Here is a 288,358-nt window from a genome sequence, read left to right as displayed (position 1 = left end):
TGGCCTTTGGGGGGACTTTATGCAGGTGGCAGGCCACTTAACCTGGTGGAGATTTCCTTTTAATTATGTTCATGTTGAATGCCTCCCACAAAGTAGGTATTCTGGACTGATTTCTTTTTGTCATTATAAATGAGTGTTTATGCTAACATTTTTTTCTTTCTTTTGAAGATTGTTTATTAGAAAAACAGTTATGATTTTTAAGACTCCAATCCATTTGATCTTAATGTATTTTATTTCCCCACAGAGCAGAGATATTTCAAAAATGTTTTACTTTAATGGTTTTTTATCTAGGCTAATCCCTTATAAAAGTGCAAAGTGTCTGCATGCTAAAACAAATGTGCATTTGAATACTCAATTGATTAACCAATTTTCAAATAAACTTTTTAGATTTTGCATGTGCATTTGTTGCTCACTTGACCATATAATAATTAATTAGCCTTAAGTATAATGGATTGCACCTTCAAATCCTGCATGCATATTCTAATAGAATGACAGTGTTTTATATCACTTTTTATATTTTAGTCAAACAGACAAGCACTCACAAGCTAAGGAAGAGAATTTTGAAGGTGGGGGATATTTCATATCTGCAGAGTTGACATTTTGATTAATGAAGTGTTATAGTTGTTTTTAACGCATTTATTTGGTGGCTCATTCAGCAAAATTAATCCTGATAGACGAAACGTGTTTAAAGCACTGCTTACAAAATGAATGGTGTCTCTAAGCTAATAGAGCTATAAATGAACAGGAAAAAAATGGAGAAGACTTTAAAAATGAGTCAAGTGAAAATAAATGCCGGATTAAAAAACAATTTACTCTATGTATCTAGAGAGCCAGAGGAACTCAAGTGCAAAGACTTATAGACTAAGTGAGCAACTGAAATATTTAAATACCAACCCAATGCTCTTCAGCCATAATGGTGGGAAGGCTGTGTAGAGTTGGGCTTCCTACCTTCACTTGTGGTACGTGGAGCTAAAAGGCAAAAACCTAAATTATGTCATGAGGGGCATATTAAGAGTCAAGCAGAGAAGTACAACCATGCCACTCATCAGTGATTACAAGGGGCTATGGTGTCACTTGAGAATCAGGGAAAACAAGAGCCAGAAATAATGAGTTAGCTCCGGTATCTAAAAAGCAATGGGGATAAGTACTGCAAACCGAGGCCCACTCCCTTACAGAAACTTGTGCCCATCTCATTTTTTGGTTTTGAAAGCAGAATAGGTTTATTTAAAGTGATCTTCACAGAAGAGACACTTAGCTATAAAACTCTTCATAAAAGAGAATTCCTATTTTATGAATAATACCTTGAGTCTATATAGACAGTTCTTCCGAGATTTTCAAAATATATAAATAGCCAAGTTTTCACTCTTGGGAAAGGTCAAATAAGTATAAATATGCTTTGTACAGAATAGTATAGGGCTTCAGAGAGAATTATATGAGTGCAAACTCTGGCTTTGTCACTCATTAAGTATTTGACCCTGGGCAAGTCAAAAGATCTCTATCTGGGTTTTATCATCTGTAAATGAAGATAGATAATATTTATTGTTTATCTTTAATCTCACTGATGTAGCCCACGTGCTTAAAAAGTATTGTGCACTTAGTAGGTGCTCAATAAATGTTTAATAAGTGAATGGATATATAAAGCATTTTTTAATACTTCCTGGCACTTGTTTTCAATAAATAAGTGATAAACAAAATTTAATTTGGTGTCATCTCCTACGAGAGTGAGCCTCTCAGACCTCCCCTATTTGGTCTCTCCACTGAAATGCACTTAACTCATTACATTAGGACAATACCGCTGAAAAAAAGTTCTGTGATAAAAGAAGTTAAGGAAACACAGCATGTTTTTCCTCTTCTTGAGATTCATAATACAATTAGTTTATTAAAACACCCAATGAGCCCTGCTGTAGGTAAACCTGTTTATCTTTGTTTATCCAGCATTTTCAAAATGAATTTGTCCACAGAATTCTCTTTTCACATCATGACACTCCTTCATTTATTCAAATATTTATAGAGTACCTAGTATACTCCAAACACTATTTTCATGTCTAAAAAGTCATGAACAAGTCCCTGTCCTCTAGGAGTTTATACTATTAGTGATGGAAACATTTAGAAAAAACTAAAATAATATGTGATTTCAAGTAGTAATAAGCACCACAAAGAAAAATGAAGCAGGATTTGGAGATAAACAGTGACAGCTGAGCTTGGAGTATAGGCGGTACAGAAATCCACAGACCATAATTTGGGAAATTCTGCCTTAGATTTATACCCATGTGCTAGCCAAGGTGAAAAAGGCCTACAAAAGGAAAAGGCTTGAGAAAATCCTTAACACTCTTCACTCTAATGGATGTGTGCTCTCTGTGAAGATCATGTTCCTTGACTTTGAAGACCAGCCCTGTTGATGGGGATTACTGATCAGCTATAAAACGAAGGCAGTATCATGGGAGACATCCTAGAGATTCTGATATAGAGCCCCTCAAATTGTTCTTTGTAGGTGGTACTTACTCAGGTTACTCCTAAGGCAATTTTTCCTTCTTGTAAACTTGGAAAAATGTAATGTTTGCACATTTTGTTAAAGATCTCAGCTGTTCAATTTGCCCTAACATATCTCTCATTAGTAGGTAATTGACTGGCATAATTCTTCCTTCCCACAGGCATAGAAATTGGATTGCCAGATTCCATGTTGTTTCTCATATCATTAAGCAGGCCAACCCATACCTTCTTTTATTGACGAGTTCACAACACCTACTAGATATCTACTGTACGTGCGGCTCTGTGTTAGGAGCTGGGTATGCAAAAACAAATTTGACCAAAAGAAGCTTACTAGAACATTGTAGGCAGATGGTTAGGTACTTTCCCTTGTGTTTCCCAGCCTCTGTCTTAAGAAATCAGTCACAGCTTCACAAAGAAGAAATGTAACTTATTGGTTTCTCACTTTCCAAAGTCACAGAGAACACACTAAATAGGAGTAGATGTCTAAGGTGTACTTTAAGTCCACTCATGAAGTCTTTGGATGGCTTTTAAATATTTAGGGTAATGATCAATATGACAATCTTTTGCTAATCAATAGAAATAAGATACCACAAAAGCAGAACTTCTCTCCATTCTTCTCACTGGGAAGGGTCTGCTTAGCAGCATAACTTCTAAACATTCATGAGACCACCTCAAAAGCAGGTACTTGGAACTGGTTAGAGCAGAGAAAGCAGTGATTCTAATCTGCCACCTGAAGTCATATGACTCATCTGAGGCAGAAGTGGTAAGAAACATTTAAGCCAGGAATCTGAAATTATGAGCAGCTAAGAAAGTCATAGTGATGGTACTGATGAGTCATCTGCCATCTGCTTCTCATTCAGAAAAGATAAGTCAAGATACAAATAACCAAGAGTAAAGCAATACCAAGAAAATGCAAAACGGACTCTCTTTCTAGAATGATAGAAGGGAAGATGAAGTATATGAGAAGCTATCACAAGGAGACTGATTTATTCAGAACCTCGTTAAGCAGGCTGGGCAGATATAGATATGATGAGACCTAAAACCTGCAGTAAGTGACATGAGAAGGGCAGGAGGCCTATACCCTAACCAGAGAACTGGAAGGCGAGACACTCAATAGGTGAGTTTCAGTTTACCAATTCATTCTTCCAACTCTACTTGCTGGCTCAATTTGCAATGCCAGAGGCAAGAAAAGGCCCTAATAAGAACACTCCATTCCAATGAGAAGAGAGAAGCTGATAGCACACATATGGTCTCTTCTTGGTGCCTTGATACCTTTCAGGCCTCTCCTATGATCAACTTTGGCTACCTCACTAGCACAAAGAACCATTCAGTGGAATTGTGCTATGTTCAATTGAACTTCTCATTTCATTGTTCTTGGTTTATATTGCAATTTTAATGCACCAATCACACTGTGTTATGAGGCACTGTCTGTACATCTGTCTCTCTAATAGATGGTAAACTCTTTGAGAGCAGAAGCAATAGCTTATTCATCTCTGTCTCTCTAGTACCCAGAAAAGTTGCTGGATCAGAATAGGCATTTTTAAAATCTTAATATTATAACAAGGTCCTACTGTAGAGCACAGAGAAATATATTCAATATCCTGTGATAAACCATAATGGAAAAGAATATAAAAAAGAATGTATGTATATGTATAACTGAATCACTTTGCTGTACAGCAGAAATTTACACATTGTAAATCAACTACACTTCAATCTTTAAAAATCTTAATGTATTGAATTTAACTGAACTTCCCCTTGGTATTTCATCTGTAGCCTGCCGTCCTGTTAGTACATAATAGGACTTTGGTTATAATTCTCCTCAAGAACTCTATGAAATTCCACTGAGATTCTAGATGCCCTACTCAAAAACTTAGCTAAAAGAGGGGCAGTAGACTGATATTCGCTCCTTCATTCATTCTACAAATCTTTATTGATTATCTGCTGTGTGCTACACACAGTTCTTGGAGCTTGGGATACACCAGTAAACAAGCTAAGATCCCTGCCTTTGTGAAGCTTACATTCAAATGGGAAACAGGAACAGAAAATAAATATAATAAGTAGACGTGCTAATATTGAAGATGATAAATGCCATAGAAAAGAGAAAATATAGAATAGGAAAGATCGGGAGTGCCAGGATCAGGTTTGGAGGATGGGCTGTTTGCAGCACTAAGTAGAAGAGTCAGGGTATATCTCATTGAGAAGGTATGGTTTGACAAGACTTGAAGGAGGTGATGGGGTTAGCCAAGTGGATATTTGAGAAAAAAAGTGTATCATGCTTTCTTCTCCAACTCCATAAAGAACTCCATAAGGCAGCCGGTGGTGCCTTTGAAACTCAGATGATGTGGTTAGTTTGCTGAGCTGCCGAAGCACTTGCTTTTGGCTCACATGGTAAATTCAGTGAGTAAGGTTTTAGTCATTTTGTTACTGTTGTGTGACGTGGGAGACTGAGAACAAGAACAGAGAAAGGAGAAGAAGCACAGGACTCAAGAATGGGGTGAGAAGAAGAGGGAACTCCATGTTAATCTGAGCTCAAGGAAGGTTCTGGAAACCTTGTGGGTGGTATGAAGTCAAAACCTTTCCTATTTCCTAAATGTTCTTCCCTGTAGTAAGTTTAAATTGTCTAAATTTGACACTTAAAACTCACAGGATCTTTTTGCTGCCAATAAAGACTGCTTTAGCTGGCTTTTTCCCTTCATTCTGTAATTCTGTGGCAACCAAAGGAGAGCAATCAAAACTAAGATTTCTGGCCCAAGAGAGGGAATTCCAGTTTTATGGTTTTAATCCTTGCTTTCTATCAGTCTTATCATATTATATCTCTCTGTTCCTTGGGGCTTCTTCAAGCTAGTCAAAATGTTGCTGGAAAATCATTCATTCAACTAAATATGTTTATTAAATGTTTGACAGATCCTGACTATATTCCAAGGACACAAAGATGAGGAAGATGTGATTCTATCAGTAGTGAGAAGACATCCTTAATAACCTGTTGCGGTGTTACTATATCTCAGGCCAGAACACAATGACCATAAATCACAAGAAAACAATAAAATACATTTGTCATACTCTAAAAATAATTCCGTCAAAAATAATAAACATTTTTTCCAATGATTTCTAAAGAGCTGAAACTTAAGAAAACTCATGTTCCTACCAATGATTATTTTATTACTGCCATTTTCTTCCCCATAAAAGTCTGAAACCTCAGCAACATTTAGCCTCTTCTCCTGGCTCCTGTTAATAAGTCTGTGTTTCACCAAAAGGCCTGCATCGCCCACATTTACCATTTTATCACTATACCACAACAAAGGAAGAGAATGGAAGCTTCACAAAAGCCACTATAGAAGAACTGGAAACAGTGAAGTTAGGGGATGCTTTAAGACAGGGATTGTGGACAACCTATGAGCACAGAGGTAATGGTGGTCCAGTTGTCAGAGATTATGACTCTATAGTGAGGTCTGCCCACTGGGTGGTGGTGGTGTGATTTACATAATATAGAGCACAGTTATCTGAGAAAGAAAGTTTTCTTCAGCCTTGTAAGTCTTAAGAATCCCCCCCAAAATTCAAATAACAAAACATATAAACCACATGTACGTGGTGTTTGGCGTCATATCACAGAAAGGTTTTTGCATTGATGAGCAGGTAGTTGCTGACTTGAAATGGGATTTCTCTTGTGCAGGGGGATTTGCAGACATATAAGGAGGGGAGGAGAAAATAATCATAGCCCTCACAGACTGCTTTCTTTGTTTTATTCTTTCTGGAGTCTCATCATTCTAGGGAGAATTTTGTACTGCTTCTGTTTTGTCGCTGGGCCTATCCTGTTTCCATACCCAAATGAAGTATTCCCGGAATCTAAGGTGTCATTTTACCAGCCTAACCACAAGTTCTGCATTGTTTCCTCTGTTCTGCTCTCACCCTTGAATAATACCTCTCCCTCAGTGCTAAATTCAGTGCCCCTGTCTAGCATTTAGGGAAGAATACTGAGTCCTCTGCCCTGCATATCTTCCAAAACGGTAAGAGAGACCAGCAGAGCAATAAAATGACAGGCCCATTGTTTGAGCCCAATGCCGGGACTTCCCCTTTTGTATAAGCTGAGTCACATTTTTCCTGTTGTCGACTTGAAGCCTGTCCGTTGATGTACGATAGGGCTATCTTGCTGATGTATAAAGACAGGCAGAAAGATTTCCCTGCATTTGTTTGCCTTACCTTGGACACTTACCAATTAGAAGCTGTCCACTGGCCAAAGGAGATAAGACGTGGTTTATTAAAGCCCAGATACTAGACTGAATGAACTAATTTCTGACAATTCTCTCCTGTTAACACACTATCTGAGGTTCCTGCCTTGTGCAATGTTACTGATTTTGACACAAGTCTTTTGGGATGTATATGTGCATTTTATTCTTGATATCTGTTCAGTTGACACATGCTTTCAAACCGCACATATCTTTGATTGGCTGGAAAATTGTGCAAACAGGAAGTCAAAGGATGGAATCAACTGTGAAACGACCATAACAAGTGAAGTTTCTGCTTAAGTGCCAAGGTGGGAATGCTATTATGAGGAACAAACAAACAAAAAATGACATGATAATATCGATATAATTCCAACAGGAAGAGTGAGCATCCAGAATGCTCTAATTTTCTTATTTTCAGGACCTTATAACCAACAAAACGGTTGCAGATCTTAATCCACAATATTGTTGCTAGACAGATAAGATCTCCAAAATTAGGTGAGGGGTGTGATGACATTTGCTGGCTAGGAAATATTTGAGATAATATTTTTTGTCTGGTGATGACTATCTGTACTGATCTTAAAGAAAAAAAATTGAAAAAAAAAAAAACCTTGCTGTTCTAATTTAATCCCTTCATTTATTTGGCAAATATCTCTTGAGTTCTTACTCTAGGACAGGATTGTGGAGGTCATAGGATATTCTCTTCTGGCTTACAAGTCTTTGCACCAAGACTTTTCTTGTAATTCTTCAAAGTTGCCAAGCATCGGTCCTCCTGTGATATTATTCTCCTATGGTGAATTCTCAAAATGAAGGATTTTTAACACCAGTGGAAAGAATGAAAGATATCCTCAAATCAGCGGATATGAGGAACACAGGCAAATATTAGAATGAGATGAATGAGGCAACCTTTAGACAAATATCAGAATTACTACTTCACTAGGTATGTTATGAGTTTATGAAATTTATTACTTTATAACTTTTAGAAATATAAATGGACTTTAAAAGTATTTGGATAACTTTTGAGGCAGGACCGCTGCTGGCAGTAGAATAGGGGAAGGACAGAGAATGGACCACCTATATGGTAAATCTTGTTCATCCATTTTTTGAGAATTTCTATATAAAATATGCTATGTAAACGAGATCATGTGCCATCTATTCAGATAACTGACTCTTTTTTAAAGTATGATCAATATCTCTCAAGGTCTACCTCTGCCTGAAAATAATTTAAAAGATTACAGTGGAACATTTTAATGTCATCTTGTTGGAGGGAGAATAAAGAATTAATAGTGAGGACTTAGCACAAAAGTGCTTGTTAGTTAGAAGATTAAATCACAATGCATATATTAATCCATTTAACCTTCAAACACCATTTTAAGAGACTGTTTTAAGAGGAAGTACTTTGGGGATATTCATTTCAGTCATCATTAATTGTATTCAAAAATCTGGTTTCTAGAAATTTAAAGATCAACGCTGGAAGAAAATAAATCTGAAGGGGAAACGTGGAGGGGAGGGATAAATTGGGGGCTTGGGATTGACGTACACACTCTACTATATATAAAATAGATTACCAACAAGGACTTACTGTATAGCACAGGGAATTCTATTCCATATTTTGTAATAACCTATATGGAAAAAGAATCTGAAAAAGAATTAATATATGTATATGTATAACTGAATCACTATGCTGTATACTTGAAACTAACACAACATTGTAAATCAACTATACTCTAATAAAAAAATTTTTTAAATGGTTAAAGAAAAAAAAGAAATTAGTCTAACCCTCTCATCTCACACATAAAGAAACTGAGGCACAAACAAATTGACTTCCAGAGGTCACAGCTTTGATACAGGGAAGAAGCCAAGCCCATTCCAAGTCACCTAGATACCAGAGCTTGATTCATGTCTCTGTGTGGACAGGAAGAGGAAATAAAACTGCATCCTAGAATTATCCAGTTATCCTCTATCCCATATCGTGAAATGATTCCATTTAGGAATGGAATCAATCCTAATTGGGAAGCCCCTGCATTGACTTTAAACTCATGAATCTGCCTTAAGTGGTGATATGCTTGTCATAGTTCTAGCCCCATCCACAATACATCCCAGAGCTGCTCACCAACACTGGACTAACAAAACAGTCCTCTTTATTGTTTAATAGAAAGATGAAAAGTGAAGAAAATTTCCAAGTATAAAGGCCCTCCCAAAGAGAAATCCAGAGAAAATAGCAATAATAATGCAAAATATTCAACTATATAATTTCCAAGACTTTCATTTAACTGTATAGTCAAATAACGTTATTATTCATTTCACAGCTATAGATCAATTTGCTCATGTGTGAAACCTATGAAATAACAACCATTTTCTCTTCAGATGAGTGATCCTGGTCTGAGTTCCCCATACAATTTGATGAAAATACATTATTCCAGATGGACTCCAGTTGCTGGGCAGATGGAAACCTGTAAGTAAAAGACTAAAAACTTTATTATCTTAAATTAGGTGGTCAGAGAGAGAAAGTAAGAGAACAGAACTGCATCTCAAATAATTTGTAAGTTTCCTGAATTTTAAAAAATTCTTTCAGGAGAAAAAACTTCAAAAGAGAAAAAATATATGCATTTATAAGTTTTGACATGTTTAAGTTTTAAAAGTGTCTACTTTTACAGTCAAATTTTTATCCATAATTTGTAGCTATACTAAATATAACACAGCACTTTCCATTTTCACATACTGAGCCAATTTGTTTATAAACCAAGCACAGGTGTTTTCACTGTCCTTTAGTTGAATGTACAGTATTCCCCTCTCCCTAGGGTCATAGGTGCAAACTAAGGGAATATCACAGATTTGACTGTGGTGAGTGACATGAGGGTCTGGGCTACCTGCCCATGCAGCTTACTTGCCTGTGATATTTCTGGATATACCTTTCTATCTAACGATAGACTGCCGCTGGGCCCATCCACTTTCATGACTTGGCTAGTCCAACAGAAATTAGCTCATAGTGGGCAGCTCAGTTGGCATCCTATGGGCAAAAGTTCCATCTTTGCCAGGACCCAATACCACTCCAGGAACTGTTTTTCAAAAAGTACATAATTCTCCACTGCAGATGGCATGACCTTGCTCCAAACTCCCAAAGGCCTGCCTCGAGCGTCCGCCACTAGAGGTTGCCATAAGCTCCAAACAATATCTTTTCCCACCACTGACACCTCCAGCACTGTAGGGTCTGCTGGATCACATAGCCTAAGGACATAGACCCCACTGCAGGCTAGCCCTGATGCAGAGCCCTTTCCAGCTCTGGTGCCCCCTCAAAGCTGACAGCCTTCTGTGTAACCAAGCATATGGGCTAGAGCAGCATTTCCAATTGTAGAAAGCATTGCCTCTAGAACCGAGAAGAACCTACTGGGAGCACTGTTGTCCTGCTTGTGATGGGGATGCAAAATGCAGTAATTTGACTTTTGCGTAGGAGAGCATCTTCCACCATGTCTCTGATCACTGGGTATCTATAAACTTCACTGAAGTGGCAGGTCCCTGAAACTTCATCTCCCACACTCAGGGATTGCCAACTCTTATTGTAGAGGAGTAGACTATCTCTGTAAACCTTGAACATTCAGGGAGGTCTACAGAACTAAAATCCTCTGGGAGCATCTATCCAGATGTCTCCATCCCACGTTTCAAGATCCCAGGTTTTCCCAGCCAGGGCCCATCAGAGACCTGCCTTGGCTGAGCATCAAAATATCTCTGCAGCTTCTAGACTCCATCAAGTTCTGAGTCTGCTCTTCAGCTGTTCACCGTTCCACTGCAGGAGATAGGGGCCTCTTCATAAGGTACCAGTGAGGCTCTCTGACTCTCACGCTTAGTATTTGTTGTTTGTTAGTGGCCCTCAGTTTCTCATCATCCCACTGTAGAGTGTCAATACAGCTTAGTAATAACCAGCCAACTCTGCTGTCCTTGCACACCCCTTCCCCACATCTTTCAAATCCCTGAATCATCACACCCACCTGGGTGTTCTCCACTGTGATGTTTCTGCATGTCCCCACTGGTGAAATGTTCAGCTATGGGACTGCCATCTTGTGTTCTGTGTTCTACATTCCTCTCAGGATGGAGTTCTCCTTGCTTGCTGAGCAATGAGTGAGCCAAGAACCAAACCCATTTTACCACCTGATTTCTCAGAACATTTTTAGTATCAATTGTATCAATGCAGGTGAACCCAGAAGCAGACATCAAGATAGGATTACACATGTAAGATATATATTAGGAAAAACTCCTGTGAATGATAAAGGAGGAGGGGGCAGGAGTAGAGAGAGCCTTCAGAGCACCATGAGATTTTTCTCTGTAAAAAGAGAAACAGAAAGTTTGTCATCCTGGATCAGATGATCTCTAACTCTATAACTCTCCAATTTCTGCACCTTCTGCTCACAAATTTGTTAGAAGAACTGAACGTAGGTGTACATGGAAAGGCCTGGCTCAGCATCCACACAGAGAGGGTCCTTAACAACTGTTAAGTTATGTGTTCACTGCAAAAAAAACCCAAAACAAAACGGGAATAATAGGCAGAACCCCTGAGTGTCCTTCAAAGAAATACAGTGCCCTTAATGCCATGTGCAAACAGGTAGCCATGGAGAGGCTGCCTCTCTCTGCATTTACAACAATGCCTACTTCTCACCAAAGTCAATGTTAAGCACTTTATCTTTAGCACAAGGAAGAAAACAGGATGCACTTATCTCCTTTAGACATGAACTCAAAATGTGTTCTGTCTTACAACCATTACTACTAAAATGCATGTCTCCTATTGTTTAACCAGAAAGAGAAAAATAGGGCTTGTGACAGGAGGTAGGACAAGGTAAACAAATACTGAGTGCTGGTTGATGCCAGGCACTACTTTAGACCCTTTGTAAATGGCTTCTGACTTCATCCTTACAACAGCTCTCTGGAGCAGGAATTATTACCACATCTTACATGAAACTTGAGGACTTCCCTGGTGGCGCAGTGGTTAAGAATCCCCCTGCCAACGCAGGGGACATGGATTTGATCCCTGGTCCGGGAAGATCCCACATGCCACAGAGCAACTAAGCCCATGCACCACAGCTACTGAGCCTGCGCTCTAGAGCCCACAAGCCACAACTACTGAGCCCGCGTGCCACAACCACTGACACCCACGCGCCTAGAGCCCGTGCTCTGCAACGAGAGAAGCCACTGCTATGAGCAGCCCACATACCACAACGAAGAGTAGCCCCCGCTCACCGCAACTAGAGAAAGCCCGTGTGTAGCAACGAAGATGCAACGCAGCCAAAAATAATTAATTAATTAATTGTAAAAAAAAAGAAAGATAATTGAGGTTTATAGAGGTTAAGTCACTGGTCCATAGTAACTCAGTTAATTATCAGAAATGATCAATCATTGACTCCAGAATCCTGTATATTTCATCTTTTAAAAACTTTGTCTGTAAAGTGGAACTTATGCAGATTTATAAAACTTTTTTTAGTTTTAAATAATTTTCTTTCCAATATAGAAATGAATTTTCCCTATATTTTAAAATCTGTAATGACTTTTGTCCCTACCCCAGTTAATACCACACTATTCTAAGCAGTTAGTTGTTCATAGATCTATTTCTGTCACTTAAATTTAAATTCCTTGAGGGCAGTTATCATGTCTAATTCATCTCATCCCTACCAAATAGAAGAAGGCCTAAATATTCTACATACTTAATTTATGTATGCTGAGCCAAATAGGAAATCTCAAAAAATGCAGTTAATTTTTCTGCTAATTCTCCAGTTATTTTGATATAACAAATTAGGATATTAGAGAAGAAAACATATTCTCCTCTTTACTCTATGAGACCTACATCAACATGGAAGGACCCTCTCAGAAACCTTAAAACTATCTATTTGCTGAGAGCCCAAAGTTGTTTAACTATGTGTTTTCTTGGCTAAAAGATAGATGTGGGTTATGGGAATCAACACCCCGAGTTTCCCCACTATGTGGAGAGATGACCAATGGGATGCATGAAAGTAAAGGGCACATGGGATTTGGGGAACAGATCATGAAAGGCGATTCTAGAAAATAGGCCTTGGCAGTGGCTTTCTGAGTTCACATCATGGTGAACAGCACAGGCTTTAGTGACGGACCAGCTTTAGTTTGAATCCTGTGCGTGGCACCGAGCTGTGTGACCTTGGACCAGTTGCTGAACCTCTCTAACCACAGTTTCTTTGTGTATAAAACAGAGATGCTAATAGTGTTACTATGAGAATGAAGAGGAAGAGCAACTGTAAAGCATTTAGCATGTGGCCAGCACATGAGAAATACTCGTTAAATAATCACTGCTACTCATTCTTACTTTTCCTATGCATGTAACCAGCAACTCGCCTGTCCGAGCCGAAAGATAACAGCACTTGGAACTCACAATTTTAGTAGGTCTTTTCATTTCTATCACATCTTTCATCTCAGAGAACCAAAAGCCCTGGAAAATATTAATTCTTGTCTACTTTATTTATACTAGTAAAGGTGAGAGCACATACAATGGCCTAGTTATTGAAAAGAACTGTAGCACAGAGAACTAACATCACACGCACAAAGAAAAATCAAGTAAACCCTTAGCAGAATCTAGGTCTCTCATCTTCCAATATTCCTCTTTAATTGGATCAGACTATCTGTTTCCAGTGGCTAAATATTATTTATTGGCAGTGTAAGTCAAGGCTGCTGATACATTACTCTTTCGGGGAGTGTTTGTTTTTGGAAAACTGCTCTCAAATTTTCTAAATGTGAACTTAAAAGTCTGTCAGTCTATGTGCCGATAACACAAAACAGATTGTAAATGTAACGGGATGCAATCAAGTCAAACAAACCCAATGAGAGCGCCAGAAGGCTTAATATTAGGACTGCTCCTGTTCACAGGCTTTTGCTAATGACAGAACAATTGTTTGTGCTGATTTGTAGCTGGCATTGATATGTAGACAGTGACACTTTCATCTAAAATCCAGCTCCAAATTTTTTTAATCCTGTCAATGAATTTGCTGTGTCTGCAAAGAGCAACTCCAAAGAACCTTTCTCAATAATAAGAAATGGAAATATGCCAGCAGAGTCTTTAATTCTAAATCCAGGGCGTTCGTTGAAATATACAATGATTTTTCTCTTTGTCATTGTTTTGTCATCTACTGGGACGCCTGCCTCTGAACTATACGTGTACATTTACAACTAACACAGTTTTAAAATACTGAAATTGGTCAATGACGGAGGGAGGTGGGCGTTAAACTACAGAAGGATATTGCAAGATTCCAAACTCATCTAACATTTCCTTCGGAAAATAAGAAAATGTAAATGTGCTCTGACTGCTGTTCACATTGACTGTGGGGACCAGTTTTTTATCAAACAGCACCTGCCTCTCTATTCAGAGATGTCTGCGTGTGAGGATAAGTGCAAACAACAAAGGCTTTGACTGTGGCAGCAGCTGCATCATTTGCTGGGAACTTGCCATTATGTTTCAGGTCAGAGACTGAGGTTTGGTGCAGGGAATGGAGCTTTTAATATCAGGTGAATGGATTTTTTTTTAAGAGGTTGGGAAGCTTTGGGTCTTAGGGAGAAAATAGCGCTTTAAAAATAGTCACAATTTCTTTTGTACTGCAATTATCAGTGCATGACGAATCATTTTTTTATTCTCTTCCATGTAGGCAAAAGGAAATATCCCCTACCCATCTCTGTAGGCTGGACATTTTAAGAAATCAAAATGTTCCCATATTTAATCAGTTTCTTGAGAATATGCAATTTACCTAGAAGATTGATCCTGAAACATCACTTTTAAGGGAGGATGAACAAATGGCACAAATTCATCAATTTGTCCAGGAAGTCATTGTCACATGTTCACTGTTTAAACAGGTAATGTTGAGTAAATTGGTGGCATTTCCATAATTCCTACTGGAAAGAAGCTCACCTTGTGTAGGTGACAGAACATCAGAAATAGGAATAATCAGCCTTATTAAAAATTTAAAAAATGATAAAAATATAAAGGAATAGAACAATACCTTGAGTTGAACCCAGCTCTGACATTAATGGTGAGACCCAGGCAGATCTCTTAATGCATCTAAGCGTCCATTTCTTCTTCTATAATGTGGAAATGGTCAAACCTTTCTCTAATTGTGAATAGGAAATAGGAAAATGTTTGTGAAGAGCTTTGCAAATGGTAAAACACTTAAAGAGCATCACGAAGAAAAGGAGCTAGAGGAATGATAATCATGACCATAATAACAATTATAAAAACAGTTATAATATTATTAAATATTATAAGGATAATTATTATTATTAAAAATAGTAAATCTTGCCCAGAAGTGCTGAAAATTGGTAGCTGGTACAGCTCAGACTATGTCGTTCTTATGCTCGGGGCTGGAGGAAAGGAGACACACAAGCCTCATAATATATGAGTCTGTTCTGACTGAAGTGGACTCCAGATGCATTAACACGTATTCTTTGAGAGAAACTCTGTGGACCATGAATTAAAGTCACATCTTTCTGAGAGTCTTTTTCAAAAGCAAAAGGTGGGCTGGTTGAGAATCCTATTCTTCAGAGAGCTTGCAGGGTTTCAAATGACTTTGACCCACTGAAAGGGGGGGTCACATTAACTTGTCAAAGTCACATTTCTCTCTCAATAAATCAGTTGCCCATGTGTTTGTGTGTAGCCTTACGTGAAAGTGTCAGTCAATGGCAAGCATGCATTACCGTTATCTCTGCTCCAAAATTCAGTTTTCCATTGCTACAGGAACTAAAGTTTTTTTTTTTTTTTTTTGGCTGTGTTGGGTCTTTGTTTTTGCGTGCGGGCTTTCTCTAGTTACAGCAAGCGGGAGCTACTCTTCCTTGAGGTGCTCAGGTTCTCATTGCTGGTGGCTTCTCGTTGTGGAGCATGGGCTCTAGGCACGTGGGCTTCAATAGTTGCAGCACTCGGGCTCAGTAGTTGTGGCTTGTGGGCTCTAGAGTGCAGGCTCGGTAGTTGTGGTGCACGGGCTTTGTTGCTCTGTGCCATGTGGGATCTTCCCTGACCAGGGATCAAACCCATGTCCCCTGCATTGGCAGGCAGATTCTTAACCTCTGAGCCACCAGAGAAGTCCAGGAACTAAAGATTTTTCAACAGCATCCTAAAAAAGTTTCAGGAATTATAGATCGAAAACAACTGTATTTTTGCTTCTGAAACAAACACCCCAGGAAAATAAATACACATTTAACACTACATGCACTATGTATACAACTTCCCACACTCACTCTCGAGGTGATAAATTTTGTGGTGAGAAGGTAAGGCAGCCGGTGGTCATTTATGCAGAGTCTAAGCATTACAGTTCCTTTGCTCAGAGATGGCGAAAGATGTGTTTTGCATATGTAGGTTGCCAAGTTTTTCCCCTCCTTTGGTGGTTGTTTAGATAAGCTGGAACCACATTTCCCAGAATCTTCTTCTCTGTATAGTCCTGGGTTAGTGCCACCCATGGAGATGTTTGCATGAGATTTGGGAGGTCAATAAAGTAGCAGCCATTATGCTCAAAAGATGGTGGTTGCTCAATTCAGAGAAGAACAAAGAGGTTCAGGTTGTATGCCTCTCCCTGATCTATGTCCACCTTCCTACCTGACTGCCTGCTCTACTGACCAATAGCAGCCCCAGGCTACCAGCACACACTTTGTGGTGAATTCACAGAGGCGTTAGCCACAAAGAACCAGAAACCTTCTGCAGACTTCTATCTCAGTGCTGTTTCTGACTCCACTCTAGTAGCTGGACATGACTTGCTTTCTGCAAGCTCTAACTCGTTTACCCACTTGAGAGCTGGGTTAAGTCAGGTTCGTATACCAACACAATTCAAGTCATCTAAAGATGATTGGTATTAGAAAAAAGCATGGGCTTCCAAGTCCTTCAAATCTACGTACTCATCTTAACTCCTTTTTCAGCTATCTTACCTTAATTTTCTTAAGCCTCCATTTCTACCTTGCCTTGATCTTGTGTGAAGAAAACAAAAAGTTTTCCCATGAGAATCCTTAATCATAAGCTAGTCTTCAGGTAGACTGGGGATTCATGCACTCTACCTACATAAGCCGTAAAAATCCTAAGCTAAGACTTTAAAGTGGCCCTTGGTTGTTAGTGCCTCAGACACATCTGGGAAGAGCAAATATAGAAACTTTCCAAAGGAAAGCACCTTAGACCCAGGACACAAAGTTTTCCCAAATAAAGTTCCAAGAAACATGAGCTCACAATAAGGGGGAAAAAAATTGCAAACACCCAAGGAAACAAGTTGTCATTAGCAAGAATCAGCAGAAAAAACAAAAAACAGAATCTGACCTGCAAAGATTGTAAATAATGAATTTATAAACACATATTTATCAGTCTTATACTTTGTGCCAGACTGTCCTTGGTGCCTGGGATCAGGCATATCAGTGAGCCAAACTGAATTCCTGGCATTTTGATATTGATATTTCTTGCCAATTGCTATTTATTATCAATGTTTAAAATGTAAGGAATGTCTCTTTAAACTTTTTAAAGAAATACTAGAGGGTGTCAAAATGACAGGTAGATTTGATAAATAAATAGAACTTGAAGAAAGAAAGATAATGATCTTGGAATTTAGAAGCTCAATGGACAGGATAAGACACAGGTTAAAAACAACCAAAGAGAGAACTCAAGTTTTTCTCCAGAATGTAGGACAAAGAGACAAAGGGATGGAGAATATGAGCAAGAGACAACAGGACATGAGGAACAGATCAGGCTCTAACACATACCCATTGAGTGTTTCGGAAGGAGAAAACGAGAGAGAAAGGGGCAATATTCCAAGAGATAATGGTTGAGAGTTTTCCAGAAGTGAAAGGCAGCAATCCTTACACTCAAACTCAACAAGTCACACCGGTATTTTTTTTTTTAATTTGGCAGCACATAAAATTTAATGGCAGCATATTTTAAAACATTAGATTTAGGTACCAAAATATTAAAAGATGGAATAAAATTTTAACTTCTATTAAGTTGTCAAAAAGGGCAAGGCAACTGAGGCACTCAGGGCACAAGATTTAGGGAGGAATAATTTAGAGACATACAAGGGCAGGACTGGCCCTTTCAAAACTCTGGAGGTGAGCTCCTCCTTCAACTTCGTGCCCTGGGTGTCTCATTTGCCTTACCCCTGTCCCGGCCCTCATAGATAAAAATCCGCTTTTGTGATCTAATATTTGGAATTCTCTAATTGAACATTTAAAAAAGTGAACTGAGTTATTTTTATGAAGTTTATATCTGTTTTTCAAATTTACTATGTGGTGATATAATTTATATTCAATATACTGCACCCTTTGTAAATGTATAGTTTGTTGAATTTAACAATGTAACTACCTCCACAATCGAGATACAGATATTTCCATCATCCCAAAAAATTCTCTCATGCTCCTTTGCTGTTATCTGTCCCCACCTCTGGTCCTAGGAAACCACTGATGTGCTTCCTGTCATTACAGTTTAGGTTTGACTTTTTACAATTGTATATAATGGTATCATACAGTTCTTACACTTGTTTTTAAGTAACAAGACAAAACTATCTAGAGCAGCACTTATTTCAAAATGTCACGTTATAGATATGGGTTATCTTTATTTGTAATAAGTAAAAAAGTTAAATTAGATATATTCGTCACTCTGCTTTTTTCTTTTTACACTGGTTTCAGAAGTACTAGAGAGATTTTGGTGTGCTATATTAAAAAAAAATGTGATGAAATTAATGAAACCAGAATTCTGTACAGGAATGTCTTGAAGCAAATTAGAGAATTATTATCATTTTTATACTCTTAATTCACATGTATTTAACTTGAGTATTCATTTTGTTTTATCTTTATCAAAAGTCCCATCATGGGTATAAATTAAATTTAAAAGGTATTTAAGAATAAAAAAAAAGTTTTAGCTCTACAGTAATCAAAATCAGCATAATGGCTAGAAGCATTCAACTGGGTGACCAAATCACAAGTATAATTATCTTATATCCAATGACTGCTGTGCCTGGCCACTCAATACACTCTACCAGACTCTCAAAGTGTTCAGTTTTGAAAGAAAAAAATAATCACATCATCATTTAGGTATTTTGAAAAAGAAATTAGAGGTCATTAACTTAATTTTTTATGTATCCCTGTATGGATTTTTTAAGGGAGATTCATTACATTCAAGAATCTTTTATAAGCTTACCAAATAAATAATGAATTTTTTGTACATACAAGAAGCCAAAATAGATGTCATTACCATTTCTAATGATGAGTCCCCTGTGACACTTTTACAAACCTTTGAGGATTTTCAAACCACAATTTGGGAAGTAAAAACTAATCAACGGTTACAGGCCACTTATGGGTCACTAATTACTGCATGTCACCAAGTAAAATTGTCTCTTTAGCCAGTCACACTCTTTGAAGTCTCTGCATTATTATACACCATTTATCAGACCTCTCCTTCTGCCTTATAATCCTCTCACTTTTTTTTTTTTTTTTTTTTTTTTTTGCGGTACGCGGACCTCTCACTGTTGTGGCCTCTCCCGTTGCGGAGCACAGGCTCCGGACGCGCAGGCTCAGCGGCCATGGCTCACGGGCCCAGCCGCTCTGAGGCATGTGGGATCTTCCCGGACCGGGGCACGAACCCGTGTCCCCTGCATCGGCAGGCGGACTCTCAACCACTGCGCCACCAGGGAAGCCCTCACTTTCTAATTAAGGCCAACGTTGTATTATGTTTCTCCAACCTACCTGGCTGGTCTATCTCTGGTTCTTTACCAGTTCCTCTTCCTTCTCTTGGCCGAAACAGAGCTAAACCCTCTGCTTTTCTCCCCCAGTTCATGCTTGATTTCCTCTGCTTCATCTGCTGTGCTGATCCTGGGCTTGTTTCCCCAGTTCTACTTCATTTTGCAGACCGTGTTTCCCAGGGGTCCCTTATCAGCTGGCTTCATTTGGTTAGACCAAATGGGGGCACTGGAGGGAAAAAGGAGGCCCCTGCAGAGGCACTGAGGAAGACAGGAGGGTAAAGGATGGGAGAAGCCAGGATATTTCCCTCCCTCTCTCTTTCTGCCTTGGATGCCATCTCTGATGTCTTCGCTGGAGCTGGATGGTACAAGATGGCATCACTCACACGTCTGGCAATTTACTTTGGCTGCTAGCTAGGTTCTCCTCCATGCGATGGCTCATCTCTCAGCAGACAAGACTGGGCTTTTTCACAGCGTGGCAATCTGAAGTTTTCGAGAGGGCAAGACTGGAACTGCAAGACATCTTAAGGCCTATGAGTTCCAGAATTCACACAATGTCACATCCACCACGTTCTATTGGTCAAAGCGAGTTACAAGGCTAGACCTTATTCAAAAGGATAGATTTTACTTCTTGATGTAAATAAACTTTACTTCTTGATTTAAATAAACTCTACTTCTTGATGAGAAGAGCAGCAATAATATATTGTAAAGGGCCTGGACACAAGGGAATGTCATCCCCTAGGGGCCATTATTGTAATGATATACTTTACCCTGTCCCTCCAGAAACACCACCCCTATCCTAGCCACAGCTTAGGATCCTAGCCACATGCTATTTCTAATCTCTGTGTTGTCCCCTATTTGTCTCCTTAGCTCCTTCATCACCTGTTTAATCAATTGATCAGATTGCTTCTGGTTTCTGTGTTGCTCATTTGATCCTAAATGTGCATCACCTTTCTTACTTTAACAGTGAATAACTCAAATCTGAATCCAAGCTTGATCTCTCATCCAAAATCCAATCCTAAACTTCCATATTTCCACCTAGATTTCCTCTTCATCACCTAAAGCTGGCATATCCAAATTTTAAGTTATAATCCTCTCTCCTAGACAATGACCATTGTCATTTTCTCTATACTCTGAACCGGGGTAGAATAACTACAGCCAGTGGACCAATCCACCACTGCTGGTTATATTGGAACACATTCATGCTTGTTTTTTTTGTACCATCTGTGGCTGCTTTCACAGTACAAGGACAGAACTGAATAGCTGCAACAGAATCCATGTGACCTGCAAAGTTTAAAATATTTACTATCTGGCTTTTTATGAGAAAATTTGCCAACTCCTTTTCTAAATATCTGATTCTTTTTCTTTTTCACGTACAATCAGGGAAGACGTGTTATCAATCTCAATTCAGACTCTCTTTATTTCTAGTTATTTCAATATTCTTTTAGCTCTCCCTGTCTCCGACCTCCTAACCTGTTCTACATATCTCAACTAAATTGATTGTTGCAAAATACCATTTTAATTGTCATTCACAATTCTACAGTGACTTCTTTTATGTATGATGATTACAAACACATTCTTCCATGAAATTACCTCAATTTACCCAACAAAATTTAATTTGCACTTTTCCCAAACCATTTTTCCAATCTAGTGTTTCTTCTCTTGAGCTTAATGATCTCTTCCTTCATTCAAATTCTATTGCACTAAAAATATAAAATTTTGTTCTAATTTTTTTGTAAACTGAGAGATAAAATTATTCAAATAGAAAAGTTGGGAAAAAGAAATAGAAAACACTTACTCATAGGTTTTTACTCAAAAGAGAAAAAGTTCACTTACACAGAAGCTAAAAATTACAACTTCTCTTTTCAATGTTTGTGAACAAAATCCTGAGGCCAATACAGACATCCCTGGAAATAATCTCTTAAAACATTTGAGTGCTGGAGCAATTTCCTATCAGTTTGAAAGGGCAGATTGTTAAATAGTCAGTAATTTCACAATCTAAGTGTTAACTCCTTGATAGCGTAAAATCACCCATTGTGTACGTACTTACATGGAAATTGGCAAATGATGCAAATCAAGTCTTTTTTAAAGAGTTTCCCAGCACATCACTGGATGCATACATACATTCATAAAAGAGGAAGAGAGAGGACAATAATAACAATAGTAATTAATAATAATTGATAAAAAGACACATTAGCTTAGAATTTACTATGTTCCAAACCATGTCCTAAGCACTTCACATATATTCAGTGGTATGCTGGAGCTGCCTGGTACCTGCTTGCAGAATCTGATTATGGGTATTGCTTCCCAGCTCTGTATTCAGTGACTTCCTGTTAGAAAATCCAACATGGTGGAGTATTTACACCATGGAAATAAGCCAATACTATAAATCAGGACTTTTACCCAGAGAAGTCTTTAAATATTTACCACCACATCACTTGTCCCTTTTTTTAACTGAAGAATAGTTGATGTACAGTATTATATTAGTTTTGAGTGTACAGCATAATGATTCAGTTTTTTTTGCAGATTATATTCCATCATAGGTTATTACAAGATAATGGCTATAATTCCCTGTGCTATACAGTATATCCCTGTTGCTTATCTATTGTATACGTAGTAATTTTTATCTGTTAACCCTGTATCTCTAATTTGTCCCTCTCCTTCTCTCTCTCCCTCTTGGTGACTGCAAGTTTGTTTTCTATATCTGTGACTCTGTTTCTGTTTTGCATATACATTTATTTGTATTATTTTTTAGATTCCACGTATAAGTGATATCATATAATATGTCTTTGTCTGGCTTATTTCACTAAGCATAATATTCTCTAGGTCCATCCACATTGTTGCAAATGCAGAATTTCATTCTTTTTTATATTCCATTGTACATATGTATATATAATTTATACAATGGTATATATGTGTGTGTGTGTGTGTATATATGTATATATCTCAATATATACCATTTCTTCTTAATCCAATCATTTGTTGTTGGGCACTGGGTTGCTTCCTTGTCTTGGTTACTGTAAATAGTGCTGCTATGAACATTGGGGTATGTGTATCTTTTTGAATTAGTGTTTTTGTTTTTTCCAGATATATACCCAGGAGTGGAATTGCTGGATTATATGGTAGTTCTATTTTTAGTTTTTTGAGGAAACTCCATACTGTCTATAGTGACTGTACCAATTTACATTCCCACCAATGGTATACAAGGGTCCCCTTTTCTCCATATCTTCTCCAATATTTGTTATTTATAGACTTTTTGATAATAGTCTTTCTGACAGGTGTGAAGTGATATCTCAATGTTGTTTTGATTTGCATTTCCCTAGTAATTATCCACGTTAAACATCTTTTCATGTGCCTGTTAGCCATCTGTACCTCTTCTTTGGAAAAAAAATATTTATTCAGCTCTTCTGCTCATGTTTTGATTGGGTTGTGTCTGTTTTTGATACTGAGTTGTATGACTTTGTATATTTTGAATATTAACCCTTTGTTGGCCACATCATTTGCAAAAATTTTCTCCCATTCCATAGGTTGTCTTTTCATTTTGTTGATGGTTTCCTTTTCTGTGCAAAAGCTTTTAAGTTTAATTAGGTTCCATTTGTCTATTTTTGCTATTATTTCTTTTGCATTAGAAGACAGATCCAAAAAAATATTGCTACGGTTTATGTCAAAGAGTGTTCTAGGTGTTTTGTGGCTTCCATTCCTACATTTAGTTCTTTAAACCATTTTGAGCTTATTTTTGTATATGCTGTGAGGGAATGTTCTAATCGCATTGCTTTACATATGGCTGTCCAGTTTTCCCACCACCACTTGTTGAAGAGACTGTCCTTTTTCCATTGCATATTCTCACTTCTTTGTTGTAGATTAACTGACCATAGGTGTGTGAGTTTATTTCTGCGTTCTCTATTCTGTTCCATTGATTCATATGTCTGTTTTTGTGTCAATACCATGCTGTTGTGATTACTGTAGCTTTGTAGTATAGTCTGAAGTCTGGGAGAGTGATACCTCCAGCTTTGTTCTATTTTCTCAAGATTGCTTTGGCAATTCTGGGTCTTCTGTGGTTCCATATCAATTTTAGGTTTATTTGTTTGAGTTCTGTGAAAAATGTCATGAGGGGTCTCCCCAGGTGGTGCAGTGGTTAAGAATCCACCTGCCAATGCAGGGGACAGGGGTTTGAGCCCTGGTCCAGGAAGATCCCACATGCTGTGGAGCAAATAAGCCCGTGCACCACAACTACTGAGCCTGCGCTCTAGAGCTCACGAGCCACAGCTACTGAAGCCCAGGTGCCCTAGAGCCCATGCTCCACAAGAGAAGTCACTGCAATAAGCCCGCACACCACAACGAAGAGTAGCCCCCACTCACCACAACTAGAGAAAGCCAGCACACAGCAACGAAGACCCAACACACCCAATAAATAAATAAGTTAAAAAAGAAAAAAATGAACAAAAAAATTATCATGGGGTATTTTGATAGGGATTGCATTAGATTATTTTGGGTAGTATCGTTATTTTAATAATACTAATTTTTCCAACCCAAGAACATGGGATTTATTTCCATTGCATCATCTTCAATTTCCTTCATCAGTGTTTTATAATTTTCAGAGTATAGGTCCTTCACCTCCTTGGTTAAGTTTATTTCTAGGTATTTTATCCTTTTTTCATGTGATTTTAAACAGGATGTTTTTTTACTTTCTCTTAATGTATAGAAATGCAACAGATTTATGTAACTTAATCTTGTATCCTGAAACCTTGTTGAATTCATTTATTAGTTCTAATAGTTTTTGGGTGGAGACTTTAGGGTACTCTGTATAACGTATCATGTCATCTGCAAATAGTGACAATTTTACCTCTTCCCTTCCCTTGGATACATTTTATCTTTTTCTTGTCTGACTGCTGTGGCTGGGACATCCAATACTATCTTAAATAGAAGTGGTTAGAGTGGGCATCCTTGTCTTATTCCTGAATTTAGCAGGAAGGCTTTCAGCTTTTCATGGTTGAGTATTATGTTGACTGTGAGTTTGCCATAAATGGCCTTTATTATGTTGAGATGTGTTCTCTCTATACCCACTTTGATTAGAGTGTTTATCATGAGTGGGGGTTGAATTTTGTCAGATGCTTTTTCTGAGTCTATTGAGATGAACATGTGATTTTTAGCCTTCATTTTGTTAATGTGGTTTATTACATGGATTGATTTGTGACTATTAAACCATTCTTGTGACCCTGGAATAAATCCAAAATGTTCATGGTGTATGATCCTTTTATATACTGTTAGATTCGGTTTGCTAATATTTTTTTGAGAATTTTTACATCTATATTCATTAAAGATGTTGGCTGTAATTTTTGTGTGTGTGTGGTGTCCTTGTCTGGTTTTGGTATCAGGGTAATGGTGGCCTTGTAGAATGAATTTGGGAGCATTTCCTTCTCTTCAATTTTCTGGAATAATTTGAGAAGGATAGGTATAAGTTCTGTTTTATATGTTTGGTAGAATTCTCATGTAAAGGCATCTGGTCTTGGATTTTTGTTTGCAGGAGTTTTTTTATTACAAATTCAATTTCACTTCTAGTGATCAGTCTGTTCATATTGTCTGACCACTGTTGTCTTACTGATTTTCTGTCTGGATGATCTGTCCATTGATGTCAGTGGGGTGTTAAAGTTCCCTACTATAATTGTATTACTGTCAGTTTCTCTCTTTATGTCTGTTGGTATTTGCCTTATATATTTAGGTGCTCCTATATTGGGTGTGCATATGTTAATGAGTGTAATATCCTCTTCTTGCATGAGTCACTTTATCATTATATTATGCCCTTCTTTGTCTTTTTTTATAGCTTTTGTTTCAAAATATATTTTGTTGATATGAGTATTGCTAACCCCACTTTCTTGTAATTTTTGTTGGGAATATCTTTTTCCACTCCTTCACTTTCAATCTGTTTGTGTCTTTAGCCCTGAAGTGAGTTTCTTGTAGGCAGCATATTGAAGGGTCTTGTTTTTTTATCCTATCAAATAATGCTTTTTGATCAGAGCATTTAGTCCATTAACATTTAAAGTAATTATTAATAAGTATGTACTTATTGCCATTTTATTACTGGTTTTCCGATTGTTTTTGTAGTTCTTCACTGTTCAGTTCTTTTCCTTTTTGTTTCTCCCATTGCGGTTTGAGGATTTTCTTTAGTGGTATTCTTGGGTTCCTTTCTTTTTGGTTTTCGTGTACCTATTGTAGGTTTTGATTTGTGGCTACCATTGGGTTCATATATGTTGACCCATAATTATGTCTACTTGATTTAAACTAATAGTCATTTAAGTTCAAATACATTCTAAAAGACCTACGTTTTTTATTTCCCTCTACCACATTTTGTGTTTTTGCTGTCATATTTTGCATCGTCAGTCTTCTCCCTTTACTGTTTATTGTAGTTATAATTGCTTTAAAAATTTTTTTGTCTTTTAATCTTTGTACTGGCTTATTTGAGTGACCGCCAGTCCTTACTCTACATCTACCTCTCCTATCGGCATTCTATAGATTCTTTTCTATAGATTCTTACTTCAACGTTTCTTTTGGGGTAGGTTTATTATTGCTGAATTCTTTCATTTTTTGCTTGTCTGACAAGTTCTATATCTCTTCTTCTATTCTAAATGATAGTCTTGCTGGGTAGAGCATCCTAGGTTACAGGTTTTTACCTTTCAGCACTTTGAATATATAATGTCACTCCTTTCTGGCCTGCAAAATTTCTGCAGAGAATTCAGCTGATAGCCTTATGGGAATTCCCTTGTATCTTTGTTTTTCTCTTGCTGCCTTTAGAATTCTCTCTTTATCTCGAAATTTTGTCATTTGAATTATGATATGTCTTGGTGTGGGTCTGTTTTGGTTCAACTTGTTTGTGACCCTCTGTGTTTCCTGTACCTGGACATCTGTTTCCTTATTTAGATTTGGGACGTTTTCAGCCATAATTTCTTCAAATACTTTTTTGATACTCTTCTCTCTCTCTTCTCTTTCTAGAACTCCTGTAATGCGAATGTTAGCATTTTTGATGTTACCCCAGAGATCTCATATGTTATACTCACTTTTGTTTTTGTTTTTAATTTGTCTTTCTGTCTATTGTTCTGATTGGGTGATTTCCATTATTCTATCTTCCAGACCACTTATGTGTTTTTCTTTATCATTTATTTTGCTATTCATTGTTTCTAGCATATTTTTTATCTCACATATTGAATTATATGTTTTTGATTCGGTCTTCTTTATATTTTCTAGCTCCTTGTTAAAATGGTCTGTGTTGAGGTCAGTTCTCTTCCTTAAGTCAGGTAACATTTCTATTGCCAATATCTGGAATTCCTTGGTAAATTGTTTATTTCTGTTTCATTATTTGTTTTTTTCAAGAACTTTCTCTTGCTCTTTCAGTGGAAAGTACTTCCTCTGCCTTTTCATTTTACTTAAATTTCTCTGTCTCTATGAATTTAGGTGAAACAATTTCCTATTGTGGTCTTAAAGAGATGTTCTTATGTGGGAGCATCCTTATACAAGCTGCATATGCCCAATGCCTTTGGTGGGAAAGCTGGATTTGATGAGGTTGCCAGTCACATCTTTCCTCAGGGTGTGCTGTCAGCTATCACCTTGGCAGGGGGTATGGCTGGTGATTGAGGAGCTAGAGCTTGCACAGGGTGTGAGGTGGGACTTCCTCTGCTCAGTGGTCATTACCACCCTGTCAGAGAAGAGTCTGCTCCCAAGTTGCTGTATCAGAAGCACTAAGGGCTGGGCTCAAGGTGGCTCTATTCCCTTTAAGTTTGTGTTTTTTCTTCTCCCTACTCTGGGACATTTGTTCCAAAGGAGGGAGAGTGCTGAAGCAAGTGGGGTTCATGTGTTACAGAGATCGGATGCTCTGCATGTGTAGGCATCCATGGCTGTGCTCAGATACAGCCCATGGTTGCATCTTTCCCCTGTCGTGGCCACCCCAGATCTAGTGCTAGGCTATCTCATGGAGTGAGCAGGGCCTGAGTGTTTGCTCAGCTTGGGCTAGGGCACACAGTGAGGCTGTCATGGGAATTCTGGAAGCTGCACTGCCATCAGCACTCTGGGCTGCTTCTGGGATGCCACTTGAGTAAGCATCGACATCAGCCACCGCCACTCCACCTGAGCTACACCCCAGGGCCTTGGGTTGCCTCTGCATTCCTAGGTCAGGTCTTCTTCCAGGTCCTGGATGCCCTAGATCCAGTGCTAAGCTGGTGTAGAGTGAGCAGTGCCAGGGTGTTCACTCACCTCTAACTGGGGAGTGCAGCAAGGTGACAGCAGCTAGGGCAGACCTCTCTCCACCCTGCCTGGGGTCACGTCAGCACTCGTGCACTCCTCAGAAGTGTGGGTCTAGGCTTCTCCAGCCTTTATATCTGTCTCCGAAGTCCTCCAATCAGCCAAGGGGGCTTGTCTCCTATCCATAGGACCCCAAGACTGGGACACCCAGTTTGTGACTCGATCCACTCACTCCCCAGGGCAAGTGTCCACCCATGCAATCTCCCTTTTCCTCTCCGTCCCTATCAGGGGTACAGGTCCCAACCTGATACCTTTCTTCCAATCCTACCTGATTATGTGTGTATCTTTCACGTAAGCCTTGGTGGTAAAGGAGTCCTTCTCTCCATTTCCAGTTAGTTTTCTCTGAGAATTGTTCCACATGTAGAGGTATTTTTGATGTGTTCATGGGGGAGGTGAGCTCCATGTCCCCTTACTCTGCCATCTTGATCTCCTCCCTCTCCAGCACATCACTGGTCTTAAGCCAGACTTTTACAAGACAGAATACTCACTATTGGTCTCCTAATGTATTAAACAGTGTCCTTCCATCAGTAGGAAACCTATGCTTGAATAGAGAAAAGGGAAGGAAAAATATGGAATTGCAAAAAGTAGGGAAAGATTTGACTGTAGTACTGAGCATAAAGTGATTAACAGTAAAAGTTTGAGCTGATTTGTAGGGGAATGGGGATGATAGAGGCCCATGGGAAGTGTTAGGGTCTTGCTCCAGTTGTGGGGAGAGGGAGAGACTCTTTTCTCTTTTCCTCTCTAGCATCAAACAAGAAGTAACTCTTCTGTCCCAAAGAGGTTTTTAAATTTCCGTCCCAAAGAAAACACGTTCCACTGATAAATTCAATAGCCAGTGAGATCACAGAGCCAGAAGCATGTGTGCTAGGGAGCTATCCATAGTGACATCCATGACTAACAAATTAACTTCTTTATTACACCTGTGACCTCTAGCAGTACCTACAGGTAGTTTGTCATGCAGTGGAAAGGAATAGTTGGGAGGAGTAATCTTGCTATTAGACAATCACAAATCTGCAAAGCCCTAGAGATCGTGCAGACCTTCTTTTCCATTTCAGTCTATAGGCATTGTCCCATTGGAGAGCCAACAGGTTCTTGTAGTGCTTGGTCCCCAAAGAAGACTGTACATCCTGCAGACTCTTCATCTAAGATTGAGCCTAGAATATGATGCTTTTGGTGTGTTATTATGCTCTTGGGGGGTGGGAGAGAATAAAAGGAGATCTGGAGGAAGGAAAATCCCACCCTGTCAACCTAAGGAAGACAGAACTACCTAGAGGAGTCAAAGAGGCCTCATCAGAAGAAGGTTCTGTTTCATTTTATTTTTCCTTCACATTTAAAGATTTACCCAACTCATTAATGTCCTAGAAGCAAGATGCAAGCATCTCAGCTCAGGGTAGACCTTGAGCTAAGAACAACAGGCCGACAGTCAGTGTTCACCTGACAAGTGTGGGCCAACCTTCCACATGGTCCTGAGACATGAGGTACCATGGAAGGCCCAGATATCCATACAAGTAATTCCAGCAACTTCCAGAAGCCCTACTGGGTATTAACTAGATCAGTTATGTATCTAATACCTGATGGTACCTAATATCCTGAAAGTATATTGTATCATATACTAAAGCACTAATGCCTTCCTCATTGAACACTCAGAAATAGAAGAAATGTAGCTACTATGATCTCAGAAACTGAGGGAAACTTCATAGTTCTGGACTTGAGAGAAATAGACCAGCCCATTCATTCTGTAAGTAATAGGACAGGAGCTGATCTTTTTGTAAGTACACTGAGAATTGTTAGGGAAAGAAGATAAGACCAAGAAGGAAGGTCACAGTCACTCTATAAATATTTGTGGCAGTTTGAGGAATCCAATGTAATTTATGATTAATAACCCTAAAAGTCTGTAATAGATATAAATATAGATATATATATATATTCACACAGGCACACAAGGCCTGATACAGGCAGGACTGAGACAAAAGTCTGACTACTGTTACCAGCCATCAGTTAAAAATATATATATAAGACAAGACCACTACTACTGCTTCAGTTTCATGTGCAAGGTAAAAGAAAAAGTACTCATTTGTTAATTGCTGTTTCTATGAGTGATATCATCTTTGCTCTTCATTCCAAAAATAGCACAGGAGTGATAATCATAATCACAAAGCAATATCATAGGTCTTTATGAAATTTAAAATAGTTCCCTATGTGTTTTTCCATCTCATGATAGCTCTGTGAGAAAAGCAGGCTATCAGGGCAAACATGGTAGTGTTAAGAACAGGAAGAATGGAAAAGAAAGGAAGGGCAGAAAGGGAGAAAGGAGAGGAAGGAGAAAGGAGGGAAGGAGGGGAGAAAGCTGCCTCCCAGCTCTTCCGGAAATTGGATATCAGTCTTAATCCTAATAATATCTCCTAATATCTCCTTATATCTCCTAACAAGTGTTCCAGAGATTAAGACCTACATAGTTCTTTGAAATCCCTGATAATAATTGCTCTACAATTTCTAAGTAGTAGTATAATCATCACCAATCTTAGCTATAAAATTTCTCATAAACTCATATATAAAGTTGGGGAACTTCAGAAAAAAAACAACAGTAAGAGCACAGTAAAGCACAAAGTCAAGGGAGTTGGTTAAGACAGAAAAAAAGCAGCAAGCACTAACTTTCCCTATAGGCCTCATAATCTTTCTCCAGGAGGCACTCCGCAGCCAAGCAGTAAGCTTCCGTGAAGAACAGGGTGTGTAAAGAGACCTGGAGACCAGCCCTGGGAAGGGAAATCCCTCCCATTTTGTCCTCAGTTCAACTCCCAAGATTCCCAGGCTCACTGTGTGAGTCACAGTGCGATTGCCTACGATATGCATCTGCACGGATGCCCTCTGCTTCAGCAGGGAATTGCAAGCTCCCGCCTGCCTGTAGTAAGGGGGAAAATCAGTGCAACAATGTGACCGGATGCTGAAAAGCTGGCAGCCAGAGAAAACAGTAGTGCATTTGGCTAATAGTCTTTTGCAGGGCTTTTTACTGTAAAGAACATTGGCCTCCATGGACTAAGAGAAATTCAGCATTTGCATCCCTTTCTTGAATTTGATCTCTTTGTTTCCATTTTAATAGGTCGTGGGAAGTTTCCTGTGAATATGTAAACAAGCTTTGTGTTTATTTTAATCACTTTTTCCTCCTGTTTCCAGACTCTGGACAACCCCCAGCCCTTACTTGAATTCTGGTGGTTAGAGTAGAACACAACCCATGTTGTAACCCAAGTCTTTCCTTTTGTAAGAGGAAGTGGTGAGATAAATAAAAGGATGGCATTTCCTTAAAGCAGCTGCATCTCTTATTAGCTGGCTGAAGAACTAACTCAACAAAAATTAGTCAACTGACCTAGTTTAAGAAAGAAAAGAATCTTTGAGCTGGCTAATTTACAGCGTTGAAAACTGAATACCCACCTAAGAAAGAATCTCTCCCTTTCCTGTTAATCCTGAATATTGCACCTCTTCTTTACTTCTCAGTGAATATATTGAAAGTGTCGCCATGTTTATTATCTCTACTCCCTCCCACCTGATTTATTAACCCACTGTAATCAGGCTTCTGCCCTTACAACCTTACTGAATCTTATTGACACAGTGAATGTTTTTGAGTACTTACCTTATTAGATTTCTCTCTGGTAGTTCTACATGCTGACCAACTTCTCCTTTGAGAAATTTCTCTTCTTTTCTTTTCCATGATACCATGCTCTCTCTCCTGATTCTCTTACATCTCAGATCAATTCTTTTTTTTTTTAGGGAAGCAATTATAAAATTATATAATATTCTTCAAGTAGAGAATAAAGAGTTAAGGAAACACTTTTTAATTTTTAAATCAGATCAATTCTTAGAGTTCTTTCCTGAATCCTCTTCCCCCATCCTCTTAAAAATAGATATTCTTTTGTGTTCTCCACCTCTTCTTTGATGATCTCATTTTTTTCTTATATTTTCAGTATCACCTCTGCATAATTTCCATATCAGTATCTCTAGCTTAGACTTCCTTCCTAAGTCCTTATGTCTTCACCTCCCCATCTCTACTGTAGCCATGATTATTACGAACAATTCTAACTCAGCTCCTGCTGCCAGACTCCCACCTCAAGTGCCTGCTGCTGCATGTCTTTCTGTGTTCTGCCCCCAGGGCCTTCTATAATGCCACAGGAGCTGGCTTGCCCACTTAAGCAAGGGTAGCCCACAATGGGGGAGTCAGTAGATAAATGCTCCAGACTTCCATCCTTCAGATGGCTAATTCTTGGAGGCATTCTTTGTCTTCTCAAAATCCCTTGTTGTCCAGAGCACTGACCTGAATAAAGTACCCTGATGTTGTCTCTTCCTCCATTACTATATCATTCTTCTTATTTGGATGCTCATGCTTTGTAGGATCACTTCCCAAATAAATTACCTGTACCCAAGTTCTTACCTCAGAAATTGCTTTTAGGGAATCCAACGGCATTTTGTACCAGGAATGGTCATGGAAGGAGACCCTCAAAATGAGATTCTATGGTTGGAATCTCCTTTTAGTTGATACTAATAATACAATTTCTGGTGGGGAGCAGGATGGATAAGACCCAGCATGAAGTAGCATTCAATTACTAAGACTCCCACCCATAGTGAAAATGATGAAATATAGAGGAAAGGAAAAGCATTGTACTCAGTGATACGGGGTGATGGTAATTGAATGGCTTTTGTTAAACGTCTTCAAAGCCTTGAGAAAATAGAATAGAATATGGAGTAGAAATAAAATAGCAGAATCACATCAGCTATCAACTCAGTGCACACTGGAAGATCAGAAAGCTTCTATAGAAGGGTTCAAAAAGACCTTCACTCCTACAGTCAGAGGGTAGTCTTTGCTGAAAATCAGGCCAAAGAGCTAAACCTTATGAAGAGACTGGATGTACAATGTTGAGAGATCTCCTAAGCCGAAGACACAACCATGATAGAAAAGTAGTGGAATCCTAGACCTGATATGGAAATATCTGGGTGGATTCATTTAAGAAGATTGAACCGCCAAGTTCTTCTGGAGCTTCCAGACTGGCTGAAGCAGCTCCTTCCCTTTGGTAGAGCAGAGTGTCCCTTACCTGAAGATCTTGTAAAGACCTCACCTGAGGCAGATGCCTAGAAGAAGGGTCCTCAAGACCCACCATAGCCTCCCCTTATAATGCACAAACCAGTAACTATGGTCATGACCCTATTCACTGAGTAGGGAAATACAGTCCCTGCACCAGAAAAAAATAGCTTTTTTACAACAACAACAACAAAGTACTACTAGCCTATATGTATTAGCAGGACTTGGGAAAATATGTTTGGAAGTGAATTTTGAGGGTTAAGATTGGGAGGCAGTATATAAACCTGAAAAAGGGAGATTTGTTGACACTGAAGTACTCTTCCAGGACTTAGGATTTAATATCTTGGCAAGAACACTGGAACCCCATCCTAACATAGAGCTGGGATGCCTTCTTGAAGCTTAGTCACTATTATGGCTTATAAAGGTAGAGATAATGCAACTGCAATGGCAGAGTATTGAAAAAGAATTTGGAAGGCTCCAGAAAGAGGGAAAGAAAACTCACACTAACCATGTTCCACAGGAGGGCCCAGAGGATACACCCTTTGCTAAGACAAAAAAGAATTAACTTTTTTTATAAGATTCTGTTATATCTTTGAGAATTTCAGTGGTAACTCTTCTCTATAAGCCAGGGTAGATAGTAGGAACTGATGTCATTGTGGAATTCATTTCCATTGGGCCAATGGGGATGATAGAATTCCAAAAAACCAGAGACCAGGTTGTTGCATTTAATAGTCAGAGGCAAGGTGAAAGTAATTACCCTAATGGGCCTCAAAACCAGAATGGCAATCAGGGTGCCTTGACCATGGTGTTCCTAGAAGTAACGCAGATGGCTGTCTGTCTACAGAGAAAAGTCAAGGGCTGGTGAGCAGAGAGCTGATGTCAGCGTCCACAGTGGAAAATCACAATATACTCAGTTGATTTTCATCAGGGGTGCCAAGAAGATTCAATGAGGATAGAGCAGTCTTTTCAACAATAGTGCTGAGGCAATGGACTATCCACATGTAAAAGAATGGATTTGGACCCTTTCCTCACACCGTACCTAAAAATCAACCCAAAATCGGTCATAGACCTAAAGAGCTAAACTATAAAACTCTCAGAGAAAACATGAGTAGATCTTCATGACCCTGGGTTAGGCAACTTCTTAGATATGACATCAAAAACACAAGGGATAAAAGAAAAAACATAAGTTGGACTTCATTTAAAAAAAAAAAAAAGCTTTTGTTCCTCAAATGTCACCATAAAGAAAATGAAAAGACAGGCTTCCCTGCTGGTGCAGTGGTTAAGAATCCACCAGCCAGTGCAGAGGACACAGGTTCGAGACCTGGCCTGGGAAGATCCCACACGCCGCGGGGCAGCTAGGTCCGTGTGCCACAACTACTGAGCCTGCACTCTACAGCCCAGAGCCACAACTACTGAGCTCACATGCCTAGATCACATTCTCCGCAAACAAGAAAAGCCACCACAAGGAGAAGCCCATGCACCCCCACAAAGAGTAGCCCCTGCTCTCCGCAACTAGAGAAAGCCCACACGCAGCAATGAAGAACCAACGCAGCCAAAAATAAAATAAATTAAATAAATTTATTTTTAAAAAAAGGAAAATGAAAAGTCAATTGTGATTGTTAATTTTATATGTCAACTTGGCTAGGCTTTGGTGCTCTGTTTTTTGGTCAAACACCGATCTACATGTTGCTGTGAGAGTATTTTTTAGATGTAATTAAAATATTTAAATCAGTAGACTTTGAGTAAAGCAGATTACCCTCCATAATGTGGATGGGTCTTATCCAATCAGTTGAATGTCTTAAGAGAAAAGACTGAGCTCCCTGGAAAAGGCAGGTATTCTGCCTCCAGACTGCTTTCATACAGCAACATACAGAATATTACATCAGCTCCTGCCAGAATTTTCAGCCTGCCAACAGATTTCAGACTTGCCCCCTCAATTGTGTGAACAAATTCCTTAAAAGATCTCTCTCTCTGCCTCTCTGTCTCTCTGTCTCTCTGTCTCTCTGTCTCTCTGTCTCTCTCTCTCTCTCTCTCTCTCTCTCTATATATATATATATATATATTATATATATATGATTTTTAATTTTATATATATATTTTTTTCCTCAATATGTATTTCTCTGGGAAACCCTAATACAACACCTACAGAATGAAAAGCACATTTGCATATTATGTATCGTAAAGAGACAAATAACCTAACTTTAAAATGAACAAAAGTTTTCCACAGACATTTCTCCATAAAGTATACATGGGCATTCATGAAAAGAAGCACATTATCCCTAGTCATTAGGAAAATGCAAATCGAAACCACAAGAAGATAGCACTTCATATTCACTAGGATGACTAAAATCAAGACATAAGACAATATTAAATGTTGGGAAGAATGTAGGAAATTGTAACCCTCATACATTGTTGTGGGAATGTAAAATGACTTAACTACTGTGGAAACTAATTTGGCAGTTAACTGTTTAATGTTAAACACAGAGTTATTATATAATTCGTTCCTACTTATGGACCCATGTAAAATGAAAACATATGCCCAAACAAAAACTTGTACATGGATATTTATAGAACATTATTTGTATTAACCAAAAATGCAAACAACACAAATGTCCATCAACTAATATGTATGTGGCATATCCATACAATAGAATATTATTTGGCAGGAAAAAAAGGAATGAAGTTCTTATACATGCTATGATTCTGATGACCCTTGAAAACATGGTGCTAAATGAAAGAAGCCAGTAACAACAGACCAAATATTGTATGATTCTGTTTATATACAATGTCCATAACAGTCAAATCTGTAGAGGCAGAAAGTTGATGAGTGGTTGCCCAAGACTGTGTAAGGCAGCAGAAAGAGAAGGGCAAGGAATGGGGAATGATTGTTGATAGGGATCAAGTTTCTTTTTGGGGTGATGAAAATGTTCTAAAATTAGTTTATAGTGATGGTAACAAACTCTGTAAATACACTAAAAAAAACACAACAACTTTGAATTATACACTTAAATGGGTAAATTTTGTGGTATGTAAATTATACCTCAATAGAGCTGTTTTTTAAGAAGAAATAAGAAAATAAATCCTTCATTGGCTTCTGTCTTTTCTTATTTCATTTTCCCATTCTCTTGTCATAATTTCCTCTGATCATCTCCCAAACAAAAAACTTCTCACAAATCCTTTTTTCATTGTATATTTTCTGGGAAGATTAAAATGACAGTAGGCCTCCTTGGATTTCGGAGGCAGCATATACCACACTTGAGAATACTATTCTGACCCATATTGGAGTACTGAAGAAGGCTGAAAATTTTGAGTGGGCTCAGGCAAAGATGGGACTCAGCAATAAGTCCTGGCTATGAAGCAAGCTTCCCCACCACAAGCTTCCCTAAGACCCAGAAGACCCAATAGTAAAGCTACATATACCTTTATATGTAGCTAGATAGCTAGATAAAGCTACATATACCATGGTAGAAAAGGATGCTTTGTGGGATCTCTGCAAACCTCAATAGAAGACTCTCAGCACAGAGTCCTCTGGCTTGCAGCCATACCTTCTGCAGTAGAGACTGAATCACTCACCATGGCACATCAAGTGCTTATGCAATCAGATCTTTCCAACTTGACCTGGATATTGTGAGAACCACCAAATTTTGTAAGGTGGATGTTAATTGCACATCTCCAATCAATCATATTGGATATAGTACACTGGGAGTAAGGCGTCAACAGGTCTAGAGTATATAAGTAAATTACGTGACTGTGAGGCCATGATCCCTCTATCAGTTACCCCTATTGGACAAGTCCATCAACGACTCTCCTTCAACAAACAAATATGTTCTGACTGAGTCCTCCTCATCACAGACAAAGAGAAATATTAGACCTGTTCACAGTCAGCCCAATATGTTGGTGTGAGACAAAAAGGCCTGCGCTACACTGCAGCTCCACTTGTGGACAAGTTTGTCCCTAAGGGACAATAAGGAAGGGAAATACTGTTTGGCAGAGCTTTAATCAGAATATTTAGTTGCTCACTTTCTGTGGATGGACAAGTGGCCTGAGCAGGGGTATATAGAGACTCCTGTGCAGTAGATTACTATTACTGAGAGCTAATAGTAGGATTGGCAGTGGATTACAATTACTAAGAAGTAATAATAGGGTTGACCACTCACCATCACTGCCAATAATGCGCTAGCAAAATTTGTGCTATCGTACCCTGTGGTCTTAGGCTCTGTTGGATTAGAGGTCTTAACTCCAAAAGGGGGGATGGGTGATACTAGGGAATTCCTCCACCAGGCAACATTGTAAGTATTCCACTGAACCTGAAACTATAGTTCCTCATGTCAATGGACCAACTGGCGAAAAAGAAAACACTCTACTGAGGAGAACACTCAAACTTGATTCTCTGGAGGAGTTATTGTTGATACAAAATAGAGATAAAGAGGCTTGTATCTGCAGCTTGGAGTGCTCACCATAGTCTATTATAGTGCTTCCATGCTTGGTGATAACAGCCAACTGGCAATTGAGGCAATCAGAGCCTCACAAGGGCAAAGTAACCAAGGACTCAGGCCCCTCAACCCAACGAGGCAAGCAACCTAGACCAGCTTAAGTGTTGATTGAGGGTTATAAAAATCTAGTACCAGAGGTAGAAGAGGCAGAAGATTAAAACCAATTACAGTCTGAGGACTACTGAAACAACAGAGACTGTCACCTGTACTTCTAATTCACCTGAGCATCTTCCTGCCTTCCATCACAGTGCCTTCTCTAACACAACAGGAAGTCCCCTGGCTGACAGAACTGTGGTGCAGTTCACACCTCTGGAGGCTTCCTTCACCTCCACTCATCCAAGGAATTCCTACATCTAGGTGATTCTACTTCCCAAGAATCTGTTGAATCTATCATTTGAACTGTATCTCAACTGGTCCCCATGACTGCAGCCTTACGAATTCCAAACCTTCTTCTCTACTGCCAAGACAAGCTTTTGAAAAGCAAGTTATGTCTCTGCTCTTCTTTAAATATTTCAATGGCTTCAGGTCAACTACAAGTTAAGGACTAAGCTCCTTAGCCAGGTATCTAAGACCCTGGATGGTCTTTCTTTCTTCTAGCCTTGTTTTCTGTCATTTTTTTACCCCTAAGCCATTTCACTCTCTAGAAATACTAAGTAGCTTAAGCTTCCAGACACTCTGTAGTAGGCAATTACTATCCATTCTCCCTTCTGGAAACCGTATTCTAGGTTATCTCCGGGAGACCAGCATCTCCCCCTTTCCCAAATTAACTGCTTGCAATTGGACCATAGTTATTGTCCCAGGAATAGGCACTGCCCAATCAGAGCCAGTGAATCATGATGAGATTTATTTTTTCAGGGATCCTGGGAAAGGAAACTTTCCTATTAGACACAAACCCAGGAATTATGTAACCTCTGGATCTACTGGCAGCCATCTGGACACCACAGGGGATAGCCATAAGAATAAAGCCAACACAGAGGAAGCAAAGTGAATAATGGAGAGAAAATAATTGGATACTGATAACCTCATCTGAGACCCTGTGTACAGCCCAAACAGAAGCCAGATCTACTCTAGGTTGTTCATGTGTATGAACCAGGGCCTTCCATTTTTAGCTTAAGATTCAGATTTTCTGTTTTGGGCCATTAAATATGTCCTAACTGATACATATATACTGTTTCACGTGTCTGTACCCTTGTGTATGTAGTTTCCTCAACCTAAAATGCCTTATTTAAATACCTTAGTTAAATGTTATCTTCTCTTGGCAGTTTTTCCTAATTATCCAGAATGTGGTCTTCACCTCATTCACTGTGCTCTCTCTGTACATGAATATGCTACTATTGAATTTGTCCCCATATATTATATGCATAGTTAATGTGTAGGTCTCTCCCACTAGACTATTAATTCTATCTGTTTCTTGAAAGAGAATTTTTTTTTCAACTAGCCCAATGACAGGCACATAGCAAACACTTGCATTTATATATTGCTGCATAGCAAAACTTCCCCAAACTCAGTGGCTTAAAGCAACAAAGATTTATATTTTCTCTTTATTTTGTGGCTTTACCGGATAGTTCTTCTGTTTCATGTAGTGTTAAGTGGGGCACAAGGACAAGTGGAAGATACCAAATGGCCTCTTTCACATGACTGTCAGTTTATAACCAGGAACTCATCTGGGGTTTTCAGCTAGAGCACTTGGTTCTCCTTCACAGGGTCCTCTCCATGGGGCTACTTGGGCTTCCTCACGGCATGGTGGCTGTGTTCCAGGTAACAAAAGCAGCAGCTGAAGATATTTTTTTTAATTTATTTATTAAGCTATAGTTGATTTGTAATATTCTGTTAGTTTCAGGTGTACAGCTTCAGATTCTTTTCCCTTATAGATTGTTATAAGATATTGAATATCATATGCTATACAGTAAATCCTTGTTGTTTATCTGTTTTATATATAGTGGTGTGTATCTATTAATTCCATACTTCTAATTTATCTCTCCCCCTTCCCTTTCCCCCTTGGTAACCATAAGTTTGTTTTCTATGTCTGTGAGTCTGTTTCTATTCTGTAAATAAGTTGATTCGTATTTTTTTTAGATTCCAAGTATAAGTGATATCATAAAATATTTGTCTTTCTCTGCCTGATTTACTTTACTTAGTATGATAATCTCTAGGTCTATCCATGTTGCTGCAAATGGCAATGTTTCATTCTTTTTTTTAATTGTGTGTGTATATGCACACACACACACACACGTATGTGTATATACACACATACATACCACATCATTTTTATCCATTCATCTGTTGATGGGCATTTAGGTTGCTTCCACGTCTTGGCTATTGTAAATAGTAGCAGCTGAGGATATTTTAAAGCTCAGCTTCGCAAGTTATACAGCATCATTTCTGTCAATATCATTGAACAAAATTGTCACAGGCCAACCAAGATTCAAGGGAAAGAGAAACAGATTCCATCTCTTGACGGATGAGATTATATTGCAAACTAGCATTTAAGGTGGCGAATATTGTTGCAGCCATCTCTGAAAACAAAATAAAACCATCCACTGCAGCACTTAATAATCTCTAAATGCATGAATGAGAAAATGAATGAATGTAGTATTGTTACCCTTTATTCCTGTCACTCATCTCATTCCACCACCTTTGTATTTAAGGTTTTATGGTGGCACAATCCTCTTGTTGGAATACTCATATTTTCTTTTAATAAGAGCTTCTAAAATTTTCAGCTCATAAGATCAGGATCTAGGTGGGTTCATATAGTTTTTCTCTAATATTCTCTTGGTGGAAAATAAAAACCTCTTTTAAGCCTGTGTCACAGGAATGTATTGTGTGTGTGTGTGTGTGTGTGTGTGTATTTGCTGATTCTGTATCTTCAACAGACCTAGAATGCTTTAATATTCTGACTCAAATTTTTAATTCCTGAGTTTTAAGTCCTATGTCTAAGTTTAATCACATTATATAATACACAGTCCAATAATATTTAATAAATGTGAGAAAATGATAATTTGGCTTGTGCCAGATTCTTGAGTCTTTAATAATAAGGCAAAGGGGTTTGTTACCCTGCATCCAAGTCTATGCTGCAAAACTCCATGAAGAGTGTAGAAATGACTACTCAGCATAGATCGACATTATATTTTTTCACGTGCAATAATAAAACAGACACTGTAAAAATACTCAATGTTAGATGTTACGTGAACATTGCTAAAGTCCCCACAAGTCCCTTCTATCCAATGAGCTTCTTTTAAGACCAGACGGCCACAGTCACAGGGCTTTTGGTTCAGTTAGTCATTTCCTGAGGACACATCTCTATGGTTTGTCCTTTTCAGTACAGTTCCTCTTACTCCCCTTTCTTCTCTTATTTATCAGAGTTTGATCTAACCTCTATTTTGACTTGAGTGTTCCAAGACCTCATCATATCCTGCTGGCTGTATACCTTTATAAATTGCCCCACTTGAGTTTTTGCCATAGTGTCTACCCACACCAGCTTCTACTTTGGTCCTTCCATTCCTTTTGTTTCTTTTAGTTTGCCTCATAATCCAAGCCCTAAGCAGCAAAACAAATTCTTTGTTTCTGACATTCTTGAATCAGAAATATTAGCAACTATATGCACCATCACTTGCCCTGGAGCCACCAAACCAGGCACAATTCCTATGGCTAAATCTGTGGATACAACTATTTGGAGCTTGGCATATACATTTTCACAATATCTATGGTTAGGTTCTGTGTATCACAGAAATTCTAACCAACCCATGATGCAGCTAAAAACCTACTGTACAAGAGTTGAATTTTAAGTCCCAGGTATATTTGAATCTTAAGTTACTGAGAACTCTGAAGGTGGGAAACCAGAGGAAGAACAGCTTTTATAGTAGCCCAGGAAGATGGTTCCCATGACAGCAGCTGTCTGTGTATCATGTGTAGTCATCCAGAAAGCATGTTTCAAGCGTAAGCTGGAATTTATTTTCTGAATACCCAAAATGTCACATCTGTCCTTCATTTGTCCTAGTAGGTGAGCTTATGTAATCAGGGAAATCATACTAGTTCTCTGTTTTAGAAATTTTATGAAAACATCTTGGGCTTCCCTGGTGGCACAGTGGTTAAGAATCCGCCTGCCAGTGCAGGGGACACAGGTTCGAGCCCTGGTCCAGGAAGATCCCACGTGGCCACAGAGCAACTAAGCGCACGCGCCACAACTACTGAGCCTGTGCTCTAGAGCCTGCGAGCCACAACTACTGAGCCCACGTGCCACAACTACTTAGCCCACGCTCTGCAATAAGAGAAGCCACCGCAATGAGAAGCCCGTGTGCCACAATGAAGAGTAGCCCCCACTCTCTGCAACTAGACAAAGCCGGCAGCAACAAAGACCCAACACAGCCAAAAATAAATAAATAAATAAAATAAATTTATTAAACAAAGAAAACATCTTGTAAAATGTAAGGAACAAGGAGTTATTTTCTGTCGTAGGCCTGTTCTACCAGGTGTTACATGTGATTTGTGTTTCCTAATCTTTATTCCTGATTGAAACACCAAATAACGTAATAATGGTTGATGTTAAGTATGGACTTCTTGATGCTGCCTGAAACCTCACCAGAGGCTAACTCCATCTCCTTCTTTTCACGGGCTGGCCACTGGAAAAATGATAACTGTACCTGGTGCTAACTAACTAACGAATAAAAGGAAAGAAGGGACAAGGACATAAAATTGCTAGATCTAAAAAAAAAATTGAGGTACACCAGGAAATGAAGTCACCAATGTTAGGGAATAAATCCTATGCCATCTTACCATCAGGATGCCAGCAGAGGGTTGATTCCTATTCCTGGAAGTACAGTGAGAAAATCAGTTCTGGCGCCAGCAGGGCTGGACAGTAGTGACAGGTTAAGAAGTGTCTAGGGAGTTCTGAAGGGCTAAGAGAGCTTTTGGAACTTTCTCTTGGAAGTTAAAAAAAATTAAAGTCATAAATCTCTTCAGTAAATTATAAGTAGCTGGAAAATCTACTTTAAGCAAATCCATAAATATGAAAATTGTCTCACTTGATCCAAAGGAAGATACTAAGTCAAATGCCAGGAATGAGATACATAATTCCTTAGCCAGGAACCAAGAGTAAGGAGAAAAAGCCTTGTGCTTTCAAATAAACATCCCCCAACAGGCTCAAACAGACACAGCAACTGAGTCCCCAAAACATCTATAGAGATGAGATGTTTGATAGAGAACAACATGTTACCTGTCTTTCATAAACACACAGAGGAGAATTTTACAAATACACAGGTCAGGAACAAAATGTGTTCCAAAATGCATTTGTAAATCAGTTGAAGTTAAAACATATTTTTCACACTAAATCCATAGTTCAGGTTCTCAGAAGAATTTGAAAAATTGTACTTAAAACCATGCAGTTGAAAATCGGGACCATTCAAATGATGAGTACAACGACCCAAGTTCTTTGAGTCTTAAGCTGCAGTGAGCACCAAAGCTGGGGACCAGAGGAAGAGCAGCTTCCACAGTAGCCCAGGAAGATAGCTCCTATGGCAACAAACATATTTATATATGTGCCATTCATAAGTCAAGAATCATCAAGATGTATAGCAGAGTATTCATGCTATCCAAATCCCAAGTTAACATATATCAACCTAAGTTTTTTCAATTTCATTTACAAATAAAAAATGTTTTTCATCCTATTTTAAATAAAACTGCTTCACGTTCAGAGTTTTCATTCACTTTTTCTATCTCGATCTGTATTTTCCTTTCTAAGACGAAAATATGGAGCTTTTATTCTGGCAGTAGTTTTCCTCCGTGTTCCAGGGACCCCCTGATAAGACCCCTCATATAACACCTGTCACTCTTTAAACAAAAGAAACCATTAGCCTTTGTCTACCACTTCCTCACAGAGGTTTTTATTGTTGTCTTCTTTATCACCTGTCCCTTGAGAAACAGTTCCTGCCAACTTGAAACCGCTGTTCATTGGAATTTAGTGAACTGCTTAATGCTTGTGTTAGGGTATATCCCCGGCCTTTGCCACGGACAACAAACTCACAATTCGATGCTCTTCAACAATAAATCTTCTCAACCAAATGTGGTCCTACCTTACATGTTTAGAATCACACATAACTTTCCCTATTGAATTTATGATGGGCATGTGGTATGCTTCTGGAATTTTAATAATGTCTAGACCATAAAAGAAGGTTATATTTGGCATTCTCCTCTCCTATTACTCTCTTTTCCTGTCTCTATTCAAGTCTTTTTTCCAGAAACGTGCTCAGCCATGCACTCTTCCTGAGCTTCACTCTTACACTTCATTTTTCAAGCAAGACACGCTATTGAGATAAGGTCTTGGCTGACTTACATTCTGGCCCAGCAGCTGTAGTTAAGTGCTGTGTAGTCTATCCCCCAAAACAGTAGGGGGAATTTTATTAGAGACGCCAGTGGGTTTTGTATAAGTAGTCATTCTAAGTTGTTAGTGACCATTCTCATTCCCCAGATTGCCAGGAAAAATTACGTGTTAGTGTCAAACCTAGCTCAAGGTAAGCCTTCAAGTCCCTAGCCAGTCTCAGGAGGCCCTGTGCCTCTTCTCTCTTGAGGTATTCTTCATCTGTTAGCCAACACGTAGCTGAGAAGGAGGCAGACAGAAGCACAACCTCATGAAATTTAGCCCAGTTCTTCCAACTTTTTAAGTATCATTTCCTGTTTGCCTTAAATTTAACAGAGGGTCACTATGGTGTCATACATTATTCAGCAAGTATGATATACTACAGTTCGTCTTTCCAGAAGTGTCTGAAACATTCAAGACTTAAGTCATCAGCTCAAAATTTATTCTGTTGTTAGGTCAACTCCAATTGATAATTTAGTTCATATATCATACTCTTAGCCAAAAATTCAATTTTCTGTTATCTACTTAGTCATTGACTTTATTTCTAGTCTTAATAACCTTTTTAAAAATTCTTTTATAGTAATAGCCATACTGACATTGTTACCACTTTAATGAAGATGATTAAATTAATCATAAATGCAGAGTTTAGCTTAGTATTATTTTCTACTTTTAAAAGGAGAGTGTTAATTAGTTATAAATATCTGGTCTCTAGCAGATTCAAGTGACTTGGTTCTGCATAAGGACAAAAAACAATTCCATCATCAGGAATGATAGAACACAAACTGCAGACAGCAATCCTGCTAATTCACATTGGCAAGAAGAAATAATAAAACAAATCAATGGAGCTGTAGATAAAATTCCTGTTTCTTACCAGGATTTCACCCACAATCTTCTTAGAATGAAGAATATGGCACATTTGTGATATCAGGGAAATCTCAGTTTGAGGCAAAGGTAGTTTGGCATTTCATTGACTGGATAAAAATAATAAAGCATTTAAACATATGTATGCCTCAGTTTCCATTTCAGTGGAAAAATACAACTGGCATTTGTGTTTGAAACTCTTAAGACTAAGAGAGGCGGTATCATAATGGTTAGGTGCATAACCCCAGAAACATACTGAATAAGTTTGCAGCCCATTCTACATAATCAACAAATAACCTTAGACAAGTTACTCAAGCTCTCTGTGCCTCAGTTTTTGCATTTGTAAAATGGAGACAATAATAAGCCAACTTTTACGGATGTTTAAAGATTAAATGAATGAATGCGTGTAAATACCTAGACCAGTGCCTGGTACAAAGCAATAATTCAATAAATGTTAAGTCTGTAGCTATAGCCGTGAAAGCAAGACTATATTTTTAAACCAATCAGTCTGCATGCCGCAATTAAAGATCCACATGCTACAACTAAACATGCAGCAACACAGATCCTGCATGCTGCAACTAAGACCTGGCACAGCCTAAATAAATAAATATTTTTTTAAAAAAGAAATATGGTACATCTATATAATGAAATAGTATACAGCTATCCAAAAAGATGAGGAAGCTCTAGATGTACCAATAAGGGACACTTCCCAAGACATATTTAGAAGGCAACATATAAAATAATATGAAGGGATTTCCCTGGCGGTCCAGTGGTTAGGACTCCACACTCTCACCGCCGAGGGCCCGGGTTTGATCCCTGTTTGGAGAACCAAGATCCTGCAAGCCACGTGGCACAGCCAAATAAATAAATAAATATTTAAAATTAAAATAAAATAATATGAAAATGTGCTATCCTTTAAGAAGATATATACAAATGAAATGGAGCAGGACCCTATGGTCCTTCCTTCTCATGTCCTCTGCCTGCCTTTTGTCTGTGAAAAAAAAAAATTTAGCCAAAGAATAAGTTTAATCAGAGAAGTGAGGAAATACAGAAACAAAGGAAAACAGTCCAACAAGACTCAATAATAATAGTTTAGTCATTGAGCATAGTTAAGGACCTTTAGTTCCATCTCAAGGGCTATAGATCATATTCTGAGCCATATCCTGGGAGCTGTCTTGTAGATACTGAAATCCCCACCAGGTGGAAGAAGTTAACTACATGATGACCAGCATGTAGCCATGACATAAGCTGCCACAGTTCCAAGAATTGACCTCAAGGAAATGGGAACAAACTGACCCTGGAACTGAAGATTAACTGTACTTAAAACAATCAAGATGACGTCGATCAGACCACCGCGTGACCAATTTCAAGACGACTATCAGAGCTGACTGTGCTGCTTCTGCGTGTAGCCCCCTCCCTCTGTCTATAAAAACTCTTGCCCCCTGATTGTCCATCCGCCCTCCCGCCACTCCCACCCCACCCACCACCCAAAATAAAGCAAACTTTCCTTTCCACCAAAGAAAAATAAAGACTATATTTTTAAAGCAATCAGTGGCTACAGCTAATGAGGTTGGGACTGGCCCTCTTAACATTTCGCTGTCACCCATTTCCAAGTGTTTTACAGTGATTCTGTTGTACACCTGAATCCTAGTTCTAGGAAAACATTAAACTGAACACAATGAGAGCAAAAGAAATCATTCTGAACTGAGAATCAGGTTATGATGGTTGTCTCTGCCACCAATTGATCATAACCTTAAAAGGTTTGGCTCTCAATTTCCTTATCTGAAGACTGAGGGGAGTAAATTCTTAATCTTGAAGGTCCCTCCAGGTCTCACAAATGAGTCTGTATTTGATTATCTTGAAACAATCGGGATGCAATTTTTTAACAGCCATTTTTCGATAGGTATGTTTGCTTAGGTACATTAAGCTGATTTTCCTTCTTTTAAACTTTAAATCAAGGTTTGTGTTAACTAACATAGAATCTCATGAGTTTCGAACCAGAAATACGACAAAATGCGTTTTTCTACCAAAGAATCAAGGATAGCATATTATACTCTATCTAAATGAGCATAATTTTAATAAACATAAACTTCTAGTTTAGGGCAACTTGGAAAATAAGGACTTCAGTTAAGAGCTACATAAAGGAAAGACAGCTGGAGAGATAAAAGAAAGCAAGTGTAACTCTTAAAGGAGAATTTAAATTACACTTTTAGAAAATATTTGTAAAACAAAGAGTTGTCTTTGCAGGGAGCACATAATCTTGAAGGGAGGTGCTAAAGAGTCAGAAAGAAGACAAATAATACCAAACCAATTAAAGTTTTAAAAATAGTATTATCTCAAGGAAACAGATGAGTGCCTACAGGGAAGGGGAAAAGTTGGTTAAGAAAAAAAAACTGATGAAAGAGAAGAAAGGGACTTTCTATATAAATAAAGGTATAATATAGAGACGTGGTGGTCAGGAGGAAGACATGAAAGAAAGACACACAGATGGGGATTCCCTGGAGATCCTGTTGTTAGGACACCGCGCTTTCATTCCTAGGGCTCAGTTCAATCCCTGGTTGGGGAACTAAGATCCCACAGGCTGCATGGCTCAGCCAGAAACAAACAAAAAAAAGAAAACAGAGAAGTGATGTCAAAAGCATATTGATATGACAGAAAGACAGCTTCCTTATTCCAAAACATAAAATATAGGGTGGAGAGAGGCCTAGAATCGTCAAAAATGTCAATGTCATGAAAGATTAAAAAAAAAAAAAAAGACTGAGAAACTGTTCTAGATTAAAGGAGACTAAAGAAATATATGATTCTTAATAAAATCCTATTTTTTTAAAGTTATAAAGCAATTGGCACAATAGGGGAAATTTGGGTATAGACTGTATGTTAGACAACAGTATTGTGTCAGTGATAAATTAGCTGAATGGTGATAAGATTGTGGTTATGTAGGAGAATGTCTCATTATTAAGAGACATATCCTCAAGTATTTAGGGGTAAGTAAAATGATAAGATGCAGCTTGCTTACTCTCAACTGGTTCAGGGGGAAAATGTTATATAACAAAAAGGAGACAGAATAAATGCGGCAAAATGTTGGCAATCCGTGAATGTAGGTGAAGAGTCTTCAAGTGTTCATTGTATTATTCTTGTAATTTGACTGTAGGTTTGACATTTTTCAAAATAAAAAAAGATTCTCAAAATTTTAAAAAGTCATTATTTACACGTAACGTTTGAATAAATAAGTTGTAATATTGCTTACCATAAAAGGAGTTTTCAGCCATGTTTGACCCTTGTCCACCCTCCCCCTCCTCCCCTAGAACTTTATCAAAGGAGGAATGTGTGAAACTGAATCAGTAGTTACTGATTAGATCACACATCAGAACACCAGGTTCTTTGGAGGTTAGTGCTCTCCTTGTAATTAGAGCCACGAGTTCTCTACTGCCAGTTATTTTGTGGTATCTATTGGGTAACATCGAGAGAAAGAAAATGGGAACCTCTAAATGCAAATTCAGCCTGTGGTGAGAATAAAGCTAGCTAGGGGAATTTCTTCTCCTGGACTGAGGTAGCAGTGTAAAGTCTTGAGTGGACAAACCAGGAGGAATAATTTGACATATAGAGCCATATAGTTCATATCTCTTGGGAAGATATGGATGATGGAGAATAAACTGATTTGGGTTATTCATTGAGCATTTTTTAAAAATATTTATTTATTTATTTATTTAATTTATTTGGCTGCACCGGCTCTTAGTTGCGGCACGTTGGATCTTTAGCTGTGGCACATGGGCTCTTTTAGTTGTGGCATGTGAGATGTAGTTCCCTGAACAGGGTTCGAACCTGGGCCCCCTGCATTGGGAGCATGGAGTCTTAACCACTGGATAACCAAGGAAGTCCTTATTGAGCATTTTTTAATTATCAAAAAATTAACCTTTCCAACAATATAAAAGGTGAAAAACTTTAAAGGGAACCCTCCAAAAAGTTGGAATTTTTTCCTAATGATGAAGCATTCTATCACTACTTTAAGTTTAAAATTATAATGAACAATTCTGGCAAAGAGAAGAAGAAATGGTGCTCCCATAAATTGCTGACTTCAGCATAAATTGGTACAGTATTTTTGGTAAATAATTTGGCAAGAGGTTTCAAGAGTTGCAAAAATATTCTTTTCCTGTTATCACTTTTCACAATGTATCTTAATGAAAGAGAGAGAGAAGTATGGGAAAAGGAGGTGAGGGAAGAAGGAAGGGAAGGAGAGAGAGAAAGAAAGAAGGGAGGAAGGAAGGAAAGGTGAGTTATGTATAACAAGATTGTCACTACAGATACTTACACTAACAAAGAGAGAGAGAGAGAGAGGAGAGAGAGAGAAAGAGGAAAAAGAAAGAAAATGCTCAACAATTATGACATGATGCACATCAACATTAAGTACATAAAATATTTCGCAAATCCTAAGACTATACAGAAAGAAGGAAAAATGCTTGCAGTGCCAGGTACATAGAATTAACAATTGCACTTACATTTTGATTCAACTATGTAAAGTCATGAAGCACAAGGGGACGCTGATCTGTTGGTTTATAACCAGGATGAGTGCACGGTTTATCCTTTCAAAACCCTGTTGCTCTTGTTATGAGAGTAGACTTAAGTTTAATTGCTCTCTGAATAGTTTGAATAGTTTAGGGCACGCATGCAGCAAAGCCTACTAAATTGAATATAACTTTGGGGATATCAATAAATTCTCCCTCCACTTCTGCTGCAGACTATCCATATGAAATTATATTGAATCCCCATTACTCCTCAGCCTATTCTGATATAAAAACATCTCAAGACAGGAAAACAATAGTTACAAGGTTAGACAAACTAATATGCCAGTTTGATGAGAGCATTTATTTTAGGTTTTCAACTTTACAGTGTGATTCTGGTACTGGTAAACTTCTATTTCTATTTGTCGTTTAGAGGAAGCTCAGTTTAGAAGGGCCACATAGTATACCAGAGGTTAGAATAAGGGCTCTAGAGTGAGGTAAATCTGGGCTTGAATCTGTTTTGTGTGTACTAGTTGAAAATCCTTGGGAATATTTGTTACTATCTTTCTGCACCTTTGTTTGCCCATCTGTAAAGTGGGTCAAAATTGTACCTACTTTATAGGGTTATCATGAAGATTAAATGAGTTGCTGCATATAAGCTTGTTAGCACAGTGCCTGGCATACAGCAATGCTAGGCAAGCATCAGGGATTGCTGTTGTTCTCTTTAATCTGCCACTTTTACACAACAAGCTGTTGGGTCTAGGGGTGGTCAGAATAAGGAACATCTTTTAACATTATAGGTCTTGGTTCTGTATTTGGACTCATTTATAATATAGCCAGAATATTAATGGGTAATGTTCCTTGAAGACATCTTTAATGTCCTAATTCTGTCACCATCTAAGATATAATATTCAATAATATAATAATAGAGTTGTGCGAGATGTTACAGGAAAAACTTTACAAAGTTATATCCAGACATGTTAATTCTTGAGTCCTGCAGAATATATGTGATTGAGGGGAAACTGAAGAGTAAATTTTGGTCCTCCTGGAACCAATGCTGGAAGAGGCCACATCCCTAATGCCTCTTGCTGTATTCACAATACCAACATTCAGGGTTGAAATCCCCCAGAAGACACTGAGACATTTTAGATAATCTGCATCCCTTTGTTTCTCTAGAAAAGTCAATTATGGAATCATGGGAATTCATCCAAAGTTCTTTGAGAGACTGCTCTAATTGTCTAATTCAGCCATAATCAAGAAGGCGAGAAGTGGGCCAAGAATTTCTCTTTGGAATCAGCAGAAAATTTGATGCTAATAAAATATGTAAATAATAGAAGAAGATAAGCACACAGATTGCATCCTGTTATTACTCACCAAGCAGTTCTGGGCACTTAAAATGAAGAAGGCTGTATATCAGCACAGTGGCACTGTGCTGAAACACACAGTGAGACTGTATAGAAACAGGTGGCACTATTTTGGCTCATAAGTAGCTTACACTTTATGTGATCAAAAGATATGCACAAATAAATAAATCTTAGTGATCTAGTAAATGCATCCAAAATACAGTCCTGATAGAATGATTGTGAATAAGCTTTAAATCCTAAAGTTTTCATTTCAGCAAGTAGTATTCTTTTGGTTCTTGTTAGTTCCACAAATAACTTAGGTCTTGAACTTTCAACACCTCATTAACTGAAAGGAGAGGCTGGGGTAATCACTGTTGCAATAGCGTGACTGCAATTTTTTTTTTTTTTTTTAAATCTTGCAGCCACCAACTGGTAGCTACAAAGCTGCACCTCCTAAGGATCTGTTGAAAGAGTTTCAAGGCTCAGCAAAGCTCACTCTCTTGCTGTCAGAGGTACAATTAGACATTTGATGGAGCTCCCAGGTTAATTATAAAGTGAGCATCTCATTGGATTAATAAATGCTGAGGTTGTTGCCCATGCGATGAGAGAAGGCAGTACCAAATAATTCAGTTCACTCTTTCTGGTTGGCACTTGGCAATGTTAGTTATTTGGCAGGTCAACCTGACCTGGGTTATGTCACAAAAGACCACATGGAGCAGCTGCAGAAGCAAATCAAGCGATCGTAGCATAAGTGTCACAAAAAGCATTCTGTGCACATTTAACAAGGTCAAGTACCATACAGTATAAGCTGGCTTTCCTCTATGGACTAAAAGTGAAAATGTTTTTCCACTTATTTGATTGGTAAAATATTTTATTTTGGAGCAAAATTTCACTGAAAGTAGTCTTCAAAAGTATTTCTAAATTCTAGGAACTTGAACAATATACTGGTAGAGTAAGAGAGTCTATTTCTGGAAAATATATGTATATATGTATGTATAATATATATGTATAATCTATGGCCAAAGTGCATAAGCTCTTGATAGATATCTCTTGAGTAAATGAATAAATCTTTGACTAGCCTAGGAAAGTAGAATTCATTTGGCATTTATACCTACTATTAATTTCCTGGTAATTTCCACTGGTATTTTAGGGACAAGTTTCGATGCCCTAATGACCTAACTCCTTGAGATTAAAAGTTTGGCCCATAGACAAGCATCGTTAACATCACTTGGGAACCTGTGAAACCTACACTATCTCAGACCTAATGAATCACCATCTTCACATGAAAGGTTGAGAAAATCTGATTTAAAACAGGTGCAATAGTTCTAAAATCAACATCAAGGCCTTCCTTAAAAGGAAACACAAGGGAAGTAGATCTCATAAACGGTGACAGGACCAGAGGTGATCTTTGGAAAGTGGAAAATGTTACTTGAAGCTATGGTGTGGTAGATACGTGAAGTCAAATGGCTGTATCCAAGGAATTATGAAACTTCGGGTAAGCTTCTTAACCTCTCTTAGAATTATTTGTAAAAAAAAGAAAAGGCCAAAGTAGAAGTCTTCTAGCCCTAATGTAACTTTTCTCTTGTCCTCAAGTGCCTTGGGTTTTATTTACCAGAAATTAACAGGGGTATCTCTTTCACCCTAGGTCACTCTAGTTTAGCCACTGCATGTGCCTCCTGCCCACCTCCTGCCCCCTCCGCCACTCTGCCAGGAGCCTAAGACACATGCTATATGCATTCTGAATACACTTCTATCCCATGAACAGTAAAAACAGCATTTATTCTGAAAAGCCCTTGTCATTTCAGATCAGAAAGGAATTTACTCACATGTGTTACATGTACACTCACTTGATTAATGGGACACACTAAAATAAATGTCTAATCCTTGTAATAGCCCCTCTTCCACACAGATTTACTCCTATTATACCTCATACTCTGAGGCCAGATGCCTTTTTTGCTCCTCTGCACAAATTTTTTTTTTTTTTTTTGTGGTACGCGGGCGTCTCACTGCTGTGGCCTCTCCCGTTGCGGAGCACAGGCGCCGGACGCGCAGGCCCAGCGGCCATGGCTCACGGGCCCAGCCGCTCCACAGCATGTGGGATCCTCCCAGACTGGGGCACGAACCCGTGTCCCCTGCATCGGCAGGCAGACTCTCAACCACTGCGCCACCAGGGAAACCTGCACAAATTTTAAAAGAAATCTTCCAGGGAGTTCCCTGGTGGCCTAGTGGTTAGGATTCCCTGCTTTCACTGCAGTGCCCTGGGTTCTTGCAAGCCATGCAGTGTGGCCAAAAAAAAAAAAAGAAAAGAGAAGAAAAAAGAAAAAGAAATCTTCCATAAAGATCTGTTTTGTATTTTTTAGTTTTATATTTGTATTGTTCTATTAACTTAATAAAAGTTTTTTAGTACATTTAAAGGGGATCCCAAAGAAAATAACTGCCTGCAGAGCATTCAAGAAAGTTAAAAGTTCTTATTTATATCCCTAGACTGGAGAGATATTGTATATGTGGCATGATTTAAACAAAACATTACTAATAAGCGTAGTGATTATCAGCAAGTTATGACAAGTGGCCCTGAACACACCCCATTCTCACCACCACCACCCCAAATGAGCTGTCTGTTGGGACCTTCCATTTGCATAGTACAAAGACTCAGAACTGGAAAACCATCTAGCTCTAAAGTAACCCTGATATGGTGACTTAAAGATATCATCAAATTCTTACACCGCTCATCAAGAGGTGATTCCCCTTGAATCTAAACTAGCCCTATCACACACTTTGACAAACAGAATGTGGCAGAAGTGGATGTATAACTTTCAAGGCTGGTCTTCAAAGATCTGTGTATTCTTTTGCCCCTCCTGAAATGCTCCTTAGAAACCAGCCACCAAGTAAGAAGTACAACTAGCCGGAGGCCACAATGTGAGGAAGCCAGAGTTAACCCTGTGGAGGGTGAGAACCCCTGTGGAGAAGCACCGAAGTGCAATACATGTGAGTAAAGCTTGCTTGGAACTTCCAGTCCAGCTCAACTACCAGGTGAGTGCAAATGAGTGAATGAGACAGCACATGCCAAGTGGAGCAGACAAACTGCCCAACCCATCTCTGCCTCAATTCCTGACCCAAATAATCATGAGCAAGACTTCCCTGGGGGCACAGTGGTTAAGAATCCAACTGCCAATGCATGGAACACGGGTTCGAGCCCTGGTCCAGGAAGATCCCACATGCCGCGGAACAACTAACCCCGTGCACCACAACTACTGAGCCTGTGCTCTAGAGCCCTCAAGCCACAACTACGGAGCCTGCATGCTACAACTACTGAAGCCCGCATGCCTAGAGCCTGTGCTCCGCAACAAGAGAAGCCACCACAATGAGAAGCCCACGCACCACAACAAAGAGTAGCTCCCGCTCGCTGCAACTAGAGAAAGCCTGCATGCAGCAATGAAGACCCAACGCAGCAAGGAAAGAAGGGAGGAAGGGAGGGAGGAAGGGAAAGAAAGATGAGCAAACAAAACTCTTGTTGAAAGCACTAAGTTTGGGGGTAATTTGTTATACAGCAATAGATAGCCAAAACACTTGGGGGTCAATTATTTTCTCCTTTATTACCATATGGTTTTTCTCCTGTTTTCATCTCTGTTTTTCCTGACTGCCCTGTTCATTCTGCTCTTTTATGCTTACTGGGAAATTCTTCCTTAAATCTTCATACAAAACTCCAAAGGAGATAGAATGATTGGCTTAGTGAATTATCTCACCCTTATTGGACAGAACTTTTTGTACCAGTCATTCTTATAGGTTATTGGCATTTTTATGTTGAGGGCTTAGTTGGCCAGAGGCCTACTTGGGTCAAATTAGTTCTGACTTGGCACATAGAGCCTGGTGCTGCTTTCCTGAGCAGGGCAGTTCATAGGGGCATTGGGGATGACTGGCACCTAATCTGATTGTTCTAAACATTTCATGATTAAATCTTCAGTGCTTTGAATTAACCAATTATCCCATGGTAAAATACAGACACTCCTTGCACACATGAAACTACTCACCAATTGTTTAAACTTCAATAAATATATGAGAGTTTTCCAATATGATCTAGTTGAACCTGAGCTTTAATGTTGGAAAAGGAAGAGAAGGCCTGATATCTGTGGATACTTGGAAGAGTAGAGGTGCTAAAAAGTCAACAAGAACTTAAAGGAAAGATAGGATTTTTGTAGATATTTGGGATCACTTAAAAGGTAATGCAAAGGCATAATATGGTGATTAGGACTAGACTGTGTGACAATAAAGGAAGAAGAAGATGGAACAAGAAGATACTTGAGGAATATAAACAAGAGATTGGAGCCTAGAAAAAGAGGAAGAGAATAGAAATTTTGGGAAGTATAGAAAATGTAACACGCTAAAGAGGTCGTTCACTGTCTGTCCTTCTCTGGTAAATGCTAATACTTAAAATCAGCATTTGCACAATAGATATATGTATACAGCCCTTATTGACTCCTAGAATTTGATGGTCTGTATGCTTACAGAGGCTTTCAGAGTTTTTAAAATGATATTCCCTTTATAATTTTTTGAGGAATCCCCAATTTTAAATGTACATCATCTCAAAATCTGGGCTGTTGGTATACTATGCAGATGATCCAGCACGTTGGGTACAGAAAAGACAAAATTACCCAAGTGGCAAAAGTAAAAAAAGCAGCCTCTCGCATCAAAAGATTTCAAAATCTAGATGAAGCATATGCATTTCTCATGCAAAAGAGAATCTCAATTGTTCCCTCAAACTTATAAGATTTTAAAGAATAATCTTTCTAGTATTAATTGGACTGAACTGCATTTTAGTCAAAGACTATGCAATCAGGAAATTAAAGACTTTTTTTAACATCTTTATTGGAGTATAATTGCTTTACAATGGTGTGTTAGTTTCTGCTTTATAACAAAGTGTATCAGTTATACATATACATATGTTCCCATATCTCTTCCCTCTTGCGTCTCCCTCCCTCCCACCCTCCCTATCCCACCCCTCTAGGTGGTCACAAAGAGGAAATTAAAGGCTTTAATTTTTAAAGTTCTCTCTACAATATTTGTTTATTTGTATCCACTTTATAAAACTATAATCAGTAGTATATCATAGCACTCAAAACTATAAAAACCAATTCAGTGAAATGGATTTCAAATGTAAGTCTTGTATTCATTAAGACAAGAACACAAGAATCTGATATTTGTATGATAAATCACCAGAAAAAGTATGGAACATGAGGAAAGAATCTGTACACCAGAATTTGGCCAAGTGTGCATTTAAATTTTTTTTTATTTTATACTGGAGTATAGTTAATTTACAATGTTGTGTTAGTTTCAGGTGTACAGCAAAGTGATTTAGTTATACACATACATATACCTATTCTTTTTCAGATTCTTTTCCCATATAGGTTATTACAGTACTGAGTAGAGTTCCCTGTGCTATACAGTAGGTCCTTGTCAACTATTTTATATATAGTAGTGTATATATGCTAATCCCAGCCTCTTAATTTATCCCTCCTCCTCACGTTTCCCCTTTGGTAACCGTAAGTTTGTTTTCGAAATCTATGAGTCTGTTTCTATTTTGTAAATAAGTTCATTTGTATCGTTTTTTGATTGGGATCTTAGTTTTCCAACCAGGGATCAAAGCCTCACCCCCTGCAGTGGAAGAGCAGAGTCTTAACCACTGGACCGCCAGGGAAGTCCCTGTATCGTTTCTTTTAAATTCCACATATAAATGATATCATATGGTATTTGTCTTTTTCTGTCTGACTTATTTCACTTAGTATGATAATCTCTAGGTCCATCCATGTTGCTGCAAATGGCATTATTTCATTCTTTTTTACCAAGTGTGCATTTTGGTGAGGGTACTCCAGAAAAGAGATCTTCTTTAGTCATTTGAAAACATCCCTCACTCAAACCCTTCAATAGGTTAAACCATTGCGATTAGGGTAAATTCGAAATTCCTTCCCTTGACCTGAAGTCTGCTTTCCTTTTTATTTATTTATTTATTTATTTGTTCATTTGTTTAGGTTTTTTTTTTTTTTGGCTGTGTTCAGTCTTCATTGCTGCGTGTGGGCTTTCTCTAGTTGTGGTAAGTGGGGGCTACTCTTCGTCAGGCTTCTCATTGTCGTGGCTTCTCTTGTTGTGGAGCACAGGCTCTAGGCACACAGGCTTCAGTAGTTGTGGCATGTGAGCTCAGTAGTTGTGGCTCGTGGGCTCTAGAACACAGGCTCAGTAGTTGTGGTGCACGGGCTTAGTTACTCCACGGCATGTGGGTTCTTCCCAGACCAGGGCTTGAACCCATGTCCCCTGCGTTGGCAGGCGGATTCTTAACCACTGGGCCACCAGGGAAGCCCTGAAGTCTGCGTTTCTGACCTCATCTCTTTTCACTTTCCCACACCACAGTCTCATCCTGGTGGCTTTTTTCTGTTCCTTGAGTAAGTAAATCTCTGCCTTGCCTCAGAGTCTTGATTTTTGCTATTCTCTCTGGCTCTAATGCTTTCCCCCTAGGTCTTCCTATGACTGGTTCTGTCTCATCATCCAGGCCTTAATTCAAATGGAAACTCATCAGAGAGGCTTTTTCCCCCTAACCATCTGTGGTAGGCAGAATGCAAAGATGGCCCCTCAAGATTCCCAGCCCTGGTGTACACACATGCCTTCTCTCAGTTATTAAATCAAACTCTAGCTCTCACTGTGAAGAGATTTTGGAGAGGGAATCAAGGTCCCAAATCTGTTGACCTTAAAATAGGGAGCTTAACAGGGTGGATCTGACTTCATCATATGAGCCTTTTAAAAAATAGGTAATTTTCTCTGGCCATTAGTAGAAGTCAGAGATTCAAAGCATGAGAAGGATTTCCCATGCTATTGCTGACTTGAAGATGAAGGAAGTCAAAGAATGTGGGCAAACTATGGGAGGGAAGAGTAGCCCCTGGAGGACAGCCTGCAAGGAAACAAGTGCCTCAGTCCCACAACTGCAAGGAACTGAATTCTGCCAGTAACAGCAATGAGTTTGGAAGCATATTTTCTCACAGAGCCTCCAGATGAGAATGAATCCCAGCCAACACCTTGATTTAACCTGGGAGATCCTGAGCAGAGAATCCAGTCACACTGGGCCAGACTTCTGACCTACCTAGCCATACGATCATGTTTAAACTGCTATGCTTATACTAATCTGTTAAACAGCAGTAGAAGACAAATGCACCACCCTAATCTAAAAAAGGAATCTTCAGTCATTATACATTAGCCTGTGTTTCTTCCTTCTTGATACAGAAAACTCTAGGAAATTAATATTATTTATTTGTTTGCTTGCTTACTTGCTAAATATCTCCTCATATTAGACTGAAAAGCTCAATGGGTGACTAGAGAAGGTGCTCCAACTTAATATCTGTTGAATAAGTAGATAATTGTCTCACATTAAGCAAAAGTTTTTCAACGGAAGATTTTTTTTAAACAAATCTTTTTTATCAAAAACTTTTAATCCAATTTTTCATCAAATATTTTTATCAAAACACCATACCTAAAAACCATTTTAAATTATGTCTTCCACTTGTCAGGTACTAAAGGTATTTCCATAATATGAATTTCAGTTTGTATTTACACTTTAGCAAGATGGAACGTACATAAGTTCAAAACAATTCTAAACGGCACAGCTATTATTTGGCCCATTCCCAATGCTGTTTAAAAAAAAAAAAAAATGCTAGTCTTCAATGATGTGAAATGTCCTAACAAGTTTGCTAACAAATTATTCCACTGATCAACAATAGAAATCTCATGCACGTGTACACACACAACACACACATACACACACATACAGCCTCTTACTTCTGGTACATCTTTTGATGTTAATTTTCTTTATTTACAGCCTCAGCCAGGATGGAGGTCCACTCTCCATCCTTCTCCATCCTACTTTCTACTAGAGAAGGCTGTCCTGTCACTAACTGAATCAGCAGGCTCCTACATTCTCTAACTGCTGGTGGGTTTATCCTGGCGCTCTCCAAGAGAAATGATATGATATATGATATGATATATAAATATATTTTAAATTTAATAATTTTCCAAACATTTAAAGGTTTCTAGTAGCACATTTTAAAAAATAGCAAGAAACAGGTGAAATCAGTTTTAACAATATATCCTATATATTACTTATATTAAACATTACATATATTGATAAATATGTATTTAATAATATATGTTAATAATATGTATTTAATAATATATGTTAATAATATTTATTTAATAATATATGTTAATATTTAATTATGTTAATATTTAATAATACGTACTTGATCCTTGATAATACGTACTTAATACGTACTTGATACGTATATGATCCTTCTTATTTTTGATTAATGTAAAATTAGTAATGTGATATTTTAGTCTCTCACTTTTTTTTTAATTTTATTGGAGTTGGTTTACAATATTGTGTTAGTTTCAGGTGTACAGCAAAGTGATTCCGTTATACACATACATATATTCATTCTTTTTCAGATTTTCTTCTCATATAGGTTATCACAGAATATTGAGTAGAGTTCCCTGTGCTATACAGTAGGTCCTTGTTGGTTATCTATCTTATACATAGTAGTGTGTGTATGTTCATCCCAAGCTCGTGATTTATCCCTCCCCCCGCTATGTTTCCCCTTTGATAACTGTAAGTTTGTTTCTGAAATCCATCTGTTTCTGTTTTATAAATATGTTCATTTATATCATTTTTTAAAAATTAGATTCCACATATGAGTGATGTCATATATATTTGTCTTTCTCTGTCTGACTTACTTCATTTAGTATGATAATCTCTAGGTCCATCCATATGGCTGCAAATGGCATTATTTCATTCTTTTTTATGGCTAAGTAATATTCCAATGTATATATGTAGCACATCTTCTTTATCCTTTCCTCTGTCAATGGACAGTTAAGTTGCTTCCATGTCTTGGCTATTGTAAATAGTGCTGCAATGAACATTGGGGTGCATGTATCTTTTCGAATTATGGTTTCCTCCAGATATATGCCCAGGAGTGAGATGTCCAAAATATTATCCTTCCTATTTTTTTTCTTTTTTCGGTACACAGGCCTCTCACTGCCACGGCCTCTACCATTGAGGAGCACAGGGTCCGGACGTGCAGGCTCAGCGGCCATGGCTCATGGGCCCAGCCGCTCCACAGCACGTGGGATACCCCCGGACCAGGGCATGAACCCGCGCCCCCCCCCCACATCGGCAGGTGGACCCCCAACCACTGCGCCACCAGGGAAGCCCTATCCTTCCTATTTTTGATTAACGTAAAATTAGTAATGTATTTTACATTCTCTTTTTGTACTATGTTTTCAAAATTTGGTGTATGTTTTATACTTAACAACATTTCACTTACTCAGCAGCCATCAGTGACTAGGCTACCATATTAAGCAGTGCAGTTTAGCCCATGGAAGACATGGTAATGGATCACAGAGTGGGAAACAGTAAATTTGAGATATTTCTTCCCTGACTCCTTCCCTGTGGGGTCACCTCAGACTGGTTTTGTCCTTCATAGCTCCTCTCAAGTTGGCTTACTCCACACATAGCTTGTCTGCCAGGTTCTGGTAACCATTTCTTCAACTTGCCCCTCCAGGCTTAGAGATGATAGCAGTGTTCTCCTTTGTGTTTTTCATGAACCTTCTCCAAACACCTGTAACATCTCTTTATTAAACCCTTCTCAAAGTATTCTTGTTTGAGTATGCACTCTGTTTCCTGCTGGGACCCTTTATGACTCAGCTCTTACTGGCATTTTTCTAAAAGGTTTAAGCATTATGTCCCTGAAAGTATTATTTTAGGAATGATCAATTCTAAGTATGTACCTGTCAAATGATAGGGTGGTGTACCTAAAAAGTACACTAATAAGTAGAATTCATTGGAAACTGATAAACTAAAATTTGGTTAATGTAATTATAAAGGCGCCTAACAGGAACATACCTTCTAGATTCAGTAACTATTTTTCAATAAAAAATTAACATCATAGATAAGTTGCTGGGTTTGTAAAAGTTGAAACAATCTAGCAACTTTAAATGTCAGTATTTTCCCATGTTCCAGGACTTCTGTTACACAGTATTCTAGCAAGAATAAAAATTCTGGAAGTCCTGACAAGTCTTACATTTTATGGATCAAAATATCCTCTTTCAAAAAGAATGTGAGAAACAAATGAAATTAAAAATCCACTTTAACACGGATTTTGATTTTATTAGCTTTATATTATTGAATCCTAAGATTTATCTTGATTGACAAGGACTGTTAACCAGTTCCAAGAAGGAAATTATACATAAATATCTTCCTAAGTGGTAAATAATATATAGATTGTAGAAAAAAAATCTTTGACACGTGTTTTTAATAAGAAAACTCACTCTGTGCCCCTTCATGGAAGAAAAGAAGTCTGTCCAATTGAGTACTAGTGTAATCCCTCATGTAAGCTGTTTGAGAATACTTTCTGAACACTTTTGGACCTATGGAAATTCATGTCTCTTTTATCACAAACTATGATCATAATTTCAAATATTTTTGAAACACAGACATTTCAATTATTTATTATTCTCTAGGGAAATCCAGACAAAATATCTGCTTTTGTAGATGTGCTTTTTGGCCAAAGAACTTGCTCGAGGGACAGATGGAAAAAAATCTATGCTGAAATGAAAAGTACCTGGGGTTCATAAATTGACCTTAACCTAATATGATGAGAACATTTTCTCCTCTAAAAGGTAAAGTGCTTGTCTTTTTTCAGAGCTCAATAAGGCAGTAACCACCTTATTGCAAAACGTATTTGAATGAGATTCAGGAGGCATAGTAGAAACAGAAGCACTTACAAAATCAGTTTTCAAAGCTAAACTCCATTTGTTTCACTGATGCCAGCCAATGCCCTCGAGGTTTTGAAATAGTTGGCAGATGTCCCTAACACCATGACATTATGGGTGCAGCCAATTTTCGTGTGGCTAAACGTACTCTTAGCTCTTGGTTAAAATAGAATGGGGAGTGAGAAGGTTACTCTTAAGCTGTGGGCTTCACTGATGCATAAGTGGATTCATCTGAAGAAACTCAGATTTTAAGGACAATCACTTGTAAAACCACAAGAGGGTTTACTCCAAACCTCCACCACTTAGAGTTAGCCACAGAAGCCTAGTTTTGAATAACAAACTCTGTCAAACAGTAAATTAGACTTCATGCTTACCATCTTGTGCTTCTGTTCAAAAGGAAACATTAGTTTAGAATGTTAACAGGTTAACTTGTTGAATAAAAGTCTCAAAAAGAGTATTTTCTTTTCTGGGAATGGGCCCAGTGAATTACCCCAATACTCTTAAACTTATCAATGCAAATATCTCTTAGCCAATCACTAAGCAAAATTCACCAACAAAATTCAGTGATCTGGATTTTTAGGTCACTCTTCCTCAGTAAAATATGTTGAGAATTATAGAGGGAAAAGAACACTGTTATAAAGAAGGAAAGCATTGTGTAAAATATATGTATAGGTTGGTATCTTGCCACTGGAATATTACAATGAGAAGCCAATTCAGGCATTACACCCTCAGAACTTTCTAAACTTTTCTAATGATAATGAATCACGAGATTTCACAACCAGAAGATGGTAAGGTGGTGGTAACATTAAATGGGGAAAAATGCTACTTACTGTTAAACTTTGAAAAATATACCAATAGAATTTAAAATCATACAGAAAGCCATTTTAAAAAGCTGACTCACTTTTGTCAAAATTGTCTTTCCTAAAAGTCTTCACTAAGGAGCATATTACTGGCATGATACACAATTATTCTTCATAGTGGTGTGACACCCTGAGTATCTTTGTGTAAATATCTAATTTAAATTTTTTATTTTGCAATAAAAAGTAGATAATAGTATTTTTCCCAAATTCAGATACACAACAGGTTGTCAAGAAATTCCATATTGATTGGTAATTACTTTTTAAATTTATTTTTATACTAAATAAGACTTTATGTTCTAGAAATCTGTTTATACAAAGTAATGCTTGAATCTCTTGGGGAGAAGGGTGTATACTCAGGAATAATGTTAATATCAGAGTGTAAAGTACATTCATTCCTCTGGAATGAAAACAGTTAACAATGTTAAAATGTTCATTAAAGGCAAACTACTTAATCATTAGAAAAAGCCACTGAAAACACTGAATGTGTGAGAAGTCACCTCTTTAAGTTGCATAGATGTAAGGTCCAACTGGTTCCTCCTTTGAGGAGAGGCATTTAAAGCCACGTAGCTGGAAGAGAAATATGTTTCTCTCCTGCAGCTCAGGTCTCCTTGTGTCAGCTCCTTCCCACCATGAAATGAACATAGATAGCTTGAAGGAAATTTTGCATTAGGTCATAATTTTCCTCTTTTTGTATTTTTCTTGCATTCTGAGGAAGTGGAATAAGTCCTCAGCTGAAAAATAGGCCCTCTTTTCTTCACAACAAATATATATTAGAGGTAAAAGATACATAATTCAACAAAAATGAAGGAAAGAGTTTACCAGTGTAGAGTCTGGGGGCTTCCCCCACCCTACCCCCATCCCCCCTGGCTGGCTCTTGTTTTCCACCAAGGCATAATTAGATTAAAATTTTTTCTTAAACCTATTTTTAGACTTGAGGATTTGAAGTGAGAGGGGCCTAGTTTAGCATTTCCTTTCATTTTTCTCACCTGTTTTCTTATACCTTTCTGCTTCAGAAAGTTATAGAAACATCTAAGAATTGAATACTAAGCTTGTCATTCTATCCTTAAATTTGTTTAAGTGAAGGTTTAGAACTTCTATTTCATCCCTACAGAACTGAATATTGCAGCAAAAAGTCTATCTCTTGCTTTATATCTTTCTGATATAAATTTCAGATTTTCAGTCACTTCCTATAATTGAATCATTATTTATAATTTTAGCATAGTTCAAGTCCATTTTTAGAACATGCAGAATTAAATGTTTCAAGTTCTGTCTATATCTTAGACAGAATTAAATTCAAACTAATTTTAAAAGAGTAACAGTTTCTAAGATCATTACTTTTACATAAACTGATTAATCAAACTAAATTTTTGTGCCCCCCAAATTATGAATTTAGAAATACACTTGTTATTCTGTTACATATCCCTACTTTTCATAAAGCACACACAGTTTATCATGGATAGTGTTGACAGATCTTCTACACATAAAGTTCTCAGACCACTTGTGTCAGAGTTATCTGGGATGCTTGTTTAAAAATGCAGACTCCTGGACCATACTCCAGCCCTAGTAGATGAGAATCTCTGGGAATAGAATCCAGAATCATCTTTTTAAAGAAGCTTCCCAGGAAATCTTTATTCATTCTAAAGTTTGACAACCATTGCCATAGAGGACACTCCCTCTAAATCATGAGAATAAAGGAAAAGTTGGATTTTTGTTTAGTTTTTGGTCACCTAATCTGCTACAAATACACACACACATACACACACATACACACACTCATTATTTGGAAATAATCCATTGTATTTTATGGGTGTACATGCTAAATTGATGTAATAAAGAGCCACCAAAATACAATGCTTTAGATACAATAGAATTTATTTATTTCTCATGGGGGTCTTGGGTAGGGAGGTGGCTCCAATCCAGGTGGTCATTAAGGGATCCAGGTTACTTCTGCCTTGTTGCTCTGCCTCTTCTAGAGGGTTGTCCTCATCTGCATGGCCCATGGTCAACACTGGCTCTTACCATCATGTCCACAATCCAACCTACAGTAGGGAAAGGAGTTGAAGTGGAGAGCAGTAACATTTAAAATGTGATCTACAAGTTGTATACTTTACTTTTACCCATTGGCTAAGATTAAAAGAATAAAAAAAAAAAAGTTTAAGTGATGGAAGACAGCCAGAACACTTCTAACTTCATTAGAAAAGTTCCAGCATTTCTTCTTAGTCTTAATTAATATATGTACATGTGACATAATTAATGCTAATAAATCATTCTTCATCTTGCTATAGGTAATTATAGCAATTGGTGGGCCTATTCTCTTCCATGTTTTCATGACAAATGCTTACTATATTTCTATCTTCGAAAAGAAATAGGAGTCCTACCAACTATCTTTTCAAATTTTCAGTTCACAAACAGAGAATGAGCCAGAACCTTAGTCATTTCATCTATGAAATGCTAACTGGCTTGGTGAATGTACAAAAATATACATGGATACAATTCTATGCCAAATGAAGGGAGATCAAATAGTAGACACTAAAGAAGAGTAATGTAACAATGTGTATACAATACTCATCTACCTTGTCCTCAGTGACGCCTAACCACAGTTAAATTTGGTCTCGCTACACACACACTGGGTACTAATATAGGTACAACAGTTAGCCGACTGATTCTTTCCCCTTATTACTTTTTGGGAATGAAATGGGAAACATTTTATTGGTGTTCCTTCAAGAAGAGTTACTCAAACAAAACTTGCTCTTCAAAAATCTCAAATATGATCACATCCCTGATTAAATCCAGTCATGACTTCCCATTGCTCTTGGGTTAAAGGTTCGTTCAATTAGTAAGGAAATAAACCCAGCATAAACTAGATTACCCCCAAGAAAGTGGGAAGGGGGGTGGGGGGGATTGACTCACATAAAGAAAAATTCAAGGATAGATTATTTTTAAGTTCAGCTAGTTGAGGTGACTCACATGGGTCAAATGCTCTTATTTGGTCTATTTTAGCTTTATTGTCATGCAGGTTCTTCATTTACAATAGGTCATAAAAAACTCAGGCCTATATTCTATATTAACAACAATCCCAACAGAAAAAAAAAGCCTCTTCCCCAGCCCCAGAACTGTTTTGTTGCTTTTGATTTAACTGGCCTAGATACCAACATGTGGTTAGGATGTCCAGAACCAATCACTAAAGTCAGAGGTTTACAATGTTCTGATTGGCCATGTCTGAAGCTGAAAGTAAAGTCAGATTCACCTGGTCACATGTAATGAAAGTTAAGAGTAGTTCCTCTGGGAAAATTAGGGGGTGGACCTAGAAGAAATGGATTCCTGATAGGTCAAAACACAGATGTTTACTATAGTTCACCTCCTGGCTGCACAACATCCACACATCTTTTTCTTATACCTAACAATTCAAAATTCCCCAAGCCTACATTAAGCAATAATATCATATGGAATCAAAAGCATATGTACCAGCACCATTCAAGTGTTACCCAGTTACAGCAACCAGGCTGAGTCTAGACTCTCTTGTTAATGTGCATTCCTCCTGGTTCAGAAACCTATTGTAAAATGATACATGTAATCATCTCCAACAAACAATGTATATTTGTGAGGAGGAAACAAAATAACTACCATAAAAACTTCTATTTGAAAAAGGGGAAATGGGAGGAGGGGTGGCACGCAATGGACTATTTGCAGGACAGGAGTAGAGCAATCCCTTGCCTTGGCTTTGGAGTGAATTTCTTGAGGACCCCTTTTGTCTACTCTGGAATCTGTCTTCGGGGATGACCTCCCGTGTAATATGTGCTCTATGGCCATCGGTGAGAAAGGCACCGGGGAGTTTTTACTTTCTGGTCATCACACTCTACTACTGGTGCTATTTCTGTTAGTGTGGGTTTAGGATCCTGAGTACTGCCTTGGGGGTTGAGCAATCACAGCCCTGAGTTTATGGGTGTTTGAGTTTCTCTGGAAACCCAAGTTCCTTAAAAGTTTAGTAAACTCTACAATCTATTTGTTTCCTATAAATTCAGGGAGTTAGCAACGAAAGCCAGCATTGGTACTGAGGCCTAATCCTTGATTCTAGATCCTAAAGGGGTGGTTTCTGTCTTCTAACAATTAACCTTGATGTTTTGTCAACAGAGGTGGGTGCAGCTCCTGATTTCAATCTTATCTTCTGATTTCATTCTACTCTCCCCACTTTTGCTAGCACTAGATTTAGACTGGAACAGAGGACTTTACTTTTCAGACTCCAAACAGTTATAAAGTTTCTGACTCCTAGTTGTTTGGGATTTCAGGACAAGGGCTAAAGGGCTGCTCTTAGTGTTTTCACTGCTCCCAGACAAACCAGCTTTAACTGCAGCTTGTCCCTTTCTTAAACAACCTCACTAAACCTCACAAAAAAAGAACCAGTACAACACTGCTACATTTAAGATGGATAACCAACAAGGACCTACTGTATAGCACAGGGAACTCTGCTCAATGTTATGTGGCAGCCTGGATGGGAGAGGAGTTTGGTGGAGAATGGATACAGGCATATGTGTGGCAGAGCCCCTTTGCTGTGCATCTGAAATTGTTACAACATTGTTAACTGGCTATACTCCAATATAAAATAAAAAGTTTAAAAATAAATAAAGAACCAGTACATTACTATCTAAAGAAAAAAAGAAAAAAGAACACATCTTCTAATCTCCAGTCTCAGTAGGCCCATACTCTGAGTCCCAAGATACCACAGATAACAAGTTAATCAACTGTTGTGTTTCACTTCTCAGCTAAAGAAATGTAAGCAGATAGGGTAGGGGATCCTTGGAGAAAGAGAACCAGGCATGGCTTTCTTGACAGAAGAGAAGCCATTTTGGCCTATGACATTTTTTTGATCTAAGCCTGGCCACAATGCTTGCCCTTGAATGGGTCTCAGTAATAAGGATCTTAAGAGAACAGAAGGACAAACTTATCAGGCAAGAGAAATAACAATAACAAAGATAATAAATCAGTTGTAAAGACGCCAGGTTCTATTTTGATAGTAAAGACTAGCATCAAGCACTGTCTTGAGCTGTTTTACAGAATTTAAATCCACACCCCACCCCCACCCCCCACCCCCACCCCCAACTCAGGTGCTCAACCTCCAGATCAATTGGAATCTAAGGAGTGATGATGTTGACCTTTTCTGACCCTCACTACTTTGATCAACTGAAGTTGGATTCTGTCCCAATTTTGCTGTTTGGGGAGAGACTGCTTTGGACCGGTGTTCTCCTTACTGGCTGCAAGTAATAAATCTTTCCTTCTCCTGATCTTTCGCTTGGTTGTGGCTTTTGGCTTGACATCCACCAAGAGGCTGAAATGGAGCAGGACCCTGTGGGGTCCTCCCAGGTACAAGTCCTTTCCGTGTCTCCCATTTCTTATTTGTAGGAAATAGGCTTCATTCAGCCTCCTTCACCTTCCCTGAGTTCCAAAGTGTAGAGGCAAACAGTTACTAATCACAGAAGGGAGGGAATGCAGAGACAAGGGAGGAGCAGTCAAGAAACAATAGTGCAGCCTTTGGGCAGGGTCCCGGTTCCTCCTCAAGGAGTATATATAACAATATCTTCTGCAGGAACTAAGGCCCCCACTCAGGTGGAGGATGGTAATTTCAGGCTGAGTACAAGACTCCTAGAACACAGCCCTGTACCAGCCAATCAGAAGAAAGCCACACACCCTGCAGCCCTCACCCCAAATTTTCCCTATAAAAACTTCTCCCTGAAAACCACCAAGGAGTTTGGGGTTTTAGAGCACAAGCCACCCATCCTCCTTGTATTGGTGCCTTTACAATAAAGCTGCACTTTCCTTCACCACAATCCAGTGTCAGTAGATTGGTTTTATTGTGCATGGGTGAGGGGACCCAAGTTTGGTTCGATAACAAGGTGAACCCAGTTTTCAGGTAACAGAAAGAGGTCCTCGTTGCCTCTTTTCTACCTACACCTGGCTAATTCCACAATTTAGCTGTCACCACACTTTGATTCTTGTACCACTTAAAAAAAATAATAATAGATCAAGACACCTCCAGTTCTAAGTTACTAAAATATAGCTCAAACAGGCTTGCCTGGTAAGAGGAATTTACCGGTTCACAAACCCGAAAAGTTATGGAGCAGATCTATTCAGCGATGTTAACTGGACATAATCTCTCAGCACCACTCTCCTCTGTGTTGGCTACAGAGAGACATTTCCTTTGAGAGAACTGAGCTTTTCCCTCTGGTTGCAATAGCCAACACCACCAGCAAAAGGCTCAGAGTTGGCCCTATTGGTTCTGATTGGCCTGGCTTGGGTTGTATGTTTCCCTCTCTTAACAATTCCTGTGGGGAGAGCAGGAAGTTATTCTCTGATTAGCCATGGCTACTTCAACACAGGCCCACATTTGAAGCTGAAGGTAGACTGGCTCTGCCTAAACCTCATGGTTTGAAGACTGGCTCTTTACCCAAAAAACTGAGTTCGCCTCTTGATGGATGTTGAGCCAAAAGACACAACCAAGCCAAAGACGGGGAGAAGGAAGGATTTATTATCTCTTGCAGCAAGTAAGGAGAACACCAGGGATCTTTCCAAAGCAGTGTCTCCCCAGACAGCAAAACTGGGAAAGTTTTAAGCTAATGGTACATGCATATTCATGTACCATTGGCAGTTGACAGAGCAGTTGACAGAGACTTGAGCAGTTGACAGAGTCCAAGCTTTAGTTGATTGAAGTCATGAGGGTCTGAAAAGGCCAACATCATCATCCCTTAGGTTCAGGGTGATCTGGTGGTTGAGAGCTTCAGGCTAATCTTTACCATTGAAATAGAACTGGGGGTCTTTACAACTGATATATTCTCTTTGCTATGGTTACTTCTTTTGCCTGAGAAGTTTGTCCTTGTGCTCTCTTAAGATAATTACTACTGAGACCTATTCAAGGGCAAGCATTGTGGCCAGGCTTAGCTCACAAAATGGATTAGGCCAAAGATGGCCTCTCTACTGTCAAGAAAGCCATGCCTGGTTCTTTCTTTCCCCTACCCTATCTGCTTATAGTTTCCCAAGGATAAATCATAGTATCATTCTCTGACAAAAGTGAGGATGGATCCTGAGAAGTTTAAATCAATATATAATGACCAAAACAGATTCAATGTGACCTACAAGGCCTTGTATGTCCTGGTCCCTGCCTATCTTCAACCTCATTGATTGTATTCTCCTACTTACTCATTGGGCTGCAGCCACACTGGCCTTATGACACATCCATTTCTGCTTTGGGCCTTTCCCATGTGCAATTCCCTCTACCCGAAACAAGACTCCTCTCCCCACACCCCATTTGATTGGTTCATTTCTAGTTATTTTTCAAAAGTCAGCCCAATTATCACTTCCTCAAGGAAAGCTCAAGTTGACTTCTAAACTGGGTTGCATCCTTCCTTGTATCTTCCCCCACAGCCTCCGAACCTTTTCTTTGTAGTGCCTGTCATAATCGCAATTTAAGTGTTTAGTTGTGTAATTACTTTCAGGTCTGGGCAGACAAAATATCTCTGTGCCTTTAAAATATTTATTTATTTATTTAGCTGCACTGGGTCTTAGTTGCCACCCGTGGGATCTTCGTTGCGGCATGCGGGATCTTTAGTTGCGGCATGCAGGAAATAGGCAAGCTGAAGGAATATGTGATGCTGGAGATAATTCTTTTTCTCTCATTAATCTCTATATGTCTGGATCTAGATTTTCCCCAACTCCCTCTCCCTTGCACACCAATACCAATTTTTTCCTAGGTTGGTTGGTCACAATTACCTAAAAGAGAAGATATTTTAGTTACATAATAATACATAACTATGAGGGAAATCGGGAGCAAAAATAATTTTCAATAAGATATTTCTGAAAGGTACATCATGTTACTTAGTGCAAAGTGCTCACAATCTGAAATAGATAAACTTCGTTCTGGTGCTAGTTGAGCCATTAACCAGCTCTTTGTAGAAACTTATTTATTCTCTCTGAGCCTTTACTTACCTGTAAACTGAAAATAAATATCTACCTTGCAGGATCCTTGTAGTATAAAAATAATATGTACTTTGTGCTCAGCACTCAGTAGACAATCAATATTTGGTATATATTCTTATGATTATTCTTGGATCACAGAGCTGTCATTATAGTACAAAGCATGGATTAGAAACCTTAGCCATCACTGCACATCACCCAGATGGAGATTGTCCCTCCACTGTAGGATCCCTTTAGTATGTATTTATTAGCTGCAGTGTTTTATAATACACCCTTGTGTTTTGAAAGAAGCTCCGATTTCTAGAAATTTATGTTATATTATAGATACCACCTCAGCCTTGTCCAACCACCAGCATTTAATTCATAATACATTTCACAGACCCCATTTCTCTTTCTCTCCAAAGCCATGAAACTTGTGAAGAAAATCTACAAAGCCCACTAGGGAGGGAGAGAGATGGAGGGAGGGCACGATGAAATGAACTCACTAAACCAATTGTCCTCCCCTCCTTTGTAAGGCCTATGCGCCTCCTCAGCTTGTCAGCAGAATACTCTTTTAAAAGACCCCACCTTGGGGCTTCCCTGGTGGCGCAGTCGTTGAGAGTCCGCCTGCCGATGCAGAGGGTACGGATTCGTGCCCCGGTCCGGGAAGATCCCACATGCCACGGAGCGGCTGGGCCCGTGAGCCCTGGCCGCTGAGCCTGCGCGTCCGGAGCCTGCGCTCCGCAACGGGAGAGGCCCGCTCACCGCAAAAAAAAAAAAAAAGACCCTACTTTTCAGGGGCCTTGTTCAGTAAGTTTTCTTTTCTTTCCTGTATCTTTAACCACCCACCTCAATCTGCTCTCTCCCATCAGTAACGTGCTGGAGTCTTTCCCATCTTAAGACATTCTTTCCTCCATCCAACAACGCCCTGGAGCTTCTTTGCTATCTGCTTCCTTCTCTCTGTAGCCAACCTTCTTTAAACATCGGCTCTCCCTATCTCCACATCCTCACTTCCTGTTTATCCTTCAACCTCAGGCAATCTGGCTTCTGTCACCAGGACTCTTCTCCTGAAGCTCACTTGGCCAAGGATTGCAAGGAATGCCCCACTGTTATACCCAAGGCACTTCTCGTTACTCGTCTCAGGTGACGGCTCCTTAGTATGTGGCCCTGCTCACCAGGTCAGACCTCGTTCATGAGGCTAGTCCTTAACTTGGTTCCCACAACAGCACACACCTCTGGTTTCCTCCTTTGGGGGCTCCTCTTCTTTCACAGGGGGTGTCCCTCTGAGGGTCCTGTCCTAGAACTCCACTTTTCTTCTCACTCAGAGTGTAAGGGCGTCTCCCTCAACCGCCGTCTGTCTGCAGATAATTCACAAATTTCAAACTCCAGTCTGAATCTTTTTCCTAGGTTTCAGGCTCAGCCATCCCACTGCTTACTGCACATCTCCCCATGGATGTCCCTCAGGTGCCTCGAACTTAATGTTTTGATCACTGATTTCTTTTTTTACTCCGCTCTCAAAGTCCCACTTCCAGGTCCTCTTCTCTTCCTGTCATTTCTATCTCCAGTGAAAGTCACCACCAACTGCCCCAGCCAGGTCAGAAACCTGGGTGACATTCTGGAGCCCCGCCTCCGCTTCTCCGTTCTTCCAAGCAGTCACTAGGCTCCATTTCTTCTACCTCTGTGACGCCCATGTACCTGTCCATTTCTCTCCTTCCTATTGACGAATCTCTAATTCAAGACCACTCTAATTTTCCCTAAGTTACTACCCCTGTCTCCCCACTGGTGTTCTAGCCCCTGCTACTGTGTTCTCTCAATCCCCTCTCCCTAGTGCTACTAGAGAGATATTTCCAACATCCAAATCTGATCATTTTCTTCTCTCTTAAAACCCATGATTGACTTTCTACTGCACTTAGGCCACAACCCAAACCCCTTACCATGACTGTCACTAACCCCCATGATCTGGTCCCTGCACATGGCCACAGCCTGAGTAGTCACCCTCTCCCTCTTCACTTCCTATACAAGTCATTTGGAACGTGGGTTTTGTTTTTTCTTTTTTTCCCCCTCAAACATGTCGTGCTCTCTCCTGCCCCCGATTCTTCATATACTCTTTTTACTCTTTTATCTCCACCGAGCACTCTTCTCTGACTTTCTACTTGGCCTGAATAATTCCTATTCATCCTTAAGATCTTAGCTTAAATATTACTTTCATGGGAGGTTTGCTCTGAGCTTTCAAACATGAGGTAAGCACCCTTCTGACTGCACCCCAGCACACAACACAGAGTGTTTTATCACAGCCCGTTTACATGTCTGTTTTCCCACTTGACTATAAGTTCTTGGAGGGCAGGGAACACATCTTGTTCACTGTTATATCACTGAATGAGAGAAAAAATAAGAAGTATATTGAAGTGAGAATAATGCAATGAGCCATCACCATGTAAGTTTAATTTTAAATATAGAATTAATTTAAATTTAATTTTAAATATAGCCTTTCTTAAAGGCTGAGAAAGCAGAGCCTGGGAAATGCTACCACTAATGTGAAACAAGAATGACCAGATATGTCGTTATTATTACACCTTTTAAGGGATGTTTTTGCGATGGTATTTCCATCCGTTTCTGATCCTTCTGTGATTTGAGGATTTCCTGAGCAAACCCTCGTAACGATGCCATTTGACTCTGGTTATGGTCATGTGCTGATTAAGCTGCCTTTCAAGAATGTGAAATTGAAACACAAATGACACATCAGTATCTCAAGCATCACCATAACCTATGACAGTTTAGAAACTTCAGATGAACCATTTTGCAATGGAAAATGAGACTAACAAGCCTTCATTTCTAAAGTTTTTTTTTTTTTTTAATTTCTGACAAAGTGTCTTGACTTGTTATTCTTCCCCTTAGAAATGCTTTTTAGGGAATAGATTAACTTTCCCCTCACATTTGGAATGAACAGAATTCCTACCACAGTGGATGGCCTACATTAAAACATAAACAAGTAAATAAACGAAAAACAGTAAACACACTTTTCCTAAATGTTTCCATTACTGTAGCATTCTGCTCTGCCTGTGTGAGCATAGGCAAGGAATACAAATGTATCAGCCTATAAGATACAATGTCACAGGTTGATCAGAGCTTCTTTTCTGCCCCCAGGAAGGAATTAAAGTTGGTTTATTTGTTTCCCTTTGGTTTGTGGAAAGAATACTGAAGAAGACTTAAGTCTCAGAATGTATCACCTGCTGTGTAATCCTGGACAAGTTACTTAATCTCTCTGACATGTCCCCTCATGTGTTAAATACATGTTCCCTAGTGTTAAAAAATAAGATAAAATAAAATGGGATTCATAACTGTCTCACCTATTTTAAAGATTATTGTAAATACTAAATGAGATAATGCATGTTAAAGATTTTGGGTAGGTTTTTTAGTAGCAGAGTCTAGACTACAATCCTAAACCATGTCATTTACTCATATCAGACTGACTTTAACATTCCAATAAGTATGCTTTTACTAGTTTCTCTGTCTAAATTTTTTTGAGTATCTGTTTTGTGAGTTGATACTACTTTTACCTTTAACAGTGGCCCTCACCCACCAAAATTATGACTTTAGCCTTTTTTGGATTTTAAATTTAGAGAAAGACTCTTTTGGTTCTTGTTCACTAGTAGACAATAGCTATTAATGTTTTAAGATTTAAGGAGAATCAGGAAAGTCTCCTTTATTAAAGTATATCAGTATTACCACTAGGATCACACCCACCTGACATCTCCCAACCCTGTGCTAAGCACACCATTCTTCAGTAGTTCTCACTTCCTTATCTCTCTCTACCCAGTCTAACTAGGGTCAGTGATCATAAGATTTCAGAGAAATAAATGTTAGGGACCCCCCAAAGAAATGCTTCTTTAGCATGTGTTTTTGATGTTCTGATTTAATGTGTGTGTGTGTGTGTGTTTCTTTTCACCTTCTACTCCAACTTTTCTTTCAGGAATCCCTATTTTGTGGTCACTACTTAAATGTACTTTATTCTCTTGGGGCTTAAAGTCATTGTGAAATGCAGAACAATTGCTTGGCAATCAACCCATGTTCAACTTAGAGGCGTGCCTAATTACCGACAGATCAAGGAGATTTTCTGCCAAATAGTAATAGTATTGTACTCTAAGATATAAAATAAGAAAACAAATTAAACAGGGGTTGGTGGTGTAGATCTTTGCAGGAAACTACCCTGCCTTCCCACAGGCTCTGAGTTGGCACTGATTCAGATCTCATTAGATTTTTCTCACACATCTCTAGAAAGTATGAAAACACACTTTAGAATATTTGAAGAAAATTGGATGTCAAATAGTAACTACCCTACCTCCTTTTTTATTTTTCCTTCTTTTCCATATAGAATATCATAAGAAAGGGAAGAATTTAACTCATGGGGACCTAAAATTAGTTTAATCTGTAAAGCTCTTTCTTCCAGGAAGAACTGCACTAATAGTTAGCTGCTTTGTAATACATTCATAAACTATTGCATGACCATTATTTTGGAAAAAGAAAGAAATCAGAATCAATTTGTCTATCTGCCTGGATTAAAGAATGGTTTAAATGTTTTTAGAAAAATGTGATGAAACTCAACCAATAGAATTTTTTTTTTATTAGAACAAAAATCCCTAAGTATTCTTCTCAAGTTGAACTCAGGCAACTTTCAACACTTCTTTCTCCCCACTGCATCAGGCTATCAGTCCTATCACTTGCATTTTCCCCTGCTCTTTCCTTTTCACTAGTAATAATCTGGGTCATTCTTTGGCTGCTAATTATTTATCTCTTCCTCAAAGGAGAGTTGTTTGTTTGTTTGTTTTTAACCTGACACAAGAGAACTTAGAAGGATTTAACCAACCTGAAATACAGAGAGGGAGTCACAGGCAAATTTGCTCCATCTTTGCAAAGGTGTGAGGGCTTCACCAGACTGTGGTGAGATACCCACTGTTTGCTTTCTGTCATGGGATGCTCCATGAATGACAACATTTTGTGCCCATTAACTATTAATATTATGTGTAAGCATTAATTGTTTTCATCGTATTTTTACACATTAAGCTATACCCGCGATTTTTCAGCAGAGCTGTACATCTGATTATCCGTGAATCTTTTGAAAAATATTGTTACTCTAGCCCCATCCCAGACCTCGTTAATTAAACCAAGACACTGCTGGGGGTAGAGAAGTGCAAGCTAGTTATTTGTATTTTTCAAAAGCTCCAGAGGTGAGTCTCATTCATTTTCCCAATGGAAAGATTTGGTGCCATCCCATTCTAAGTATTTTATCCCCAAAGATCCATGTCCTATGAACAATTTCAGTAGGTGGCACTCTTTCCACCTGTCAGCTTCCCTGTTTGGCGGGAATGAACCCTAAGTCATTCAAGGAAATAAGGAGCAGATCAAGGATGCAACGTCCTTTCACCACACTAATACTGAAAACAGGTAGCAGAACTTATCTGTAAACAATCTGTTAGTGGGGTTAAGACATATGTTATAGGGATGGGGGGAGTGGGCAGGAGTGTGATACCACATTTGTTTATTACACAAATATAATCATTATTCCAAAAAGTTCAAGCATGCCAACTTCTAGCATACAATTGGAAACAAAAGAAACAGTGTAGAAAGCAAATGATTAAAAAACAAACAAACAAAAACCAAGTAAAAGTTTAGACAAGAGTTTTTGTTTCTGCTTTTGTTTTATGAGGAAGAGATAGGGAACACTAATGTTATTGTAAAAAAACCAAAAACACAACCCGCCCCCACACACACACCCTAACTGTGTGAAAAACTTATCATGGCATTAAACATAGATATCTGTATCTGCTAAACTGGGGAGACAGAACAGTGTAGCTTGCAAGGACATGAGCTTTAGAATCAGACAAACCTAGCTTTAGATTTAGACCTTGGTTCCAGCTCTTTAATCTCAACCCAATCACTCAACTGTTAATTCTCAATAAGCTTTTACTTACCTTATTTGGTTATGCTAAGCATTAAATTAAAAGATAATAAATGTAAAAGAATTATTACAATGCTTGGTACATAGCCAGTATTTAACAAGTAAATGTAGTATATGTAAATGCAGGTGTTGAGTTGTTTTTTTTAAGTAACAGAATAATGGAAAATTATTTTGAGTTTTGAAGGGAAGATTCTTATACTAGTTAGTACTAATAATGGTGAGAAAAATTTAGATGGAGATGAGCAGGAAAAGATATGAGGATAATTTGGGTATAATGAAAAAGGCCTGATCTTGGATTCACTAAACTTGGGTTTGAGAGGTGATCCTCTATTGCAGGAAAAGTCACTTAGCCTCAATTTTCATTTTTATAAGACAGGAATTATATGCCATTTTAATGTGGCATATGATTTTGAATATTAAACTGTTAGTGTACACCTTACCACAAAAATATTAGTGTACAAAAATGCTTTTAAAACTATAAAATCCTATATAATAAACTTCATTATTGAAGTTTATCACTGAAACTGAAAAATTACTCTATCAGAAGAAAGTGGGGGACTTCCCTGGTGGCACAGTGGTTAAAAACCCACCTGCCAATGCAGGGGACACGGGTTCGAGCCCTGGTCCAGGAAGATCCCACATGCCACGGAACAACTAAGCCCGTGCGCCGCAACTACTGAGCCTGCGCTGTAGAGTCCGCGAGCCACAACTACTGAGCCGCGTGCCACAACTACTGAAGCCTGCGTGCCTAGAGCCCGTGCTCCACAACAAGAGAAGCCACCGCCATGAGAAGCCCGCACACCACAACGAAGAGTAGCCCCTGCTCACCGCAACTAGAGAAAGCCCACGTGCAGCAACAAAGACCCAACGCAGCCAAACATAAAATATAAATTAATTAATTTTAAAAAAAGAAAGTGGGATATTAAATGCGTTACCAAAGTTGGATGAGAATAAGAAGAGTAGTTATTGGATTGTGAATTCAGAATTTATGAGAAGAAAAGAGATTGATATTAGCAACACATTTGCAATACTTCTGGAGGCACTTCCATGAGATTTGTCTCACTAATGAGCCTAATATTCTTTGTCCACACCTCGTGGCATGTGGGATCTTAGTTCCCTGACCAGGGATTGAACCCATGCTCCCTGCAGTGGAAGCTCAGAGTCTTAACCACTGGTCCGCCAGGGAAGTCCCCCTGATATTCTTCTTATAACGTCTCTGACAATATTTTAACAGGATTAAACTTTTGAGTTTCATCTAACGTTTCATTTTAACCCCCATTAAATCAATACACACATTGGAAAGCTCCTGATTTGAGTGTTAGGATTATATCATTTGTGTCTATTTCTTTAAAATTTCCAAATGATAGAAAGAGAAATTAACCATATGAAACAAGGTCAGGAAAAAAGTAGAAATCATATTAACAAAAGAGACTCTATCAAGAATCTCATAATATTATGATCCTCGGCTTTAGACAATAATGGTTTGTATTAATAATAATGTATATCAATAATTTGAAGTGTTCTGTCTAAATGTTTCATCTCTTGGGGATTTTTTTAACTTGGCATTCTACTTATATTAAATATGTACCTTTGTATGGTGTGCAGTAATGTCACTAGACAAAAGAAACAAGAAAGTCCCTTCCCAGCAATGACTGCTGTGCTGTTTGAAGGTCAATTGTCTTTTAAGCATGGAGAGAATCTTTATCATGTCATACTTCAGAAATATGTTTTTGGAGATGGGAAACAACAGGCCATGATTTAATGTTTGTTAAACCACTATAATTCTTTCAAAGGTGTATGCGCCACAACTTTCTCTCAGTTAAAGAGAAAATCAAGTCCTTAAAGAAAATTTCCTATTCTGCAGGTGGGGAGGAAATTAAGAATCACCTATTACTTTTTTGTTAGTACAAGAAATTTGCATTGTAAAGCAAGCTGCTATTGTCAGCTCTTTTTCTTTTTAATAGAAATTTATTTATTTATTTATTTTTGGCTGCGTTGGGTCTTCGTTGCTGCGCGCAGGGTTTCTCTAGTTGCGGAGAGTGGGGGCTACTCTTCTTTGTGGTGCGCAGGCTTCTCATTACGGTGGCTTCTCTTGTCGCAGAGCACGGGTTTCAGTAGCTGTGGCTCGCGGGCTCTAGAGAGCAGGCTCAGTAGTTGTGGCGCATGGGCTTAGTTGCTCGGCAGCATGTGGGATCTTCCTGGACAAGGACTCGAACCCGTGCCCCCAGCATTGGCAGGCGGATTCTTAACCACTGCGCAACCAGGAAAGCCCTGTTGTCAGCTCTTTAAAGGACAAAGCAGACAGGAAGCTGCCTCCACCCTATGAGGCTCAGAGACCGAGCAATTGAGTTAGACAGCAGGTACCCAGCCCAATCAAGTCAATTTTCTAACACAGAATAGCATGTTGTGGGACTTGTTCTATTAGTTTTTTTTCCTCTGGTAAGGAAGCAAGGATTTTTCTGTGTGGAAATAGTGCTGGTCTTTCTAGTTGGAGAAAAAAAAAAAAAGAAAATGGTAAGGAGTTTGATAGCAATTGACTGCTGTTAAAACAGCAAATTATCTTTTAAAAAGATTATCCACATCTGTAAGAGGAGAAATCTTAAGAATGCACACAATTAATAAAAGCTTGCTCCGAATTACCCACTAATATCCAGTCAACAACGTTCACTATAGCTTATCTTTCCCAGAAATAGCAAGTAAGAAAGAGGTGTTTAAAAAATCAACAATACAAAATTTCACTAAGATATTTTACACCTGGAGACCTTTAGAATTTTACTTCCTTTTGCTGTTGAAAAGTCATAACAGCCAAGAGGAGTAAGGTATTTTCTTTTCAATTAACAAATGTCATGGTGGTTAAGGGTGGGGTGGGGTGGAGGTGCAAAGGAAGAAGTTGGCAAGAAAAGGTTCAGGGCCTGTTGCAAAACCAACTGCAAGCCAAGTATGACTCCAGGTAGACGAGAACCACCTGCTACAACAAAGAGAGAGGTTTAAAAGATGAGAGGGAGGTGACCCTACAGACCATTTCCTCAATTATCATATAAATAAGGGCATATACGGGTGTTTATATCAGACACATGCCAATACAATATTTGCCATGTTATTCAATGTAGGAAGACATATAATTACTTCTATACTTCTAGTTAAACAAGAAAAACTCTTGAAAGTAGATGGCTTATGACTGGTAATAGTAATAACCAATAGTAATAACCACCTGGGCACTTAGTGTCATAGTTAATCCTCACAGCCGCACTGTTTTAGATGGTGTTTGACAGGTGAGGAAACTGACATACACAAAGGGTTAAGTACCATGCTCAAGGTCACACATTTAGTAAGCGTGGAGTCAAGATTCATCTGCCTCTGTGGACTCCAAAGCTCACGCTTCCCACAATTCTGCTGTTCTGTGCGCTGCACAACTGTACGTCACAGCCTTCGGAAAACTTTACTTTTGGGACTTGAGAAACAAATTACAAGGCACCTTTCAAACAGCTTAAAGTCCATTAGCAATTGCCAAGACTTCAGTGACACACTAGTGTACCATTAGAAAAGATGGAAATTCATTTTACGTGAATGCTTAGGGAAACGAACGATTTTACTTAGTCTAGTGCAAAACCAGAAATCGAAGTCAACTTTGTCTCAAAGTGGAATAAACAGCGTTTCACTTCAAACGCTCTTCTTAGTAACAACGTGACACATACAAAGAGTTCCTTTTTTAACCCTTTTCAAAGAGAAAATATTCCGATTTCATAAAATTAGGTAAAGACTTCCAAAGAAATTTGCGGACAAAAAACCGTGAGCTACACAAAATAACTTGTGTTTACTTAAGAGTATCGTGATCACAATGTAGTGATCCCGTAAAAGATGTGTCCAAAACGTCTATCTAAAATTTGAATGCCAGTAACGTCAGAACTTCTAATAGAGGGCAAATCTCAAAAAACCATCTGATATACCAATTCACGTGGGCTTTGTTCTTGATCTCATCTTCACATAAAAAATTTATGATTGGGGGAAAAAAAGCATTAAAAAGAGAAGTAAAACTACTCGGCAATGGAAAAGAAAATCTGTCAGTGGATGCGAGTGGTTATATAGAATTCCGAACTTCAGGGAAAATCGAGCGTCCGTCATTCGGCGTTTAGTTCTTTATGGGTCGATGTCATTACTTAATTATAAGGCTGGACATTTTTTCAAAATAGAGGCTCTTATGGGGGTAAATTTAAGCATTTGAAAGTGCAGATTTATTTCTTACAACCGAATCCAGCGCGAAGTGGAGAGTCACTGGTGCGAAAGCCCTCTCGGATCTGCGTGAATCCTTCTTCCCAGCCCACGTGGCCAAAGTAAACAGAAGGTGGGCCGGGGCGGGGAGAAGCGGGCCTGGGTCAAATTCCTAATTTGTCGAGTCTTTAAAACTACAGGCCCCTAAAGCACTAAGGGCATGCCCTCCGCGAAACTGGGGAGTGCTTCTGCTGAGCGAGATGAAAGCGACTGTGTGGAGAGGATGCCAAAGCGGGGACGAGGCGGGGCGGGTGGACCTACCAGGGGGTGGGTGCGCGAGGGGGCGTGTGCGGGGATACCTGCCAGGAGGTGGGAGTCGGGGCGGGGGCGGCGCCCACCTACTCTAAGGAGGCGGTGGGGTGCGGTACCAGCAAAAAGTTTAAAAGGTTAAACTGGGGTCTCGCAGCCTCCTGCCAGGGACGCACGCCACCTCCCCCTTCGCGCCCGCCCCGCGCCTTCACCGGAGTGGAAACCCATCAGAGGGTCCCGGGGGCCGGACCTTCCCCCGCGTGCCCCCGCCCCGCGCTCCTCCGGGCCCACGGCTCCCCACGCTGGCTCCCCAGCCCCGGCCTCGACCGCGCGCCCCCTCGTTCGGCCCCAGGGGCCGCCGGCTTTTGTGCGGGGAGCCCCGGGGCGGGGAGCCGATTCCCGGGGAGCCGGGGCCGAGGGTCCCGGGGCGGCGGCGGAGACCGGGACGGAGGAGGCGGCGGCCGGGTGAAGGGGGAGGAGGCGGAGGAGGAGGAGGAGGAAGCGGGGCGGAGAAGGCGGAGGAGGAGGAGGAGAGCGGCGGCTGCGGCGAGAGCTCGGGCGGCCCCGCCGCCTCCTCGCGAGCGCCGCGCGCCCAGGCCCGGCTCGCATGCGAGTCACGTCCGCCCCCTCGCCGCGGCCGCCCCGAGACGCCGGCCCCGCCGAGTGATGAGAACAGACGTCAAACTGCCTTATGAATATTGATGCGGAGGCTAGGCTGCTTTCGTAGAGAAGCAGAAGGAAGCAAGATGGCTGCCCTTTAGGATTTGTTAGAAAGGAGACCCGACTGCCACTGCTGGATTGCTGCAAGGCTGAGGGACGAGAACGAGGTCAGAGCGCTTCTCTTGTGCCGCGAAACTCTCCCTTTCCTCTCCCCTGCGCTTTCTCTCGGGCTTGTGGGGACTGGGGAGCAAAGCCTGCAGTGTCACCCACAAATACCAAGAGGGAAGAGGGAAGCTTCACAAATTACTGGAGCCTCTTCAACATGGCTGACAAATATAGTTTTAATTCCCCCCCACCCCCCTTTAAACCTGTAGTTCTGTGTCCTCCTCTCTCTCCTGCTAGTGCTCGTGTCCTCCTCGCCCAGAAAACTTACCTTTGTGAGTCCGGCCGGCTGCTTTCCCGGCCTTTTATCCTCCGGAAAGTGATTTTTCTCTGCTTTCCTTTCTAAAATAGTTCAGCTGTGGGGGGCACGACCTTCCCCTTGAAGCTTCCCTACCCCCTCCCTTCGTGGAAGGCAGACGAACCTCGGGTTTATCCTCGCCCGCCCTGGGGAGAACACAGACGGAGTGGTCTTCGACCCTTTTCTCCGCTGGGGCTCTGGGTCTGGGTGTGCGTTTGCGTCCGCCCCTTTCTGCCCCGTGTCCCCCTTTTCGGGGGCTGCGCTCAGCGAGTGTCAGGCGAGTGGAACAGGAGTCCACTCAGTGGGGTTTTGTTTTTTCCTGAAGTCCGCGCGTTTTGTTAGCGGTGCCGAGCGAGAGAGGAAAGAATAGTTTCTCTGGTTCCCTCAATAAGACCCGAACCCACTTTTCTCGAGGTACATCAGCTCTGCGATGGGCTGTACCTTCCAGCCTGGGGAATGTGTGTGAGAGAATTTGTGGGCAAATCTGTGTCCTGGCTTTGTGCTTCTCCCGAATCAGCTTCGTCGGGTTCCCCGGTAAGTGACAGGCAGACACAAAGGCAGGCGCAGGCCGGGGGAGGGGGCGGGCGGGCAGGAGGCGGGGGGGGGGGGTGGGAGTGTGGAGAGTTGGAAGACTGCAAGGTCAGGGGCGCCGAAAGAAATGAAACCCAATCCCAGTAAAGAAACAGAGACGTAGAGAGCAGATTTCTAACAGTCCCATCCAAATTTATCTTTCCCTCTTGGCTGCTCTCTTTTCTTTGGTCTTTTATCTCTCTGCTTTTCTCTGTGTCTCTTTTCTCCTCATCCTCTTTCCTCTTCTACTTCTTCTTCCTCTTCCCCTTTCTTCCCCTTCTTCCCCTTCCTTTTCTCCTCTTTCTCCTCCTCCTTTTTACACACATGAATCTTGCTGAATCTCTTTCATTGGGGCTGCTCGTCTAGCGATATTAGGCTAAGTTTCTATGGAGACTTTTCTACCTATGGCAAATAAAGCGTGGGCTGGATAGACTGCTGAGAAGGTCGAATGTGAAATATAAGTGAAATTTACTGGCTGTTACCCTCATGACATACTTTTAATTGCATTGAGTGAGTTTTCTTCCTTCTCGTAGTGTTTAGGAATTGAAAAAGGATCATTTTCCAGTTGTTGAAAATTTAGTGAAGTATTTTTATATTTGTCTGTCTAGGGAGTAGGATATATCCAAAATTTAAAATCTCGAGTCACACATTGTGCTTTTCCCTCTCCAATCAGGGATAATAATGGCAAATACAAATCTAAAAGTATTCATCAACAAATGATCCAACATAAGAGGAAGAATATATCTTAGGAACAGTTGGAATGTACATAGAAAAGACAATTGGGTTGGATTGGGTTGGGTTGGGTTTGATTTAAGACTGTGGGTATTGTTGCCTGGCTAATGAAAATCATTATATTTGCATTTTAATGAAAAGTTGAAATACTGGAGGGGAGTTATATTTTCCATGTTTGCATGTGTGTTTTGTAATAGGTTTGAAGTAGAATATAAATTTCAACACAATAAATACTGATTTTTTAAATGTTATCAAGCAGAGAAGTGTTAGTGAAAGACTGGAAAGTCAAACAAGTTTAGAAGGCATGGACATGATTAAAAGATGGACAGAGGGAAAAAGCACAGTAATGGACATTACTCCATAAATCGGATTTCCAAAACTATTTGTCCTCAATAGTTCACTTTGTAACTCCTTGTATTTTGATCTCTGGAAAAGCAGTTAAATTTACTTTAATCATTGATATCGGAGGCATGATTACAAGGGGGACATATTACTCATCTCTGTGGAATAGAAACAGCTCATTTGGTTAGTTCTTATTTGTCCTAAATAATAAAGAAAACACTTAGGAATTTAGCACAAATGCTTACTGTTTGTTGAGAAAACTGTGGTTAACTATTCCAGCAATTCAGAATTTAAAATAAATAATTTCTTTTGCTAACAGTGGTATATAACTACTTTTGGGGGACTTTTCAGATGTTGTATATACTGTCTTAAGGCTATTCAACTAATAATAGATATATCACATTGATAAATAAGGATATCTACATTGATTAATAATTTTCACTGTGACTATGAAAGCTTGTTCTTTCCCAGCATCCAATTTAGACTCTTTTCTGAAAAAAGCTGCTAATTAATATTGTATGAGGGGCTTCAATGATTATAAGGAGGAGATGTGCATATTATTCACCAAAACAAGAAAATATTACTTTTTCCTTTAGTAGAAATTTTTTTTTTCTTTTTTTTTTGCGATACGCGGGACTCTCACTGTTGCGGCCTCTCCCGTTGCGGAGCACAGGCTCTGGACGCGCAGGCTCAGCGGCCATGGCTCACGGGCGCAGCCGCTCCGCGGCATGTGGGATCTTCCCGGACCAGGGCACGAACCTGTGTCCCCTGCATCGGCAGGCGGACTCTTAACCACTGCGCCACCAGGGAAGCCCTAGAAAAATTATTTTAATTAGCATGGGATACTTTACAATGAAAGACATAACCTCAGCTTTTCATTTACCATATTTGTGAGAGTCAGTACTACCTGGATTCTCCAAAAATTTCATTCATTCATTTATGTATGTATGTATGTATGTATGTCTGCAATAGGTCTTGGTTGCTGCACGCAGGCTTTCTCTAGTTGCGGCAAGTGGGGGCTACTCTTCCTTGTGGTGTGCACGCTTCTCAGTGCAGTGGTTTCTCTTGTTGCAGAGCACAGGCTCTAGGCGCACAGGCTTCAGTAGTTGTGGCACTCGGGCTTCAGTAGTTGTGGCTCGCGGGCTCTAGAGTGCAGGCTCAGTAGTTGTGGCGCACGGGCTTAGTTGCTCCGCGGCATATGGGATCTTCCTGGACCAGGGCTCAAAACCGTGTCCACTGCATTGGCAGGCGAATTCTTAACCACTGTGCCACCAGGGAAGCCCTCCTTATTTTTTAGAAATTTATTCATTTATTTATTTATTTTTGGCTGCGTTGGGTCTTTGTTGCTAAACGCAGGCTCTTCTCTAGTTGTGGTGAGTGGGGGCTACTCTTCGTTGTGGTGCGCAGGCTTCTCATTGCGGTGGCTTCCCTTGTTGTGGAACACGGGCTCTAGGCGCGCGGGCTTCAGTAGCTGTGGCATGCAGGCTCAGTAGTTGTGGTTCGTGGGCTGTAGAGCACAGGCTCAGTAGCTGTGGAGCACGAGCTTAGTTGCTCCACGGCTTGTGGGATCTTCCCAAACCAGGGCTCGAACCCGTGTCCCCTGTGCTGGCAGATGGAATCTTAACCACTGCGCCACCGGGGAAGTCCCCTGCTTATTTTTTAAATTGAACTAATGGTTAATGAGAAATTAACTTGGAATGAGGGAAGTCTCTTGCCTTGTTTAAATTCACACATTTACCAAACTCTTCTTATGGCTCTAATTAGATCTGGTATTGTGTTGGTCCATGCCAGGAGCCAGAGGGATTAATAGGATTCTGATTCAGTGGTGCATGGACCTAGATATTGGCAGGTCAACATCACTTCCAGAACAAGTGAAATGCACCTGCCTGGGAGTTGTTATGACAGACTTCCAAAGTTCTGTTTGGGCACTAGACTTGTATTAGGTAACAAAGAGTGGAGTTAATGTTTTGGTTTCACTTGTTGCAGTTAGAATTTCTCTATCAACTTCTCCAAGACTCCACCCATACACAGTGTTGTAAGCCAAATGGCACTACTGAAATGTATTGGGTTGGCCAAAAAGTTCGTTTGGGTTTTTTAAGATGTTACTGAAAAACCTGAATGAACTTTTTGGCCAGCCCAATCTTTCCTTGTTTATCTCATTAAGAAGTTCTTCTTATGATTCACAGACACACCTGGCAGAAACTTTATTTTTCATACTGCACCAAATCCAAGTTAGTAAATTCATATGAATTCTTAAGAAATTAGTTTGAAATAAAATGTTCCCAAAAGCTATGGATGTTTGACATTTTAGAATGTTTAATACTTAGAAAATGTTAAATCTGCTTTTTTTAATGCCCTAATTGCCTCTACAAGTTTAATTGTTGTCTTTGTTGTTGATGTTATCATTGCTTAATAGACTTTAATAGTCTTAGCAATCTTCAATTACTAGAGGGAGTCTTCTTTGTTTTGTAAACAACCATGTAGACTGTTTTACTCTAATTGTTTCCTGTCATGGGGACAGGTTAGAACTTTGGACCAGCTAGCTGTCAGTTTTGGTTCATCAAAATAACATTTTCTCAACTATTATGCCATCATTGCACAGTAGTTCTTAAGAGTAGTAATGGCACCAAATCCAGTAGCAGGAAAATATCTCTCAAGCCAGCTTTACAGTTGGAGCCTTAACTGTGGGAGAGTCAGGTTGCCAAGTAGAGTTGGTGGTTATCTTGGAAACTGTGCTGAAGAACACAACCACAAATGATTTTGCCAAATATACAGTATTTACTTGGTCTAGATCTCCAATTTCTATTTTGACTCACTGCCAAAACTTTGTAAATACTGTGCCATTATTTAAGGAGGTTATATAGTTCATCTGTTGGTTTGGTGTGTATAGTGGGAGAGAAGAGTTCCTGGAGGGAAGAGTGCAAAGCAAGACACCTTGAATCATTGTGACTGCAAGCCAAAAAGGATTGTATGTATCTGCTTATTTCCAGCATTATTCTTATTCTAGGTTGTACATTGCAGAAAATACCTAAGATAGATATAAAATCTTTTCTCAATAAAATGGATTTTGGTTGCCCATTCCAAAATAGTAAATTCTATCAGCTTCCATTTATGCTTTCTCCACTTGTCATGAAATGCAGTTAAATGTGCCAGGCTTCAAGAAGTATAAATTGATGGTAGGTGGATTTTTAATACTTTGTGTAAAATTAAATTCAGTGATAATGTCAACCTACCTGCAGTTTTAAGAATTTTGAGATCGATATCTTATACTCACTAAGGGCTGTTCCTCAAACTGACTTGAAATCAAGCTCCACATAATCTGAGGATTACATAAAAAGATGAATGAATTGGAATGAAGCATTTTTGGAGGACAATTTAGGACATAAAATTAACTGGTTGCTTCACTAAAAATACTGTAAATTTTTTTTTTAAGTTAGATTTATGTCTTTTGGAAGGGAGGCACTGATTTCTATGTCTTTTTATTCCGTAGTAGAATCCAGTGGTATACTACTAAATCAAGATTTAATGAGTTGGGGGTCGGGGGTAGGGGGTGAAGGTGGTCAAAGGGTACCAATTTCCAGTTATAAAATGAGTAAGTTCTGGGTTGTAACGCATAGTATGGTGACTGTAGTTAGCATTACTGTATTGTATACCTGAAAGTTGCTAAGAGAGTATATCTTAAAAGTTTTCATCACACACACAAAAAATCATAACGATATGAAGTCATGGGTGTGCTAAGTAACCTTATTGTGGTAATCATTTCCCAATATATACCTATTACAAATCATTGCATTGTATACTTTAAATTTACATGATGTTATATGTCAGTTACTCTCAATAAAAGCTGAGGGGAAAAAAGGTTTAATAAATGATGTAGAAGTAGCAAAAAAATGTCATTTAATTAGAAAATGTGTAATCTATTCTAAATGCATAAGAAAAATAATGTAAAAGGCGTTGGTGTTGCTGATGATGGTAGTAAAGATGGTGCTTTCTCCTTAAATGTAACTTCTACAGGTTATGGCAGTTGTCCTATAAAAGCCAGTCATTATAAGCATACAGTTGATTGATGTTTAGTAAATTTATACTGGGATCGCATATTTTTATTTTTTAAAAAAATAATTTATTTATTTATTTTTGGCTGTGTTGGGTCTTCGTTGCTGTGTGTGGGCTTTCTTTGGTTGCGGCGAGCGGGGTCTGCGCTTCGTTGCAGTGCTCAGGCTTCTCATTGCCGTGGCTTCTCTTGCGGAGCACGGGCTCTAGGCGCGCGGGCTTCAGTAGTGTGGCTCACAGGCTCTAGAGTGCAGGCTTAGTAGTTGTGGCGCATGGGCTTAGTTGTTTCACGGCATGTGGGATCTTCCCAGACCAGGGCTCCAACCCGTGTCCCCTGCATTGGCAGGCGGATTCTTAACCACTGCGCCACCAGGGAAGTCCAAGGGATCACATCTTTTTTTTTTTTTTCCGGTACGCGGGGCTCTCACTGTTGTGGCCTCTCCCGTTGCGGAGCACAGGCTCCGGACGCGCAGGCTCAGCGGCCATGGCTCACGGGCCTAGCCGCTCCGCGGCATGTGGGATCGTCCCAGACCGGGGCACGAACCCGTGTCCCCTGCATCAGCAGGCGGACTCTCAACCACTGCGCCACCAGGGAAGCCCGGGATCACATATCTTTAATTGAAATTTTTATTGAGCTAATTGTAGATTCATATGCAGTTGTATGAAATAGTAATAATTGAACATTCTGCCCAATTTTCCCCAGTGGTAACATTTTGCAAGACTGTAGTATAATATCACAGTCAGGAGACTGACATTGATACAGTCTACCAATCTTACTCAGATTTCCCATTTGACTTGTATACTTGTGTATGTATATATTTAGTTCTGTACCATTTTATCACATGATCAGATAATTTTAAACCTTTTTTTCCCCAAAACAAAAAAGTTTAACACAGTTCTGTTTCATCAATCGTGATTGTACTACCATGTCTTATCAAAATGTGCATCAGAATATAGGTTTTTGTTTACTCAAAAGGTGTTTTTTTGCTTAAAATACTTGTGCATTAAAAATATTTTAAGTTGTTTTAATGTTTTATGACACTGCAAGTTATATCATTTAATTCTCATCACAACTCTAGAGGTAGGTGGTGTTGTTATCCCTATCTCTGGAGAAGAAACTAATACACAGTGAGATTAAATAACTTGCCCAAGTTCCTACAGCCAGTATGTGGCTTAGCTAGGCTATGAATTTAGCCAGTCAGTCTCTAGAGCCAGTCTTTTGACCATTATGCTCTACCGCCTCACCACTAATGATGAAAATGTAGCTATAATGTGGGCTATATAGGGAAAGTCATAAAAGGAGACTTAAAGTGCATGCACCTGTCTACACAAAAACTTGTACCTGAATATTCATAGCAGCATTATTAACAATATACACGTAAAATAGGGTTAAGAGAAGAAACTGGTCTGCAGCCTCTTTGTGATGCCAAGACAAAGTGGGAAAGAGTTAGGATCAGAATGTTGATGGCTCTCCATGTTTCGCCACGTATAGCCACAGTCTTTACAAACACCAACAGAATTTTACAGACTGTTAATGGTAAAATGAGTGCAGATTTTTAGGTCTAGACCCTATGAATTTAGGACATAATTTTGAACACACACAGTGAATTACTTGGGGTTGGCGTTATTTGAATTTCTAACTTTATGTAATTCTAGATACCAAACATTCTTCTTGTTAAGCAATACTCCTTTCCCTTTTATTCTGATTAGAATGCTGCCAATTGGATCCCATAGCTTGGTGCCATGACTGATATCAGTGTGGGGGAAAGCCAATGATCTTGAAGCATTTAGCTTTAATAATGTACACATGTTATTGTACTCAGTGGGGACATGTCTTGGCTTTATGTAATTGCTGTAATCATTACTTTTTCAAGGAACAGCTGTAGAAATGACCCAGATATACCTTTTAAGAGTATGATTATAGCATTTACTTGTATGTTTGTTGTGTATTTGTGACAGGCCCGAGTTATACACTCATGTTAGAACCTTTGACCCATCAGGAAGTTGATGTAGTGATTATTATGGAAAGCAATAAGGTAGAATATAGGTCTGGTCTTCCTTATGGGAGAAATGAGTAGTTTATTTGCTTTTGCCATCTCTTGTTTCTTGCAACACTTTTTGAACCAACTCAGCTGATAGTAGATTTTCATACTAGCATCTCTATAATATTCAGAAAGCTGCTCACTGAATTTGAGTGTAGTACTCCATCTTTGCTTTTTTTAATGTGGTTCCAAAACTTGTAAACCTTTTCAAATTAGGGATATTTTGATTTTTTAAAAAATATTTTGAGCTTACCTTTTAATAAATAATTGTTATTGAAAGATACACTGTATTCAAAACAGTGGGCTGTGGATTTTTGCTGATGAACTTCTCTCTTCAGAGAGAGCAGACTTGCCCATGTCAGGCATAGACAGTAGGTCTCCCATGAACATATGCCATACATAGTATTGATGTTTTTCATTTGCTACTTTTGCTATTTTGAGATTTGTCACAATTTTGTGGATGTCACAAAGTAATGATAATTTTAATTACTATTGTCATGCTTTATTAGCCATTACTAAAACCTGCCTTACCAAGTCATGTCTTTTTCTTGATAGAGTATTAAATCTGGTTTCTATGTTCAGATTATACTTTAATGGAAACTATTCACCCAACTCTCAAGGTGGGTTTTTATTATATATTTCTCCTCAAATTGATTTTTTTTTTTTGTCTTGCAGTGTAAAAGGAAAAAAGGCTTAAATAATGATAGTGAAGCCCAGAGGATATAGCATGGTCTATCTCTGAGTTATTTCTCCTGTTTTTCTTTCCTGCCTGCATTGAGAAACAAGGACACCCATTAAAAAATACCTTAATTATTAGTTGTGCTGATTCTAAAGTAAAGCATCAGAATCTAAAAATAATACAATGATACTATACCCAGATTCCATCTGTAGCCTACTGTCTTGTTCCTGTTAATTTATTTTTTAATCTGTTTGTTCTTTCAGTACTTTTTCCATTTTTGTTTGAAGTTACAGAATTTTCACATTTGCCATTGGCTATAAAGTTCTGTCAGCTCTTTTATAACCTTTCATGATTTTTGCATTAAAAGGATTACTTTTGGACACCCACTAATTAGTTTGGATGATTATTAGCTTTTTGTTTGTCTTACTGCATACATAGTAACAGAACAAGAAATCATTTGTGCAAATAAAGTGTCTGATAGTTCATAAAATTGGAGTGAGCATCTCAAAAAGTGAATTCAGTTATTAAAACATTAATTCACTTTATATTCATATTTTCATGTATCAAACATAATTGATAAGAGGAAAAATTACCATAAATGGATACTTTTCAAACATGAAGGAAGAACATACAGTGATGTATGTCAATTATTTCTCAATAAAACTGGAAAAATATTTTTAAAATGAGGGAAGAACAAATCTTCCAATCTAAAAATACTCAACACATACATTATTTGTTTTTGTAAAAAGAGAAGCAGATACATTTCAGCAAGAAAGCACATATTTTAAACTTTTCATTCTAGATTTCATCTATCCTTATTCCAATCCAATCACCTAAATGGTTTTTAATTTTGGAATTGTCTACCACATAATAGCTTGGAGAAAAACATTGGCAGAAAATGAAGCTAGTAGACATTTTGCTAATAACTTACCTTTTTAAATGACTATGAATTATGTGTGTCTACTGGAAATCAAAATTAGAAAGGACATTTGGTTAACTTTGGGAACTAAATTTTCAATATTTTGAAACTTAACCTGTTTACTCTTAAATGTGATACTTTTCAAGTAGGACATTTTATAGACAGCAGCTTATATTTAATAGGTAATTTAAAAACATTTTGTATCAAGTATATAAAAGATATAGAACATGGCATTTTAAAATGACTAAAAAAATGCTTGAGATTTTTTTTTGAAGGCAGTGTATTTTTTAAAACAGTTTAATTTACTATTGACAGTTTGCATCAGTTTTTTTACATTTTTATAACTTGTGCTTTAAGTAATCCTGAAGATTATGGGCAACTTTTCATATTTAGGGATAAAAAACTTAGTTGTTGGCATTGTCAGTTTTCTCTAATATTGGTAAGAATTTAGCCTCCTTAAGGAATGGAGTTTGTTTTCTGTTCACAGACCCATGATAAAAGGTACTAAATTGTGTTTCTGTTCACCCAAACAAAGCTATTGGATACTTTCCTCTGAAAGGGTCATATTGTAATTTTATTTGGATGGAGATTTGTTACTTTGCAAACTATTTGCCTGCTTAGTGTCCTTCTAGTGGTTATAATACTATCTCTCATAATAAGAAAAACAAGAAGTCTGATGAGAGGAGGTAGAAAGTGCATTCAGAATGCATTGTTGAGATTACAAAACTTACCCTAAATTTAATTAGACAGGCAGTTAATTTTGATCATGTCCTCATGTCAGGAGTTACATAAGAAGAAAAGTGATGGAGATTGGTCATTTCCTCCAGTTCTTCTTCCCACTTTTTTTTTTTTTTTTTTTTTTGTGGGAGATGGAGGGAGAGAAAAAAATCTCCCCTGGAAATAATTCCTTGACACCCACATGCTCTTTTTTTAGGGCAAAAGAAATAGGAGGTTTCTCTTCGGAACTTGTTGACACTTCACACAGTCACGTCAACATTTGACACGTGGGTTCCATGTGCATGGCAGCGCTATTTACAAACACCATCCTGGGATTCCAGAGCCTCTTATGTAACAGCTGAGAGTACAGGCTTTGTGTGTCCCTGGGCGCAGAGGAATCAAACAGTTTAATTCATAGTCAGAGAGCCCTTGTCTGGCTCTGATGGGGTCATGAATCAAGGATCAAGGTGTCTAGGTCAGGATCCACCCAATATGCAGTTTTCCTACCAAAGCCTCAAAGGCTGTGCCTTAATATACAATTACTCTTTTTTTTTCCTCCTGCAACAAACAGAACCAGTTATGACAAACTTTTTTTGTGATTTTTGCAAAATGTGGGCAAATTGTGCCTTGGTTTTGGTTGTAATTTACAGTGCCACTTGTGACTGAAGTGCACATGCCTGCCACCCAGTCTCACAAATGCTTTTTTTTTTTTTAAGTTTATTTTCTCATGTGTAAGCACCTTCGGATGCAAGAGAATTCATAAACTGACTTGCCCAACTAGACACTCTGACCACGGAATACTCAAGAAAACGATTGTTTGATCATCCTCCATATCCAGTCCCGCATTACCCATCCTCATCCCTTCTCAGCTCCCTTTTCAACACCTCATCACCACACCTCCCTCAGCCCTTCTCTATTTTAAATTACATATCAAGACATGGTGTTTAAAAAACAAATTAGATTTCTATACTTAGGGAATTGTTCTTCCTTTTCCATATTGATTTTAAGAATTTTTCATATATATTTATCAATTTTTTAAAAAGTCTCAAGTTAATAAATTAAAGCACCAAGAATTTATGTCTACTCCTATGTATCTGGTATATGTTTCCTGATGTTTTTTTTCATTGTAAATTGCAAATTGACTGGTTGGAATATTTAAAATATGAGTAAATTTTGAGTTCTTTTTGTATTGCATCTTAGGATCATTTTAGATGGATGTCATCATTGATTATCCAAAAATAGAAACCTTCTAGCCTAACGGAGAATTGAAATTAAATCAAAAAATGAACTCGTAGTTACTTTAAAAGTTGGGCTCTTTGAACTCTTCTTTCATAGAATATATTTTTTTCTAATTACACTATCTTTCTAAAAAGAGGAAAGATCAGAATCTTTGAAATGTGGTACTGTAAAAGGAAGGAATTTGCTTAACTTTTAAAAATAAAGGATTTTTTTTTTTCTCCAAGAGATAAACGAAGTACCAAGTAATGTTTGGTATAAGAGAAGTTTAGATCTGGAATAATTTAGAGGTTATCTCTCCAAATCTATTATTTACATATGAGATTTAGAAATTTAAGTTTCAGATGTTTAACATCTGTATCTGCTCACTTTTAGAAGAAATTATCAAAAGAGTGACTCATTTAACCAACACAATGAAATCTGAGGATAGACATTTTTCATCTTTCCTTACTGAGTACAGGTTCCTTCTGGATTTGAAAAGATATAACCTATAACCACTAAATACATTATAAGTTATTGTACTTTTCTAATACGTTGAATTAAGATGCGGTGAATTTAGATTATAGGCATTAAAAATTGTTTTATTTGCATGCTTTTCATTGTTTTGGCCTGAAGATGGTGTATATATCTTAATTACCCTTGGCCCAAACAGTGAAAGTTTGTGTGAAATTACTTATGAATATACTTTCTTACTAAGAGCAGTACCATGTCTGAACACTCTTGAGCTTTCACAAGGGTGATCTTACCCTGTATTAGAACATTAATATTTTCCCCTCTTCTTATGCCTTTCTTGGACAGTAAATTATATATGGTTATAAGCTGAAAGTGCTCAGAATTTGATAAAGACTGTAAATTAATGCATTTTTGCTAGGAAAGGGATTAAATATAACTTTATTTGCCTGTATTTTTGTTTCACCTGAAGTGGCAAGCATTCAATAAACATTGATTTGTTCAAAAGATGGGCTTCCTTCATAAAGATGAGACTGACTGATAATTGTCTCTGTATTGTAAAATACCAAAATGGTAGATTGAATGTGAAAGATATGTATCAAGATGCAGTGTGGGGGTTTTAGGTTGTTTTCTCTTTCCAGCTACTATTGAGAGCATGTGTGTGTGCCCTCACTCAAAAAGTTTTGGACTTTTGATATATGAGTTAAGTCCTCATTGCTGGAAATGGTTAATTAAACAAACCATAATAAAACTCTCTGTCTATGAATATAAAATTTAAAAATACTGATGCCATGCATTTTTCCAAATATCATGAAGGTGCACAAAAATCCCCAGGGTCTTTTATGTAAACTGTTTTTATATGGTCCCTTTAGAAGACTGTTGAGTCGCATAGGGCTCACACATAAAAACAAACAGCTAACAAACAGCTGGCTTGGTGATGTTAAGATTGGCGCCAGGGTGTTCCCTCTTGCGTAGGAGTCCTAGGTCATCCTGACGCCTTCCCATGTGGTCAAGCACACATGGCTTTAATGTTTACACACACAGTTCCAGAATTCTGAACACCAGTGATGTAACAGTGGGGGAAGGGGTGGTCTGTATCTTACAAACTGTTTGATGACCTAGGTCATGAATACTGATAGAGAATAAGAAAGCCCTGATTGTAGTAAAACTTGCCTGGAGGGGAAATAGAGTAGATGCTTAAAGCAGGCTTTGCCTCCAGCCCCCAAATTGTTTATTTTAAACTATCATTACCACCCAAAGGGAGTTTTCTACTTTGAACTTAAAATAGTAGCTTTTAACTCGGACAAATGAGTAAGTGCTTTAGTAACTAAGGACTGGAGGTGACAAAGCTCTTAAGAGTGTCACTCTCTTTGGTAACCAAGCTGATTCAGACTCTTTTGGAAGCTTTTATGGCAACTCAACCAGCATCTAATACTATTACTACATACCTGCATGGGAACAGACAATTGGAGCTAGAGCTGCCATTTTCTCTGGTTTTAAAATTGTTTCTCACCCATTATTTCTGTTTTATTTGTGAAAATATGCCAATCCTACCACATATAAAAATGCTTTTCAAAATCACTGAATATGTTTATATAGAATGACTTTGTTTAAGAGCTTTATATCTACAACAATACAGGGGAAAACCCCCTTCTTATCTGGTAGAATCATAATAAGGGGGGGGAAATGTGAGCGGTAATTTTGGAAAATATGTAATAATGGTAAGGTGGTGGTATCCATACAACTAAATACCAAGCTAGTGTATTTAAACATGGAAAAGTGCCTAAAAGAGTGAGGGGAAAACATGTTATAAATAAGGAGAATATAGAGTTTTCAGTGAATAAGTGCTCTATTACAAACTATGAACATTTATAAGATTTGTTTCAAACTCTTTCCTACTTGTAACGAATTATCCAGGACTTTTTAAAATCCATCTCTCTTTGAACTTTTAACAGATTTTTCTGGACTGTGGGTTAGAGATTCTGTGTGCATGTATGTGTGTTTTTGAATATGTTTTTATATTTTAGATCTAGCTATGTAAACTAGAGACATCTCCAGCTACTTGTAAGATATTGCCACCTGGATTTCCACCACCTTTGCTTCCACATTTCAGTAAAGCATTTGCCTGATTTGCAAAAATGTAGTTCATTTTCAAACAGAATCATAGACTGTTATTGGCAAAAAACAAAAACTTTAGAGACTCTCTGTTGCATTAACAAATAAGAAAAAAATGGAGGCATGGGAAGGTAAAGTCAGTTGCCTCAAATTGAGTAACAGGATATTTATCATTCTAATAATAGCCAATATTGACTAATTATTCACATTGTGTCTAGCACCATACTAGGCATTTCTAGAGATTATCTTATTCAATTCTCACATCACCTCTAATTTTTTTAAATATTTATTTATTTATTTATTTTGGCTGTGGCGGGTCCCAGTTGCGGCATGCGAGATCTTCAGTTGCAGAACACAGACTTCTTGGTTGCGTCATTTGAACTCTTAGTTGCGGCATGCATGCGGGATCTAGTTCCCTGACCAGGGATTGAACCCAGGCTCCCTGCATTGGGAGCTCAGAATCTGACCCACTGGACCACCAGGGAAATTGCCCCATCACCTCTATGTTTGTTGGCGCTGTTGTTATCCCCATTTTACTAAGGAAGAAACCAGGACATAGGATTAAATAATTTCCCTATACATTTTGAATTAGTTTTTTAAATGTGTCCTTAGCTACACTGTTCTTTTTTTTAATATTTATTTATTTTTGGCTGATTCTGGTCTTAGTTGTGGCATGTGGGATTTTTCGTTGCAGCGTGGGCTCTCTGGTTGTGGCTTGTGGGCTCTCTAGTTGTGGTGCTTGGGTTTAGTAGTTGTGGTGCAGGCATAGTTGCCCTGCAGCATGTGGGATCTTAGTTCCCTCCAGGATTGAACTGGCATCCCCTGCATTGGAAGGCAGATTGTTAACCACTTGACCACCAGGGAAGTCCCTATACATTTTGAATTATCTTTAACATCTCCCCATTTGCAAATGTATCACTAAACCCTATAGAATATTTTACTATGGCCATTTGTCTTGCCCCTTTCCATTTCTGTTTCCCTCACCCTATTTTTTTTTTCACTCTGTTCCCTTGTGACTAATTTCTTCCTCCTTGGTGTTCTTGCCTGTATGAGCTTTCTCTCCCACCCTCTTCCAGCTTTTTCTGCTTTTCCCATATTGTTTTCCCTGGAATCTACATTGCCTCATTATTTCTAATGAATCAATCAACTCTAAACAGCTGGATGCCATCAAACAATCTGGTTTTTGGAGTTAGGAAGATCTAGTTTTGAATCCTGACTTGCCTTCTTATAAACTGTGTATGTTCTTACTCAAAACAGCAGCTTTAGCCTCTCTGAATCAGCTTCCCAATCTGTAAAATGGGAAAAGCAAAAATTCTTATCTCACAATATATATCACAATGATTTTTCAAATTCCTTAATTATACCACTTAGTGAATGAAATATACCTTCTTCTTAAAGTCATTCTTCTCTATGCTGTCTGATTATTCTATTCTGATTTAGTTTCTGTTCATTGTTCTCCTGGTTAGGTCCTCTATTGCCTTAGTCCCATGTCTTTCTCGGTATTTGATTCTTTTTTTTTCTTTTCTTTTCACTGATGTACATCCCCCAATTTTTTTTCCCAGAAATGGTGTGTAGGAGGAAAACTGAGTCCTTGCATGTCCAAAATGCCTTGAATTTTTCCTCAGAGCTAATTGATAAAATAAAGATAAAATTCTAGGTTCAAAGTAATTTTTCCTCAGAACTTGGGAGACATTGGTGCATTGCTGTCTTTCATCCATTGTTGGTTATAAGATATCTGAAATAAATGTGATCCTTCTTTCTTAGATAACTTTTTAAAAAATTTAAGTGCTTATTTTGATCTTTATCTTTTCAGCTCTGAAATCCCACCAGAAAAGTAAAGGGTCACAGGAATATCTAAATCCTAATATATCTAGGAATGACTCTTTTAAAATTTATCCTTCTCAGCACTAAATGATCCTGTACAATCTGGGAAAAAACTCCCTTTGTTTAGCTTTAGGAACTTTTCTTCTATTATACCTCTATTTCTTCCCCTTTCTTTCTTTCTTCTCTATCTTTATGGAACTCACACAAATTGTACATTGGACCTCCTCAATTTATTTTTCTTGTTTATTGTATTTCTTTTCGTATTTTCTGCCTGTTTTCTCTGTATATTTTATTTTACCAACTCTTTTGATTTTTTTAATGTTAATTGAATTTTAATTTCCAAAAGGTCTTATACCCTCTGATTGATTCTTTTTAATGGCAGTCTCTTTGTGGCTCAAATTCTATGGAATGAGTTAAATTTTGTACAAAAATTACAGAAATAAAGAATTACATTCTATTCTATCTCTATGAAACAGTGCAACCAACTTTTAAAAATGTATGTGTAAACACTATATGTACATAGATAATATATACATATATTTATAGTTTTACTGGTACTTTATTTATACTCCTTTTAAAAATAATAGTAGTGCTAGAGTCCATTACTGACTAATTTTCAAAACTTGGTGTGTGTGGTTTCGTAGTAAGCCCTCAGTATCCCCCTCATGCTTCAGTATTATAATCCCCAGGCATAGTGAGTGATTGTGCTTATTATTCCTAGCAGTAGAGATTCATCCCGTGCAGATCTAAGGTGTGACTGCATAATTTCTGGGCCCTTGAAGATACTTTGCTCATCTTCATATCTTTTCCCTATTTTGCTGCTCAGTAACAGGTAAGTAAGAAAAGGAGGTGAAACAAATTTCACTATTTTGCACTGTTTAGTAATCTTTTAAAATAAGTGCAATATCCATAAGGGCATAATCTTTTCCTAAGAGCCCCACTTCCCTAACTTTAGCGAAAGAAAAGACAGGTAAAAATATTCAATCCCTCAACAAAGTCTGTTGACTCTAGCTTTGATATATATCCAGAATCTGAGCATTTCCCATCATTTCACCATCTCCACACTCTTCCAAGCCACTATAATGTCTAACTTTGAACATTGCAGTGTCATCCTAATGGGTCTCCCTGCTTCTGCCTTTGCCCTCCCTTCCTTACCTCACCGAGGTCTTTTACCCAAACCCAGAAATTCAAGTGATCATTTAAAAATTAAGTCATTTAAAAATTAAGTCAGATCATGCCTCTCCTCTGCTTAAAGCCATCGATGAATCCCCATTTAACTCAATAATAAAAGGCAAAGTTCTTTTTGTGGCCTACAAGGTCTCAGGCCAATGTTTACATTTCTGATTCCATTTCTTGCCAGTTCTCTTCCCTCACTCCAATTTCCATGGCTTTCTTGCTGTCCAGACAACAAGATGAGCGTCCTCTTTCTTCCAGGTTTTTGCACTTGCTGTTTTCTCTTCCGGGAAAAGCCTTTGTTTAGATATCCAATGTGTTGCTTCTTCCCTTCCTTCTAATCTCTCTTTGAGTGTTAGTTTTTCAGAAATAAAATCCATAGCCATTTAACAGAACTGCCACACTTTACCTTGCCTCATTTTCTTTGATTAGGTTTATCATCACTTACTAGAGTATTTGTTGCTGCTTTTTTAAAAAAAAACAATTTGTGGGAATTCCCTGGTGGTCCAGTGGTTAGGACTCTGAGCTTCCACTGCAGGGGGCACAGGTTCCATCCCTGGTCCAGGAACTAAGGTCCCACATACTGTGAGGCATGACCCCCCCAAAAAAAAAATTATTTTCTGTTCACTCCAGTAGATGTGAGTTCTGAGAACAAAGGCATTGTTTGGGTCACATATAACCTCAGCACCTAGAACAGTGGCTGGCACATGGTAGGCATTGAATAAATATTTGGTGAATGTATGAGTGAATGAAATGGTGAAAAAAAAGGGGGGGCATGATATAATTTTATTTTTTTACTACTTTTCCCTTTAAGGCTACCAGTGTTGTGTTTTTCTCCCCGTCAGAAATTAAAGATAGATAAAAGTATATATTTAGCACACATAGGTGAAATTAGGCTTTTGTATCCACACAGCATAGCTGAGACAATCTCCCAGGAGTTTCTAGGACCAAGGAAACATTTGGAGCTAAAATATCATGCATATCAGCAACTGTACTCTTTTCTGATGTTATTATAATTGGATAGTATTTAAGTTACATTAGGTGTTTAAAAGGCTACTTTAAATTATAAACATGATTTGAAAAGCTACCTTAAGTTTTAAGCAACTAATTTATAAATAGATTTTTGGAGCTCAGACCTCCTAAAAGATGAGCAATGCTTATGTTCTTCTTTCTGCTTCCTTTCTCTCAGTTGTGTGGTTACCAACTTCCTTCTAGCTAGGAGAAATGGCACGGTTTTCAATATCTCTTAACTTCTACTGTCATGATGAGATAATATCCTTCAGAATATTACTTCTGAGTTCAAGTGTCCTTGACATTTATTTCATAGTGGAAAATAGCTATAGATCGATGATTCTCCAACTCAAGTTTTCCAAAGGTTTTGAAATACCTTCTTTTTTCATTAAAGGGGGTGGGAAACTTATGTAAATCCATAGTGTTTTGAGTGCATTTTTCTTTCATTATTGTTTTTATTACTAAAGGCTCAAAATCCAGTAGAATTTGAGTGTGATTTGTAAGTTTCATGGTGGGAGTTCTATTTCTGTTTTGTTTAAAGGGTTACTGCCATTGCCTAGCACAGTACCTGGAACACTGTAAGCCCACAATAGCTATTTGTTGAATGTAGACCAATACTTGTAGAGAATTCTAATTCCAAAGATTTAGTAGCATAAAATCCCATAATGATTAATATTCTACTTGATGCTAGTGAAATGAGATACAAATTGATAGAGTAGTTCTTTCTTTACTTTTCTTCCAAATAGAGAACTTTCTGAAATCAGAGAAGAGTTGATTTAAGACTTAATATCTTTTTTTGACATAATGATATGTGACCATATAGCCAGGTAACAGAAACCAGTAATCCCTCACAGTGTAACTTACTGAGGCATCTTCTGAAATCCTTAAATTCTATATTGGTGCCACCAAGGTACAACTCTTGAGCTACAGCTGTTTCTTGATAAAGGATGCTAGTCCTTGCTGCCAATGTTACATTTGCCCATTTACAATGACCTACAGAAGTAGGTTAGCTGCTTTCTTCTGGATTGCATTATTCATTTTCATATGCACATCTTTACCTGTTTTGGAAGTCTGTTTTCTAATCTTCTTCCAAGGCTTATCATCTTCTTCATATGTTCATAGCATGCGTTTCTCAGACAGGCCAAACAGGATTAGTACATATTTGGTATTGCAGAAATGCATTATTGACTTTAAATGAGTTCTTCAGCTTTTCCTGTGATGCTGGGCAGGAAGTTTATTACTGTTTCCTTATCTGTAACATGAAAACCTTGGACAAGATAACATTTTCTGAAATTTCACTGAACTTTGTGTGTGTATGTGAGACTACTTGCAGCGTATCACAGATATTAAAGATTTGTTTCATTGCATTTTGTAAGCAACTTTGTTATTTCCTTTCAAGGAAAAAACAATAGTATTGCATTCAGATGCCTGTATGTTTATAAGAAACATTTCAGAACTCTGAAGGTTGAATTCACGGTTTCTTACAGATTGTTTTTCTACTTGCTGAAATGTTTATCATAAAGTGAAACAGCAGAGAGCAAAGTTACTTTGGTCTTAATTCCATAAACCAAACTTTAAATATTCTTTGAGGGAATAGATGTTGTAAAAAAAAATTCTGCTTTTCAGACCTCTTAAGAATGTAGATTTTGTTCTTAAGATGAAGTTCACTTCTGCACACCAATACAAAGGATAAAAAGTTTACCTATCTTTAATCCCTGAAGGAAAATGTTCATAAAATTGCTATTTACTGTGTACAATTTACTAAAGTGATAAGTTCCTGGATTACACTTTTAAGAAAATTTCAAGCTTATTGAAAGACTTGAGATAGCAGTGAGGCATTTTAGTTAGTAAAGAAAATAAAGTCTAGTTTTGAAAATGACAGATTGGCTGCAAGAATGCAAAGTTGATGAGTCTAGGAAATTCAAAGAAATTTGCTAATTTATTTTCTCTACTTAGTGAATACAAAAGTCCATTTATTGAGATATTAATTACATGGTAAATTAAAACATCTTTGAAATCAGGCTCATATCCTTAGGAGAACTCTTAACACACTCACGTATGGACAGGATATAATTTAACAGCGAGCGGGGCTACTCTTTGTTGCGGTCCGCGGGCTTCTCATTGTGGTACCTTCTCTTGTTGCAGAGCACGGGCTCTAGGCGCACGGGCCTCAGTAGTTGTGGCACACAAGCTTAGTTGCTCTGTGGCATGTGGGATCTTTCCGGACCAGGGCTCGAACCCATGTCCCCTGCATTGGCAGGTGGACTCCTAACCACTGTGCCACAGGGAAGTCCTAGATGGAAATTTTTAGAAAGAAAAATAAATGCTACAGGTCAAAAACACTAACAGAAATGAAGAGTACCTTTGAGAGACTCCTGAGTAGGCTATATATGAATGAAGAAAAAATCTCAGAACTTGAGAATATGACAATTGAAATTTCCAAAATGGAAAAGTAAAGAGAAGAAAACACAGGAGAATAAAACAAACAAAAAAAACAACAACAACAAAAACACAGAATATCCAAGAACTGTGGAACAATTATAAATGATGTAATGTAGGCAAAATGGAAATACTAGGAGGAAGAGAGAGAGAGAAACAAAAGCAGTATTTGAAGCAGCAGTGACTGAGAATTTCCCCAAGTTACTGTCAGACACCAAACCTCATATCCAGGAAGTTCAGAGACACCAAGCAGGATAAATGCCAAAAAACAAACAAAACAAAAACAAAAAAATACTCACAGACATATCATATTCAAACTTCAGAAAATCAAAGAAAAAGAAAAACTCTTGAAAGAAACCAGAAGAAAAAAATATGTTTCCTATTGAGAAGCAAAGATAAAAATTACATGCAACTTCTCCTGAGACACCATGCAAGCAAGAATAAAGTGGAGGGAGATATTTTAAATATTGAGAGAAAAATCCCACCAACCTAGAATTCTGTACCCTGTGAAATTATCCTGCAAAAGTGAAGGAGAAATAAAGCCTTTCTCAGACGAACAAAAATTGAAAGAATTTGTTGCAAGTAGTCTTCCATATAAGAAATGCTAAAAGAAGTTCTTCGCAGAGAAGGAAAATGACATAGATAAGAAACCAGGATCTACATAAAGAAAGGAAGAGCATTGGAGAATAAATAATTGAAGATAAAATAAAAGCTTTTATTTTTATTATTCTTAGTTGGTCTAACATATAACAGTTCAAAATAATAACAAGATTATATATATATATACACGTATATATGGATATACATAATATGTGCATATATATAATGTATATATGTTGTAATTACATATATAAGTATATAATGTATAGTCTCATGTATAAGTGAAATAAGTGACAGCAATGATACAGGGACAGGAGAGTGAAATTAGGAATATTTTATTATAAGGTACTTGCATTACCCATGAAGCAGTATAGTTTTATTTGAAAGTGAAATTTATTGAATTAGTTGTATATTGCAAACTCTAGGGCAACCACTAAAAAATGTTTAAAAAGAAGTATAACTCATATGTTAAGGAGAGAAAAAGGAAACATAAAAAGCTCAATGAAAACCACAAAAGAAAGAAAAAGTGTGGAAGACAAAAATAGGAAGAAAAAGCAAAGTCTACAATTAGAAAACAATAATAAGTATGGCAGATATCAATTCAACTATATCAATAATCACCTTAAATACCAATGGTCTAAATTCACCAATTAAAAAACAGAGATCATCAGAGTGGATCGAAAAACAAGATCCAACTCTATATTGTCTACAAGATACCCACTTTAAATATATATAAAGACTCATAGTGATTAAGAGTAAAGGGATAGAAAAAGATTTGTCATTCTAACACTAATCAAAAGAAAAGCTGGAGGGACTTCCCTAGTTGTCCAGTGGTTAAGAGTCCACCTTCCAATGGAGGGGACGCGGGTTTGATCCCTGGTTGGTGAACTAAGATCCCACATGCTGCGGGGTGACTATGCCCACACGCCACAACTACTGAGCCCACATGCCTCAACTGGAGAGCCCACGTGCCACAAACTACAGAGTCCACGCGCCCTGGGGCCCATACGCCACAACTAGAGAGAGGTTGCGCACTGCAGTGAAGAGCCCACGCACTGCAATGAAAAGCTCACACACCGCAACGAAAGATCCTGCCTGCTGGAACAAAGATCCCACGTGCTGCAACAAAGATCCCACGTGCCGCAACTAAGACCTGATGCAGCCAAAAATAAAAAAAAAGAAATAAAAAATAAAATATACTTGTTAAAAAAAGAAAAAGTTGGAGTAACTATAATAATTTCAAACAGAGCTGACTGCAGAGCAAAGAAATCTATCAGACTTAAAAAGGGCATTGCATAATGGTAAAGAGGTCAACACTCCAAGAGAATATATAATCTTTAATGTGCATGCATCTAACAACAGTGTCAAAATAAGTGAGGCAAAGACTAGTAGAACTGCAAAAAGAAAAGATGAATCTCCTATTATAGTTGGAGAATTTCACAATCCTCTATCAAAAATGGACAGCTCCAGCAAGCAGAAAATCAGTAAGAACATAGTTGAACTCAACAACACCATCAATCAACTGGATATAATTGACATCTATAGACTATTTCATCCCACAGTAGCAGATTACATGTTCTTTTCAAGCTCTCATGGAACATTCACCAAGATAGACCATATTCTGGACCATAAAAAATACCTTAGCAAGTTTAAAATAGTAGAACTCATATAATATCTGCTCTCAGAACACAAGGGAATTAAACTAGAAATCAATAACAGAAAGACCATTGAAAAATCCCCCAAACACTTGGAGATTTAACATACTTCTAAATGACACATAGGTCAAGGAAGGAATCCCAAGGGAAATATAAAAATATTTTGAAGTAAATGAAAATACAACTTATAAAAATGTGTGGAAAATCAGTGAATACAATGCTTAGATGGAACTTTATAGCATTGAATACATAAATTGGAAATGAAAAATCTAAAATCAATAAGCTAAGCTTTCATCTCAGGAAACTAGGCAGTGAAGAGCAAATTAAATCCAAAGTAAGCAGAAGAAAATAAATAAAAATTAGAGGAGAAATCAATGAAATTGAAAACAGGAAATCAAGAGAGGAGACAGCACTACAGATGTCATGGACATTAAAAAGATAACAAAAGAATACTGTAAACAATTCTGTGCCCACAAATTTGGTAACCTCGATGAAAACAACCAATTCCTTGAAAGACACAATCTGCCAAAATTCACACAAGAAGTATTAAATAATCGGAATAGGCCTAATTCATTAAATAAATTAAATCAATAATTAATAATTTTCCAAAACAGAAAACACCAGGCCTTTCTTATGGGTTCACTGATGAATTCTACCAAACATTTAAGGAAGAAATTATATCAATTCTCTATAATCTCTGTCAGAGAACAGAAGCAGAGAGAATACTTTCCAACTCATTCTTTGAGGTCAGCATTACTCTAGTACCAAAACTAGACAAAGATATAACAAGAAATGAAAACCATAGACCAGGATCTCTCATGAATATTGATCCAGAAATCCTCAACAAAATATTAGCAAATCATATCCCACAATGTCTAAAAAGAATTATCACAACCAAATGGGATTTATGCCAGGTATGCCAGGTTGGTTCAGCATTCAAAAATCAATTAATGTAATTGACCACATTAACAGGCTAAAGAAGAAACACCACATCATCATATCAATAGATGCAGAAAAGCATTTGACAACATCCAACATCCATTTGTGATAAAAATTTAGCAAAATAGGAATGGAGGGGAGCTTATTCAACTTGCTAGAGAACATGTAAAAAAAACCTTACAGCTAATATCAACACGTAATGGTGAGAGACACAAAGTTTTCTCACTCAGATCAGGAATAAGGCAAGGATGTCATCTCTACTGCTTTACAACATAGTACTGGAAGTTCTAGCTAATGCAATAAGTCAGGGAAAGGAAATGAAAGGTATCCTGATTGAAAAGGAAGAAATAAAACTTTGTTCTCAGAAGGCATGAAATTCCATGATCTTCTTCAGAAAATCTGAAATAATTGACCAAAAAAAAAAAAAAAAAAAACTCCTGCAACTCATAAGCAGTTGTAGCAAGGTTGCAGGGTACAAGGTTAATGTACAAAGGTCAATCACTTTCTGAAATATGTGAGGGAGATTAAGAGGTACAAACTTCAGTTGCAAAATGACTCATGGGTATGAAATATACAGTGTGGGGAATATAGTCATTGTATGGTGATATGTTGTAACTAGACTTATTGTGGTGCTCAGTTTGAAAGGCACAGAAATATCAAATCACTGTGTTATGGAATAGGAACTAACGTAGTGTTGTAGGTCAGTTATACTTCAAAAACAAACAAACAACAAACTCACAGAAAAAAATCAGATTTGTGGTTACCAGTGCTGGGAGATGGGGGGAGGGAAGTTGGATGAAGCAGTCAAAAGGTACAAACTTCCAGTTATAAAATAAATAAGTACTAGGGATGTAGTGTACAATGTGGTAAATGTAATTAACACTGCCATATGATATATATGAAAGTTGTTAGGAGAGCAAATCCTAAGGATTCTCATCACAAGAAAAATATTTTTAAATTGAAATGTAGTTGATTTGCAATAATGTGTTAGTTTCAGGTATATAGCTAAGTGATTCATCTATCTATATATATATCTCTATATATATTTTTAACATTCTTTCTTTTTTTATATTTATTTTATTTATTTATTTTTGACTGTATTGGGTCTTCGTTGCTGCGCATGGGCTTTCTCTAGTTGTGAACAGGCACTACTCTTTGTTGCGGTGAGTGGGGGCTACTCTTCGTTGCAGTGTGTGGGCTTCTTGTTGCAGTGGCTTCTCTATTCACGGAGCATGGGCTCTAGGCGCACAGGCTTCAGTAGTTGTGGCACGCGGGCTCAGTAGTTGTGGCTCACGGGCTCTAGAGCACAGGCTCAGTAGTTGTGGTACACAGGCTTAGTTGCTCTGTGACATGTGGGATCTTCCCGGACCAGGGCTGGAACCTGTGTCCCCTGCATTGGCAGGCAGATTCCCAACCACCACACCACCAGGGAAGCCATATATATATATATATATATATATATATATATTTTTAGATTATTTTCCATTGTAGGTTATTATAAGATATTGAGTATTGTTCCCTGTGCTATACAGCAAATCCTTGTTGCTTATCTATTTTATGTATAGTAGTTTGTATCTGTTAATCCCATACTACTAATTTATGCCTCTCTTTCTTTCCCCTTAATGGCAGAGTAATATTCCATTATGTGTGGAATACACACACACACACTCTCACACACACACACACACACACACACACATACCACATCTTATTAAACCAAACGTCTGTTGATGGGCACTTGGGTAGTTTCTATGTCTTGGCTATTGTAAATAGTACTGCTATGAACATTGGGGTGCATGTATCTTCGAATTTGAGTTTTCATGTTTTCAGGATATATGCTCAAGAGTGGGGTTGCCAGGGCTTTCCGGGTGGCGCAGTGGTTGAGAGTCCGCCTGCCGATGCAGGGGACACGGGTTCGTGCCCTGGTATGGGAAGATCCCACATGCCGCGGAGCGGCTGGGCCCGTGAGCCATGGCCGCTGAGCCTGCGCATCCGGAGCCTGTGCTCCGCAATGGGAGAGAAAAAGAGTGGGGTTGCTGGATCATATGGTAGCTCTATTTTTAGTTTTGTAAGGAAACTCAATACTGTTTTCCATAGTGGCTGCACCAATTTACATTCCTACCAAGAGTGTAGGAGGGTCCCCTTTTCCCCACACTCACACCGGCATTTATTATTTGTAGACTTTTTTTATTTTTGTAGACTTTTAGATGATAGCCATTTTGACCAGTGTGAGGTGATACCTCATTGTGGTTTTGATTTGCATTTCTCTAATAATTAGTAATGTTGAGTAATGCTAATTATTTTTTCTATTTCTTTAATTTTGTATCTATATGAGATGATTGATGTTCACTAAATTTATTGTGATTACCACTTCATGATGTATGTAAATCAAATCATGCTGTACACCTTAAACTTACACAGTACTGTATGTCAGTTATCTCAATAAAAGTGGTAGAAAATAAGTCAGTCACTTTCCTATATAACAGCAATTAACAAGTGGAATCTGAAATTGAAAACATCACCATTTACATTAGTACCTCTCAAAATGAGATACTTGGGTGTAAATCTAATAAAATACATACAGTATACAAAAAAAGTTTACAAACTATGTAAGTATTTAAAAGATATATGAGGAAAACTATAAAACTCTGATGAAGGACATCAAAATATAACTTAAGTAAATGGAGAGATAGCTCATGTTCATGGATAGGAGGACTCAGTATTGTCAAGTCAGTTCTTCCCAATTCGATCTATAGATCCAGCACAAAGTCAAAATCTGAGCAAGTGATTTTGTGAATATCAACAAATGTATTCTAAAATTTATATGGAGAGACAGAAGACCTAATATTCAAACACAATATTTGGAGAAGAACAGAGTTGGAGGATTGACACACCTGACTTCAAACCTTACTGTAAAGCTACAACAATGTGGGATTATTGAAAGGTTAGACAGATCAATAGAACAGAATAGAGAGCTCAGAAATAGACCCATACAAATATAGTCAATTGACAAAGGCTAAAGGCAATACAATGGAGCAAAGACAATCTTTTCAACAAATGGTGCTGAAACAACTGGACATCTATATGCAACAAAACAGATCTAGACATAGACCTTACACTCTTTACAAAAATTAACTGAAAATGGATCATAGACCTAAATGTAAAATGCAAAACTGTAAAACTCCTGGAAGATAACATAGAAGAAAACCTAGGTGACATTGGGTATGGTGGTGACTATTTATTTTATTTATTTATTTATTTATTTATGATGACTCTTTAGATGTAATACCAAAGACATGATTCATGAAAGAAATAATTTTTAAGCTGTACTTCATTAAAATTAAAAATTCCTGAGAATTCCCTGACAGTCTGGTGGTTAGGACTCTGCGATTTCACTGCCAAAGGCCTGGGTTCGATCCCTGGTTGGGGAGCTAAGATTCCACAAGCTGAGCAGCATGGCCAAAAAAAAAAAAAAAAAAAATTGAAAACTTCTGTTCTGCTAAAGGCTATGTCAAGAGAATGAGAATACAAGCCACAGACTGGGAGAAAATATTTGCAAAGGACACATTGATAAAGGACTATTATCCAAAATGTACAAAGAACTCTTCAAACTGTTAAAACAATAAAAGAAATTAACAACCTGTTTAAAAATTGGGCAAAAGGCCTGAACTGACACATCATCAAAGAAGATACACAGAGGGTGAGTAGCATATGAAAAGATGTTCAAAATGATATGTCATTAGGGAATTGCAAATTAATTAATGAGATTACCCTACACACCTATTAGAATGGCCAAAATCTCGAATGCTGACAACATCAAATGCTGGTGAGGTTTTGGAGCAAAAGAAATTCTTCATTCATTGATGGTGGAATGCAAAAAGGTACAGCCACTTTGGAAGATAGTTTGGCAGTTACAAAACTAAATGTACTCTTACCATACAGTCCAGTGATTGCACTCTTGGGTATTTACCCAAAGAAGTTGAAAACTTATGTCCACACAAAAACCTGCACACAATGTTTATAGTAGCTTTCTTCATAATTGCTAAAACTTGGTAGCAACCAAGATGCCCTTCAGTAGGTAAATGGGTAAATATACTGTAGCATGCAATGGAATATTATTTAACACTAAAAAGAAATAAGGTATCAAGCCATGAAAAGATATAAAGGAACCTTAAATGCATATTGCTAAGAGAAATAATCTGTCCTGTAAGGGTCCGTACTCTTTGATTCCAATTGTATGACATTCTGGAAAAGGTGAAACTATGCAGACAGTAAAAAGATTAGTTTTTCCAGGGATTAGGGGATAGGAAGGATGAATAGGCAGAATACAGAGGGTTTGGTTTTTAGGGTAGTGAAACTATTCTCTAATATACTACAATGGTGGATACATGTCATTGTAGTACATCTGCCAAAACTCATAGAATGTACAACATCAAGAGTGAACGCTAATGTCAGCTGTGGACTTGGTGATAATGATGTGTCAGTCAGTATAGGTTCATCAGCTGTAACAAATGCACCACCCGAGAAAGGGATGTTCATAGTGGGAGAAGTTATACATGTGTATGGACAGAAGTATATGACAACTCACTGTTCTTTCTGCTAAATTTTAGAGTGAGCCAAAATCTGCTCTAAAAAAAAAAAGTTTAATTTTAAAAATGAAAAGCAGCCTAAAAAAAAAAAACCTTAAATTTATAAAAAGAAAATAAACTAGGCAGTAAAAATATTTTTCGTTTTTCTTACGGGTACCTACAGTGTTTCTATTCAAGTCCTCTATTGACACTGGAGGTTGAGAAAATAACCTAATCTTCTTAATTGAATCACAACCTTATTTGCAATGAACAGGTAGCACCAGTCCTTCATAAAAAAGGTGAGGGAGGGGATCGTAGTTGTTCAGAAGGCCATCAGTGGGCGAGATTCATTTGCCTTCATTCAGTGCCCATGATAGATCAAAGGCTACAAGCCAAATTCAGGTACCTACAGACTCCATGCCTTTTCTGTGAGTACTGAAGATGAAAAAGCCTTGTTTGGTTTTATGTGAGGATTTCCCCCTCATCACTCCTCAGAAAATGAAGGATATCTATCCTCTCATTTAGGAAACGAGTGCTTATAATGGAAAGTTATTTTTAGTCAGCTGTTACAGTTAGGTGATTTATGTCACCTCTGACCTGCTTTCTGATAACGCATGACTTCATTCATGGCTCTGGAGATGACCTGTGTACACTGACCTGGCATAAACCTGGAGTGTTAAGTCATTTTAGTGACAGTTGTTGGAGAGAGGATTGACCTCCCACTATAAGTCTGTCTACAGTGAGGTTCTGTAAAGCAGCTGCATTCCTAGTGAGGCCTGGTTAAGTTTATCCCACTATTAGTTTCTTCAGTATTACTCATCTTTCTCAAAAGGAAAGAGATTTTTCTAGCATGTAGAGTATCTGGCTTGTAATGGCTACTGAGCTGAAATAATATGCATACACTAATGGTGCTCATTTGTTTGTTTCCCTTCTCTTCGTTTACTGACTCATTCTTGGAGGTTGGAGTAGTTATGCCTTTCTGGTCAGCTGACAATTGAGCTTTCTTAGAAATGACACTTTCACGTCTCCAAGTATAAGAAGTTAATGCTCCAGTTTTCATTTAGCTTTTCATCCACTCAGAGTCAATGAAGAATCAAGACATTCAGTGTTGATTTCCATGGCCTGTGAAGCTGAGTCAACTTGGCACCAAGGGCTTTTCTCAAACATTCTTCTCTAAAGGCAGGGTCAGTGGCTCCTTTTTTTCCAAACTCCACTTTGCTCAATGATGATTTTAAAATGGTGATAATGGTGATTTTATAAACTCTCAATTTAGTCACAATTAATATGCTTTTAGAGGAGTTTTTTCCTTGGGAGTTTTTTGATGATTTTTACTTTGTCATATGATTAAAAATGTATGACCAAACATTATAGCAAAATAATGCTTACCTGCTTGCAATCTTCTGTTTTAGAAGAACTGGTAGTTGACAACTGACTCCTTTTTTATTTTGGTTTCTGCAACACAGGGGTTGCTTGGTAACTTTAATCCCTTCAACAAGAGGACAGTCAACAACAACAATAAATTCCTGCTCTCTTTAGATTTGTATATTCCATCTAGAAGATCTAGCAAATAAAAAATGATTTAAAACATTTTTTTTTTTAATATGCAGTTCTATGTAGACTAGACCACCTTTTACATCTCTGGAATATGGCATCAAATATTTTTTAATAATGCAGCCATTTCTTCAACATTATGATATTCTTGTTCTTAAGAAATTAACTTATAAGCAGCAATAGGTGTTTGCTATCTCCAGGAAATATTTGAAAATCCAGTTTAATTTGAAAATGATAATTTTATGAAAATATATCAAAATTTTGTTATTAAAATATCTATTTGGCTTTCTCATTTAATGACTCTCCAGTCTTAAGTGTGATTGGATATACAGCTGTTTATACTAAATGTTTTATTTATTTAGGGGAGAAATGTATTTACATTGTCATCGTGGTCATTACTTGAAAGTTTAACCTCATACTTTAATTTTTAAATAACTTCAATGTCACAAAAATATTTTATATAATTTTCGCATAAAGTTTTGAAAATTAAAAAAAGACCCTTTCGTCTTTCATTTTTCATTTCTTCCATCAAATTTCCCCCATGATGTTTCTTTCTAGCTACTGCCAAAGTTAATAGTTACATTTTCTTTAGTAGCAAGTAGAAGATTTGCAAAGATTTTTTTAAAAATTTATTTTATTGAAGTATAGTTGATTTACACTGTTGTGATTTGCAGACTTTTAACAATTGCTTAAAAGCTTAAAAAAAAATAATCCCTTATTTAGGAATCATGCGAATAACCAGAAGTTATACACAGGAGGTATACATGAGTGTGGCTCTGCTGAAGTTTACTGAAATATTTCCAAGTTAGCGGGGGAATTCTGCTGCCCTGCGACTCCCTGGCTCCCTTGCCATGACTCCCTGAACCTCCCCACAGTCCTGCAGCTAAAATAGGTGGCCTCTTAGACCCTCCTCCAGCACTATTACCCATGCTTTGACATGCCAGCTGTTAAATATTTTGATTATCATTCATGTGTATAGCCAGAGAATCATCATTTATTTGTCTTAACGATGTTTACTAAATTGTTTTTAAGAGTACCTTAGATAGAAGTATTTTATGTCATGTTAATGACACTTCCAATTTTGTAAAATGCATAACTTGCTTTTAACAATCTAGGTAAATAGAACTGGAGTTTTCCTACGTATTCTGAAATCTTTTTCATATATTTTTCTATTTTAAGGAAAACAATAAAATTAGAAACTTTGGGAAATTTGTGGAGTTTTCTAGTCATTTTCCTTTGCCTTTTTATTGGAAATAAGGTTTAATGAAATTTCCTTGTTAACATTTTTAGGATGAAAAATGTAGACAGTATTTTAGGTGAAGTAGTGTTGCTTTTTAAAAATAGTGATATAGCAAATGTTGGCAGTTTTATAATATAGTATAAAATTTCATTTTATACAGTTTGCTGTCTCATCAAGCATTAGAAATTTTCTCACTGATCCTTTGGTGTTTGTATTAATGTTACTAACATAATGGCATTAAGCCTTAGCTCATATGACTAATAGCATCCGTGCATGAAGATATTCTTTGGGCTATGAATAATTTATATAATAATTAATGATTAAAAATTCGTTCTTTTACTTCCCATCTGTCTTAAAGAAATGGGAAGGTGGGGTTAATATACACCTAATAATTTTCCTAAAATGTAAAGAAAATGAACTCATTTTTAAAATATCTGGGTTAATGTTATTGATTTGAAGCAGTTTTTTTTTTTTTTTTTTTAATGAAGCTTTCACAGTCTACCAAGTTATCGATCCTCAACCTATGGCTATTATAAATGAATATAGTTAGCAATTCAGTCTAAATGAACCATGGTAGTAGCCTCATTACTCTGAAAAGTCTGTTACATCAGTTTATAATATGAAATTACCAAATCTAAAGGAATAGATATACATTGTAAAATAATTTTGGGGGGAATCAGTAAGCATTGTGATTATGAGTTTATATTTGTCTATTACAATTTGAGGATTATTCATTATAAAGTTGATTTTTTTTAAATTTATTTATTTGGTTGTGCTGGGTCTGAATTGTGGCAGGCAGGCTCCTTAGTTGTGGCTCTCGGGCTCCTTAGTTGTGGTATGCATGTGGGATCTAGTTCCCTGACCAGGGATCGAACCCGGGCTCTCTGCATTGGGAACTTGGAGTCTTAACCACTGCGCCAGCAGGGAAGTCCCCATTATAAAGTTTTAATACTATATGAGGGTATTTAAATTGGGATAATCCTACCAATGTAATTTTGCTCATGTTTTTATACCTTATTCATTGTGTAATACCTCTTTTTTTATACATGTATTTGTTCTATCTGTATCAAACTAGACGATAGATCTAAGTCATAGAATCATAACACCTTAAAGCTGGTTTGAAACAGAGATAATACAATTCAACATTTTATAGACTTCTCAAACCTCAGTTTCCTTAAGTGATTGGTTGGCTCAAGATCATGAGTTACGGAGGATTAGTGGCAGAATTAGAACCTGAGATGGATTTGTACATTGGTTATCTCTTCTACCTTCTGACTTCCTTAGTTTGCTTGTGGGTTTATGAGAGTGATGGGTGAGAAGTTTCTTCTGAGATTCAGCTCAAAGCCTAGCTCCTAATAGAAATATTGTCCTGCAGTCAACTATAGAAATTCCGTCGCCAAAACCTAAAGTTCCTTGTGTGGAGAAAAAGGAACAGATGAACCATAGAATCAGTGTACACATTTTTCTTCACCTCTTCTTCTCTGCCCCTTTTCTTTCCTCCACTCCACAGAATTTCTAGAAGGGATCCCTAAAATGCTTAAACATTGGGAATGGCAGTTCTGTTATAAAGAATTATGTTTCCTATTTTAGTGGATAAAAGATAAACTATATCCTCTGTTGGCTTTTCAGAGTTAAGACATTGGGCACACCTCCATTGGTTAATTATAGCCCAGTTTCTGACAGTTTCTGACCAAGTATTAGCAAGTGTCAGAGTGTCATAGAAATGTTTGCATTTCAGATGCAAGAAATTATATATGCTTGTTCTTCTTGATTTTTACTCAATATTTTCTTTTAATGTGGAATTTCCATCTCATTTTTTCAAAATATCTATTCCCTCATAACTTCAGTTGCTTGTTTGTTTCTGGAAGGTATATAAGTTGATAATCTATACACAATGCCAAGTGAATTTATACCTGTACCTCTGCATTTCTGTTTGGTTCTTAATTTCTTTGTGCAATAGAAATACTATGTCAAACAGTTTATAACTGTCTAATATTTCAGCTTTGTTCGGCAATTTTAGTTCTATAAAGACTTCATTAGAAACAATCTTGTTTGGTGTATATATTTTTATCTTAGTGGAATTTGTTCTGTAAACGCTCACTGAATTTTTCCTTGGAGTCACCACTTTATGTTAGGAAGAGCAGGGAGTAAATATGCTTGAGGATTTGCTTTAGTTTTCTTCTTAGAACTTTAACTCCTGTAGTGTTTTTGATTTTCTTTTTTTGTTTTGCTTTTTTCTTTTTAATTAATTTATTTTATTTATTTTATTTTTGGCTGTGTTGGGTCTTCTTTGCAGTGCACGGGCTTCTCATTGCAGTGGCTTCTCTTGTTGAAGAGCACAGGTTCTAGGCACGTGGGCTTCAGTAGTTTTGGCACACGGGCTCAGTAGTTGTGGCCCATGGGCTTAGTTGCTCCACGGCATGTGGGATCTCCCCAGACCAGGGCTCGAACCAGTGTCCCCTGCATTGGCAGGTGGATTCTTAACCACTGTGCCACCAAGGAAGTCCCTGTTTTTTGTTTTTGGGTTTTTTTTTTAAGCATTAATAGAACAGCCATTGCTGCCAAGTAGCTGACATTCTGAAACAGCATTTCCCTTTGGGCACCTTACAGTTGGGATCATTTACTTGCAGAGAGAGAGAGTAAGCATGAGTGCACGCTTGTTGGGGCATGGTGGGGTGGGGAGAGGAAAGAGGGAGGAGAACTGAGTTGTGGGTATATCCTGCTGAGGCCAGTAACCTGCTGTTCAGTGAACTTCCAGCCTGACCCCGTTTAGACCTGGAGGAGGATCACATCAAGCAGGGGAGCAGCTGAGGGGGCGTGACAACAGCAAGGAAACACCTATTGCTGGGAAGCTTTGAAGAGACGTGCAATGATGGTAGATGATTAGCACCAAGGGGAAAAGACAGCCTAGATCCAGCAGGATAAACATAGTGCCCTGTTCACGATGGAAGTATTTATTTAATGTCTTGATCAGGGAAATATCCGTTTATTGAAAGGAGAATGTATTTAAGACCCCCAAAAAAGATTTCTATGCATGATACATAGCATGCATTGATGTATACATGTTTATAGGTAGAGTGACTGGTTTGTAAAGAAAAGTTTTGTTCCATTTTTGAAGGAAAGTGTCGGCTACTAGGATTTGAAATACAGATTAATTTACCTATCACCAAAATGAAATGTATTCTTCATTGAATCTCCTACAAGCTGTTGGAGGCCATGAAGCATGGCAGTTAAGAGCACAGGCTCTGAAGGCCTGCCATCTACAAAGTGTGTGCTAAGGAACATGACTGAAAGTATTTTGAAGATTAAATGACTAAGAATGCATTCAATAAATCTTAGCTATTTTTATTATCACTGTTATTTTTTCATCTACATTCTGGAAAATATTGAAGAAAGATATTATCCTTTTAAAACAGTGAATAGCTGATGAAGATAAAATACCAGAATAAGCTTCAATTTAGGGAAACAAAAGAAAAATCTGTCTTGGAACCACATTATCCTCAGAAAGATGGTGATATTAACCGTGAGGTTTATTTCGTTCAATTAAAAATGTAGATATGTGTGTGGGAGTGAAAACTTTTCAATGTGTTCATAGGCTTTCATTCTTAAATTTCTCTCTTTTTTTGTTTTTGCTTTTTTTTCTTTGTTTTTCTGGCTCTTACCTTAACTCCTGTCTTTGGCAGCAGTTACCCTTTATGTTTATTCTGTTTTGCCTTCTAAATGATTTGTTTTTTCCTTTATAATCTCAGTATATCAGGTCAGAGGGAGAACTCAGTGTATCAGCAGACTGATAATGTTTTACATTTTCTTTGAGACTACTTACCATAGCATCCTAAATAGTATTATTAACGTTCTCTTTCAAAAGAGCTACCCAAGCATATGAGTCATCACTGTAGTGATTCCTGAATGTTATCATGTTGGAGACTTTCCAAAACTGAACAAAGCCAAGATCACTGACCGTTGAAGAACTGTGTTCTAACAAGAGTCTTGTGGTCTCTTACAGGTGTACATTCTATTTGTTGGGATGGCTTCTTTCTATAAGGGGGCTCTTTGGGGCATAGAAAACTGGAACTTCATGTTCTCCTTGATAATTTGCCAGCTTGGTTCCCAGCCAATCAGATAACTGCTTGCAATGACACGCATTTCTCTAGGACTCCCCATCTTGTGTCTTTCTTTAGAGGGCAGTTGCACTAAGCCTGCTCACACCAGTCTGAGCCAAGGGCACTGCTGTCCTGAATGCCCCACAGTATAGATAAAAATCCCATACCAACCAAGTTCTGATAAAACTCTGAGTGTAAAGAATACATTAACCACTTAGGTTTTATATTACTATTTTAAACAGAAAACAGGAAGTAAAGTGCTTCCTTCCTCAGTGTTTGGTACATAAGTTGCTAAACCCAGCCTTAGGAATCTAAGGATATACAATGACCCTCTTCTAGTTTTACCAATGCTTCTTTGACCTTTTTTAAAATCACAAGGTAAAAGCAATTATACTCCAATAAAGATGTTAATGAAATATCTTGTGAGGGGTTTTTTTGTCTCCAGCCCTAACCTCCTGATCTTTACCTGTCTGATAATTATTTATTTGGAATACATGGATTCCTCAAATACATGATGTCAAAAATTTATTTTGTCATTTCAAATTCCTTTATAGAATTTTCTCTGATTAATACCATCATTCTTCCAGGCAACCAAGCTCAAAGCTTTATTACTATAATTGAGTCTTTCTTTTTCTCCCTACATCTAGAGTATTACTAATATCCACCCATTTCTCAATCAGTAATATTTCTTTGCTTGATCATTTTATTTCATTTCCTCTGCCAGCATCTTGTTCAGGCTTATCACTTAACATCTGAACTGTGGCAAGCCAATATCTTTTTTTTTTTTTAAGATTTATTATTTATTTATTTAATTTTTTTTGGCTGCATCAGGGCTTGGTTGCTGCACACGGGATCTTCATTGAGGCATGCAGGATCATTTGTTGCAGCGCGTGGACTTCTCTCTAGTTCTGTGTGTGGGTTTTCTCTAGTTGTGGCGCATGGGCTCTGTACTTCACGACATGCGGGCTCTAGTTGAAGTGCTCAAGCTCAGTGGTTGTGGGGTGTGGGCTTACTTACCCCCAGCACATGGGATCTTAGATCCCTGACCAGAGATCGAACCCACGTCCGTTGCATTGTAAGGCAGATTCTTCTCCTTTTTTTTTTTTTTTTTAAAGTTTTTAGATCTTCTCTTTTAATTTTTTTTATACAGGAGGTTCTTATTAGTTATCGATTTTATACATATTAGTCTATATATGTCAATCCCAATCTCCCAATTCATCCCACCACGACACACGCAGCCCCCACCACCAGCTTTCCCCCCTTGGTGTCCATACGTTTGTTCTCTACACCTGTGTCTCTATTTATGCCATGCAAACCGGTTCACCTGTACCATTTTTCTAGATTTCACACATATGCGTTAATATACAATATTTGTTTTTCTCTTTCTTACTTCACTCTGTATGACAGTCTCTAGGTCCGTCCACGTTTCTACAAATGACCCAATTTCGTTCCTTTTTATTGCTGAGTAATATTCCGTTGTATACATGTACCACATCTTCTTTATCCATTCGTCTGTTGATGGACATTTAGGTTGCTTCCATGACCTGGCTATTGTAAATAGTGCTGCAGTGAACAATGGGCTGCATGCGTCTTTTGAAACTCTGGTTTTCTCTGGGTATATGCCCAGTAGTGGGATTGCTGGGTCATATGGTAATTCTATTTTTAGTTTTTTAAGGAACCTCCATACTGTTCTCCATAGTGGCTGTATCAACTTACATTCCCACCAGCAGTTCAAGAGGGTTGCCTTTTCTCCACACCCTCTCCAGCATTTGTTGTTTGTAGATTTTCTGATGATGCCCATTCTAACTGGTGTGAGGTGATACCTCATTGTAGTTTTGATTTACATTTCTCTAATAATTAGTGATGTTGAGCAGCTGATTTTCATGTGCCTGTTGGCCATCTGTATGTCTTCTTTGGAGAAATGTCTATTTAGGTCTTCTGCCCATTTTTTGATTGGGTTGTTTGTTTTTATGATATTGAACTGCCTGAGCTGTTTGTATATTTTGGAGATTAATCCTTTGTCCATTGATTCGCTTGCAAATATTTTCTCCCATTCTGAGGGCTGTCTTTTCATCTTGTTTATAGTTTCCTTTACTGTGCAAAAGCTTTTAAGTTTCATTAGGTCCCATTTGTTTATTTTTATTTTTATTTCCATTACTCTAGGAGGTGGGTCAAAAAATATCTTGCTGTGATTTATGTCAAAGAGTGTTCTTCCTATGTTTTCCTCTAAGGATTTTATAGTGTTTGGCCTTACATTTAGGTCTTTCATCCATTTTGAGTTTATTTTTGTGTATGGTGTTAGGGACTGTTCTAATTTCATTCTTTTACATGTAGCTGTCCAGTTGTCCCAGCACCACTTATTGAAAAGACTGTCTTTTCTCCATTGTATATCCTTGCCTCCTTTGTCATAGATTAGTTGACCATAGGTGTGTGGGTTTATCTCTGGGCTTTCTATCCAGTTCCATTGATATATATTTCTGTTTTGGTACCAGTACTATACTGTCTTGATTACTGTAGCTTTGTAGTATAGTCTGAAGTCAGGGAGTCTGGTTCCTCCAGCTCTGTTTTTTTTCCCTCAAGATTGCTTTGGCTATTTGGGGTCTTTTGTGTCTCCATACAAATTTTAAGATTTTTAATTCTAGTTCTGTAAAAAACGCCATTGGTAGTTTGATAGGGATTGCATTGAATCTGTAGATTGCCTTCGGTAATATAGTCATTTTCACAATATTGATTCTTCCACTCCAAGAACATGGTATATCTCTCCATTTGTTTATGTCATCTTTGATTTCTTTCATCAGTGTCTTACAGTTTTCTGAGTACAAGTGTTTTACCTCCTTAGGTAGGTTTACTCCTAGGTATTTTATTCTTTTTGTTGCAGTGGTGAACGGAATTGTTTCCTTAATTTCTCTTTCTTATCTTTCATTGTTAATGTATAGGAATGCAAGAGATTTCTGTGCATTAATTTTGTATCCTGCTACTTTACCAAATTCATTGATGAGCTCTAGTAGTTTTCTGGTAGCATCTTTAGGATTTTCTACGTATAGTGTCATGTCATCTGCAAACAGTGACAGTTTTACTTCTTCTTTTCCAATTTGTATTCCTTTTATTTCTTTTTCTTCTCTGATTGCCATGCCTAGGACTTCCAAAATTATGTTGAATAATAGTGGTGAGAGTGGACATCCTTGTCTTGTTCCTGATTTTAGAGGAAATGGTTTCAGTTTTTCACCATTGAGAATGATGTTTGCTGTAGGTTTGTCATATAAGGCCTTTATTATGTTGAGGTAGGTTCCCTCTATGCCCACTTTCTGCAGAGTTTTTATCATAAATGGGTGTTGAGTTTTGTCTAAAGCCTTTGCTGCATCTATTGAGATGATCACATTGTTTTTTTTCTTCAGTTTGTTAATATGGTGTATCACATTGATTGATTTGCATATACTGAAGAATCCTTGCATCCCTGGGATAAATCCCACTTGATCATGGTGTATGATCCTTTAATGTGTTGTTGGATTCTGTTTGCTAGTATTTTGTTGAGGATTTTTGCATCTATATTCATCAGTGATATTGGTCTGTAATTTTCTTTTTTTGTAGTATATTTGTCTGGTTTTGGTATCAGGGTGATGGTGGCCTTGTGGAATGAGTTTGGGAGTGTCCCTTCCTCTGCAATTTTTTGGAAGAGTTTGAGAAGCATGGGTGTTAGCTCTTCTCTAAATGTTTGATAGAATTCACCTGTGAAGCCATCTGGTCCATGGACTTTTGTTTGTTGGAAGATTTTAAATCACAGTTTCAATTTATTTCTTCCTGATTCAGTCTTGCAAGGTTATACCTTTCTAAGAATTTGTCCATTTCTTCCAGGTTGTCCATTTTATTGGCATAGAGTTGCTTGTAGTAGTCTCTTATGATGCTTTGTATTTCTGTGGTGTCTGTTGTAACTTCTCCTTTTTCATTTCTAATTTTATTGATTTGAGTCCTCTTGCTCTTTTTCTTGATGAGTCTGGCTAAAGGTTTATCAATTTTGTTTGTCTTCTCAATGAACCAGCTTTTAATTTTATTGATCTTTGCTATTGTTTTCTTTGTTTCTATTTCATTTATTTCGGCTCTGATCTTTATGATTTCTTTCCCTCTACTAACTTTGGGTTTTGTTCTTCTTTCTCTAGTTCCTTTAGGTTTAAGGTTAGATTGTTTATTTGAGATTTTTCGTCTTTCTTGAGGTAGGATTGTACTGCTATAAACTTCCCTCTTAGAACTGCTTTTGCTGCATCCTATAGGTTTTGGATCTTCGTGTTTTCATTGTCATTTGTCTCTAGGTATTTTTTTGATTTTCTCTTTGATTTCTTCATTGATCTCTTGGTTATTTAGTAATGTATTATTTAGCCTCCATGTGTTTGTGTTTTTTATGTTTTTTTCCCTGTAATTTATTTCTAATCTCATAGCATTATGGTCGGAAAAGATGCTTGATATGATTTCAGTGTTCTTAAATTTACTGAGCCTTGATTTGTGACCCAAGATGTGATCTATCCTGGAGAATGTTCCATGTGCACTTGAGAAGAAAGTGTAATCTGCTGTTTTTGGATGGAATGTCCTATAGGTATCAATTAAATCTGTCTGGTCTGTTGTGTCATTTAAAGCTCATGTTTCCTTATTAATTTCCTATGTGGATGATCTGTCTGTTGGTGTAAGTGAAGTGTTAATTCCCTCACTATTATTGTGTTACTGTTGATTTCCTCTTTTATAGCTGTTAGCAGTTGCCTTATATATTGAGGTGCTCCTATGTTGGGCACATATATATTTATAATTGTTATATCTTCTTTTTGGATTAATCCCTTGATCATTATGTAGTGTCCTTCCTTGTCTCTTGTAACATTCTTTATTTTAAAGTCTATTTTATCTGATATGAGTATTGCTACTCCAGCTTTCTTTTGATTTCCATTTGCATGGAATATCTTTTTCCATCCCCTCACTCTCACTCTGTTTGTGTCCCTAGGTCTGAAGTGGGTCTCTTGTAGACAGCATATATATGAGTCTTCTTTTTGTGTCAGTTCAGCCAGTCTGTGTCTTTTGGTTGGAGTGTTTAATCCATTCACATTTAAGGTTATCATTTATATGTATATTCCTATTGCCATTTTCTTAATTGTTTTGGGTTTGTTTTTGTAGGCCCTTTTCTTCTCTTGTGTTTCTCACTTAGAGAAGTTCCTTTAGCATTTGTTGTAAAGCTGGTTTGGTGGTGCTGAATTCTCTTAGCTTTTGTTTGTCTGTAAAGCTTTTGATTTTTTTTGTTGAATCTGAATGAGATCCTTGCTGAGTAGAGTAATGTTGGTTGTAGGATCTTCCCTTTAAATATGTCATGCCACTCCCTTGTGGCTTGTAGAGTTTCTGCTGAGAAATCAGCTGTTAACCTTATGGGAGTTCCCTTGTATGTTATTTGTCATTTTTCCCTTTAATAATTTTTCTTTGTCTTTAATTTTTGTCAGTTTGATTACTATGTGCCTTGGCATGTTTGTCCTTTGGTTTATCCTTCCTGGGACTCTCTGTGCTTCCTGGACTTGGGTGGCTATTTCCTTTCCCATGTGGAGGAAGTTTTCTACTATAATCTCTTCAAATATTTTCTCGGGTCCTTTGTCTCCCTCTTCTCCTTCTGGGACCCCTATAATGCAAATGTTAGTGTGTTTAATGTTGTCCCAGAGGTCTCTTAGGCTGTCTTCATTTCTTTTCATTCTTTTTTCTTCATTCTGTTCTGCAGCAGTGAATTCCACCATTCTGTCTTCCAGGTCACTTATCTGTTCTTCTGCCTCAGTTATTTTGCTATTGATTCCTTCTAGTGTATTTTTCATTTCAGTTATTGAATTGTTCATCTCTGTTTGTTTGTTTGTTCTTTAATTCTTCTAGGTCTTTCTTAAACATTTCTTGCATCTTCTCAATCTTTGCCCCCATTCTTCTTCCAAGGTCCTGGATCATCTTCTCTCTCATTATTCTGAATTCTTTGTCTGAAAGGTTGTCTGTCTCCACTTAATGTAATTGATTCTCTGGGGTTTTATCTTGTTCCTTCATCTGATACATAGTCCTCTGTCTTTTCATTTTGTCTATCCTTCTGTGAATGTGGTTTTCATCCCAGAAGCTGCAGGATTGTCGTTCTTCTTGCTTCTGCTGTCTGCTCTCTGGTGGATGAGGCTATCTTTAAGACACTTGTGCAAGCTTCTTGATGGGAGGAGTGGTGGTGGGTAGAGCTGGGTGTTGCTCTATTGGGCAGAGCTCCGTAAAACTTTAATCTGCTGGTCTGCTGATGGGTGGGGCTGGGTTCCCTCCCTGCTGGTTGTTTGGCCTGAGGCAACCCAACACTGGAGCCTACCTGGGCTCTTTGGTGGGGCTAATGGCAACTCTGGGAGGGCTCATGCCAAGGAGTACTTCCCAGAACTTCTGCTGCCAGTGTCCTTGTCCCCACGATGAGCCACAGCCAGCCCCCGCCTGTGCAGGAGACCCTCTAACACTGGCAGGTAGGCCTTTTTCAGTCTCATGGGGTCACTGCTCCTTCCCCCTGTGTCCTGATGCACACACTACATTGTGTGTGCCCTCCAGGAGTGGAGTCTCTGTTTCCCCCAGTCCTGCCGAAGTCCTGCAATCAAATCCCACTAGGTTTCAAAGTCTGATTCTCTGGGAATTCCTCCCTGTTGCTGGACCCCCAGGTTGGGAAGCCTGACGTGGGGCTCAGAACTTTCATTCCAGTGGGTGGACTTCTGTGGTATAAGTGTTCTCCAGTTTGTGATTCACCCACCCAGTGGTTATGGGATTTGATTTTATTGTGATTGTGCCCCCCTACCATCTCTTTGCGGCTTTTCCTTTGTCTTTGGATGTAGGGTATCTTTTTTAGTGAGTTCCAGTGTCTTTCTTTCGATGATTGTTCAGCAGTTAGTTGTGATTCCAGTGTTCTCTCAAGAGGAAGTGAGCACACATCCTTCTACTCCACCATCTTGAACCAATCTCCTGTAAGGTGGATTCTTTACCGCTGGACCACCAGGGACGTCCCAAGCCAATATCTTATATGTAATGATTTAGAACCCCTAAATCTTCTACTACATCACACCCACTAGGATGGCTTTAAAAAAAGAGACAATAACAAGTGTTCATGAGGGTGTGGAAAGATTGGAACTCTCACACAGTTGCTGATGGGAATGTAAAATGGCACAGAGACTTTGTAAAAACAGTTTGGCAGTCTTCAAAAGGTTAAACATAGAATTATCATATGACCTTGCAATTCTACTCCTAGGAATTTTCCTCCCAAGAGAATTGAAAACATATGTCCATATAAAAACTTATAAACAATGAACACACATGTTCAAAGCAGCATTATTCACAGTAGCCTTAAGGTGGAAGCAACCCATGTCTATCAACAGATAAATGGAAAACCAAAATGTGGTATATACATATAATGGAATACTCTTCTTCCTTAAAAAGGAAGGAAATCCTGACACATGTTACAACATGGGTGAATCTTGAAGACATTATGCTAGGTGAAATAAACCAGTCACAAAAGAACAAATAGGATTCTGTATGAGCTACCTCGAATGTCAAATTCATAGAGACCAAAAGTAGAATTGTGTTTGCCAGGGGCTTGGGAGAGGGGAGAATGGGGAGTTGTTTAATGGGTATGGAGTTTTGTTTCAGAAAATGAAAAAGTTCTGGAGATGGTTGTGATGGTTGCACAACAGTGTGAATGTGCTTAAGGCCACAGAGTTATACATTTCAAATATGGTTAAATTAGTAAATTTTATGTTACACATATTTTACCACAATAGAAAAAGACTTGTAAATGAATGTTCATAGTAGCACTATTTATAATACCCAAAATGTAGAAATAACCCAAATATTTATCATGAATAGATAAGAGTGTGGTACATCTATACAGTGGGATATTAGACATAAAAAGGAAGTACTGATACACACTAAGACATAGATGAACTTTGGAAACATTATGCTCAGTGAAAGAAATCAGAAACAAAAAGCCAAATTTTTCATGATTTAATATATCTGAAATATTCAGAATAGGCAAATCCCTAGAGAGAGAAGGTCAGTTAGGTAGAGGAGCGATGAATGAGGACTGACTCCTAATGGGTACTGGAATTATTTCAGGAGTGATGAAATTGTTCTGGAATTTGATAGTGGCAATAATGGCACAACTTTTTGAATATACTGAACCCACAGAATTATATGCTTCAGAATGATGAATTCTATGGTATGTGAGTTATATCTCAATTTTTAAAAACCCTAAATCTTAATATGTGACTTTTATGATGCCATGTTGCTAAAAAACAATGGCATGCCCCAGTCTCAGCATACTATTTCTAGCTATGTAACTGAGAAAATTAAGTGACCCCCCCTTCTGACTCTGTAAAATAGGGATAATAATAATTACCTCTCCAGATGTTTGTGTTAAATGAGCTAACATATGTAGTGCTTTAGCATGGTGTCTGGCATTTACTAAGAACCCAGTAAATTTACTAAGACCTCTTGGGACATGAGCCTTCAGCAGCTTCCAGTACTATTTCAGATACTATTTCCAGATATTTTGGAAAATGGCTCAACTCTTTTGTCATTTTACCAATACTCTTTACATTCCAGGTCAAAACCGCCTCTCCAAATTCTCTTAATGCTCTTTATAGTAACCCTCCCATCAGAATGGGCTTTTTAGGTATCCTTCAGTTTACTTTGCATATTCTTGCAGCTGTGTCTTTTCTTGAAAACAGTGCTGTCTCTCTCTATGCCTCTCTCTTTCTCTGAATTTCATCCTGCCCTTAAAACTCAGAAGAAGCCTTTCCTCATGCATTAAACTTTTCCTCTTATTTCAAGATTTTCACTACATCTTTGACCAGTGAAGGCTTACTTTGGTTATATTTTTAAAGTATTTATCTTATTATGTGATCTTTTGAAAGTATGTGTCCAGGTAAATTAAAGCCCCTGAGCACAGGGTCACATGTTATAATGCTTTACCTTTCCCACAGCACTTAACACATTGTCCTGATGTGGTATATTCGGAATAGACATTTGCTATTTATGAGTTAAGTTAGTGCTACATCTCAAGTAGAAGGAGTTATGCTAATGATTCTCTATCCTGGCTGCACCTTAGAAACACCTGGGGAGCAAGGCTTCATTTTAGGCCAACAAATCAGAATCTCTGAGCGTGAGGCCTCAACTTTACACCCAAGGTGATAACTATAACCAAGGCTGAGAACTATTATATTCAACAGATGAAGTAATACAAGCCAGTGGGTCTCAAACCTAATTGATTATCACAGTCAAGATGTGATCACAAACTGATGTGAGCAGAGATGCTTTGGATATTGCAAACTGCTCTACAAATATTAGACAAATACTGTGGTGCAGTTGGGACTTTCATTGATTTGAGAAAGATCCTCCAGCCCCGTATTTTTCACAGCCAATGGCATAGTGGAAATATCCAATTATAGGCACCTGAAACCTTTAAATGCTACGCAATAGCTTTCATACCAGATGTACATGCTGTGTTCCTTTTTGCTAACTTAAAAATATTCAAACTGTATCTTTTCCAGGCTGGCCACCATTCAGCAGCAGACCCTCTCAAGATTGTCTACTTGCCCTCGCTCCTGTTGAGTTACCACGGGTGGAAGCAGGAGATGGGCTCCGCAGCAGCCAACAGGCCATGACCCAGGAGGCGCAGTGAGGGATAGAGCTGCTGGTAAGACACTGGGGACAGTTGGTGCTTGTTTGCGAGTGTAAGTTTGTTCTCAGTTTAATGGTCAATCTCTCTTACAACCTCCAACGCTAAGTTACTCTGTACTCTCTCAGATACCTCTATTATCTATGCTTAGGATGCATGGCTTAGATTTTAAGGTCTATGAATCCCCTAAAGTTGTGTGCTGACTTTTAAGTACTGATACATACATTTTTTTTTTCCTCTGAAGAGAAGGTAGATTTTCATCAGATTCTTAATGTTTGCTATTTTAATAAAAGAGAGATAAGAGCCATTCAAATATAATAATAAGCATGGAGGAAGGTGCTATCTCTAACCACTTGTCACAGTATTTCTCTTCTCCATTCTTACGTCACCTATGGCCACTTTGTCTCAATCTTGTTGAGGACCCAAAAAAAGTGCTATTCTGTGGTTATTTGCTGGTCTGAAAGTGAGTACCTCTTGAACCTAGGCAGCTGGGTTTCATGACAGTTTGGCTTCGTAGAACTAACACAGAACTAAAGTTTAGAATGACAGATCTCAGGAGAGCCTATGTGATTTTTTTCACGTGATTTTTCTGAAAATACAAATAGAGGTACTGAGAGAAAGACACTTTTTTCATTATGTTCTTATAGTTGATCTTAATAAAGATCAATTTGTTTTGCTAATGAATGTCCCAACCTAAAGGGTTTCTTTGTTTTTTTTTTAAGGGTTTTTTTTTTTTATCACATCACTATCATTTATATAGACATATAGAAGTAGAGAACTGATGTATCTTTTTTCCCCAAAATATTTAAGATGAACACTAGAATGAATTCTACTATGTATACCTTTGCCTGTACTGTAAACCAGTTTAAATTGTGGATGCATTGTAGAAAAGAAAATGCAGGTTAGCTAGAGAAAAGGAAGAATGAGGTTTTTTTTTTTTTTTTCCATCTATAACTCTTTAGCAGATAATTTAGCTTTAGTTTCACTGAATCTTGTTTATACATTCAGCATAGCAGATCTTCTAAAAAGCCTGTGTAGCTGTAATCTCTTCCCTCACTCCAGATGCCTGAGGATATAAGTATCCGCTCTGCCACTTGATACTTCTTAGAGACTGACCTGGTGCTGAGAAATCCTTTCCAGTGTGTCCTCAGTTAAACTCCCATGATCCCTGGATGTTGCCATTTTCAAGACATAGGGCAAGTGCATCTGCCTAGATTACCTCTCTGCCCTGGGAATTTTAAGTCACTGTGTAAGGGAAAGAGATCTCAGCACAGTAGTAACTCTCAGAATGAAAATTTTCCCCTTACATGTTAATGTTTTTAGAGTAATCATGGTCACTGAAAATAGACTTCCTCTTTCCCCTCTCATGCTGGAAAATCTTAGGTAATTATGAATAAAGCATTCTTTGCTTTTCCCCTCCTGCCTTAGTGGTTGCTTTACCTCTCACTGTGGGGACTGTGGCTACCCATTCTGTACTTGGCCTTAACATGAGAACTGAGACACATTTTTAAGATAGAATTGTTATCTCTTTAGTGAAGTCATAACATTAGTCAGAAGATTTTCTCTTCTTGGTGGTGAAGGGTGAGTAAGTAAGGAAGAGTAAAAGTTTAGGGAAAAGTATAAGATATATTACTAACAAGAAAAGAGGACAGGAAATTAAAATATCAGCTGTTATTAAAAAAAAAAAAAGATTTTCAAGTGACTACCGAAGGAGTTCTTCCCTCATATCCAAAAAATAATCTAATTTTGTATTTAGTTTTTTACAGTTGGATAAGCTCAGCCAAGGACTTATTTTCAGTACTAAATACACCGGGGGCTCATTTTTAATAATGTCTATTAGCTGTGTGTTCTTGGGAACATTATTTAACCTCTTTAAGCCTTGTTTTATTTGGCAAGGAGGAAAATATGTCAGAGTTAAATAATAATGGAATTATGTAATGTTATATGGATAATGCGTGCAGGGCCTAGCACATAATAAGTTCTCAATTTTATATTAGCGTTTGTTTATTATTAATAATCACTGTTACTAATCTTGCTTTTAGTTTTTTAATAATGAATCATTCCAAAAGTATTTCTTGACCACCTGTCAACTACCAGGCACTCTTTAGGAACTGGGATGCATTAATGAGGAAAACAAAGTCTCTCTTATTTATAGAGTGGGAGACATACATAAATAAAAGTGCATAGTATGTAGAATACCAAGAAGTGCTAAGCATAAAACTTTTGGTAGAAAAAGGAAATTGGAGGCGTGGTGAGTTAGTAATTGAAGATAGAGTAGTCAGAAAAGACCTCAGGGTAAAATTATTTTTTAAGTAAAAACATGAAAAAGGAATACACGCATACCATAAAGTTACATTTCAGGTAGATGAGCAATATACTACACTTCAGGTAGATGAGAAATATACTACAAAGCCCTAGAGTAGTTTTTTAAGAGTGATTCAAAGAGAATCAGAACATCGTGTACAGCTTGATCACGTATCACCAATAAACATTTACCCAGGTACCAAAGTGAGTGATACAGATAAGAACTTGGGAAGTTCAAAGAATGGCAAGGCCCATCTAGACTAGAACAGGTAGAGAAGACTTCATGAAGGAAGGGGGAAGCTTGTGGTCTGGATCTTGAAGGAGAGGAAGAATTTGGATAGTTGGTAAAAGGGCACAAACCTTCAGTTATAAGATGAATAAAGTCTGAAAATCTAATATATAACATGATGACTAGAGTTGACAATACTGTGTTGTATAATTAAAATTTGCTAAGAGAGTACAACCTAAATGTTCTCACCAAAAAACAAAACCAAAACAATTTAACAAAAAAAACCCTAAATGTGTCAAGTGATGGATGCAGTAATTAACTTGATGGGGGGAATTCTTTCAGAGTGTATATATCAAATCATCATATTGTATACCTTATATATTTTAGTTTTATTTGTCGTTATACCTCAATGAAGCTGAAAGAAAAAAAAAACTCCAAAGAAAAAGTTCTAAAGTTATTTTTATACAGTTCACAATCATGTAGCCTCACACCATCAGCCATAAAACAAATAAACAATAAGGAATGACATCCCAGTGACAGAAGTGGAGGAGAAACAGCATGAGATGGAATAAAATAAGGATGTTGGCTTTAAGGGCAGGGGGTGCACTAGGAAAGGGGCAAGGGCAGGCAACCTTGTACAGAGTTGGCAAGTAGTGGGAAAGGAGATGGAAAAATAGGTGAGGTCAATTTTTATAAAACCCTAAAGCCAGTCTAAAGATTTTTACATGCCATTGTACACATATTGAGGAACAACTGGAGGAGGTAAGTAACAAGGTAAATTCGGGTCTCTAGCGATATTATTATTTTGACAAGTTGAGAAGAGTAGGGAGATGGTGGAAGTTGTTGGAGGAATTTCGGAGTGAGGTTGAGAACATGGATTATGATAATAAAGATAAGGCAGAAAAGGGAAGAGAGATTTGATATATTTTAAAGAAAAATGATGATTTAACTGCTAATAGCACATAGGAGATTAAGAAGAAATGTCAAAGTTTTCAAGTTTTAAATTGACCAATGAAGTGTTGGCATTATAGGAAATTATAGGAAATAGGGTACCCAGAAATGATACATGACTTCCCTAAGTTCATGTCATTAGTTATTGGCAGAACCTGGACTAGCTCCACGTCTCCATATTGACAGCTCCCCATCCCCTGCTCCCCATGCCATCTGTAGGAAATATTACTGATTTGTATTTTGCCAGATTGCTTGGGGAGAATAGAGTTAGAAGTTTTGGATTTGCCCATTCACACTGTTTTATAGCCGTTTTTCTAATTAATGTGGACATTTTTACCCTCTCTCATGAAACAGATCTAAGTTGTTTAGAAAGGGTCAAATAAGCATTGGTAAAACTGGAAGAGGGTCATTCTATATGCTTAGATTCTCCCACCTATAGTGATTATTGATGTTTCCTGATTTTTTTTTTTTTTGCGGTACGCGGGCCTCTCACTGTTGTGGCCTCTCCCATTGTGGAGCACAGGCTCCAGACGCGCAGGCTCAGCGACCATGGCTCACGGGCCCAGCCGCTCCGCGGCATGTGGGATCTTCCCGGACCGGGGCACGAACCCGTGTGCCCTGCATTGGCAGGTGGACTCTCAACCACTGTGCCACCAGGGGAGCCCAATGTTTCCTGATTTTAAATGTCATCTTTCTGTCTCTTCAGTAGTTTTAGATGGAACAGTTATTTCTATCATTGTACCTATTTTCTGTTTATTTTTCAGAAGGAAAATGCCTTTTGCCATCTCAAATTTAAATCACCACCTACATTTTAAAATTAAGACTTCAATCATCCCTTCCTTATAGGCCAGTCTTATAAACTGAAATCCATCGTCATTGTTCTAACAAGCCTGATTAATTTATCCTTTGAGTCATAAGACTTTAAACAACAAAAAGACCCTAGAGATCATCCAAGGCAGTGCTCTTCAAACTGCACCCTTCAAACTCTTATTTTTTCTACCCATCTATTTGTTATTAAATATTTTCTTATTTTTAATAAAATGTAATTTTCTAAATTATTAGAAGTGTACTTAAAAGAGAAAATTTTAATAAAATGTCTTTTTCTAAATTATTAGAAGTATACTTAAAAGAGAAAATTTTATTTTTCTATTAACAACAGTGCTACAATTCTTTCTTTCTACATTTCTTTACTCTCGCCATTATACATGCCTCATTATAATACAAGTCATGACTGAACCATATGAAAGCAAAATCTTTGTTACCTGTGGTATCTTGTCTTATATGCATATAAGGCCCAGATTGGTCTCATAGTCTCTATGTCCCAAGAGAGTGAATTATAGAAGACTATTGACGTTCTCATGGGACTCTGCTGAGAACTTTGGCAGTCCCTAAATTCACAAATAACACTATTAACACTTTTGGCATCAGTGCCTGTCCACATATGACACATATTTGAGTTTGGAACGAGTCAGCCATGCTAAAATAGACTGCACCCTATGAAAGTTATTTTCACCATTCTTGTGTTTCAGTTTCCCTATCAAAAGGCGAAGTATCAGTTGCCTCTATTGATCTCATAGGATATTTTAAGCATAAATGAAAGAGTCTTGGTGAAAACACTTTGTGTTCTGAAAGAAAGTTGCAGTGCGACTAAAGGCACTAGAAATGTTTACCCATCGTTACAGATGTTACTCTAACCAGACCTTTTCCTCAAAGTGTGAAATTAATTTGTTCTCTTGGCTTTTTCAATGTTGAAAAGATTAAGAGAACAAGTAATGGGTTTCTGGGAGAATCTATGATCGTATAGTTAGTGTTGTATATGTGTATAACAATTTTGTAATTTTCAACCAAGAACACATACAGTCCTTGAATCTTAGTGGTGGTTTTAAAGGGACTTTATAAAGCAAAAGCAAGGGACTTCTCTGGCAATCCAGTGCTTAAGATTCTGCGCTTCCACTGCAGGGGACATGGGTTCAATCCCTGGTCAAGGAACTAAGATCCCACATGCCACGCAGTGCAGCCAAAAAAATAAATAAATAAAATAAACAAACAAAAAACAACCTTGGCCATCTTTCCAGATCTTGAATGCTCCCCCCACTTGCACATGTACACACCCATCTTTCCTTAAATTCTTCCAGCCAGCTTGCTTCTTACTTCATTGAGAACGTTGAACTTGTTGGGCAGGAACTTTTACCACTTCCTTTTCCACCCACACCCCCAAATCCAGCTTGTCCACACCTCTACTTATTCTTACCACTCTTAATTTCCTTTCTCCATGAATTAATCATTTCCTAATTGTTCCCTCTGCTTCTGTTCTTTTATTCTTTTTTCCACCTGCTGGTCAATTTAAAGTGCTCTTGTGTGCTCATTCTTAAATGCAAATATAACCATGTATACTCCCTTCTTAATACCCTTTGATGGATACCTATTGTTGAACTTTGTTAAAGCAGTGGAAGCACCACCCCCTACCCCACCTTCCTTGCAAAGTTTTTACAATTAAAATGAAGTTCATCTGGTCAGTGCAGAAATGGATACAATGTGGGGACTCATAGGGCCACCTACCTACCCCCTTTTCAGCCAGTGTGGCCCTGAACAGCTCTGTGAACTCTTGCTATCTAAAGAACTCAGTTTGGAAAACCATTGACCTATAGGAAGTAGATCAAACTCTGTATTTAATATTCCTGATCTGGCTCTTGATTACTCTTCAACCTCCTTGTCACCATATTGACTGTCCCTCAGATTGTGTGGTATAATTCTTCCTAACTATAGGCCTTGAACATAACATTATATTTCACACATTCAAGTCTTTGTACTTGTTCCTCTCCTGGTTAAATGTCCTTTTGCTGTAGAGCCCCAGCTCAGGTTTCTCATCAGCAAAACCTCATATTTGTGGCATTTATTGTCCCTCAAACATCACACTTTCTGTAGTCCTGTGTGCCTGTCTTCTCTGAAATCCCTAGGACAAAGGCTGTATCTTATCTTCCATTCCTAACATCTTGCACTGTGTTTGGTTACATAGTAGGCACTTAATCACACTCTTCAAAAGAAGGAATTCACTTTGTGATCATATCTTCTGTTCTTCCTTGTCCCCTCTGGCTCCTTCTTAAAATAGATTCAGCACCTGCCCATTAAGTGGGGGTGGGGTGTGGGAGGAACTGAGAGGGTAAGAAGTTGGAACTTACAGTGTCTAGACATGGTAATCTTGTATACAAAATTACCTTGTTTCAGAGCTTGAATCTCAGAGATACTCAGTTGTAATTAACATTTGTAAAAGTAATATTTGATGCTTATATATTTTTTCCCTAAAGTGTCCTACTGAAAATAAATTGATTACAATTGGGATTTGTGCTTTTGTTGGCTGTTTTGGGAGACTTTAAGGATATTCTAATTCCAGTAGTATTGGTGAACATAAATGCTTCACTATAGGAAGAGAAATTTGAAAGCTGTTATGGATAATATATGGTGTCTATTGGGTGATAATTTTAATGAATAAACACACTCAAGACCTTGTTTGTTGAGACATGAATGCAGGAAATGTTTAGAAAATTCCAGAAAGTTTAGTTGACGATAGATTTTCTGACCTAGCAGTTTTTTGTTTTGTTCTGTTTTTCACTCTCAGGTGAAAGGAGAAAGATTGGTCAGTGTACTTTAGAATGTAGGCCCTTGTGGGAAGCCATGTGTTTGGCAGTGCTGCCTAGGTGCCTTGCGATGTTATGAGGACATAGCTGGGAGTGTATGCAAGCTTACAGGGCTAAATCGATATGCTGGATCTCTAGAGAGCATTTCAGGAAAGACCTCTGAGCTCCAGGTTCCCTAACCAAACAGTGACGTGATTATTAAAATCCATAGCTTCAGAGGAGGGTAAATAAACTTCCCGTATCAAATGCAGGATTGAATACTTTGGAATTTTAAATGTATTTCATTTAGAACAAAAAAATGTTTAGCCTTTTGATATATATATTTCTTTGAAGTATAAAACCAGATGGTCTCAAAAAGACTTTTTTCCTTTATTCAGTTTCATACTATTTTAAAAAACATTTTAAAATTTGAAGTATAGTTGGGCTTCCCTGGTGGTGCAGTGGTTGAGAGTCCGCCTGCCGATGTAGGGGACACGGGTTTGTGCCCCGGTCCAGGAAGATCCCACATGCCGCGGAGCGGCTGGGCCCGTGAGCCATGGCCGCTGAGCCTGCGCGTCCGGAGCCTGTGCTCCGCAATGGGAGAGGCCACAACAGTGAGAGGCCCGCGTACCGCAAAAAAAAAAAAAAAATTTGAAGTATAGTTAATTGATAATGTGTTAGTTTCAGGTGTACAGCAAAGTGATTCAGTTACACACAAACACACAATATATATTATTTTTCAAATCCTTTTCCAGTATAGGTTATTAGAAGATATTGAATATAATCCCCTGTGCTATACAGTAGGTCCTTGTTTATTTTATATATAGTTGTGTATATCTGTTAATCCCAAATTTCTAACTTATCACCCTCCCCCTTCCCCTTTGGTAAGTATAAGTTTGTTTTCTATGTCTGTGAGTCTATTTCTGTTTTGTAAATAAGTTCATTTGTGTCATTTTTTTAGATTCCACAAGATATCACATATATTTGTCTTTCTCAATCTCTAGGTCCATCCATGTTGCTCCAAATGGCATTATTGCATTCCTTTTTTTTATAGCTAAGTAGTATTCCATTGTATATATTGGGATAGCCAAAAAGTTTGTTGGGTTAGTGAATACAGTGTTCAGTAAAATTCTTGGTGAAAATGAAAAATGTGTCTTTTATTTTTACATAAAACCAAACGAACTCTTTGGCCAACCCAATATGTACCACATTTTCTTTATCCATTCATCTGTTGATGAATACTTAGGTTGCTTCCACATCTTGGCTATTGTAAATAGTGCTGCAATGAACATTAGGATGTGTTTGTTTTTCTCTTTCTGACTTACTTCACTCTGTATGACAGACTCTACTCATATATATGGAATCTAAAAAAAAAATGGTTCTGATGAACCTAGGGGCAGGACAGAAATAAAGACACAGGTAGAGAATGGACTTGAGGACACGGGGAGGGGGAAGGGTAAGCTGGGACGAAGTGAGAGAGTGGCATTGACATATATACACTACCAAATGTAAAATAGCTAGCTAGTGGGAAGCTGCTGCAGAGCACAGGGAGATCAACTCGGTGCTTTGTGGCCACCTAGAGGGGTGGGATAGGGAGGGTGGGAGGGAGGCGCAAGAGGGAGGAGATATAGGGATATATGTATACATATAGCTGATTCACTTTGTTATACAGCAGAAACTGACACTACATTGTAAAGCAATTATACTCCAATAAAGATGTTAAAAAAAAAAAACAAAACGATTGTTTTCCCATTTAAAAAAAAAAATGAACATTGGGATGCATGTATCTTGTGGAAGTAGAGTTTTCTCTGGATAGATGCCCAGGATTGGGATTGCTGGTTCATATGGTAAAACCATTTTTAGCTTTAAGGAAGCTCCATACTGTTCTTCATAGTGGCTACACCAATTTATATTCCCATGAACAGTGTAGGAGGGTTCCCTTTTCTCCACACCCTCTCCAGCATTTATTATTTGTAGACTTTTTAGTGATGGTCATTATGACTGATGTCAGGTGATACCTCATTGTAGTTTTGATTTGCATTTCTCTGATGATTAGTGATGTTGAGCAGCTTTTCATGTGCCTCTTGGCCATCTGTATGTCTTCTTTGGAGAAATGTCTATTTAAGTCTTCTGCCCAGTTTTTAATTAATTAATTTATTTTTGATACTGAGCTGTATGAGCTATTTATATATTTTGGAGGAAATTAATCCCTGTCAATAACATCGTTTGCAAATATTTTCTCCCATTCCATAAGTTGTCTTTGATTTTTTAAAATATATTAAGCTGTATGAGCTGTTTGTATATTTTGGAAATTAGTCCATTGTCGGTAGCATCATTTGCAAATATCTTCTCCCAGCTGTAGGTTGTCTTTTTGTTTTGTTGTTATATACTTTTTTTTTTTAAACATCTTTATTGGGGTATAATTGCTTTACAATGGTGTGTTAGTTTCTGCTTTATAACAAAGTGAATCAGTTATACATACACATATGTTCCCATATGTCTTCCCTCTTGCATCTCCATGCCTCCCACTCTCCCTATCCCACCCCTCCAGGCTGTCACAAAGCACCGAGCTAATATCCCTGTGCCTTGCGGCTGCTTCCCCCTAGCTATCTACCTTACTACGTTTGTTAGTGTGTATATGTCCTGTTGTTATATACTTTTTTAAAGTTAAGAGATAGGTGGGGTTTTATTTTTATTTTTTTTGTATTTGTATTTCAGTTGTATTTTAGTTGTCCCTTTCCATTTTTTCAAAAGTTCTACCTTCTCAAAATGAGTCTTTTTAGGACATTTTAAAAATAGAAATTAGTATAATGATTATTCAGTTAGTAATTTTCCTGCAGTAGCAAGGGAGGAAACCACATCTGAATGCTTAGTGCATAGTAAGTATTAAATAAATAGTATGTTTTGGTTGAGTGAAGGGGTTGTAATCCTATAGAAAGGAAGATAATATCAAAATATTTTTTTAAAACTTAGTTTAATTTTTATTAATGCTGTAGAAGGTTCTTCTCTTCATTAATGTGTGTCATACAACTGGAATATATCATAAAATGCCTACTTCAAATGTTTATTGAGGGCTGTAACAAAAGCAGAAGGGGGAGATATGGGGAGAAAAGTAGCCAGGAGTTAAAAGGGGCAGTTTCCATATTTTATGAGAAAATAAATGTTTAGATAATTGCTATAACTGAAGAAAGTTTTATATCTTAAAACTTAAAAAAAAAAAGATTCCCTTTTCATGCCGTGCTGGAATCTTCTTTACTACCTTTCTACAAAAGACTATTCTAGATTGGATTTTTCTAATAATGGGGAATGCAGTGATTGAGTACATTTTTGAAATGTTCTAACTGTTTCGTACCCTGTTAAGGTAAAATCAGCGTTTGTTGAAGAATGTTGGATCCCTGTGTTACGTAATGGTCCTTTAAATATTAAAGTTTGGTGTTCGGTATTTTAAATAGTTGTGATCAGGTCATCATACGTCTCTCTCCTGGTTTTCTGGACACTGCACATCCATTAATACGGCCTCAAAGCACACTTGGCTTTCTTGCCACAAGGCCACACATTAAAGTTGCAGTGTAAGGTTCCTTGTCATTTTTTTTCACAGAAGCAGCTGATAAACCAAATCTCTTTCACCCTTACTTTGGGACTGTGATTTTCTAAATCAATGTTGAAAAATTTAACATTTAATTTAGTAAATTCCATCTTGTTATTTTTAGTCCCTCCTTTAAGCCTAGGCAAGTTTATGAAAATCTTTTTTCATTCTATGTATTTTTTATTCTATTTATGTTTATGCTTTCTCTTTCATTTTCTCTGTAACTTTTACAAGCATGACCTCTGTGTTTTCTTTAATATTACTGATTATAATGTTGATAAAATTTCTTTTTAAAAATTGGATGATCATTGAGAGAACAAGTCATATATATTTATGTGTGTGTGTGTGTATATATATATATTTTTAATAAGTTTATTTATTTTTGGCCACATTGGGTCTTCGTTGCTACGTGCAAACTTTCTCTAGTTGGGCGAGCGGGGGCTACTCTTCATTGCAGTGCACGGGCTTCTCATTGCGGTGGCTTCTCGTTGCGGAGCACAGGCTCTAGGTGAATGGGCTTCAGTAGTTGTGGCCCGTGGGCTCAGTAGTTGTGGTTCACGGGCTTTGTTGCTTCATGGCATGTGGGATCTTCCCAGACAAGTGATCGAACCTGTGTCCCCTACATTGGCAGGCAGATTCTTAACCACTGCACCACCAGGGAAGCCCCTATATATATATTTTAAGTCTTACCTAAAACTTAGAACAACTCTCACTTGTGATGTCCTTTATTTTCTCTGTTTTTAACTTTCTCCTCTGGAAAGTAGAGGCATTGTACATCTTACTTGATAGGAGAAAAGAATCTACTTTCATTACATAACACCATACTTTTAAAACTTTAAAAGCTAGCTTTTTATATTTACAACTGGTGGTATAATTAGATGGTTCCCATGGACTGGAGGTTCTGGATCAAGATAGGCAGCTGAAGAAGATTAAGATTCACTCTACCCTCCTCCCCCAAAAGGGGGGGCAACTCTGAACTGGCAGGCCTTACTGGAATCATTTTAAGTGAGTTGGACACAGTGATGAACCATGAACTTAAGGGTGTATTAGAACAGCGGTCCCCAACCTTTTTGGCGCCAGGGACCAGTTGCGGGGAAGACAATTTTTCCACTGATGGGGTGGTGGGGGGTGGTTCAGGTGGTAATGCGAGTGATGGGGAGCGATGGGGAGCGGCAGTTGATGAAGCTTTGCTCACTCGTCCGCTGCTCACCTCCTGCTGTGCAGCCCGGGTATTGGGGACCCCATATTAGAAGGTAGGCTTGAACATGTAGAAGCAATTGTCTCACTCCTGAATTTGTGGTTACTTTTGCCTTTACTGAAGGAGAGAGAAAACACTTTCCTGTTGGTTCTGCAGATAATGTATTTATCATCTTGGACGCATTGGTAGACTGATTTTCCATTTAGCTAGTTTATCAGGTACAGCAGATAATACTCTTGATAATAGGTCATTTAAACCCAAGGTGGTTTGGTTTAAGTCATATTAGAATACAAAGGTCAGAATGATAGCACAGCGGACATTGATATAAAAAACTGTGAATTTGTTTTTAGAGGACATCAGGAAAAGAAAAAGTAAGCTTTAAACTTCCACTGTTGTTTCTCTGAGCCTCAGTTCATCAGTTATTTCTATTTCGAAAATTCCTTCAAGAGTTTTATTTCGTGAATGTAGAAAAAGGTATATTAATTTAAAAGATCTGCTGTGTCTCTACTTGTTATATGTTCATTCAATCCCTAATTACCTTTCCACTTAATTCTCATTTCCTCCCTCCTACTCTTTAACCATTTTACGTTTTCCTCCCTGTCTGGACACACTGCTTCCTGCTGGTCAGTAGGTCAGAAACCATGTGTCTGATATGAATATAAATATATAATACGTAGGTCATACTTTTCACCAAAATGAAAAGGAAGTTTGACTTTACTCAGTTGCTTATGTTTTGTTTTATGTTCAGGCTCTAAGTTTTATGTTCATGAGATAATTATGACTTGAGACACTTAATAATACTATGATTAAGATCTTTGTTGTTGAATCCTTCTACCCCAGGAGAGTGAGAAGAATTAAATTCTTCTTTAAATTCAATTATTTAGCTGAATCATTTAACTACTTGCAAATCAAGAGTTTAATTTAGAACATTATATTTGATATATTTTTAAAAGTTGGATGAACTGCCCTTGAAAATAAAATGTTCTCTTCCTCAAAAAAGGCACCATTTTCCCTTCAAATATGTAATTGAGAAGAAATATTTTCCTATTGAAGTGGTCACACTTATACATCTTATTTGCCCTATTGTTTAATGTAAAGTATTTCCTAAAAATGTTATGGAAAGTCTTAAGACTATATTTTCATTCATTGACAGTAAACAACACAATAGATATGAGGCAAAAAGGTGTTTTTTAAATGATAAATTGTGGGTGCATTGGTGCAATGCTTATTTTTGTTCCCATTGTAGTGCTCAGTAGCTTTTAGTAAATAAAATTATCAGTTGACAATATTTAAACCAGGCACTTAAAGTGGGGGTATTTCTTATTTGTGAGCTTTTTTTAAGAAAAACTTCATTTCCCTGAGAGAGTTTTAGAACTACTTACGGATTTTACAAAGCAAACTATAAAGTAGTGGAAGGTCACCTCCAAGTTGGGGCTAGAGTTGAATTCCTGCCAATATAGTTACATATGCTGTCATTAACAGGGCATCTTCATCCAGAATCTATAGATTACCATCTCCTGCCCTCCAGATTTATGTGACCATAGAATTTACTGCATATTTTGTGAGATAACATCCACCCCCAACTTCTTTCTTCCTTGACCTTTTGTAAATGTCCAGTGAACTGGTTCCCTGACTCATAAATATAAATGAATAAGTCCCTACATAGCTATCTCTTTAAACTTCATTTTTACAGAAAGCTTGCAAAAACTGTGGATACATAACATATATTAATCTTACTTAATGGATAGCTGATGCTGAAACTAATATGAAAATGAAATGATTAATTCTGTTTTCCTAACCCTTGCCTTTGAGCAGCCTGAGTCTTCTGGGAGGCGAGGTGACTGCTTTAGCGTGGAGCGATGAATTACTTGGCACTGCTGCCTCTCAAGTTCTCTGAACACATAGTGGTTCTCTACCCACTGCTACAGACTACCTCTAAAAAAAATCTGTAATTCGTACTTTGTTTTTTTTAATCTTTTCCATAAACTACTATATTATTCTTAAAGAAATTACAGGATAGATTTTTAAATTACTCATTGTTTTCAGTTACCTTAGTATTTTTCTTCTCTGAAATTCTGGTTTTCTCAAAGGCAGTAGTTTTTTGGCCTCTTCTAAATAACATTTATTATTTTTAGTAACATCATAACTTTAATGAATGGCCACATTAAGCCCTTATTTTGAACCATATTCTCTTACTTTTTATAACAAGGCTTGGGTTTTTATTATTATCATTTATAATTTATTGAAGAGTACTTTCTCTTTGGGGTCCACAGTTTTGTAATAGGGTTGCTGTCAACAAAGTAGCAGATACTAGGTTAACGCCATAAAGATTTTATTGTGAAGACATGGAACGGTTAACTATAGCAGGCAAAATGAAAATAGTAAATACAAACATTTTCTGAAACAAAACAGAACATGAGTAAGTAAAAGTATCAAATACAGTGGGATACCTGGCCAAGTATTTTTCAATGTCTTAAGAAATGTAAGTGAAAACATTTGAATTTCATAGTCATCCATGTAAACTGAAAATGACCTAATGGAGTTTGAGCTCACGAAGTACTTGGACTTCCCTCTTATTCCTATCCTATTAGGATTCCTAACACTGTGCTTGGCACATGTTAGGTAATAAATGTTTGGTGGATGGATAATGATTATCATTGACTTATTAAATGAGGAGAGTTGGAAAAGTGCTATCTATCAATATCCAATTAGTTACTTTGAAACATTTTATATAAGTTTAGGGGATAAAAATAGTGCCATATGATTATGCTATACTAAGTTAAGAACTATTTCCATTCTTACGTAGACCATATACATTCTTATTTGGCTTATATAATTTCACCAGAATACACGAAATATCAGATTTCTTTGGGAGATGATTGGCCAGAAAGGAGTGGTAGGAGAGGGTTTTAGGCTTTGGATTTACTGGAAAATAATTGTATTTCCAGTTTTTAAAAATATCCTGAACAACACTGTGAACAGTTGGGAATTGAATGTGCTTGTGTCCGAGAAAGGCCATTTTCATCACAAAGAAGGGAGTGCCTGGCTTTGGGAAGCACATATACCTTAGCTCTTAATTACACTACTGATGCTGCTGAGCGGTATGTAATACCAAAAAGAGTCAGAACCATGATTAAGGATGTTGAGGAAATGTCTTTGGCAAGATTTAAGTTTTCGATATAATAAGGAATATACAACCTCTGTGAAGTCATCCCAACTCCTTGAGGTAAACTTAGCCCCTTTCTTTTCTGTGTCTCCAAAGCATGTTGTATATAATCTATTAGAAAACTAATCACACTGTTTCCTTAGGATGTTTAAAGAAACTCTCTTCCTCAGGGATAAGAATCTTTTTTTTTTTTTTAGTAGAGATAAATTTATTTATTATTTTTTAATTTTAGAATTTTATTTATTTTTTTATACAGCAGGTTCTTATTAGTTATCCATTTTATACATGTTAGTGTATATATGTCAATCCCAGTCTCCCAATTCATCACACCACCCCCCCTCACCCTGCCGCTTTCCCCTCTTGGTGTCCATACGTTTGTTCTCTACATCTGTGTCTATTTCTGCCCTGAAGACCGGTTCATCTGTACCATTTTTCTAGGTTCCACATATATGCGTTAATATACGATATTTCTTTTGCTCTTTCTGACTTACTTCACTCTGTATGACAGTCTCTAGATCCATCCACGTCTCTACAAATGACCCAATTTTGTTCCTTTTTATGGCTGAGTAATATTCCATTGTATATATGTACCACATCTTCTTTATCCATTCGTCTGTCAATGGATACTTAGGTTGCTTCCACATCTTGGCTATTATAAATAATGCTGCAATGAATATTGGAGTGCATGTATCTTTTCAAATTAGTTTTCTCTGGATATATGCCTGGGAGTGGGATTGCTGGTTCATATGGTAACGTATTTTAGCTTTTTAAGGAAGCTCCATACTGTTCTCCATAGTGGCTACACCAATTTACATTCCCACCAACTGTATAGGAGAGTTCCCTTTTTTCCACACCCTCTCCAGCATTTATTATTTGTAGACTTTTTAATGATGGTCATTCTAACTGATGTCAGGTGATACCTCATTGTAGTTTTGATTTGCATTGCTCTGATAATTAGTGATATTGAGCATCTTTTCATGTGCCTCTTGGCCATCTGTATGTCTTCTTTGGAGAAATGTCTGTTTAGGTCTTCTGCCCAGCTTGTTTTTTGTTTTGTTTTTGCTTTTTTTTTTTTTTTTTTTTTGTGGCACATGGGCCTCTCACTGCTGTGGCCTCTCCCGCTGCAGAGCACAGGCTCCGGACGCACTGGCCCAGTGGCCATGGTTCATGGGCCCAGCCACTCCACGGCATGTGGGATCCTCCCAGACCGGGGCACGAACCCGTGTCCCCTGCATCAGCAGGCAGACTCTCAACCACTGCACCACCAGGGAAGCCCCCCAGCTTGTTTTTTAAATACTGAGCTGTATCAGCTGTTTGTATTTTTTGGAGGAAATTAGTCCCTGTCAGTAACATCATTTGCAAATATTTTCTCCCATTCCCTAAGTTGTCTTTTAATTTTGCGTATGATTTCCTTTGCTGTGCAAAAGCTCTTAAGTTTAATTTGATCCCATTTGTTTATTTTTGCTTTTGTTTCCATTACTCTAGGAGACAGATCCAAAATAATATTGCTGTGATTTATAACAAAGTGTGTTCTGCCTTTTGTTTTCCTCTAGAAGTTTTATAGTATCCGGTCTTACATTTAGGTCTTTAATCCATTTTGAGTTTGTTTTTGTATATGGTGTTAGAGAATGTTCTAATTTCATTCTTTTACATGTAGTTGTCCAGTTTCCACAGCACCATTTATTGAAGAGACTGTCTTTTCTCCATTGTATATTCTTGCCTCTTTTGTCACAGATTAATTGACCATAGATACGTGGGTTTGTTTCTGGACTTTTTATCCTGTTCCATTAATCTATGTCTGTTTTTGTGCCAGTACCATACTGTTTTGATTATTGTAGCTTTGTAGTATAGTATGAAGTCTCGGAGCTTAATTCTGTTTTATATTTTGCTGTGGAATTATGTTACCTGGCATTATTTTTCTTAACTTCTTAATTTCCTTCTTAATTTCAGCCTGTTTTCTAATTTAATCATTAATCTGTTTCAAAGAGTACCTATGAAAACTTCCTTTGGCAGCACAAGGCATGTGAGGTCTAAGATTAATTTCTAGAACACAAATGATTCTAGCAAATCATTTCTTTAAGCATGCTCTTCTTCTACTGTTGAGTAATATGCTTATTTTTTCTTTTAGTTGAAGTATATTTTTATAGGTACCATTCTGGATTTGTTTCCCCTATTTAGCTGATTCAACTGAATGATTCATCTGAATCAGCAGGGCTGATTCATCTACTACCACAAAAGTGTGATAGAATCTTCTTAGACTGTTTTAGTGGGACATTTAGAACATTATCGTGGTAAAAGTTCTATTTGTTGAAAATATTGCTTAAGAGATCAGCTCCCTCCCTCCTATTCCCCTTTGTATCTGTCTTTCATTTGTCATGGCCACTAGTCCAGGTTCATAATTTGGGTTTGTCTGATTTTCTGTTTTGCAACTTCAGACAACTTGGAGAAGAGCTCTGTCTCTTTGGTACCTTCCTCCCCCAGTAAACCCTACCAGTTTAGGAAATTGAACACTCTTGCCAGGGTAAGCCCACTCTAAGTGAGAGGCTGGGTTAGAGAAGAGTCCTGCCACCCATAGGTGGTCTCTGTCTGGTGAGTTTGTACGTATTTCCTTTCCTCAACACTGCTGTCTTTGGCTGGTTTGTGTTTAAAGAAGACTTACCTGTTTCTCCAAAGCCTCCCTCACCTTTAGCTATTCCTGCTATATATTAGGAGGGAAACTTTGGATGAAAAGAAACTTCCCTATATCAGGGTGAGCCGGCCACTTGAGTACATAACTGGGAGAGATACCACAGCACTGCTGTGTTTCTGTTTGAGTTTCCAGTTCCTTCTCAGCTATGGTACAGGGGTGGAGGGCTTCCACTGCAGTCTCCCTCTCTCCTATTAGCCCTGACTACCACAACCCATGCCTCCAAGGAAGGGTTGTTGGGGCAGTTGGCTGGGGTTTTGTACTTTCCACAGCTGGTTTAGGAAGAGGGGCTGTGATTAGACTCTTAGAGATGTCCTTTAATGTGGATTTGTCTGCATTTTAGCCAGAAATTCCTCAAAACTTCTGCCTATCAGCTGTCACTATTCCCTAATGACTCTAGTGCTCATATAGGATATTTTCCAAATTTTTAAAAAATTATTTCAGTCATTTAATGGGAAGAGGGCTTGGATATCTGCTCTTATGTTACCATTTCTACAAGCCCTCCAGCCTAATTTGTTCGTGAACATGATGAAAATTAGTTTCTTAAATGAATTTAATATTGGATGCTGCTTTCAAGGAAATTCAAAATAGAAAGCAAGCTTTCAAGAAGAGTGAATAAATTATCAGCCAGTCTCACAAGGATAAAAATAAGCCAAATTTTTTTGGAGTAATTTTTTTTTTAACATTTCCAATTCAAGTTGAACTCTTCAGATGAAACCAAAGAGCTAAACTCTAACTGATAAGGATCCTAAGCATTCGCTTATGAAAATCTATAAGCTCACTGGAAGTTTTCCATAAATTTTGCTAGAAAGAGGGGATCATGTTGCTTCCTTGAGATCCTCAATAGGATCTCAGTGCTTAGGAACTAATGTTGGAACTAATTTTCTTAAATACATAAGAAAATTAAGGCAAAAATTTACCATCTTATGAGTTTCTAGTTTTACTACATAAAAGGAGAGTGAAGAGCTGAAACTGGAGTGAAGAAAACTGGATTTGCTACCATTTGAAGTGTATCCAGAATAACCATCAGATTTTAAACAAGATCCTGTATTGCATAGTTCTTTGGTATGCTGAAGAAGGAGGAGGGAGTTTTAAAAGACAAGTGGAGAGCACATTCACTTTGTTTTGGCCATGACTTCAGTTTCAGTGTCCATATTAAGGGAACATAAGAGGGAACTGAAATGGCTGGTCAGGGTAGCAATTCTGCATGTCTATGGTTTCTGAGGGCAAAAGAGCCCAGCTTTTTTTTGTCTGCTGTGGAAGGCAGCCTTTGTTACGTTGTTAGGCATTAGCAGAATGAGTAAAGCTCCTTCTTCTAATGTATCAGAATATTTTCCTATGCTTTTTTGGTTTGGTGGGAACCGGTAGAACAATTTTCAGCAAAAATTAAACAAATCGTTCAATTTGTGAACAATCCAACTGGCCAGCATTGAGCAGGACTCTCCAGCATCTTCCTCTGAATTACATTTTGAGTCCTCTGAGGAATCAACTTCCCAAATTGGGAAACTCTGGTTTTCTCATTTATTTTTATTATCTAATTCTTTTTCTTGCCATTAAGTATAAGGGATACAGAGAGACTTGATTTATTTTTATGTGCAGCAATTTTAAAAAGCTAATTAGGGCATCCTTATTTAACCACTTAACCCTTTTATATTTCTTACATCTTTTCCAATCATAGAAAAGTTGCTGAGCAAGCCCACCTTTGTTTACTAGCTTATAGGATGAAGAAAAGTAAAACAGGAGTGTGTAAAGGCACAATGGTGAGTAGATAGTGTTTCCAATTAATCTCAATGTTTGGGATTAATTTAGCATTAATTCTATTCTTTGGTGTCTTCCTGTTTTTTTGACATAGTGACCTGCCATAATGAAGAGGAAACAGCAGGAAACTTGGTACCAATTAAAACCAGTCTCCTTCCACCAAAGAACTGAACTGTCAGCAAATGTAATCTCAAATTCAAATAGTGATAAGTGTTTTAGGTGAACTGGAATAAAAGGACAAAGCTATTAAATTTCAACATCTAGTGGAAAACAATTAAAATGCATGCCAGTTTAATTAAGTTTGGTATTTAATACGTTACAACTTGCACAGCAGAAATACAAAGAGATGCCTGATGCATGGTGTATATGTTTGGGCGGAGGCCACTTTCAGCAGAACTGAATACACTGGGATGAATGTCTGTGTGAATATTGTTTATGCATTCACCTTTGGCATTCATTCCAACTATGAGTTATCCCACAAGGATGATTGTTTGTACCAATATAACTCCAAATTAATCTGAGTAGCAGTATTTGAAGTTTGAATTTGCTCTAGGATGAGTCAAGTGTAATAACAGGTTTCTGAATCAAAACAAGCCTTCAGCCTTATCTGGGAGGAAATTTGAAATATCTGTCCTTACCCTAACTGAGATGCTCTGAATGATCCTGGACACAGAACTCATTGCCTTTAGATCTTTACGTTAAATAGTCAGCTGAATTGACTTTTAAACTTAGAGGTCTAAATCCTTTGTGCCCTTTGATACAGGTTCATGACTGAACGTTCTTTTAACTAAAATAGAATACATGCCAGGTTGGTTTGTCACAATGGGAACAGAATAGAAATCTGACAGCAGATGTCTCACATATGTTTTTGCATTTCTTAATGGAATTAAATACGTGATTTTACTCTTCCACAGTGAAGATATTTTATTAATAAAAGATGTCTTTAAGAAAATTGAGAAATCTTCAATGTGTAGCTATAAAATTACTATTTTAAACAGATGCAGAAAACTAAAGGGTTTATTTCTAATTATCTGGGAACACCAAAATGCTAATATTTTCCCCATGTGACATAAAATATTTAGTTATAGATATTTTACTGATATTTCAGTTTGGTTGGTTGGTTGGTTTATAGTGGAGCCTATCAAGAATAATCATATCTCTTCTATTTTCATTCAGTGAACAGGCAGTTTTTGAGTGCCTTCTGCATATCTGTGCTAGGCTTTCAGGTTGGGAGGGAACGTAGATAAGACATGGAATTTGCCCCTAGGGAGTCCAAAATAACTGAGTCAAAGAAGGACAAACCTTGTTAGTGATAACCAGAGGAGTCACCAAGGGAATTAAGGACTCCAAACCCCTACGTGAGGCCCTTGCACTTGTATCTAATGTGCTAAAATCTAAACAATTTATATTCTAGTCAAAGTAGTTTTTTTGAGGATTTGTGTGTGTGTGTGTGTGTGTGTGTGTGTGTGTGTGTGTGTTGGGACCTGGGTTGAAAATTAACATGTATGGGAAGAGATTTTAAACTTATTTTTCCTCAATTGCTAATTCAATAACTAGGTGTTATTTTTTTTTTAGGTAGTATCTTATCTACACCTGACAGTACTTTTTCTGTTTATAGAGTACTGTGTGTTCTAGTTTTTAATGCATTTAGTCACTAAAATAAATTTCTGTGTTAAAAGGCCTAATTGCTAAATGAAAATATTAAGATTCCTATAAACCAGTAGGAGAGAGAATATGTATACACAGTCATTCACTCAACACATATTGAGTGCCTACTTTCTGCCAGATATTGGGTTAAGTATTATGATTATGACTATGAAACCAGTAGACAGCTTCTTCTCTGCAAGAAGCTTAAGCCTGGTGGAGGATGCAGAGAAGGAAATAGGCAGATACATAGTGTGTTAAGTGTTATGATGAGGAGAAATACAAGGTGTTCTTGGAACATCCTGGAGAGCATCTAACACTCCCTTAGAAAGTCATTTAGTTTCCTAGAGGAAGTACTGTCTACACTAATATCTAAATGGAATAAATGAGGATTAATTTGTTCAGAATGGGAAGGGTGAAGAAGAAGGAGATGGGGAAGATTTGTTACAGTGAGAAGGACAAGACCACATGTGCAAAGGCACAGGGGCCAGAGAAGCTGCTGGGTTAAAGGAACTATAAATTATAAATACATCAATAAGAGGCTGGGGCAAATGGCCATGAGAGAAAAGTTTAGAGAGAGGTCACAGCCAGATCCTGATAGCTTTAGGGTCATATTAAGGGGATTAAGGAGTATCAAGGCTAAGAGGATCTACTGAAGGATGGGAGTAAGTGGAGAAGCAATGGTGTTCAGCATTGGGCTTTAGTGTAGAGAACAGGCAAAAAGGGAAGACCAGAGGCAAGAAGGCCATTTAATGGCCTGCTGTAGTAATCCAGGAATGAGATGGTGACAGTAAGAGCCATGATAGTAAGAATGAGGATGTGGATAATCTATGGATTCCAGGGACAATGAGAAGGTTGAGACAATAATACTTGGTATTTGTTGGGATGTTTGTAAAAGGAAAGAAAGAATTGAACATCAGGGTTTCTTCTTAAGTAACTGGGTAGATGATATTACCACTCACTCTGATAGGAAATACATAAAAGAGAGGACAAATTTGGAGCAAACAACAATGAATTCGGTTTGGAGTATGTAGATGACTAGGAGACAATTGCAAATTTAAATTAGCAACTCTGCTGAGGACTAGAAGTAGAGATCTGAGATCGATCTGCAACTTGAGAGAATGGGAGTTAAATAGGTCACTCAGGAAATGGTTATGTCACTATCTTTCTGGCCGTCTCTTGGGTCATCTTGCTGTCTTTTCTTTCTCATTAGGATCTCTAAATTCTAAAGATTTCTCAGCCCCCATCTTAGGCCACCTTCTCTGTACTCTCAAGATAATCTCATGGAGTCCTATGGCTTTAAATACCACTGATAGGCTGACACAACTCAAAGTTAACTCCAGCTTAGACCTCTTACTTCTTGACTTTTATACCCAACTGCCTGCCTAGTATACCCATTTGAATGATAATATGCATTTCAAACTTAGCTTGTTCAAGACCGAGCTCATAGTTTTCCCATCAATCTTGTTACTCCCATTCACCCCTGTCTCAGCAAATGGCACCATCATCAACCTTGTGGCTCAGAATAACACTCTAGGCATATCCTGGTTTCTTCTTCCATTTTATTCATTCCCTCACATCTAATCCATCACCAGGAAGTTTCATTTCTGCCTCCAAAATGCATCCAGAATCCATTCACTTCTCTGTATTTCCACTGCTGTCACCCTAGTCCAGGATATCATATCCTTTCTTTCGGATTACTGCATTCTCCCAGCTTGATGCATCTCCTCTTAATGCCTTCAATTAATTCTCCACAGACTACCAGAGTGATCTTTTAAAAGTCCAAATCAGAGTATGCAACCATTCTTCATATAATGCTCAGATGGCTTCCCATTGGATTTAAATAGTAATCTAAGTGCCTCACCCCTACCTGGCCTTTACATACCTGCTAACCTCATCTTAAAACCTCTCCCTCCCTCCCTCCCTCCCTCCCTCCCTCCCTCCCTCCCTCCCTCCCTCCCTCCCTCCCTCCCTCTCTCTCTCTCTCTCTCTCTCTCTCTCTCTCTCTCTCTCTCGAACCAAGCAGACCAGATTCTCTGTTCTTTCTGTTCCTTCTGACTGGAACATTCTTCCGCCAACTTTTCCTGCCACTGGCTTTTTCATTCAGCTCAGATAGATGTCAGCAACTCAGAGTCTTTCCCTAACTTCTCTATTAAATACTTCCATTTTAATCCCTCTCTATCCCATCATTCAGATTTATTTCCTTCCTAGCATTTAGCAATCTACAATTGTTTTATTTGTTTACTTGTCTAAATAAACTTCACTAATGAGGAATCTAGACTATCTTGTTCATCCCTACATCCCTAGAACTCAGAGCAATACCTTGAATATAACTACCTGTTAAATAGAATGAATAAATATATGAATGAATGTTGAAGAAGTTCTAGACTAGAATTCCAAGGACATCAGCATTTAAGCAATAAGCAGAGGAAGAAGAGCTTGATAGGACAGTGAGCAGGAGCAATGAGAGATAGACAGTAACTAAGGCGAGATGTCACTGAAGTGAGAGTGTCCTAATACAGGTCTCAGGAAAAGAGAGTTCAGAAAAGGGCAGCTCTTCCGGCTGGAAGGGAACAGGAAAAGCTGTATGGAGGAAGTGAATTTTTATTGAACCTTGGCAGATAGGTAGGGAAATTTTATAAGAAGGAGGTAATGGAGACACAAAGGCAGAGAAGCAGAATATACATGCCTTGGTGGGGAACAGAAAGTCATCCCATTAGTCTTTCATATATCTATCTCACTTAATAGTTAGTAACCCTTTTAGTGTTAGTGTTGTCACTAGATTAAAAAACAAAGGCTCCATCAGAATCTTCCACAGTAAGTGGAAGAATGAAGATTTAAATGTAGACCTACCTGACTGCAAAGCCTACTTTTTTATTCCAACTTATGTCATTGAGATTCTCTACAGGTACCTCATATTTACCCTGCAAATAGCAGTATGCCAGTGATGGAATAAGGTGTGAACAAGTAGGTGGCAGCGAAGACAGATACTCTTAACTTTGATTATTTCCATTATAGCCTCAAGAGAAATTGAGGCTGAGGAAAAAATTAACTATTCTCATTTTAGCACTTTTTCTGTCCCCCAAATAGGAGAAAATTTAAATGTTTGAACCATGCAGTTTCTGTCTTGTCAGAGGGTTAACAAGTCCAGTTTACTCATAATGAAGAGAACCTCTTCTTTATTCCCTACTGTTCTGTTTTGCGAAATGACCTGCACACTTCACTTGAAGCCCCTCTCAGATTGAGAGCAACAGCAGACCTTCCAAAGTTATATTTAATCACAAAACACTATTAAATGAATAAGCTTATGATAGTTTCAATTGTTGAGTTATTTTTCTTGTGTATTCAAAATCAATTACTTCTAAAGATTGGCAACTTAGAATTTTATAGTGGATTGTTTATGTATGTGTACCTGTATTTGTAGGTATACATACACACCCCTCTGTATTTTGTTTTTTATTTTTCCAGTTTTGAGATATAACTGGCATACAACATTGTATAAATTTAATGTACACAACATAATGATTTGACATACGTATTTATTGCAAAATGATCACCACACTTAGTTCAGTTAATATCCATCACCTCATATAGTTAAAAATATTTTTGTCTTGTGATGAGAACTTTTAAGATCTATTCTCTTAGCGACTTTCAAATATACAGGGCAGTAAACTATAGTCACCATGCTGTACATTATATTCCTGTGGCTTACTTATTTTATAAGTTTGTACCTTTTGACCACCCTCGCCCATTTTGCCATCCCCACCCCTGCCTTTGGCAACCACCAGTCTATTCTCCGTAAGTAGAGGTTAGGGCTTGTCTTGGTTTGTTTAAGATTCCATATAATTGAGATCATATGGTATTTGTCTTTCTCTGTCTGACTTAATGTCATTTAGCATAATACCCTCAAGGTCCATCCATGTTGTTGCACATGTGGGCTTTCCTTCTTCTGTATGGCCGAATAATATTCATATACAGATATGTATGTGTGTGTGTGTGTGTCTCACATTTCTTTATCTGTTCATTCATTAAGGGACACTTAGGTTATTTCCATGTCTTGGCTAATGTAAATAATGCTGCTATGAACATGGGGGTGCAGATTCTTCTTCAACATAGTGCTTTTATTTTCTTTGGATATAAACCCAGAAGTGGAATTTCTGGATCACATGGTAGTTCTATTTTTAATTTTTTGAGGATCCTCCATACTGTTATCCATAGTTGCTGCACCAACTTACAATCCTAAGAGCAGTGTACAAGTGTTCCCTTTTCTCCACATCCTCACCAGAATTTGTTATCTCTTGTCCTGTTGATGATAGCTACTCTAAAAGTCATGAGGTGATATCTCATTGTGGTTTTAATTTGCATTTCCTTAATGATTAATGATATTGAGCACCTTTATGTACCCGTTGGCCATTCCTATATCTTCTTTGGAAAAATGTCTGTTCAGGTCCTTTGTCCATTTTTAAATTGGATTATTTGAGGTTTTTACTACTGAGTTGTATAAATCCTTTATATACATTAGATGTTAACCTAGTTTCAGATATTTGATTTGCAAATATTTTTTCACATTCCATATGTTGTCTTTACATTTTGTTGATGTTTCTTTTGCTGTGCAGAAACATTTTAGTTTAATGTAGACCCACTTGTTTATTTTTTATTTTGTTGCTTGTGCTTTAGGTGTTATATCCAAAAAATCATTAGCAAGACCTGTGTCAAGGAGCTTCTTTTCCTATGCTTTCTTCTAGGAGTTTTATTGTTTCAGGTCTTAAATATAAGTCTTTAATCCATTTTGAATTAATATTTGTGAATGGTATAAGCTAAGAATCTAGTTTTATTCTTTTGCATGTGAATATTCAGTTTCCCAGCACCATATATTGAAGCAACTGTCTTTTCTCCATTGAGTATTCTTGGCTTCCTTGTCAAATGTTAGTTGACCATATATGCATCAGTTTACTTCTGTGCTGTTGATTCTGTTCCATGGGTCTATGTGTTTGTTTTTAATGCCAGTACCATACTGGCATGGATTACTATAGCTTTATAATATTGCTTGAAATCAGGCTGTGTGATGCCTCCCACTTTGTTCTTTTTTCTCAGAATTGCTTTGGATATTTGGGGACTTTTATGGTTCCATGTAAATTTTAGATTTTTTTTTCTTCTGAAAAAAATGCCATTGGAATTTTAATAGAGATTGCATTGAATTTATAGATGACTTAGGGGAGTATGGGCATTTTAACAATATTTAATTCTCCCAATCCATGAACATGGGATACCTTTCCGTTTTTGTGTGTCTTCTATGGTTTCTTTCATCAATATTTTGTAGTTTTCAGTGTAGCAATTGTTCATCTCCTTGGTTAAATTTATTACTGAGTATTTTATTGTTTTTGATGCTGTTGTGAATGGAATCATTTTATTTATTTAGTAGAAACACTACTGGTTTTTGTATGTTAAGTTTGTATCCTGCAGCTTCACTGAAGTTGTTGATTAGGGCTGTTTTTTGGTGGAGTCTTTAAGATTTTCTATATACAAAATCATGTTATCTGCCAATAGAGAAATTTTACTTCTTTCTTTCTGGTTCTGATGCCTTTTATTTCTTTTGCTTGCCTGACTCTTCTGGCTAGGGCTTCCAGTACTATGTTGAATAGGGGTGGTGAGAGTAGGCACCCTTGTCTTGTTCCTGATCATAGAGAAAAAGTTTTCAGCCTTTTACCATTGGGTGTGATATTAGCTGTGGGCTTGTCATATATGGTCTTTATTATGTTGAGGTACATTCACTCTATACTTAGTTTGTTGAGAGTCTTTTTTTTTTTTTTTTAATCGTGAATGTTGAATTTTGTCAAATGCTATTTCTGCATATATTGAGATGATAATATGATTTTTATCTTTCATCCTATTAATGTGATGTGTCACATTTATTGATTTGGGTATGTTGAACTGTCCTTGCATTTCAGGGATGAATCCACTTGATCATAGTGTATGATTCTTTTAATGTGTTGTTGAATTCAATTTGCTGGTATTTTGTTGAGAGTTTTTGCATCTATATTCATTAGGGATATTGGCCTATAGTTTTCTTGTAGTACCCTTATCTGGTTTTGGTATCAGGGTAATGCTAGCCTCATTTGGGAGTGTTCCCTTCTCTTCTATCCTCTGGAAAAGTTAGAGAAGGATTGGCATTACTTTTTCTTTAAATGTTTATTAAAATACACCAGTGAAGCCATCTTGTCCTGGGCCTTTCTTTATTGGGAGGTTTTTGATTATTGATTTAATCTCCTTACTCATTATTGTTCTGTTCAGATGTTCTATTCTTTCATGATTCAATCTTGGTAGTTTGTATGTTTCTAGGAATTTAGGGTGTCCAAGTTTGTTGGTGTATAGTTGTTCATAGTAGTCTCTTATGATCCTTTGTATTTCTGCAGTATCAGTTGTAATGTCTCCTCTTTTTAAAATTTGAGTCCTCTCTCTTTTTTCATGGTTAGTCTAGCTAAAAGTTTGTCAATTTTGTTTATCTTTTCAAAGAACTAACTCTTAGTTTTGTAAATCTTTTCTATTGTTTTCCAGTTCTCTATTTTATTTATTTCTGCTCTAATCTTTATTATTTCCTTCCTTCTGTTTTGAGTTTAGTTTGTATACCTATATTTTTTTTTTTTTTTTTTTTGCAGTATGTGGGCCTCTCACTGTTGTGGCCTCTCCCGTTGCGGAGCACAGGCTCCGGACGCGCAGGCTCAGCGGTCATGGCTCACGGGCCCAGTCGCTCCGCAGCATGTGGGATCTTCCCAGACCAGGGCACGAACCCGTGTCCCCTGCATCAGCAGGTGGACTCTCAACCACTGCGCCACCAGGGAAGCCCTGTATACCTATATTTTAAGCTAGAGTCAAATTATTCACTTTGTGCACACTAAATGAAAGTTAAGATACCACAGATTTTGGAAACTGAAGTTGTGAAGGCTGTCTATATTTTCTAGTGCTGTTCTTTTCAGCTTAAATACATTGAAAATTGAATTCGTGTTATTAGTCTCAATTTTTTAACTTTCCATTATTTAAAAAAAATGCATTCATTCTCCACCCCACCCTTCCCCCACCAAAAGACTCCATGGAAGTTTTATTTTGCAAATGCATCTGCTTCTCTGTTTTCTTTTTAACTGCATCAAGTCTGAACTTAATTCTTGACTCAACTTCTCAACCCTTCTGAGATGGAAATGTACAGCTGAAGTATGAAATAGCCTACAGTGACTATTTTTAGGACTAGAATTCATTATCTATGCTGAAATTTGACAGTATATTTACTTGGTTATCATAAGGTTATACAGGTAGAATTTAGGGAGATTCTCAGCTCTTCAGGTATACTCAGAAGAAGTAAAGTCAGAAGAAGCATACTAAATTTTTTAGCCAGTTTTAATCAAGTTGAGTGATTATGTATCAAAGCTTGTAGTGATAATCACAAGTAGCCTTACTCAAAATGACACCCTAATTACTATCACATGTATACCCTTCTCATTTTAAGGTTTTGCATATACCTTTGCTTGACCAAATAGATTTCTTGTTATTTTAAGACCTCTGTTTCAAGTCTTCTTTCTAGAAATTTTCTTAAGCATTTCCCTCCACCTAGGATGTGCTTCTTTCACTGCAACTGAAGAAATCCTAAAAATTCTTTAGGGCCTCTATGAAAATCATCTCCATTTTGATGTGTGTTCCATAGTTCCACGTTCATATGAACCTGATGACATTTATCTTCTTTTTTATTTATTTATTTTTTGGCCATGCCATGTGGCTTGCAGGATCTTAGTTCCCTGACGAGGGATTGAACCCAGGCCCCTGGCAGTGAAAGTGCCAAGTCCTAACCATTGGACTGCTGAGGAATTCCTGCATGTATCTTCTTATAACTCTATGATCCACCTCTAAATTAGGTATAAGCTCCCTGAGAACACTATCACCAATCATTTTGTTTCTCATGGCACCTAGCATGTACTCAGCTTACAGGCTCAGTAAATGGTGAGTTGAACTACAAATTTGAAAGTATGTGTCAAAAAGTATACCGTAAAAGTTTGTCATGTATAGTAATACAGATATAATGCTTACTTTTACAGAAAATGCCACATGAGACCTTTTAATAAAGTCTAATATTCTTCAAGTAAGTAGCATTTAAACTGAAAAGAATAGGTTATTTCAGTTCCTCTCTATAGTAACATCTTGTGGTCACTTGCCAGATCATGAAATATATGTTCAAGAAAATTAATGAGGGCTTCCCTGGTGGCGCAGTAGTTGAGAGTCCACCTGCCGATGCTAGGGGACACGGGTTCGTGCCCCGGTCCAGGAAGATCCCACATGCCGCGGAGCGGCTGGGCCCGTGAGCCATGGCCGCTGAGCCTGCGCGTCCGGAGCCTGTGCTCCGCAACGGGAGAGGCCACAACAGTGAGAGGCCCGCGTACCGCAAAAAAAAAAAAAAGAAAATTAATGAAAGAGCTTTTTAAACTTCGTGACTCTTGACTTATACTTACTACCAAAAAGACTGAATTCTTACGCAGCACATTTTAATTTCAATTATTTAAAGCTTAAATTAGCTTGGAGGTACTTAAAATCTTTGATTGGTAGCTCTGTGGCAGTCTTCCAAAGGTGGAAATGCCAGAGTGGGTTCTGAGGAAAGATTTAGAGTTTTGAAAGTATTCTGAACGAAGAAACAGAAAGGAATACAACGTTTTCCCAGCATTGCTTCAATAATGCCATTTTAAGCATCATCTCAAAGCATTAACGGCAGTTAAGATGAGATCAGCCAGTTTTCTTTTTTTCTTGGCTGCAATGATTTCACCATCTCTTCATGCTGCCTCTTGCCACAAAGAGAACATTTAAACATGGGAAAGAGTTTGCCTTGAATTGTAAGAAACTGAAAGGGGACCAGAGTGCCAACTCAGTTCTGGGATTCTAACCCATAACCTCTTTGAGCAGAACGGTGTAGAATTTTTATGCAGTGCCATAAATGGGTGGCCTGAGGAACATTTTAACTATAAGTCAATACCTCTGAATAGAGAAGTCTGACAATTCAGAGTTCTGTTTTCTGCGTATGTGACTAAAGTAGTTTTCCCATTAGGAGACTAACCATTGTTTCTTTCTACTCATTGTTCTCCCCTCAAATAAAATTAATTTTGCTTCAGAGTATTTTATGATCTTATTGCTAACCATGGGTTTAGAAGACTGTGTAAAACATTTCCACACTTTGAATATAAGAATTAGTGGACTTGGAGTTTGGTTAGAGTTTCTGGGGGAGATGAAAGAGGACAAGTAGAGTGGAAATCAGTATTTTTAAAACCAAAGACTAAAACAAATGGATATTTCAAATTTGTTTATTTCTCTATAATTCTCACAGAAGTGTTGGTAATTCTGGTTACTACAATTCTGTAACCTTTATAGATTAATCTGAGAAGTTCTTTTTCTTCATCCTAATTCAGTGTGTATTTTAACTGGTAGACTTATCTTATGGTACCATGTTTATAAGATGACAAAGTCAGAGTGCTTATGCCCACTGAAAGATGGAAAGGGACCAAGGAAAAGCTACAACTTTTAGAGGGTTGGTGACATTTTAAATGTACATTGCTTCAGATTTATATTGCATATACCATATTCAAATATAATTGAAGTATAAACATGACAATTTGATACAAGTTAAGACAGAAAATGTATGATATTTTCTATTAGATTTTTTCTCTAGAAAATTCTATTTTTGTTCTATGAAAATGCCATGAACTTGGATTATTCACTCATCTATTAATTTGAAATTATTTTCAAACAAAAAGCTAATTCATCTTTTAGCAGATTTAGTTACAGTCATGATAACAGATATAACTACGTTTATTGGGCAAATCATTAGCCAAATCAACCTTTAATTCATCCTTTGGTGTGACATGTGAATTTGTGATATCCCCTAAATAATGCTCTGGTTGTATGGAAATTACTTTGTACGTAATTAGGTCTTATTTTGAATTCAGATAGCATTTTTGATACAGACATAGTGGAAGTATATTTTTAGTTTTTCTCAATGTTTAGATTTGGTGAGTTTACAATCCTTTTTTTAAAAAAATTTTTTTTTCTTATCTTTCCCACATGCCCTATGAAGATTTACATCAGTGCAATGCTACATTACACCCTGAGAGCAGCCTTTCTCTTAACTTTATAGACATAAATTAAATGGTCTGTTTAGCTCACACACAAAAAAATTAGCAATTTCTGAGTATTAGAGCAAAGTAGGCTAGTTTAATATAAGTAAAATTTCTGCCGGGATTTTGAATTTTCCTGTTTGTCTTTATTTTATTTTTAAAATTATGCTTCAAGGTTGTTTTATACTGTATTCAACAGTAGTGCTGAAGACTGTACTCTGTCTAATGCACAGCATATTTGGAAGCATTTAGAAAGAAACAGGAGTTTTGTGGTCATGTTATCAAAAGTTTAATTGTTCATTTCAAGGCTGAAGAAATCTTTGATAGGAGAATTATTTCTCTTTAATATATGAGCATATTGGCACTTTTGATGTTTAGAAGATAAATATGAAAAGCTAAGTTTCCTATTCCTATTTTATTCAATATTACCCTTAATTGGATTCGTTATATTACTGTAGTTTCTCATCTCTAATCTGATTTTATTTCTATTATTTAAACTTAGTACATAAAAACTTACTTTATGTCAGTCTGCATGCTTCCATTACATTTTTATGTGATGGACAATTAGGAGAGGCTTTCTTGTTGTGGCAGGTGGGTACACAGACATCCCAAAGGCTATGTTTATAAGATTTAATCTTAAAACCAAGTATTTGTCTCTTAAAATATGTATATATGATGTAAATCACTTTGGGCATTAATTAAATGACTGCTACTCTTAAAATTACCAAGAAAGATTTGTTACCATTAGTTACAGAGTTTTGAGTCACTGTTTCAAAACATTTTGTTTTCAGATTTTGTAGCCATTTCTGAATATTTTCATCAGGACAGAAGAGATTTTGAGCTAAAGCCAAGAGCCCTTTCTAAGGAAGAGTTTAAGTATTAGAATGGTAATGTTATTGGAAGAAATTAGGCAGGGAAAATAGTTTTTACATATTTAATTTGAAGTTAAAGCAAGACTTGCATATGTGCATGTCTTTGGCTTTCAGAGATGGACTCAGAGCTCTTTACACCTAAGTTGTGGATATTCTGCTAGACCACAAGTTCTCATCAATGCCTCAAGATCCATGTACATATTAAAACTGCATAAAATCATCATATATATCTGAATTAGGGTTTTCCAGTGTGTGCTATTCCATAGGATGTTGGTTTCGCATGTTACTCTGTAAACTGTGATTCTGTACTCAAGGTATGTCTGGGAAATGCAATACACACACATCGCCTTTTTAGGGATCCCAGAATCATATTAAAGGCTTTGAGGGCTTTCTTTAAAGTTTGAAATTTATTTGTAACCCAGTTTTCCCTACTTATTCTCTCTCAGCCTGGTCTTTCCCTTTAAAAAAATACATATTAATAGCCAATAGAACTAGTGCTTTATATATCACATATGATGTGATCTGGTTCCTATAGTGTGGTTATTTATTTGTTTTCTTCCACCTATATGTACAGACTAATCTCTAGCATATTTAGCAGTGCACTTATAAAGAGACTTGATAGAGATATGAAGAAGGTATCATTTTGGGATGGACACCACTGCCCAGATTCTGCTCCTTAATTTGAAAATCCAGAAAACCAATTTTATCTTTCTCTCAGAGTTGATTGGATTGATGGAAAGTGATTTGTCTTAATCAAATGCACATGAGGTTGATGTTTAAACAAATTTATGTATTTCTCAATTCATAATCAGAAATTCACATTTCTAGTGATCAAAATATGATTTATGTGCGTTGTCCAAAGTATTGATATTTGCATTCAGGGTGCCCAGTGTTTCTTGGACCTGGAGAGTTTAAGGAATATTTTTTTGTCTAGACCTCAATGAAGAAAGCTTAGCCATCATTGCCTGTAGAAGAATTTGCTCATCTAGTGACTGTACTCATATTGGCCAATCCAGACTTTCTCTTCCCAGTATATGGAGTGCTTATATAACCATCAGGATGCTAAACCTGCTTCTCTGCCCTGGACTACCACCCCCATCTAGCCACACTTTGGCTCAGAGGTTGACAGGTCTGTGTTTCATACCTACATCTGCCCTGTATTAGCTATGCCAGGCTTCTTTGCTCTCTTAGTTTCTACTTACTTATTGGTAAAATGAGGTGAAAAGTATACTTTCCAGGCAAAGAGTAGTCTTTGTGATGACTTATTTCAGTGAGACACCAGTAGATATTTATCATTGCCAATTTTAGAGAATCGTATCATTTTAGCACTCAGAAAGATCTTAGACATAATCGTGTTCATTTTCCTCAGATTATAATTGAGGTTGTTTTTGGTTTTGTTTTTGTTTTTTCTTTAATTGTGATGCACAGAGGTTGTGACTTGCTCAAAAATCTATATCCAGGACTAGATCTGAATAGCTGGTCTTGTATGTGTAGGTCTTCTCCAGCCAATTTAGTAATTAAAAATTCTTAATACTACTTTTGGATCCCTTAGATTGTGTTTCCAGAAGTAAGAACCTTTTGGAGGAAAAAAATTTATAGTCTTTTTATTTCTATTTTGATACCAGTTAAAATGTACACTATAATTTTGGGCAATATAAAGTGTTCATCAGAGATTCTAACAACACAGAAGATCAAAGAAGATGAGAGTAACCTTCTTAACATATGGGAACATGTTTCTGGTGAACACATGGTTATATAATCTTTTAAGATATAATTTTTTAAAATAACATCAAATAGTTGATGTTTCTCATTTTCCTAATGCTTTACCCACTAGAAAATCTCTTTTACTTTTTTTTCCTGGATGGACAAAAATTATTTTACTTATATTATGAAATAATGTTGGCAGTTTTCTTTAGGACTATGAAGTATCTTAAATCGACAGCCCATTGATGGGTAATGGGTTTAATAGCATCTCCATTATTAATTTTTTTTTTTTTGCGGTACGTGGGCCTCTCACTGTTGTGGCCTCTCCCCTTGCGGAGCACAGGCTCCGGACGCGCAGGCTCAGCGGCCAAGGCTCACGGGCCCAGCCGCTCCGCGGCATGTGGGATCCTCCCAGACCGGGGTACGACCCGTCCCCTAGCATCGGCAGGCGGACTCCCAACCACTGCGCCACCACTGCGCCACCAGGGAAGCCCTGTAGAATATTCATTTTACCCTCAAGTATAACTTTGTAACCCCCTACAAGTTAACTGAACCAAAATAATCACTGATTGTTTCAAAATAGAAAGAAAACAAATGACTAGGTTGTCATAGTAACTGTAGCAGATTAGGACTAGATTGCTATGAGGATGGAGCTGTTCAAAGTTGTATAAAACTTCTCAGAAACACAGATGGCATGCCTTCTGAGGCACTGTTAGGGAACAAAACACCTTTGAGAAGGAGCAGATTTCATGAATACAACACAGTGCGCAAATGCCAAAATGCCTGTGTTGCAAAGATCCCTAGTATGAAGTTTTTCTGTAAATGTTAGGTATGTTATTAATTTGTTTCACAATAATACTTTAAAGTCCCCTGGGGCTGTGACAACTTAGGTGACTCTAATATAGTTATCTTGTACATCTTGGTAGTTTTGTTTCTTTTTCCATTCTTGATTTTAGGGCTCAAGACATGGGCTAGTGTATCCAGTAATACAGTTTCACACATTGATTAGTTAAGATCATCTTGGTGAATTGGATGTTTCTTGTATAATTTGGCTCCAAGACTATGTTCAGATCTCACTGTCTCAATGAGACTTGCCCTGACTGTAGTATGTAATACAGCAACCTGCAGACCCTCCCTGGTACTCCTGACCCCCCATCCCCTGCCCTATTATTTCTTTATTTTTCCTCTAGCACTCAACATCGTCTTACTGTACCATACAGTTTATTCCTTATTATGTTTATTGTTTCTCTCCCCAGTAGAGTATCAAATCCAAGAGGGCAGGGCTGTTTGTTTCTTTTGCTCAGTGGTATACTGCTATTGGCTACAACAGTGCCTAGCACATAGGCATAGGATATGTTCAATAAATATTTATTGACTAAAAGAATGAATACATCGACATTTTATTTTTATGCCTCTGCCTCTGTCATTATATTAAAGCATTGCATGATTATGAACCCTGTCAGAAATTACATCAAGTTCTTTTACATTACTAGAAATTATTTTGTTGGATTTATGTGACAATTTTATTGGAAAAGTCATACTCCAGGGTATAAAAATGAAAGCATTTTTCCCTGTAATTTACCCAAACATACTATGATATTGTCCTTCCTGCCCTACTTTCCCTATGGTGTCTTCTTGACTAGACTCTGTACTTTGTACAGCATTTTCTGGTAATTAGAACAGTTTTATTCCTGTCTTTGAAACTCAGCCCTATTCATCTTAAAAGTCCCCAGTGAAGCCTGATTCAGTACTCTTCTTCTTCCCCCAACACAGTCTTAACCTCTGGCTCCAACACTCGGAGAGTCTCACTATGAATATCTCTGCCCCTACCCCCTCTCTTTTAAACACCAGCCACTAGGAGGAAGGATGAAAAAAAGCTTAAGGTTCCTTATTCACCTGAACAAGGCTGTGCAGGATTTTGAATGTTGCTGCTTTGGTGGTTGACATTGACTAGCCATTGGATGCCCTCTTTGGGGCAGGCATCAAAGTACTGGCTCTCTCTTGGCACACATGGGTTCTTCAGCGGGGCCTGCAGGGGCTCTTACTGCACTGCTCCCTGACCAGGAAGTCTGTCTTCTCTTTGTGTCTTCTATCACCACACCCACTTAAGCTTTGCCTACAGAGAGTCCACCCTACAGCATCTTTGTGCTGGGGTATGCTTGTCCACTGGACAGATTCTCAGATAGGATATCAGCAGGATCAAACACAAACAACTACAGTTTCTATAATACATTTTTTTAATTGAAAATGTCAAGCACTGTATAGAGTGTATTCTAATAAGAGTACACTAGTGTCCTAGTAAGAATAACCAGCTCACAATTAACCATTCTAATTATGAGTGGACTGAAACTGAAAAATGTGAATAACTTTTATAATTTATGAGAAACAAATAATGCTTGTGACAAATGATATTTATAATTATGTTTGATGATCTTTTCCCTCAGCACATATTAGTTTGGTGAGAGTTAGAGACCAGGAATAAGCCCAGTTCGAGAAACAATCCCAGGATTAACAGATACGTGGATAATTGAAAACTGACAAAAGAGCATGCCCATCTTACCAGTTGGGAAACTAGTTGACTAGAGTTGCCAACTGTAAGCAGATTTATTTCTAAACTGTCAGTTGTCCACATCTTACATGCAGACTTCTGTCTGTATGCCTCTTCTCTAATCTTCAGTGACATTTCTCCTGACTTTCCTCCCTTAAATAATCTATATGTTATTAAATTGTGTCTATAATGTTATTTTAAGAAACAAATTTTAAAACTTCAAATATTGGAATTATATAGTTTCTATTGAGGATTATGAAAAACCGGACAAGGTCTCTCTCCTATAACCATGTATAACACACAGCAGGAGCAAAGCAAGTGCTTGTCGTGTGTGTAGCTACTTATTAATGCACTTCTGGAAATGCAGGAATTTCTTTGAGATTTTGACATGCTTGTGTGTTCACTGTTTTTTTTTTTCTTCCAAGATAAGTACATCTTAAGAGATTTCTTAATAATAAAATTGAAAGCTCTTACAAGATGAGAAATAGAAAAGTCAGTTTTTGCAGTAAAAATATTAATTCACCTTGTATTCTCCATATTTAATGCATACATAATGCGTTATGTTCCATGCTTAACATGTAGTTTGGATACATAAAGCTAGCTGTTGAAAATATGTTTTGGATAGATTGTTTTCCTTAAAAATTTTAGCTCTAATATTAAACTAATGTTAATATTAAATTAAATAATTTTTAACTTCATAAGTTATGCCCTATAAAAAACCCTTTGCTTACTTCCAGAGTGGGACTTAACCATACTAATATTATATATTAAGAAAGAAAGTCAAACTAAGTGGAGGCAATTTGACAGATGCAGAAGATAAGTATTGAAATTTGTCGGGATTTTAGAGCACTACCCACAGGGACATTCAATAGACAAAACAGGCCCATTGTCCTACACATATCTTGAAATAAATGTGTAGTTGACACAAATTATCTCCCATTTTGGTAGGAAGAATCTATAATAGTTTTGGAAAACAGTGCCATCTACTCAGGAAGTGTAGTCAAATATATCATCTTTACTCAGTGTTTTCCATGTCAGGAACTAATTAATTCCTAACACCAGAATTATAATAGGGGCAAAGCCTGTCATGGAGGTGATAGAGACATATATAGTAATCTCCTGAGGTTGATGTTGAGACACATGTACTTTAGTAGATACAGTCCTCGCAAGTAACTAGTCTTAAGAATTTATTCCCGACAGTGTGCGTGTGTCAGTAAACAGGACTCATCTGATGATGGCAGAGTATTTTATATACTTTCAGTATTAGAACATGAAGTCAAAGATCTTTTATAAAAAAATTATTGCCTTAGGGCAGCTATACAGATCTATAAATTGACTCTTTTGTCTCCTTGGAAAAAGCTGACATGAGATTTAAATGATGTTTATTTTTTTTCTCTTAGTGCACCACCAACCAAATCAATAAACCAAAAAGTAAAAGCCCTCTTCACAAATTTTTAGCATCATCTACAGCTTTATGTGGTGAGAGATGCAGCCACCATTCTCAAGTGATTCAAAAGGAGTCAAATGGTGTTGAGCTAAATTATAACCCTAAATGCATAGTGGTGAAATGAGATGCTGATCCATTTGCACACTAATGTGCTATTTTTAAGTCATGCATCATAGCATCTTCAAAGAGGCCTGTCATAATTATGATGGATTAGACTGCAGAGTCAGTCCTAGATGCAGTAATTGTTTCACAGATGCTGCCGATGTGACTTGAATTCATAATAAATTATTGTCAGAGAGGCAGGAGAAGGAACAAAATCAAATACCAAAGAAAAACTGCTGTGGCTAAAACCTGTTTTGGTCTTAGGAAACCAAAATGTTAGCTACTAGTCAAAAGGCTAGTATTTTCAACTGAGATAAACAGACTTCATAAACGTGTACCTCTGACACTGAGGATGCAGGTTGACATACTTGGCATTTTTACTTAAAGTTCTCAAGCTCTATCTCAATATATTTCTTTCTCTCCCTCTCCCTAATAGCTTATGAAAAATTATTCTGGAGCATTAGCTGAAATCATAGAGTGACCATAACATATTCTTGCACATTTCTATTGCCTGGTTATAATTTGACGGTTAGAATTTCCAGAAAAAAAAAATTGGTGGTATTTATAGCAGACAAAACTACTCTTTTTGGTTCCTTAGAAGGCCATACTTCATGGGGTGTATTAGGCTGTTAGAATAAAGGGAGAAACATAAATAATATGACTAGTAAGATCTAAATTATGACATTTTGAACTGTGATTTAATTAACACCTGTCATTTAGGTAAATAATTTCTAAAACTACCTCTTTAGGCTTTGACAAAATGCCAAAGCTGGTTTTAGAATTTGAGTGTTATATTTAGTCCATTCTTAAAGTTTAAGTCACATTCTTAAAGTTTAAGTTTAAGCCTTTTTGGTAAACCTATAAAGAAACTTCATGCTTTACCACATAATCAAAAACTGTGCGTGTATGTGTGTATGTATACAATTTAGGTAATGAGTTACTTATTACATTTTGATTAGGGAAGATAACAGAGCAGTTAAAGCAGATGAATATATGCCATGTCTTTTCCTAAATTAAGGATTCAATAGCCAGAAAAGTTTCCATAAGTCATTTATTGAACATTACTAGTTTTTTTAAAAACGCATTGAGTTTTTTACATAGTCTCCTCTGTACCTGGTAACTACTGATATATATGCATTCTACTTAGGACACTAGTTCTTCTGCCTCACTGATGTTGATAGATATGTTTGGCGAACACTCATTGTCATTCTTTTAAAACTTAGTGGGACACGTATTTCTCTCTTATTATGGTAAGAGGGAAATGAAGTTAAATTTCATGAGAGAAATTTGGGTTGATGTCATGCAGACCCTGACAGCTGGAAGTGTTTATCCCCTCTCCTGTACTCCTGTGGCACTTGAACAGTCACAATGTGTCACCGTAACCACAGTCCGGGGCAGTGCAGAACCTGTGCCTCTTTGTCTTTGCTCCACCCCAAAGCACTTGCACTGAGTGGGGATTCAGCTGATGCTAGACTGAATACACAAATGAACTAATGCAAGTTGAGCTCCAGTTCTCTCAATGACATTACTAGGGAAAATTTATAAATTGTGCTCGGATATTTTAGAGAAGAATCATCAGCATTCCAGTGTCAATTAAAAAGGTAATCTAGAAAGGTAGCAAGGACGGGATCAGAATAACTCTGTGGCAACTTCAAATTCCATGTACTAAACGTTTACATCTCCTTTTTTGTTCTATTCCAATTCACACAAAGAAACAATACCTTGATGAAATACATGCACAATGCCTTTAATCATGCTAATAATTACAGTCCTACAGATATGTAAAAAGAATATTTTTTTATCCTAAGCCTGAAAAAAACTAAAATGTTGGCGAAGTGTGAATTTATTAACAAAATAAGACCTACTCCTTGAATTATGCATTTTTCTTAATATTATGTGGCAGGAAGAGCTTCTGTGGAGCTGCCAGTCTAGACCCTGTGGGAGCAATTATTTTGATGCCTAACTTGAGCAAATTGCTCAGTTTTTACATCTGTAAAATGAGAGAGTAAAACTAGATTCTTTCTTATGCTCTGAAATGTTTTGTACATTGTTACAACCATGAACTTCACATTTATCACTCATTTTGAATAAGTAATTTTTAAATTTCTTAGCCTCCCAAAAGTTTAAAATGCTGTTCAGTAATTCTGTGGGCAAGAGCGCTTTGTCCACTACTATTGTGGAAACAAGGAAGACTACCCAAATAATATGGCATGTATTTGTTCCTGGGGAACTTTCATTCTATTTCCAAAAAAGAAGAAAAGAAAGAAATATGATTTGTTAATATTTTGGTAGCCCTAACAGTAGTGTACCTAGAACCAGCTCTTAACAGTTTGCAAGAGCAGATTGTGAAGTTTTCAGGAATTTTGTGAGCTGGCGGTTGAGAGCTTGAAATCAGCCATCATCTGTAAGAACATCTCTTAAGGAATATGTTAAAAGCTCACTGTTCATTTTGAAACTGTAACTAAATGCTATAACATCAAGTGTTGACACCATGAAAAACAACACTGGGTAAGCTTAACCAATCATCCTTTCCAGGTTGACCAAAGGCTCTTCTGCCTATGCCCTTGCATATAAACTTCATAACAGTTTTAAGAAAATATTAGTGCCTTAGTTTTGACTGGCCAATGTCCTTGTAGGTGAGTCACTGTCCCTACTGTAAAAATTGAGTCTTGTTCTAAAATGAAAATTCTCTCTCCTGATTTTTATAGACATAAATTTATTTGGCATTAACTATATTACAATTTTATTTGGTATAAATTACCATATACAAACCTCCAAGAGCTGGCATTACTTTAAAAACATTTGAATACTGTTAACAGTATGGAGGTTCCTTAAAACACTAAAAATAGAATTACCATATGACCCAGCAATCCCACTACTGGGCATATACCCTGAGAAAACCATAATTCAAAATGACACATGCACCCCAATGTTCATTGCAGCTCTATTTACAGTAGCCAGGTTGAAAACAACCTAAATGTCCAATGACAGATGAATGGATAAAGAAGGTATGGTACATATATACAATGCAATATTACTCAGCCATAAAAAGGAAGGAAATTGGGTAATTTGTAGAGATGTGGATGGACCTAGAGTCTGTCATGCAGAGTGAAGTAAGTCAGAAAGAGAAAAACAAATATCGTACATCAGTGCATATATGTGGAATCTAGAAAAATGCAACAGATGAACCTGTTTGCAAGGCAGGAATAGAGACGCAGACGTAGAGAACTGACGTGGACATGGAGGGTAAGGGGAGGGTAGGACGAATTGGGAGATTAGGATTGACATACCCTACCATGTGTAAAATAGGTAGCTAGTGGGAATCTGCTGTGTAGCACAGGGAGCTCAGCTCAGTGCTCTGTGATAACCTAGATGGATGGGATTGGGGGGAGGGAGGTCCAAGAGGGAGGGGATATATGTATACATATAGCTGAATCACTTTGTGATACAGCAGAAACCAACACAACATTCTAAAGTAATTATACTCCAATAAAAAAAAAATTGAACATTCAGTTTCACAATGAAATAGTATCCTGATCAGTACTATACATCATATTAATTATATGTTCTTGAGTGTAGGAAAAAATGAAGGATATTTCATTTGAATCTCAAATCAATTACGAGAATTCAAAATATTTCTGATATCAGTCATGTAAAAGAGCAGATCTGAATGAATAGAAACTATTTCTATTCTTAGTCTCTGAGGAGCAAAAGGAATGCCATACAAAAATATCTCTATAGCAAAAATTTACATTCATTCATTCAAAAAAAAACTTAAACTATGGAAAAAGTTTCCCTATTCCCCTCAATTTGTAAAAATAACCTGTTAACTCTATTTTCACAGATTAGCAGGTAGATATCTACAAAAAATTATCTTGGAAGATTTGTTTTATATATGTTATTGACTTTTATAAGCTTGAAAAAACTTTGTATATTTATATGCCCTGTAAAAATTATAGCATGAAAGCTTTTTCAGTATTTCTACAGTGATCAAAATGAACAGGTCTCATTTCTTTCTTTTTTCATTAAAAATAAATAATGCTTCCAATATCAGTATAAAGGCACTAGGTGATTATAAGAGTGCTGTTGCAAGAAGGTTACTGGATTGTGTAATATTCTGGGGTGTATACACAAAAAGTGTGGTTTGGCCACAGAAAGAAGTCAGAAGTCAAAGAAAATATTTCTTTTTTCTCCCTCTAAAATTGCACTTTATTGGTTTAAATATTCTGAATTAGATTCATAGACCAATAACAAATAATCCTCAAATAACAAGTTATCCTCATCCAAAAATGGAAAAATAATATACAATTTTCCTGTCCTCCCTGAAAAAGTTAACCATTTAACTTTTTACATCTGATGGTTGTATTCAGTAAAGGAATTGCTGTCATGGACAGAATAGTTCTAATAATAGAATTAGTGTTTAAAAATGGCTATTGTGTTTAAAACTCCATATTGAAAAAAAATTGTCACCTTCATTCTTCTTAGAAGCTATTATTATGCTCATAAAAGATTTGCAAACTCCATCCATTGTAATTCTGCCCTTGACACTTTGAAGAATGTCCAAATTATGTGGTATGGATCGTAATAGAGAGTAATGTGTTAAATACTTTTTATATAAATATTTTTATCTAAAAAATTAAGTAGGACTATATATTGTATACAGAGACTACAAGTTTTTATATAATATATAACAACATAATGTACATGTAAATACATTTTGTTTGGTATATGTGTAAATCAGTTTTACAGTTGCCAAAGGGAAGCATTTTTTGCTGTAGTGTTTAGAAAGCTAATTGACCTAGTCTGTGAAGAATTATCTAAGCTTCTGTCTATGCTTCTTACTTAATTTTTTTAGTTGAAGTATAGTTATTTTACAGTGTTGTGTTAGTGTCAAGTGTACAGCAAAGTGATTAAGTTATACACACACACACACACACACATTCTTTTTCAGATGCTTTTCCACTGTAGGTTATTCTAGGATAGTGAGCCTAGTTCCTCGTACTACACGTTAGGTCCTTGTTTACCTACTTTATATATAGCAGTGTGTACGTCCCAATCTCCCCTACCTCACCCTTCCACCCCCACCCCCCTGCTATTCCCTTTGGTAGCCATAAGTTTGTGAGCCTATTTCTATTTTGTAAATAAGTTTATTTGTATCATTTTTTAAGATTCCACATATAAGTAACACCATATGATATTTGTCTTTCTCTGTCTGACTTACTTCACTTAGTATATGATAATCTGTAGGTCCCATCCATGTTGCTGACATTATTTCATTCTTTTTTAATGCCTGAGTAGTATTCCATTGTATATATGTACCACATCTTCTTTATCCATTCATCTGTCGACGGACATTTAGGTTGTTTCCATGTCTTGGCTATTGTAAATAGTACTGCTAGTAACATTGGGGTGCACGTATCTTTTCTAATTAGAGTTTTCTCTGGGTATATGCCCAGTAGTGGGATTGCTGAATCATATGGTAATTCTATTTTTAGTGTTTTAAGGAGCCTCCATACTGTTCTCCATAGCGGCTATACCAATTTACATTCCCACCAACAGTGTAGGAGGGTTCCCTTTTCTCCACACCCCCTCTAGCATTTATTATTTGTAGACTTTTTGATGATGGCCATTCTGACCTGTGTGAGGTGAAACTTCATTGTAGTTTTGATTTGCATTTCTCTAATAATTAGCAGTGTTGAGCATTTTTTCATGTACCTATTGACCATTTGTATATCCTCTTTGGAGAAATGTCTATTTAGGTCTTCTGCCCATTTTTTTACTGGGTTGCTTGGGATTTTTTTTTTTTTTATTAAGCTATATGAGCTGTTTGTACATTTTGGAAATTAAACCCTTGTTGCATCCTTTGCAAATATTTTCCCCCATTTTCTAGGCTGTGGGAGGAGGAAGTCTTTAGCTGGCCTGTCTGCTGATGGGTGGGGCTGTGTCCCCACCCAGTTAGTTGTTTGGCCTGAGGCGTCCCAGCACTGGAGCCTGCAGGCTACTGAGTGGGGCCAGGTCCTGGTGCCAAAATGTCAGTCTCTGGGAGAGCTCATGCAGATGAATTCCCCCCTCTCTATCCACCACCAGTCCCCCAGGAGTCCCTCCGAGACCAGCAGATAGGTCTGTCCCAGGCTCCTATCAAATTGCTGCTTTTGGCCTGGGTCCCGGTGTGCATGAGATTTTGTGTGCACCCTTTAAGAGTGAAGCCTCTATTTCCCCCAATCCTGGGGAGCTCCTGCAATCAAGCCCTGCTGGCCTTCAAAACCAAATGCTCTGGGGGGCTCTTCTTCCCCGTGCTGGACGCCCAGGGTGGGGAGCTCAGAACTCTCACTCCTATGGGAGAACCTCTGTAATATAATTATTCTCCAGTTTGGGTTCATTCACCTTGGGGGATATGGAATTTGATTACATTGGGAGTTCGCCTCTCCTACCAGTCTCTTTGTGGCCCCGTCTTTATGTCTTCAGCTGTAGAGGATCTTTTCTGGTAGGTTTCAGTCTTTTTCAAGGATGGTATTTCTGCAGATTGTTGTGATTTTGGTGTGCTCTTAAGAGGAGGTGATGTTAGGGTCCTTCTATTTCACCATCTTGGCCGCTTTCCTATGCTTCTTAATTTTTCAAAAGTGGTAATGCCCCTGATTTTGGAGAAGCTCCGTACATCAAAGACTACAAATCAATTTTCATGATTCTGGAAACTAAAGGTTTTTTTATGAAAGGTTATTGATAATTAAGAGTATTGGTTTAGCTCAGAGCTACCCAATAGAAATACAACATAAGCCACATACCGCATTTAAAGTTTTCCAGTATTCACATTAAAACAAGTAAAAAGAAACACATGAAATGTAATGATATATTTTTTACTTATTATATCCAATATAGCACAGTTTCAGCATGTAATAAATATTTTTTAAAATTGAGTTATTTTATGTTTTTTGGTCCACACTAAGGTCTTTGTATGTATACTTACAGAACATCTCAATTTGGACTAACCACGTTTCAAAGGCTCAATGGCCATTTGTGACTAGTGACTATGCACATCTAGCCCATCTCTTAACATTTGAAAGGAAGTAGGTCTAGCAGAAATAAAGATATCACTTTGTTCTGTTATTTTTATTTGTCATTAGGAATTATGACCTTTTGATTTAAGTGTTATTTATTAATATACATGCCTAAGAGTTCCAAAATGACACAGTTAAAAACAATCTCCCTCTCAGTACTATTCTCCAGCCTCCCCATTCCCTTTCCTGTAGGCAAAGTGTTATAACCAGTCTGTTGTATATTCTCCCAGAGCTGATTTTATTTTTATTTTTGTAAAGGTACAGGTTGTGGCATTCTTATACATACTGTTCTGCAGCTTTCTTTATTTCATTTAATTACTTGGAAATACTTCATCTGAAAATATAGGTTGTTTCCAAACTTTGCTAGTGCAAAACACTGTGCATACATGGTTTAACAAATATGTGCATATTTGTTAGATGAGAGTTTAAAACTGAAGGATCAAAGGAAGTTTCTACGAAATTCTGTAGATATTGCTAAATCCTCCTGTATGGTATTCGTATTAGTTTTGGCTCCTGAGAACTACGTGACAACATGTCTGTTTCCCCATATGCTTGCCAACGTAGTGTATTATTAAAGTTTTTGTTCGTTGCCAATTTGAAAAAAAAACTGTACTTGTTGCAGTCTTAATTTGCATTTCTTTTTATAAGTTCTGATGGACATTTTAAAAATATTTAAAAGCCACTTGCATTTCATTTTCTGTGAACTGTCCATGTCCTTTGCTCATTTTTTCCTGTTCGATGGTTGGTCTTTTCCCTGTCAATGTGTATGAGTCCTATATATTAAGTATTATGTAACTTTTAACTTTGCTGTGGGTTTATTTTTACATGCACAAAGTTTATTGAACTTCCTCATCTTTTATGGCTTCTAGATTTTGTGTCACAAAGAACTTGTCCAGTCATTCGATTATTTTTTTTAAGTTTTCTCAGGCTGTTTTTAATTTTTTTAGGGTTTTGTTTTCCATATTCAGAATTTAAATCCATCTAGAATACATTTTGGTACAAGATATAAAGGGCCGATCCAACTGTATCATTTTTTCAGAAAACTATTCCATTGTTCTAATATATTTATTTGAAATGCCATCATTACCTCATACTATATTTCTATGTGTGTTTGAATCTATTTCTGGACATTCTATTCTATTCCATTGGTCTTATAAACACTCTATTATCTATTTATGTGCAAGTACGAGCTGTTTTAAGTACAGTAGAGCTTTTGTTGCTTTTTAATATCTTTCCATTTGGCTCCTACCCTGCCCGAGCCCCATTATGACTCTCTTTCAGATTATTCCTGGTTATCCAATTTGTTTATTTTTCCACATGAACTTTAGAGTCAGCTTCTTAATAACTCAACCCATTCTTTTAGTATTTTTATGAAAATACATTAAATGAATAGATTAATTTGACAACTATACAAGAACATATTATATTTTTCTACTTGTTCTGTTTTTGTGTTTGGGTATCCCTCAGTATTGTTTTAACGTTTTATTCAGATAGGTCTTTCACATTTCTTTTTAAGTTTGTTCTTAGTATTTTAAAAATATTTTTTCTATTACAGTTTTTTATTCCACCATAGCTTCTGACTGGTTGTTGCTTTTAGGTACCAAGGCTGTTATTTTTTTTTTCTAGCTACTTTACTGTCGTCTGTAACAGTTTTTCAGTTGATTCTCTTGGTTGGCCAGTATACAATCTTATTCTCTGCAAGTGATAACTTTAGTGTTGCTTCCCAGTGTTTGCTTCTTCCTCTGTTTCATTTGTCTTGGTTAGTAAGCAATGGCTATTTTAATAGAGCTTTTTTATAGCCCAAAGGGAAAATAGTCTTGATTTTTTTTTTCCTACTTATAGCCTTAAAATAAATTTAATGAGAAAAACTGTGGGAAAATAAAGCATGACTCTATAATGAATGGGGCAGCATTCACTTTATATAATGGATTATTTTTGCTTTTCTGGTGCCCATTTCTTCCTGCTTTCCCTGTCATTTTGGACTTTGAAATCTCCATCAGTATTGATCTCGAAAAGTTTGAATGAATGACTGAATAAAGAAATGATCGATCACAAGATGAGCAAATTTATATCAGTCTAGTGAAACTGATTGGATGCTCACTCTGAGCACAGAGATAAATAGAGTAGGATATGTTTAAGGAATTCGCAGTCCAGTAAGAGAGAGTAAACAAAATACAGTTGAATGTGATATGTTCAGCAGTAGACCATATACCAGATCAAAAAGCGGGATAAAACTGGGAGTGAGTAATTCTTTTGGAAAATCAAGGAAAAAATTCTAGGGGAGGTGATCTGAGACAGTTGTAACCAGACGCAGGAGTCACAGGGCACAATAAGAGGACTAGGAAGGCAGTCTAGGCAGATAAAACAACAGCATGGAGGTCTGAAACAGCTTGCAATGTTTGGGTATTTATAAGCTGTTGTTATAGTTGGAGTATAATCTGTGGGAGCAAGGAGGAGGACAGAAAAATAGAAACCTGCATATGAAAAACCATTTATATTAGGCAGGAATTCTCAAAAGAAGTAGGCAGCCAGATCTTGTAGAGGAAAATATAGAATCACTTAGAAAAGGCATTTTATAAACTACACTTTCACCCCTACCCCCTCCCCTGGAATGTCAACGCTGCAGAGACTGTGCCTTATCTTCCAGGTGTGTCTGGGTAAAGAGTTTGAGAACTACGAATGCAGGCAATATGGAGTCAATAAAGTGTGTTAAGAAGGGTATGACATCAGATTTGCCTTTTAGAACATTCCCTTTGATAACAGTTTGAAGGATCCTTGAAGGACTGGGGAGAGGACAGGCTGGGCTCAGGAGAAATCTTTAAAAAACTATTACAGTAGATAATGAAGCAAGATAATGTAGATCTGGCTACCTAGTGGCAGTGAAGATGATTCAACGAATACATAGGAAATGGAATTGATAGAACTTAGCAAATGATTGGATATGTAAGGTGCTAGAGAAGAAAGAAAGGAGGTCGTCTTTCTCTATTGTTTTTAGCATTTTGACAAAAAGAATTATTTGGGAAGGAAGTTGATACTATTTACTAATACAGTATGAACTTCCCACATTAGCTGTTGATTTTGATCTTTGTTTACTGTGACCATAAATATTTCAGAGTTGCTGGTAAGACAAGAATAATCCTTTCCTGAGTAGCTCTTGGCTGTCACTCCGAGACATGAAAATGAGTATCACAGTTTGCTATGTCTAGGAATTCCAGTATTATTAATGCCACAATTCTTCTCTAAGGTGTACTGTTAGTGTTAGATATATATTAATGTACTTTAATTTTTGTTTCCATACGCTTTAGAATTCATTCAGAGGGCAGCCTTGTGGATGGCCCCGAAGCAAGCCTGATGGAACAGGATAGAACGAACCATGTTGAGGGCAACAGACTGAGTCCATTCCTGATACCATCTTCTTCTCCCATTTGCCAGACAGAACCTCTGGCTATAAAGCTCCAGAATGGAAGCCCATTAACCAAGAGACCTTATCCAGAAGTAAATGGAGACACCAAGTGGCAGTCTTTCAAGAGTCATTATGGAATACCCCACATGAAAGGAAGTCAGAATAGTCGCGTGAGTCCAGACTTTATACAAGAAAGTAGAGGGTATTCCAGATGTTTGCAAAATGGAGGGATAAAGCGCACAGTTAGTGAACCTTCTCTCTCTGGGCTCCATCAGAACAAGAAACTGAAACAAGACCAAAAGGCCAATGGAGAAAGAAAGAACTTCGGGGAAAGCCAAGAAAGAAATCCAGGCAAAGGCAGCAGTCAACCCAATGTCTCCGATATGAGTGATAAGAGAGAATCTGTTAGCTCTGCAGCCCAAGGAAATGAAGTTAAAGATTTCACTGTTTTTTCATCACATAACTGCAGTGGATCTGAAAATCCAGAGCTTCAGATTCTGAACCAACAGGAGGGGAAACATGCTAACTACCACGACAAGAACATTGTATTACTTCTTAAAAATAAGGCAGTGCTAATGCCTAATGGTGCTACAGTTTCTGCCTCTTCCATGGAAAACACACATGGTGAACTCCTGGAAAAGACGCTGTCTCAATATTATCCAGATTGTGTTTCCATTGCGGTGCAGAAAACCACATCTCACATACATGCCATTAACAGTCAGGCTACTAATGAGTTGTCCTGTGAGATCACTCACCCATCGCATACCTCAGGGCAGATCAATTTCCCACAGACCTCGAACTCTGAGCTGCCTCCAGAGCCAGCTGCAGTGGTGACTGAGGCCTGTGGTGCTGATAGTGCCAGTATACCAGCTGCAGTGCTAGGGGCCTGTCCCTTTCAGAAACCAGAGCAACGAAAGTCAGTTTTTGAGATATGCCCGTCTCCGGCAGAAAACAGTAACATCCAAGGAACCACAAAGCTAGTATCTGATGAAGAATTCTGTTCAGGTTCCAGCAGCAATTTGCAGGCTCCTGGTGGCAGCTCTGAACGGTATTTAAAGCAAAATGAAATGAATGGTGCTTACTTCAAGCAAAGCTCAGTGTTCACTAAGGATTCCTTTTCTGCCACTACCACACCACCACCATCACAATTGCTTCTTTCTCCCCCTCCACCTCTTCCGCAGGTTCCTCAGCTTCCTTCGGAAGGAAAAAGCACTCTGAATGATGGAGTTTTGGAAGAACACCATCACTACCCCAGCCAAAGTAACACAACTCTTTTAAGGGAAGTGAAAATAGAGGGTCACCACGAGGCACCACCATCCCAGAGTCCAACTCCCTCTACACAAGTATCCAAGCCCTCTCCGATGCTTCCAGAAAGGCCTCAGAATTATTGTGTTAACAAGAATGACATACGGACTCCAGGGACAGTGACGGTTCCATTGTGTTCTGAGAAAACAAGACAACTATCAGAACGTCTCAAACATAACCCACCAATTCTTGGTAGCAGTGGAGATGCACAGGACCACTGCCAGCAGTTGATGGGACACAAAAAGCAAGAGATCTTCAAGAGTCAAGACAAGGAACAGACACGAGACCCTGTGCTCCCAACACAGCCCTATCTGAAACCAGGATGGATTGAATTGAAGGCCCCTCACTGTCATCAAGCAGAATCCCATCTGAAATGTAATGAGGCAACCCTGCGGTCAATTCTTCAGTATCAGTCCAACCCCTCCCATCAAATGACCTCCAAACAATACACTGGAAATTCCAACGTGCCTGGGGGGCTCCCAGGGCAAGCTTACACCCAGAAAATAATGCAGCCGGGGCAGAGACCACCAAGGTACCAAGCTGAGATGAATCAAGGGCAGTCTCAAGGTACAGTGGACCAGCATCTCCAGTTCCAAAAACCCTCACTCCAGGTGCACTTCTCCAAAACGGACCCTTCACCCGAAGCTCACAGACAGTCAGTCTGTGCCCTGAGGTGTCATTTCCAACAAAGACCAGATCCCCAAACTGAGAAACTCATGCCCCCAACATTGAAACGGCACTTGAATCAACAGGCTTCTGAGACTGACCCATTCTCAAACTCACACCTTTCACAACATAAGCCTCATAAGCAGGCAGCACAAACACAACCATCCCAGACTTCACATTTCTCTCAAAACCAGCAACAGCAGCAAAAACTACAGATGAAGAATAAGGAACAGATGCCCCAGACCTTTTCTCATCCCCAAGGCAACAATGATCAGCAAAGAGAAGGATCATTCTTTAGCCAGATTAAAGTAGAAGAATGCTTTCGTGGTGAAGATCAACATTCAAAATCAAGTGACTTCCAGACTCATAATCCCCAAGTGGGACTGGAGCAAGTACAGAATATGAATAGTATAAATTCCCCCTATGGTCAGATCTTGAAGTCAAATGCAAGCAAAGTGCAGATTTCTTGTTCAAACAATATACACGTAGTTCCAGAAAATAAAGAACAGACTGTAAATTCTGAACTCTTTGCAGGAAACAAGATCCCAAACTCACATCACATGCAATATTTTCCAAATAATGTGACCCCAAAGCAAGATGTTCTTCACAGGTGCTTTCAAGAACTAGAACAGAAGCCTCAACAAGCTTCAGTTCTACAGGGATATAAAAACAGAAACCAAGATATGTCTAGTCAACAAGCTGCACAGCTCGCTCAGCAAAGGTACCTGATGCAAAACCAAGCAAATGCGTTCCCTTTGCCCAATCAGGCAGGAAGTCACATTCAGACCCTGCCCCAGAAGGACATCCAAAAGCATGCTGCTCTAAGGTGGCACCTTTTGCAGAAGCAAGAACAGCAGCAAACACAACAGCTCCAAGCTGAGTCTTGCCATAGTCAGATGCAAAGGCCAATTAAAGTCGAACCGGGATCCAAGCCCCACGCCTGTATGCGCCTCATGTCAGCACAGCCAGAAAACAAAATGTGGAAAAAGATACCCAAGCAAGAGATTCCACCTCCGAGCTGTGATAACATGCAGCAGCGGAGCATCCTTGAGACCATGGAGCAGCATCTGAAGCAATTTCAGGTCAAATCATTATTTGACCATAAGGCTCTTACTCTAAAATCACAGAAGCAAGTAAAAGTTGAAATGTCAGGGCCAGTCACAGTTTTAACTAGACAAACCACTGCTGCAGAACTTGATAGCCACACCCCAGCTTTAGAGCAGCAAGCAATGCCTTCCTCAGAAAAGACACCAACCAAAAGAACAGCTGGTTCTGTTCTCAATAATTTTTTAGAGTCACCTTCCAAATTACTAGATACTCCTATAAAAAATTTATTGGATACACCTGTCAAGACTCAGTATGATTTCCCATCATGCAGATGTGTAGGTAAGTGCCAGAAATGTACTGAGACACATGGTGTTTATCCAGAATTAGCAAATTTATCTTCAGATATGGGATTTTTCTTTCTTTTTAAAAACTTTGAGTCTGGCAGCAACATGTGAAGGCTCATAAAAACCTGAAGCTTACATTTCTTGTCTTTAAATTACAGATGCTTGTGCTGTGCAAGAGAGAACTTCACTTACATTCAGTTTTTCAAAAAAATTAAAAAATTGTGCATGCTCATTTGTCCCTCCCTTCAAACCGTTTAAAACATAAAGGTATCTGTTTTAGCCTAATCAATCTAGTTAACTCTTTGTATATCTCCTGGAGAGATAGCCAGGCAGTAAAAACACCTCGTTAAAATGAGAAAATAACTGCCCTATGCAAACTAATGTAGGAGCTTTTAATATTTTTTAATTGAAGATTGAATGTATTAGTAGTTTTACAAGATTAACTTTTATAATAGATAAGGGGACATTATCATCTTCTGTCTTGGTGACTTAGGGGAAATTTTAATGCCAAAGTTCTGAATATTCATAAAGTTGCCCTTTCTCCGTGTATGCATTTGAAACATTGTGTGATTTATATTTGATATTTTCTCTTTAAAAGTTTCATCTTTTTGATAAAAAATATGCTATTTCCCTTTCTTTTTTTTAAACAAGCATCTTTTTGTTAAAATTCAAGATGCATGATAGGTCTGTTGGAATAGGGAAACCTTTTGCTGACTGATGCAGTTATATATATATATATATATATATATATATATATAAAAAGATCTTAATTATAGCTACTCAGCTTGGATACAGTAGAAGACATTTGTAAAAACCAGCGTTCAACTAATGTGGCTAATGGTCCACCCACTTTATGGTATTCCTCTTAAAATGGTACACTCCACATTTTATAGAAGGATGGAGGGAAGATCCGTACTGCCCCTTTGTGTGTGGGTAATATTATTGCCTCACTGGCCTAATGTGCCACACATGCCATAGACAACATTGGGTAAGTTATACTCATCTTCACACCCTTCTCCTATCATACCAACCTTTTCTCCCCACTTTTCATCTTTGATAGTGTACAAGAGCCTCTTCCTTTTATCTGACCCTCTCTTCAATATTTTCTCTCATCATAAGTTGTTCTAAAGTAGTATATACAATATGGGTCTGGATTGAATGTTCTTATTTTCAAAACAGAGTAATCGAATATTCTGGGGAAACGAGAGGAGAAAAAGGTATCTTGACAATAAACTGAACAAAATCCTGGGGGTGAGATAGGACAGGAAATTTTATTTTTAATCTTTTAACATCCAAATAACAGGCAGGCTTCTAGTAAGCTGTAATTTTTTTTCTTCAGTTTAAAAGATTGGACTGTAGTTGATATTACATATAATATATTCTAATTCCCTCACTGTCTATTTAGTTCCACTTACTTGATTTAAAATAATTCCTTATCCCATATCTGAAATGCAATTTAATATATTTTTATCCAACAGGCAGAATGGACATATACTTAATTATTTGGCACATTTTCTAATAGATTAGTCCATCAGTTTACTCATTTTAAGGAAAAAAATGTTTAAAGTCACATTTAGGACCCTTAATGTACAGGTGGGGGATAAGCTTTGTGGATGTAGCCTTTATATTTAGTATAATTGAGGTCTAAAATAATAATCTTCTATTATCTCAACAGAGCAAATTATTGAAAAAGATGAAGGTCCTTTTTATACCCATCTAGGAGCAGGTCCTAATGTGGCAGCTATTAGAGAAATCATGGAAGAAAGGTAATTAACGCAAAGGCACAGGGCAGATTAACGTTTATCCTTTTGTATATGTCAGAATTTTTCCAGCTTTCACATACAAAGCAGTAAACAATTGTAAATTGAGTAATTATTAGTAGGCTTAGCTATTCCAGGGTTGCCAACACTACACACTGTGCTATTCACCAGAGAGTCACAATATTTGACAGGACTAATAGTCTGCAAGCTGGCATAGGCTGCCCACTTTGAGATGGATGCCAGAAAACCCAGGCATGAACAAGAACCAGCCAGCCAGCCTGCTAGGCACAAGGGTGCTGGCACAGGCTGCAAAGAGAGCGCCCACTCTGGTTTTCCCACTCGATGATAAAAAAGGGAAAGGGGGGAAAGGTGGTATAAGAAAGGACCCATTGAGTCAAATTCACCTAGAGTTATAAATGAGTAGTTATCTCCAAGGAAGTTGTCCATTAGTATGAGCAGAGGGCAAGAGTGATATACTGAATAGAAATAGAGACAGATTCTATTTATAGCTGCATTTTTTTTTTTTTTACCTGTCAGTCATAGGTATGCAAGTACTTACCTGAATCTACACAGTTACTCCTGCATGTCATCTTGCAGACTTGAAGACTGTTATGAGCAAGATAATCAATGCAGAGAGAGACTTTCATATAGGTATCCACAGCTCTGAGCTGTTATTACGCTAGGGTGCCTTTTCTTTAAGAGGTAGGCATTTTTATCATTAAAATACATTAGGAAACATTCTGGGCAGCAAGGACATATTCCATATCATTGTTGCCCCAAATTCAAATTATTCATTTCTAAATGAGCACATAGAAATTCACTAAATAATTGTCTAGTAGCCTGGCAGAAATAGTGAATTTCCCTAAGTGCCCTCTTGTATTAGCAAGGAGTAAGTAGTGCTTTGGTTATAAGGGAAAATATAATCTATTTCTAGAATTATCCTATATTTTCAAAATTGCTGGATACTGGTTATTTGCCAGCCTTTTAAAAAAATGAGAGATTCTTAGAGAAACAGTCCTAACTAAAATGAGTCCCCAAGTTTTAAAATAACTAAATTTAGTAAAGGACAAATAGTACGTTATTTTAGAAGACTGAATTTAACAAACTTTAAAAAGTTTTGTGCTTTGTGAAATTATGTATAAAAATAAGCTTTCCCATTATTTTTACCCATCATATAATTTCAAAATAGTTCATTACAATTATCAGTATATTTTGATACTGAAGAAATACAAGGCTTAAAGTCTACTATCCAGTTTGCTTGGCTTAGTTCTGTTTTTTAAAAATAAACTATTCATTTCTCAGGATGTGGCCATAGAGTAAAATTATGCTCAAATGTTCAATATATTGGTTGCCTCTTAGATTCATTTGCTAATTTTATGTGTGTGTGTGTTTCTGTGGATTTCTTTAAGGTTTGGACAGAAGGGTAAAGCTATTAGGATTGAAAGAGTCATCTATACTGGTAAAGAAGGCAAAAGTTCTCAGGGATGTCCTATTGCCAAATGGGTAAGTGTGACTTGACAAGGCCTTTGGTCTTCAGTCTTGGGCATTTTGATTCATTCATCTAACCCTGGGAATTGGGTTATCAGATCAGAGAATCATTTATGCCAGTTGAAAGGAATATTGCTTATATTTATCACGTGTCATCTCTTAAGAAAAAGGCAGATTAGTATAAAATCATGTACAAACTGTATTTAATTGAAAAAATTTAATAGTGAGGAGGAGGTCTGTTCAAGTGCCTGCTAGAAGTGTAATTCTTCCCGGCATGTGAGGAAGAGGTCCTTCATCCTTTAAGTACCTGCAGTTAATCTTTGTCATTTTTGAAGACCTTGAACTTTAAAGTCTTGCTTGTCTTCCATCTAGCTCTGGCTTTAGTGCAGGGAGCATTGTCCCCACTGTACTGGGTCGAGTCTGCTACACCCCGAGTGCTTTTGCATCTCTCCCAGTTCTGACCCCAGGGTAAGCCCCGATGTTATAGATGGGCAGCAGAAGGCAAGTTGCAGGTGCTGGTAAATGTCGCCCTAATTGTGACCCAGACTTGAGAAAATATACAGACGTCAGTCAATACTCTCATCTGCTGCAAGTGACCCTTGTTTTGTTTTGGTTGGGGTGGTGGGTGTTGGGGTGGAATGGTGACCCGAACAGGTGGTTCGCAGAAGCTGCAGCGAGGAGAAGCTACTGTGCTTGGTGCGAGAGCGAGCTGGCCACACCTGTGAGGCTGCGGTGATTGTGATTCTCATCCTGGTGTGGGAAGGAATCCCACTGTCTCTGGCTGACAAACTGTACTCCGAGCTCACCGAGACCCTGAGGAAATACGGCACGCTCACCAATCGTCGGTGTGCCCTGAATGAAGAGTAAGTGCATCCCAGGCCTCTCTTCTCTTTCCACTGCTAGGAAAGCTTAATTGTTGGTTTGAGGGCAGAGAGTTGAAACTGCGTTTTCACATTTACAAAACAGGGATCAAAATGCCTGCTTCACAGCCATTCAGTAGGAACTTGCATTTGCTAATGCTAACGTGGATACTTCGAAGCAATTTCATTTACTAATGTTTTGTACCTTCGGACAGTGTAGCTATGAGTTAGAAGCAGCTTGCTGGAAATCTGAGTGTCTGTACCCACAAACTCAACCATACCATAAACCTGAAAATATTTATGTGTCCGCTTACTGCAAGTGACAACCGTTTAGTGTGCCTAGCCACCACATCAGTAGGTATTGACACCACTTCTGTGTAGCAGTATCTGAGACAGTTTGGTGAGAAACTTTAGGATTCCCAGCTCAAGGACTTTATATGTAACAAACATAAAAATACAAGGATTATTTATAGAAGTTCTGTAGAAACAAACTGATTTTGACTTCATTGCAAGCTAGTCCATTATTTCCATAATAATAATCAAAATCACTTCCACTTTTACTGCTACTAAATAATCAAGAAATTAGTGGCTATGGATGGGCATTATTTTTGAGGAATATGAAAATTTGGAATAGGAGAGCAAGGTATACGGTTAAATATATTTAATGCATCCAAGTGCTGGTATGGTTTTGTTTGTGTTTTTTGTTTTTTAACCTTATCTACCTGCAGGGAGTTTACATCTTCACTTGGAGAAAGCTTAATTTTTTATTTTCCTTCTGCTATGCTATTCTTGTATATCATTAAAAGAATACAGGAAAATTCACAGTGCTGCACTGAAATCCTATGTAGCTATTTTACTCACAGTCGGTACTAAAATAATTTTAATATTGCACTTTTTTCTTAGTATTTTAAATTTTTTTGGCTGCGTCGGGTCTTAGTTGAGGCATGCGGGATCTTTGGTTGTGGCGCGGCCTTCCCTCTAGTTGTGGCGTGCAGGTTTTCTCTTCTCTAGTTGTGGTTCTCGGGCTCCAGGCCACGTGGGCTCTGTAGTTCGCGGCACACAGGGCCTCCCGCTGAGGCACGCGAGCTCAGTAGTCATGGTGCGCGGGCTTCTCTAGTTGCAGCGCACGGGCTCAGTCACCCCGCGGCACGTGGGATCTTAGTTCCCTGACCAGGGATCGAACCTGCGTCCCCTACATTGGAAGGCGATTCTTTACCACTGGACCACCGGGGAAGTCCCTGCACTTCCTCCTTTAGTCACCTTTCTTCTGCGTCCACCAAACTACAAAAGAGTTTACTGAGCTTATGGAAATATTGTGCTGCTCACTGCAACAATCCATTGCTAACCAAATTTGTCCTTTTGCTGACTGTTACTCTAACTGGTATGGTTTTACTGTATATTAACATAGGTTGTCCCTCTGGGTCATTGGGGGTGGGTAGGGAGGGTTGCAAATCAACTATAAATAATCTCTTTAGGAAAGTTACTTTTCCTATATGAAAGTGTGGCTTGGCTTTCTGATAGTTATGATCCCAAAATGTCATGGTGTGTACCTCAAGGCCATCAACCCACTTTTACAAATGATAGGTTGGAAGGTAGAAGTTGCTGATTCATAAGACATGACTCAAACTTGTGGTTGACTGCTTTAGGTATAAAGTAATATTCCATTTACCCTAACATCCCTTGTTTCTCCTTTAAAAAAATGTATTTAGGTGTCTTTAATCAGAAAGAAAATGAAAGTTAAGGCATCTTGAGCTGATGTTGGTGATAGCATTTTTCTCAGGAATTCAGCGACACTGCCTTGTTTTTGTAAAGCAGACTTCCTCTTAGACTTGGTAGCTGGAACTTCTAAACCACCAAAGAACTTCTTGTGAAAATGACATTTGTTTTATTTAAATTTCTTGAAGTTTCTTGCAAACTATATTTCACATTCTTTGTAATTGATTTAATTTTTATTAATATTATACATCTTTGTTATTTTTCCCCTGAAGGCTTTTCTTTGATTCCTATAAATGCCATTGTCTGAAATAGAATTTCTTTCTATATGTCAGATTCTGTGTTAAGAACTTGCCTAAATTATGTTATTTTGCATTTTAAAACCATGAATGATGATTGGGCCAGGGTCTAAGAAAAATTAATAGGGACAAGAACAAAACTATTAAAAGATGTGCTTCAAATATTGACACTTTAAAGGCCAATCTGTATACTTTTGCTTAACTTCGTCTATAATTTCAAGATAAAGATGAGTAGTTATTTAGATGACGTTCCAGCTTTGAGCTACCTATACTTAGAGCAAGTTTCCAGAAACAAAAAATATACTTGAGGTACATGATTCAAATAGACACTTAACCAATGGCAATAGAGACTTCACTCGGATATAGCTTTTGAAGTTTCTTCTACCCTATAAAATAAGTTTTATTTCTGGAAAAAGTTAAAATTATGATTTTTTTGTGAAGAATGGAGGGTAATCTCAAATTGGGGCTGCTGACTCATTTTAATATTGAAAGCTGTGGGACCCTGATCACTGGGTTCTTATAAATCCCAGTGCCCACATGCACCATAACCACCCACTGTGAGTCTAGAAAAGAACTCCGAGAGCATCTTCCAGTGGGAAAATCAAAACGGATTTTTACATTTCCTTTGAGCCCAGCCAGCTGTTTCTCCTTTAAAGATTTCCCTTTGAGATTTTTATTTTATGACTAAGCCTAACCAATAATTTTTTGGCAAGTAAGAGTTGTGGGAGTGTATCTGTCATTATAAGGAAGTCAAAGCCAGAAATGTCTCTGCCATGCTGGGTGATATTAAAGTTTTAAAGAAACTTTATATTATAAAAATTTTCCAATATACGTAAGTGGAGGAGTGCAGTATATTTATCAACATTTTGCCAATACTATTCCATATATTCTGTGCCCCCCCACTTCCTAACCCCATCCTCACCAGTGTTTTAAAGCAAAACAGAGGCCATATCATCTAAGCTATGTTCACTTCAGTGTGTATCACTAACAGATAAGGACTTTGTTTTACAGTGTTGTAAAACAATGTTAGTTTCTACTGTACAGCAAAGTGAATCAGCTATATGTATACATATATCCCCTCTTTTTTGGATTTACTTCCCATTTAGGTCACCACAGAGCACTGAGTAGAGTTCCCTGGGCTGTACAGTAGGTTCTCATTAGTTATCTGTTTTATACATATTAGTGTATACAAGTCAATCCCAGTCTCCCAATTCATCCCACCCTTTCTTTCCCCGCCTTGGTGTCCATATGTTTTTTCCTCTATGTCAGTGTCTCTATTTCTGCCTTGCAAACAGGTTCATCTGTACCATTTTTCTAGATTCCACATATATGCATTAATACACGATATTTGTTTTTCTCTTTCTCACTTACTTCACTCTGTATGACAGTCCATCTCTAGGTCCATCCATGTTGCTGCAAATGGCACAATTTTGTTCCTTCTTATGGCTAGTATTCCATTGTATATATGTACCACATCCTCTCCATCCATTTCTCTCTCAATGGGCATTTAGGTTGCTTCCATGACCTGGCTATTGTAAATAGTGCTGCAATGAACATTGGGGTGCGTGTGTCTTTTTGAATCATGGTTTTCTCAGGGTATATGCCCAAGGACTTTTTTTTTTATATATAAACAAAACCTAGTCACAGTGTCATTATCATTCATCTCAAAATTGAGTGATTCTTTAATATCATTTAACCTTCAGACCATGTTCAAATTCCCTAATTGGATACTGTTTCCAGTGTACACATATATATACATATTAGATATACATATATATAAAGTAAAAAAATATTGACAAAAAGAAAGTCCATATCTTACATTTGATTGAGGGTTTTGAGTAGGTCCCAGTTCATGCCTATTGTCTAGTATAGTTATTGATAGAACTTCCTTTTACTCTCAAAAGTGTCCCACTTTGTAAGATACAGTATATGATTCACAAGGCTCTTTTACTTTATTATAGTTTCCCCTCTCTTTTTGATGAATTTATTTGTTAAAAAGACTGTATGAGTTGCTTTGTAAAATTTCTCACATTCTGGATTTGGCTGTGCACACTTGCTTAACTTGTTCCTGTCACCAGTATCTTCCGTACACTGGTAGTTAGAGTTAAATATGTATGTATGCATGAATGTATATATTAGCAAAATGCTTCATAAGTGGTGATGAAATAATCTTAGTTCTTCATACCCATCAAGAGGGACATAATATCTGCTTTGTTCCATTTATAGTGATGTTATGAGTGTTCAGTTGAGGAGTTGTTAGCTTGATCCACCCATCGTAAAGTTTACCAGAAAACTTCTACCTAATGGTTTAGCACATCGATCGATGATTATTACCTGTTTCCATTAGTTTGCAAATTGATAATTTTCTTATTTTTTAAAGTATAAATTTGTTATGTACATTTATTTTGCTAGTTTTTCTATTCTTGCATAAGTTTAAATGGCTGATATAATTTTTAGTTTAAATTTTGTTTTTTAAAATATTTATTTATTATTTTTGGCTGCATTGGGTCTTCGTTGCTGCGTGCAGGCTTTCTCTAGTTTAGGTGAGCAGGGGCCACTCTTCATTGCAGTACATGGGCTTCTTATTGCAGTGGCTTCTCTTGTTGCGGAGCACGGACTCTAGGCACGCGGGCTTCAGTAGTTGTGACACTCAGGCTCAGTAGTTGTGGCGCACAGGCTTAGTTGCTCCACGGCATGTGGGATCTTCCTGAACCAGGGATCAAACCTGTGTCCCCTGCATTGGCAGGCAGATTCTTAACCGCTGTGCCACCAGGGAAGTCCCTTTTTTTTTTTTTTTTTTTTAACAGAAGTCCAAAGAGGTTGAGAGTGTTTTTAAAACTCTGTTGTATAGGTAAATATTTTGATTACAATTTCTCTGATTTGTTATTTAACCATTAGCCAAATTCTGAGCCATGTTAAAATTAGGCTGCAATGTAAAAATTCTAACAATATTTGAAAGGCCCCTATAAAAATAAAGGTGCCTTTTCAGAAGCCACTTCATATAGGAAATCACCTTGAAGTCATTTTGTTATGTGTGAGTTTTTTCAATTTCTATATAATTCACACACCATAAAATTCACCCTTTTAAAGTATACAGTACAGTGCATTAGTATATTCACAAAGTTGTACAACATTTTCATTGCTTCCAAAAGGAAACCTCAAAGCCATTAGGCAATCACTTCCCATTCTCCTCCCCCGCTAAATGGCAACTACTAATCAACATTCTGTCTCTATAGATTTGTCTTTTCTGGGCTTTTCATATTAATAGAATCATACAGTATTTAATCTGTCTGGCCTCTTTCACTTAGCATAATTTTTTTTTATTTTTTTAAATTTTATTGGAGTATAGTTGATTTCCAATGTTGTGTTAGTTTCAGGTGTACAGCATAGTGATTCAGTTATACGTATACATATATTCATTCTTTCTCAGGTTCTTTTCCCATATAGGTTATTATAGGTTATTCATTCTTTTTCAGATTCTTTTCCCATATTGAGTAGAGTTTCCTGTGCTATACAGTAGATCCTTGTTGGTTATCCATTTTGTATATAGTAGTGTGTATATGTTCATCCCAAGCTCCTAATTTATCCCTCCCCCCAGCCACGTTTCCCCTTTGGTCTCCAAAAGTTTGTTTTCAAAATCTGTGAGTTTGTTTCTGTTTTGTAAATCATTTTTTAAATATTCCACATATGAGTGATATCATACGATATTTATCTGACTTACTTCACTTAGCATGATAATCTCTAGGTCCACCCATGTTGCTGCAAATGGCATTATTTTGTTCTGTTTTATGGCTGAGTAATATTCCATTGTATATATGTACCACATCTTTATCCATTCCTCTGTCGATGGGCATTTAGGTTGCTTCCGTGTCTTGGCTACTGTAAATTGCGCTGCAGTGAACACTGGGATGCATGTATCTTTTCAAATTATGGTTTCCTCTGGATACATGCCAAGGAGTGGGATCACTGGCTCATATGGTAGTTCTATTTTTAGTTTTTTAAGGAACTTCCACACTGTTCTCCATAGTGGCTATACCAATTTACATTCCCACCAACTGTATGAGGGTTCCCTTTTCTCCCCACCCTCTCCAGCATTTATTGTTTGCAGATTTTTTGATGATGGCCATTCTGACCTGTGTGAGGTGATACCTCATTGTAGTTTTGATTTGCATTTCTCTGATAATTAGTGATGCTGAGCATCTTTTCATGTGCTTTTTGGCCATCTGTATGTCTTCTGTGGAGAAATGTCTATTTAGATCTTCTGCCCATTTTTTGATTGCATTGTTTTTTTGACATAGAGCTTCATGAGTTGTTTGTATATTTTGAAGGTTAATTCCTTGTTGTCGCTTTGTTTGCAAATATCAGTATTTTCTCCCATTCTGTGGGTTGTCTTTTTGTTTCGTTTATGGCTTCCTTTACTGTGCAGAAGATTTTAAGTTTAATTAGGTCCCATTTGTTTATTTTTGTTTTTATTTTCATTACTCTAGGAGGTGAATCAAAAAAAGATGTTGCTGCAATTTATGTCAAAGAGTGTTCTGCCTCTGTTTTCCTCTGACAGTTTTATAGTGTCCAGCCTTACATTTAGGTCTTTGATCCATTTTGAGTTTATTTCTGTGTATGGTGTTAGAGAATGTTCTAATTTCCTTCTTTTACATGTAGCTTTCCAGTTTGCCCAGCACGATTTATTGAAGAGACTGTCTTTTCTCCATTGTATATTCTTGCCTCCTTTGTCATAGATTAATTGGCCATAGGTGCATGGGTTTATTTCTATTTCTGTTTTTGTGCCAGTACCAAACTGTTTTGATGACTGTAGCTTTGTAATATAGTCCGAAGTCAGGGAGTCTGATTCCTCTAGCTTCATTTTTGTTTCTCAGGATTGCTTTGGCTATTCGGGGTCTTTTGTGTTTCCATACAAATTTTAAAATTTTTTGTTCTAGTTCTGTGAAAAATGCCATTGGTAATTTGATAGAGATTGCATTGAATCTGTTTATTGCCTTGGGTAGTATAGTCATTTTCGCAATATTGATTCTTCCAATCCAAGAACATGGTATATCTCTCCATCTGTTTGTATCATCTTCGATTTCTTTCATCAGCATCTTATAGTTTTCAGAGTACAGGTCTTTTGCCTCCTTAGGTAAATTTATTCCTACATATTTTATTCCTAGGTCTTTATAATGTTTTAAAGTTTTCTCCATGTCATAACATTAGTCAGTACTTTATTCCTTTTTATGGCTGAATAATATTCCATTGCATATATGTGTACCACATTTTCTTTGTTCATCAGTTCATGGACGTTTTAGTTATTTCCACTTTTTGGTTATATGAATAATGCTGCTATGAATATCTCTGTACAGGTTTCTTTATAGATATATATTTTCAGTTCTCTTGGGTGTATACCTAGGAGTGACAATTTTGGTCATATGGTAACTATGTTTAACTTTTTGAGGAACTGCCAAACTGTTTTCCAAAACAGCTGCACCACTCTTCATGCCTACCAACAATATATGGAGGTTCTGATGTTTCCACATTTTCACCAAAACTACTTATTGGCTGCCTTTATTTATTTATTTTATTTATTATACCCCTTCCAGTGGGTATAATGTGTATCTCATGGTTTTGATTTGCATTTCCCTAATGAGTAATGATGTTAGTCATTATTTCATTTGCTATTGGCTATTCGTATATCTTCGTTGAAGAAATCCTTTCTTAAATATTTGCTCCTTTTTAAATTAATTGTTTTTTGAGTTATAAGAGTTCTTTATATATTCTGGATACTAGAACTCATCAGATACATGGTTTGCAGATATTTTCTCATTCTGTAGGTTGTCTCTTCATTTGATGATATCCTTGAAGCACAAAAGTTTTAAATTTTGATGAAGTCAGCTTTTTTAAATTAACTGCTTGTACTTTCAGTGTCATATTTAAGAAATCATTGCCTAATCCGGGGTATTAAAGATTTACCCCAATGTTTTCTTCCCAGAGTATTATAGTTTTAGCTCTTCCATTTAGGCCTTTGATCACTGTTAAGAGTTCAACTTCATTTTTTTGCATGTGACTATCCAGTTGTCTCAGCACCATTTGTTGAAGAGACTGTTTTTTCCATATTGAATGGTCTTCTCATTCTTGTTGAAAATTGACAAAGATGTATGTGTCATTTCAGGATTCTTCTATTCCATTAATTTACATATCTATCCTTATGCCAATACTACATGTTGTTGATTGCTGTAGTTGCTATAGTAAGTTTTGAAGTTGGGCTGTATAAATCTTCCAACTGTTTTTCTTTTACAGGATCTTTACAGTATCCTACAGGATACTCTGGGTCCTTTTCATGTCCCTATGAATTTTAGGATGAACTTAATAATTTCCCCATCTGGGATTTTGACAGAGGTTCTGTTGAATCAGCAAATTAATTGGGAAGTGTTGACATCTTAACAATATTAAGTCTTCCTATTTATTAGCATAGGATGACTTTACATTTATTTAGGCTTTTATTTTCTTTCAGTGATGTTTTATAGTCTTCAGTGTACAAGTCCTACACATCTTTTGTCAAATTTCTAAATATTTTATTCTTTTTGATGCTGTTTTAAGTAGAATTGTTTTGATTTTTTTTTGGATTGTTCATTGCCAGGATACACTTACACAGTTCGGTTTTATATATTAATCTTATATCCTACAAGCTTATTTAACTAGTTTATTAGTGCCAAATTTTTTTGGTGGATTCCTTAGGATTTATACATACAAAATCATGTCATCTACAAATAGAGATAGTTTAATTTCTTCATTTCCAATCTAGGTGTCTACTTTTTTCTTTTTCTTTTTTTTGATGCTTTTGCATAATTTCCCTGGCTACAACCTACAGTAGATATTGAACAGAATTAGCAACAGCAAGCAGCTATTGCTTCTCTCTGATTTCTTTCAGCTTTTCACCATTAGGTATGATGCTAAATGTAGGGTTTTTGTAAATGTTCTTTGTCAGGTTGAGGAAGATTTTTTTTTTTCTATTCTTAGGTTGAGTATTTTTATCATGAAAGGGTGTTGTACTTTTCTCAAATGCTTTTTCTGCATTTCACTTTGTTAATGTATTTCATATTGATTGATTTTTATACATTGGACCAACACTGCATTTATGGGATAGATATTACTTGGCCATAATGTATACTTTTTGTATATGTTGCTGGATTCCATTTGCTAGTATCTTATTGAGGATTTTTTCATCTATATTGATAAGGGATATTGGTCTATAGTTTTCTTGTGATGTCTTTGTTTTTGGTTTCAGGGTAATACTGGATTCATAGAATACATTGAAAAGGGTTCCCTCTTATATTATTTGGAAGAATTTGTAAAGGATTGGGGCTAATTTTTTAAATGTTCAGTGGAATTCACCAGCAAAATCATGTACTCCTGGGCTTATCCTCGTGGGAAGTTTTTTGATTACTAATTCAGTCTTTTTGTTATAGGTCTATTCAGATTTTCTATTTCTTCTTGAGTCAGTTTCAGTAGTTTGTGCTTTCTGGGAATTTGTCCATTTCATCTAAATTATCTAACCTGTTGATAGATCATTTTTATAGTATTCCCTTATAATGCTTTTTATAAGGTCATTGGTAGTATCCTCTGTTTCATTTCTAATTTTTTAGTAATTTGGGTCTTCTCTCTTTTTCTTGGTCAGTCTAGCTAGTTTTGTCTACCAAGACCTCAGGCAGCCGCAGTGTTCAACAATTGCCTCTGACTATTTTCAACAAATATCTCCAGTGGGGAAAAGGCTATATACAATAGGTGAACTCCAAGTCAGATCAAATGAAGAAAGCCTTGCCAGTGGTGTCTTCTAGAGAACTACCAAATAGGTAAAATAATGACATTTCTCTAGGAATGGGGCTTTGGAGGATATCCAGCCTAATTCTGCCCTCTCCAGTGGTTGCCAACCTGCTGATTTTCACCATAAATGTGGGCTGTTGGTTTTCAAGGGTGTCGTGGAGTTCTGGGGACAGTGGAAATAGGGCAAGTTAAAACACTGTAAAGCTTAGCTTCTTACCAAAATTTCATTGCCTTTCTTGAAGAAATGCTTCCAGGACTGCTGCAAGTCTTTTGTTAATTTCCATATTTCTGAAGAGTTGATTCTGACCATATTTACCAGGTTTCCTTTTGCTTTTGTGGAGGAGGGTATTTTCAGAGATCCTCATTCTGCCGTTTTTGCTGACATCTGTAAAATTGTAACTTCTAATTATAACATTCCTTCTACATTTATTAGACGGAATTCTTTAAAGAACTTTTCATTATCAACTGTTTGGTTACCATTAAATATAATTTGTAAACAAATGACAGAATAATGCATGGTAAGTATCTTTAGTTGTGAAATTTCAAAATAGTGATTTGGTGCCTTTGTAACCATCCAAAAATGATCAGTTAGTTTGTTCTTTCTTTTTGGTATCATTATTAACTCATTTGAAAAAAAAAACCCTCATGAATTTTAACCTACATTCATTTCAATGAGAAATGATATTTAGAGATCACAGTATGTGTCCAGATGTGCCCATTGCTACAAAGATATTGTTACTTTAGGCATTTTCAGTGGACTGATATAGGAAGTAATTTTTTTTTGAAAGAGAAAATTTGAGCTTTTTAATTCATATCGTGAGTTCATACTATTTCTTGTTCATAGGATTTTACAGGATATTTGCTTATCTTTAGACTTATTTCATCTTACACTGAAATTCTTATTTTTGACATTAACAATGATTTCTTCATGTCACAACATACATAAGTAATTTCAAAATAATATCATTACTACAAATAAGACTACTGCTGTCCAATGAGGTCAGGAGAGCCATACATAAACAAACGATCCACTTCTTAACATGTATCCAAAGGAAATGAATCATTATCTCAAAGGGATATCTGCATTCCAGTTGCAGCATTATTCACAGTAACCAAGGTGTGGAGACAACCTAAGTGTCCATCAATGGATAAATGGATAAAAATGTGGTTTGTGAACACACGCAGAGGAATATTATTCAGCTTTTAAAAAAGGAAATCCTGCCATTTTCAACAACATGGATGAATCTGGAGGGGATTATACTAAGTGAAATAAGCCAGACAGAAAAAGACAGATACCTGATATTACTTATATGTGGAATCAAAAACAAAAGTCAAACTCACAGAAACAGAGTAGAAAAGTTGTGAGAGGCTGGGCGATGACGGAAATAGGGAGAGGTTGGTAAAAGGATATATATAATCTTTCAGTTATAAAATGAGTAAGGTCTGAGGATCTAATGACTATAGTTGATAACACCTTACTATATAACTGAAATTTGCTAAAAGAGTTGAACTTAAATGTTCATTGCAAGAAAAAAAAATATGCGAGGTGATAGATGTGTTAATTAACTTGATGGGAAAATCCTTTCATAATATATGCTTGTATCAAATCATCATGTTGTATACTTTAAATATCTTAGTTTTATTTGTCAATTATACCTCAATACAGCTGTGAAAAAATACCTACTGAATATAGTTTTCCTAGTGGGTTGTTTTATCCTGTTTTTAATGTTTGGTTTCTTTGTTTGTCTGTTTATTGCCCTTAGGATATAACTGACTTGGGATGTGAAGTCACAATACTGTATTTTAGCTAAAAACTAGAAAGTACTCAAATGCCCATCAATGGTGGAACGATTAATTTGTGGCATATCCATATAATAGAAACTGTACTCAGTGAATAAATACATCAATATAAAGTATAACTACATGCAACAATGTGGATAGATATTCCAAACAATGTTGAAGAAAAGAAGACACAAATAGGCTTATACTAGATAACTGCATATACATGTGTATTGTTATGTATATATGTATGTATATGTGTACATATATATATACATATACACATACAGTTTTGCCTATTTTTATACTACATTATAGAAATATATAGCATACTATATGTAGTATAAAAATAGTCAAAACTATACATATGTGTGTGTACTATACTATACATTGTATAAAAATGGGCAAAACTATATATATACACACACACATTTATATACACACATACACACTAAATTCAGTAGGCTTATAGTATATATAGTATAAAAATAGGCATATATATACACACACATACATACACTATATTCAGTAGGAATATAGTATATTTTATATAGGATAAAAGTAGGCAGAGCTAATCTCTTCTGACAGAAGTTACTGTTAGGAGGACAATGCCTGGAAGGAAATATAAGATGGGATTTAGGAGTGCAAGTATATGTTTTGTTTCTTAGTTTGAGTGGCACTCACTTGTGTATGTTTCATTTGTGAGCGATTAGAAGCTATAAAATTATGTGTACTTTCTCTGTGTGTATTATACTACAATAAAATATTTGTTCAAGTTGTCTTTTAAAGCCAATCGAAATAGTTCTTTTCTAATGTGATTGTGGCACAGCTTAATATAGAGTTAGACTTCTTTCAAAACTATTTGCATTCATTTTGGAATGTAGACACCCAGAATATGAGATTGATAGCCTGGACAGTGCTATCCATAGTCATGAACTTGGTTCTTTGATTTCTCAGGAGAACGTGTGCCTGTCAGGGGCTGGACCCAGAGACCTGTGGTGCCTCCTTTTCTTTTGGTTGTTCATGGAGCATGTACTACAATGGATGTAAGTTTGCCAGGAGCAAGATCCCAAGAAAATTTAAGCTGCTTGGGGATGACCCAAAAGAGGTTTGTTTACTTCCTGATGTATAATCTGTTCATTTTTCATGGAGAATTGATGAGCACAGATGAAGTGAACAATATAATATACTCAAACTCTCATTAACAGAGAATTTCATCTCGGAGATAGATCAGTAAAATTTTGGCTAAACGGTAGGCACACATAATAATATTTTATAAAATTAGCATAATAACAACCATGTGATACTAAAGTAATAAAGTTTGATCAACATAAACTATACTTATGGCCTTTTACACTTATTCTTTGTCTTCTATGTAAACTCCAGAGTTTCACACAGCTGTCATTTCCATCTTAAAACTAAATATTACTACTTCAGTGTTAGAACTTTCATCTTTTGAACCTGAATTATAGAAATCATGTTCGTGACTGCCACATTCATAAAAGTCCATTTCTAGTCACAGTTTCAACCCATGAGATTTGATGCCTTAATGTTACTATAATAAATGCATTCAAGTAACTAAAACATATTTAGATTTTAATATAAAGGTGTAGTTGAAATAAATGAACATTGATTTCTCATTGACATCACTGGTTTTTGTCCTTCTCTAGAATATATATTTCTCAAAATATAACTTGTAGATTGGTATCACGTTTAACAATCTTTGTGTAGCATGTATTCTAGAGTATGCTAATTGAATAATCAGAAAACCTCAGTATATTTAGCATTCATATATGATCAAATTTTTAGTAAATCTATACATGTTATAATTTTCTTTCAAATTTTAAATGCAATTGAAATATGCAATTATACTATTGATATAATAATTTTTATATGTCCCTTTGAAAAATTCGTTAGCTTTATTATTTGTAACTATAATAGTAAGTGGAAGTTTAATAAAGTGCAAAAGCTCTTCAAGTCATGATATAAATTTTTCATAGAATCATAACATTTTAATAAGCTGTATTAATGTGCTAGATATCTTCTTTGCATACGAAAACACAAATATTTGATAAACCTAATGAATAGCAATTTTGCCTGCTGTCTTACACTTTTAATTTTCACACTGGAGAGCATTTTCTCCACTACTTCATAAATGTTTATCACTCTGTGTTTCATGTAAACAAATGCAGGGGATGGCTAGTGACATCCTCCCTCTGTTAGGTAGGAGGACTCCAGTCAGAAACCTCCTCACCTTCTAAAATGCAAGCAAGTATACCTCTGCCAGCTGCTTACATCTCCCAAGGTTTTTAGAGAAATATCAATGTGAAATGAGAACTTCTAAGTATGAATAGAACAACTGAGTATCATCCCCTACCATTTAAAAAAGCATGTTCTTTGCTTGGGGTTGGGGGCGAATATACCCGAACAGTTTTCCTCTCAAGTAAACTTTACAAAGTTTTTCATATATACCACATTATAGTTCTTAGGGTTTTATTCATATTTGAATCACATAGTAATTTTTAGTTCTATGGAGTGATCATTTCAAATTTTGTAATGCTATTTTTATAAACATTTAAAATATAAAGATTAGAAATAGATTAAAACAAATCCTTTCAATAGCTCATCTTCCTCGGCCACTAATTGGAGAAGAATAGAGAATGTGACCTTTTAAAGACCGTATGGCTTCATTCTCCTAATCCTACTACCAGCATAGACTTATATTAATAAAATGCCAGATATCTGCATGCAAAGTAGAAAATTGATTAATCTCATGTAAATACCAAAGAGCTAGACACTTAACAGCACATACAAAAATAGGTCTATGCTTTTCACTTAGAAATAGTCACCTTAAGATGATATTTAGTTATTGGGTTGGCCAATGTTATGGGAAAACCCCGAACAAACTTTTTGGCCAAGCCGATATTTAATGAGACGGTACATATTTGTGATTTGGATCTAAGATATAGGGGAAAAAATCTAATTGATAGCCTCTCTCATATATGGATAGAATGGATTTAGAATTTAATATGTAGAATTATTCATTTTATACAGGAAGAGAAACTGGAGTCTCATTTACAAAACCTGTCCACTCTTATGGCACCAACATACAAGAAACTTGCACCTGATGCATATAATAATCAGGTAAGTTTAAACAGTTATTGACAATGATTAGAACACTTTACTTCCTCATTATTGATGGCCTATCTTTCCAAAAATATTTTTGAAGTAACGATTTTCCTTCATTTTTCTAACTTTTTCTCTTCCTAATTGTTGAAACCACTGCAGTGTTCTGTTTTTGATATATGAATATTTGATATATGAAAATTATACCATCCAAAAGAGTATATTTTTGGTCTTTTAATCTGTAAAGATAATGAGCTTTTAAGGCTCACAAGCTATTTTACCTACTAATCTTGTTCTCATATGGATAATTTTATCTCTGTAAGCAGACTTTAGTGATTAATTGCAATTATATGGCTCATACTATAGGTTCTAACCACCTGTTAACTGTTTCCACAGCAAGTCTATACATGTGAAGTTATGGGTGTACTACTTTGTAAGTGTATATACATGTGTCGAGATATGTCAGATTTTGCTAGATTTTTCCTTTTTCTTTTTCCTTTCCTATTTTCTAAGTGTGTGCTGGGTTATACCTATATGGAAGGCCAGGTGATTTGTTCAGAAATGCTCATGAAGGAGGCAAAAGACCGTGAAGTCTACACTGTTTCAATAACATCAACAGCAAAAGCACTAAATGAAAGCCTGTTATGAACCAGATGCTGTGTTTAGTCACTGTGGACATTAAGATGAGCAATGCAGATTCTCTGTCCTTACAAAACTCCTTCCTTAGAGGAGACAGAGATATGTAAAATGCCAGCTATAGAAAAACATGATAACAGCTGGGATAGAAGTATGCACATTTCTGAAGGAACAAAAAGGTTCTCCCTGAAAGTAGAGATGTAAGGTCACAAATGGCCTTGGAGGCCATACAAAGATCTTTGAACTTTATCTTATAGGTAAGAGGCCTACCACTGGGGTGTTCTAAGTGTATATTGGGGACGGTGAGGGTGAAGTGATTTAACTTGAAAAGGTCACTCAAGCCAAATAAATGAAATACAGCTTAGATTATAGAAGATTAAATTAGAGAAGTAAGCTATTGCAATCACTGGGCAAGAGACGTTAAGGTCCTAATTTAACAAAATAGCAGCAGTGATAGAGAAAATGAAATAAGTATGTGATGTATTTGGTGGAACTTATAAACTTAGTGACCAATCAGATTTGAGAACGAGCAAAAGAGAGAATTTGAGGGTCCACCAAATTTCTGGCTTGGACAGATGGTTGTATTAGTATTAGGAATCAGTGAGGAAAAGTAAGTTTGGAGGAGATAAGGAGAAGATGACAAATTTCATTTTGGACATGCTAGGTTTGACATACTTCTAGGATAATTAAAAGAAAAATCGGGAGAAAAATCCAGGTTAACACTGTGATTTGGGAATTATCAAAATGCAGGAAGTAGTTAGTAGTAAATACAATTTTTCAGCGTGAAGATTACAAAGAGGAGAAGGGGCTAATGATTTTAATATTTAACATTTTAGGGGTGAGTGGGGGAAGAGAAACCAGTGAAGGAAGGACTGGGGGTAGGAGCAATGGAATAGGAGAGGTTAAAGATTTAAGAGGAAGAGGAAGATTGATAGATGGAGGAAAGCTTGAGGTGATGAGAAGGTATTCAGAACAGAGTACACAGCAGTATGGGTACGGGAAAGCGTGAAGTATGACACATTTTGCAAACATTGTCATTTACTTAATAATGTTAAAGACTCTATAAGGGGACTAGATTAGTCTACATAGCAGAGACAGACAGGGCACCAATTCTAGTCAACAATTTAGGTATTCTTGTTTCCATTGTGGACATTTTCCCCAAACCTCAATTTTTTTTTTTTTTTAAGTGGGAGCAAAGGAGGCAACTTTAATAATGACTGTCTCTTTATAAGTTGTTTTATGTCACAACCTAGATATTTAGAGATATATGTTAATGTCTATGAAAATTATTTTAAATGCTATTAATAACAGTGGGATTAATATTGTTATTTTTACAACCTTACCTATTTTAATCAGTGTCACAGAAAAGTATAAGGAATGGTTTGCTACTGTTGTAAAATAATTCTGGTGAGCAAAATAATAAATCAAGCTATAAAAAGAAAATAAATTGAGTCTAAGTTGCTAGATTTCAAGTTTGGCCATTTTCTGTTGAGTGAATTTTTTATAGGGGATATTAATCAAATGGCTTTAACTGGGGAAAGGGACAGAACAACAAGCATTGATGTTCTTACTCCTTTGATTCCTATTATAGACTGTCTCATACAAACTTGATGTATCTAAGCATTTATATTCTACACTACTACTTTTTGTTTGGAGTATTTTATGCATTTCCTGAACCTGGAATATCTAAAATATGAAGGTACCCCAAGTTTTTAAGTTATAACAAGATGATTAGGTATAATTCCTTAGATGTGTTTTAATATTTGTATATGAGTAAATGTGTAGATAGATACACTAAACAATTGGCATGAAGTTTCAGTTAAGCAAGATGAATAAGGTCGACAGATCTGCTGTACAGTCGTACCTATAGTCAACGATAATGTACATTTAAAAATGTGTTAGAAGTGTAGCTCTCATGTTAAGTGTTCTTACCACAATAAAATAAATAAAATTTAAATACATACATACATACATTAAAAAATAAATGTAATGTCTATATAAACTAAATCAACTAATGGCTAAGAACGAATAAGGTGTTTTTTATATTGCATGGTAGGTACTACTGGAAAGTTTATCCATATGTCTTAACATGGTTTAGAGACCCCAGAAAACAGCCATGTGATCTTTTCCTACAGTATACATAACACATCAAGGTTATAGGTGCTGTGGAAGTCTACTATTTGGTATTTGCCTCCTTCCCCCAACTGAATATAGTACCTTTATTTCTCATATATGAATGTTCTTCTTTGCTTTGTTCCTTGATTTCATAAAGTCTTATTGCTGAAGTTAAGCTTCATTGGGTCTTCACAGCATGTCTTCTGTTAGCTCCATGGAATTAGAATATAGGTTTTCTTAACTTAAATATCCTTTATGTCTATCCAGTAGAGTTATATTTCTCTATCTTTTCTATGGTTATCGTACCATTAAACTTTAGGACTGAATTAGCAGGCTCAAATCTCAAAATCACGTGCTTTCATCATGTGTGGAGATGACATTTTAAACCAAGAAAACTTTCTTTGACAATGGAAATATTTTCTGTCTACACTGTTCAGAACGGTAGTTACTAGCTGCATGTGGTTACTGAACACTTGATATGCGGTTAGTGCAATTGAGTTAATGAACTTTTCATTTTAATTAATTTAAATTTAAATTGCTACATGTGGCTAGTAGCTGCCGTATTGAACAGCACAGATTTACACCATCAGAAAGCCATGCACTTAGAACTGTCTTCCAGACATAGAGATAAATTTCCAGTAATCCATTCACAGACCCCTGCATGGTATTTCTTATGAGATGGCATGAGTCTAAGGACCAGCTAGATTTTGTATACGTTTTTATTCAAGGAACAGAATAAAGCTAACTAGATCACATCATCGCACAATATTATTACACTAATATATGTGTAATTAGAGTCCCAAAAGGAGGACAGAAAAATATTTTTAAGTATAATCAATCACCATTTTTCAAATTTGTTCAAAACTATAAACCCATTCATCCCAGAAGCTCAGCAAGCCCCAAATGGTGGGGGGGGGGAGATATTAAGAAACTATATAAAATTACATTAAAATCAACTTGCTTACAGTGATTAAGAGAAAATGTGAAAAGTAGATGGGGGAAAAAAGACATTACTTATAGGGAAAAAATGGATCACACACACACAAGACTTAAAGTCTGAGAAAGATGCAAGAAAAAAGAGGAAAAACATCCTTAAAGTACAGAAAGAAAGAAAAAAAAAAAAGACTATCGATCTACAAATCTATAACCAGTAAAAACAACTCTCAAAAGTGAAGGCAAAAATAAAGATTTTTTTTTTCAGGCATACAAAAGGTGAAATAATTTACCACCACCGGCAGACTAAAACTTCAAAAACGTTAAAGGAATCCCTCTGATAGAAAGAAGAATGATACGATAGAAATCTAGATTGGCAAAAAGGAATGAAAACATCATAAATAGTAGATATGCGAGTAAAAAGACTTTTTCCCCTTATTTAAAAAATTTCTTTACAAGATAGTTTATTATTTTAAAATATATCAAAAATGTAATTTAAGGTTTATAACATATAAAAATAGCACAGAGGCTTGGGGATTGGAAGTATACTGTTGTAAGATTCTTATGTCATATATGGACGGAATGGTATATTACTTGAATATAGACTGTACACTACACTGTAAACCTTAAAGCAGGCAGCCACTAACAAAAAATGTATAACTAATCCCCCAGTAAAGAGATGAGAATGGAATTAATCCCAAAGCATATTTTAAAATATGGAACTAAAAGAAAACTAAAACAAATACAAAACAAATAGCAAATGGTATATTTAATCCCAGCCATATCAAAAACCACATTAAATATAAATTTTTTAACACTCCCAATTAAAAGGCAGAGCTTGTGATATTGAATAATCACATTGATACAGAACAATTGTGATATTTAAAAAAGCAAGAACCAAGAAATACCGTGTTTGGGCTTCCCTGGTGGCGCAGTGGTTGAGAGTCCGCCTGCCGATGCAGGGGACACGGGTTCGTGCCCCGGTCCGGGAAGATCCCACATGCCGCAGAGCGTCTAGGCCCGTGAGCCATGGCCGCTGAGCCTGCGCGTCCAGAGCCTGTGCTCCACAACGGGAGAGGCCACAACAGTGAGAGGCCCGTGTACTGCAAAAAAAAAAAAAAAAAGAAAAAAAGAAATACCGTGCTAATATCAATCAAAAGAAAGCTGGAGTGATATTAATAGCAAAGTAGATTTCATAGCAAAGAATATTATAAAGAGGATCATTTTATAATGATAAAAAGGTCAGTTTAGCAAGAGAATATGATGATCCTAACTGTGCATCTAATAATAGCTTTAAATTTTATTAAACAAAAACTGATACAACTAAAAACAAACAAAGCTACAGATACAGTCAGTTTTCAATATATCTCTCTCAAACCATTAAAACAAGTAGACAGAAAATTAGTAAGGGGACAGAAGACTTGAACAACACTTTTAACGAAATTGATGTTATGTATAGAACTCCCCATGCAATGACAGAATTAACATTATTTTCAAATATACAAGGATGATTTACCAAGATAGTTTATATTCTGGGTCATGAAACAAGTATTGATAAATTTAAAAGCCAAAAAATATGTTCTCTGATCACAATGAAATTAAATTGAAAATCTGCACCAGAAGGATACCTACAAAATCCCTAAATATCTGGAAACTTAGCAACTTATTTCTAAATGACCTATGGGCCAAAGAATAAATCACAAGGGAGAAAGTATTTCAAACTGAATGAAGATGAAGATGTGACATTGAAATTTGTGGGATGCAGCTATGAAGCTTACTTAGAGAAAGATTTATAGCATTGAACATTTATATCAGAAATGTTATATAAAGTCTCAATGATCTATGTTTATATCCTATGAAGCTTGGAAAAAGAGAACTTTAGCCATATAAAAGGCAGAAAGAAGGAAAAGCTAAAGGTAAGAACAGAAATCAATGAAATAGAATACAGAAAACAGAATATATCAGTGAAACCAAAAGCTAGTACTTTTAGTCAATTTGTTCAAGAACAAATGAGAAGGTACAAATTGTCAATATCAAGAATTAGAGATGAGACACCATTACATATCCTACAGATAGTAAAAGAATAATAATGAAAACATTATTAAAATTTCATGAAAATAAATGACTTAGATGAAATGGGCAAAGTCCTTGAAAGGCACAAATTACTGAAGCTTACTAAAGAAAAAGTACCATGAATAGTCCTATATCTATTTAAAAATTGAATTTGTAATTAAAATCCTTCCCAAAAAGAAATCTCCAGGCCCAGATGATTTCCCTTCCAAATTTCACTCATTATTTAAGAAAGAAAGAATAGTTCAGTGGAAACTCTTCTAGACAGTAGCAAAGGAGTAAATACTTCCCAACTCATCCTGTAAGGCTGGAAATATCCTGGTACTAAAATCAGACAAGGGCATTAAAGAAAAAATAAAGTCCAATGATCTTCATGAATATTGATGTGAAAATTCTTAACAAAATTTCATCTAAATACATCCGACGATGTGTAAAAGGGATAATATATTATGATCAAATGGAGTTTATTTCAGGAGCAGCTGGTTCATTTAACACTCAAAGATCAATCAACGTGATTCACCATATTAACCAACATAATGGGGAAAACTATCTCAATAGATAGAGAAAAAGCATTTGACAAACTTTAACATCTATAGAAGGAAACTTTCTCAGCCTGATAAAGGGCATAGATGAAAAACCTAAAACTAACATCATACATAATGGTGAAAGAACTAAAGTGTTTAGTGTTTTTATGGTAAAGCAGCAAGTTAAAGAAGCATTTCATTCCTTAACTTGCTCAGCTAGGTGGAACTGTAATTTCTTTGCTCCATTTTGTGACATGAAACTTTTTAATGCTATTTTATTGTGATGGGATCATGCCTATTACCTAAGGTAGGCTTTGCCATCTGTGAAAATTCAGTAAATGGAAAGCTAAATTTTTTTTAAAAACACATTATACATTGGGAACAAGAAAAGCATGTCCATTCTCACCACTTGTAGTTAACATCTTTTTTTTTTAACTTCTCAAGTAGGTTTTACTATTTGTTGAAGATGTTTTCTGTGCCATATTTATAAACATAAACTTAATATACAGTTGTCATACAATAATAAAAATACTTTTTACTCTTTATCAAATGAATGTTTGCTTAAGAAAATTCAAGGGATGTTTTCAAGCATAGTTCTCATCTTGCCAGCAAGCTTTTTGTGACAACCTAATTTTTTAAATTGAGGTATAGTTGATTTACAGTATTATATGTTTCGCATGTACAACATAATGATTCACAATTGTTAAAGATTATACTCCATTTATAATTATTATAAAATGTTGGCTATATTCCTTGTGCTGTATAATATATCCTTGTATCTTATTCTATTGAACATCTAACTGGAAATTTTAGACCATGAAATAGGCAAGAAAAAGAAAATAAAAAGGATACAGATTGAATATGAAGAAATAAAACTATCCTTATTTGCAGACAACATGTGTGTGGAAAGTCCCAAAGAGTCTACCAAAAAACTTCCTAGAACTAATAAATGGTTTAGCACAGTTGCAAAATACAAAAATCGATTGTATTTCTCTACACTAGCAATAAACCATTAAAAATTGAAATGAAAACCAATAACAATTAAAATAGCATCAAAAATATGAAATTCTTAATATATATCTAACAAAAATGTACAAGACCTGTGCACTGAAAACTACAAAACATTTATGAGAGAAATTATAAAAGACCTAAATAACTGGAATGATATACCATGTTCATGGATCACAAGACTAAGTATTATTAAGATTTCAGTTTTCCCCAAATTAATCAATGGATTCAGTACATGACCTATCAAAATCTCACCAGGTGTTCTGAAGGAATTGACAAGGTGATTCTAAAATAAATAGAAATGTAAAGAACCTGTAATAGTCAAACTTTTTTTTTAAAGAACAGAATTTGAATACCTATACTCCCTGATTTCAAGATTTACTACAAATCCACATTTACTAGTAATCAAGACAGTTGATTATTGGCATATACACACATACATACACACACACACCAGCACACCATTACATAACAAAAGATCAGGATAGAGAGTCTGGAAATAGATTCAACATGTATGGTCAATTGATTTTCAACAAGGGCAATTCAATGAGATAAGTGTAAACCTTTTACCCAGCAGTGTCTGAACAGTTGGATATCCATATGGCAAAAAATTCTTTGACTCTTAATCTCACACCCTATGTAAAAATCAACTCAAAATGGATTTATTTATGTAAAATTCTAGAAAATGCAAACTACAATAATCTCTAGTGACAGAAAGCAGATCGGTAGTTGCCTGGGAACAAAGTGGGAAGCATGAATTATAAAGAGGCGTGAGGAAACTTATGGGAATGATAGATATGTACATTATTTTGATTGTGGTAGTGGTTTCATGTATGTATATGTGTGTGTGTGTGCGTATATATATATAATCAAATAGTATAATAAACAGCATATATTTAAAGTGTAAGTAAATTATATCTCAGTAACACTATTAAATAACTTTACTGTGTCAAGGCATTTGCTCTGTTTTGTGTCATTCCATTGTATTTGGGGATATAAAATATAATACTAAGGAACCTTTTTGACCTGCTCAGTACACAGGTCCTGTACTTTTTTGTCAAATGTGTGCCTAAAGATTTGAAATGCCTAAGTACTTCCCCAGTCACACACTCGCTTCCGTTTTTCAGATTGAATATGAACACAGAGCACCAGAGTGCCGTCTGGGTCTGAAGGAAGGCCGTCCATTCTCAGGGGTCACTGCATGTTTGGACTTCTGTGCTCATGCCCATAGAGACTTGCACAACATGCAGAATGGCAGCACATTGGTAAGTGGTGCTGAGGAGAGGTTAGCAGCATGTCCTGTTGAAGAGTAGAGGATTGGAAGTTAGCAGCATTTAGAGTAATATGTTTTCTGCCGGTGTCCCTGCAGAGAACAGTGTTTTCATGAACGATTGCTATTGCAAGGTGACCTTGTTTTGCATAACTAGTACTCTCATAACAGGTTGGCATGTCACATTAGTGGAAAGCTGTACTGACAAGCATGTGAAAATCATAGAAATTCTTGGGCTTCCCTGGTGGCGCAGTGGTTGAGAGTCCGCCTGCCGAAGCAGGGGACGCGGGTTCGTGCCCCGGTCCGGGAAGATCCCACATGCCACGGAGCGGCGGGGCCCGTGAGCCATGGCCGCTGAGCCTGCGCGTCCGGAGCCTGTGCTCCGCAACGGAAGAGGCCACAACAGTGAGAGGCCCGCGTACCGCAAAAAAAAAAAAAAAAAAAAAAAAACATGGAAATTCTTGGTACTAATCTAAACCAGTGACTAAGCCTCTCCAGCTACAATCAGATGCCCAAAAAAATTCTTTCAAAATTCACTGTCAGATATCCAGTAGGTTATAATCAGTTAAGCAAAAAGCCATATACGAGCTAAGGTGCCAGTCCAGCCTGCAGAGAAAAGTATAAATGAAAAATGCATCGTCTGTGTCACACCAACTACTACAGAACGTTCAAAGTGCAAAAGAACCCGTTGTAACTACATATTACAGTGGGTAAAATGGATTGGTCCTTGTATTTGAAGGCTTTGGTAAGGGGAGAAAATGGATCCATCTTAGGGGGGGAGCAGTGTTGCGTACCATCAAAACCCAGGGTGTGGCCTTGCACCTAAAGAGATGATTCAGAGTGGAGATAAAGAATGAAAAAGCTCAAGTACAGAAACTATAAATTAATCAACCTAATGAGTTATCAACATGGATACAGGTGTAATTGAGGAAGATGACCAATGAGACCTAACATGGAAAATAGAAGGCAGGCACTATAGTTAAATTATAGTGTAGAAAAGAATTCAGAGAGATAGTAGGCAGTAGTGGAATTAATTCGAGGAATCTGGTGTGAAATTTTTGTTGAGAAACAAAGAAGGTATTGGTTTAATGGTCTAGAGCAGGGGCTGGAAAAGTTTTCTGTTAAAAGCTTTGCAAGCCACATAGGATCTTTGTCATATTCTTTGTTTGGGATTTTTTTCAATAAAAAGTTCTTTAAAAATGCAAAAAAAACATTCTTAGCTCACTGGCCATACAAAAACAGGCTGCAAGGCAGTTTGGCCACAGGCCCTAGTTTGCTGATTTCTGATTCAGGAGAACAAACATGAGACTTATCATCCACAATATCTAACACCATCACTCACCAGGTATTGAACACCTACTCATCATTTGGAGGCTCTGCTAGATTCTGGGAAGTAGAAGAAATAAATGATAGCTGGAGCTACAGTAGGTCTTGAAGATAACCAGGTTTCTCTCCAGCAAGGTGATGGAGAGTAGGCAGAGGATGAGAAAGTTTTTGATTGAAGGGGAATTTGTCTCTGATAGGTCACAGGTTCTGTGAGGTGAAATGGAAAGCAGCACTAGAGAGGTAGAAGCGAGTAGGGATAAATTGTGGGAAAAGGTTACAAGTGCTCAGAGGCAAGGATTTGGGAAGACTTATGTGTACGAAGTGAAATGCTCATTTTAATACCATTGCATGTTAAACTTATTTCTAAAGGTAAATCTAATGTAATCATCACATTCCTTTCAAGAGTATCTTTCAATGATTTTGTATTACCTTGGGTTTCAAATAACTGTGGTCGCATTTTCTCCGTTAATTAAAAACACTAAATACTAAAAGCTAGTATTTTAAAACCAACAAACAATCTTTCATCAAAGCCAATGTGATTGTGGCCAACAAAAGAAATAAAGTACCATCAAATTATCAAAGCAGCAGAAGTAGCTTTTTTTTTTTTTCTTTTCAGAAGAGAAATGAGTGAGAAGAGAAACAATAAGTTAGATTTCATAAAGTACAGAGGAGGGAAAAGAAAAGTAGAAGCAGTGTTAACTTAAATATTACCTATATCAATCAAATCTTCAATTTTACATTATTTAGATTTCACTTTGGTATCCTGTGGAAATTTCTTAAACACAGTTAAGGAGAGTTAGCTGTGAGGAAAGATGTGAAATCTCTTTGTGTACAAAGTATGAGATGAGGCGAATGTGATGTTACCAAAAGCAGAGGAAGTCATTTGGTAGAGGAAACTTGTAGCTTCTTTTTGAAGCTTCTTCCCTTAGTCAGAAATGTATGTGAAGAACAGTGTCACTGCAGGTAACGGTTCCTGATAGATTCCAAAAAAAAAAAAAAAATGTCAACATGAACTTGTTTATCTTGATGTACATTTTGATGCAATTTTCATTAATAACACAATCATGGTTTTATGGTAACAAACCAATCTGGTCCACTAGGCCAGCACCACAAATGTAAATACTGAGAAGGGAAAACACACGCACACACACACCAGCTGTCATCTGGACTGAAACTGAGTCTGTGCTGTCTTATTTCCCTGCCAGGTATGCACCCTCACTAGAGAAGACAATCGAGAAATTGGAGGAAAACCTGAGGATGAGCAGCTCCACGTTCTGCCTCTCTACAAAGTCTCTGATGTGGATGAGTTTGGGAGTGTAGAAGCTCAGGAGGAGAAAAAACGAAATGGTGCCATTCAGGTACTGAGTTCTTTTCGACGGAAAGTCAGGATGTTAGCAGAGCCAGTCAAGACATGCCGACAAAGGAAACTAGAAGCCAAGAAAGCTGCAGCTGAAAAGCTTTCCTCTTTGGAGAGCAGCACAAATAAGAATGAAAAGGAAAAGTCAGCCTCCTCTCGTACCAAACAGATTGAAAATGGAAGCCAGGTGAAACAGTTGGCAGGTAAATTTAATGTGAAGCACTGTATGTTACGTGACACTTATTTTAAAAACGAACATTGTTAACTTTGGAAGGTTATGTTCAATCATGGTCTTCAAGTTCTGTACTAGAATTTTCTCTAAAGTAGCAAGGCCCAGGCTTTGTTCTTGGAGATGGTAGTGAGGTGTTGCATCAGCCCCAGTGTGAGGGAGAAGTTTGGATTTTATTCTATAATAAATTGCAAAGTTTTATGGTAAGTGATATGGTGAAATTAGTGTTAATCCATCAATGACAGACAAGCCAAATTAGAGGTAGAGGAACTAATAGTTTGGAGATTGATGCAGTAAACCAAGAGTGAGGTAATAAGAGCTTGAGTTTTGGTGGTAGCAATGAAGATATAGCAAGAGATGACAGAAGCGAATTCTTCCAAAATGATTATCAATACGATGGTGACAAACCATTAGAATGAAGGAGAAAAAATATTTAAGGATGACTCCAAAGTTATAAGCCTAGATAATTAAAACAGTACTATTTATTGAGGTAAGTTTGAAAATAAGATTTATGAGGGAAGGCCAGGAGAATAAGATACCTTTCTTTAGCCATGTTGAGGCTGAGGTGTACCAGGGGAATCCACATATAGCTCTTAAAAAGCTTTTATCCATCAAAATAGATCACATCTGTAGTAGTAGCAATAGAGCATTATTTATCAATGCTAGTAGATATTCTGTTTCTTGCTTTGTCTATAGTTAATACTCTAAAAGGAGAAATCATACAATGTGATGTCCATATCCAAATTTCAGAGATGGTATTGGCCTAGCTATTAACAAAAGAAAAATGCATGTCTTTTGCATTAGTATAATGCTCTGCTTAGAACCAACCGTCTTTGCTTCACAAAGTCAAATCTCCCTACTGATTGATTTTGAAGCTCAAGGATAAAACTAATTTAGAATAATATGTCAAAGATGTTTAATAAACATTTGTTGATTGGTTGACTTACACTAAGAGAAGTAAATCCTATCCACTCCTGATATCTCTTTTAAGTTAGCTATAAAGTACAATCAGTTAGAACTTTGTGTCTAGTTCCTTCTAACTGGCCTCTGCAGTGATTGTTTCAGTTCTCAGGACTGCCATTGCGGCTCCATTTATCTGTTCTCATCTCATATTACTCTTTCTTTTAAGTGTGGTCATGAAACAGAAGTATGACTTTTAAAAGTTTCATTTACAAAGCTGAAAGTTCCTTTAAAGTTGTATCTACAACTGTGTTAATTTCCTTCCTGGAAAGCACGCTAATGAAATAGGGTTTGCCAATTGTATAAGGTGCTTTGGGTATTTAAATGAATGTCATTCTTTTTCTCATAGCATTGCTGAATCTTCCATAACAAATTTTTTGCTACATTACCTATTTAACATATTTGATTGCATGCCAGGCAATGGAGAAATAAAGTAAAATAAGACATGGTCCTTTCCCTCAAGGGAATACTTTGCAGTGAGGTGAGGAGGGGACTAAAAATGGATAATTCCAGTACATTATGACTGTTGCTTTATCTGACTGATGTTTGCAGTGGCTATGACGAAGTATTACAAAAGCACTAGAAGTTGGGTTTATAGACGGCTTCCTTGAGGAAGGCATAACTGTGTCAAGGAAGGGCAGGGAGATGGCAGGGCACTTCAAGTAGAGAGTGTGGCTTGATCAAACGCGCAGAAGCTCCAGAGAACACGATGCTCTCAGTGGAATGGCTTTTGGATGTTTTATTACATTTTTCACCATTTACCAAAATGTACTGCTGTGTGCTCTGCCATTTTATTTCTAATGCTTTAGACACAAAAAATTACACCAGACGGTGATTAGAGAGCTCTGACATTGCTCTTGTCCTCGTGCGATGGGTGTTGCGTAATTCTACTGATGGTTCTCACATACATGTAGGCATCCTCCCTAGTTCTCATAAAGTGCTGATCAAGCATGTTTGTCCTCGCTCTCTCTTATCCTGTCCACAGAACTTCTGCGACTTTCAGGACCAGTCATGCAGCAGCCCCAGCCCCAACTGCAGAAGCAGCTTCCACAGCCACAGAAGCAGCCACCACAGCTGCAGCAGCCACATCACCCCTTCACTGATAACCCTCAGTCAGAGTCTGTCAGCTCTTACACTTCTTCTGGATCCACCAGTCTATACACGAGAAGGCCCAATCCAGTTAGTCCTTATCCAAGCTCTTCACACACTTCAGATATTTATGGAGGCGCCAACCCTATGAACCTCTATTCCACCTCATCCCAAGCTGCAGGTTCATATTTGAATTCTTCTAATCCCATGAGCCCCTACCCTGGGCTTTTGAATCAGAATAACCAATATCCATCATCATATCAATGCAATGGAAACATATCAATGGACAAGTGCTCCCAATATCTGGGTTCCTATTCTCCCCAGTCTCAGCCCATGGATCTATACAGGTATCCAAACCAAGATCCTCTGTCTAAGCTAAATCTACCACCCATCCATACGCTTTACCAGCCGAGGTTCGGAAATAGCCAGAGTTTTACTTCTAAGTACTTAGGTTACGGAAACCAAAATATACAAGGAGATGCCTTCAGCAGTTGTACTCTTAGACCAAATGTACACCATGTAGGTACATTTCCTCCTTATTCCGCGCATGAGCTGGATGGCCACTTCATGGGGGCTGCCTCTCGATTACCACCCAATCTGAGCAATCCAAACACAGACTATAAAAATGGTGAGCATCACCCACCTTCTCATTTAATCCATAACTACGGTGCAGCTCCGAGCATGTTCAACAGCTCTCTTCATGCCCTGCATCTCCCAAACAAGGAGAATGACGTGCTCTCCCACACGGCGAATGGGTTATCTAAGACGCTTCCAGGTCTTAACCATGATGGAGCTGCTTCTGTCCAAGAAGGCTTCCACAAAGTACACGACGCTGGCAGTCAGGAAAGGCAGCCTTGTGCTGCCGAGGACAATGACGAGGTCTGGTCTGATAGCGAGCAGAGCTTCCTGGACCCTGACATTGGGGGAGTGGCTGTGGCTCCGACTCATGGGTCCATTCTCATCGAGTGTGCAAAGCGCGAGCTGCACGCCACCACCCCTTTAAAGAATCCCAACAGGAATCACCCCACCAGGATCTCACTCGTCTTCTACCAGCACAAGAGCATGAATGAGCCAAAACATGGCTTGGCGCTCTGGGAAGCCAAAATGGCCGAGAAAGCCCGCGAGAAAGAGGAAGAGTGTGAAAAGTATGGCCCAGACTATGTGCCTCAGAAAACCCACGGCAAAAAAGTGAAACGGGAGCCCACTGAGCCGCATGAACCTGCCGAGCCCACGTACCTGCGCTTCATCAAGTCCCTTGCCGAAAGGACCATGTCCGTGACCACAGACTCCACAGTAACTACATCTCCATACGCCTTCACTAGGGTCACGGGGCCTTACAACAGATATATATGATGTCGCCCCTTGTGGTTACCTCATTTGAAAAGACCACAACCAATCTGTCCATAGTGTAGTTCTCATGATGTGGGCAGTGGGGAAAGGACACAGTATTCCTGACAAATGTGGTGAGAGGAACCTCAGCTCACCAGCAAAGAAAGAGGTCATCTTACCATAGCACTTAATTTCCACTGACTCCTAAGTGGTCACAGATGGAATCTAGGCAAAAGACCAAAGCATTCTATGCAAAAAGAAGGTGGAGAAGAAAGTGTTCCACAATTTACATTTTTAAACACTGGTTCTATTATTGGATGAGATGATATTTAAATGTGATATTTTTCCCCCTTTACAGCTCTACACATCTGTGACCACTTTTAATAATACCAAGTTTGCATAGTCGTGGAACACAAATCAAACAAGTACTGTAGTATTACAGGGGCAGGAATCTTAAAATACCATCTGGTGCTGAATATACAATGTACTGAAATACTGGAATTATGGCTTTTTAACATGCAGTTTTTACTGTAATCTTAATATTAACTTTTATTTATCAAAATAGCTACAGGAACATAAATGAATAGACAGCAAAACACTGAATTTGTTTGGATGTTCTAAGAAATGGTGCTAAGAAAATGGTGTCTTTAACAGTTGAAAATTGATGCCTTTATATCATCAAGATGCTATCAGTGTACTGCAATGCCCTTGAATAATGGGGGTACCTTTTCATTCAAGTTTTTAATCATAATTACCTATTCTTACACAAGCTTAGTTTTTAAAATGTGGACATTTTAAAGGCCTCTGGATTTTGCTCATCCAGTGAAGTCCTTGTAGGACAATAAACATATATATGTACATATATATATATACACACAAATATGTATATGTGCACAAACGTATATCTATAAATATTTTAAATGGTGTTTTAGAAGCACTTTGTCTACCTAAGCTTTGACAACTTGAACAATGCTAAGGTACTGAGACGTTTAAAAAAAAAAAAAGTTTACTTTCATTTTAGAATGCAAAGTTGATTTTTTTAAGGAAACAAAGCTTTTAAAATATTTTTGCTTTTAGCCATGCATCTGCTGATGAGCAATGTGTCCATTTTCATTACAGCCAGTTAAATCCAAAACGGGACTCATTGGATTCAAGGGAATACATTAGTCCACAAAACACATGTTTTCTGGTGCTCATCTCACATGCTATACTGTAAAACAGTTTTGTACAAAATTGTATGACAAGTTCATTGCTCCAATATGTAGAGTTTTAAGAATTTTCTGTTAACTGCAGGTAGTGATTAACCGCATGCTACAGACTCAACAAAGCTAGTTTACTTAAGCAATGCTATTTTATGGATCTGTATGCTCTTCAGCGCTGCCTTTGTGTTGATAATTGTACGTTGTGATGTTGTCATTTCTTAGCTTAAGTGTCCTCTTTACCAGGAAGATTGAGCAGACTGATGCCTGCATAAGATTAATAAACAGGGTTAGTTCCATGTGAATCTATTAATTAAAAGGAAAAAAAAAAACAGGCAGCTGGTTTGCTGTGGTGGTTTTAAATCATTAATTTGTATAAAGAAGTGAAAGAGATGTATAGTAAGTAAATTAAATTGTAAACAAAACTTTTTTAACGCAATGCTTTAGTATTTTAGTACTGTAAAAAGAAATTAAATATATATATATATATATATATGGATTTGAAGCAGAATTCACATCATGATGGTGCTACTCAGCCTGCTATAAAGATATCATAATGTGAGCTAAGAATTCATTAAAGGTTTGAGTGATGTTCCTATTTGTCATATACCTCAACACTAGTTTGGCAATAGGATATTGAACTGAGAGTGAAAGCTTATAGCATTGTGTACCATCATTTTTTTCCAAGTCTTTTTTTTATTAAAAAAAAAAAAGCATACTTTTTTTCAATACTTGATTTCTTAGCAAGTATAACTTGAACTTCAACCTTTTGTTCTAAAAATTCAGGGATATTTCAGCTCATGTTCTCCTTATGCCAACATGTCACCTGTGTTTATGTAAAATTGTTGTAGGTTAATAAATATATTCTTTTTCAGGGATTTAACCCTTTTATTTTGAATCCCTCCTATTTTACTTGTATATGTCCTGATGTAACTAAAACTAATTTTGTAAATCTGTTGGCTCTTTTTATTGTAAAGAAAAGCATTTTAAGAGTTTGGAGAATCTTTTGACTGTTTCAAGCAGAAAAAAAAATTACATGAAAATAGAATGCACTGAGCTGATAAAGGGAAAATTGTAAGGCAGGAGTTTGGCAAGTGACTGTTGGCTAGAGTCCTTAACTCTCTAAATAAAGATGTTTTGATCCTGTAACCAATACAGGCACAGATCCATGAGGACTTCTCTACACAAACAAAACACTTAGGGGGATGGTGTGCAATCAGCTGTACAATTATGTCTTAGTCTGTGTACATTTTTGCTTACATTTCAAATAAATTCTTAATCAACAGAGGCCTTTGAGTTTTATTGGTCAAATCTTTATAACTTGGCTTTTGTCTTTTAAAAAAATGTCTCCAGTTTTTGGCTGTAACCAATTTACAGGCATTTCAAGAACATTTGTTTTGTATTTGTCAGACTGCATGATTTTAATATTTTGCATATACCGTATATCTCACCCCAAATATTTGATTACTTCATGCACATTTGTTGGTTTTGAGTCAGCCATCCCGATATGAGTGAATATTTGGTTTCTGTATCCTCCACTGTCATTTGTCAAACTGCTGGCCAACAAGAGCAGGAAGTATAGTTTGGGGGGTTGAGGAGAGGTTAGGTAGGGAGGAAGAGAGGAAATTGAGTGGCATATTGTAAATATCAGATCTATAATTGTAAATATCAAACCTGCCTCAGAATGAATGGAAAGCAGATCTCCAATTTGCTTATATAGGAATATCAGGTTGACTATATAGCCATACTTGAAAATGCTTCTGAGTGGTGTCAACTTTACTTGAATGAATTTTTCATCTTGATTGGCGCACAGTGGTGTACAGTTCACTTCTAAAGCTAGTGGTTAACTTGTGTAGGAAACTTTTGCAGTTTGACACTAATATAATGAATTCTGTGTGCATTTTTCTACGCTTTTTTAAAAAACAGTTTCATTTCATTTTCATGAGATGTTTGGTTGTCTATAAAAATCTGAGGATGGTTATAAATACTGTAAGTATTGTAATGTTATGAATGCAGGTTATTTGAAAGCGTTTATTATTATATCATTCCTGATAACGCTATGTGAGTGTTTTTAATAAAATTTATATTTATTTAATGCACTCTAAGTATTGTCTTGTTGAAGTTTCTGTTTACTGCCTGAATTACTGCCACCTCGGTGAGGCAAAAGGGAATGAAAAGAAATTGCTTTTTAAAGATACTTTGTAGATGGTTATTCTATTTTTTTTTTTTTTTTTTTTTTTTTTTGCGGTATGCGGGCCTCTCACTGTTGTGGCCTCTCCCGTTGCGGAGCACAGGCTCCGGATGCGCAGGCTCAGCGGCCATGGCTCACGGGCCCAGCCGCTCCGCGGCATGTGGGATCTTCCCGGACCGGGGCACGAACCCGCGTCCCCTGCATCGGCAGGCGGGCTCTCAACCACTGTGCCACCAGGGAAGCCCGATGGTTATTCTTAATAGCAAACTATAAGGTAACATCGAAATAATTAAGGCCAAAATATTTCTCTAGTTATTCAACTTTGTTTTCAAGCTTACTTGTTAGCCTCTTCACTTTGCATGTGTAGCCAGTGTAAGTCAGGAGTGGTGGAACAGCACTTCTGCTGACCGCAGGCTGACCATCCCTCCTGGTGTAGAGTCTGAGGGCTATCGGTGACAGAGGGACACCAGGGTTGAGTTCATACTGCTTAGGTTTAAGGCCAGCCCTGCTCTCAGATTCTCATTTTCCTCCTCAAGTCCACTCTTCAAGGAAAACTCCTCTTCCTGCCTATGGGAAAGTCAGGCAATGTTAGGCAACGGGAGTGGGAAGAGGTAGCCTGGGAGGCACCAGACAAATGTGCATGTCCTCACCCACCCCACATGGCTTCAGGGAGCTGGAGGCTACATTGTCCTCCTCTCTACCCCTTCCCCTGTCATGTCAATCACCCCTCACACAGCCCCAGTGCACTCCTGCCGAAACACTTTCTAGAAACACAAGATATCAAACACAGTTACTAGTTCTACTTAGCCTGAGTCTTCCAACCCTCACCCTGACCCCTTCCGAAATTGGTAGGGAAATCATTTACATCATGCCTGAAGTAAGGGAATTCCCTTTCCCATACTTTTCTCTCTGTTCAGCCTGGGTCAAATAGTCATGCCTGAGCCCAGGAAATGACTGCCGTTTAATGATCTTTGAACTCGTGGCGTGGATGATTCCTCCAGCACTCTACTCAAAGCCAGGATGTTAAGAGGAGAAGCAACATCATCATTAAAAAGCAGTGATTCACCAATTTTATTTTTTTTTAATTTCAACCCTTTTGGGGTGCTGTCAACACTCATTTCATGATCCATCCTCTGGTTGGACCTTGGGAACCTCCCACTCTTCACATTTGCTAGTCTCCACTGCCCAGGGCAAGGGGAATTTAAGGTTCTGTGAGCACAAAAACTTTTCCTGCCAGGGCCCATCCAGATCCCACTAGTGGAGGCTGGTGATGCCAGTGCCCTGTAAATGAAGGTGCAGGCAGCCCTGCTGCTTCTAAGCCCGCAAGTGGAGAGGAGAGACAGCTGGCAATAACACATGAGCCAGCATCACAAAGCTTTATTGACCCCTTGCCTCCTCTGGAAATAATTGCCAAGAATGAACCTTTTCATGCAAGCAGCCATGCACACAGCTGCCCTGTCACACAGTACCACTTGCTCCTTTCCTTGGTCTCTTCACTTGGTCTATCCTAAAAACCCTCCCTCCCGCTTTGGGTAATTCGAGCTTCTCTTCGACTGCTGCCTGACTCTCCTGCTCTGTACCAAATCAGCTATGTAAGATTCAGTGAGAAAAGACCTTATTCATCAAGGAACCTTCTCCTCAAGCTGCAGAGAATTTTTATTTGGTTTTGTTGGTTTAAAGGCCACCTGGAGGTGAGTGTCCAGCAAAAAAAAAAAAAAAAGGAAAGCTGGGAGAGCATCTTTTCTTTTCTTTCAAATCAATGCAGGGGGAGAGTGCGGGCCACATGAAACACTTGCTAACTAACTTCAGTCACTGGGCTTTGCGGTAAGGGGCGGGGTTACTTCCTCTAAGGGGCGGGGTTACTTCCTCCCTTCCTTCTTCCCTCTCTCCGCTGAGAAACACTCTCTAGTTGTTAGAGTGGTGAGAAAACATTCGCAAAAAAGCCTAGAAGAGAATTAACCGTAATTATAGATTATTTCAGTTTTACCAGCACTCTTAAGTTTTCGAAGAACAAAGATACTTTTATTCCCGTATTTTCGAAGCCACGTGCCTGCATTTCCCTCTCTCTTACCAGGCAATTTCTCACAAATGTCTTTGCTTGTCTGGTACAACATTCATTCCCTCTTGAAAGGAGCCTCTCTTTTCCTTGCACACACGCTGCACGAGTATGCTTTCTTTGGGGGCTTCCTTTTATGCTTTTTCAAAAGGAATTTCTTGACTCACATTGACACTTTACTCTCTAATCAATTCTTAATTCAAACTGAAATGAGATTTCTCCTTAGTTGATGAGTAAAATAGTAGTTACAGAGAGATACTCCACTTCTTCCCTACCCCCACAAGAAGGAATTCAGGTCATTTAAATTCACGGAATGAAGGATTTATAGGCATATTCACCAAGCACTTGCTTTATATTCCTTGCACAGCATAGTCACAGTAATAGAAATCTGGGTGGTGTAGCTTGAAACTTGAGATGCCTCTGGTTCCCTAACCCCTCTCTCATGGGTAGCTCTTGACTGAGCTTTAAGAAACATGATGAAGTACCGGCAGAAGTGCAGCAGAAAGCACCTGGCTTTGGATGCAGTAGTTTTACTAGTTAAGCTTCATCTGTAAAAGTCCGTAAAATAGTACATTCCTCACAGGGACGTGGTAAGGATTAATGGGAATGTAAAACTTTTAAGTACAAACTGAAATACACGGTTATTCTTGCAAAGTTTTTCCTCTCCCTCCCTCCCTACGCTTTGCTTCCTGCTAGAAGGTGCATCCCACTGACCACACTTTAGTGCCCACCCAGCTGACTTCCCACGACACGACCCCGAATTCCCTCACCTGACCAAACAGGTTTGCATAACAGCGTAAGAGCTCTTGATTATGAAGCAGCACTAGGACCTCCAAGCTAGAGAGAAGACAGTGACAAAACAAGGAAATAATCCTCTGTCCTATAATCTTATTAACCCTCAAATTGGTTTTCAGATGAGGTTAATAATCCCCTAGTGACTCTGTGAAAATTCCAGTAGTTGGAATGACATCACAGTTTCTAAGATACCAAATACACATCAAAGACCGATAAGAAGCTCAACCAATTTGAGTTAAAAGCAAAAGGAAAAAAAAATTAACCAAAGGAAAAAAATAAATGAGGAAATTTTATTTCCTTTCCTTACAATGTCATCTACTAACAGGTGTATTTCGTGGAATTAGTGTTTATAATATCCATGTTTCAAATACACATATTTGAATAAAACATTTTTAAGGCAGAGTATATTAAAATGGAAGGGAGTTATGTTCCAAATATTATGTATCATTGATTTTTTAAAATTTTTGTTTTTATATTCCCTAGGAGATGACCTACAATAAAGGACTATAGCTCTGGGTTCAAATCCTGGCTCTGTGTTACTAGCTGTGCAACCTTGGGCTATGTGCTAATCTGTCCTGTATTTTCCTCAATTTCCGCATCTGAAGAATGAAAATAACAATAACTATGTCACAAGGTTGTTGTGAGGAATACATGAGTTCAAAGTACATCAAAAGAACTAAAAAGAAAAAATTAAAAGCCAGATATTATAATTATGTTAATTAGTTGAACTGAAGCTGTAATTTCCTACCATAGTGGTTTTATTTTATGCATTTTCATTATTGAGAAAAAGGAAGTACATTTTAACTGTACAAAGTCATGGATAAGCAGATTTGAATGAGACCTTAGAGATCACCTTTCCCAACACCTGGTTTTATATAATCATTCATTCATTCACTCATTCATCCATCCATTAAGAAATAGTTTTAAACACTCACTCTTAAAAATGGTGTCACATGCATTTCTGGGAGTTAGGCATCCAGCAATGAGCAAAACCAATAAGTCCCTATCCACTTGGAGCTTATATTCTAGTTAGGAGAGAGAGAGACAGAATAAAGTAGCTAAGTGCACAGAGGAAAAGTAAGGCAGGGTAAGGGAAAAGGGAGCAGTGACTATTGGGTGGGATGCTGGATTTTTTAAATATCAGTTTGTCAAGGAAGTTTTACTGATAAGGTAATATTTGAAGGCAATGAAGATACAAGCCATGTGGATATTTGAGAAAGAGTATATCAAGCAGAGAGAAACAGCAAGAGAAAAGCCCTAAAGTGTGCTAGCAAATATAGGAAGGTTGTGGCTGGAGCAGAACAAGCAATGAAGAGAGTGGTGGGGATAAGGTTAGATGGTGGAGGGGGTCCCTGTTATAGAGCATTTGTAAGTCTTTTGGCCTTTACCCTAAGAGGATGATATTAGAGGGTTCTCAGAAGAGGAGGAACATGACCTGATTAGGGTTTTAAAGGGTAACTCTATGTTAAGAATGGATTTTAAAAGGCAAGACAGATCCAAGCTCATGAAGTTAATAGGTCATGTCAAAATTTTAATCCAAAACGTTCTTTTCCAAGACACATAATAACTAAACTGTCTAAAGCCAAAGAAAAATAAGAATTGAAAAGAGGCAAGAGAAAAAAATTCTCTCATACAAAGGAACCCACATAAGGCTATCAGTGGATTTCTCAACAGAGACCTCACAGGTCAGGAGAGAATGGAGTGACATAGGCAAAGTGTTAAAGAAAGAAACTGCTAACCAACACTATTTTACCAAGCAAAGTTGTTCTTCAGAACTGAAGGTGAAATAAAGACTTTCCCTAATAAACAAAAGGGAATTGATGACCATTAAACCAGCCTTACAAGAAGTGCTGAAATGAGTTATTTGATTTGAAACAAAAGAATGCTTACTAGTAAAAAAAAAAAAAAAAAAGAATGCTTACTAGTAAAATGAAAACATAAAAATATACCACACATTCGTAAAGATTAGCAAATAGATTCAGAATACTCTAATACTATAATATGGTGATGTGCTAACTACTTAATTCTAGAGTAAAGGTTAAGGCACAAAAGCATAAAAATAGCTCTAGCTTCAACAAGTTGTTAATGGATACACAATTTAAAAAAAAATGGTTAAAGATGACATCAGAAACATAAAAGGGGGGGAGAGTAAAAATATAGTTTTTATATGCAGTCAAAGTTATCAGTGCAAATTAGACTGTTATATATACAAGATGTTTTGGGACTTCCCTGGCAGTCCAGTGGTCAGGACTCAGTGCTTTCACTGCCGTGGCTCTGGGTTCAATCCCTGGTGAGGGAACTAAAATCCCACAAGCTGCATGGCGTGACCAAAAACAAAAACAAATAAACAAAACAAAAACAAAACAGCTGTTTTATGTAAACCTCATGGGAAATACAAAGCCAAAATCTACAACAGATACACAAGATAAAGAGAAGGGAATCAAAGCATTCCACTACAGAAAGTCATCAACTTACAAAGAAAGGCAGGAAAAAGAAGAAAAGAAAACCAGAACTTCAAAACTTACCTACCAATAATTACTCTAAATATTAATGGACTGAATTCTCAAATGAAAAGGCATAGAGTGGCTATATGGATTAAAAAAACAAGATCCAACTATATGCTGCCTACAAAAGACTCACTTCAGCTTTAAGGACACACATGGTTCAAATGAAGAGTAGACATATTCCATGCACTTGGAAACCAAGAGAGCAGGAATAGCTATATTTATATCAGAAAAAAAATAGACTTTAAGCCAATAACAATATCAAGAGGAAAACATGGACATTATAATGATAAGGGTGTCAGTTTATTAAGAAGAAACAATCATGAGTATATACGCACTCAACATTAGAGCACCTTAAATATATTAAGCAAATACTAATAGGTCTGAAGGGAGAAATAGACAATAATGCATTAATAGTAGGGGACTTCAATACTCCATTTTCAACAATGGAGAGATACCAAGACAGATAAACAAGGAAATGTTAGACTTGAACCAAACTTTAGACCAAATAAACCCACCAGACATATACAGAAGAATGGTCTAACAGCAAAAGAATACAGATTCATCTCAAGCTCAAACGAAACTTTCTTCAGAATAGATCACATAATATGTGACAAAACAAGTCCTAGCAAATATAAGAAGACTGAAATCATAAAAGTGTCTTTTCCAGTCACAATGGTATGAAACTAGAAATCAATAACAAGAGAAAAGCTGGAAAATTCACAAATATGTGCAGATTAATCTATATACTCATGAAAATCCAATGGATCAAAACAAGAAAGGGTACAAATAGATGGAGAGATATACCATGTTCTTGAATTGGAAGGATCCACATTGTGAAAAGGACTCTACTACCCAAAGCAATCTACAGATTCAATGCAATCCCTATCAAGCTACCACTAGCATTTTTCACAGAACTAGAACAAAAATTTTCACAATTTGTATGGAAAAACAAAAGACCCTGAATAGCCTAAGCAATCTTGAGAAAGAAAAATGGAGCTGGAGGAATCAGGCTCCCTGACTTCAGACTATACTACAAAGCTACAGTAATCAAGACAGTATGGTACTGGCACAAAAACAGAAAGATAGATCAATGGAACAGGATAGAAAGCCCAGAGATAAACCCATGCACATATGGTCACCTTATCTTTGATAAAGGAGGCAAGAATATACAGTGGAGAAAAGACAGCCTCTTCAATAAGTGGTGCTGGGAAAACTGGACAGGTACATGTAAAAGTATGAGATTAGAACACTCCCTAACACCATATACAAAAATAAGCTCAAAATGGATTAAAGACCTAAATGTAAGCCCAGAAACTATCAAACTCTTAGAGGAAAACATAGGCAGAACACTCTATGACATAAATCACAGCAAGATCCTTTTTGACCCACCTCCTAGAGAAATGGAAATAAAACAATAATAAACAAATGGGACCTAATGAAACTTAAAAGCTTTTGCACAGCAAAGGAAACCATAAACAGGACTAAAAGACAACCCTCAGAATGGGATAAAATATTTGCAAATGAAGCAACTGACAAAGGATTAATCTCCAAAATTTACAAGCAGCACATGCAGCTCAATAAGAAAAAAACCAAACAACCCAATCCAAAAATGGGCAGAAGACCTAAACAGACATTTCTCCAAATAAGATATACAGATTGCCAACAAACACGTGAAAGAATGCTCAACATCATTAATCATTAGAGAAATGCAAATCAAAACTACAATGAGATATAATCTCACACTGGTCAGAATGGCCATCATCAAAAAATCTAGAAACAATAAACGCTGGAGAGGGTGTGGAGAAAAGGGCACACTCCTGCACTGCTGGTGGGAATGTAAATTGATACAGCCACTATGGAGAACAGTATGGAAGTTCCTTTAAAAACTACAAATGGAACTACCATAAGACCCAGCAATCCCACTATTGGGCATATACCCTGAGAAAACCATAATTCAAAAAGAGTCATGTACCAAAATATTCGTTGCAGCTCTATTTACAATAGCCAGGAGATGGAAGCAACCTAACTGTTCATCATCAGATGAATGGATAAAGAAGATGTTGCTCATATATACAATGGAATATTACTCAGCCATAAAAAGAAATGAAATTGAGTCATTTGTAGTGAGGTGGATGGACCTAGAGTCTGTCATACAGAGTGAAGTAAGTCAGAAAGAGAAAAACAAATACCATATGCTAACACATATATACGGAATCTAAAAAAAAATTGGTTATGGAGAACCTAGGGGCAGGACAGGAATAAAGATGCAGACGTAGAGAATGGACTTGAGGACATGGGAAGGGGGAAGGGTAAACTGGGACGAAATGAGAGAATGGCATGGAATTATATACACTACCAAATGTGAAATAGATAGCAAGTGGGAAGCAGCTGCATAGCACAGGGAGATCAGCTCGGTGCTTTGTGACCACCTAGAGGGGTGGGATAGGGAGGGTGGGAGGGAGGGAGATGCAAGAGGGAAGAGATATGGGAACATATGTATATGTATACCTGATTCACTTTGTTATAAAGCAGAAACTAACACACCATTGTAAAACAATTATACTTCAATAAAGATGTTAAAAAAAACAAAACAAAAAAAAAAAAAGAAAAAGCAAGGGAAATCAAATAGCTTAGAAACAAATTAAAAAATGAAGGTACAACATATCAAAAATGATGGGATGCTGCAAGAACTGTTCTAAAAAGGAATTTTATATATTCATATATTAATGTGTATATTAATAAAAGAAAAATCTCAAATAAGCAATGTAAATTTACATCTCAAGGAACTAGAAAAAAGAACAAATTAAGCCCAAAGTTAGCAGAAGGAAGTCAGTACCAAAATCAGAGCAGAAATTAATGAAATAGAGACCACAAAAACAATAGAAAATATCATTGAAATTAAAAGCTGTTTTTTTGAAAAGATAAAGAAAATTCATGAACTTTTAGTTAGACAAACTTAGAAAAACTTAAAGAGGATGATGACTCAAAATTAGAAATGCAAGAGGAGATATTACAACTGATACCTCAGAAATACAAAGTATCATAAGAGACTACTAAAATCAATTATATGTCCAAAACTGAATAATAACCTAGAAGTGGATAAATTCCCAGAAACAGAAAAATTCCTAGAAAGACTGAATCATAAAGAAACAAAATATGAACAGACCAATAATGAGTAAGGAGATTGAATCAGTAATCGAACCTCTCAACAAACAATACTCCAGGACCAGACTGCTTCACTGGTGAATTCTACCAAACATTTAAAGAACAAACACCAACTTACATCAATGGATAGATCACCTAGGCAGAAAATCAATGAGGAAACAATAGCCTTAAATGACATATTCCACCAGGACTTAATATCTATAGAATATTCCATCCAAAAACAGCAGAATATACCTTCTTCTTAAATGCACACAGAACCTCCTCCAGGATTGATCACACACTAGCCACAAAACAACTGTCAAAAAATTTAAGACAACTGAAGTTATATCAAGCTTCTTTTCCGACCACAATAGTATGTAACTAGAAATCAATTACAGGAAGAAAACTGGAAAAAGCACAAACATGGAGACTAAGCAACGTGCTACTAAAAATACAATGGATCAATGAAGAAATCAAAAAAGAAATGAAAAAGTACCTTGAGACAAATGAAAATAGGAACACAACTTTATAAATCTATGGGACACAGCAAAAGCAGTTCTAAGAGGGAAGTTTACAGCCATACAGGCCTACTTCAAGAAACAAGTAAAGCTCAAACAACCTAACTTTCTATCTAAAGGGATTAGAAAAAGAACAAATCATGCCCAAAGTCAGCAGAAGGAAGGAAATAATAAAGATCAGAGAGGAAATAAAGAACAACAACAACAAAAAAAAACCAGTAGAAAAGACTGATAAACTTAAGAGCTGCTTTTTAAAAATTAAAAAAAAAAAGATGAGCATTTATCCAGACTCACCAAGAAAAAGGAGAGGGCCCAAATAAAGTAAAATTAGAAATGAAAGAGAAGTTACAACCTATATCACAGAAATACAGTCAAAAGAGAATACTATAAACAGTTATATGCCACTAAACTGAACAACCAAGAAGAAATGGAAACAGTCTTAGAAACATATAATCTTCCAAGACTGAATCAGAAAGAAATAGAAAATCTGAATGATCATTCGCTAGTAATAAAATTGAACCAGTAATAAAAAATTCCCAACAAACAGAACAGGCTGCTTCACAGGGGAATTCTACCAAACATTTAAAGAAGAGTTAATATCTATTTTTCTCAGACTATTCCAAAAAATTGAAGAGGAGGGAATACTTCCAAACTCATTCTACAAGGCCAGCTTTACCCTGATATGAAAACCAGAAAAAGACACTTAAAAAAAAAAAAAATACAGGCCAAAATCCTTGATGAGCAGAGATGCAAAAATCCTCAACAAAATATTAGCAAATCAAATTGAACAATACATAAAAAGGATCATACATCATGATTGACTGAGATTTATCTCAGGGATTCAAGGATGATTTAATATCCACAAATCAGTCAATGTGATACACACATTAACAAAACAAAGTATAAAAATTACATGATAATCTCAATAGATGCAAAAAAATCATTTGACAAAATTCAACATCCATTTAAGATAAAAGCTCTTATCAAAGTTGGTATAGAGGGAACATATCTCAATATAATAAAGGAGATTTATGACAGACCCACAGCTAACATCATTCTTACTGGTGAGAAGCTGAAAGCTTTTCCTCTAAGATCAGGAACAAGAGAAGGATGCCCACTCTTGTCACTTTTATCCATCATAGTGTTGATAGTCCTAGCCACAGCAATCAGACAAGGGAAAAGAAAAGAAAAAGGATCCAAATTGGAAAGGAAGAGGTAAAACTGTCACTATTTGCAGATGACATGATATGATATATAGAAAACCCTGAAGACTCCACCAAAAAACTATTAGAGCTAATACGTGAATTCAGTGAAGTCGTAATATACAAGATTTACAGAAATCTGTTGCACTTTTTACATTAATAATGAACTATCAGAAAGAGAAGTCAAGAAAACCATCCCACTTATAATCAAGTCAAAAGAATAAAATACCTAGGAATAAATTCAACCAAGGATATGAAAACTAGACATTGATGAAGAAAACTGAAGACAATACAAATAAGTGGAAAGATACTCTGTGTTCATGGACTGGAAGAATTGTTAAAATGTCCATACTACCCAAAGCAATCTACAAATTTAATGCAATAACTATCAAATACTCATGATATTATTCACAGAACAAGAACAAATAATCCTAAGATTTGTATGGGACCACAAAAGACTCTGAATAGCCAAAACAATCTTGAGAAAAAAGAACAAGCTAGAGGTATCATACTCCCCAACTTCAGACTACACTACAAAGCTACAGTAATCAAAACAGTATGATACTGGCACAAAAAGAAATATAGATCAACGGAACAGAATAAAGAGCTCAAAAACAAATCCATACTTATATGGTCAACTAATCTATGAAAAAGGAGGCAAAAATGTACAATGTGGAAAAGACAGTGTTTTCAATAAGTGGTTCTGAGAAAACCAGACAGCTACTTGTAAAAGAATGAAACTAGAACATTTTCTCACACCATATACAATAATAAATTCAAAATGAATTATAGACCTAAATGTGAGACCTTAAACCATAAAACTCCTAGAAGAAAACAAGCAGTAAGCTCTTTGACTTTGGTCTTAGCAATATTTTTTGGATCTGTTTCCTTAGGGAAGGGAAACAAAAGCAAAAAGTATGCAAATGGGACCTAATCAAACTTAAAAGCGTTTGCAAAGCAAAGGAAACCATCAACAAAAAGAAAAGTCAACCTACTTTCCCCAATATCTTGGGAGCAGATATTTGCAAACAGTATGTTTGATAAGGGGTTAATATCTAAAATATTTAAACAACTCATAAAATTTAATATCAAAAATAAAAGCAACTCAATTAAAAAATGGGCAGAGAACCAGACCTGAATAGGCATTTTTCCCAAAGAAGACAGGCACATGAAAAGATGACCACCATCACTAATCATCAGGGAAATGCAAATCAAAACTGCAATATGATATCACCTCACACCTGTCAGAATGGTTATTAACAAAAAGACAACAAATAGCAAGTGTTGGCAAGGCTGTGAAGAAAAGGGAACCCTCATTCATTGTTGGTAGGAATGTAACTTGGTGCAGCCACTATGGAAAAAGTATGGAGGTTCTTCAAAAACTTAAAAATAGAACTATCATGTGATCCAGCATTACATTCCTGGGTATTTATCTGAAGAAAACAAAAACACTAATTCAAAAAGAAATACACACTCTTATGTTCATTGCAACATTATTTACAATAGCCAAACTATGGACGTAACTTAAGTGCCCATTGATAGATGAATGGATAACACAACACATACACACACACACACACACGCACAAGTGCACACACACTAATAATACTCAGCCATAAAATAATGAAAATTTGTGACAACATGGATGGACCTGGAGGGTATAATGTTCAGCGAAATAAGACAGAAGAAAATACTCTATGGTTTCACTTACATGTAGAATCTAAAAAAACAAACAATTATAATAAAACAGACTCACAGATACAGAGAACAAATTAGTGGTTACTAGAGGAGAGAGAGTGGGGGAAGGGGCAAAATAGATAAAAGGGATTAAGAGGGACAAAATAGTAGGTTAAAATATATGTGACAAGGATGTAATGTACATCACAGGGAATGTAGTAAATATTTTAATAACTTCCTCTTGCATAAAATATATAAAAATACTGAATTACCTTAAACTAATAAGTCAAACACAATTCAATAAAATTTTTAAAAATAAAAATGAAGAATTAACAACAATCCTTCTCAAGCACTTCCAAAAAATTGATGTAGACAGAACACTTATAAATTTATTTTACAAGGCCAGCATTACCTTGATACCAAACAAGACAAGGACGTTACAAGAAAATAATATTACTGGCCAATATCCTGATGTACATAGATGTAAAAACACTCAACAAAATAGTAACAAGCCAAACTCAACAATAAATTAAAATAATCATACACAATGATTAGGTTGGATTTATTCCAGTGATGCAAGGATGGTTCAACATCTGCAAAATCAATGAATATGATATACCATGTTAATGAAATGAAGGATAAAAATCATATGGTCATCTCAACAGATGTCAGAAAGGCATTCAACATCCATTCTGATAAAAATTCTCAACGAAGTGGGTATAGAGGAAATGTACCTCAACATAATAAAGGCAATATATGACAAACTCACACATACTCAATGATGAAAAGCTGGAAACTTTTCTTCTAAGATCAGAAACAAAACAAGGATGTCCACTCACCCAAGCCAGAGCAATTAGGCAAGAAAAAGAATAAAAAGGTATACAAATTAGAAAGAAGTTAAACAGTCACCATTTGCAGATACAATATATTTTATGTAGAAAACCATAAGGACACCACCAAAAAATGTTAGAATAAAGGAATTCAGTAAAGTTGTGGGATACAAAAATCAACATAGAAAAATCAGTTGCAATGCTATATACTAAGCTATTAGAAAGAGAAAATAAGAAAACCATCTCATTTACATTCCTATATACATCTGCATCTAAAAGAATAAAATACCTAGGAATAAATTTAACCAAGATTTAACCAATAAATTTAACTAAGACACTGATGAAATAAATTGAATATACAAATAAATGGAAAGATATTCTGTGCTGTTGGATTGAAAAAATATTGTTAAAATGTTTATGTTACTCAAAGCAAACTACAGATTCAATGTAATTCCTGTCAAAATTCCAATGGCATTTTTCACATGTGTAGAAATAAATTACCCTAAAATTAGTATGGAACCACAAAAGAGCATGAATAGCCAAAGCAATCTTTAGAAAGATGAACAAAGCTGGAGGCACCAGAATTTCTGACTTCACACGATATTACAAAACTATAGTAATCAAAACCAGATGGTATTGGCAAAAAAATCTAGACACATAGATTAATCGAACAGAACAGAGAGCCCAGAAGTAAAACCATGCATATATGGTCAATTAATTTATGACAAAGGAGATAAGAATATACAATGAGGAAAGGACAATCACTTCAATAAATGATGTTGAGAAAACTGGTTATCCACATGCAAAAGAAAAAAACTGAACCACCATCTTACACCATACACAAAACCTAACTCAAAATGGATTAAAGACTTGAATGTAAGACCTGAAACAATAAAACTCACAGAAGGAAATAAAGGTGGTAAAACTCCTTGAAGTCAGTCTTGGCAATGATTATTTGGATTTGACACCAACAAATGCAAAAATTATCAAGTGGCACTAGGTAAACCAAAAAAGTTTGGAGAGATATCTCATGTTTGTGGATCAGAAGAATTAATATTGTTAAAATGTCCATATTACCCAAAGCCATCAATGAAGTCCCCATCAAAATTCCAATGGCAGGGCTTCCCTGGTGGCGCAGTGGTTGAGAGTCCGCCTGCCGATGCAGGGGACACGCGTTCGTGCCCTGGTCTGGGAGGATCCCACATGCCGCGGAGCAGCTGGGCCTGTGAGCAATGGCTGCTGAGCCTGTGCGTCCAGAGCCTGTGCTCCGCAACAGGAGAGGCCACAACAGTGAGAGTCCTGCGTACGCCAAAAAAAAAAAAAAAAAAAAATTCCAATGGCATTTTTAGCAGAAATAGAAAAAAACAGTCTTATAATTTGTATGGAACCACAAAAGACTCCAAATAGCCAACACAATCCTGAGGAAGAACAAAGCCAGAGACAGCACACATCCTGGTATCAAACTATATTACAAAACTATAGAAATTAAAATAGTATGGTACTGGCATTAACATATACACAAGGACCAATGGAACAGAATCAAGAGCCCAGAAATGAACCCCCCACATATAAGGCAAACTAATATTTGAGAAGGTAGCCAAGAATACTTGATGTGGAAAAGATAGTCTCTTCAATAAATGGTGCTGGGAAAACTGGATAACCACATGTAGAAGAACAAAATAGGACCCCTATCTTAGACCATTCAGAAAAAAATAGCTCAAATGAATTAGAGACTTAAATTTAAGAACTGAAAACATTATACATGTAGAAGAAAACATAGGAAGAAAGTTCTCTGGCATTGGTCTTGGCAGTGATTTCCTGGATAAGAAGCAAAGCACAAGCAACAACAGCAAAAACAAGTGTGACAAATTAAAAAAGCTTCTGCACAGCAAAAGAAACAATCAACAAAATGAAAAGACAATGTATGGAATGAGAGACAATATTGGCAAATCATATATCTGATAATCAGTTAATATCCAAAGTACAGTAGTTCCTCCTTATCTATGGGGTTCCAAGACCTCCAGTGAATGCCTAAAACTGTATATAGTACCAAACACTATATATACTATGTTTTTTTCCTATACATACATATCTATGATAAAGTTTAATTTATAAATTAGGCACAGTAAGAGATTAACAACAACAACTAATAATAAAATAGAATTATAACAATATACTGTAATAAAGTATAGTAACAATATACTGTAATAAATTATAACAATATACTGTAATGCAAATGTGGTCTCTCTTTCTCTCCCTTTCTCAAAATATCTTATTGTACTGTATTCAGCCTTCTTCCTCTTCTAATGATGTGAGATGATAAAAAGGCTACATGATGAGATGAAGTGAGGTGAAGAACATAGGCATTGCAACCTAGTGTTAGGCTACTATTGATTGGCCTTTTGACAATACATCAGAAGAAGATCATCTGCTCTAGGTGATCGTGGATCACTGAGCCATGACAATGTCAATGGCTGGGGATCCTGGGCAGGACAGAGCAGGTCTGTGTGAGATTTCATCATACTATTCAGAATGGTACACAATTTAAAACTTATGAATTGTTTATTTCTGGAATTTTCAATCAATATTTTTGGACCATGGTTGACTGTGGGTAACTGAAAGCACAGAAAGTGAAATTATAGATAAGGGGGGACTACTGTGTATAAAGAACTCACACAACTGAATAGCAAAAAAAACAAAAAACTGAACAACCCGATTGAAAAATAGGCAGACACACTGAATAAACAGTTTTCCAAAGACATAGAGGGCCAACAGGCACATGCAAAAGTAGTTGACATCACTAATCATCAGGAAATGCAAATCAAAACCACAATAAGATATCACCTCACACTTGTTAGAATAGCTATAAGCAAAAAGACAAGAGAACAAGTGCTGGTAAGGGTGTAGAGAGAGGGAAATCCTTGTGCACTTTGGTGGGGATGTAAATTGGTGCAGTCATTATGAAAAACAGCATAGAGGTTCCTCAAAAAGTTAAAAATAGAACTACCATATGACCCAGAAATCCACTTCTGGGTACGTATCCAAAGAGAATGAAATCGGGATCTCGTAGAGATGTCCGCACTCCTGTGTTCATTGCAGCATTCCTCACAATAGCCAAGATATGGAAACAACCTAAGTGTCTGTCAGTGGATGAATGGATAAAGAAGATGTGATATAGATACACAATGAATATTAGTCAGAAGAAAGAAGGAAATCCTGCCATTTGCAACAACGTGGATGAACCTCGAGGGTATAATGCTAAGTGAAGTAAGTCAGACAAAGAAAGACAAATAATGTATGATCTCACTTACATGTGGAATCTAAAAACGTCAAACTCAGTAACAGAAAGTAAAGTGGTGGTCACTGGTCAAAGGGTACAAACTTTCAGTTGTAAGATTAACATGTTTGGGCATCTAATGTACAGCATGGTGATTTCAGCCAATAATGCTGTATTACATACTTGAATGTTGCTAAGAGAATAGCTCTTAAGTGTTCTCAACACACACACACACACACACACACACACACAAAGAAATACGACAGTTTGGAGGTGTTAGCTAAGCCTGTGGTGGTAATCATTTTGCAATATATAAATGTATGAAATCAACACACTGCATACCTTAAACTTACACAATGTTTTGTGTCAATTAGATCTCAATAAAGCTGGGGAAAAAAGATAAAGATGGAAACAGAGGTCAGATAGAAGAAGCCCACTCTAATAAGCCAAGTAAGAGACCACGGTGATAGAGGTAATGAGAAGTGGCTGAATCAAGGATGTGGGTATGGAAGGAAGGGAGGGAGGGAGAGAGGGAGGGAGGGGGAGGGGGAGGGGGAGGGGAGGAGGGAGGGGAGGAGATGGAGGGGGAGGGGAGGGATGGAGGGGGAGGGAGAGGGAGAGGAAGAGGGGCAGAGAGAGAGAGAAAGAGAGAAAGAAAGAGAGAAAGAGAGAGAGAAAGAAAGAAAGAGAGAGAGAGAGAAAGAGAGAGAGAAAGAAAGAGAGAGAAAGAAAGAAGAAAGACCTCAAAGTTTTTGGCTTGGGCAACTGGAAGATTGCAATTGTCATTTACTCAGGAGGAAAGGATGAAATTCAGATGGGAGGACTGTAGAAAGAAAAGGTTGGGGGCTGAGGTGGGAAGAGTTAAGAGTTCAGTTTCAAAGATGTTGAGTTTGAGATGCTTACCAGATACTCAAGTGGAGGTATTGAAAAGTCAATTGGAAACAAACCCTGGAGTCCAAGAAGTGTGGTTGGAGATTCAAATGTAGGAGTCCCAGCATAAGATTGTATTAAAGCCATTAGAATAGATAAAATCACGTAAGGAGGAGTGTAGATAGAAAAGATACTGAAGGACTGAGCCATGGGCCATTCTAATACTCAGAAATGAAGACGTGGAAAAGAAACCTGCAAAGAAGACTGAAAAAGAGCTGTTAATGATATAGGTCACAGTGGAGGTGAGATGGAGAGGTTTTCTAGAAACCAAGTGAAGACAGCGCTTTAAGAAGAAAGAATGATCAGCAGTGTTCAACCCTGCTGACAGGTCAGGAAAGATGAGGCCTGAGAGTGGACCACTGGATTTAGAAACGGGGAGATCATGGTCTACATTGAAAGGAGTTGTTTTGAGGGAATGGCATAGGCCAAAGCCTGACTGGACAGAGTTCAGTAAGTGGAGAGGAGGAGGGGAGGGAGAGGGAGGGACTGGAAGTTCAGGGTTAATAGCTGCAAACTATTACATTTAGAATATGGATAAACAACAATGTCCCATTGCATAGCACAGGGAACTATAGTCAATATACTGCGATAAGCCATAATGGAAAAGAAGATAAAAAAAGAATGTATATATATATGTATAACTGAGTCACTTTGCTGTACAGCAGAGATTGGTACAACATTGTAAATCAACTATACTTCAATAAAAAAATAAAATGAAAAGAAGTGGAGAAGAGGGGTTTCAGACAGTGGTTCTTTCAAGGAGCTTTGCTGTGAATAGACAAGAGAAATGAGGCAGTGTCTGGAGGGTAGGTGGAAGAAGGGAAAAGGCTTTTGAAGCTGGGATACCATAGAGGTCTCTGTGCGCGGATGGGAATGATCCCGTAGAGATGGAAAATTGATAATGCACCAGAAAGATTGAGGGGAGAATTCTGGCGTGATATACTTGAGGAGGCAAAGGGACTTCTTTAAATTTAAAAACGAAAATGCTGAAGAAACGGAGGCCTAAGGCAGGAAAGCAACTTGGCTGAGGTGACAAGGCAGCAAGGGATGGGCCCAGGCCTTCTGCTATTTCTTGCAAGAAGTTTCCCACCCAATCACAGCTACAGGCCCTGTAACTAAAGGCAGAAGGGACAGGGACGTAAAAGCCCACTGACTTGATAGATTCCATCGCTTTATTAAATAAATGCCATTTTATGACCATATATGTCCCATTTCTAATTAAAGTGGGGCTTTCTTCTTAAGCAGAGGTGCTGGTAGGTCTTTCATATAGAAAGCTCATTCATAATTATGATAAAAATTTTGTATAATGACAGTTCATGCCTCAAATGCTAAAAAGCTCATTTGTAAATCACAAGTAGGCAAATATCCCTCCTACCCCAAATGTGTACATGTAATTTCTTAACCAGGAATCATCATTTTCATATACACTACAAAGTCACAGACAGTCTAGTTCAAGTCAGTGTAGAACTTGGATAAGAGGAAGCTTCACAGAGGTTTCTTCCTGTTTTTCTTCCTCTCTTCCTTCGTTCCTTCCTTTTAATATAATGCCATTGTAAACCTTAGGAAGATACACACTTGAAGGAGAAAATAACCTTAAGTGCATTTTTAATAAAGTTGTCCATGAAATTAGGTTCAACGGGAAGTTAAGTGTAAACTGTGCTGTGGTTGGTTGGTTGTTTCTTGGCCACTCCAGCTGCAGTCATTCAGTTTATCTAACAATTATTATCAGATATTGTTATTGATTAAATTATCTAACCTCTTTGAGTTTGTTTACGTATCTGGTAAATGAGGGATAACACATTTGCTGCAAAGTTGTTGTGGAGATTAAATAAAATTATTTACATAAACTAGTGTGTAGCAGAATGCCCAGAACAGAGTAAGCACTTAAGCCTATCCTGTGAAGTCCACTTCCCTCCTACTTCAATTCCATTTCAGGCAGTGGGGCTGGTAGGAGGAAAGCCAGAATCCCAGCTCTGCAACTTCCTCACGATCAACGGCTGAGCAGCTACTGCCAAGGTCTTTTGAGTTACAGAAAAGCTACACAAGCATCTGCCTTCAAAGGCCTCAGTGCACGGTCAGGGTGGCAGGCTTTGAGAACGGCCCCTATCCCTGACAAAATCCCTTCAGGGGCTTCTCACTGCTCCTGGGATCAAGTTCAACCTCCTGGCCAGGGTTATAGGGTCCTCGGTGATGGGTGCCTGCTATGGGTTCTGGTCACATTTCCTGCATCTCCTGCCCCTCCTCTGCCCCCTATCTTCAGTCCCATTTTATGTTCTAGTCATATCCAATGCTTTTTAGTTCCCCATGGTGGCGATACTTCATGGAATGTTCCCCAATGCCCAATTCGGGCTTGTGTCCCTCCCCTGCAGCCCTGTCTCCCCTCTCACACCATTCATCAGGCTACAATGGCTTGCTTAGCTCCTCGAAAACAGGGTCAGTTGTCTCTAGGGGCCCTGGTTTTACTCCCTACCTAATCTAGTGACTGGCATGTAAGAGGAATTCAAATGATACTGAATAACAATTCCCTGAAAAATTTTATTATGAAAGTGTATTAATGCAAGGTTGCATAGGCTTGGAGCCCCATGAAGGCTGCTGCTATTAAGGGATATGGATAAGGAGGGAGACGCAGAGAACTGAGCAGCCTGGAAAGATGACACTTAAGCTACCTGGAAACATACAAGGGCTTTTGTGAGGAAGGCGGGAAACTCAAGTGTAAAACCTTGGACTTGAAAGGGGAAAAAAAGGACAAAACACAAAATGAAAGAATAGCTAGAATCTAAATAAGAATCCAGTTTATCAAAATATATTTCCTAGGTGCAAACTATGTTCGGGGCAACTTGGAAGATAAATGAAAGCACATGAAAGAACTGCCACCCTTAAGTGGTCGAGGATGGGAGGTGGGATGTGCCTTAGTATGAACAATGAAATAAAAATGTGAAATAAGTAGGTGCCAAATATGTGCTCAAACAAGCCTCTCGATTATTCAATGGAACAAGGGGACACTAGGGGCGGCCGTTCCCAGTGGAGGCTGCACAGAAGAGGTCAGATCTGAGCTGGGCTTTGAAAGATGGAGGCGTCCGGTTAGGTGAATGGATAGAGGAATACTGTCCGACAGGCCCTCTATTTTAGGAAGCTCCCTCCACAAACTACAGAATGGGACCCTTCTCCTCTGAACAGTTTTCTTTTACAATTACCAAAAATAAAAGGACTTGGAGGCAAGTGGGTAGAGCAGACCAAATATTGGCTCTAAATAAACCTGAGTTTGATTCCTAGCTCTATGACTTTTGGCACAATTTCCTCATCTCTCTCAAACCGCAGTAGTAGCGGGTCTCTTGCAAAGGCAGCCGTGAGGATTCCCATGGGTGAAGCATGGGAATGTGTCCAGCAAGATGCCTGGTGCAAAAGAAGCTTGGCTCTTCCAGACAACTCAGGGAGGCTGTGGGGAATATGAATTTGTGCTTACTGGTTTAAAATCATTCTCTGAGACAAGAGGAAGTGGAACAGAAAAGGGGAGAGGCTGGAGAAAGACACTTTTTAAAGCGTAAGATCAGCAGAGGAAATAAGCAAAGTCCACAATCATAAAACCCTGGACAGTATATATCTTTTTTTTTAACATCTTTATTGGAGTATAACTGCTTTACAATGGTGTGTTAGTTTCTGCTTTATAACAAAGTGAATCAGCTACACATATACATATGTCCCCATATCTCCTCTCTCTTGTGTCTCTCTCCCACCCTCCCTATCCCACCCCTCTAGGTGGACACAAAGCACCGAGCTGATCTCCCTGTGCTATGTGGCTGACAGTATATATCTTTAAAAGCAACAGAGAGATAAAGGAAAGTGTTGAACTGACAGAGGACGCTGCTGACACCGAGAGAACTCCCCAAAGGCTGAAGGCTTGAATAAGAATTAGGAAAGGGACCTAAGACAGAGGGCATGCATTTTTCCCCAAAACTGGGGAAGTGAAACATCTAAACTAAGATGGCTGGCAAAATCTGTAAATCAGCAAAGAAAGCTTTTTTTTTAATAAAAAATTGAAGGGAGGGACTTCCCTGGTGGTGCAGTGGTTAAGAATCCGCCTGCCAATGCAGGAGACACGGTTAGATCCCTGGTCCGGGAAGATCCCACATGCCATGGAGCAACTAAATCAAAACTACTGAAGCCCACATCCCCTAGAGCCCGCACGTCACAACTACTGAGCCCATGCACCGCAACTACTGAAGCCCACGTGCTGCAGCTACTGAAGCCCGGGTGCCTAGAGCAGAGCTTCAGTAGCTCTGCAACAAGAGAAGCCACCGCAATGAGAAGTCCACACACTGCAATGAAGAGTAGCCCTCTGCTCACCGCAACTAGAGAAAGCCAGCACGCAGCAACGAAGACCCAACGCAGCCAAAAAAAAAAAAAAAAATTGTAGGGAAAAGGAGAATGGACACTTGAGGAGCATCCGGCCTCACAAAAGGACAGGTCATTGTGAGTAACAAGGAAGGGGGATGAGTACAGCCTTTGCTGGTGCCAAATAGATGTCTCTGTCCTTGCTTGCCAATATCTTCTACAAAGGAATGCAAAAGCAGGAGTCAAAGCGAGGCTGGTGTATTTAAGGCCTATGAAAATGGAGACGGCCAAATGTTGGCCCAAGGAAAATCTAGCAAGAAAAAAAAAAATTGCTTCATTCTGAATGGTGTGTTAATAACAGCTGGGAAGTAAGCACAGTAAATCCCAGGCTGGGAAAGTTTGCCTCTGGAGAAAAGTTCCACAGATGCAGCTTACCACTCAACAGAGGAATCCAGTTCTCAACTGGGGCTGATTCAAACCAAGGTCACCACCTCCTACACAGTTATTGAGAACAGCTGGTATGGAGTTGACCTCTAACTGGGTCTGTGACCCGTGACTGTTGGGACCCAAAGACACAGGACATGGCTGGAGACAATTCTTCCTGCCTCTATCCTGAGGCCAAAATCTGTAACACACAGGCCGGGGGCCAGTTCCACTCTTCCTCTTCTCCTGGACTCTGGGTCCCTGAATCAGCCTTGGCAATGAAAGGGCAAAGACCCTAAGGGTCACATATATACAGTTCAAGATAGCAAAGTGGCTCTGGGAAGCTGTCCAATCACACGGTACAGATGGCTAAAAGACAGTCATCTCTAAATCAGTACCAACCCCACTTTTTCCCCTGGTTTGACCTAAATGCATATTCATTTAAAAACATTTTCTTAAAGGAATCCTATATGGAAGAGGCAAATGAGAGTAGCGGTCAATGTAAACATGGGTACGGTTGACTGCAGGGCCTGGGTTCAAATGAGGGTTCCATCAATTATGAGCCTTAATGAACTAGCAAGCTAGTTAACTTCTCTATGTTTATCAAGAAACTGGGAGAATGATACCTACACCTCAGGAAACTGTTGAAAGGGTTAAGTAAGATCATTCACGAATGTCAACTCTCAGCACAGTGTCTGTCACTATGTACTAAGTAAATGGTGGTTAGTGAAGGTTATTATTCCATAAATCTGGGATTTCACCTTGCATTGATTGACCGTAAACTAAAATGTTTTTAAGAGTTTCAAAAGTTAAAAATGTTTGACTACAACTTCACTCAACAATATAGAGGAATCTCACAAAATGCTGAACAACAACAAAAAGGTATGTATTGTATTATTTAATCCATAGGAAATTCAAGAACAGGCAAAACAAATACATGGGGTTAGGAAATCAGGGTACTTGTTACCCTTCAGAGAGAAGATAGGGGTTAGTGGTGGGTTTTGACTATCAGAGGGCATTTTGTTTCTGTATCTGGAAGCTGGTTACCTGTCTGTGTTCATGGGAAAACTCAATGACCTATATACTTAGGATAGGTGCCCTTTTCTACATGTATACTTCAACATAAAGTTCACTAAACAAAATTTTTAGAAGATTTTTAAAGTCCTCTTTTTTCTCATACTACAGAAAACTGACTCCTCACATTCACTCATTCATTCCACAAATTTTTTTTTACTGAAATGTAGTTGATTTACAATATCATGTTAGTTCCAGGTATACAGCACAGGGATTCAGTTATATATTTTTTCTTCAGTCTCTTCCCTCATAGGTTATTACAAAATATTGAGTATAGTTCCCTGTGCTATATAGTAGGTCCTTGTTGGGTATCTATTTTATATATAGTAGTGTGTGTATGTTAACCCCAACATACAACATATATGATAATCCCAATTGTCATTCCACAAATATTTATTGAACATCTACTGTGTGCCAGGCACAATTCCGGATGCATGCGATACATGAGCAAATAAGACAGAGTCTGCTTTCAGCTGCAAAGGAATCTTCCTTTTCCAGGGAGGGCGAGAGGGCAGCATGGTAGAGTGGGAAGAAGAATCCTGGCTAAAACTTCTATTAATTTTCAGTTTCCTCATGAGGTAAATGAATGTGAGAAATGTCTTGACTCCTTTTCAGAGAATATTTGTGTATTTTCAACCTTATCAGGTAAAGAGAGAAACTTCTCCCCTGGGACCTCGTAAAGAACACGTGTTGGGCTTCCCTGGTGGCGCAGTGGTTGAGAGTCCGCCTGCCGTTGCAGGGGACACGGGTTCGTGCCCCGGTCCGGGAAGATCCCACATGCCACGGAGCAGCTGGGCCCGTGAGCCATGGCCGTTGAGCCTGTGCGTCCAGAGCCTGTGCTCCGCAACGGGAGAGGCCACAACAGTGAGAGGCCCGCGTACCGCAAAAAAAAAAAAAAAAAAAAAAAAAAGAACACGTGTTGATCATGTGAGTAACGCCCTCAGTGATGTCCTCATAGCAGAAAGGCTTTCTCCCAACTCCAAATATGGCTTTCTATACACTCTTCACTTTGCCTTCTAGTTTCATTCATGGCCTCAAAATACTGAAATCTGGCATAGTGCCTAAGGGTAACTTCAGTGAGGAGGCAACTCAAAAAATATCAATTTCCATCAAAACTCCCCCAAAGCTACTCGAAATGAAGTCTAAAAACCTAAGATGAAGAGTGATGTCAACAAATGGTGGACTAGGTGTCTCCCAGCCGTCACTTCCCCACAGAAACATACACACACACACTAAAATAACCTGATAAGAGTGCTGGAAAAAAAAGTCAAAGGTCTACCAGCAACCAAGAGAATACCCAATCAAGAAAAAGTCACATCTAGAATGGTAGGAGATTTTGTGCTGTTTTACTTGCCCTTGCCCTACCACCTCCTGGGGGATGCAGAGTCCCTGGATGAGACAGAGTCTTGGTCTGGAAGAGGCAGCATCCCAGTTTCCTATTCTATTCCATGAACCAGAGGGTCAGAGCAGACCTTACCTGCAACATTCTAACCTGTCTGGGGCCTACCTGAACACGTGTTTCATCAAACTTAAAGCTCAGCTGGGGAGAAAGAATGAGAGCTGCTCATGAGCTACAAGGAGACCAAGATTAGTAGGTGCGCAGGGCCAGAGATTACTGGTGGACACATATAATAGACCCTCAAAGCCCTGCGCAGATGCTGGGTGAGACACTTTGGAGAAGTAAAACATTCAAAAGCAACCCTGTGGGGGGGGGGCAGGGGGTGATTTTTAAAGTTACACATGGGCCCAGACAAAACTCACGCTCAGAAAAGACCTTTAGTTATCAACTCAGGCTTATCCCAAGGCCCAGAGCACACCTGGCTAATTAGTGAAGGACTACGCCAGCACAGAGCCAGTCTACAATGACTGGAAGAGATTGCTGTTTTTCCAAATGCCTAATTTTCAACAAGTAAAAAATCACAAGGTATGCAAAGAAATAGGAAAATATGGCCCATTCCAAAGAAGAAAATAAACTGGCAGAATACAACCCTTAAACATGACAGGCAACAAATTTACTAGACAAAAATGTAAAACAACTATCTTAACAACGAAACACAAAACCCAATTAAAAAATGGGTGATTATTTTGATATTGAGCTCCATGAGCTGTTTGTATATTTTGGGGATTAATCCTTTGTCTATTGTTTCATTTGCAAATATTTTCTCCCATTCTGAGGGTTGTCTTTTTGTCTTGTTTATGGTTTCCTTTGCTGTGCAAAAGCTTTTAAGTTTAATTAAGTCCCATTTGTTTATTTTTGTTTTTATTTCCATTACTCTAGGAGGTAGGTAAAAAAAGATCTTGCTGTGGTTTATGTCAAAGAGGGTTTTTCCTCTAAGTTTTATAGTGTCTGGTCTTACATTTAATTCTTTAATCCATTTGGAGCTTATTTTTGTGTATGGTGTTAAGTAGTGTTCTAATTTCATTTGCACTGTTGGTGGGAATGTAAATTGATACAACCACTATGGAGAACAGTATGGAGTTTTCTTAAAAAACTAAAAATAGAACTACCATATGACCCAGCAATCCCTCTACTGGGCATATACCCTGAGAAAGCCATAATTCAAAGAGTCATGTACCACAATGTTCATTGCAGCACTATTTACAATAGCCAGGACATGGAAGCAACCTAAGTGTCCATCGACAGATGAATGGATAAAGAAGATGTGGCACATATATACAATGGAATATTACTCAGCCATAAAAAGGAACAAAACTGAGTTATTTGTAGTGAGGTGGATGGACCTAGAGTCTGTCACACAGAGTGAAGTCAGACAGAAAAATAAATACCATATGCTAACACATATATATGGAATCTAAAAAGAAAATGGTACTGATGAACTTAGTTGCAGGGCAGGAATAAAGAGGTAGACATAAAGAAAGGACTTGAGGACATGGGGTGGGAGGGGGAAGCTGGGGCGAAGTGAGAGTAGCATCAACATATATACACTACCAAATGTAAAATAGTTGGCTGGTGGGAAGCAGCCGCATAGCACAGGGAGATCGTCTTGGTGCTTTGTGATGACCTAGAGGGGAGAGATAGGGAGGATGGGAGGGAGGCTCAAAAGAGAGGGGATATGGGGACACGTGTATGCATATGGCTGATTCACTTTGTTTTGCAACAGAAGCTAACACAGTATTGTGAAGCAATTATACTCCAATAAACATCTATAAAAAAAATGGGTGAAGGACTTGAATAGACATTTCTCCCAAGAAGATATACAAATGATCAATATACATGAAAAGATGCTCAACATCAGTAATGATCACAGAAATGCAAATCAACCACATGAGGTGATAACACTTCACACCCATCAGGATTTCCATAACAAATACAGGTGAGGATGTGAAGAAATTGGAACTCTTATGCTTTACTGATAGGGATGTAAAATGCTTCAGTCACTGTGGAAAGCAGTACGGTGGTTTCTTTAAAAAAAATCAAACATAGAATTGCCGTATCATCTAGCAATTTCATTTCTGGGTGAATACCCAAAATAATTGAAAGTGGGGACTCAAACAAATATATGTACACCCGTGTTCATAGGCAGCATAATTCACAATAGGTGGACACAGCCCAAATATCCACTGACAGTTGAATGGTATTATGGATTAAATATTTGTGCCCCTTTCCCAAATTCATATGTTGAAATCCTAACCCCCAGGGCGATGGTATCAGTAGGTAGCTACGTCTTCAGAAGGTAATTAAGTCATGAGGATGGAACCCTCGTGAATGAGATTAGTGTCCTTATTGGAAGAGACACTAGAGCTTGCTCCCTCTCTCTGCTTTCCACCATGTGGGGATACAATGAGAAGACAGCCATCTGCAAACCAGGAAGTGGACTTCAACCAGACACAGGATCTGCTGGCACCTTGATCTTTGGTTCCCAGACTCAAGAAGTATGAGAAATATATGTTTACTGTTTTAGCTACCTAGTCTACGGTAATTTGTTACAGCAGCCCAAATTGACTAAGACAAATGGAAAAATATGTATATATGGTATATATACATACAATGGAATATCATGAAACCACAAAAAGGAATGAAATTTTGATACATGCTACAACATGGATAAACCTTGGTGACATTGTGCTAAGTGAAATAAGCCAGACACAGAATGACAAATATTATATGATTTCACTTACATGAGGTACCTAGAGTAGTCAGATTTAGAGAGACAGAAAATTGAATAGTTGTTGCCAGGGTTTGGGGAGTAGGGGGAAATGGGAAGTTAGTGTTTAATGGGTAGGGAATTTCAGTCTGGGAAGCTGAAACATTTTTGAAGATGGATAACGAAGATGGTTGCACAACAATGTCAATGTACTTAATGCCACTGAACTATATATGTAAAAACTGTTAAAATGGTAAATTTTTTGTTATGTATATTTAATCACAATAAAAATTACAAAATAAAACCCAAGTTGAAAACGTGGACTTTAACAAATGTGACTTAAAGTCAGTCCCTTTGTGCCACCTTCTAAACACATTACCTCCTGAAGCCCTTCCAATGTTTTCATGTATTTATACCTTCGACAAGTACTTATTGAACATTGATCTTGTGCCAGGTACTGTTCTAGACACTGGAGATCCAACAGTTTAAAAATAAAAACAAAACCTCTGTGCTCTCTGGGACACGTACATCATATTAGTCAGGAATTCTGGAGCTACTAGTGCCTGAAATCAACCTCCACTTGTGACAAAGCAGTCAGCACTGCACGGCCAAGAATTTTCACAGCAAAGATTCCAAATAATGGCCCTCAATGCCAACTCAGTTGAGCATCTCTAACATGCCAGGCATTGTGGAAGAGAGCTGGAAGTAAGGTTAAGTATGACTCAGTCCTAGCCCTTACAGGTAACTTTAAGTCCAAATGCAGCTAAAGAGCATATGTTCATGGAGCGCTCAGGTGCTTATGGATGGGAATGACTCAGATGGGCAGTCATAGTATTTTCAGGTCAAGGTACAGAACTTTCCAAAGGCTATGCTTTCATCTCCCAAGTAGGCTGTGATGTTACTTACATGTTCGCAGCTTAGGAAGTTATAAGCATAGTAAGGATATTAATAATCACTAACATTTATAGAGAATTTTACTATGGGCCAAAGATTGATATAAGTGCATTACAGGGATTAACTTTTTCAATACTCACTAATCACCATTTAAAGGAAGTCCTCTTATTATCTCCATTTTTTTTTTTTTGCGGTACGCGGGCCTCTCACTGTTGTGGCCTCTCCCGTTGCGGAGCACAGGCTCCGGACGCGCAGGCTCAGCGGCCATGGCTCACGGGCCCAGCTGCTCCGCGGCATGTGGGATCTTCCCAGTACGGGGCACGAACCTGTGTCCCCTGCATCAGCAGGCGGACTCTCAACCACTGCGCCGCCAGGGAAGCCCTATCTCCATTTTATAGTTGAGAAAACTGAGACACAGAATTGAAATAGTGTTTTCAAGATCACAGAGCTAATAAGCGGCTCCAGAGCCTCCAAAGCGGCTCCAGAGCCTCCAAAGTAAGGCGATGTGAAGAATCGTCTTATCTGGGCAATAGGCTCTCTGGCTGACCAGTCAAAACAGTCAGAGTCCCAGTAGGTCAGCCCTTTGCCCTGGTGTCCAATCTGTAATAGAGCTCTCAGGTGACCACATGTATAATTAGCCTCATCTAGGACTGAGAGGAATCCTGTGGATGTTGTCTGGGCTCCATTAATGAACTGGCTAAGAAACACTGTCCACTATTTCTTTGTTCCCTGGCAAAGGGATCTGGGTCAGTGAGAAGGGGTGAGGGGAACGGAAAAACAAAAATGCCCTCAGATCCAATGACACAGCTTAGAATGCTGAGTATACATGCGTCACACCCACATTATAACCCCCAGAGGGGCCACGCATTTCTTTGACTCTCTGAAAAGAGTCAGTGGAAAACATTACACAGCGATGTGGTGTTACAATACCTGGGGTCCTGCTCCATTCAGAGCTTCCAGCTCTAAATGACAAAAGCAAAACAGTGTGGGTGTAGGTGGGCGTGTGTCTGGTTCCAAGCACACTCTGGCACCTGATGTCACAGAGCCTCGCCTACCCCTTGGTCTATTAAACAGCGGTGAGTCACTCGCTCTCATGGTAACCATTCACAGCCAGAATTTTAGAAGAGGGAAAACCCCCAGGCCTGCAGAGAACGACACTCTGCAACGGAAGGATAGAAACATGCCCGGAAGCCACTCACTGAATCTAACCATGAGCTCTTTCAGAGAAAAGAGGGCTGTTCAGCTTTTCTGAGTCACTATTAATGTGAGCCATCTGGAAACAGAAAGAATGACTCAAGAGAGCACTACCTATCCTGGAAATGGGGTCAGAGAGGCGGTGGGTGGGGAAGGGCTGTGGGTAAGGCTGAAGGAGGGAGGAGACGAGACAGGAGAATCATGTTTCCTCAAAGTTGATGTTCTTCTCAAGTATTTTTGATGACAGGAGTACTCCCAGAAGGCCCGAGACTCAAAGCAGCAGAGGTTCTTGTACCTCAGAGTTTCAGAGAGGCTGAGCCCAGAAACCAAAGAACTTGACCTTACAATTGAGTGTGTATAGCATCTACATTTGATAATCAGAGAGAGGAATAATGAACTGGGCTGGGCCAGAAAACTCCTCCACCTATTTTCTCTTTTAAAATGTGTACATGGATTCAATATACCAATTACAGCTGCCAGGATTAATGAGGGAACTGGGGAGGGGGGAAGTAGTGGGGGGAAGAGAAGGAGAGAGAGAGAAAAAGAGAGAGAGAAATAGCTCCTTTTACCCACAAGGAAGCCAGGAAGTTAAAAACTTCCTAGCAGGGCTTCCCTGGTGGCGCAGTGGTTGAGAATCCGCCTGTCGATGCAGGGGACACGGGTTCGTGCCCCGGTCCGGGAAGATCCCACGTGCCACAGAGCGGCTGGGCCCGTGAGCCATGGCCACTGAGCCTGCGCATCTTGAGCCTGTGCTCCACAACGGGAGAGGCCACAACAGTGAGAGGCCTGTGTACCGGGGTGGGGGGGACTTCCTAGTAGGGAAAGGGAGCTGTTCCTAATTCTTTCTCCCTCTCTCCCTCTCTCCCTCCCTCCAAATAAAATGCTTAGTCTAGACTTAATACATTCACATTTTATGTGTGTTTCTGGTTTGTTTATATTTTTTCCCCACTAGGAAAAATTAAATGTCTTAAAGGAGAGAAGAGAGGTGGAGGTGAACACACATCTATTCCAACACGTAGGTTCAGTTCTGGGGTGTTTTGCACGTAACCTCACGTTTCCAGGAATTCTCCTCTCAGTAAGTGGACTGGAAAAAATTGACTGACGAGGGGCATTCATTTTTCTTTTTGAGTAACCCCCTCCCACTTTTACTTTTCCCCATATGGACCTGGGCATGTTTATGCTCACCTTCAGGGTGATGGAGATCCTAGCCCTGGTTCTCTGAAAAAGGTAGCGTGGAGTCAAGGGCCTGGGACACACAGAGCCATAAACCTAACAACCTGCTGTATTTTATATGAGTTGATGACATCCAGGTCCGGTTTCACTGGCACTCAATCAGCGCAGTCACATAGGGCCCCAAGTTCAGATGGCCCCATATTAATCCCCTTGCTGTCACTCTCTCAAAAGTTTTAACATTTTTGGTTGAATATTTTTTGTAAATGAAGTCTGATGGGACAATGGAAAATGTGTTGGGCGTTTGCAGCCTGGCTCATGCCACCTCAGGAGCCCTGGTGCCCTGGCCCCGCCCAGCCTCCTGCCTGCCCTCCACTCTGTGACCCCAGCTGCCCTCCATTCTAGGCAGAGTGTGGAAGAGAACTGGGGTCAGGCAAGCACGCCAGGTGGCATCTCAGGGCAGAACATGACCGAGGCTGGAGGCACCGTGGTGTGTGTCGTGAGCAGCTGGCCAGTGCCCATCTCAGCAGGGGAAGCGCCTCACCCATTCCGTTCTGATCCAGAGTGGAGGCTTCGAGGTTCTTGTGTGCTCTCCTGTGTGTCACTGCAGAAAGGAGATGCTCCTGGCTCAACTTCCCCAGACCCGGCCCTCAGCCAAGGCACAGCTCAGAGGTCTGGCTGCTGGTAGGAAGGGAAACAGGCCTGCGTGGCAGAGCAGGGGCCTCAGGTACCTGTGAGGATCTGCATTTGCCTCTCCAACCTCCTGTGTCTTGCGGGGAATCCTCTCTCCCTCATTCCAACCTTCCTGAGCCTGGGTTGTGTTTACCTCACCTGGCCAGTTTTAAGAACTCTTTGAGGGAACGAGCCACGAAATTCAAATTGTATAATTTCAATGATTCTGCATGAGTAAGATGCTCTGATATTTGCATTTTAACCTAGCATCGTGCAACATAAAGTTAAATGGGAAATTCATGTTAATAATTCAAGATTTTAATTTTTCTTAACTTAGAACAACATTAAATAGCAAATGGTAAACAACCTGCCGAGTCATGGAAATTTATATGAACCTTGAATGGGCAATTTTTTTTCCTGATTTTTGAACAAGTGGCCTCAGATTTTCATGTTACAAGGGGTCCAACAAATTATGTAGCCACCCTGATTAGATCATACAATTAATAAAGATGTACTGAAGTCTTTTTAAGTACAGTTTATTCTAAGATATCCTTAGAATACTTTTCTCTATGCCTTAAATCACTTCACTTAATCTCTATATTTATTTATTTTTACATTTTACTTTGCCCTTACTGGATTATAAATTCTCTGAGGACAAGGACTATACCCTATTCATCTTTTAACTAATTTGTCTTAAGCCTAGTACAATGCTTCAAGTATAAAAGATTCTCCATTAAACTTTGCTGTATGACTGGAGAGTAGCCAAGATGGCACAGTAGGAAGACCCTGAACTTACCATCTCCCATGGGCACAGCAAAACTGCAAATATTTACAGAGAAACTATTGACAAGAACAACCTAAAAACTAGCAGGAAAGATTTTCCACAACTAAAGATATAAAGAAGGGTAGGAGGGGCAGAGACACAGTATAGTTGAGACCCACACCCCCAGGTAGGTGACCCACAAATGGGAGAATAATCACAATTGCAGAAGTTCTCCCCAAGGAGTGAGGGGACTAAGCCCCACATCAGGTTCCCCAACCCAGGGGGACCTGCACTGGTAAGGTGAGTCCCCAGAACATCTGACTCTGAAGGTCAGTGGGTTTGCACACAGGGGAGCTGGAGGGCTGTAGGAAAGAGACTCCACTCTTAAAGGATCCGTGCAAAATCTCCAACACTCCAAGACCTAGATCAGAGGCAGTAATTTTTTTAAAAGATTTATTTATTATTTATTTATTTTTGGCTGCATCATGTCTTAGTTGCAGCATGCAGTCTCCTCCCTAGTTGTTATGTGAGGGTTTTCTCTTCTCTAGTTGTGCTGCGCAGGCTGCAGGGTGCATGGGCTCTGTAGTTGTGGCATGTGGGTTCCAGAGTGTGTGGGCTCTGTAGTTTGCCGCATGCAGGCTCTCTAGTTTAGACACGTGAGCTCAGTAGTTAAGGTGCATGGGCTTAGCTGCCTCATGGCAGTGGGATCTTAGTGGCCTGACCAGGGATTGAACCTGTGTCACCTGCATTGTAAGGTAGATCCTTTATCACTGGACCACCAGGGAAGTCCCAGAGGCAGTAATTTTAAAGGAGCCTGGGTCAGACCCACTTGATCTTGGAGAGCCTCCCAGAGAGGCAGGAGGCAACTGGGACTTCCCCTGGGGACATAGATACTGGTTGCAGTCATTTTGGGGAACATTATTCTACCATGAGGACACTGTTGCTGGCAAGTGCCATTTTGGATTCCTCCCTCTAGCCTATTAGCACTGGGGGCTTACGTGCCCCCCAGCTGGTCAGCACCAGTCCCAGGATCATCCAGGCCCCACAGTCAGTTGCCCTGGGACCCCCATGGGCTCACAGCTAGTCACTCTAGGACCCAGCCCCTACCACCAGCAAGACAGAACCAGCCCCAGGTCTCCCAAGACCCCAGCCCTACCCACCAACATGCCAGCACCAGCCCCAGGACCCCCAAAGAGCAGAACAGAAATAAATGAAATAGACTGAAAAAGTAAAGAAAATATCATTAAAACTAAGCTGGTTCTTTGATAAGATAAACAAAATTGATAAAACTGTAGCTAGAGTCAGAGAAAAAGAGAAGGCCCAAATAAATAAAATCAGAAATGAAAAAGAAGTAGTTACTACCAACACCACAGAAATATAAAGGATCATAAGAGATTACTATGAACAATTATATATGCCAGTAAAATGGACAAATCTAGAAGAAATAGATTAATTCCTAGAAACATACAATCCCCCAAGACTGAATCAGGAAGAAATACAAATTATGATCAGACCAATTATCAGTAATGAAGTTGAATCAATAATTTTAAAAACTGCCGTCAAACGAAAGTCCAGGAACAAATGGCTTCAAAGGTAAATTCTACCAAACATTTAAAGGAAATAAATGCCTACCCTCTCAAACTATTCCCAAAAAATTGAAGATGAAGGGGTGCTTCTAAACTCATTCTACAAGGCCAGCATCACTCTGATACCAAAACCAGACAAATATAGAACAAAAAAAGAAAGTTACAAGCCAATATCACTGATGAACATAGATACAAAAATCTTCACCAAGATATTAACAAACCAAATTCAATATTACTTAGAATGGATCATACACCATAATCAAAGGAGATTTATCCCAAGGATGCAAGGATAGTTCAATATCCACAGATCAATGTGATCCACCACATTAATCTTTAAACTGAAGATTAAAAATCATATAATCACCTCAACAGACGCAGAAAAAGTCTCGATAAAATTCAACATCCATTTATGAAAAAAAACTTTCAACAAAGTGGGTATACAGGGAATGTACCTCAACATAATAAAGGCCATATATGACAAACCTACAGCCAACATCATACTCAATACTGAAAAGCTGAAAGCATTTCTTCTAAATCAGTATCAAGTCAATGATGCCTGCTCTCACCACTTTTTTTCAACATAGTTTTGGAAGTTCTAGTAACAGCAATCAGACAAGAAAAAGAAAAAAGGAATCCAAATTTGAAAGAAGTAAAACTGTCATTATATGCAGATGACATGATACTATATATAGAAAATCCTAAAGACATTACCAAAAAGTTACTAGAACCCATCAATGAATTCAGTACAGTTGCAGGATGCAAAATTAATAATGTAGATATCAGTTGTGTCTCTATACACTAACAAACTATCAGAAAGAGAAATTAAGAAAAGACTCTTATTTACAACTGCATCCAAAATATAAAATTCTTAGGAATAAATCTAACTAAAGAGGGAAAAGACCTGTACTAGGAAAACTATAAGACATTAAAGAAAAACTGAAAATGACACAAGCAAATAGAAAGATATACTGTGCTCACTGATTGGAAGAGTCAATGTTGTTAAAATGACCATACTACCAAAGGAAATCTACAGATTCAATGCAATCCCTATCAAAATACCAATGATATTTTTCACAAAGCTAGAACAAATAATTCTGAAATTTTTATGGAAACACAAAAGACACTGAATAGACAAACAACCTTGAGAGAGAAGAACAAAGCTGAAGGTATCATGCTCCCTGATTTTCAACTATACTACAAAGCTACAGTGATCAAAATAGTGTGGTACAAAAAACAGACACAAAGATCAATGGAACAGAAGAGATAGCCCAGAAATGAACCCACATTTATATGGTCAGTAATCTATGACAAAGGAAGCAAGAATATGGAATGGGGAAAAGACAGCCTCTTCAATATATGGTATTGGGAAAACTGGATAGCTATATGCAAAAAACCCCAAACTTTCTACTTTCTCACACCATATATATAATCAAATGGATTAAAGACTTAAATGTAAGACCTAAAGCCACAACAATTCTAGAAGAAAACATAGGTAGTATGTGTTCTTTGCCACCTGTCAGCAGAATGGCTAACCTCAAAAAAGACAATAAATAACAAGTGTTGTGAGGATGTGGAGAAAAGGAAACCCTTATGCACTGTTGGTGGGAATGTAAATTGGTGCAGCCACTTTGGAAAACAGTATGGAGATTCCTGAAAAAATTAAGAGAACTACCATATGATCCAGCAATTCCAATCCTGGATATTTATCCAAAGAAAATAAAAATACTAATTAGAAAAGATATATGCATCCCTATGTTCACTGCAGCATTATTTACAACAGCCAAGATATGGAAGCAACCAAATGCCCATCAACGGATGAATGGATAAAAATGATGTATACAATGGAATATTAGTCATAAAAGAGATGAAATCTTGCCATTGTGACAACATGGATGGACCTAGCTAGTGTTATGCTAAGTGAAATAAGTCAGACAGAGAAAGATAAACACTGTATGATTTCACTTATATGTGTAATCTATAAAACAAAATAAACAAGCAAAAACATAACAAAACAGAAATAGATACAAAGAACAAACAAGTGTTGCCAAAGGGGAGAGGGTGGAGGGAAGAAAAAAATAGGTAAGAGATTATACAGAGTTCCAGTTGCAAAATAAATGAGTCACCAGTATGAAATGTACAGTGTAGGGAATGTAGTCAATACTATTGTAATATCTTTGTATGGTGACAGATGATAACTAGACTAATTGTGGTGATCATTGTGTAATGTATGGAAATACTGAATCACTAACTAACATTGTGTAGTAAGTCAATTATACTCGACAAACAAACTAAATCACAGGCAGAGAGATCAGATTTGTGTTTACCAGAGGCAGGGTGGGAAGGGGATTGAATAAAGGTGGTCAAAAGGTACAAAATTCCAGTTATAAGACAAATAAGTACTAGGAATAGGAGGTACATGATTAATATAATCAACACTGCTGCATATTGTATATGAAAGTTGTTAAGAGAATAAATCCTTAGAGTTCTCATCACAGGGAAATTTTTTTCCTTTTTCTTTTATTTTGTATCTGTATGAGATCATGGATGTTCACTAATTTACTGTAATCATTTCATGATACATGTAAGTCAAATCGTTATGCTGTATACCTTAAACTTCTTATTTCTTTTTTTCAGTCATAGAGCAATTTTTAAAAAGAAAACGTAATTACATTTTAAAAATTGCTGTATGACTGAAAAACAAGGAAATAAATGTCCTCAAGGATCTTATCATCTTGTTACAGAAATAAGAGTACAGAAAAAAAGGTAATTCCAAACTTTCCCCAACCAGCCCAGGTTTCTCTCCTGAACTTCAGGCCCATAGCTCCAACTGCTTGCTGGATAAGTATCTCTAGTTGGATGCTCCATGGACATCTCAGACTCAACATATCCAGCTTATCATCTTTATCCACCTTCACCTCAACACCTGCTCTTCCTCCTCCTGGGGTTTATATCTTAGAAAATGGCTCCACCGTCCACCCTGTTATCCAAGTGAGAAATCTGAGCATCGTGCTTAACTCTTTCTTCTTTCTATCCCTCAAATCAAATCAACCTTCAAGTCCATTCATCTTACCTGCTTAATATCTTTTGATATCTACTTCTTAAATCTCTTCATTTCCTTAATATTGCCACTACCCCAGTTCAGGACCTCATCACCTACTGCCTGGACTACAACTGCCCTTCAGTCTGCCTACTTTTATGTTTTGCTCCTCCTCTATTTAATTGATATATGATATCTTGAAATATTTATTTGGTTGGCAAGTTGATTTCAATATATGTCATTATATTGGTGAACTGATAAAATAGATTTTTTCAAAAACTCTTTATAAGTAAAATTCTTCAAAATTGCAATGAGGTCTTACTTCATACCTACTAGGATGGTGATAATAATAAACAACAATAAATGTAAGAAACAGAAAATAAGTGCTGGTGAGGATTTGGAGAAATTGAAGCCCTTGTGCGTATTTATGTTCCTTTTAGGAATGTAAAATGGCACAGCCATTGTGGAAAACAGTTTGACAGTTCCTCAAAACACTAAACATAGGATGATCATGGGGCCTAGCAATGTTACTCTTAGGTGTATATCTAGAAGAAATGAAAACAGGAACTCAAACAGATACTTGTATACCAATGTTCATTGCACCATTACTCATAATAGCCAAAAGGTGGGAAAAATTCAAGGGTCCATCAACAGATGCACGATAAACAAAATGTAGTATATACATAAAATGGAATATTCTTCAGACGTATGAAAGGAATGAAGTTCTGATACATGCTACAACACTGATGAAAGTTGAAAACATTATACTAAGTGATAGTAGCGGGATACAAAAGGACAAGTACTGTATGATTCCACTTGCATAAAATAAACAGACAAAATTCATAGACACAGAAAGTAGATTAGAGGTTACCAGAGGCTGGAGCGACAGGGAATAGGGGGTACATAGTTTCTGTTTGGGTTGATGACAAGTTTTGGAAACAGATAGTGACAATGGTTACATAACACTGTTAATGGCAATGGTTACATAACACTGTTAATGTAATTAATGCCACTGAATTGACAATGGTTAAAATGGCAAATTTTGTTAATTCTTTACCACAATAAATATAATTCTAAAAAAATATTCATGCATATTAGAGAAAAAATTCTTTACATGGGGTTATTTGAAACTAAAAATCACCTTCGTAGAATAATTATTCTTATACATATTTATGTGCTGTATTCACTTTCTTTTTTTTACTCTTTTTTTCTATAGCTCTTTATTGGAGTATAATTGTTTCACAATACTGTGTTAGTTTCTGTTGTACAACAGAGTGAATATACTTTCTTAGCTGTATCTATTTTAATACTGAATGTTATTTTTCTAATTTATTAAAATTTTTCTTATAAAATTATCTGAAATCTTCTTTAAAATTGCATGTCATGGTTAACAAATTTGATTTTTATACATTTAATTGACTCTTCCCTGTAGTCCTTAACATTTTCATTGAGAAAATACTCTTTACAGTGCCTGATAAGCCCAGACCAATGTTAAATTTTGCATATGGAAGTTGTAGATATTTCAGCTTAAATATTTTCACAGATACTATCTTTTTGCCATGCTGAAAAATGCCTTTCTTTGATACATATTTTTGCAAAAAATAAATAAATTTGGCCAAAAAGTTGCCTCTATGATCCTTTTGAATGTTTTACTAAATTTAGATGCTGAAAATCATAAACCTCCATTTCCTTCCATCTTGATATATGGAATATAAATTTAGTCATTTAAAAACAGGAGCTCCATTAAAAGATTCTTCCCACAAATAGAAATATTGCAAAAAATTTTTGAAACTTCAGAATGAAATATCATGTTCCAGTTGAGTCCTCATTATGTCCATGCTTCTCTTGCTTTTTCAGGGATAAAATAAATGTCTTCCTGTTTCTAAGTTCTACCCACCCCCCAATAATTGTGATTTGCTGAAACCTTATATTTTGGTTGCTCCATTTTTTAAATACTTGCATTTAAAACTCCCACTTTATTTTAAACAAAATACAATCAAAAGTTAAGTAAATTGTCTCCAAAAGTTTAGAACCACTGTAAGTCAATTAGGTTGATTTACAAAGAGTTCTTCAAAAACTCAGGCATTTCTAAAATCCAATTGGTAATGAGTAGCAAGGAGAAGAAACGTAAGTTCTGCGATGAAAAAAAAGTTTTCTGTATCCAACATCATAAAAATTTATAGTAACTTTGAATATATGAAAATGTATCTAATTAGTAGAATAATACAGCTTGTTTAGTTAGCTACAGCTATAAAGTATATATGCATTAGAAGTAACCCAAGTAGAACTCAGTTCCATAAGTTTCTTAATTGAGTATGAAAACAATAATTATACCTCATGTCTGTGTTTCACCCAAACTTTTATTTATTATGCAAAGTTGAACTTCTTTTTAAACTAAACTTGCAAAATAACAGCCACAATCATGCCAACCAAATGAATATCCAAAAGGTTTGCTTTGATTCCATGAATTATATTTTTTAAAGGACAATTATTAGAATTAACTGATTTTCTATTTTAGGCATCTGATAATATTATACAAAACCGTCATCATTTCACTGATTGTGGAATTCTCTTCTGCTAATGGAGCAAATAGTTATCACTTGTATTTGTATATGTATTACAAAACTTGGAAATCAGAAACAGACTCACAGACATAGAAAACAAACTTATGGTTACTAAAAGGGAAGGGGAGGGATGAATTAGGTGTTTGAGATTATCTATTTTATATATAGTAGTTTGTGTCTGCTAAACAAGTTCCTACTGTATAGCACAGGGAACTATATTCAATATCCTGTAATAAACCATAATGGAAAAGAATATGAAGAATAATATATATATACGTATATGTATAACTGAATCACTTTGATGTACACTTGAAACACAACATTGTAAATCAACTATACTTCAATTAAAAAAAAGAAAACTTGGAATTGAAGATGAACAGAGCAGTCAATTGATCGAATGAAAAATTATATTCTCAGAGTGATAAGGAAATGCACTTTCTGTACCTACACACATTAAATTGTTGTAATTAAACACAGTTTTCATATAAATACTAAGTTTTGAAATAGACAATTTTTCAAGGATTTCTGTCTTCTAGTTTTTATTTGGTTAGTGCTATTATTTTGTTTGATCATTCTGTTGCTCAATTAATGTCAACTTTCTCAAGAGACAATATTCTACTTAATTTTTCATTGAACATGTGCTTTTGATTTTTTTGAACTTATGGCTGCTGAAAGGGTTTATTGCTAAATAAAAGGTCATTAAATAATAAAATCAAATAAATAATTATAGATTTATGACACAATAAATGGCAAAACCACTGTAGTGGGACTTCTCTCTATGTGCTACAGCGAGACCACCCAAATTCTATTTTATGCTCATTATTTCATGTACATTTAACTTCTACTGTCCCTTGTTTTCCACTGACATGATGGTTTCCTGCATCTCACAAGCTGGCACAACTGGTTGGTATATCAGCAGTTTTATACACTTCTCCCACAACTACTTGAGATCTAAAGAACTTAGATGTAGTTGTCTATTAGGCTGTTATTATCATGAATGTCTTGCATAGTGTCCTTGAAAGGGAGGTGCCTTTCAGACTCACCCACATGTTAAGGTGAGAATTATGTTCACTGACATACATCTCAAACACTATAAGAAGAGCCCATGGTAGAAGCTAGAAGTAATAAAGTGAAGTTCCTAATGTGTTAAAAGATGAAAAATCTAAGACAAACACTAAAATGGACAGGACGATACAACAAGCAAACCACACTATTTGGTTATCCAACTTACAATCTTTTCCCCCTGAAACCACAGTGATGTTTCTGAAGTGCAAATTTGATCTTATCCCTCCCCTTATGTCCCTCTCTTTAATGGCTCCTTATAAGACAAGGTTCAAACAGCTTGGGATGGCTTACAACACCCTTCATGATATGTACCCCCAACCACCTCTCACATCCCCTTCTCACATAGTAGAGTCCAACCTGCTTTGAATAAAGAGAAACATAGAGGTATAGGGAGCACTAACTCAGTTTACTTGTTCAGTAAAGGACCCTGCCATGGTTTCCTTGCAAGAACTAAGATCTCTCACCTGTGGGTCTGGCTGGCCCTTCCCTTCCTTCAGGTGTCAGCCTAAATGTCACTTCCACAAGGAATACTTCTCCTTCTGAACCCTAAGTCTGGAAAAGGAGTTCTTCCTGTCTGCTATCATTGTGCCCTGTGCTTCCCACTCATAACACTTTCTGTCCCCTGTTATAATCACCTGGTTTCTTCTCCGATTCCCTTATTGAACTACAATGGCCAAGAAACTAGGCACATGTCTTATTTACCATCATATTACAAATATCAGATATTGTACACTTAGTTTGCCCTTAAAATATTATTGAAATACATAAATAACAATAAAAGGCAATATATAATCAGAGCCAAATTGGTAGTATAAAGTGTCAATAACTGCTCAGAGTACAAAGGAGTAAGTGCTTTTTGATAACATCAGACATAAAGATATCCTTGCTCTAGATCCCAAGACACTCAAATAGGAAGAATCAAGGTCAGAACTAAAAAATAAGTTAATCCTAGGTGTTGGAGTCTAGTCTAGGGCATATTTACTTTATCTTGTAGGCATTGGAAAGCCATTGAAAATTTGTGAGCCAGAGTGTATCACAATACATATAAATGGATTAGTTTTGCTAAAGAAAAACTTTGGGAATCCTGAATCCATTTTCAACTTCCTTAATTTAGACCCAAAGTTGGACCTGCCTTTTATAACCACAATCACAAGCCCATAGAATGAAAATAAAATTGATGACTAATTTCTGAGGTTATCTCAGAGATTCCCAGAGAGTTGAAGCATACCATCTAGTCTCAAAAAATAAAATGCACCCAGTGTTAGCATTTCAGTAGTTGGGAAAGGAATTCAAATTCTTCCAGCAGTGGAGTTTAATCTACCTCATTCTGGCAGTGTTATCAGGCTAGTTTCTCAAATATGAATGGAAAACTCTTGTTATATAGGTTTACACAAGACATTCTCATCTATTTGCTCTTTACCCTTAAGGCTAACTTCCTGTCAGAAACATCTCTTGCCAGTTGAATGGGAGTCAGTGTAGAAATATAGTCTGTCTCTCTGTCTGTCTGTCACACACACACACACACACACACACACACACAGAAACACACACATACACCGCAGAGCCAAACAACATGACTCAGAAGGGAATTATTGACTTAGCACAAAAAATGGCTTTCACCAGCCATGTCATTAAGTATAGTGCTCTAGTAATGACTGCCCCACTCCCTGAGCCTTTGTCCTACCTCATGCTGACCTAGCTGCCTTTCATTTTGAATTGAAGCACCCATTAAAGGAATCCAGAACAGCTCCTTCTCCATTAACACAAGCAACATTTTATTATATACTACCTGGTTGGTTGTCCATATGTATCTGTTTTTCCAGCCATAACACCAAAGCACATGTGGCACATCTGTCCTTGCTAAGTACCAAGGCACATGACAATTTGGACGGCATTCACTATGTCAATTCGAATGGCAAAGGGAAAAAAATGCTAAATTTCAGAGTTCAGCAGTAAAATAATAGTAACCTGTTATTTAACTGACAGGGCCAACAATCCTGTCTTGAAAATATGCATCTGACAATTTTCTCTTACTCCCAAGGATTTTCACCTTCCAGGGACGCAACCCATAATTTTGCTCATCCAGAGACGTAGCTGACAATTTTGTCTTCCACAGTTTAGACTGATAATTTGTTCATGAAGAAACGAAGCTGACAGTTTTGTACCCATCAGTCACTACCAAAACTCATCACAGCTAAGATAATGTAACTTAGCTATTTTCCTACTTTTAAGATAGCAACATTTCCGCCAAACTTTATTTTTGCTATATTTCAATTAAAAATAAAGTCCAGAAAAGTTTGCTTTTGACAACAGAAAAAAATAATTCCTCATAGCTTGCTTGCATAGGCTACCTTGTTTTCATCAGCTGTTCTCTATTTCCATTGTTAGGAACTTGGATGATGGCTTATTTTAATGTAAAAGATGTGTTGATCACATTACAGCAATGATTCTCATATATTATTGCAGAATCACCAGGAAGGCCTAACCTATTTCTTTTGAGTGGAATAAAAACATCCAGGACTTAGGCACTGAAGATATCTCTTTGACCATGAAAACCTAAAATCTAGATCAGCTAGAGTTGAAAATTTTTAATAGAAAATCAAATCATATATACTATTATATTTTGCCTATCAAATTCCCAAAGTAACAGACCTACCAGTCCACTGTAGTTCAGGAGATTGGATCTCTGAGCAGCTCATCTTTGATTCAGACGGGTTCTATCTTCCCCACCCAAGCACACATTGACATCATTGCCCATTGTTTTCCTCTTGCTGTGTTTTATTTCCAGACTAAAGGAGAAGATTGGGGAAACATAGGGCAAAACTAAAGCTTTTCCTGATAGAAAGAATAACATGCTTCTCTTTTATTATATTCTCATGCTATTTCTACCTCATTCTCTACACATGGAGGTTCTACATGGGAAACCATAAAAATATTAGCAGATCAAAATAAGTCAATAGGCAGTAGTGAAGACACATCAGAAACTGCCCAGACAGCTCTGATAATTTTTTTCTTTTTGGCAGACAGGTTAAATTCTGACAGCCATAATGCCTATGTCCTATCTCTTTAAGAAATCTATTTGATCCAAAGCACTTTATTAGCCATTTGTAGCATGCACAAGGGAGCCAGATGCCCTTAAGAATATCGTCTTCATAGGCGGGCTTCTGACAAAGCTCCTCCATTACACTCCTGTACCCTCTCTGGTTCACTCCTTAACCCATGGTTCCTGCTCTCCTCCTTCCTACGGGCGAGTTTTGTTTTCAATGAACAAGTCTGATTATTTTGAACAAAGGAAATGAAGGGTTTCTAGCCTCTGCTTTTTCTCAGAGCATCTTCAGATGAGGACAGCTGCTCAGCATCTGTGGGAAATGGTTTTATTTAATGAACGGGGGGAGCGCTGATTCAATCTAAAGAACCGGGGAAGTCAAAATTACAGAGAGCTGCATTAGTGCTCTTGCTGTCACAGCCTGGGAAAGAATGATGAGGCTCCTCACTCTGAGGCCACATGAAGGTAGTGAAGGAGACCACAATTACTTCTCTGAAGATCCTCTCACCAGGGCTATAAAGGGGCACTCCATGCTACTCAGTTTTAGCCTTAATGATGAACAGCCAGCCTGCATTGTGTTTACAGAAGGCACCCTGGAGGTAAAGGTCTGGGTGACTTTTGAATCTATTTCTCATAATGTAATCAATAAAATGCACCTTTACGATCCACCAAATTCTGCAGATATTACTGGAGATATGACTGGTGCTTTGCATTAGGCTCTCAGATCTCCAGAAAAGAGCAAGTGGAATTCTATGATTTCACCACTTATCAAAACCTACAGACCAGAAAAAAAACCTCATCCCCACTCCCCAGTTGACACATCCTTCCACTGCAGCCCAACTTTATTTACTCTCTCAGACTGGCTTTAATTTTGGAGGGGTAGTTTCTCACCATATCAAATACATATTTCTTTAAAAACGTACCCTGATTTTGCTTTAAATTTAGGCCATGTGAAAGAATCAAGGACATAAAGACAACTGTACTGCATTGTGGCTATTGCCACTTACAGCTTAAGGAAACAAAGCCCCACGATTCCCATGCTTTTAACTTTTTCTCACCTTCTCTGATGAGATCTCAAATCCTAATTATAAATTTCTTAAGTGCTCACTAGGAAACTCTTAATCCCAGACCAAAAGACTACTGCGAAATGCTTAACGAGTTGGGAAGTGTGATTTGTTTGCTCTTCAAAACTATGAGTGTGAAAAAAATACAATAGAGTCAAGCATGTGGACTTTCCCGAGAAACAGCAAACCATATTCCCTTGCTAGAGAAAGGGGTTTTCATCACTCCTCCCTTCCTCTCTAGCCGCAGCTAAGTTGACCAACAGTGGATACCTTTTAAAAGGGAACCAAGGGATTTCCCTAGTCGTCCAGTGGTTGATACTCTGTGCTTCCACTGCAGGGGTTGAGGGTTTGATCCCTGGTTGGGGAACTAAGATCCCACATGCCACACAGTGTGGCCAAAAGATAAAAAATAAATTAAAAAAATTTAAAAAGGGACCCAAGATGTAAGCTGAGCACAGTAAACCAGATTACCTCTCAAGAATTTGAGTTGTGAGACACAGGGCTCCAATAATATGATAATGGGTATAAGAATAATAAGAAAGATCATGTAGAATTGGGTTGGGGCTGCCATATTGGGCCACATGTTGATAAAATCATTTAGGTTTGGGAAAAGATGTTCAGAAGCAGGTATAAAAAGAACTTGCAGGGCTTCTCTGGTGGCACAGTGGTTGAGAGTCTGCCTGCCAGTGCAGGGGACATGGGTTTGTGCCCCAGTCCAGGAAGAGCCCACATGCCGTGCAGCGGCTGGGCCCATTAGCCATGGCTGCTGAGCCTGCACTTCTGGAGCCTGTGCTCCAGAACAGGAGAGGCCACAACAGTGAGAGGCCCACGTACCACAAAAAAAAAAAAAAAAAAGAACTTGCAGACTTAAATCACAGAGGAAGCACCTCACGTCTTGAATTTCCAGTTCTAGTTTCTGTATTACCTTGCTCTATATCATTTTCTATTCTTAAATGTTCATGTTCTACTCTAGCTTAAATGGGTTTTTATCCCTTATAAGCAATAAACTTAAAAAAATAGGGTAATATTCATTACCTGGCTGAGGTTACCAATTCACATGTAAGGTCAGACTGTGTACTGACTGAGAAAGAAAATACTATACAACAGAGAGGTAAGGAAAAACATTCCTTACCATAATGAGTACTTCCATTTTCAACGCACTAGAGAACATACAAAAGTCTTCAATAGTATTTCCAACACTCTCTCCATTATCACTTCCAAGCATTCTAATGTTGTGTAGCTTTTGGACTGTAGAAATCACGTATTTGTGTATGCATCTAAGGTCCTTTGGTTAACATTATCACAGTTAATTTTACCATTTGGAGCTACTCAGTATACCCCAGTGATTCCAACAAAGCTTTTGAGAAAAATAATTTTTTTTTTTTTTTTTGGTGGTACACGGGCCTCTCACTGTTGTGGCCTCTCCCATCGTGGAGCACAGGTGCTCTGGATGCACAGGCTCAGCGGCCATGGCTCACGGGCCCAGTCGCTCCGCGGCATGTGGGATCCTCCCAGACCGGGGCACAAACCCATGTCCCCTGCATCGGCAGGCGGACTCTCAACCACTATGCCACCAGGGACGCCCGAGAAAAATAATTTTTAAAAAAGCATTATTGGGCTACAGGATGCTGCAAAAGCAGTTCTAAGAGGGAAGTTTATAGCAATACAATACTACCTCAACAAACAAGAAAAATCACAAATAAACAACCTAACTTTACACCTAAAGCAATTAGAGAAAAAAGAAGAAGAAAACCCCCAAAGTTAGTGGAAGGAAAGAAATCATAAAGATTGGATTAAAAATAAATGAAAAAGAAATGAAGGAAACAATAGCAAAGATCAATAAAACTAAAAGTTTGTTCTTTGAGAAGATAAACAAAATTGATAAACCTTTAGCCAGACTCATCAAGAAAAAGGGAGAAGACTCATATCAACAGAATTAGAAATGAAAAAGGAGAAGTAACAACTGACACTGTAGAAATGCACAGGATCATGAGAAACTACTACAAGTAACTATATGCCAATAAAATGGACAACCTTGAAGAAATGAACAAATTCTTAAAAAAGTACCACCTTCCAAGACTGAACCAGGAAGAAAGAGAAAATATGAACAGACCAATCACAATCACTGAAATTGAGACTGTGATTAAAAATCTTCCAACAAACAAAAGCCCAGGACCAGATGGCTTCACAGGTGAATTCTACCAAACATTTAGAGAAGAGCTAACACCTATCCTTCTCAAACTCTTCCAAAATATAGCAGAGGAAGGAACACTCCTAAACTCATTCTACAAGGCCACCATCACCCTGATACCAAAACCAGAATAAGATGTCACAAAAAACTAAAACTACAGGCCAAAATCACTGATGAACATAGATGCAAAAAATCCTCAACAAAATACTAGCAAACAGAATCCAACAGCATAATAAAAGGATCATATAGCATGATCAAGTGGGGTTTATCCCAGGAATGCAAGGATTCTTCAATATACACAAATCAATCAATGTGATACACCATATTAACAAATTGATGGAGAAAAACCATATGATCACTTCAATAGATGCATAAAAAGTTTTTGACAAAATTCAACACCCATTTATAATAAAAACTCTCCAGAAAGTGGGCATAGAAGGAAGTTACCTCAACATAATAAAGGCCATGTATGACAAACCACAGCCAACAACATTCTCAATGGTGAAAAACTGAAACCATTTCCTCTGAGATCAGGAACAAAACAAGGGTGCCCACTCTCACCACTATTATTTAACATAGTTTTGGAAGTTTTAGCCATAGCAATCAGAGAAGAAAAGAAATAAAAGTAATCCAAATAAGAAAAGAAGAAGTAAAACTGTCACTGTTAGCAGATGACATGATACTATACATAGAGAATCCTAAAGATGCCACCAGAAAACTACTAGAGCTAATCAATGAATTTGGTAAAGTAGCAGGATAGAAAACTAATGCACAGAAATCTCTTGCCTTCCTATACACTAATGATGAAAAATATGAAAGAGAAATTAGGAAACACTCCCATTTATCACTGTAACAAAAAGAATAAAATACCTAGGAATAAACCTACCTAAGGAGGTAAAAGGCCAGTACTCAGAAAACTATAAGACACTGATGAAAGAAATCAAAGATGACACAAACAGATGAAGAGATATACCATGTTCTTGGATTGGAAGAATCAACATTGTGAAAATGACTATACTACCCAAAGCAATCTACAGATTCAATGCAATCCCTATCAAACTACCACTAGCATTTTTCACAGAACTAGAACAAAACTTTTACAATTTGTATGGAAACACACAGGACCCCAAATAGCCAAAGCAATCTTGAGAAAGAAAAACGGAGCTGGAGGAATCAGGCTCTCTGACTTCAGATTATACTACAAAGCTACAGTAATCAAGACAGTATGGTACTGGCACAAAAACAGAAATATAGATCAATGGAACAGGATAGAAATCCCAGAGATAAAATCAGGCACATATGGTAACCTTACCTTTGATCTTAAGGAAGCAAGAATATACAATGGAGAAAAGACAGCCTCTTCAACAAGTGGTGCTGGGAAAACTGGACAGCTATATGTAAAAGAGTGAAATTAGAACACTTCCTAACACCATACACAAAAATAAACTCAAAATGGATTAAATGTAAGGCCAGACACTATAAAACTCTTAGAGGAAAACATAGGCAGAACACTCTATGACATCAATCACAGCAAGATCCTTTCTGACCCATCTCCTAGGGAAATGGAAGTAAAAACAAAAATAAATAAATGGGACCTAATGAAATTTAAAAGCTTTTGCACAGTAAAGGAAACCATAAACAAGACAGAAAGACAACCCTCAGAATGGGAGAAAATGTTTCCAAACAAAGCAATGACAAAGGATTAATCTCCAAAACATACAAGCAGCTCATGCAGCTCAATGTCAAAAAAGCAAAAAACCCCATTCAAAATGGGCAGAAGACCTAAATAGACATTTCTCCAAAGAAGATATACAGATTGCCAACAAACACATGAAAGGATGCTCAACATCACTAATCATTTGAGAAATGCAAATCAAAGCCACAATGAGCTATCACCTCACACTGGTCAGAATGGCCATCATCAAAAAATCTACAAACAACAAATGCTGGAGAGTGTGTGGAGAAAAGGAAACCCTCTTTCACTGTTGGTGGGAATATAAATTGATACAGCCACTATGGAGAACAGTATGGAGGTTCCTTAAAAACTAAAAATAGAACTACTACATGACCCAGCCATCCCACTACTGGGCATATAGCCAGAGCAAACCATAATTCAAAAAGAATCATGTACCAAAATGTTCATTGCAGCACTATTTACAATAATCAGGATATGGAAGCAATCTAAGTGTCCATCGACAAATGAATTGATAAAGAAGATGTGGCACATATATACAATGGAATATTTTTCATCCATAAAAGGAAACGAAATTGAGTTATTTGTAGTGAGGTGGATGGACCCAGTGTCTGTCATACAGAGTGATGTAAGTCAGAAAGAGAAAAACAAATACTGTATGCTAACACATATATATGGAATCTAAAAAAAAAAATGGTTCTGATGAACCTAGGGACAGGATAGGAATAAGGACACAGATGTAGAGAATGGACTTGAGGACACGGGGGTGGGGGGAAGGGTAAGCTGGGACAAAGTGAGAGAGTAGTGTTGACATGTATACACTACCAAATGTAAAATAGCTAGTGGGAAGCAGCTGCACAGCACAGGGAGATCAGCTCGGTGCTTTGTGACCATCTAGAGGGGTGGGATAGGGAGGGTGGGAGGGAGGCACAAGAGGGAGGGGATATGGGGATATATGTACATAAAGAGCTGATTCACTTTGTTATACAAGAAAAACTAACACAACATTGTAAAACAATTATACTCCAATAAAAATGTTAAAAATAGTAAAAGGAAGCACTGGTTTTACATTTTTCTCTCCTATCCCACCTACTAATGCATATACAACTATGTCATTCCCTTTGCTACATAACTTCAGTCTGCTCGTGAACCACTCCTATCTGCATGAGCCCACTACTGTCCTGGGACTTGGTGTGTCCTCTTGTACTTTTTCTCATCAGGATGCCCTGCTTGTTTCATTTCTTCCTTCCCTGTACATTTCTTACATCCCCCCCCCATGTTTTTCTAACACATCTCACCTGCCCCTCACTCGGTCAACATCCTCCATATCCAAGATATCCAGGATAAAGAACTAGACTAAGAGACTGAAGACGCAGGTACCATTCCCAGCTCTGCCATCAATCAGTTGGGCAATTGTATTCCTTAGTTTTTCATCTGTGTAATGATGAAGAGTTCAAACAGCTGACCTCCAAGAGCCTTCCTAGTTGTCAAATTCTTTATGTTTTTTTCTTCATATGGAAAAGACTTTTTTTTTAATGTTTTTTCCACTGTGGTAAAAGTCACATAATATAAAATATACTATTTTATGTACACTTCACTGTACAGTTGAGTGGAACTAAGTGGCACTAAGTGCATTCACATTGTTGTGCAACACTCACCGTCATCCATCTCCCAAATTTTTCACCTTCCTAAACTGAAACTCTGTCCCCATTGAACACTAACTCCCCATTCCCCCTCCCTACCCACTGGCCACTGGCATCTACCAATGTAGTTTCTGACACTATGAATTTGACTATTCTAGGTACCTTGTATAAGTAGAATCAAACAGTACTTGTCTGCACCTAATGTATACTGAAATACACTTTTAAGGTTAACCTAATATATGTCCTGCAAATAGATTATATCTTCTTTTTTTCCCCCCTGTGCTATACAGTAGGCCCTCACCAGCCAACTACTTCATACATAGTAGTGTACATATGTCAATCCCAATCTCCCAATCCATCCGACCCCCAGCCCCCCTTGGTGTCCATATGTTTGTTCTCTACGTCTGTGTCTCTATTTCTGCTTTGCAAATTGGTTCATCTGTACCATTTTTCTAAATTCCACATATATGCATTAAAATAACGATATTTTTCTTTCTGACTTCACTCTGTATGACAGTCTCTAGGTCCATCCATGTCTCTGCAATTGGAAAAGACTTTTAAAAACATTTACCTAATTACTATGTCTCTGTGTCCTCAGTACTTAGCACAGTATTGGGTACTTGGAGGGTATCTAATAAACCCCTGTTTGTTGAGTGAGCGTATCATCTCTGCCACTGATTTGTTGCATGAGCGTCAGTAACATTACATTTCCATGTCATCAATACCGTGAATGGAAAAATGTCTATTCTGCATAATTCCCAGGTGTCAGAGGTAGGCAGAAAAACCTGAAAAGAATGTTCCCTGTAAAACAAGGATTCAAACGAATAGGACTCGATTATACTTTCCAGGGGTCTGCAAATCATGAGAAGGGTGCTTTATTAGGGACACAGGCATTTAGAAGGTGGCAAGATCTGACAAGTGGGGCAAACAAACTGGCTGAAGGCTGTGTGATGTGATCTCTCCTTACAACACCCCAAGTCTTCAATCATGTTACTAAACCTGCAAAATCATCACTGATGGGATTTTTTTCATGGAAAATAAAATGAAATGGCAAAGGTCTTCAATTGGCTCGTTGAGGCTGGATTATAACGGTATGAATATGCTAGGATTGATGATGTGTAGGAACGACCATTATAAGATAAATGTGGCAAGTCACAGAAATTCTGTGGAGAATTCAGTAGTCAGAAAAACTAGGATATTGAGGGTTTGAACAAAATTCACCTGGACCTTTAGGAAATAGAAGCCCCAGATGACATCTGGGTTACACATTTGTTTCCTTGTCAATAATGGGCCACAAATGCATCACTGGTCTGCTATAAAATAAATGTGATGAACTATAAGGGGTTAATATATCAAAATGAAATACAAAAGACAGGGTGTCAAAATTAAGCCAACACCAATCATAATGGAAATACTTCTTTGAATAAGGCACAATTCCTAATGATACAACTCATGAAAACAAGCCTCTTCTATACAATGACTAAAAAATAACTTGCCTTAACTTGATAAGTGAGACTGCATTTGCTTTTATACCTACCCCAAAATACTAACTAAAAATTTAAAAAATTATCTCTGGGGGCTTCCGTGGTGGCGCAGTGGTTGAGAGTCCACATGCCGTTGCAGGGGACACGGGTTCGCGCCCCGGTTCGGGAAGATCCCACGTGCCGCGGAGTGGCTAGGCCCGTGAGCCATGGCCGCTGAGCCTGCGCATCCGGAGCCTGTGCTCCGCAACAGGAGAGGCAAAAAAAGATGCTGCTATTCTAGCTATTGTTATTGCTTGAGTAATAAAGTCTTTTGTCTCTGACCTAGGCATCCATGAACTGTGACAGCCTAACCTGTTGGTTTTGCCCATAGGGTAAAATTTCAGATGCTTCCCAACTCTTGACACATTTTCACCACAATTTATGATAATGTTCATTACCTCTTGCCAATTATCTACCCCAAACCACATCAGGCTCATAGGTTTTAAAACACAGAATCTTAAAAACTGTTTGTAATTTTTATAGGCTTATTGGCCATTTCTATTGCTTTTTTGTAAATACCTATGTTTCTAATATGTGTCACGTTATTTGTATAAAATTGAAAAGTTATTTGGCATTGTAAGAATATTGGCATTTTGTCTGTTAGGTTCAAAGAAACTCTTTTATAAACATCTAAGTGTAAGTTTTATTTTTTGTAAAGTCAAATCTAAAAATCTTTTGGCTTATGGGTTTTTGTCTTGGTGTCATGCCTTCTCCTCTTCAAAATAAGTGAATATTGACTTGCACCCTTGTAGAAAGTCAGGTGGGCCACAGGTTAACAGGAAGAGTACATGATATACACACATACACATACACACACACTTCTTGATTTATTTACCCAGTTTGGTGAAAGTGAGGTAGCTGTACAAAGCTGAGGCAAATGTTTCATATCTTAACGTGGCTTCCTTTGCCCACACCCCAATATGTCAGTGGCAGGGGGCATATAGCCCAGTGACAGTCTCCTGTCCATGCTGGGGCTTCACCATGCTATACCACAATCCTTTTATACTTGGAACTTAAATCCCTATTCAGGAGAAGTTACACAAACAATTCCTGAGCTTAATTCTATTTAAGAGACTATTTACTAAACCAGCTCTCTTACACCAAAATTTTTGGCCACACCTTCATAACTTTTAATCCCTTTAGGCAGAATTAAGTTATTGTTACACTTTTACCTGTCAAGAAAACCTTAGATTCACTTCTCAAAGTTCCCCATCTCACTTCCCACCCCTCATGCCACTAGTATTTTAATTACAATTGCATTAAATATACTATTTAAGGAGCAACGATATCTGAACATATTACATATAACTATACATTTTTTTCAAGAATTTTTTATGCCCCTTACATTTTACAGTTTCCTTCTATTATTCCATACTCTTCTTGGTAACTTTGATCTTTACTTTTCATTGTTGAGTGTTAATTTAAGTAGTATTATTGGTTCTGGTTCAAGAGGGTGATTTAGGAGGCTCCTGAACTCACCTCCTCCAATGACACACCAAATCTACAGCTATGCACAGAACAAAATCCTCCAAAAGAGATCCAGAAACTAACTGACTCCTACAGATTGGGTGAACAAGAAAAAACCCATATAAAATAGGAAGGAGAGGCTAAGACACAATCTGGAAACCTCACATCCAACATGGCAACACACAACCAGGAGGGAACTCACAAATCCCAGCTTCTCCCCATGGAGTGAAGGGTTTGGACCCCATATCTGGTGACCCGACTTCACCCTGAGAGATGGGGTCCCAAAACATCAACCCTTGAAAGCCAATGGGGCCTGAGTCCACAAGGTCCACAAGGCTATAGTTATCTGCAAAACGGACCTTAAAATGCTTGCATGAACCTACTGTAGTTATCTCCCTAGGGCCAGCACAGAAGCAGCAGAATGAAATAGGCCAAGTCATTCTCTGAAACAGGCCTATTTGCTCATCTTAAAAGCTTTAGAAGCCCCTAGGGGCAGGCTTCTAATTTAACACACATCTAGGGGTGACTGTAATACTCTCCAAAGACTGCCAATGCTGGCAGGCACCATATTCATGCTCTCCCACTACCTCACCTAAGATTGCCAGCATTCTACTGGAAAGGAGCTTGTGCACATGACTGGCAACCTGGTTTTTATGGCTGCCACCCAGGGGATGCACTCCTGATCACCTGGATGATTGCCAGTGGGGCTTGGTTTCACAGTTTCAACACAACAGTAGCAAACAAAAACAACAGTTATTAACTGGCTATCTCCCCCTGCCTCCCTCCCAGGGCTCAATGCAGAAGGAGCAGACAGAAACACCCATCTCCCAGTCACACCTGAAAGAGGTATATTTGCGTACTCTAAAAGCTGAGGGTCTGGCCTCCAATCAGCAGGCCTCAGTCTGGCCTGAGGGTCCAGCTTCCAATCAGCCTGCATCTAGATGCTGACAGAGCTCCTTCATCTGGGACACTGTCAGGTCTTGGCACACCCTCAACTACTGGGAGCCACGAAGAACAAAGAAGCCTTCTTCGACAATCAAAAGATTTGAGAGACAACCAAGAGCTAGTGCAAGGTTGAACAATAAAGTTCATCCCCTACATGAAACAACACACAACAAACCCACAGCTAACATCATACTCAACAGTGAAAAACTGAAAGCTTTTCTTCTAAAATCAGGAATAAGACAAGGATGTCCACTAGCCACTTTTATTTAACATAGTATTGGAAGTTCAAGCCAGAGCAATTAGGCAAGAAAAATAGATAAAAGGCATCCAAATTGGAAAGGAGAAGTAAAACTGTCATTATTTGCATATAACATGATATTATATATAGAAAACCCTAAAGACTCCACCAAAAAACTGTTGGAAATAATATACAAATTCAGTAAAGTTGCAGGATACAAAAATCAACATATACAATCTGTTGCATTTCTATACACCAATAACAAATTACCAAAAACAAAATCAAGGAAAAAAACTGCCATTTACAATTGCATCAAAAATAATAAAATACCTAGGAATAAATTTAACCATGGAGATAGGAGATGATAGACCTGTACACCAAAACTATAAGACATAATGAAAGAAATTAAAGAAGACACAAATAAATGGAAAGATATTCCATGCTTATAGACTGGAAGAATATTAAAATGTCCATACAACTCAAAACAATATACAGATTCACTCAAACCCTATCAAAATTCCAATGGCATTTTTCACAGAAATAGAATAATCCTTAAATTTGTATGAAACCACAAAAGACACAAATTATTATTATTTCTGATTTTACTAAGAATGGTGCTACAGTGTTTCTCTTAGTACTTTAATGACTGCTGATTTTAATATTGTAAGTTCAACAGGGGTAGAAACCACTCACAAATTTGTAAACTCAAGCCCAGCCCAGTACCTGGTATATAATATGTGTTTAATAGATACTGGCTGAATAAATGATATAGATATGCTTTATTATGTTAGTTAGCCAAGTTTAATAAAGACAAAAGCATATAGCTTAAGTTTTATTGTTTTGTAAAACTATGTAAGGATGCTTAGTTCAAGTGGCAAACAAGACATGAAGACATAAGCCGATGTGAAATAACATATAAGAACTCAATAGCAATTAAAGGTTTAGGTTCTAGAGTCATACTGTCTGGGTTCACATCTCACCCCCATGTTTTTCTGACTGCCTGATTCTGGGCAAGTTTCCTCTTAGCCTCAGTTTGCACATCTATAAAATGAGAACAATGATGCTGCTTCAGAGTTAATATGAGGATAAATCCGGTAAATTTGTAGTAAATAATTAGCACAGTGCCTGGCATAGAGCATTTTAATAAATGCTACCCACTAATAAAAGTTATTATTATAGCTACTCTTTTTTGAACACTCAGCAAAGGCTAAGCACACTCCTAAACATTTAAAATGTTATATTCAGTTTAAATAATAAAATAGCAGCCTTCCGCTTTGTACCTATTCTCTGAAATAAGGAAACCAAGGAAAGTGATTTAACTTTTTCAGAAGTCTCTAAATTGTTAATACAAAAGATGAACCAATGATTCTCAAATTGTGTTCCTGGGACCAGCAGCATCAGTATTACCATGTGTATTAATTTTCTATTGCCACTGTAATCTGTTACCACAAATTTAATAATTAAAATAACAAAAATGTATTATCTCACAGTTTTTGTAGGTCAGATGTCTGGGCTCAGCGTGGCTCAAGTGGTTCTCCGCTTAGAGTCTCACAAGGCAAAAAAATCAAGGTGTCATGAAGGCTGCGCTTTCTCTAGAAGCTCTGGGGATGAATCCACTTTCAAGCTTATTCAGGTTGCTGTCAGAATTCAGTTCCTTGTAGGACCAAAGCCCCTGTTTCCTTGAGCTGTTTGGGGCTGTTCTCAGTTTCTAGAGGCCAACCACAACCTTGACTTGCAGCCTCCTTCCTCCGTCTTCAAAGCTAGGAAGGGTGGAGTGAGTGTTTCTTACGCTTCAACTCTCTCTGATCTGACCTCTCCTTCTACTTTTAAGGGCTCATGTGATTACGTTAGACCGACCCACATACTCCAGGATAATCTCCTATCTTATAGTCAGTTGATTAGTAACCTGAATTCCATCAGCAAAGTCCCTTCACAGGGGTTTCTAGATTGGTGTTTGATTGAGTAACCAGGGCATGGGATTACAGGTGAGACAGCTTTAGAATTCTGCCTATTATACCTGGGAACTTTTAGAAATTCAAATTCTCTGGCCTCACTCCAGATTTGCTGAATTAGGAACTCTCGGAATGGGGCCCAGCAATCTGTGTTTTAGCAAGCCCGTCAGCTGATTCTGATTCATACACACTTACGTTCGAGAACAATTGTGACAAGTGTTAGGTTTAAAGCACATGGTTTTCATTTGCATTTCTCTAATGATTAGTGATGTTGAGCATCCTTTCATGTGTTTGTTGGCAATCTGTATATCTTCTTTGGAGAAATGTCTGTTTAGGTCTTCTGCCCACTTTTGGATTGGGTTGTTTGTTTTCTTGATATTGAGCTGCGTGAGCTGCTTGTATATTTTGGAGATTAATCCTTTGTCAGTTGCTTCATTTGCAAATATTTTCTTCCATTCTGAGGGCTGTCTTTTCATCTTGTTTATGGTTTCCTTTGCTGTGCAAAAGCTTTTAAGTTTCATTAGGTCCCATGTGTTTATTTTTGTTTTTATTTCCATTTCTCTAGGAGGTGGGTCAAAAAGGATCCTGCTGTGATTTATGTCATAGAGTTTTCTGCCTATGTTTTCCTCTAAGAGTTTTATAGTGTCTGGCCTTACATTTAGGTCTTTAATCCATTTTGAGCTTATTTTTGTATATGGTGTTAGGGAGTGTTCTACTTTCATATCACCTCACACCAGTCAGAATGGCCATCATCAAAAAATCTACAAGCAGTAAATGCTAGAGTGGGTGTGGAGAAAAGGGAATCCTCTTGTACTGTTGGTGGGAATGTAAACTGATACAGCCACTATGGAGAACAGTATGGAGTTTCCTTAAAAAACTAAAAATAGAACTACCATATGACCCAGCAATCCCTCTACTGGGCATATACCCTGAAAAAACCATAATTCAAAAAGAGTCATGTACCACAATGTTCATTGCAGCACTATTTACAATAGCCAGGACATGGAAGCAATCTAAGTGTCCATCGACAGATGAATGGATAAAGAAGATGTGGCACATATATACAATTGAATATTACTCAGCCATAAAAAGGAATGAAATTGAGTTATTTGTAGTGAGGTGGGTGGACCTAGAGTCTGTCATACAGAATGAAGTAAGTCAGAAAGAGAAAAACAAATACTGTATGCTAACACATATATATGGAATCTAAAAAAAAAAAAAAAAGTTCTGAAGAACCTAGGGCCAGGACAGGAATAAAGATGCAGACGTAGAGAATGGACTTGAGGACACGGGGAGGGGGAAGGGAAAGCTGGGATGAAGTAAGAGAGAAGCATTAACGTTTATACACTACCAATGTAAAATAGATAGCTAGTGGGAAGCAGCTGCATCACATGGGGAGATCAGCTTGGTGCCTGTGACCACCTGGAGGGGTGAGATAGGGAGGGTGGGAGGAAGATGCAAGAGGGAGGGGATATGGGGATATATGTATACATATAGCCGATTCACTTTGTTATACAGCAGTAACTAACACAACAATGTAAAGCAATTATACTCCAATAAAGATTTTTTTTAATTTATTAAAAAAAAATAAAGCAAGCACATGTTTTGATTTCAAAACTTAAAGTTAAGCCAGTGAAATCTGTTCTCAGTTTTAAAGTGAATCTCTGGGAGGAAATTACTTTAATAAATTTTTTTATAATAAATGATTATGTTAATTACATCAACTATTACTGATTCCAGTTATATTCAATGATGATAAGACTATTTTTTAACCCCTTTTTATTTTTTATTTTTAAATTGAAGTATAGTTGATTTACAATGTTGTGTTAGTTTTAGGTGTACAGCAAAGTGATTCAGTTATACATATGTATCAATTTAATTTTTAATGGATACGAATGAAATTTTTGCCTCCCTAAACAAAAGAGTTTTTTTGTATGTATCTTCCTGAAAAAGAGTCTAGTTTAAGGGGAAAAGTTCTTAATCACAGAGGATAATGTGTAATTGAGAACACATGAGGAACTCCATACAGGAGCCTAGAAACTCCTCTAACTCTGGATAGTTAGGAGGATCTGACAAGAATTTTGCAGCCTCCACTCATCTCTTAAGCATTATTTGCCTCCTTGATCTGCAATTTTTTCATTTCTTCTAACTTCTCCTGAAATCTCAATTCTAACTCTCAAGTGAAATTTACGCAGGAGAAATGGGGTACCGGGGGCAAGAGAAGGAGAGAAAACAAAAGCTGGCTCTAGAAAATGAGTTTTTAAGTTGGTTTCCCAATAGTGTGTACATACAGTCTGAAAAATGTAGGCCAGAGGGGAATTATTTCCTGATGAAAATATGCTAAACAAACACTTTTATCTTACATAACTATATTAAATGCTCTACAGACGTTTTTAAGTGAAAGAAGAAAGTGGCATAAAACCTCTTTGCAAATGAAATGGCACAAGATTGACATAGCTGCTCTAGCCTATAATAAAATACACTTACCTAAGTTGTAATGGCCCATCTTCACTTAAATTTGCCTACTGTCCGTAAAATTTGGGGGTGTGCAATCACAGTTATATATTAAACTTGACAGATGACTCATTATAAAATGTTTCCTTGAACTTCATTTTATACACCTTGAAAAAAATCTACCAGAATCTCAGGAGACTTTGGTCATATAACTGATTTCTTGTTTCTTTCTTCTTGTTGTTGTTATTTCATTGGCTGTTTGACTAAGTTATAATTATATTCATTTACACTACATTAAGTATCCACTTTCCTATGTCAAGCCATTATATTATTGGATATTTCAAAAGATGAATCTCACTGAATGTAGAATAATGTCAGGTTATATATATATTATTGAATTTTATTTCTTTTTTTTTATACGGCAGGTTCTTATCAGTTATCTATTTTATACATATTAGTGTATACATGTCAGTCCCAATCTCCCAACTCATCCCACCACCACCACCTCCTGCCACACCCATTTGATTTCTTTTATCATATCTCACAACATAGGATCCAGGTTCTGGATCAAGCTCAAAAGTCATCACATTACTAGCCTTCTATGTCCACAAATGTAGTTGAACTAGCTTTTCATAATGGCTAGTGACTAGTTGAACTAATCTATCATAATTGCTAGAGACTGGAGGTTTTTGTCCCCTCAAATTCATATATTAATCCCTAATGTCTAATGTGATGGGTTTTGGAGGTGGGGCCTTCGGGATGTGATTAGGTCAAGAGGGTGGAGCCCTCATGAATGGGATAAAAGAGACCCCTAATATGAGGACATTAAGAAGACAGTCATCTACGAACCAGGAATCAAGCTCTCAATAGTTGCTGAATCTGCAGGCGTCTTGATCTTTGACTACCCAAGACTCCAGAACTCAGAAATAAATTTCTGTTGTTTATAAGCCACCAGCCCGTGGTATACGTTCATAGCAGTCTGAATGGACTAAGACAATAATGTTTGTTTTGTTGGGTTTTAAGTTTCTTAAATGCCCCAAACATCTCTCTACCACCAGCCTCAAAAGCTCAAGAAAGCATTCCTGTAAAACTCCCAGAAGAATCAACTCTAATTCAGGACGCACACAATGAGAACTATGGGAATGAGGGTCCAGATATATGATGAAAATTGTTTAAAGACATGATCAAGCAGTGTTTTAAAAAATATCCCCACTAAGGCAATCTCACAGCTAAACTTATCACCTGAAGGGGGAAGATTAGTCTAAAATTATATAAAATGGTCTTTGGTGCTACACTTTTCCTCTTCCTTGTGTGTTGGTGAAGGAGAAACCATTACAATTCTATTTCAAGCTTAAAAAAAGCAAAGCAAACAACAAAGAAGGCTCAGCCTCATCCCCTGGCATTAGACCTGGTTTATCACTTCCCCCCTCAGGCATTTACACAGGAGCATTGCCGTTAATGTGGCATGTCAGTAAACTGAGACTCTCAGAGTAAGGGTTAATCAAAATAATTTACGTGATAGGACTCCCGGGAGAATTGGAGTCCTCATCAGAAGCTGGCTGCACGTGAGAGGGGAGAAAGAAAAAAATTGTGAAAGCCACAGCTCTTTCAGCAGAAACCTCCATGTCTCAGCTGGCACACAGGCTCAATTACCAGCTTTTAGCTTAGTGAAAAGTCAAGTCTCCCCAAGCCCACTGGTGCTCCAGGCATTTTACTGGCTCATTAAATATAGGATTTTGCTTTTCAGTCCCAGACAAATGTGATGTGCTGTCCACACAGAAAGTACGATGAGGATTGGAATAGCTGACACATGCTTCCTTTGCCCCTTCCCGGTGCGTCTTTCCTCCCACCTGCCTCCTATACACTTTATTACCATTACAGGATTTGTGTGGAAATAACCAGCGAGAGGCTCCATTTATAAAGACTCCCGCCTCAATCCATTACTCAAAAGGTGCGTTTTCAGTGTGTGTGTGAGATTAAGTCACTCAGACATATTTCCTATCCCAGTGGCTCACAAAGTAGGTGACAATGAGGAAAGTAGGCCCAGAAGACTTAAATATTACTAAAAAAGCATCAGTTAAGCAAACTAAAATGTCTTAAAGTCAGAAATCATCCATGAACATGAGAAAACATTGAGAAGCCACTTGATGAGATCAGGAAAACTTGAGAAGAGATTTTGCCTCAATTGTTCATCCTAATTAAGGATAAATTTCCTCCAGGTTAATCTCATATGTAACAAACCTCCGACTCAATCCGGAATAAAAAAAAATAATTCGGAATAATAAAAAAAAACAATTACTGAGCCCTGTTAGGCCCTGTGCTAAATAGTTATCCCACAGAGATGAATAAATGTCTTCAGTTACAAGGTTCAACCCCTTCACTCCTAGTGGGGGAAGACACATTGCCTGTGCTGTGTGCCAGCTGTGGTAGTAACACAGAGGAGATAGAAGAAATAAAGGGGCATTTATTTCATACAAATTGGAAGTCTGTGCCAGGTTCTGAGAGTAAGACAGATGGTTCCTGTACTCATGATGCTTACTCTTTCCATGGTGCCTAGTGATTCCAGGTGAAAAGGGTGGTGTAGGCAATGGCCCACAAAGGATGAAGTAGCCACATATATTTGGGGACCTAAGTGTAGCCTGGTATTTCAGGAGCATAGAGTCAAGGACTAGAGTAGAGGGAGTGAAGAGAAAAGAAAGGCCAGGCTGTGGGGAACTTGTACACCAAATGGGCTGCGGAGACTTTACCCTTTACTTGATGGAGGGTCACTGAAGGGTTTGGAGAGGAATGACAGAGTCAGATCTGCATTTTACAAAGGTGATTCTGTTGCCAGTGGGCTGGGGCAGGGGTGAGCAGCAAGATTGGAGGCAGTGAGACCAAATCGGAGTCTACTGCAATAGTCCAGATGAGGAATCACAAAGGCTTTAAACTAGGTTAGCACTCAAGGGGACAGAGAGAAATAGGCCAATTCAAAAGATTCACTACAGCAGGTCTTTGACATTCACAAAGAAATTGTCCCTGCAAATTCCCAATGAATGAATATGGCGGTGTCTACAGAAGTGCCTGGCTTTCTCCCAAATAACTTTCCATTTCAAGATTCTTGTCCTGTGCCAGTCTAAATACCATAATGACTTTTAATTTTTTATTGAATCTTTCCCTTCCAGTTGAGCAGTTTCTGCACTCAAACTGGAATGCCCATAGCAATCCTTTCACAATGATAAAGTTATTTTATCTGAACCACTGCCAAATATGACATTCTACTCTTTATCCAAATGATTTTCTTAGACTATTTTCTCTTTTTCTTCACCTCTATCTACTCATTAGCAATAACTAGTAAGTATAAAGTTCTTACAGAATCATATTTCATAAAAAATAAAGTTTTGTTTTTGTTACTGCATCTGCTAGGACAAATAAGAAATCACGAAGCTGAGGATGGAAGCAGAATAGGTTTGGGGATAGAAGCAGTGACTCACATCTACATATTAGTTTCACAACACCTTCCATTAAATTTTGCCCCGGGATGTAATGAAATAATGCTTGTAAAGCAGTTGGTACAGTATCCGGGACAGAGGAAGCATTCAGAAAGTGTTTAGAAAAACAATTTAATCTAAAGTCATGCAACTAATTAATTTTTTTCAGTTAATGGGTATGAACCTCTACCTCAGGCCAGACAGATTTTAAATTCAATTTCAGAATACATGCAAATGAAGAAAAATAAGGGTTTTGATACACCGGCATCAAAAAGCATATGTTAAAAATAATATAGTGTACCAGTAAATAAGGATGCCCAAGATCATTGTTAAGCGGAGAAAGTGAATTGAATATATAGCATGATCTTATTTGTGTAAAAAAATATAAAAATTTTGTCTCCAGAAAATATCAAATTTTGCAACTCCTAAAATATCTCCTTACATTTTCAGAATAAAGTGATGAAGAAGTTCAAAATTGTTTTAGGCAAAATACTCATGTGTTATTTTCAAGATAACATGGTTTATATTGCCCTACAACATTTTTGGAGACTTTTGCTGGCAATACAAGTTCTCATGCTGAGAGTGGCTAAGGATGATGCAAAGTGATTTCTCAGTTGCTATTGAGGTGTTTTTAGGTTCATGTTCTATAAACACATGTATTTATCTAATGCTGGTCTTGTTTCTTATTTTGTAATCTTTTAAGAGTTTATGTGTCTGTCAAATGACATTTAATGTCACTGGGATTCATGCAAATTGAAGCCTTTACACCTGGTATAAAAATAGAGGTTATCACATACAGTGAAAAAATGTGAATGGGTCATCTCTCTGAAGAGCTGCTTCACCAGAGGAAAAGCATCAGAACAATGTTGTTAATATTTAAAAGCCAAGTTTGAAACAGCCCTCAGTAAGACAGAGATGATTTGGGGCAAGAATTCCTTAAGGTACAAATGAACATAACTGAGAGTGGTACAGCTAAGTTCTTGCTACTGAAAATATGGGCTTCTGAACAGCAGCATCAGCATCAGCATCATTTTGGAGCTTGTAAGACACAGAGTCTCAGGCCCTACCCCAGACCAACTGAATCAGAATCTGCATTTTAACAAGCTCACCAGGTGATTTGTAAGCACATTAGCCTTTGAGGAGGACTGAGCTTAAATCAGTTAATTTTGTTTGGTCATTGTCATTAACGTTCTTTTTCATGAAAAAACACTTTATATATTCATTTTTCTATAAATTGCTTTTATTATTTATATTACTCCAGCATAACTATTCTATCTTAATGACTTGAATATATAATTCTGATGCTGTTGTTTTTCTTACAAAAAATTCATTTGTATTTTTTTTAATGGCCCACTTTTAGGAAAGTAATCATCATTTCAATTGAGAGAAGAAAATACTGTAATTGATGGACTTTAAAAGGAACCCAAGAGTAGTACAAACCACAAAATCAAAGACTTACTGGGAGGCAGAGTTGACATGACTGAGTGAAACTGGTTATGGAGGTGAGTGGAGAGGAATTTCAAAGAGTAGCCCCTGGATTTCTAGCTTGGGCAAGTGGATGGAGGCTGGAACCTGTTCACCAATGGAAGATGTATGGTTTTGGAAGAAAAAAACCATGTGTTCAATTTCTGGACATGCTGGGCTTTGTGCTTTTTCCAGTTGGAGATGTCTAAGAGGGAGCTGGATACACAAGTCAGGCTCAGGAAAAAAGTTTGAGTTGATAAGGTAGTGGGCCACTTAGGCAAGGCCCAGGCACTGCCCAGTCCTCCAGCATCAGGATTAAGGTCTGGTACCTTCACTCTATCTCTACCCAATGCTATCCATTTAATAACCAGGGTGACCTCTGATATCCTACACAATGTTTGTGTAATCCTGAACATGTCAGTGAGATGTGATATATCCACCATGAAACCATATTATCTTTACTCCCCAGCAGTGGAGGGACCTCTAAGTCCATCTTATGAAGGCTATCTGGGGCAATTTTAGGAAGTCTGCACCAGAGTAGACTGGATCGAGGCAGGACAAATACAGGTTCCTGATGTGATCCTAAACCAGGTTGAAGACTGGACTTCTTCCCCCAGATTCTTCAGCCTAAAACCAGAGGTGGCCACAGCCACTTCACTGACATGTGCAAGATGTACATTTCTCATAACTTGTGCATCATGGTTTTCTTTGAGACATTTCCTGACAACTGCACTGGTACCCTTGTTTCTGAAATAAATACCGACCTTAGACTAAAGCAGAATTTAGCCCTGAAAGGTAAAGTATGAAAGCTGCTAGTGAGAAAAGGAGGAAATGTATTAAGTAATGTCTTCCACGAGTATGAAATCATTAAAATATCTTTCAGAGAGAAGTTAACTTTTTTCTTCACTTAATTATATTTTTTGGTTTCTAAAACCTGCAAGGAAAGGTATTGCTTTAATTTGGTACAATAATAAATTCAAATCATTTCAAAGAGAAACTATTCAGTGTGTTCGGGTTTTTGAATTTTTCAAAAAGTTCCCTTATATACAATATCAAGTACAGAACTCAAGTTTATTGGGATAATTTTTCTTTTATAAATAGCACCACCTCTGGACAAAACAACTGCTGCAGGTGCAGAAGAAAAAGTGCATTCATACCCATTTCATAATGTTTCTTTAACTGAAGGGGATATTTAAATTCTAAAAAGAGGCAACCTGATTTAAGCAGGAATGAAATAGCACATCTCAGGTAGGAGCTTGTGTATCAGCTGAGCTTGGCTATTTGGGAGACTGAATGCTTCTTTCTGCATGGGGGATACTTTTCTCAGAGTCAGAGAAGAGGTGCTTGTGAAAGGTAAATACCATTTCAGTGTTAAAGCAAGGAGCTTTCATTTGGGCCCAATGTCTTGCCTCAGATGCTCTATAATTTCATCAAAATCAATGCGGGAGGAGAAAACAATTTAACAAAAAATTTAGTCAGTGGCTACATGTCTTTTACATAAACTCAAGGAAAGTATCCACATAATTTAGTCATTCTGCCAGGTAGCTTTTAAGTAGCCATATACTTATAGTAAACATACATGGGAAACTCAAATGAGACCACAGAGATGGGAGGTGGGATGTGAACATTCACCAGGCTGGAAGAACTTGATCACAATAACACCAGCTGCTCGTGCAGCTCTTTCTCATAGTGGCCACTTTGGTCAAGAAAGAAACTTTTCATAGATCTCACATAATTAATGATTCTGTGAGCTTCCTTCTCTGATGACAGGTGCAGCAAAATATGATTTCAAACATTAAGTGGAGGAGATTTTACGGCCCTTGCCTATCAGCTGTGTTTATTTCACAGACTCCATTTATTGAGCTACTTGTCAGGCATTCTATATCCTTCACATACATTACCTCATTTGATCCTCAAGTTTCATTTCTAGAGATGTCTATCATTTTCTCTTTACTCCTACACACTTACCATCACATTTCAGGAAGGGGTTGGTTTTCATATGACAAGATCCTGATCCACTAGGTCACACTGGACTAGACCAGAGCCCAACACCTGACAGTAGGTAGACTGTGCCAATCTAATTCATACTGTTAGAAATTTGCAGTTGGATATAGATAAACCAGGTTGGTCTCTGTTGAACATTGGAACAGATAAATGTCTGATGGAGAGGCCATGCTGGATCCATTTGCAAGTCTTTGGGGAGAATGAAGAATGATGCAGATGAAGACTGTTTGGTCTTAAGAGAGACTGACTGACTCAGAACTCCCGTGGTGCCTGGCTATGTTTCAGTTCCTGGATTCACTTGCTTATGAGGTCCGCCACACTTCCTGTCCTGTCCTTGGTTCATGAGACAGCCTGGATCCTTACAATTATTTCTCCTTTCTTAAATTACCTTGAGTAGATTTCATTCCATGCAACACAGTGGTCTCTAAGAGAGTATTCTTATCCCCATTTTGTTGAGACTCAGAGAGTTTAAGCAAGATGTTGCCCAGGATGATGCAGATAGTAAAAAGTGGAATTCAAGCCTAAGTCCATGTGACTCCAAAGTTTGTGCTTTTCACCACTAGATTAATTTAGATCTAACCATTTCAGCATACATTGGGGACTGCTAGAGCCATCTGAATCTACTAAGCTAGAATCTTTGTGATTTCAGGAGTTATTGCTGTGTCTTCTTAAAGTTTAATATGCAAAAACAAATGCTGATTGGAGACGGACAGGCATAGAGGGCCCATATTTTCATCTACATCATTAAGTCAAGGGAAGTGAAACTTCCTGCTTTCTAGCTGAATTGGCCATCTCTCAAGCACTCTAATTCTAATTGCTTTTGCAGAACATATATATCTCCAGTAAGTTAGACCCATCTCTTCTCAAGAAAAGGTTTCGTTTTCTGGTCTGGTCAATCTTCTATGCACAATTTATCACCACTAGACATCCTTATTGTTTAGCTTCGTGGACTATTCCCCAGAAGACATTGACATGTATTTTTTCTCTTCTTAACTAGCCATGAACCCAGAGTTACTTGTGTAACTTCTGCACAGCCCGGCTTCAGAGTTTAGCTATTAGCCCTCCTTTATGGAGAAAGAAATCTCACTTAAGTGATCCTATAACCCTTTCTGAGCTCCCTCCGCTCCCTTCCTGGGATGAGAGGCCTCCCCACTCTATCACCCCATATAACTGCTTGGCTCGCAAGAACCTGGATTTCTGCCACTCTTTGATTCAGTGATTATGTGCATGGTTTAGGTTAAGACGTTTTTATTGTTGTTCAAGCAGAAAACCATCACTTGCTACAAATCCATCAAATTTGGTTACTTTAAATTTGTTACACTCATAATATTATAACGTCAACAAGAATTTTAAAAAATCATCCAGATGCCCACCACTCTAATAAATCACCCTCCTCAGTTTGTCTACGTAAAAAAAAAAAAAAAATGTACAAAAAATGTGTTCTGTTTGTACACATGTATACTTTTTACCTAGTTTTAATCATAACAGATGCTACTTTGTATTTAGTTTCCCTTCACCAAACTTGTCAGGAAGCACTTTTCTGTACTGCTAATTTGTAAAACTATCATTTGAGAGGCCACATCACCTATGTTAGATGGTAAAAACTTTTAGTTTTTTCAGTTACTTCTTTAAACAATTCTCAATCTGGTAACTACTTAGCTTTTAGGTGACAAGCTCAGGGTCACCCCCCTTAACATGAGTCCTGACAAGCACTGACCATATGCAAGCAAAAACCCAACTGAAAGCAGGAGAGCCGATTCCAGGATATTATCAGCTTTTCATTTGCCTGGTAGGGGGTAAATATGCACCTATCACTTCCTTGGCAAAGGATTTTGGGAGTTTTCTTCATACTTAATTTAGGGTCCCAAAACAACAGATAAAGAAGCTGGGGATGAAGGCAATGAGGCCTTTTGTCCCGAGGGCATGCAGGTCAGTAGGAGACATGCAGTTCCAATGGGAACTCATAATTTCCATGAGCACTTAAAGTTGTGTGCCTCTATCTTCTGTCCAGATAGGTCCCAGATGTGTTACAGAGAAATCTAAGATGGAGCTTTCTCCCTTCTGACCACAGCTAAGACTCAGAGAGATTTGAGATACCTCTGGAACTATTAGTGGACATCCTTGAATTTTTCTCATCTAGACCATCACTCAGTGTTGCTAGAGGGCTTGTGTGCCTCTTTCGGCTAGTGGAAAAAACACAGTGATTTAGGCCTGTAGAAATGTAAATATGGGCAAGCAAAGCCCTCCTAATGATCCTAACACACACACACACACACACACACACACACACACACACACACACTTTTCAAAACAAATCAGTTAACCTCCTTGTCAAACACACAGACATGGAACCACATAATAGCACGAAAAACAAAAGGAGGAAAAAAAGAGGTATCCTATGTTTCTCAATGTGCTTAAGCTGATCATCCCTCGGCCTTACGTTTATAAGGGGATTCACACTTATTTTAAGTCAAGTCTCAGTGTTTAAAAAAGTAGAAAATTTGCTACTCGGTTACTCAGTTGCCAAAAGCTCCATTGTACTCAATGCACCTGTGCTGAGTCTTTCTTGATTCTCAGAGAAGCCTGTCTCTGATCAGCTCCACTCTTCCGGGTCATAATTTCTTCCACCTGGGGACTGCTCCCTTCCGTGAAGCTCTCCATCCTGAAGCAGGCTGAAATACCCCTCTTCTCCTGCCTTTTATAGTGGCCACAGTGATGTCACTGACAGCTGTTTCTGAGCTGATTCCTAAGTAACTCAGCCCTAATCAGTAACCTTGCCATTAAAGATCAGATCACTTTGAACCATAACCAACGTAGATTTAATTCAGTCAATCCATTTACCCAACAATTCTAAATTAAATACGGACATACTCAACATGTGTGCTAAGAAGATTTATAAAGGAGGAAACATTATTTGCCGAGCTTCAAAAAGGTTTGGACTTAGAGATTTCATTATAGATAATCTGTTGAGAATGGTAGACATCTTTAAAGTTACCAGTGGTAACTCAAAAAAATTAAATTTTAATTAAAAACTTAAAATTAAAAACTAAGGTCAGTGACCACTCCTCCAATCTCATTCTCCTTGACCACTCTGTAGCCTTTGATGAGGCTGTCCATCTATCCCTCCCCATCCCTGCCCTGGTTCCCGTGGCTACCACAATACTAGGTTAGCTTTGCACTCATTTCTTGCACTGCACCTTTACTGTTCCCTTCATGGTTTCTTCCCATTTCTTCAGGGAGTTCATTCACTATAAATACCTGCAATTATCACCTACATGTGGCTTCTTGGGATTGGTGGGAGTAGCAAATATTAGAAACCTAACTTGAACCAGCATAAAAATGTAAAATATATTTAAGGATCCCAGGCAATAATGAAGCTAAGCCTCAGGAACACCTGGTATTAGGGACTTAAAACATGTGGCTTTTTTGTTTCTTTTGCCTATTTTGTTTTCTTTTTCTTTTTTCTATCTCATTTTCCTTTGTGCAGATTGAATTTACATCTCTTTCATTGCAGAGACCAGGAAGACTGGGCTGTAATGTCTCGGTCTCAGTCCCAAATCTCTAAGAAAGGATCTTGATTGGCTCAGCTTAGGCTTGGGTCTTGAATAAATCAATTTTGACTGTGGGTCCACTCAAGGGAAAGGGTCAAGTGCTCACCTAGGGTTGATCGACTAAGACTAAGTGGTCATAAGAACATGTTAGCTCTAATCGTCACCTCCAGACTTAACCTCTTACCTGAGCACATAAAGATTTGCTCAATATCGTCACATGCTGCCACCTCAAATTTAACAAGCCCAAAACTCATCACACCCCACCCAAATGATATGACATCCTCACCTCAACCTTTACTCTGGGTGAGTGCATGGTACCAGCATTCTTTCAGCATCCTTAGCCGAAACCTTGTATCATCCCTTCTCAACTCTTTCTCTTCTGTGTGCAGTCATCAATCTATATAATAGTAATAGTTAATATTTAGTGGGCATTTACTGTGTGCCACTAAATGGCATCTACATTATTGCATTTAATTCTCAAACCCATGAGGCAGATGCTATTGATAAAACCATTTCATAGAAAAAGGAGACAGAGGCTCAAAAAAATTAAGTAACTTGCCCAAGATCACACAGCAAACCAAGTAATGGCCCTAGGAAGCAAGTTTCTGTTTGATTTCAGAGCTTTTAACAACCAGGCCATGCTATCTGATTGCTTCTGAAACATGTTTGTTACTTAATATCCCTGATACCTCATATCCTGCAAATTCCTCTCCAATCACTTCGTGCATCCACATGAACAGCCCTGGCACTTCCCTTCCCCTTCAGCTGCCCAGGGTTCTGAAACTCCCCTGGGAACCTGGAGTCACGTGTGAGAAACCCACACTATCAACGCTTCCAGGGTTACGTTCCTTGACAGTTGTATTTTAAAATCTCTGTAGTTGTTCAGTTCGTTTTGTTTTTTAGCAGTTAAGTGTATTAGCTTGTTTTATTTTCCCTTTAAATCATGCATTCCTTTGTATCTTCTGTGTTTTTCATGACTCACTAGACACCTACAAAAATTCCAAAGCATAAAATGCCTCTGATGGACATAACTAACTACTGATTGTTGGCCTAAGCTATGGATGTCACCTTCTCCTTGACTGGATGTCCCTCACCTTAAGACTTCTGTTACTATTTCTAGGGGAAAGTTTTCCCCATACTGTGCCTCAATTTTCTAGAACACCACTTTTCTGGAAATGTGACTCAGGTAAACCTCACAAACCTTGTGCAAGTCCATTTCCCTTGGAACAGGCAATATTGATCTCCCCTCACACACAACCTTCTATTGTCCAATGTTGAAGTTCCACTACTTATGGTAGGCAGACTTTAAAATGGTACCTAATAATCCTTGCCTCCTGGTATCCACTCTTATGTTTAGTCCCTTCCCTCACGTGTAGGCTAAACCTGGTGACTTACTTCTAACCAACAGAATACAGCATGATGATGCAATGTCACGCCCATGATTAGCTCATGGAATATTGTGACTGCCATCTTGCTGGGAGACTCTATTTCCTTCTTGGCTTGGGCACTTTGATGAAGCAGGCTGCCATGTTGGAGAGGCCCCATGCCAATAGCCAGCAACAAACTGACCATATTCTCTGTGACAGTACAAAGCCAAAGGGGCACCCATCACCTGATGATAACCTTATTTCTTTGTATGTGAAGTTGTTGTACTCCTATTTTCACAAATTACAGGAAGATGTTTTGGTTTTTTGTTTGTTTGTTTTTTTTTTTTTTTTGCGGTACGCGGGCCTCTCACTGTTGTGGCCTCTCCCGTTACGGAGCACAGGCTCCGGACGCGCAGGCTCAGCGGCCATGGCTCACGGGCCCAGCCGCTCCGCGGCACGTGGGATCTTCCCGGACCGGGGCACGAACCTGTGTCCCCTGCATCGGCAGGCGGACTCTCAACCACTGCGCCACCAGAGAAGCCAAGATAATTGTTTTTGTGAACTATTTTCTTGGGAACAGAATTTTTACACTGATCGTATCATCAAAGATTTATGTCCTATGTACAGCAACTGCCAAATTTCCGCTTGTGAAGACCATAAACAAAGACGCATTGTTTCTCCCTTTTTTCTCCAAGAGGCACTGCCTAAACCCTACTCATGGATGCACACACACAGTCAAGTATAATCATGTTTGCCAGTTAGATCGTCCCTCCAAGGGGAGAAAAGAAGGTAGAAAGCCAAATGCCATCTGAGTATAAACAGTAGCTCCTTTTTCCAAGAAATAAGTACTAATCTAACTTGAAATTACATTATAAAATGGATAATTTTTCATGTACACATAGGTATCAGCACATAATCCTTTGTCACAGTCCTCCCAAGTGTCCAACCCTGAGGCCAACTCTCAACACTCCTCACATAATACGTTCCTTGTAATCAATTGCAAAAAGCTTTCATGGGATGGACAGTTGCTTAGAGAGGGTGAATCCCTGCCACAGAGGATTTGGCCAACATCAAGTCCAGCTCTCACACCACCTGTTTTCTCTGGAATTCTGTCTCTGTTTTAAATCTTTCATTCAGTGCACACTGGAAAAAAGCACTAAGGAATGGCAAACCTAATTTGTTGCACTTTTTGTTTTCCACCACGGGGAAAACATCCACCCAAACAGTTGCTAGCAAATACAAAGACAGTACTTTTAATAGCATAGCTGGTTTGTGTTCTTCCCACTTGCTCAACATACTAACACGTCATGAAAAACTTAACACTGATCCACATTTTCATTGTCTAACATAAGCATTAAGGGGAAGGCAGCCACAGATTTGCATTCATCTCCTTCCTGTTCCCAGCATGGGATGCTGAGAGCCACAGAATGGAAACACGCCAAAGATGAGCAAAAAGTATATTGTCAGACCCACACACAAAAGTTAAACACAATTTTGCTCAAAAAAGTTGTTGTAAGTCAATCACAAGTAACATGTTAAGCCATACACTGTATTCTAGGACTTACATTTGATCTTTAATTCATAGTTATACTTACAAGAAATATCACCAGGTTGGGCAGTGGTAAATATCAAATTGTGGATGGAGAGCCTGTCAAGAAGTTCTATTACAAAAAGGAAATCTCCATATAAAGAATACTGTTTTGTATTATAACCATAAACACTTTAAAGAGCTAATAGTTGGGGAAAAATTTACACCAAAGAATTGCACAATGATGCATATTGCCAACTACAAATTGGCACCTGCCATCTACCTCTACAAGGATCAAATCACGAGCCACTGCAGCCGCTGACCTTCAACACCCCCTGAGGGGAGTTCAGGGTGGAGATCAGGAATGAGGCCCTCCGTGCTCTGGCAAGAACCGGCAGAACAGGTCTTCAGATAGTTAGGTATCTTCAGGAGAAGATTTTATGAGCCCAGTTCTTGCATCTCCTCGTATCTAGAAAAGCAGCAAAATCATTAACGGTGACATCTGCTCCTCGTGGCTAGCAGCAAGGCTCTGCCAACATGTGTGCTTGACTGCACGTACCCTCCCCTTCACTAAAATCATAGATAATGCTGACCTTCCCCCCTGCCTCTTTGGAGCAATTTCCCAGAGCCATCTGAAATGCTGTCTCTTGGGCTATAGTCCTCATTTTGCTCCAGACAAAACTTAACTCACAACTCTCACATTGAGCTTTTTGTTTTTTTTCAGTTGACAGTATCTTAATTTCCACAGTCACACAATTATTTTTCAATGCATACCACAGAAAGGGGCAAAAATTACCTTTCTACTCTAAAGACCACAAAGTACACAGGAAAGCATGACAAAAAACAAAAGCAAAAACAAAACAACAGGTTTGGATTCAGAAGATCTAGTTTCAGGTCAGTCTCCCTTACTCAGTAGCTGCGTGGCTTTAGCAATTAACCTCTCTGGGCCCTCCTTGCCTCAACTTACATGCAAGGTTCTTTCCAGTTCAAAACGTTCTATATTCTAAATCCCCCTTCAGATTCAGAAAAGCAACCTACAGTCTATACCTATTGTGCTTTGGGTTGATTTCTGAATTACAGAAAATCTATTTGTAAGTGGTTAGGTATATTCTACAGATAATACGAATACTACTGTAAATTATATTTATAGGGCTTTTGAGGGGCAGAAGGATCGAGGCTGGGGTGGATACTGGTAAAAATCAAATTATAGTTTGAAAGCCTACCAAGAACTTCTAAAATCTTCAAATTGTTCTTAAAAATGAAATAAAAGGAGAAATCAGAGGAGTGACATTTGATATTGTGGGAAGAGTAGGAAAAGCTAACTTTTCTGTGAGAAAATATTCCCTGAAATACAGTATTTTAGAGTAAGTGGAGTTTTAGGGTTTTTTTTTTTTTCTATGAGTTTATCAACTGAACTATTTATATTAGATCAACATGGATTACATTTTTCTCCTTTCTCACTGCATATTAATCTTATTTGTTCTACCACTCTTGAGATTATTCAGGTTTTCTATCTTGGTGCTTCTTGTGGTGTTCCTAATCTAAAAACCAAAATATGTTACGTCTACTTTCAAGTTCAGAAGATCAAGTTTCAAACATGGAAGTTATTATCAATAATTAAACCAAAAACCCATGAAGAAGCCACTGTGGGACAAGAATTTCGGCCTTTGAGCACTGAGCCTATTTTTATTTTGAAGTATTCCATGTTTATTTTTGCCTCGTACTCCATAAAAGAGCAGCAGTAAACATGTGATGATCAGCCTTAGTATTTTCACAATTAAGGTATTGTTTTTTATATAAGTTGAACTTTTTTCCCCTGGAGCATCAGAGGAATCTCATGTAAGAACTCTCAAAATGCCTTAAATACAAATAATAGATAAAATCCTTCCCAGAGAATCTTACTTCCTGGATATCCTTTAGATTCACTTGGGAACATAAAAATGGGTAACACTAATC

The 288,358-nt window shown here is 37.8% G+C and overlaps 2 protein-coding genes across 13 annotated transcripts; one reads left to right on the top strand and one right to left on the bottom strand.

Moving 5' to 3' along the window:
* Positions 1-63,474: 63,474 nt before the first annotated feature.
* Positions 63,475-82,468, bottom strand: LOC149749114 (uncharacterized). 3 transcript variants are annotated; one of them, XR_016393227.1, is made up of 2 exons: positions 81,479-82,468; positions 63,475-64,009 (listed from the first exon to the last, which is right to left on the bottom strand). XR_016393227.1 is itself a non-coding variant. In XM_089911621.1 (2 exons), exon 1 carries the CDS (start codon positions 80,992-80,994, stop codon positions 80,524-80,526), a length of 471 nt encoding a protein of 156 aa, XP_089767747.1. In that variant the 5' UTR covers positions 80,995-81,145; the 3' UTR covers positions 75,431-78,351; positions 80,111-80,523. The 3 variants fall into 3 exon arrangements, 1 of the variants encoding a protein (XP_089767747.1); XR_016393228.1 differs by lacking the exon at positions 63,475-64,009 and adding an exon at positions 75,431-78,351; XM_089911621.1 differs by lacking the exons at positions 63,475-64,009; positions 81,479-82,468 and adding exons at positions 75,431-78,351; positions 80,111-81,145.
* Positions 81,083-214,900, top strand: TET2 (tet methylcytosine dioxygenase 2). Of its 10 annotated transcripts, XM_089911614.1 has the most exons (13): positions 81,083-81,212; positions 126,015-126,160; positions 145,555-145,636; positions 174,454-177,908; positions 179,589-179,679; positions 180,211-180,324; positions 181,083-181,176; positions 181,816-182,024; positions 194,582-194,732; positions 196,679-196,768; positions 205,164-205,301; positions 207,838-208,192; positions 210,164-214,900. In XM_089911614.1, exons 4-13 carry the CDS (start codon positions 174,500-174,502, stop codon positions 211,618-211,620), a joined length of 6,108 nt encoding a protein of 2,035 aa, XP_089767740.1. In that variant the 5' UTR covers positions 81,083-81,212; positions 126,015-126,160; positions 145,555-145,636; positions 174,454-174,499; the 3' UTR covers positions 211,621-214,900. The 10 variants fall into 10 exon arrangements, with proteins under 10 accessions (XP_089767740.1, XP_089767738.1, XP_089767739.1 ...); XM_089911612.1 differs by lacking the exon at positions 145,555-145,636; XM_089911613.1 differs by lacking the exon at positions 145,555-145,636 and having other exon boundaries at positions 126,015-126,197.
* The last annotated feature ends 73,458 nt before the right edge of the window (positions 214,901-288,358 follow it).

This window comes from Delphinapterus leucas, chromosome 5 (genome assembly GCF_059928025.1).
Source record: "Delphinapterus leucas isolate spDelLeu-1000000601 "Yukka" chromosome 5, BTC_Dleu_Yukka2, whole genome shotgun sequence".
Taxonomy (NCBI): domain Eukaryota; kingdom Metazoa; phylum Chordata; class Mammalia; order Artiodactyla; family Monodontidae; genus Delphinapterus; species Delphinapterus leucas.
This window is presented reverse-complemented; position numbering and strand designations above follow the sequence as displayed.

Excerpts from the sequence above, each read along its gene's own strand:
- LOC149749114 (XM_089911621.1), bottom strand. The coding sequence starts at position 80,994 with ATGCGAGCCGGGCCTGGGCGCGCGGCGCTCGCGAGGAGGCGGCGGGGC.
- TET2 (XM_089911617.1), top strand. The coding sequence starts at position 174,500 with ATGGAACAGGATAGAACGAACCATGTTGAGGGCAACAGACTGAGTCCA. Across the intron at positions 180,325-181,082 it reads AGAGAGAGACTTTCATATAG|GTTTGGACAGAAGGGTAAAG; the intron begins GTATCCACAGCT and ends GATTTCTTTAAG. Across the intron at positions 182,025-194,581 it reads CGGTGTGCCCTGAATGAAGA|GAGAACGTGTGCCTGTCAGG; the intron begins GTAAGTGCATCC and ends TTGATTTCTCAG.